Here is a 244,450-nt window from a genome sequence, read left to right as displayed (position 1 = left end):
GTGCCTTGAACTCTAAATAAATTACAGACAGTGTCATCAGCAAAGCACCATCACCTCAACCATGCTTCATGGTGGGAACCACACATGCAGAGATAATCCGTTCACCTACTCTGTGTCTCACATAGACACAGTGGCTGTTTTTGGAGTCATCAGAACAAAGGATATATTTCCACCGGTCTAATTACATTTACATTTAAGTCATTTAGCAGACGCTCTTATCCAGAGCGACTTACAAATTGGTGCGTTCACCTTATGACATCTAGTGGAACAGCCACTTTACAATAGTGCATCTAAATCTTTTAAGGGGGGGGGGGGGGGGGGGTGAGAAGGATTACTTTATCCTATCCTAATGTCCATTGCTCGTGTTTCTTGGCCTAAGCAAGTCTTCTTCTTATTGGTGTCCTTTAGTAGTGGTTTCTTTGCAGCAATTTGACCATAAAGGCCTGATTCACGTAGTCTCTGCTGAACAGTTGATGTTGATGTGTCTGTTACTTGAACTCTGTGAAGCATTTATTTGGGCTGCAATTTCTGAGGCTGGTAACTCTAATGAACATATCGTCTGCAGCAGAGGTAACTCTGGGTCTTCCTTTCCTGTGGTGGTCCTCATGTGAGCCAGTTTCATCATTCCCCTTGATGGTTTTGTGACCTGCACTTGAAGAACTTCAAAGTTCTTGAAATGTTCTGCATTAACTGACCTTCATGTCTAAATAACATAATGATGGACTGTCATTTCTCTTTGCTTATTTGAGCTGTTATTTTCATAATATTGACTTGGCATTACACCAAATAGGGTTATCTTCGTATACCACCCCTACCCTGTCACAACAACTAATTGGCTCAAATCAAATTGTATTTGTCACATAAGCATGGTTAGCAGATGTTAATGAGAGTGTAGCAAAATGCTTGTGCTTCTAGTTCCGACAGTGCAGTAATATCTAACAATTCCCCAACAACTACCTAATACACACGAATCTAAAGGGGTGAATGAGAATATGCACATGTAAGTAGATGGATGAGCGATGGCCGAGCGGCATTGGGCAAGGTGCAATAGATGGTATAAAACGCAGTATATACAAGTGATATGAGTCGTGTAAGACATGTAAACATTATTAAAGTGGCATTATTTAGAGTGGCATTGTGTAAAGTAACTAGTGATCCATTTATTAAAGTGGCCAGTGAATAGGTGATGCGTTGTGCAGACCGCACCACCCTCTGGAGGGCCTTGTAGTTGAAGGAGGTGCAGTTGCCATTCCAAGCTGTGATACAGCCCGACAGGATGTTCTTGATTGTGCATCTGTATACGTTTGTCAGTTTTACAGATGCACAATCGAGAGCATCCTGTCAGGCTGTATAAAATGCATTAAGAAAGGAAATAAATTCCACAAATTAACTTTCATCAAGGCACATCTGTTAATTTAAATGCATTCCAGGTGACTACCTCATGAAGCTGGTTGAGAGAATGCCAAGAGTGTGCAAAGCTGTCAGCGAGGCAAAGGGTGGCTACTTTGAAGAATCTCAAAAGTGAAATATTTTGATTTGTTTAACACTTTTGGTTACTACATGATTCCATATGTGTTATTTCATAGTTTTGATGTCTTCACTATTATTCTACAATGTAGAAAATAGTGAAAAGAAATAAAAACCCTTGAATGAGTAGGTGTGTCCAAACTTTTGACTGGTACTGTATATATGCTGGGCATTACTTGTATATACCTCCCTTTCTCTTGTGCACAATTGACAGAATTCCGGTTGGATTTCCCCCCATTCAAGACTAGACAATTTTTCACAGCAGAAACCGACCCTATACAACGGTATTAATTGGTGACGATGTAGTTTCAAGGGTCTTGAGTCTCATCAATGATCAGCACTCTCTTCCTCCTCTCTTCCTCCTTAAATACTCAAGCTATCCTCTTATCTCATTTAAACTTTTTTTCTCATTGAAAGCAAAGTTTAATGTGATCACTGTTTGTCTGCTCTGGTAAAGCAGATTGTGCTCTCCCCCTGGCTCTCTTTATGTCATAACAGTAGCTTTTCCATATCCGTCCAAATCATAAGGTCAAATTGTGTCTTTCACACACACGCACACATAGTTCACTCTTGAGACAGCTATTATATATATTTTTTAATCAGTCTTTTAAAATCTGTAATTGTCATTCCGCTTTTTCAGGTAGCGCCCACGTCCATACACATCTGTGCGTTGTTTGTCTTTATGTTCTAGGAACGGGAGGAAAATGTTATTGTAAGAGTTGAAATGAACAGCTCTGTCCTGACGAGACTGCAGGACTAAAAGAACGGTACTGAAAGCAGAGGCAGTCTTTCAAAAGGTACTGAAATAGGTGACCGTGTGAATTAATTGTTTACTTCGACTTTTTGTTGCTTTAACGCTGTTTATTCTGATGTTTCTAAAAGGTAACGGTCACTGGAGGGACACTAGATCAGAGATTTAAACAAACAAATCTCAACTTTTTGAATTTAATATAGTTCAAACGTGTCCCACAGACAGTATTTTATTGGTGAATGTTCATACAACTTCCCATGTTGTACATTTTTAACATTCCTTTTTGGTTTTCAACCAAGACAATTCTATTGAATCATGATTTTTCACTTTGTGCTGTTTGTGAGGTAGACTACTTATCTGACATTGGAGACCGCTCATTGATATGTGCAGTTCTTCTATTGAACACAAGATGGCAACCGCTCCTATATTTGTTGAACTTCTGCTCTAACACAAGTAAACTGCTGTATTTACTGTACATGAAGTTTCACAGAACATTCTTTGACCTAGTCATATTTTCCAAGGTTTGATTCAAATATTAGGATTATAAAGCATTATTTGCCATTTCTGAACTTTACTAATATGAGTTCTAATGGTTTCCCCGTGGGCTATGTTATTCCTCATTTGCTCACCTCGACATTCTCTATTACACAACAGATTTATTTTCTAAAGCTAGGTTGCGTCCCAAATGGCACCCATTTAGGGTTAGGATTATACGGATTTGGTCAAAAGTAATGCGTTATGTAGGGAATCCGCTACCATTTGGGACGTATCCCTAGACTTCTCATTCTGTCCCACAGAGCTTTAATAGTTTGTTGAAGTTAGGATGAAATCCTTTGGTAAAGCTACGTACCAAGCAACACCGTTATCACATGAATTGGAGGTGTTGCATGAATGTTAACTACACATAAACCTAACTGACTTATGGATGAAGTTTGACACCACCTTCTTGGTAGGCTATATCTTCATATGACATAGCAATGAGTCGGCATATCATTTAACTGTAAAAACCCAATCACGTGTCTTCCTGTTTGGATAGCCAATCATTTCAGAGAGAGGCACCTTTTTTTTCACAGAAGTGCATGGAGTGTATCCGTTACATGCCATTGTGTAGGTTCTCCAGTTTGATGCTCTTTCATGTGCACCACCATTATCCCTAGATTGCACAGTATAACCGAATCATAGTAGCCTATAGGCTAACATCACACGACTTACCACATGCAATTAATGTCTCATTTGAATGGACAATTAGTACTGTCATATGCTTTTAATGTAGACGAGTATGTATGACGCCTTGTGATGGAGAGACCATGATGGTGGAGGTCATTTGAGGGAAAAAAAACTAACTATTGTTAGGCTGTATAAATTCAGCTATGTAGAGCAGGCTCTGCAATGAGCAATTTGTAAGGATGGTTCTTATTTTGTCTGTTAATATCATTGTACATAATGATTTTAATAATGTAACTTGTAGCGACTTAATCTGTTTAATAAGAGAGTGTAAATTCACACTACCTGGAGGTGTGTTAATAAAGTATTTGTAAAATCATATGCTCTTTGTCGACGTCTGTCTCATATGGAGTAATGTTTTGAAGTGAAGGGCATTTCAGTCCACTATGCTTGTTTCCTCAGTTGTCTGCACTGACATATTGTTTTCAGATCATTGTATGAAAATGAGGAATTGGAAGGCCCTTCACTTAGTCATGAAAATGAAATAATCGCTCTAACATTACCTAATGCCTTCACACACCATATGCAAAACAAATCAGTTTGAGGAGGGTCATAAAGTGACTAAGCAGCATGCATGGGAAACTACTTGAACAAAGTTAGCAAACTTTCAGAAACTAATGACGGAGGAACACATTTTGTTTCACACGACACATTATTCTTGTCTGCTATGTGACGCCACCCGGTAGAGTACAACGGGAAAATGAGCCAAATATTATCTGTTATATTGGTAAGATGGTCAAGTGACTACTCTTAACAATGGAAATACATGTCCTCAAAGATGGAAAGCAGGAGTGAGGAAGGTGGGACCATTCTAGCCAATGAGAGGGCAGATACACTTTTCTATTGCCTATGCCGAGCAAGGGGCCAGGGTTCTGGTCAAGAAGCACTGTTTTCGTATACACCTACTGTTTTGCTTTGGTACTGCAGTTTAACTGACACGGCCCAGAAAGACAATTTCCATAGATGGCCACATAGATTTGAACATTCCTAATAAGACACTTTAGGCATCAACATGCGTTGAATTATTCAAATAATTGTCGCTGAGGCAGATTTTTCTTTTTTCATCACTCACAGGCAAAGATAGCAACATTTTATATTCATCCAATGTCTGCCATGTTTATGGATGATATCTTTACTGCTCCCCGTGTGCACTGAGTGCTAGTGTGCATGTGAAGTTGGTCTGTATAAACCATATACAATCCGGAACATGAGTAGATTATCCATTTGTTGTTTCAGGGTGGGTAAAACCAGAGTTTGGTGCTGTGGAACAGTGAAGGTAACCTGAAGGGGTCTTGTGATAATTGTTTGTGTTTCTGCTGGTCAGAGGGAGCAGGCACTTCGCACCAAACGAATTCGGACAAGAGGTGTGACTTGAATTGCTCTCAAGAAAAGGGCACTATTGAAAGGAGTGACTACTGGGGTAGCGGTAAATGTGAAAGTGGATCAAATGAAGGGAAAGATTCCCGGTGTTTGTGATACTCGTTTTGGTGCGACACCAACGGGGTGGCGTGAGTGGTGAAAGACTAATTGTCTGTCGTTTTGATGTTGACTATTTGGCCGACAGTGATGTTAGGATATTTCAGTTATCCCTTACGAGCTTATGTGCCAAATACATTACGTTGTTACAGGTGTCAAGCTTATGGGCATGTGGCAGCAGTGTGTAGGAGGGAGGTTCCTAGGTGTGAGCAGAAGGGCAAGAGACAAAGGAACGTGCAGCATTGGGTAAAGATGCCGTACGTGTTAATTGTAGGGGTGCCCATGTGGCTGGGGATCAGAAATGTCTGGTGTGAGAGAGGCAGGTTGAGGTTACCAGGGTTAGAGTAGAGCAGAGGGTGTTGTATGCTGAGGCAGTGAAGAAAGTTGATGGAGATGGGTCAAAGGGAAGGGATCCTGAGAGGTTTTGCATGTAGTAGATATGTACCAGTATAGAGGGATGGGCCAACGAGTGATATATGGTTCAGTAAGATTGGCTTTTTAGCGTTCATAGCGATGGTTGTGATGGCAGCTGCAGAGAAGTATTTGGGTGTACGGGATTTGACGTCAGAAGAGTTACAGGGTGTGTTTGAGTGGTGGTGTCCTGTCCTTTTAGGCTGTTGGACAGAGGTAGGACTAGATAGGTTTAAACAGTGGAGTAGGTTGGTGGGTTTTTAATGAGTGTAGGGTTAGATGGTAGGGTATTCCAGTCTAGTCGGTGGGGGCAATACAACATTTATTGCCAACTTCCGTTAAACGTCATTGAAGAAGACATGAGTAGTATACCTTGAAAACAATGGTCTGTACATCTTGGACGCAGTCTCCAGTTCTTATTATACCTCAGTGATGCGGAGTCAGCCGGAAATGCTAACATCCGGTTTTCAGGGATACAGTATTTTCAATCTGTTTTATGTTTTCCCTGACAAACGAAAGTGTGAACTCCGCTCAGGTGTCTTTCTAGGCCTGCTAGTGAACACCAGGCACAACCATATAGTGCCATTGAGGAAATCTCCAATTTCTTCTTCACGATTGGCTGATCCCTCCTGATGACATGACTCCAACCGGGTCACCAGAAGGGATCAGCCAATGACGTTGGAAGTCCAACCCAGTTGAATTCATTAAAATGGTTGAAACTCTAAATGGTGCTGCCCAGAAATTCTAACATTTTGTTTATCATCTGATTCACGTCGCTTAACTCGCATTGTGAATGGAAAGGAGCAGGAAAGCCTTTCTTTGTCATTGATGTTTGATGAAGAATTTCTCCCAACCCATGTTGTGCGAGCTTATGTACAAAAGTCTTCTATATAAACGTTTGGCCATGTGTCTGCAAACTGAATATCATTGTTGAAGAGTCTGGGGATGCAAGGTGTTGCAATTGTGATGGGAATCACGTTCCAGAGTTCCCTGTTAGGGTGAAGGAGGTCAAAGTAGGAAAGATCAGGACTGTCAAAGGTCTCCTATGCAGAGGCAGTGACAATTGTCGAAGCAGCGAGTAGAGATGATGAAGCTATGGCAGTGGATTTTTATTTTTTAACCTTTATTTAACTAGGCAAGTGAGTTAAGAACAAATTCTTATTTTAAATGACAGCCTAGGAACAGTGGGTAAACTGCCTGTTCAGGGGCAGAACGACAGATGTGTACCAGTCTGGAAGTCAGCCAGTTGAGAGATCCTGAAACACTAATCGCGAAGAAGGTTGATTTTGTTTTGTGTATTGCACAGGACAAACTAACAGAAGAAACTGGAAATCATTGTGAAAGTGGCTAAAAGGCTCTTGGATCTCCAGGATTTCATGGCTGGAACATTGCAGGGAATACTGTCTGAAGATGCTTCACCCTTTCAGGCTCCAGAGGCTGTGTAGGAATCTGAGTACATTGACTTTTGTTTTTTGAGAATAATACGAGTGTTTTATGTTATTCGTTCAAGTATCAGTTGTTACCCCACCCAGTAGGTAGCGCCAATATACCCTTTTGGATGTAGTCCGCAAATACCGCCCTTTGGCCACTAGAGGCCTCTATCATTCTCTATGGGCACAACTCAGATAACGTTTTTGCCAAAATGCCACGTGCGTCAACTCACCAGTGCATTTATAAAAACCTAACCATTACGAAGCTTATATTCGATCGAATAAACCTCACGTAGCAGGTACATCTTTGGTTGAGCAAGTTCGACATTCAATGACCCCCCCCCCATACAAAAATCGCTCACTTCGTGGTCTTATTTTGGTGACAGATTTTGGGCGGAGTGAACCCTCTCGCTTTGCCTCTTTCTCTCGGAACGAACCGTTCTCAAAATGGTGTAAAGAGGAAAAAACCACAACACGCCCATTTTTGAATGAACAAGTAATCTGCAGTCAACAACCTGGCTTCGTCGTAGTGAAAGGACTGCGTGAATACTTGTTTTCAAATTTGCACTCCCATCCCACTAATTCACGGGGATTATAGCTAACACGCTATCTAGGCAGCGCAGGTAGGTGTGGCTGGCGCAATTTTTACACCGTAAACTAGCTAACGTTGGTTTGCCAGAACTTGCAGGAAAACTAATACATAGCAAACAAATGCATGTTAGTTAGCTAGGTAACTAGCTAAAATAACGATGTTTAGTTACAGTGTAGAAATGCAATAAGCTATTAGTTAATGCGTGCTGTTCAATAATATTATTGTTACAGTGCATGCTACTAGATAGTGTAGCCAATTTGGTTGGTTGGCTAACGTTACGTTTTGTTTTCTATTTCATGGTTTACATTATTTCTCCTCGGTGTCTTGTGATAACCGTTGGCTAACTAGTTAGATGTCATCCCACAATCGAGCTGCCAATTTGTAAGCGATATAAGTAGCTATTTTGTTCCATTATATGAGTAACTAGCTAGATAGCTGGCTAACGTTGGACACGACTTGCTCTTCTCTGTCGGTAACGTTAATTGGCTAACCAACGAACGTTAGTTGCGTGCGTTGTAGTTAGAAAGCTACCGTTACCTAGAAAGCTACCGTTACCTAGCTATGTTAGCTTCCGCAACGTAGCTAGTTAGCTGGCTAGCTGTAGACCACTGATATCTGGCTAACTACATCATTTTTTTATTTAGGTTGCTAGGTAGCTATGATATCAGTTCACTAAAGTTAGTTAGTGAAACACATGGCTAGTTACGGGGTGTCTTGCCTAGTCGTCAAGTCTACTTGGATGAGGATGCCCTGATTAGGGTTGCACATTTTGGTAGATATTCCGTGTGAATTAACGAAAATATATGCATATTAATACAATTTAAATGTGATGTTTTTAGAATTGGATATATTTACCATATCATATGGAGACGAACATAAACCATTTACCTTATAAGTAGATATAATTGCAAATGATTCAATCCTTCCAATAGAAAAAATAATAATTTACTTCCCGAATTGAACTTTAATTAAATCAAATCAAATTTATTTATATAGCCCTTCGTACATCAGCTGATATCTCAAAGTGCTGTACAGAAACCCAGCCTAAAACCCCAAACAGCAAGCAATGCAGGTGTAGAAGCACGGTGGCTAGGACAAACTCCCTAGAAAGGCCAAAACCTAGGAAGAAACCTAGAGAGGAACCAGGCTATGTGGGGTGGCCAGTCCTCTTCTGGCTGTGCCGGGTGGAGATTATAACAGAACATGGCCAAGATGTTCAAATGTTCATAAATGACCAGCATGGTCGAATAATAATAAGGCAGAACAGTTGAAACTGGAGCAGCAGCACGGCCAGGTGGACTGGGGACAGCAAGGAGTCATCATGTCAGGTAGTCCTGGGGCATGGTCCTCCGAGAGAAAGAAAGAGAGAAGGAGAGAATTAGAGAACGCACACTTAGATTCACACAGGACACCGAATAGGACAGGAGAAGTACTCCAGATATAACAAACTGACCCCAGCCCCCCGACACATAAACTACTGCAGCATAAATACTGGAGGCTGAGACAGGAGGGGTCAGGAGACACTGTGGCCCCATCCGAGGACACCCCCGGACAGGGCCAAACAGGAAGGATATAACCCCACCCACTTTGCCAAAGCACATCCCCCACACCACTAGAGGGATATCTTCAACCACCAACTTACCATCCTGAGACAAGGCTGAGTATAGCCCACAAAGATCTCCGCCATGGCACAACCCAAGGGGGGGGTGCCAACCCAGACAGGATGACCACATCAGTGAATCAACCCACTCAGGTGACGCACCCCTTCCAGGGACGGCATGAGAGATCCCCAGTAAGCCAGTGACTCAGCCCCTGTAATAGGGTTAGAGGCAGAGAATCCCAGTGGAAAGAGGGGAACCGGCCAGGCAGAGACAGCAAGGGCGGTTCGTTGCTCCAGAGCCTTTCCGTTTACCTTCCCACTCCTGTGCCAGACTACACTCAATCATATGACCCACTGAAGAGATGAGTCTTCAGTAAAGACTTAAAGGTTGAGACCGAGTTTGCGTCTCTGACATGGGTAGGCAGACCGTTCCATAAAAATTGAGCTCTATAGGAGAAAGCCCTGCCTCCAGCTGTTTGCATAGAAATTAAATGAGTTGACTCTTCACATGGGATGTATTTGTCAGCCTGTTATGTGCTTTGGTGTGTGTTCCCAAACAAGGAACAGTTGCGCTCTGAGGCGGCTGATGTTGGTGGGATTTGGAGGATGATGGAGGCAACAAGGTGGCTGATGAGATATGTTGGCATGACTGCCATATTGCATCTCCATCCCAAAGCCCTTGCTTGGAAGTGTACTTCTCCAGACTGCCAAGAACCTTGCCCTCATCCAGGCCAAGGTGGCGAGACACGGTAGTGATGACACCATAGGCCCTGTTGATCTCTGCACCAGACAGGATGCTCTTGCCAGCATACTTGGGGACCAACATGTACGCTGCGGCGTGTATGGGCTCCAGGCAGAAGTCTTCACGCTTTTTCATGTATTTCAGAACTACAGTTTCCTCTGCTTGGAGCAACAGTGAAGTGGGCAATGCAGTACAGATTTCTTCTCTTACATCTGCAAGCAGAGTCTGAACATTACAGGATGGCATTGTCTCCCTCAATTCGTGCAATGGCTACTGTTATAGGTTTCAGGCTGCTTACCACTCTCTCCCCAAATACATCATCCAGGAGGATCCTCTTGATGGGGCTGTCCATATCGGCAGACTGATATGGCCATTTCTTGGAGAGACTCCTTCCCCTCCGGGAGACTCAAACATGATAACAACACCACCCCAACGGGTGTTGCTTGGCCGCTTCAAAGTTGTGCTCTTATTCTGCTCAGTTTGCTTGGTGAGGTAAATTGCTGCTATAACTTCATGACCCTTCACATACCTAACCATTTCCTTGGTTCTCTTGTAGAGTCTATCCATTGTTTTCAGTGCCATGATGTCCTTGAGGAGCAAATTCAATGCATGAGCAGCACAGCCAATGGGTGTGATGTGAGGGTAGGACTCCTCCACTTTAGACCAAGCAGCCTTCATGTTCGCAGCATTGTCTGTCACCAGTGCAAATACCTTCTGTGGTCCAAGGTCATTGATGACTGCCTTCAGCTCATCTGCAATGTAGAGACCGGTGGTGTCTGTTGTCCCTTGTGTCTGTGCTATTGTAGAACACTGGTTGAGGGGTGGAGATGATGTGGTTAATTATTTCTTGCCCATGAACATTCGACCACCCATCAGATGATTGCAATACAGTCTGCTTTCTCTATGATTTGCCTGACCTTCACATGAACTCTGTTGAACTCTGCATCCAGCAAATGAGTAGATAAAGCATGTCTGGTTGGAGGGGTGTATATGTGGCAAGAAACTTAAAGAAATATCTTCCAATACACATTGCCTGTGTGCATCAGCGGTGAACCAGTTGCATACACAGCTTGAGCAAGACATTCATCTGCATTTCTCTGACTACGTTCCTCCATTGAGTCAAAAAAACTTCTGATTCCAGGAGGACCATGAGCTGTTGCTATCGATAAGATGTCTGATTCATAATGTTCACCTCGAATAGAAGTAGAGGGACTTTTGTCAGTTTGCTTGTGAGTGCTGAGGGAACTTTATGCACTTGGCCAGGTGATTCTGCATCTTTGTTGCATTCTTCACATATGATTTGGCATAGTATTTGGAAATGTACACAGCTTTTCAATCATTAGCTGCAGTGAAATGTCTCCACACATCAGATGGTGCCTGTGGCATTTTCCTGTAAAGATTAGGGGGAAAAATGTAAAAATACCCAAATACAATTCCATGAACAGATTAATAGTTAAGCAGTTAGATTAAACAACTCATTTTATAAGATAAATGTTTTAAATGAAACATGTATGGAAACAGGTGAATTAACACTCCTCAGCAGGCTCAAGCAAGCTAAAACCCACATGGTAGCAAAAACTAACTAGCAGAAATTGTTAACAAGATAGAAATGATTTAAACACACTTTGCTGTAGGCTACTATTTACTAGTTAACAAAAGAATTATGTATGTCATATTAAATATATTCACCCAACCTAGTATTGTTATCACAACTTAACAGAAAGCATGTAGTCCTTGGCTCAGACAGTGTAGTAGTGTGGGCTCAATAGCATCTCATTAGTGTGCAAGATCTTGAGAATTAGTTGCACATGTGATGGAAGAATGCACTGTGTGTGCCCGAGGGTTGCAATTCCATTGAATTGGGGATAGTTTAACCAAAATATGCCATAAGACCTAGAATTGCCTTATGTGTATCTCACAAAAAAAAGGTTTACTGTTATAAGCTAACTTTGTATGAATTTAAGCAAAATTCATGGAACATTTCTGAAATTCTGGACATTTACTGGAAAGTTTCCAACCCTTTGCAACCCTAGCCCTGATGGCTAGTCTACTAGGATGAGCATAACCCTGATGGCTAGTCTACTAGGGTGAGAATGCCCTGTCTACTAGGATGAGAATGACCCTGATGGCTAGTCTACTAGGATGATAATGCATCATGGTTCTCTGGCTGTGCCTCAAGCCTTGTTGGAACCGGAAATACAGGCACCAAAAGTTAATAATTGAACATCATGGTGCTAGTCTTTTAAATTAATTGACACAGCTTGTGGAGAACTACGCTAAGGTGTATATGTTGAGTGTTTTTTGAATGCTGCACCAAACTAACTCTAATCTAACTAGCTCCAGCTAACTATGGAGCCCTCCGACCAACAGACAGGCCCAGACTCTGGCTCTCAGGAGGTCAACCCTGTGTACCTACAGCAGCTTCGAGAGCTGGACATCCCAGAGGAGGCTGCCAAGCAGGTGGGTTAATTTACTGTATACAGGTTCTCTTGCATTTCCTGAGATATGATCTGCAGTATATTACTGCATGTCAATTTTATCTTGGTTCTGCATTTACATTTTCTAATGCAATATTTATATGTATCGACTTACTAAGGCATCCATAATGACTGTAAAGAGTACCATAGCTATGATTGACATGTCTAATCCATCCAACATTGTCTGCCATTTTCTATGTTTCTCCCTCCCGCAGGCACTCTTGCACACCCGAAATGTGTCTGCTGAGGAGGCTGCCATGTACTACTTCAACAAGCTGGAGAATGAGGTACCCACGAGATAGCCTTAGTCCACACAGGTACACGTTGGTACATTACGTCTCCTGTATTGTGTCTGAGCCCACCCTGGCTGTCTCTCTCTCGTCCCCTCAGGAAGAAGGAGACGACGACCTCATGTTCAAGATGGTGTTTGTGGTGAACATGGACCTGGCCATGGGTGTGGGAAAGGTCAGTTTGAAGACAAGGGTTGGAATGTGTTTTGATTTTATTTTATTTGTCAGTTTAAGAAAACCAATGCATGCATTGTAAACGCGTGACAGGAATATCACAGTCAGACTTATTGCCATTATGGTCCCTAAATTACATGGTGCAAAAACATTACAAAGATACATTACATAGCTAGATATGATAGATTTTGTCTGGCTAGTATGCTTGTTGTGGTGTAGTTTGTTCCAACCAGAAGCACAAAGGCCCAGTTTGCCCCGGTTGTTTAAAAAAAATGAGAATCACACCTCACACTCAAAGCTAATACATTAAATGTATAAAAAAAAAGAAGATTTCTGCTTACTCTTAAAGTGTGTGTTGTGTAGGTGGCTGCGCAGGTGGGCCATGCGGCCGTAGGGCTTTACCAGGCCCTGCAGGAGAAGAACAGCTGGAGGGAGCTGGCCTGGAAGTGGGACCATGGCGGGTAAGGAACTGACTGGACTATTTTTTAAATTAGGGCTTTACTGGAGCAATACCATAATCATATGTGTTACTTGAGACTCCACACTGTCGAACAAATTGGATCTGATCAGGTAAAGAACGCCAGACACTTTTATAACGCCATAATGACATCTGGTAGTGGCAATACCACTATCTGGCTGTTCTATGTGCCGGTTCAACCTGCTGTCGATGTTTGCCATAGCAGGATATCTGTGTGTTTGTGGTGTGCAGGGCGAAGAAGGTGGTGTTGCAGGGGACCAACATGGCTCACCTTTTGGAGCTGCAGGCCCTGGCAATGAGCCTTAGCCTGCCCACGTATCTAGTCCAGGACGCCGGACGCACCCAGGTGAGACGTGCGGCTACACGGCAACGGTTTCAGGACCTAGTTACAGACCCAATGCGCCACTATTACGGCTCTATGGTAGCACTGCTGCACCTGCTTACAGGCCCACAACCCCACCATGACGGTGTTGTAGTTATAGTAGCTCCTGCTTACAGACACATGCACCAGCATTGGGGCTCCACAGCAGCACCTGCTGTGTTACGTGGAAGCCATTATGTTTCCACGTAACACTATAGTGTCTGCTTTCAGGGGTACGCACAGTCATTATGATAAGTATTGAGTTTGAACGTAGTATACCCATCTGGTTTGAGGAGTTGGCGAGATAACTTTGGTCAACTCTGAGTTCAACTTGGGACAACCGGTACTACAAAAGAGGCTCACCGTATAGCCAGGTAAATGTATATGGCAACAAATGCTTCAGAACTAACCTGCTCCGGGGCATGCTAACAAGGGGATAACTCCATTTATGAAGTGTCTTGAGACATGAGTTGAGGACTAATGAAATCCGATTCGTTCCCTCTTGTGAACATTGCGTCATCAAAGATGACAGATTAAATATTTAATTAATCAAGTTGTTTGTGTGTAAAAAAACTAAAATACCTATCACATTACATATTTAGTAATGACAGCGTGCTTTTGAAATGTCCTGCTTTGTAAAACTATTGTATGACATTATACAATTGTTTTATCCATAGGAGTGGGGGACAAGGCGCTGTGTGCATTAAGAGGTCGACCGATTATGATTTTTCAACGCCGATACCGATTATTGGAGGACCCCAAAAAAAAATATATATTAATGTTTGTAAAAATGACAATTACAACAATACTGAATGAACAATTATTTTAACTTAATATATTACATCAATAAAATCAATTTAGCCTCAAGTAAATAATGAAACATGTTCAATTTGGTTTAAATAATGCAAAAACAAAGTGTTGGAGAAGAAAGTAAAAGTGCAATATGTGCTATGTAAGAAAGCTAACGTTTCAGTTCCTTGCTCAACATGAGAACATATGAAAGCTGGTGGTTCCTTTTAACATGAGTCTTCAATATTCCCAGGTAAGAAGTTTTAGGTTGTAGTTATTATAGGAATTATAGGGCTATTTCCCTCTATACCATTTGTATTTCATTAACCTTTGACTATTAGATGTTCTTATAGGCACTTTAGTATTGCCAGTGTAACAGTATAGCTTCCGTCCCTCTCCTCGCTCCTCCCTGGGCTCGAAACAGCAACACAACGACAACAGCCACCATCGAAGCAGCGTTACCCATGCAGAGCAAGGGGAACAACTACTAGAAGGCTCAGAGCGAGTGACGTTTGAAACACTATTAGCGCGCGCTAACTAGCTAGCCATTTCACTTCGGTTACACCAGCCTCATCTCGGGAGTTGATAGGCTTGAAGTCGTAAACAGCGCAATGTTTGACGCACAACTAAGAGCTGCTGGCAAAACGTATGAAAGTGCTGTTTGAATTAATGTTTACGCGCCTGCTTCTGCCTACCACTGCTCAGTCAGATACTTAGATGCTTTTATGCTCAGTCAGATTATATGCAACGCAGGACACGCTAGATAATATCTAGTAATATCATCAACCATGTGTAGTTAACTAGTGATTATGAATGATTGTTTTTTATAAGATAAGTTTAATGCTAGCTAGCAACTTACCTTGGCTTACTGCATTCACATAACAGGCATTCTCCTTGTGGAGTGCAACGAGAGGGAGGCAGGTCGTTATTGCGTTGGACTAGTTAACTGTAAGGTTGCAAGATTGTACTCCCGAGCTGACAAGGTACAAATCTGTCAATCTGCCCCTGAACGAGGCAGTTTACCCACCGTTCCTAGGCCGTCATTGAAAATAAGAATGTGTTCTTAACTGACTTGCCTAGTTAAATAAAGGTATAAAAAATAAATAATAATAATTGGCAAATCGGCGCCCAAAAATACCGATTTCCGATTGTTATGAAAACTTGAAATCGGCCCTAATTAATTGGCCATTCCGATTAACCGGTCGACCTCTAGTGTGCATTGATAAGCACACGAGACTGCCTTAACGATACCTAATGAAAGAAAGCACTTATAATGGCCTATTTCACATCATAGCCTGCTAAATGTGCAATAACTTTTTTGTAACCAACATTTTGAATTTACCTTTTGGTATTATAAAATGGGATTAGACGGGGGTACATAAATATTACAATGAGTTTGAGAAAATAAGAGTGCCTACAGAAAGTATTCATACCCCTTGACGTATTCCACATTTTGTTATAGCCTGAATTCAAAAATATTTCTTTTCTCACCCATCTACACACAATTCCCCACAATGACTAATTGAAAACATGTTTTTAGAAATGAAAATGAATTGCAGGAATATCTCATTTACACCCATGAGTCAATACATGTTAGAATCAACTTTGGCAGCGATTATAGCTCTTGAGTCTTTCCCAGAAAGTCTCTAAAAGCTTTTAACACCTGGATTGTACACTATTTGCATTATTTGAAAAGTTCTTCAAGCTCTCAAGTTGGTCGTTGATCATTGCTAGACAGCCATTGTCATGTCTTGCCATAGATTTTTAACTCAAAACTAACTAGGCCACTCAGGAACATTCAATGTTGTCTTGGTAAGCAACTCCAGTGTATATTTGGCCTTGTGTTTTAGGTTATTGTTCTGCTGAAAGATGAATTTGTCTCCCAGTGGCTGTTGGAAAGCAGACAACCAGGTTTTCCTCTCGGATTTTGCCTGTGCTTAGCTCGATTCAGTTTATTTTTATCCCCCCAAAAAAACCTCTCCGACGAGCATACTCATAACATGATTCAGCCACCACCATGCTTGAAAATATGAAGTGGTACTCCGTGATGTGTTGGATTTGCCTGAAACAGAGCCTTGTATTCCGGACATAAAGTAAATTTCTTGCCCATGTTTTTTGCAATTTTAATTTAATACCTTATTGCAAACAGGATGCATGTTTTGGAGAAGACAAAAAATATATGTTCAGCGTTCCCTCTTTTCATTTTCGTCATTTAGATTAGTATTGTGGAGTAACTACAATGTTATTGATCTATTCTCAGTTTTCTTCTATCACAGCCATTAATTAAACTGCCTTCCTCTCCAGCAACTTGAGTTAGGAAGAGGACGCCTGTATATTTGTAGTGACACACCATCCAAAGTGTAATTTAATAACTTCACCATGCTCAAAGGGATATTCAATGTCTGCTTTTTAAAATGTTGATCCATCTACCCATAGGTGCCGTTTGCGAGGCATTGGAAAACCTCCCTGGTCTTCATGGTTGAATCTGTTTGAAATTTACTGCTCGACTGAGGGACCTTACAGATAATTGTATGTGTGGGGTACAGAGATGAGGTAGTCATTCAAATTGTTAAACACTATCGCACACAGTGAGTCCATGCAATTTACGTGACTTGTTAAGCAGATTTCTACTCCTGAACTTTATTTAGGCTTGTCATAACAAAGGGGTTGAATACTTACTGACTAGTTTCAGCTTTTCATTTGTAAAAATGTCTAAACATAATTCCACTTTGTCATCAAATTTTATTGGTCACATGCATGTGTTTAGCAGATGTTATTGTGGCTGTAGCGAAATGCTTGTGTTTCTAGCTCCGGCAATGTTTTAGTTTAGTTCATTTTATTTTTACAGGGACAGTGCACATTAATCAACGTTTCAGTAAAAGTGCCGGTTTTAGCCAGCCGGCTAATTTTCAACCGCAGTCCCTGGGCAGGTTATTAAAAACAATTACAATATAGACAATAGCACCATAGAACAAGCAAGACATAGCAACATAGGACAAGCAAGACATAGCATACAGACAGAGCAACATAGAACAAAAAGCAGCAAGACAAAATTCATAAAAGCAACAAAGTGTTTCCACACCTCACAAGCTACAGACAACAGACAACATGGAAAGCGGCAACACACAGCTAGGGACCATGTTCACAAATCTGATTGACCTTCAGCCAGGTCTTCAAGCATTTTGTGAAAGTGTGATATGTGGTGCAGTTATGTGTGTAAGATGGCAGTGTATTCCAGACATGGGAAGCTCTCACAGAGAATGCAGATTTACTAAAGGTGCTTTTCCTTAGGGGAACTATACAGTCACCTCTCATGGCAGACCTTGTGGATCTGCTGCCATATGTCTGGGTTTTCTGTTTAACAAAAATGTTGAGTGGAGGGGGAGCCAGGCCATTAAGGATCTTGAATACAAGACATGCGTCGGTGTATTGCACAAGATTTTCCCAACTCAAGAGCTCATGCTTTCTAAGGATGTGACAATGATGATGGCTATTGGGCTTCCTATCAAGCACTTTGAGAGCCTGTTTGTAGACAGACTGAATAGGTTTTAATGTTGTACAGCAAGCTTGGGCCCAACTAGTCAAGCAGTATGTTAAGTGGGGGAGTATCATAGATTTGAAGTACAGTTTTGCTACCTCTGTAGTCAAACAATTTCGTATAAATCGGAAATTAGCTAGATTGAATTTAGTTATTTGAATTACCTTTTTCACATGCTTTTTAAAAGAGAGGTTGGAATCAAGTATGATGCCAAGGTACTTAAAATCGGATACCACCTGGAGCTTCTCCCCTGACACATAGACATCTGGCTCAGTAGCATCTGTTGCCCTCTTTGTGAAGAACATGCAAACAGTTTTTTTCATATTGAGATGCAAACACGAGTCACTGAGCCACTTTGTAACCTGGACCATTACAGTAGTGAGTTCTTGTGCAGCTTGTTGTTTGCTCTTTGCATGCACATATATCACTGTATCATATGCATACATTTGAACTTCAGACCCAGTACAGACAGAAGGCAGATCATTAATGTACAGGCTGAACAGGAGGGGCCCCAGTATTGACCCTTGGGGCAATGTAGTGATATCTAACAAGTAATTGCTAACGATTTCACAACATACACCGAATACACACACATCTAAGTAAAGGAATGGAATTAAGAATATTTAAATATATGGATGAGCAATGCCAGAGCGGCATAGACTAAGATACAGAAGAATAGAATACAGTATATACATATGAGATGAGTAATGCTAAATATGTAAACATTATTAAAGTGGCCTGTGATTTCAAGTCTATGTAAAATAGGGCAGCAGCCTCTGTGCTAGTGATGCCAATTGAACAGTCTGATGGCCTTGAGATAGACGCTGTTTTTCAGTCTCTCGGTCCCAGCTTTGATGCACCTGTACTGACCTCGCCTTCTGGATGATAGCGGGGTGAACAGGCAGTGGCTCGGGTGGTTTGTTATCCTTGATCTTTTTGGCCTTCCTGTGACATTGGGTGCTGTAGGTGTCCTGGAGGGCAGGTAGTTTGCCCCCGATGATGCGTTGGGCAGACCCACCACCCTCTGGAGAGCCCTGCGGTTGCTGTCGGTGCAGTTGCCGTTCCAGGTGGTGATACAGCCTGATAGGAATGCTCTCAATTGTGCATCTGTAAATGTTTGTGGGTTTTAGGTGCCACGTCAAATTTCTTCAGCCTCCTGAGGTTGAAGAGGCACTGTTGGGCTGAGCACGCACCCTTCTGGGGGCCCCAGTGTTGAGGATCAACAAAGTGGAGGTGGTGTTTTCTACCTTCACCACATGGGGGTAGCCAGTCAGGAAGTCCAGGACCCAGTTAGACACAGGGCGGAGTTCAGACCCAGGGCCTCGAACTTCATGATGAGCTTGGAGGGTACTACGGTGTTAAATGCTGAGCTGTAGTCAGTGAACAGCATTCTTACATAGGTATTCCTCTTGTCAAGATGGGATAGGGAAGTGCAATGGCGTTTGGATCGTCTGTGGTTCTATTGGGGCGGTAAGGAAATTAAAATGTCTTGAGTGACAGGTAAGGTAGAGGTGATATGATCCTTGACTTGTCTCTCAAACACTTCATGATGACAGAAGTGAGTGCTATGGGGCGATAGTCATTTAGTTCAGTTACCTTTGCTTTCTTGGGTAAAGGGACAATGGTGGCCATCTTGAAGCATGTGGGGACAGCAGACTGGGATAGGGAGAGATTGAATATGTCCGTAAACACACCAGCCAGCTGGTCTGCGCATGCTCTGAGGACATGGCTAGGGATGGCGTCTGGGCCAGCAGCCGTGCGAGGGTTAACAAGCTTAAATGTCTTACTCACGTCGGCCATGGCAAAGGAGAGCCGACAGTCGTTGGTAGTGAGCCGCGTCAGTGGCACTGTTATCCTCAAAGCGGGCAAAGGTTTTTAGCTTGTCCGGAAGCAAGAATTCGGTGTCTGCGACTTGGCTGGTTTCCCTTTTGTAGTCAGATATTGTCTGTTGACCTTGCCACATCTCGTGTCTGAGTCGTTGAATTGCAACGCCGCTTCGTCTCTATACTGACGTTTTGCATATTTGATTGCCTTGCAGTGGGAAAACTACACTGTTTGTGTTCTGCCATATTCCCAGTCACCTTGCCATGGTTAAATGCTGTCCCCAGTCCACCTGGCCGTGCTGCTGCTCCAGTTTCAACTGTTCTGCCTGTGGCTATGGAATCCTGACCTGTTCACCGAACGTGCTACCTGTCCCAGACATATTATTTGACCATGCTGGTCATTTATGAACATTTGAACATCTTGGCCATGTTCTGTTATAATCTCCACCCGGCACAGCCAGAAGAGGACTGGCCACCCCTCGTAGCCTGGTTCCTCTCTAGGTTTCTTCCTAGGTTTTGGGGGGGGGGGGGGGAATGCAATTCAACATAAAAAACAATCTGCATCAATTAATATTAAGGGGTTCTCTATTGAGATTTAAATAAATGAATGCCTAGTCTTCCCTGCCTTCCCACATACTTTTGTTGTTACAACCTATTCTTAGTACCTCCTACCCACAAGGATGCTAGTCTAAATTCTATGACCTGCTCTTTTGCCAGGTGGAAGCTGGCTCGCGCACCATCCTGGCCATCGTTGGGGAAGAGGATATGGTGAACAACGTCACTGGAAGTCTGAAGCTGCTCTGAGGGACTTAACCGGCTGTGGAGGTGCAGGGCCATGTACAGGGCCATGTACTGCCACTGGGGCAACCAGCAGAGGGCAGCATCCCCTAACAGCAAAAGGGTCTCAACATGCAAGCGCATAACAACAACGTAATGAAACAAAAAACAGGAAAAAAGAAACAACCAGACATGACCCAACCACCAAGTCGAACACACTCAGCCATTTTTCTTCTTGTTTCCTGTCCGATCCACTGACTGGAGAAGAGATGTACACAGAGCTGCTTAGGTTGAGAGGAAGGGACTGGTTCCCCGAACTGACCATGTTGAAGGCAGTTTGAACAACTTTTAGTGTCTACTTTGATCTTTTTTTGATTGTGGAGTTTTGCTAGTTAAGGGAAAGTCGATTACTATATGAGAGCATCATATCCAATTTTTATAAAGGTGTAAGTCCATGACAATCTTAATTCCATCTCCCAATTTAAGATATGATTTTAGCGTTTGAAAAAAAATCAAGGATAGAACCTTGTCTTTTGGTGATTGTTAAATACTGTTATCATAAATTCAAGGAGCGAAATATGTAATTGTAATATCCTTTTAGATCCTTTAGGATACTGCTTAGGAAGAGTGCTTTACTGATACCTTTACTATTTCTTTGATGTATAAAATGAAGGTGTACATGTATACATTCTCTCCCAAAGACCGTGTCCCTTAGAATCTATAACACTACATACTGATGTCAAATGTCCATCCATTGCATTTATGTGCATCTGCTTAGGCCATATATAATGTGGTGTGCCCATTGAGATAAAGGGCTCATCTTTATCTGTGCCATTATAGCACTTTGACAGCATGGGTAGCGCCATTGAGGCTAGAACCCATAGGAATCCCCACCCAGTTGACTACTTTGACTACTACCAAATGGTGGAAACATGGAAGCCCTCAATGGTGCTGCCCATGCTACAGGCTTTTGGCCGCTAGAAGTCTATCAGTCGCTATGGGTGTGCCATCCTCCACGTTTCGCACAATCACTGTTGGACTTTGTTACATCATTTTTGTGGTGTATTTTAAATTTTATTTTTCTGTTCTTGCAAACAAAGCAAAAAAGGGGGTAAGGTTGACTTGAGGCTCAATGAGGTATAATTCCTTGACTGGGGACTTGGTAGAAATAACACTGTATTTGGTGAATAGGATTTGAGTGCAAGGAACTCATTGTATGGGTCAAAATAAGTGACAGTGCTGATGCTTGCACAGTGCCTAAGCGCATGTACTTTAGCTGACTATTATGGATAATAGTTTACACAAGTGAAATATTTGTGTAACTGCTTTGAGGGTAAATGTGTTAGCACAGTAGCTAGCTAGCTAAATGGTTGCGCAATTAGTTTTTTACCAAACCGGTACATACATTTTAAGATAGCGTAGCAAAGACAGGTTAACATTTGTTAAGGACCGCTTAAAGAATGATTGATTCTTGCACTTAGTCTTCAACATTTGACTAACAGATACCTAGGATATATTGTATGTTTCTGTTAAAACAGCTGTTAACAGCTGTTAAAACAGCTCTTTGTTCATTACTATAAAATAAATTGTATTTTGTGGGCATGAGATTCCATTTGGGACCATAAATGGCTCTGAAGTCTTAGGAAATATGGAAAAGGCTTATATGACATGACTTGCATCTAAACCGTTACTCAAATGAAATGTTTTTATATTATTTGTGTTCGAGACCATGCAAAACCCCATGGCTGCATCCATGTTAATGTGTTAGGGCTTTGATACCTTCCTGTGTTACAAGCATTTGTTCATATTAAAACCTAGGAGACAATTAGAAATGACTCCTGACCAAGTGAACTGATTTATTTTGTTTTAGTTACGTGATCCGTATAACACTTATGTTTTATGTGAACATTTCTACCCCAACACAATGTCATATGGCACACAATTCCTTTGCCGTTTTGTTTATTGTATTAAAACTATTAATGTTGGAAGTTGTGCCCTGCCACGTTTGTAGCCTGTTCATCGTATTTACAATATACGTTTTGGCGAAGGCACTATATCTGGAACGGTTGCTGGGCGACTTACGAAGGTTATCCTGTCTGTACACTTACCCAACTTCCCAAGAACATTTGACCTAACACAACCTGGGTGCGTCTTTCGGTTCGTTAGATGGTTGTGAGAACCTGGAAACCAGTGTGGAATTATTTGTTATTAATGTGTTATTCTTCTGTTATATTAGGGTTAGAATGCATTCTCATTAGTTATTTGGCAATAGAGGTTTACGGGAGCCCATCATGTCTAGCTCGTTTTCTGTATTGAGCTACCCTCGATGAGAAAAGGTAGTAAATGTGCCAATCGTTTATCAGCAGAGCTGGGAAGCCAAATAAATTAACAAAGCCTATGCCAATTACGCCAAGGATGTAGGAATGGTCTGCCCTTCCCCCAAATAAAACCAAGTGAGGAATAAAACCAAGATGTCTTACGATCTATAATTATATATATTTTGGAACTTTAATATCTGTTCACTAAAATGTACACAGTTTAACTAAACTGTAAATCGCTCTGTATGAGACCGTCTGCTAAATTAGTAAAATGTTATAGAAAATGCATTTAAGAAAAAAAAAAAAAAAACGAAAGAACCCTTGATTTATTCAGATCACGTAATCTTCGTTTTCATCGTGCAGAAATAGACAGTATGGAAGGTCTCAAATTGATCATTTATATTCACAAAAATGTACACAGTTTAACATCTTTATTGTGAGTTTGTGGTTACATTTGTCACCTACTGTCAAAATGCATTGGGTTCGGAACAATATATGAGTAAAAGTAACAATTTTGAGAAGCGTGAAAAAACAGCGTTATATCGTCTAGCCGTAGTTCCACTTCCCACCGTTGCAAAACAAATGACAGTAGCGTGATCATTTTAGCCAATCCCAATTATTCTCCCAGGTCTCATGACGTCAGAACAAATTAAGAAACCAATCGCATGAACGCTTAATTACATCCAGTCATCCTCAGACGCAGTTATGATTTATTGTTTACCAATGAAGGATAATGGAAGCGGAATCTAACATTTCATCCATTCTTTGAATGTTCGTTAGAACAGTCGAACATGAACAGTAGAATATAGCCGAAAATCAAATATATGTTTTACTGCTATGGAATGTGTTTTTTTTACAAGAAAATACGATCTGCTCGCAAACATGGTATTTTCGTGCAGTTAATGAGCCATTCGAATAGATAGTATTTTCGTGAAGCGTATCAATGGTTATCCCCAGTCAAGTGTGGAGCGACTGAATTCGGGCTGGGCAGTAGGTGGGACCAGAGTTAATACATACAACCCTGGTCAATTTCCCTGCCCAATCCCATGCCAGATCATACAAACTCGCCCGACATCTCATATTCTGTCGTATGTCCTTTTATGGGGCCCGGTAGACCCCGTTTAGCTAAAAATTGGCTACTCTAATTATTAGCTCTATCTGTATGTAACGAAGTTGTTTTCTCTTTGCGTTGAGCAAACACATAAAACATTCAAGCAATATAATCCTTCTATAAAATAATGAGAGAAAAAAATCCACGACTTTTTCATTTAATTACTTGAGCATTTTCTTCGTACTGTAGACACGGGTCCGCTTTTTGTATCAAATTCTCTGCCAAATCCATCCATTTCTACGGTCACTTGCTCTCACTCCTGTGTGCCACCACTACACATAGCAGAATCCGAATGTGCTTCCACACCCCTCCTAGAAGAACGTCACGCCCTCTGCGTAGAGAAAATCCAAATTCGTCGCCCAATCGCTTGCTCATACAGACTAATAAATATATAGGAGGCAGGACATCGGCGCAAAACCCGCCCTATTAATCGGCCCCTGCATCATCGCTTGGGAAACCCGGTGGCATGGTTGTGTGTCACTTTCGCTGGGACCCGCGGTCGATGCCGGTGGAGGGGGATGGGTGCCACTGCGAATGTTTAGAACCCGAGACAGAATCAGAGCCCTGTACAACATAGAGCAGCATATACCCCTTTATAAATATCAATTGTAAATCATATAAAACGCCATAATAAATAGATCCAAGCACCGGGGATTCAACATAGACACGCGATGGAAATACGGTGCCCAAGCAGGACAGGGAATTAAACTTTTAACCTTTGCGTGGGAGACATAGAGAAGTTTGTTTCCTACCCCGGGAGAGGGAGCTATCTTGGGGGACAAAGGATACAGGAGACGCCGAGGCCGAGGTTGAGGCCTACTGGTCTAGTTCGATTTGATGTTGGAATACTCGAAGATCTGCAGACAACACAGGAGGATATTTTATTTGTGCTGGGTTGGAATGTCTCACTAGGTGAGTGGTTGTCATGTTAAATGTGTATTTTGGGGGGGATGATTAACTTTTCAATGTTTTAGTTTAAACACATTGAATTGCTTTTTGTCTTTCAGTATCATAACGCCATCAATAGAAATTATGTATCAGTAACCCTGTTCTCTAGCTAATGCAACTGTCACTTTGTCGTCCTTGTTTAGTGTAAGTATTTTCATAGTTTAGATTCCTTTTGCTAATATTCCTGATGTTGTCTAACGTCGCAAAGCAGTTGATGTATGCAATGATTATCCTTGGTTTTGGCCAGGTCCTCGTGCAATTCATGTAATTTAGCTAGCCGCATTCATTGGAATTCTTTGGTAGTTAGCTAGGCTTACTGACGTTACCTAATATCAACACTATGTATTCTTGTTTTATGATAACCTGAAACATTGTATTATTTTGCATTTGTTAATTTAATTGAACTAACGTTAGCTCAGCAATGAGTGCATTTTATTTAGTTACACCATTTCTATAACTCTTACAAAGGTTTCAACTTCTAATGGTTGGTTCCCACGATGGCTGAGCAGCTGAATATTCATATCAAGATAAATATCCATCTTAAGTTTTTTGGTTCTCACTACATTGATTAGAGTCTACCTAAAAATAGGAAATCTAGCTAGCTGTTAACTAGTAGCTATATACCCTTTCCCATTGAAGTGACTGTCCACGTAGTAAGTGGTTTTATACTACAACTAGCCAACTACATTAGAATAAACTACGTTTCAAGAAGACACACTCAGTAGGCTCCATGGGACCCTGGTTTGGTGTTTATTAGCTGGTTGGCTAGCTAGCTATATGAGCTTGTTAGCTAGATAGCTAGGTTGCTTACAAGTTGCTTGCCTTAGCAAGTTGATAGTGTTGATGTAGATGGCTGTAGTTTGGAATCATCAGTTGCTTTTCTTGGTAGCTAGCTCTGCATTTAGGAGCACCCTTGGACGAAAATTAGTGAGGGAAATGTCCTCAAGGAAGTTAGCTAGTTGACTAGGCTAGCAAGGATGTAGCTAACTATGGACATTTTCCAGTTGATTGTGTACTCACTTGATTTAGTATTTCATTATCAGTCTGAGTTGTGAGATGGTGAGTATAGCTACATTTGCTGAACATGTTTACAGTTGTGCTTACATTGAGCTAGGCTATTCTGTTATTTATTCCGAGTTAGCCAATACTAATGTTAGCCTAACCTAGCTACGTTTTGAGTTCAGTGTATTTGCCTTGTGGGGTAAAAAAAAAAAAAAAAAAGTAGGCTATTTATGATTAAGGGAAAACTTTTTCTTTGTCGATTCAAGCTAATAGAAAGCCATATCTCAATAGTAGTGACTTGCTTTTCTCATTCTTCTCCACCTCCCCCATCCACCAACCCCCAACCTCTGTGGTGGAGAATAGAAATGGGTGGTATTTTTGAGGGAGCTCGCGTTTCCTTTTTTTAGCCTCCATTTTTATTTCAACAAGTGAGCCGGAGCGCTAGAATGGAATCGCTGTAGACTCGGATGCTGATGCTGAGCTCTGTTTTTCCGGCGAAGTTGATTAAACACCGTTTGGCCTGTTTGACTCTCCGTCTATGTTGGACAATGCCCTGTTAATGACACACACGATGAACTCGACGGGCAACTGTTTCACTTCGTTGCCACCAATGTAGCCAAATGAATCTTTCCTGTCATTGTCGAGAGTTGTAGAGCCCTCTCAGTTTATTTTTAGCTTCACCCATGACTGGCCTGGATCTTGTTGTTGACGTTGGCCTAATTGTAAGATCAGTAAGAAGGCTTACTGATCTTCACATTTACTTTTGTGTACTGGCTGGCTGCCATTACATTTTTTTTAAACTTATGCATTGTTACAATAGTAAAGGGCCATTGCCGTTGAGTTTATGTTATATAGTTTTCTAAATTCATTAGGACGCCACAATAGCTGCCCTCATCATTGCCTGAGTTATTTGGGGTAAACTCAGTTGCCCCATGTAGACTCCATGAGGTACTGGTTACTGCCAAAATAAAGGAAACACTTGAGTAAATGAGGGATACAAAGTATATTGAAAGCAGGTGCTTCCATACAGGTGTGGTTCCTGAATTAATTAAACAATTTACATCCCATCATGCTAAGGTTCATGTATAAAAATACCCAGTTGCCCATTATTTTGGCTACCATGGCTAGAAGAAGATATCTCATTGACTTTGAGAGTGGTCTCAAAGGAGCATAGGGGGCTTAAAGAGCGTGTCTCAATCACTAGATGCCAACCCAATTGAACACTTATGGGAGATTCCAAATGATGGAACATTATCATAGAAGATTAGTGTCACATCCCTCCAATAGAGTTCCAGACACTTGTAGAATTGCCAGAACGACTAGTGGTGGCCCAATGCCCTATTAAGACACTTCATGTTGGTGTTTCCTTTATTTTGGCAGTTACCTGTACATGCACTGTCTATTGCTCGCAGAGTTGGCTACAGTGAGAAAAATAACTCCGTTTGATTTCCTCCCAGCTTTGCCTGTGTAGGCCAATCTGGAACCGGATGTGTGACGACCTAGTCAAAGCGAATGTGTTGTGTCCAACTCAGTGTTCAACGTGTCATTACCTAGTCCTTTGGAATAATAATACAAATTTTCCATGTTTTCTACAAATATTCTTCAAATGTCAAAGTTCTTCTACAAATTAAATGAGTGTATAATGGTTAATTTGTCAGTCCTCATTTCAACCCAAATAGATGAGCTGCTGTAACGTTTGGATGCGTGTACTTTATTTGATAGTATAGCAAGGTATGCTGCTGTTGATTAGCTCTGCTTAGATTGGAAGCCTTCAGTGTCACAACACAGCATGATAGGCCTACACATCAAGAGCAAGTGCTCCTGTTTTGTATAACCGCAAAATACTGTCAGTCCATTTTTGCAGATTGTCAGGAATAAAATGGGAAAACTTAAATGTCACTGATGGACTGGTGATTTGATGAAACAGTTTGGCTACCACATCCTTAGTAGTGCGGCTACCACGATCTTGCCAATTTCATACTGAATAGGCGGGATTGAAATGTGTTGGTTGCTTTCGAAGCATGCCGGTGGTAAGGCGCACAGAGTAGAGACTTATTTCGATTGGTCCCGGCGCGCATTCTCTGAATATGTTTTCCCATCTTTTAATAGCCTCGCCGCTGCCGTTCTGGCCACTCATAACCGTTTGAAACATGAGCCCCCCCACACTCCCCCTGGCCTGACCCTTCTTGTTATCTAGAACAAACGGTGTGCTCACCAAGAGAGACAAAGACAAGCACACAAGCCCCTAAGAAACGCAGGGAGAATTGGGACATGGACACACAATGGCTCGCTTTCTTAACCCAACCTGCAAATATTGTGAAATGTCCACATGGTCTACTTGACTTGTTCATTTTCTATAACCTGCCTCATATAGCCTACCATTTTGCATTTTTAGGCACCTCTTACACAGGGTCACCTTGTGAGGGTAAAACACTTCCCACCGCCCGCGTAACATAAAGAATTTAGCCTACATATAACACGCAATCAACATAAAGGAGTTAACGTAAGAGTCATTCAGAAAGAGAAAATGGCTTCTGTACACTTGTGTTTTGCCTTGGCAAGCTTATCTTCGAGAGTACTGTACTGTTGAATAACATCTGCTCGGATTTCCTTTGCATTATTGTGTGTGTGGGGCTGTGGAATTCCCCCCAAAAGTGGGCCTCGCTAACTTTCAGAGATCTGAAGGAATGTGCGGACGGGCAAGATAAGTCTGGCCTGGTTTTTTTTTTGTTTTTTTGTGGTGTTCCTATTAAAGTGGATTGATGGCTACACCCACACAGCTGTAAAATAACTACAAGTGATCATTACTGTTGGGGCAACAATGTGTCATTGAACTAACATAACACTAATCCATGTAAGGGGAAGTTGTTTCTCAAATGTTGACATAGTTGCATCTTATTTGGATCACCTTTGTGTGTGAGAGAGACTGGCAGGATGCTGGCCGGTTTTCAACAAAGGAAGACAGGATCCCAGCTCCGTCGTGCAGACTACTTTAGGCTAAGGCGATGTGGTTGGTTGTTACGAAGAGCAAAGAGAGAGTGGGGGGAAATTTGCTTTTTTTTTTAGCTACCCCATTTGTATGCTGATGACACTTCGTTTCATTACATGGAGGGCAGGTGTGTCCATTGACATGGTAATGCAGTGGTGAGTTTCTGCTTATGCAGAGCACAGTCACTGTTTTGAATGTGTCATTATATGGCCAGTTGGACGGATTGAATTCATGGCTCAGAGAATTAATAAGAGAAGCTTGGTTGTGTCTGAGAGTCTGTGGTTTCACTTTAGCTACCTCCTTGTTTGGTAGTGATTTGCAATGGCTTTCAGAAGTGTTTCTTCTACAAATAAATGTCCTGCAGTGGGGGGTGGAGTTCACGGAGGAGGGTGTGCCCCCGGATAATTTTTATAAATGACTGAAGCTCATTTAAAAATTATTAACATATTGGACTGTCCATTATTTGTGTGGGGCTAAAATGTTTGAATTTGTCCACCGCAGAGTTCATTTTCATTCTCCCCTACGTGAGATTACGACACATTGCCAAGTTTACTTTCTTTGGATAGCCTAGCTCATGTGAAAATGGCTAACGTAGGCCTAACCAGCGAAATAAAAAGCAAGGTTACGATAAGGGTATAGGCTACAACACAATTGTGGAAACAGGTGCTGCATGAGTGAAATCCCATGTTTGGAAGGACAACAGTGCGGTAGATGGATACACCGCCTACACAAAGTGCAAGCAGATAGGCCTATTTTGTTTAAGTTTATTCAGTGATCACATGAATTCAGGCTTTTGTTCATTAGACCATACGCAGGCCATTTAAAGTGTAAACCGATGTGACTACTAAAAGTTTGAGTTGCCCACTAAATAAATGTAGCCTATTTTTGCCGTCTATATTAGATGGCAGTCGTAACTTGAATACGCCTCGAGAGGAAAATTTATCTCACATAGATCACACAACAAGCCGCCTATATAGATAAAATATTCTACTATGGAGTTGTCAGTTTTTTTTTTTTGCTATTATTTTAGAGTACTTTTTCTCTCTTAATATTCCATATTTTTTGCACGTTGTGGCAATGATTTTGGTGCAGCGCCACAGCTAAATGACTGCAGCGGAAACACTGGCTTTCAGTGAATCCATTATCTCTGCTTCTTTTATTAGGAGATTGCTCTCAGCTATGGTTGCTGAGAGCAATCCTTTTTACTGACTGGGCGATAGCAAGATTGTGGGTAGTACTGCACATGCTGGATATTGATAACTTTTGCAACATTGTTTCGCTCATGTCCATGCCAGTGAAGGTTGCCTGCATTTGAATATGTGTTTGTTTAAGGGTGTGTGTGACTGCCTGCGTATGTGACTCTTTCCCTCCCTCTTGCTATGTCTCTTGTTCCTTTGCTCGCTCTCTCTGTTTCTCTCGCTCTTTCTCTCTCTCTCTGCTCTCTCTCTCTGCTCTTCGGCAGCTGCTCTGTGTTGTATTGCTGGCTTGTCTTGCACAATGGGGTTAAAAAAAGTCGCTGTGACGCCTGGCTCTCTGGTGCCCCCTGATTGGCCCAGGCGCTCTGGAGTTGCTCCAATGGGGCTCGCCGATTCCTCAACCCAGCCATGGCACTGGGAGAGCAGTGTTGCAGAGGGCTCTGCTGGGTAATTCTGTTGTGTGGCGAGGAGCAAAGCTTCTTGGGAAAATAATGGAGGGGGAGGAGGAAGAGGCTGGGGGAAAAACAAGGCCAGGAGAAGCGGGCGAGTGAGCTACGTAATCATCTCACACTCTCTCCTCTCGTTCTTTCTTGCTTTCTCCTCACGCCCTCTCTCCCCTTCTCTCATGTTCTCTCTTCTCTTTGGTTTTCCGCCCTCATGCTCTGTTCTTCGCTCTCTGTGCTTTCTCTTTCGTTCTTTCTCTTTCCGTCTTGCTCTCCCACACAGGCAGTTTCTCCCTTCCTAGTTTTTATTTATTCTTTTTTTTTCTCACAAAAGGCTCTGATTTAATGAAGAGACCTGTTGTGTACGGCAGAGACTAGCTTTTCTTCTTCGGGGAAGAAGAGCTTGGCCATGTTCCCCTCTTATGTGGCAGGGACAATAAAACAAGCTCGAGGTTCGAGTACTGACACATTTGCCTTGGTCAGGTGAAACCATTGCGAAACCATATTTCTGACTTGTGTGTTTACACAAAGGGTGTTGCACCGCAGAGAGCAAATGAGGAAGATGAAAGAAATCTGTGTCGGGCCACTCAACACCTCCCTACCCACTGCAGCCTCGTGAAGGCTGCCTTTTTTCATTGCCCCTTTCCAGAGTTGCTACATGTCTCCCTCCCAAAATGCGTTATGGTTGAATTGAAGGTTTGGCAGCAGTAGATGTGTGCACTCCGTCCTGACCACAATCATGCAATGGTCTGATTTTGTTTTCACTCAGCCATGCTTACTTTATTAAATACTAAATGTTGTCGTTTTTGGTTCCTGTTTAAATCATTGTATTATTGCATTTCCTGGGCCCCGAACAGAATATACTTTGTGGGAAGCAGACACATGGGCTAAACCCAGGAGCTCCCAGGCATGTAAAATGGCCTCTCTGTGTTGTCTGCGATGCTGCCTCTAGCCTAGCGTTAGCATACGTATGTGTGTTGTGATGAACATCAGTGCGAGGTGGTGCAAGTGCTGACCCATGTGTGTGAGTGAGACACACACACACTCTCTCAGGGGGAAATTACACCCTTGACACCCAGGAAGCCAATGAGTTCAAACAAATGTAGCTAACACGTACATTGTTGTTACAACAAATGTAAGAAAGTAACCGTTCCGTAATGAATGTTGACTGGACTCACATTGTACGGCTCTTCACAGCTAAGCTAAGCCGATTTGTTAGCTTAGACCTCAGAACATCGAGAAGCAGACTTTTATTTATTCAATGAGCAGCTCTGATGTCTCAGGCTGACTAATAGAAAGTGATAGGGCAGGCTGGAATATTGTGTGCCCAAATAGACACCCCTTCCTCCCTTTCCTCTGTTGCCCCAGTGGACAGTGGCTTGGTTTGTTTGCTCCCGAAACAGATGATTGATTTTGTGTACTGGCCCTTCTGTCGGCCTGCTCCCCATCCTCCTATGGCACTCTCTCCCCCTTTGTTCTCCATTGTGTCCTTCTCATCCCCAGTCTGGTCCCGGTCCATTCAGACAGCTGGACATTGTTGTGTTAATGGAAGGCTGCAATGTGTTCCTCGCCGCCTGACCGCACGGCATGAGAACTGTCAGATCATGATGGCGGCATAATGATCTGACGACACGCCGGCTGACCAAAATTCGACTGGAAGTCGCGGTTTAGTCATTCTACATTTACATTTACATTTAAGTCATTTAGCAGACGCTCTTATCCAGAGCGACTTACAAATTGGTGCATTCACCTTATGACCTCCAGTGGAACAGTAGTGCATCTAAATCTTTTCAGGGGGAGGGGGGGTGAGAGGGATTACTTTATCCTATCCTAGGTATTCCTTAAAGAGGTGGGGTTTCAGGTGTCTCCGGAAGGTGGTGATTGACTCCGCTGTCCTGGCGTCGTGAGGGAGTTTGTTCCACCATTGGGGGGCCAGAGCAGCGAACAGTTTTGACTGGGCTGAGCGGGAACTGTACTTCCTCAGTGGTAGGGAGGCGAGCAGGCCAGAGGTGGATGAACGCAGTGCCCTTGTTTGGGTGTAGGGCCTGATCAGAGCCTGGAGGTACTGAGGTGCCGTTCCCCTCACAGCTCCGTAGGCAAGCACCATGGTCTTGTAGCGGATGCGAGCTTCAACTGGAAGCCAGTGGAGGGAGCGGAGGAGCGGGGTGACGTGAGAGAACTTGGGAAGGTTGAACACCAGACGGGCTGCGGCGTTCTGGATGAGTTGTAGGGGTTTAATGGCACAGGCAGGGAGCCCAGCCAACAGCGAGTTGCAGTAATCCAGACGGGAGATGACAAGTGCCTGGATTAGGACCTGCGCCGCTTCCTGTGTGAGGCAGGGTCGTACTCTGCGGATGTTGTAGAGCATGAACCTACAGGAACGGGCCACCGCCTTTTGTAGTTTTTTTGCTGGCTCGACGATGTGATGACACATCAATATCGTGATATCAGATGTTGAAATATATCATTAACTAAAAAGGATACTGAAGTTGGGACTCATAACAGTTCGTGGGATTATTATCATGATAGCTCGTCTCTTAGTAGTATCCCATGTTTACTTTCAGAGGTTGCTTTTAGCAGCAGGCCAGCTGGTGTCCTATCTGATGCAGACATTTTTTCTTGTGAGACCAGGAGACTGTCGATGTGGGGAATAATTGTGTTGTCACGTAATTGTGTTTTTTTTGAGGGAGCAGCGGGTGGTGGATATTAGATTCAAAGAGGGTAAGAGAGATGGAAGAGCCGATATAATGCAAACTGTACTTTCACTCCTGCCCTTATTCCCCCCCCCCCCCCCTCTCTCGCTGCGTTACTTTCATTTGAAAGGTTTGCATAAATGACGATCGAATTCTGCCAAATATTGTCGGGTTTCAGTGAGGAGCTTTACCCTTCTACCTGCTTCAAGAACCTTAGACTCTTTTATTTTCTATTTTTCCAAAACAGAAAAATATATGAACAAATGTCGCCTATCCTGTTAATTGACGATGCCCCCCGCAGCTCATCCCAGTCCGTGTACAACACACGATTATAGAATCAGTCTCTGACGTCAGCGTGTGAATGTGTGTGCACAAGAGAAAACGAAAGAGGTATGAGTTTGGAAATATTTCTCATTGAGGCCTTGATTTCCTACTTGTTCCCCAGAAGATGGCTATTCACCTTTGATCAATGTTCTATCCTACTTCTCATCACCCACCACACATGTTCTGTCAATTCAGCCAGTACAATGTGAACCAGTAAGCTCCTTTGTCTTTGAGCCCATACCCTTAATCTAGACCTCAAGCATCGCTTGTCCTCTTTTTCTGATGCCAATCAGCCACAATTTAAAAATAACCCACAGTGAAACATGCTAGGCTATAGCCTACCCCAGTGCTGAAGCAACACGTCATTGAAGAATCGAAACGCGAAACTAGCTTTTCTGAACCACTTTGTCCACTTCAAGTGTATTTCTCTTACGTTCTGCGGGGGTTAATGAGGCTTGCGTTGTGCTAGGGCTATGGTCTTCTATTACGCTAAAGGTTTCTGGTGGGCACTCACGAACATTTTGCTAACAGAATACTTGTGCGGCACTCACATTACCAAGGTACTGTATCCCTTTTGGAGTTTTTGCATGTAAGCTAGCATGTTTTTCAATCCAACGAGCCCATGAGGTTTCATTCCGTCCGGTCTGTACTAGTGATGCACCGATATGACATTATTGTCTGATACCGATATTCAATATTTTCATTGACAAAAAAAAGATACGATAACCGATATTTAAAAAAATTTAGCTGCCTTTTTTCTAAAGCATTCCAGTCATTAAATAGTTAACACACACACACACAAACGTTATTTTGTTGGCATTTACGTATGTCCCCATTATCAGTAAAACATAATCAAAACCTATTTCTTTCACTTACTTGCTGTGCTGTTTTGGTGTTCATTTGTTCAGTCTCAACCAGGATTTCATCATACATGTCAATCAGTGAAGTCTGTCTGTGGCCTCCCTTCCTTGGTGCGCACTGTCACTGTGTCCGTTTCCATCTTGTCCAGCTCTGTCTGTTAAATTTCACATAAACCCTGTTTCTTGTCTGCACTGAAGTAGCACTCCTTCTACCTAGCATTGAGCATGGTGGCGACACAGAGGCTCAGAGAGAATGCCACCAAATCGCATGTTCACGGCCTCTTGTACATTTTTTAACCCCACGATGTCAGCAGTTTTGTTGAGCAGGCATTTCAATGCCATGACAGTGTATCAAGTCTGCTGCAGACACACTTGAGCTTATTTCTCGAGTCAGTTGTTCGAATGGAGCTTCAAACATGTTTCAAACATGTTGTCTAATGCCATTGAAATGGCAGCAGCGGTATGAGAACCAGCACATTCTTGAGCATGCAATATGGCTTTTCTCAGTACGAAATCCTCTTCGACCCACTGTGCTGTCAGACTCCGCATGCTCATGGGGCTGACATCGCTTGTCCAAATGTCAGTCGTGAAGCTAATAGAAGTGACACTCATAGATGTGCATTTCAACAATACTGTCTAACTCCGGTAGGGCAACATCTTAAAAATAGCACCTACTTGGTAATGTGTACCGAGGTGCTTGGCTAGTCGGTGAAAGCCAACATCATCCACAACAGAGAACGGTTGATTGTCAAGGGCAATGAATTCTATTATCTTGGTGTTAATGGATTTCGCCTTTGTCTCGCTGAAAATGTCTTGCCACTTCAAATGACTGCTCGACTTGAACTTGTTTACTTGTTGAAACTGTGTGCCTAGAATTTTTCCGATTTTTGTTCTGTGTAGCGCTGTATTTTTCGTGCAGTCATTACATCTAAGTTATTATAGGTATGCACGTCAGCTTTGACATCGGTTTTGCACGTTGGCTTTTAAACTAGACATCGGGCCGATGTTGGCATTTTTAGCTGATATCGGCCTTTTCCGATATGTTCACCGATATATCGTGCATCCCTAGTCTGTACGGTAATGTGAGTGCGGTATTGCAGAATACGCACAGCCATTGCAGTGTGGTTTCGGGGTGACCGAGGGTTGGTGTAGGCTAATCTTTGGCGGCCAAACATGGGAATGACTTGACGCGGTGTCTCTCTGATGTGTAGGCCTACTACTCCGTGCTAGTAACAAATTATTTCTGTGCGACAGACGTAGGCCTAGCCTAATTTTTCCTATGCAAATGCTTTCAACGAAAGCCACAGTAAATAAGAAAATGTTCGGGTATACATTTTTTTTCTTCCCCGGGGCCAGCCAAGGTTTGGAAGCTGAAGTCTACACCCCTCCGTCCGTTATTGGTCAACTAAGTTTTTGTCATTCAACAAGAGATGACTCGTTTTCATTGAGAATACTGCACCGAACATCTTAGAAGTAAAATTGCACGACTAAGATCTCCTCGACAAAAACAAAAATGAATGGCAGATTTCTTGCGTTTAGTTTCCTGCATTAATTTTCAGTATACTGGCTACGGCGTCTCAAAATGGACAAACAGTACTATTGCCTCTTTTCCCGTTTTTCAAGCGAAGGTCTTTTAAAAGGAGTATGCAAGCACACTCGTTTGGTTCGCCTGGCCGACTTCAGCTGGCCGCCAGCTGAAATGAGGCATGCTGACGCCTTTACTCCGCCCTGCTACACTGTAGCTAGGTGTGTAGTTGTGTGTGTGTGTACACATCCTGGTTTCTCTCTCCCTTCTTGTGATGCCATACATGCACTATCCCTCCAGGGACACACGATACAAGTGTGTGTGTGTGTGTGTGTGTGTGTGTAGCTTAACTGTCTGGAGAGTGAAATAAAAGTGAGGCAGTCAGTGAGGGACAGGCAGGGAAGAGCGGAAGCAGGATAGGGAGGGAGAAAGTATTCTCTCTGCTGTTCATTTTGTGTCCCCCTTAGACTCCTCTCCAAAATGGCCTCTTCTAGTGAAGTTTAAAGACTTTGAGGCCATTGGTAATTTGAGCCTGGAATTCAAGGCTAGGGGGAGCGAACAAGGGAAAGAGGGAGAGGTAAAGAGGCCTTTTCTTTCCCCTTTTGGAATTTACCTTTCAGTTCACCGTCTGGTTGTTTTGGAACAAGGCCCAATCGTGAACTCCCTTTGAGGCCTCACAGGGAACTGGCTATTTCTGTCCAAATAAATAGTACAGCTCTCTCGCTTCTAACAGTCAAGTTGTTTTTAATAAGCACTTCTCTCTATGGCACGGTGGCCGGAGATTTTATTTTACCAGGTAAGAACCATTTGAGGTTAGAAACCTGTTTTACAAAGGTGACCTGGCAAGAAGGCAAAACAGGGAAATGATGGTGTGTACTTTTTTTTTACAGAAATACAAATACACACAAGTCTGTCACAAGTTAAAACCCTGGCCCAGCGTTGTCTGGGTTAGGGGAGGGTTTTTCCCGGGGGAGCTCTGCGTGGCTCATTGCACTCTAGTGACTCCTTGTGGCTGGCTAGGCGCCTGCAGGCTGACTTAGGTCCATCGGTTGGTGTTTCCTCCTAAACATTGGTGTGGCTTGTTTCCCGGTTACCCGGGTGGGTTGTAATTGTAATTAGATTGCAATGGGTAATTCCCCAATTTCGTGAGCCAATGTTAAAAAAACACTTGAATGAGCAGGTGTCCAAACGTTTGATCTGTACATATTTTATACATCTACATTGTAGAATAATATTGAAGACCTCAAAACTATTAAATAACACATGGAACCATGTAGTAACCAAAAAAGGCTTAAACAAATCAAAATATATTTGAGTTTCTTCAAAGTAGCCACCCATTGCCTTGATGACAGCTTTGCACTCTCTTGGCATTCTCTCAACCATACTCTCACCTGGAATGCTTTTCCAACAGTCTTGAAGGAGTTCCCACATATGCTGAGGACCTGTTGGCTGCTTTCCCTTCACTCTGCGGTCCAACTCATCCCAAAACATCTCAACTGGTTTGAGGTCGGGTGATTGTGAAGACCAGGTCATCTGATGCAGCACTCCATCACTCTCCTCCTTGATCAAATAGCCCTTATACCGCCTGGAGTTGTGTTTTGGCTCATTGTCCTGTTGAAAAACAAATGATAGTCCCACTAAGAGCAAACCAGATAGGATATTGCTGCTGTGTTAGCCATGCTGGTTAAGTGTGCCTTGAATTCTAAATAAATCAGACAGTGTCACCAGAAAAGCACACCCACACATCACCTCCTACATTCTTCACGGTGGGAACCACACATGCGGAGTTCATGCGTTCACCTACTCTGCGTCTCACAAATACAAGGCGGTTGGAACCAAAAATCTAAAATTTGGACTAATCAGACCAATGGACAGATTTTCACTGGTCTAATGTCCATTGCTTGTGTTTCTTGGCCCAAGCAAGTTTCTTCTTCTTATTGGTGTCCTTTAGTAGTAGTTTCTTTGCAGCATTTCGACCATGAAGGCCTGATTCACGTAGTCTCTTCTGAACAGTTGATGTGTATGTTACTTGAACTCTGCTGCAGAGGATATGTTCATTAGAGGTAACTCTGGGTCTTCCTTTCCTGTGGCGGTCCTCATGAGAGCCAGTTTCATAGCGCTTGATGGTTTTTGTGACCTCACTTTGAAGAAACTTTCAATATTTTTCAAATTTTCCCTATTGACTGACCTTCATCTCTTAAAGTAATGAACTGTCGTTTCTCTTTGCTTATTTGAGCTGTTCTTATAGACTTGATCTTTTACCAAATAGGGCTATCTTCTGTATACCACCCCTACCTTGTCACAACACAAATTATTTGCTCAAACGCATTAAGGAATTAATTCCACAAATTCACTTTTTTTACAAGACACACCTGTTTAGATTTATTCCAGGTGACTACCTCATGAAGCTGGTCGAGAGAATGCCAGGAGTGTGCAAAGTTTTCATCAAGGCAAAGGGTGGCTACTTTGAAGAATCTCAAATATAACATATGTTTTGATTAGTTTTGTTTTTGGTTACTACATATTTCATAGTTTTGATGTCTTCACTTATTCTTCAATGTAGAAAATAGTCCAAATAAAGACTCATTCAATGACTTGAATGAGTAGGTGTGCCTGTATATACGGCTGGGCTTTTCTGACTATAGTCTACTTGTTATAGATGAGCATTTTATCTCAAAGAAAAGTTACTAAATGGTCCCTCAGATTTAAAGAGGAATTCAACTAAGTGTAAAATTGACATGTTGATCTGTACCTTAAACGCTTTGTATATTATTCCTTCATATCAAACCTGACACTAGGCTTGAATCTACAACAACATATATTTAAATTTTTTAGAAAACATTTCTAGGACCAAACCATTCCACGGTTGTCTATGGATTTCTGTCAGCAAGTTCCACTCTAATCAAGAGACGGTTATCGCTGTCCACCTAGAAATAAACTTTGGGCAGCAGAGTTAGCCGACCTTGACGTTAGTGGAGGCAGCTAGGCCATTAGCTAACCCATTGTTGTGGCTAGATGCTGGTAACTAGGCCCTGGGAACGCATGCAAGCTAGCTTTAAACGTAGCTAAGGGCCCAGTTCAGAAATGCCATGCATCTCAGTACTTTTACTAGGCTACCCATTACTGGACACACCACTACAGTTGAACAATGACTTGAGCTTTATACAAGGGTGGATCAAGGTCTGTGTAGTGCGGAAGAATGATTTTGTTGGAAGCCTTAAAAGCCACACCCTTGTGACTGTGTGTGTGTACACATGTGCATGTTTTGAATGCGTTCATGTCTGTGTGAGAGTCAGTCAGTGCGTGTGGGTGGCCTTAAGGTGACCTTGCTCTAAGCTAAATCCTCTCTCTCTCTCTTTGCTGCTGCTGCTGGGTTCACACGCTCCCAGGGCTGCTGCTTCTTTCTGCAGCCACAGTCTGCTCTGCTTCCTGGCTATCCTGCGAGGTGGCTGGGCGGATGAGACGGGGGGAGTGTGGGTCAGTGTTCCAGCGTCTGCGTAGTCGTGGAGTGTGGATCACATGACCGGCTGCCCAGCCTAATTGTGGATGACTCACCCCCTAGTAATGTCTGTCTGGGCAAACACTGCCCCCGCTGGTTGTCCTTGGTACTGTTCCTGGTGAGTGGAGAGGGAGGCCCAGAAAGAGCTCCTGCTGTAGGGGCGGGGTGGTGGTGACTGAGGAATCTGGCGCTTGTTTTTCTCTACATTGGAAAGCACTACTGGCCTTGGGCAGTGGAAGCCTTTGTATGGAAGGGAATGGTTGCATCCCAAATAGTACCCTATTCCTTATTTAGTGCACTACATTTTACTTTTACATATTGACCCTCTTATCCAGAGCGTACAGTCAGACAGTAACCTGTAGGGCTCTGGTCAAAAATAGTGCACTGTATTTGGGGTGCGGAAAGTCTGTCCTTGACAGTCATTGCCATTGCAAGTCCGATCTAGGTGGAGCAGTGCCGCCAACCTAGCCTGCACACAACCCCATGTCATGGATGACAGCATGACTCAGCATAGTGTTTGTGTAATGTGAGGTATTATAGGTGGCTCTTTGACGTGGCCCCTTGTGCCGTACCATGCACTAGTTACATGTGGATGTGTAAGTGTGTGTGTGTGGGGGGGAGGGGGAACAAACTGAGATTGCTCTGGCATTTCTCACATAGAAACTTAATTTGGAAGAAGGATGTTTGATGTGCTTTTACATTTGTACCTATACATTTTGTCTGCAAGACCCTGTGCAGACAAATTCCAGCGTGATGTAGATGGCATTTGCACTCAAAATGAGAAACAAAATGTTTCACAGAATTGACTTCAGGCATTAATGAAAATGTGAATGTGTAGATTTACAGAACCCTATAGGGGGAAGTGAATACACTTACTTCAGTGGTATTACTTAAAATTCTGTAACGGAACAGCAACTTTTGTTATGGATGTGACAGAAATGGACATGCATCTTTGCGAGAAGGGACACAACGGCAAATGTCCGAATCTCAATTCTCTGAATAGCCACTTTGAAAGTAAGGCTTGGCTACACTAAAACAACCACAATGAAAATGCAGCAATTGTTATATAGAGAGGAAAATTTACCGGTATGGATATGACATTCGTTATGGTTGTGACTCTGTAAAAGGAGTGTTTTTGTATATTAATTATTTCTTCACCAAACTTAATTATAATACTTGTATAATTTGAAAATGCAGTGCACCTCCAAAGAACCAAGAAATCTCCAGTGTCTTGAATAGTTATTGCATAGGCTTTCAAAGGGTGCTCGTTGGTCCCGTCTTAACAACCAGAAATGCACAAATGTGCTTTATTTGAAAATCTCTGTTTTCATTGCGAATTAGTGCTGCATACCTCCAATTATTATAGAAAGTTTTTAAATTTCGTAACACTAGAGGAGAATGTTATGGATGTGACATTCTGCGTTATGGAGGTGACATTCTGCGTTATGGAGGTGACATTCTGCGTTATGGATGTGACATTCTGCGTTATGGATGTGACACGGTCCCAAAAGACAAGACCGCAAATGATGACACTGCACTCCGTTTCAAAAATGTACAACGTTTTCGTCATTTCATTCTAGGTCATCAATGACAAATGTTTTATATTAAATTATTAGCAATCCACCTGAGTAACTGAATAAACATACAAAAACTCAATTCAGTGCTTTCATTTTTAATTAGAATTTTATTAGCTCATGCTTTGTATTAATCTCTCACCCTATAATCTGTCAGCAAAGGCTCTATAAAATGGTATCTCCTCCCCTTGTTGTCCTCAAAAGGAGACAGGGAATGGACAACTTGACCTGCAGCTACCCAAGCCTTGTCGTCCTTGGCTGGCGAGATGTACACAAATCCAGTGTGGTCGTTTCTCCTCGAACTGCATTTCAACAGCATCAGTCAGTCTTTATCCGTTTCCAGTCTCACAAACTGCTTGTATATACATGGAGTTTACCAAACATTGTGAACACCTTCCTAATTAAGCTGCAACCCCCGCTTTTGCCCTCAGAACAGCCTGAATTCATCAGTGCTTGGACTCTACAAGGTTTCGAAAACGTTCCACATGGATGCTGGTCCATGTTGACTCCAATGCTGCCCACAGTTGTCAAGTTGGCTGGATGTCCTTTGGGTAGTGGATAATTCTTGATACACACAGGAAACTGTTGCGCATGAAAAGCCCAGCAGCATTACAGTTCTTGACACAAACCGGTGCTCTTGGCACCTACTACCATACCCTGTTCAAAGGCACTTATGTTTTTGGGTCTTTCCCGTTCACCCTCTGAATGCCACATACATAATCCATGTCTCAATTTTCTCAAGTCTTAAAAATATATATTTTTTAACCTGTCCTCCCATTCATCTACACTGATTTTAAGTGGATTTAACAAGTGAAATCAATAAGGGATCATGGCTTTCACTTGGATTCACCTGGTCATGTAAAGAGCAGGTGTTCTGAATGTCTTGTAGACTCAGTGTATACCTCTAACCCCCCTAGACTCAGGGATTGATACACCCATTTCATTGCCTTGTTTATTTGAGCTAGCTGGACTCATTCCTCCCTTACCTCTACTATATCTTGACACGTCATTGTTGTCTTTCCTATGAAGGGTTAAACTTCTTCAATTTTGTTATGTGAAATGGTTAAAATATACTTTTCATTGATTTATAACCTACCAATGGCACGGGTTTGCACTTTCGTAGACCTTTCTTGTCAGATTGTAAATCACCTCAGGCTTGCCAGCTGCAGTTCACAAGCTGGACTTTTAAGACCTTAATTATAAACCCTAATTTTTCCTTTATATAATAATAATTTATTTCATTATCATTAGTAGGCTTCGTATAGCAGCCTTGTATAACCACCATCGAGCTGTAGGCCTAAGAGCGCATCCTGTTTAGTCTTAAAACCGTAACTTACTAAGGCCTATTTCAATTTTCTTTTTATATAGGCTACCATATCAATCATTTATTTGTTCAGGTCTTTCATAGCATACGAGTCATTCATGATTTGAAATGCAATCAAGCATTTTAGTTTTAAAATAACAAAGCAAACATTGAATAATTATCGTTAACAATAAATAGGACAACAATTCCATTTCGGAAATTGCGTTCACAAATGAATGTGACTGTTTTTAGTCTTTGCTGTAATAAACGCTTTACAAAAACACGTGACTTTTTGGTATGACTATAATTTATGTGGAGTCCACCTGTGGTAAATTAAATATATTGGACATGATTTGAAAAGGCACACCTGTCTATATAAGGTCCCACAGCTGACCGTGCATGTCAGCAAAAACCAAGCCATGAGGTCGACGGAATTGTCCGTAGAGCTTCGAGACAAGTTTGTGTCAAGGCACAGATCTGGGGAAGGGTACCAAAAAAAACTCTGCAGCTTTTGAAGGTTCCCAAGAACACAGTGGCCTCCATCATTCTTAAATGGAAGGAGTTTGGAACCACCAAGACTTCCTAGAGCTGGCCGCCCGGCCAAACTGAGCAATTGGGGGGAAAAGGGCCTTGGTCAGGGAGGTGACCAAGAACCTGATGGTCAATCTGACAGAGCTGCAGAGTTCCTCTGTGGAGATGAGAGAAACTTCCAGAAGGACAATCATCTCTGCAGTACTCCAACTATTATGTCTTTATGGTAGAGTGGCCAGACGGAAGCCACTCCGCAGTAAAAGGCACATGACAGTCCGCTTGGAGTTTGCCAAAAGACTCAGACCATGAGAAACAAGATTCTCTGGTCTGATGAAATCAAGATTGAGATATTTGGCCTGAATGCCAAGCTTCACGTCTGGAGGAAACATGGCACCATCCCTACGGTGAAGCATGGTGGTGGCAGCATCATGCTGTGGGGATGTTTTTCAGGGAATGGGAGACTAGTCAGGATTGGAGAAAAGTACAGAGATCCTTGATGAAAACCTGCTCCAGAGTGCTCTGGACCTCAGACTTGGGCAAAAGTTCACCTTCCAACAGTACAACGACCCTAAGCACACAGTCAAGACAACGCAGTGCCCTAGCCAGAGGCCAGACTTGAACCCTCTCATACATCTCTGAAGAGACGCTCCCCATCCAACCTGACACAGCTTGTGAGGATCTGCACAGAAGAATGGGAGAAACGCTCCAAATAGAGGTGTGCCAAGTTTGTACCGTCATACCCAAAAGAAGACTCAGGGCTGTAATCGCTGCCATAGGATCTTCAACAAAGTACTGAGTAAAGGGTCTGAATACTTTCATTTTTTTAATGCATTTGCTAAAAAATTCTAACTTTTTTTTGCTTTGTCATTATGGGGTATTGTGTGTAGATGGAGGAGACAAAAACAATGTAATAACCTTTTAGAATAAGGCTGTAATGTAACAGTGGGAAAAATCAAGTGGTCTGAATGCTTTCCAAATGCACTTAAATAGAGCAAGGGAATAGGAAATGTTTTTCCTAAACAAATGAGGTGTTTTGGTAACAACTTAAGTTAGAAATGGCTGTAATTATGTTAAAGCTTCAGCAACACGGACAGCGCTATACACACTTTTGATGTTCTGTGGTGGTCGCTGCAGCAGGGAGTAGAGCGAGAGACAACGGGTGCTAGTTACAGTCACGCCCAGCGCAGCAAGTCTGAGCCAGGACCAGCCTCCATCTAGTCATTTGTGTCATAATTATTTAGTCAAACAGTTTGCTTAAGGCATCAGACAAGCTCAGTGCATATAGTTGAATTGATTAAAACACATAGGATGTGTCTATATAGGGATAAATACACGTTTAAAAATGTCAACCAATCGATTGGTCGAAAGAATGCTCTTGTTCGACGAAGATCGTTTTTTTTTGGGTGGCGGGGCAGCAGCCCTAGTTTGAGTAAACTCATGCTTCCTACCCTTTAATACTCTACACGTACATCACGTTTTAAGAGCGGGCTCTCTGGTACTTTTGAAAATATGGCACATTTTATTAAAAGAAATTGATATATGTAATTAACCAATCATAGCCCTCATCTAAGATGGCAAATCACCAGCAAAGAGTTCCGTTTGAATCCATTTTCCCATTCACTGTGTTGGTGGTGCTAGGGATGTGACTGTTTTGGAATTTGAGCTTATGATAATTGGCCAGGCCAATGTACAAAGTCACCGACATAACTGGCGGGCAAAAAAGGGAAGGTCACAATTCTGTACACTTGTTGGATATGCTTCTTAATAAAACCTAGTTGGAGAAAAGCCATTACACTTTGTTATTACCATTCAGGTTATTACTTGTAAATATTAAGATATGCCAGGTTGGAGAGGATCTGTCGCATCTTTATATTAAGAGTCAAAATAAAGATATGCTTACCTGTTCTGTATATAATTGTTTTTCATACAGATCCGATTTCGACGCACACTACCATTCAAACGAAGTCTGGTGGGTTCTCTCCCACTTTGTCCAGCAAAATATTCTCATTACGTCACACCCTGTTGCTGTGGTCATTCGATGGCATTGGCATGTTCATCAGAGAGGACGTCGTAATGAGATGAGAATCAAAAGCTCCTGTCATGATTTTAAAGGGATGGATTCCAGACAGGCTACTTTAGGAATTGTTCTGAATGGACGTATAGAGAATCGGCGAACTCACACGCGCACAGCCCAGTAAAAGCACCCATCAATCAAAGCTACGAGCATACGCCAGACACAAGCACATATTTCTCCTTAAAACGTATTAAAAAAACCTAGAAAGATAATGATTTGACAAGGAAAGTATGTGGGGTACAGCTATGCTATAATGTGAAGAGGAAATTTACAATCATTTAAAATGGAAACAAATACACGCAATATGCCCATAACCTATTTATCAGCAATGCTGATTATCGAGGGGGTGTGTTGGAAAGATTTTTCAAATAATGTGAGGAAGTATTATCATTTGAATGGATGTAAAACAAATATATATTAAAATATATATATATTCTAAAAATACTTACTTGATATACTTTGAGGTGAAGGACAAAATTACTGAGAAGCCCAGCTTGTTATTGGTGGACAAGGTGAGTTAAGACAATCAGACATCCCCCAAATGGGCACTTTCCTATATTTGACATTCGCGAGAAGCAGGCAAGGTACTTCTATGCGTGCTCAAGTGCACGCGCCATCAACATTTTAACAGGACAGAGAAACCAGACAGATGCTCACATGGAACACACAAATGATGGTTTGTTATGAACCCAAACTAATTTCTCACAAGTGTAGCAGGTTGTGAACTCTGCAAACAACGTTTCCACCCCGAGAATGAGAGCAGTAAATGACTAATACACGCGTTCACAAATGTATGAAATAAATGACAAACGGTAGGCTACCACATGGGCATTCATAAAGATGCATTGTGGGCCTACATTGTGTTTAGCCTAGGCTACTATTCTACTTTGCGGGGATAGGAGGGTGGCAATTTTGTCTCGGCTAGGGCGGCATATCGGCCAGCACCGGGCCTGATCAGCGTCGATTAGTCTATAAATTAAGAAATTATTCTGTATCAATTTATACCATCCCAGTTTGGAGAGGATTGGCGCATTGTTCATTTGACAGAACATATTGATAAACATCCTTCCTCCCAATTTAATTTTCTTTGTGAAAATTTCAGAGCAGAATCTGAGATACCAAAAATATTCCCTGTCCACACTGGTGTGGAAACACCCTATAAACATTAGGCATATTCTCCAACTTAGGTGCCTAGGTGCCGACCCATGGTATTGAAACTCAATCAAGTTCATTGTTCACACACACACTTACAGAACATGGGGCTGCAGCAGTTTTCCCCTTGTTTTGCATTTGGCTTTTAGTTAAGACAGAGTATTGCTGCTGAGCCAGTAACTGAAAGGTCGCTTGTTCGAATACCGGAGCCGACAAGGTGAGAAATCTGTCGACTTGCCCTTGAGCAAGGCACATAAACCTAATTTGCCCCAGGGACACCATATACAGTGGCTGACCCTGCAAAACATTTCACTGCACCTATCCGGTGTATGTGACAACTTCTGTAGTCTTTCTTTTAGGCTTGTTGTATCGATTTTAGAATGACCTCTAAAATTTTATGACTCACGATAGGCCATTGAGAATCCAAATGAAATGGTCCAATTGTGTATTAACAGCAGCGGAATAAGGCCGGTTTTATGATTGTCTGTGTATTGGTGTTGTACCCATAGAAATATATAATCTAGAATATACAGATTATATTTATTGTTCTACCTGTATTTTAGGCTATAGCCAACTCAAGCTCATGGGATCAGAAGTGTCTTTTGTTGACTCCACTGGTTTCCTTTTGTGTGTGTGCTCACGCGCTCGCTGGTGGACGTGTTTGGGGTGCGCGTTTGTCTCACTCCTGACCTGTCCTCTCGCTCTCTCCCCAGGTCTCCCCATGTCCGTGAGCCGTCGGCTGCGGCTCTGCGGCACCCCACCCCTGGAGTGGTCTGTCACTACAGTTCAGACCCCGTGATCCCCCCCTCTCCTCCTCCCCTGTCCCATCCCCCTCCCCCTCCTTCTCCCCCCTTCCCCCTCCTCCCTGCGTGCCGCTGTGCTGGACGTCATGAGCATAGTAATCGCGCTGGGAGTCACTACACCAGAAACGTCCTACTCAGATATGGCTGCTGGATCAGAGTGAGTATCACAGGGGAGGGGGATTGAGGATAGGGGTCCTAGGGTTTGTGTGTGTGTGTGTGTGTCCTCTTTTTTCACTACCCAACAAGCTATGTGCAGCATTTCAAAACGTTTCTAAACTAGCTGTTGCTGATTTTCCACTGTGGTCAGAATCAGGAAGTGACCAGGAGAGCTGGAAAGTGTTTGTCACAGTGAAGACCTTCCAACCTAGACCAGGAAGCTGGGGCCCACCACAGACAGAATTATGCTTGGGCGGTATCCCGATTGTCATACTTTCATACCGACCTTGTGCCATACCAGGATATTCGGTAATATCAGCACTGAACACGGGGTGCTCTTTTCAAACCACACTGAGCCTTTTTAATCCATAGGTTCGCAATACTAACAATTCCATGTAATATCCCATAGAGAATGCTAACAAGTGCATTGTGAACATTTTATACAGTGTCTGAGCTAAATTATTTGCAGGACAAACATACATCCCTGCTCAAATTTATATAAGTAACTCAAAAGTACTTCTCAGTTTGCTGCACGCACCAAACAAATATTACACAGCAAGGCTCTTGATAAGGAGGAGATTCTCTGCTGTTACCAAGCAAAGCTTTTTTCAAAATCAAGCTAATAAGTTAATAAATTAGCAAATCTAATACACAACTGCTGAGCATTCAGCACATTTTAGACTGTTAACTTAATAGTTAAAAGATATCCAGCTTCCAAACATTTAGTTGTGAATTCCATACTGTAACTAGATAACCAAGCGCGTGCTCTCGTCGTTGTGTGCTTGTAAACAAACGCCACGTGACTAGGGAGTACCAGTAAACTTCATAATGAAAAATGTTTCAGGTGAAATGAAGAATGATCTTCTTTATCTGCTAACGTATTGTTCAAGTTGACAGCAGGTATTTAAGTAGCTACAAATATTCACATTTTATTAAAAAACGTTTAAATTGTTTTAATGGTATTGAAAACCCACCCCGTGGTTATTTCCGTATACCGCCCAAGCCTAGACAGAATACAGGAGTACTACCCGGATGCCTTTCTATTAGTGATGCACCGATATCCTATATTTTCCTTGCAAAAAAAACAATACCGATATTTAGAATTTTAACGGCCTATTAAGCATTCTATTACAGTTAAATAGGTAACACACACGGACACAGCGGTCTAAGGCACTGCATCTCAGTGCAAGAGGCGTCACTACAGTCCATGGTTCAAATCCAGGCTGTATCACATCTGGCCGTGATTGGGAGTCCCCATAGGGCGGCGCACAATTGGCCCGGGTTTGGCTGGGGTAGGCCGTCATTGTAAATAAGAATTTGTTCTAAACTGACTTCCCTAGTTAAATAAAGGTTATACACACCACACTGACCAAAAAGTTTTGTTCATCCCCAAAAACATAGCAAAACAACATCTGTTTCAGTAGCTAGCTAACTAAATAGCTAGGTGTCATCTAAAATGGGGTCAGAACCATCTATGTGAAGCTAGCCACAATAAGGATTAGCCACAATAGTGGACTTTGCGGGTAGCCTTCAAAATAAATGTCATTGACCATAATTGAATAGATCATGCTAAATGAGGTTGGGCAATTTGTTAATTTGACAAATCTGAAATCACACTGGATGTATTATACTTTAGAATTGTGTTTAGGGCATACTTATTTCACTGTACAGCCTTAACTATGGATTGTGGATCAATGACATGGGGTATCAGTCTACTCGGTGACACCCAGAAAACAATGTTGTAGCTCTTATTGCTGGACTCTGAAACAACTGAACTGAGCCACATTTATTATCAACCTGTGTATTGAACACTATTCCAGAGGAAAAACAATACTGCATGGATGTTTGAGTCTTTCTGAGGAGAATGTTGGGAAAAATTATCTTGGGTATTGTGTAGACTGATAACCCATTTCATTGATCCCCAATCCTTAGGTACGGCTGGCTGTACAGTGCAATATGAATGTCATTACACACAATAGGCTGACTAGGGAGGTGAGTCCCGTGATAAGAGCTACAACACTAATATTTGCGTAAACTCTTAAGTTGTGTTCTGTGGGTGTCACCGAGTAGACTGACCCCATTTCATTGCTTCACATTCCAACCTTGTTTAAACATTATCTAGTCTAAATATGGCATGATTCCACCAATTGTAACCTTCTGCATCACTTTAAAATAGGTATTTTTATTTTGAAGGCAAACCGCAAATTCCACTATTGTGCCTAATCCTTATTGTGGCTAGCTTTACAACACATAATCCGGTCCGGTCGAGCCTCACTAGCCAGATGAAGCTAGCTGGCTGTTTATAACGTTAGCTTTGAGCAACACGGTTAAGTAGCTGGCTAGCTATTTATTTGAAGTTCAATTTCAATAGGCGAACAAGTGGTCACCTACGTAATACTTACTCACAAGGATTCCTAAATCATTGCAAAGAATAATGAAAATGACTGCAGTTTCTACTGGTCATTGTTTTCGGGCTGGTTGTATTGGTGCTAGCTAGGTGCCAAGCTAAAGCTAGCAACCCCAGAAGTTGTGGTCAAACAAATGATGCTTCATTGCCAACGTGGTATTGTAAATGCGTCGTTCGTGGCCGGTGTCTGCTTGTTTGCAGACTTTTTTTGTACAGCTTTGACAAGTGCTACTGATAGTAGTGGTGGCGTTTTGACTTGCACATGCAAATTCAGAACACACAACATTCTATAATCTGTGTTATTTAACGTGTCAAATAGTGTTATCTGACTTGTCTTTTTTGACACGCAAAGACCCAAAGGCGTCCCATAGTATGTTGTGAAGCCAATAGCAGTGACACTTACTGTGCATTTATTTTGTTGACGTGGAGTCATTACGTCTTGTACCTACGTTATGCACGCCAGCTTTGACATCGGCGTTAAACTAGACATCGGGCCGACTCCGATGTTGACATTTTCAGCTAATATCATCTGATACCGATCTATCGTGCATCCCTACTATCTATGGGGCAGAAGGCAGCGTGAGGGACCATTAGGATCTGAACCCTCCTTCCCCTGTCAGGCCTTGCATTCAACCACCCCATCACATAGTGTTGGCGCCCCAAATGACACACTATTCCATACATACTGAACTACTTTTGCTAAAAATGTATGGAGAATAGGGTGCCATTTGGGACGGAGCCTGTAACTGATCAGTGATGACCAAGAGAGCTTTAGGGTGACTGAGGTTAAATCAGACAAGTATTGGAACAAGAGCCAGCTGTTCTGCTGAGTGCTGTATGAGGAAATGGCTCTAGACTGCACAGGGAAAACAACCTGAACCCAGTGCTCCTACTACCCTGTAGGTGAGCCAGATGACTGAGCTTCTATGGAATGTAGCTGGATCAGGCTCTTCCCCCTCCCCCATACATCTCCCTTCTAAGAAACCCAACCTGACTCGGGAAGGCATGCAGGGTGGGGGATTTCACCTCGCATGAAAACAATGAGAAACAGAAAAGCAGACATGGGCGACATTTAGAAAAATCACCACCCGGGATGTAGTATTTTCTTGTTTTGACATGTAGCCTTTTGACATTTGATATTGTTCGGCAGGGCTGCGTGTACCAGGGCTGTTAGTTGTTGGGTAAAAAGACAAGGTTCTCTTCTCCCCTCCCTCCAAGACCTCTGCTAAAGGGCAACGGGGGAGTTGCATAACAAGCATCATGGCCGCTGACATTCCATTTCCTGAATTGTCATCGTTCACCCAGACTTCCCTTAGCTGTTGAGGATGTTTTGGGCTGTGGTGCCACCTAGTGTACAGAACAGGTCTAGGAGATATCACCTTAGAGTTGTTTACAAGTAAAGCAGGTTAATGCAGGACCCCCACCCCAACATGGTAGTATTCATCAAGACAAACTATACCAAAACGTTTTGTGATGATAAGTTACAACGGGTATGTCTTATTGGCAAGTTTAGGTTGTCTTATGAATATGACCAAGCTTAGCTGCTTAGTAGTTGAAAAATGGCTTTCCCTGTAGTTTAGTTTACTCTTTCTAGATACCATATTTCATTCTCGATCTCCTAACTTTCCCTATATCTGGATCTCGTTTTATCTTTGACTCTTACATTTCTCCAACTTTTGTTTTATATTCTTTTAAGGGTCAGACACTGAGAAATCTGACTGCCGGTAGGTGCTTAGCACCTCTGCCCAGAGTGTCGGCAGTTACCTTTTTGTTCACACAGAACAGTTTTGCCTCCGATTTGCTTAATTTAAATACTCCAGGTGACAAGGTGGCAGTAGCTTGTTTGGCTTGTGCATGCTGGAGCTAATGTAAGCTAACTAGCAAGCTGCTCTGTTACTTATTTACTTGAAATTAAAGTGTACGGACGTGAAACTGTCCTTTGTGTTTCTTGGCTATTTACACTGAACAAAAATATAAATGCAACATGCAACAATTTCAACGAATCAATTTGATTGAATTACAGGTCATATATAAGGAAATCAGTCAATTGAAAAAGTCATTAGGCCCCAATCTATGGATTTCACATGACTGGGCAGGGGTGCAGCCATGGGTGGACCTGTGAGGGCATAGGCCCTCCCACGGGGGAGCCAGGCCCAGACAATCAGGAATGAGTTTTCCCCCACAAAGGGGCTTTATTACAGACAGAAATACTCCTCAGTTTCATCAGCTCTCTGGGTGGCTGTTCTCAGATGATCCCCCAGGTAAAGAAGCCAGATATGGAGGTCTTGGACTGGTGGGGTTGCACGTGGTCTGCGGTTGTGAGGCCAGTTGGACGTACTGCCAAATTCTCTAAAACGATGTTGGAGGTGGCTTATGGTAGAAATTAACATTCAATTCTCTGGCAACAGCTCTGGTGGACATTCCTGCAATCAGCATGCCAATTGCACGTTCCCTCAACTTGAAACTGTGGCCTTGTTTTGTGTGACAAAACTGCACATTTTAGTTTGGCCTTATTGTCCCCAGCACGCGGTGCACCTGTGTAATGATCATGCTGTTTAATCAGCTTGATATGCCACACCTGTCAGGTGGATGGATTATCTTGGCAAAGGAGAAATACTCTAACAGGGATGAGCACACATTTGTTGACAACATTTTGAGAGAAATACTCTTTTTGTGCATTTGGAAAATTTCTGGAATCATTTTATTTCAGCTCATGAAACATGGGACCAACACTTTACATGTTGTTTTATATTTGCATTCAGTATCGATAACTAGTGTAGTTAGCAACATTATAATTAAATCACAATGGATTTGTTTTTTTGAATGAAGCAGCTTGCCTGTCTGTCGAGTCGATGGAGTAGCTAGCTGTGTTGTGCTAAATGGCGACGCTTGCAAGCAAACTGTAACTGGCAGTATGGGATAATGGAGAGTGAATTAAATTATTTATTGGTTAAGCATTTAGTTCATCTTTGTTCTTGCAAGAGGAGGAACAGCCTCCAACTGTGCTAAGTACCTATCAGCAGTCAGATTTCTCGTTGTGTCTGTACCATTACTCTGTTACTGTCCATGTTTCTACTGCTTACGCTTTCATTCTCTCTCCCTCTCCCAGCCCTGAGTCAGTGGAAGCAAGCCCTGCCGTGAACGAGAAAAACTACCCCAACCACAGCTGTGTGAGTGCACAGAGTCATGGGTATCGGGGACTACCATATACTGTGAGTACACAGCTCTTTTCTTCCTTTGTCACGATGTGGCCAATTTTATAGGCCAGTCTCTCTCATATCTGACGATATCAACATTCCGATCAAGTATCTTTTTGTAAGATGTCCCTTATGGACTTTTCGTCAGTATCCTAAATGAATCTGTCGGCCTAAGAGCGCGTTTAAGGCCAGTACGGTTGCAAGCGTAGTCTTGCATCCGAGAGGAAGGAGAGTCCCGCATGACATGCTAAGTATCAAAACGTAGCAAAAAAAAAGTAGGCGCAAGGCTTCAATGCTATGCATCGCTAATGCTGATTAACACGTTCGCAGCGCCCTCGTGCGTTTTTAGCTAACATGCTGTATTGTCACGTACCATTTTGTTTGCCCTCATTTTCACATTCGTCTTCCATTTTCCGTTTCCCCTTCCTCTTTTTTTGTTTGTTTGTACCTGAACACCCATTGTTTGAAGATGCAACAGTCTTCCGTTGTGTGTTGTCAGGATCACAACTATGGCGCGCCCCCTCCCCCCACCCCACCCGCCTCCCCGCTCTCCCAAACCATCATCCCCCGCATGGAGCTCAACGGCGTGGCACGCGGCCCTACCTCCCGCTACCATGACAACGGCCGCCAGGAGGAGAACTCTGCTGACAGCGACAGCTCGTCGGAGGAAGAAGGGGCCGTGGCCAGCTGGTGCCACTGCAGCCTGACTCCGGATGGCTTCCTCATAAAGTGCGAGAGCTGCAGGTGAGAGCCGGCGGCAGCCATTTTGAGAAAAGGTTCTGAATACATGGTACACTCTGTGGAATGTCGTGTGTGTACAGTTGAAGTCGTAAGTTTACATACACCTAGCCAAATACATTTAAACTCAGTTTTTCACAATTCCTAACATTTAATCCTAGTAAACATTTCCTGTCTTAGGTCAGTTAGGATCACCACGTTATTTTAAGAATGTGAAATGTGCATAATAGTAGAGTGAGTGATTGATTTATTTCAGCTTTTATTTATTTCATCACATTCACAGTGGGTAAGAAGTTTACATACACTCAATTAGTATTTGGTAGCATTGCCTTTAAATTGTTTAACTTGGGTCAAATGTTTCGGATATCCTTCCACAAGCTTCCCACAATAATTTGGGTGAATATTGGCCCATTCCTCCTGACAGAGCTGGTGTAACGGAGTCAGGTTTGTAAGGCCTCCTTGCTCGCACACGCTTTTTCAGTTCTGCCCACAAATTTTCTATAGGATTGAGATCATTGTCCATTTGGAAGACCCATTTGCGACCAAGCTTTAACTTCCTGACTGATGTCTTGAGATGTTGCTTCAATGATGCCATCTATTTTGTGAAGTGCACCAGTCCCTCCTGCAGCAAAGCACCCCCAGAACATGAGCCTGTGCTTCACGGTTGGGGTGGTGGTCTTCGGCTTGCCAAGCCTCCCCCTTTTCCTCCAAACCTAACGATGGTCATTATGGCCAAAGAGTTCTATTTTTGTTTCATCAGGCCAGAGGACATTTTTCCAAAAATAATGATCTTTGTCCCCATGTGCAGTTGCAAACTGTAGTCTGGATTTTTTTATGGCGGTTTTGGAGCAGTGGTTTCTTCCTAGCTGAGCGGCCTTTCAGGTTATGTCGATATAGGACTCGTTTTACTGTGGATATATATACTTTTGTACCCATGTCCTCCAGCATCTTCACAAGGTCCTTTGCTGCTGTTCTTGGATTGATTTATACTTTTCGCACCAAAGTATGTTCATCTCTAGGAGACAGAACGCGTCTCCTTCCTGAGCGTTATGACGGCTGCGTGGCCCCATGGTGTTCATACCTGCGTACTATTGTTTGTACAGATGAGCGTAGTACATTCAGGCATTTGGAAATTGCTCCCAAGGATGAATCAGACTTGGCTGATTTTGTTTTAATTTTCCTATGATGTCAAGCAAAGAGGAACTGAGTTTGAAGGTAGGCCTTGAAATACATCCACAGGTACACCTCCAATTGACTCAAAGGATGTCAATTAGCCTATCAGAAGCTTCTAAAGTCATGACATCATTTTCTGGAATTTTCCAAACTGTTTAAAGGCACAGTCAACTTAGTGTTTGTAAACTTCTGACCCACTGGAATTGTGATTTAGTGAAATAACCTGTCTGTAAACAATTGTTGGAAAAATTACTTGTGTCATGCACAAAGTAGATGTCCTAACCGTCTTGCCAAAACAATAGTTTTTTAACAAGAAATGTGTGGAGTGGTTGAAAAAAGAGTTTTAATGACTCCAACCTAAGTGTATGTAAACTTTTGACTTCAACTGTGTGTGACCCACCATCTACGTTAATGGTGGGTCACCACTTCTATTTGGTTTAGATTAACATAGACATAGTATAAGTCATATATTGAGATATATATATCTCTCACCTTGCTAAAGGCCTATAAGATCTGCAATTTCCTAATTGTGATGTTCTTATTTCTGTGATTTCAGGGGGCTAGACAGGAGGAAAGGAATGGACGGCCAACGCCGGAAACAAGAAAATGTATCAGGTATGGTGAATGATAGACTACATAACATGCATCTCAATGTGCGTATTCCAAGTATGGAAAACGCATACGGCCACCACATTGATGCACGGGCGTTACGTATATACATGGTGCCACTTGGCCTCAACTAAACCACGTAAACTCCATGGGCCAATTTTCCTGGACACTGATTAAGTTTAGGGCTTTTCACACATTGTTCGTAGCAAAAGTTCGAATCCGGCTTTGATTTTTATCTGTTACGTTGTATTTTTTGCGTTTGGGCAGGTTGGTTTCACATTGCCAAATGTGTGTTCATTACGAGTCATTTGTTAATAGGAGAAAATGGTCATGTTAAATCCATCAATGATTATCAAGAAGCATAACTTCTGTCTCAAACTTCATAAACTCAGCAAAAAAATTCATGTATTTCAGGACCCTGTCTTTCAAAGATAATTTGTAAAAATCAAAATAACTTCACAACTCTTCATTGTGTAGGGTTTAAACACTGTTTCCCATGCTTGTTCAATGAACCATGAACAATTAATGAACATGCACCTGTGGAACGGTTGTTGATACACTAACAGCTTACAGACGGTAGGCAGTTATGAAAACTTAGGACACTAAAGAGGCCTTTCTAAAGACTCTGAAGAACAGCAGAAGAAAGATGCCCAGGGTCCCTGCTCATCTGCGTGAACATGCTTTAGGCATGCTGCAAGGAGGCATGAGGACTGCAGATGTGGCCAGGGCAATAAATTGCAATGTCCGTACTGTGAGACGCCTAAGACTGCGCTACGGGGAGACAGGACGAACAGCTGATCGTCCTCAGTGGCAGACCACATGAAACAACACCTACACAAGATCGGCACATCCGAACATCACACCTGCGGGACAGATACAGGATGGCAACAACAACTTACACCAGGAACGCACAATCCCTGCATCAGTGCTCAGACTGTCCACAATAGTCTGAGAGAGGCTGGACTGAGGGCTTGTAGGCCTGTTGTAATGCAGATCCTCACCAGACATCACCTGCAACAATGTCGCCTATGGGCACAAACCCACCGTCGCTGAACCAGACAGGACTGGCAAAAAGTACTCTTCACTGACAAGTTTTTTTTCTCACCAGGGGTTATGGTTGGATTCGTGTTTATCGTCGAAGGAATGAGCGTTACACTGAGGCCTGTACTCTGGAGCGGGATCGATTTGGAGGTGGAGGGTCCGTCATGGTCTGGGGCGGTGTGTCACAGCATCATCGGACTGAGCTTGTTGTCATTGCAGGCCGTCTCAACGCTGTGCGTTACAGGGAAGATATCCTCCTCCCTCATGTGGTACCCTTCCTGCAGGCTCATCCTGACATGACCCTCCAGCATGACAATGCCACCAGCCATACTGCTCGTTCTGTGCGTGATTTCCTGCCAGACAGGAATGTCAGTGTTCTGCCATGGCCAGCGAAGAGCCCAGATCTCAATCACATCTCACGGCAAGAACTGGCAAATCTGGTGCAGTCCATGAGGAGGAGATGCACTGCAGTACTTAATGCAGCTGGTGGCTGACTTACTTTTGATTTTGCCCCTCGCCCTTTGTTCAGGGACACATTATTCCATTTCTGTTAGTCACATGTCTGTGGAACTTGTTCAGTTTGTCTGTTGAATATTATGTTCATACAAATATTTACACATGTTAAGTTTGCTGAAAATAAACGCAGTTGACAGTGAGAGGACGCTTCTTTTTTTTTTTGCTGAGTTTATTACTTTTGCTTTGGTCATCCAACAAAATGTGTGAGGAAACCGCGCAATATCCACTAACTGTTACAACGGCCGCCGGAGGAGAAGAGTATACTACAGTGCCTAGTGAAAGTCGACACACCCCTTGCACAGTCTTCACATTTTACTGCCTGAAAATTAAATGTAAAAATGGATTGCACTGGACTTTGTTCCTTCAGATCTGAACGACTTACTCCACATATTCAAAGTGAAAGTTTGGTTTGCGTATGTCTTCACACCCCAGAGTTAATACTTCTTGGAAGCACCTTTGGCAGAGTTTACAGCGTTAATCATTTTGAATAATTTTCTACCAACTCTGCACGACTCTTAGGGCAACATATGTCCATCGTTTTGGTCCAAATGTCTCATGCTCAGTAAATTTGGTTGGGAATCATTGTTGGGCAGCAATATTTAAACCTCGACTCTGATTGCCAAGCAAATTTAAGTCCGGACAGAGGCTAGACCACTCATGAACACGCAAGACCTCTTGGAGAGCCATTCTGGTGTGTCTTTGGCATAAAAATCTAAATTTCTTGCTGATTAAACTATATCCCAAGGCTAGGTTTTCAGAAGACTGAGGCAGGTTTTCCTTTAACTTGTGTTGCTCCTTTGTCAGGATCAAAAGACATGAAACTCCCCAGTAAACTCCCCTGCAAATGACAAGCATAATAACATTATGCTGCCACCCCATTACTTGAAATTATGATGTAATCCCTTTTTAGATGTTGTATTAAGGCCACAAAATGTGAAGACTGCAATGGGTGTGTAGAATTTCACTTCCGGCTCAGTAGCCTACAGTGTAGCCCCCTTCTCCATTAATCTGCATGGGATGCGCTCATAAATGTGCTCTTACTCACCGTATGTTAAGGTACTGCGTGCATTTGATCAAATGATCGCAGTCAAACAACCAATAATACTGAATGAACCTCTGGTTCTTTTACTGTGTTTGGTCCGGGACTGCATGATCACCTGCAGCGAACCACACCACCGTACAAACGGAATCGTACCGAGATCACCCTTTTTGAGAGAACCACGGCGTGTTTACTGCGCTCCCTAGTGCGGATAGTGTTCACACCAGTCCAAACGAACTGACCTAAGGGAGAAAATGCGCCAGAGTTCGGAAAAAAACCGTTCCAAACCAATTTGGTGTGAAAGCAGCCTTAGGCCTGGTCTAAAAGGTTCAATGCAGAATCTCTATTTAAATAGCATTTTAGTCCGGGAAACCAACCCTAAGTCTTTACTGTTGACGTGCCCAGGTGGAAACTAACTTTGCCAAGTACCTGTGAATGCTCAAGTCTCTCTTGCGCTTCTAGTGGGCGATAGCAGCGCCACGGAGAGTGGCGACGAGGAAGTGTCGCCCGCCACGGTGTCCTACACAGCAACGCAGCACACGCCCACCAGCATCACGCTCACAGTCAACCGCGTTAAGCGGAACAAGTCCAAGAAGAGGAAGAAGAGCACGGAGAAGGCCCGCGGAGTGCCCAAGGGCAAGAAAATAAAGGTAGGAACTTGGGAGCAAGAGCACAGTCCTCAAAAGAGCACAGTTAGCAAAGAGTCCTAAGTGTGTGTGAAATGCGAGACATTCCAGGCAAGAGTGCCAAAATGAAGTGCTAGCAGAAGGTGCCAGCCACCATTTGGGCTAAAGGCAGGCGGTAGCGACGGCAAGAGTATCCTTGCTAAAGACAACAATAGTATGGGGAAAATGGCCAAGTGTGCCAAATGCCACACATTCAAAGTGTGAAAAGGGGCTGAGGGAGCAAATGAAAAACCCACAGCTAGGAAGAGGACCAAGATGGTAAAGTTACTTGTTTTAACTTGCTCTTAAGGCTGAATATGCCAATTATACCTCTAGAGGCCAAGAGAGAAGTTGCAGTCTTTTTCTAGTAGCATAAAGTTATTTTTGCTACAATATTTCATGAATCTCTGAAACGTGTTAACACAAGTAGACTCTCTGAAACGTTGCCTAAACGTTGTGAGTAGGAGACTCTCTGAATGCTGTCTAAACGCTGTGAGTAGACTCTGAAAAGTTGTATAAATGAGTGTCTGTCTTTACAGGCCTTCAGAGAGGGTTCTAGAAAGTCCATGAGGATGAAGGTAAGATGAATTCCTTCCGAGGATCTTTTTAGTTATACAGTACCAGTCAAAGGTCACTCAATGGAACCATGATGCTAACCGTGGCATTGATGAGTTCTTCATTCCATTAGCTACAGCTGTGAAGTTCAATTATATACAGTACCTGTCAAAAGTTTGAACACCTACTCATTAAACTCCCCCCCCCACATTGTAGAATAATAGTGATGACATCAAAACTATGAAATAACATATGGAATCATGTAGTAAGCAAAAAGTGTTGAACAAATCAAAATATATTTGATATTCTTCGAAGTAGCCTCCCTTTGCCTTGACAGCTTTGCACACTCTTGGCATTCTCTCAACCAGCTTCACCTGGAATGCTTTTCCATCAGTCTTGAAGAAGTTCCCACATATGCTGAGCACATGTTGGCTGCTTTTCCTTCAGTCTGCGGCCCAACTCATCCCAAACCATTTCAATTTGGTTGAGGTCGGGCGATTGTGGAAGCCAAGTCGTCTGATTCCGCACTCATCTCCCTCCTTGGTCAAGTATGGGGCGGCAGGGTAGCCTAGTGGTTAGAGCGTTGGACTAGTAACCGGAAGGTTGCGAGTTCAAACCCCCGAGCTGACAAGGTACAAATCTGTCGTTCTGCCCCTGAACAGGCAGTTAACCCAGTGTTCCCAGGCCGTCATTGAAAATAAGAATGTGTTCTTAACTGACTTGCCTGGTTAAATAAAGGTTAAAAAAAAAAAAAAAAAAAAAAAAAAGTAGCCCTTACACAGCCTGGAGGTGTGTTTTTTTGTCATTGTCCTGTTGAAAAACAAATGATCGTCCCACCGAGCGCAAACCAGATGGGATGGCGTATCACTGCAAAGTGCTGTGGTAGCTATGCTGTTTAATTGTGCCTTGAATTCTAAATAAATCACAGACGGTGTCAACAGCAAAGCACCATCACACCACCTCCATGCTTCACAGTGGGATCCACACATGCAAAGAAAATCTGTTCACCTACTCTGCGTCTCACAAAGACACGGCGGTTGGAACCAAAAATCTCAATTCTGGTCTAATCAGACCAAGGGACAGATTTCCACCGGTCTAATGTCCATTGCTCATGTTTCTTGACCCAAGCAAGTCTCTTCTTATTGGTGTCCTTTACTAGTGGTTTCTTTGCAGCAATTTGACCATGAAGGCCTGATTCACGCAGTCTCATCTGAACAGTTGATGTTACTTGAACTGAAGCATTTATTTGGGCTGCAATTTCTGGTTGGTAACTCTAACGAACGTATCCTCTGCAACAGAGGTAACTCTGTCTTACTTTCCTGTGGTGGTCCTCATGAGAGCTAGTTTCATTGTGCTTGATGGTTTTTGCGACTGCACTTGAAGGAACTTTAGAAGTCCTTCAAATTTTCCGGATTGACTGACCTTCATGTCTTAAAAGTAATGGACTGTTGTTTCTCTTTGCTTATTTGAGCTCTTCCTGCCATAATACAGACTTTTGCCAAATAGGGTATCTTCTGTATACCACCCCTACCTTGTCAAATGCTCAAATGCATTAAGAAGGAATGAAATTCCACAAATGAACTTTTAACAAGTCACACCTGTAATTAATTCCAGGTGACTACCTCATGATGCTGGTTGAGAGAATGCCAAGAGTACAAAGCTGTCATCAATGCCAAGGGTGGCTAATTTGAAGAATCTCAAATCTCAAATATATTTTTATTTGCTTAACACTTTTTTTGGTTACTACATATTCCATATGTTATTTCATAGTTTTGATGTCTTCATTATTATTCAACAATGTAGAAAATGCAACAACAAAAAAATAAAGAAACCCTTGTATGAGTAGGTGTTTCCAAACCTTTGACTGGTACTGTATATCAATGTATAAATAAACTTCACAGCAGTAGCTAATGGGATGAAGAAATCAGTGCCACTTTGTTAGCATCAGGGTTTCATTGAGTGACGTAAAAATGGGAGTGACGTACTCCCATTTTATTATCATATGTTAAGTTGATATAGAGCACAGTGCACCACCCACCCATGATAACCCATTAATCTAAGGGGAAGAAACACGGGTTGTAGACCTGACATGGTCATTTATGAAAGGTCTTAGAATGGAGGTGACACTACATGGCTCTGAAGTAAAAACCGTTCTCCTCCCCTCCCCCAGAACTCCACTACGGAGGCCAGCGCAGTGGACGAGACCACAGCGGAGGGCTGGGAGAGCCGCATCCGCCAGTGGACGGACCAGTACGAGGAGGCCACGGCCAACCAGTACAGTGCTGACGTCCAGACACTGCTCCAGCTGCACCGCGCCGCCACCGTTACGGTTGCTGCCGAGGGCGTGGTAGTGGGCGATACAACGCCAGCGACGACCTCACCGGCCCAGGTCAACGCCTCGGCCAATGCCATGGACACAATTAACCGAACGGAGCTGGCGTGCAACAACACGGTGCTTGGCTCTCAGATGCAGTTACAACTGGGGCGGGTGACACGTGTGCAGAAGCACCGGAAGATCCTGCGGGCGTCAAGGGATCTAGAGCCAGACACCCTGATCATCGAGTACCGGGGCAAGGTCATGCTCAAACAGCAGTTTGAGGTCAACGGACACTTCTTCAAAAAGTATGCATTCGTTCATTACACTTCTCCATATGGTTGCAGAATTCCCTAAACGTTCCCCAACGTCCATGCTTTTTCAAGCAGGCCCAATAAAAATGTGGCATCTTTGTTTTGTTTTTTGGTAAGATGTCAAATCTGACATTTTTAAGGTGGAATATTTTGGTTTTCATATGCTGCACCATTGCATGATTTTTATGAAGGAAATTGAGGATGTATTATTATGAAGAAAATACACATGTTGACATGATTTTGACTTCTTTTAGGCCCTACCCTTTCGTGCTGTTCTACTCCAAGTTCAACGACGTAGAGATGTGCGTGGACGCGCGGACATTTGGGAATGACGCACGCTTCATCCGGAGGTCCTGTACACCCAGCGCAGAGGTCAGCCATCTTGTTCTGGGTTTTTTTTTTCTTCAAGAAAGTCATTGGGTGCATCTCAGTAGTTTACACTTACTCCCTCATCTCCTCTCCTTAGTTCACTTCACTCGTTTGAAATGTCAGACCAGGTGAATTTAGCTCTCACCTTTCCTGGGCTCTTACATCAGCATAGATGAAGGAAAAGATGGGGAAAGGAGGCCATTCATGCCTATTGAGACGCACCCTTCTGGAGCAGGAGTCCCCAACAGGTTGATCAAACAATTCTGAAAGTAGGCCTAAATGCAATTTTCCATGTGTTCCATCGCGGACTTTCATAAACCAATCTCACAAGTATCAGACACCGCAAGCTCCCAGCTACTATCTATTCAACGCAACACTGACATTATTCCACCCCTGGTTAGCCACCCGTTGGCTTAAAAAGCCAAACCTAAAACAATATCTGCCAATTAATATCCAGAAAAGTTGCCCCTGTTTGTCTGTGGTGCTTTCCACAAAACCTCCTCAATGAGTGTTAACTGCATTGTGTGCTTACCTGGCAGAAGTATATCACTATTGTTATTTGTGAATTTTGCCTTTAAATGAGCAGCAGCAGTACAGAACCAGCACATTAGACGGCACTTTCCTCACTCGCTAGATGTGCAATTAAAGGGGAATTACACTAATCAATTTGGTAGTTTTCTTCCAGACCTAATAAAAAAAAATGTCTTCTGATATGATTTAACCATTGACTCAGAACATCCAATTTTGTTGTTTCTCTATGAACAATTGTCATTTTGAGAGTGAAATACTCCAATCTAAAGCCAGGAAAAATACAAGTGAGTAAAACAATTTTATAATAAATCACAGATTTGAAAGTGCCCCCCTTAGTTTTTTATTAACCATTATTTTACCAGGTGTGTTTCTAGAAAACAATGCACTGCTTTCTCTTGTACAGGAAGGACCTGGGGAAGAGTTGCAGGGGAGAAGAGAAGAATGTGCCTATTTTGAAAGCTAGAAAAAAATTAGTAGCTTGCGACATGTTGGAGACACCTGTTCTAGGGGGGGAAATGGATGCAGTCCTAGCCAAGCCAATACATAATGTCTTCTGTCCCCTCCAGGTTCGGCATATGATCGCTGATGGCATGATCCACCTCTGTATCTACGCCGTCACGCAAATCCTCAAGGACGCCGAGGTCACCATCAGCTTTGACTACGAGTTCAATAGCTGGTCAGTGTCAATCAAGTATATCTGTAAAGACTTTTTATATCAGCACAAAGTAGGGTTTTGCTCTTCTCTCTCGACCCTAAAGTGTTCATCTGGGTTTTAAAAAAGCACACGAGAGAAATCATTTTATCGTTATTGCAGTAATTACAAGGTGGACTGCGCCTGCTACAAGGGCAACCAGCAGAACTGCCCCGTGCTGAAGCACAACCTGAGCCCACGCGAAACCCTGCTCTGCCAAGCCGCGGGGTCGCTGCCCCCGCCCTCTCAACTCCCGGCATCCACGGGGGCCGAGACGCGGCGGCGGAAGGCCCAGCGGAGAGAGATGGAGGGGCCAGGTGGCGGCAAGGGACCTTTTGGGATGTCAGATGACAGTAACCAGCCGCCCGAGGAGAGTGGCGAGGTCCGGGAGACGCTGCAGGGCAACGTCAGCCTGGGCAACAGTGACACAGAGGTGTGTGTGTTTGTCTTGGTGCAAAGATTGTGTGTGTGTGTGTGTGGTGTGTGTGTGTGTGTACATATAGAGACTGGGTGGATGGGTTGTAGAGTATTTTACAACTCATGTGGTGCTTTCCTACAGAGACACACGGGGGTGTGTGTGCACTGTGTAATGAAAATGTATGCGCCGTATGTGTTACAGGAGGCACTCCTAGATGGGGTGAAGCTGGAGGAAGGAGAGGAGGAAGAGCTGGACGAGAACGGAGTCCTCATCTCTAGTAGACCGGTATGTGCCACATCTCCGCCCTGACATAATTCCTGTCGCACCAACCAACCCACTGTCACTATCGAATCATAGTGTAAGTCTGCAGTTCGTAACCCACTCTCCCTGTCTCTGTAGAAGAGGACGCCCAGCACAGGGGGCATAGATGAGTTTAAACAGGAGGGCCCGGAGTCTGTAGAGGGAGCGGAGGGAACCCCACGGGGGTTAACGCCGCGGCCCACCAAGCAGGGGTGGGGATAAGCACGCGCCGTGCCACCTACGTCACCGTGAGTTAGACTTTCATCCCTCTTACCGCCACATTCTCTTTTTGAACTTTGTGACCAATTTTCCAATTTCAATATTGATCCCCCCCCCCCCCCCAACAGAATCTCTCTCTCCAGGAACCCTCCTTAGCCGCCGACGCAGACAAGGCCCTGGTGTGTGCAGCTCCCCTCCTGGCCCCTCTTGCGGTGCACCCCAAGCCTCCCCCGGCCCGCTCCTCCAAGCCACGGCCTAAGAGCCGCATCTCGCGCTACCGCTCCAGTTCGTCCCAGCGAGCCCGCCGCCAGCGGCAGGCCCTGGCCCTGCAGCAGGCAGCCCTGGAGCAGGCAGTGGTGGCCGAGGGGCAGGAGGGTCCCCTGGGGGGACCCGGGACAGAGCTGAGGCTGGGAGACGGAGCATTGGGAGCTGGGCAACTCCTTGACGGGGAAGGCCTGAGTGCTCTGAACAAAGGCAACCTTCGCAACCTGCCTAAGACTAAGAAGGTGAGAGGGATGGGGCTGACTTCCAACCACCATTTTGTATTTAATCGTTATTATTTATTAAACATTTAATGAACCAGGACAACTCTTTAGAGTTTTTGTATTACAACATTTATAGTCCAATATACACAAATGTAGAATTTGTCAGTCTTTTCCACAATTTGTTAAAAATAATTCCCAAATTTCTCGCTGAAAAGAATTTTTAGAATTTGGCGGTAACGAGTCTTCCAGAATTTGTTTGCAAATAATGATCTCCCCCTCCCCCAGTATCTGGTGACTGAGTGGCTGAAAGACAAAGTGCTGGACAAGGTAGTCCTGCAGGAGGCGCCCACGGTGGAGCGGCAACTGCGCATCACCACTGACCCCACGGTGCTGGCGACTACGCTCAACATGCTGCCGGGCCTTGCGGCTTCGCCGCTCATCTGCACTGCGCCCAAACACTACGTGCGCTTCGGCTCGCCTTTCAACCCTGAGCGCCGGCGCCGGCCCGTCAGTGTGGACGCCACCTACGGCTCCTTCAAGAAGGTAACGGTGGATGGAGTTGTGGAAGTTGTTGGGGTCAATGGGGAATAGGGATACATGGAAAATGTAATGTCATGTGATGTGAAGGACAGGGCTGTTAAAGTGGATGCATCCCAAGTGTGCACTTGTCCCACTACCCTTCATATGTTTGAAGGATATTCAGTGTTCCGGTATTTTGTCTGATGCCTGTTTGTATCTCCCCTATGTGCAGAGATGGATCCAACAAGCCCAGGATGAGAGCGGGCTCTGCTCGGGGGGCCTGGAGGACGGCACTGAGTCCACCTCTTCCCACCAAAGTAACAGCAGCAGCTCCACCCCCAACCCTTTCAAAGCCGGTATCTACAAACTTCTTCTTTTTTTTGTCCACTGTCTTCTAACAAGTCTAGTAGCATTTGTAATCTAAACTCAGTTAAAAAAGTAATGTCCCTTTTTCAGGACCCTGTCTTTCAAAGATAATTCGTAAAAATCCAAATAACTTCAATGTAAAGGGTTTAAACACGGTTTCTCATGCTTGTTCAATGAACCATGAACAATTAATGAACACGCACCTGTGGAACGGTCGTTAAGACACTAACAGCTTACAGACGGTAGGCAATTAAGGTCACAGTTATGAAAACTTAGGACACTAAAGAGGCCTTTCTACGGACTCTGAAGAACACCAGAAGAAAGATGCCCAAGTTCTCTGCTCATCTGCGTGAACGTGCCTTAGGTATGCTGCAAGGAGGCATGAGGACTGCAGATGTGGCTAGGGCAATAAATCGCAATGTCTGTACTGAGAGACGCCTAAGACAGGGCCACATGGAGACCGGATGGACAGCTGATCGTCCTCGCAGTGGCAGACTACGTGTAACAATACCTGCACAGGATCGGTACATCCGAACATCACACCTGCGGGACAGGTACAGGATGGCAACAACAACTTACACCAGGAACGCACAATCCCTCAATCAGTGCTCAGACTGTCCGCAATAGTCTGAGAGAGGCTGGACAAAGGGCTTGTAGGCCTGTTGTAATGCAGATCCTCACCAGATATCACCGGCAACAATGTCGCCTATGGGCACAAACCCACCGTCGCTGGACCAGACAGGACTGGCAAAAAGTGCTCTTCACTGACGAGTTGTGGTTTTGTCTCACCGGGGGGGTGATGGTCGGATTCACGTTTATCGTCGAAGGAATGAGCGTTACACTGAGGCCTGTACTCTGGAGCGAGATCGATTTGGAGTTGGAACGTCCATGTTCTGGGGCGGTGTGTCACAGCATCATCGGACTGAGCTTGTTGTCATTGCAGGCAATCCTAATGCTGTGTATTACAGGGAAGACATCCTCCTCCCTCATGTGGTACCCTTCCTGCAGGCTCATCCTGACATGACCCTCCAGCATGACAATGCCACCTGCAAGACAGGAATGTCAGTGTTCTGCCATGGCCAGCGAAGAGCCCGGATCTCAATCCCATTGAGCAACTCTGGGACCTGTTGGATCGGAGGGTGAGGGCAAGGTTCGTTCCCCCCAGAAATGTCTGGGAACTTGCAGGTGCCTTGGTGGAAGAGTGGGGTAACATCTCACCACACCAGATACTGACGGTTACTTTTGACCCCCCTTTGTTCAGGGACACATTATTCAGTTCAGTTTCTGTTAGTCACATGTCTGTGGAACTTGTTCAGTTTATGTCTCAGTTGTTGAATCTTATGTTCATACAAATATTTACACATTACCCAGTTTATTTTTTTGCTGAGGTTAGTACAGACCTGGTTTATACTATTCCAAGTCTTTCAAATACTTTGAGCATTTTCAAGGTGGACGATGTTTGCACTTTTGGGACTTTTCTTTTTTGTTCCATTGCAAGAGGTCAGCCAAGCACAGCTGCAGCATTTGAAAGGTTCCTAATAGTTGAAATCGTTTTTGGAACCCGGGTCCGGTATAGCAGTCTTGCTGTTGACGAGCACTCTTCCTCAGACGTGCCAGTATTTAGCGTTAGCTATTGTTAGTCTGGCATTGATTTACTTACTTTATCCTAATTCGTCAACCATGTACATAATTTTAAGTGAACCTAACCCCAAGCGAAGATCCTTTTCATCGGTGTGCGCTGACACCTGTCACAGCAGATCATCTGACGCTATTGCTTTTCTTTCCGATTAAAAATAAATAAATAAAGAACTGGCGGCGCCCCCCAAGAAGCGGCGGTCCATATATGGCCCGGAGGTGGAGGCAGCGCCGCCTCTGCCCGGCTCAGAAGAACACGGTCTGCTGCTGCGGCCCCTGTCGCCCATCACTCCCCCGCTGCCGTCGGACCAACCCCTGCCTAGTCCCGCATCCTACGCCGCGCTGCTGGGTTGCTACGGCGATGAGGAGCACCGGCTGTCCAACGGCATGGCTGCCTACTCGCCACTGCCCTCGCTGCCAACCAGCCGCTGCAACACGCCACTGCAGTTTGAGGTACTTTGGAAGGATGCGGATAAACACACACAGGACATACAGAAATACACTCAGACACACATGCTCGCACACACACAGGACATACTGAGCATGTGTCAGTGGGGTACCAGAACATATGACATTTCTTCGTACAACGCTACAGTGCATAGACATGGTTGTTTTCACTGTGCTATCGATCTGTTTCTAATGGTATTTCACGTCTCTCTCTTCTACCCATCCAGAACATATCATCTCCAGAGGCTTCTCCTGTGCACAGGCCAGAGTCCATCTCTCCAGAGGTAGGCATTCACCCCACAGACCCAGAGTAACTGTTAGAGCACTGGAGACGGGGCTAGATGCGTTAGGGAACACAGGACAGATGAGGGCAGGTGTTTTTTTTTCTTTCTTTGTCACAGGTTTCGTAACCCTGTTTCCCTCTTCTTCCTCCTCCACCTGTAGCCGTGTCTGCAACCGGACGTTGACGCCCCGCGCTGCGCCCTGCAGTTCCCCAACCTGTCCTCGGGCCTCGATGGCCCTGTGCCCGCCATGTCAGACGACTTCTCTCTCCTCTTGGCAACGGGGCCTCCTCCCCCTGACACGCAGGGGCCGCTGGCTTCCATGGTGGGCGGGGGCGGCCTCCTCACTCCCCTGGCGCCAAGCACCTTGTCCGAGTCGGCCCAGCAGGCCAGAGAGCAGAGCTTCAGGACTGAGTTCAACCTCATCTATACCTGCTCCCCGCTCAACGCCAACCTGGGCAACCCCGTCACCACCGACAGGCGCCTCAGCCAATCGGAGGGCAGCTTCTCGCCGGCCGAGTCCTTCTACAGCACCGTGAGTGGCCAAGGGCCTCTGGCCGAGGCTGGGCCTGGCTCTCTGTCGCCCTACGGCGAGCAGCACTATGGCGGGGGCTACCCAGACAGCGGCACCCCTCCCCACCACACCAGTAACCCACCTCAGAAAAAGAAGGCAAGTCTAACTCTCAACGTTTTCCTGCTTCTTTTTTTTTCTTCCCAAAGAAATTGTACTATTTAACAAATATATTTGTGTTTTAAATTAAACTCCCAAATGGCGGTATGCTAGGTAGATCATGTCTGAAGTGGTAGTATGGAAGAAGTGCCTACATGCTTATTGGTGTAATGTCCAAATTTGAGGGGAAAGAGTCATATTGAGTGTGATAGAGTATGTGGAAACTGAATGACTACTTGGTCATTGTAGTATTTCCTTGCTTTGTGTTTTCCATTCACTTTGTGTCAAATAGATCAAGTGGGCTCAGTGATTCCACGCCGAGATGATAATTTAATCAAAATAGACGTGGGGTAACAATTGTCATACATGTCTTCAGAAACAAACAATGCCGTACTTCTAGAATGATTTACACATTTTCTCTCTCTCTATGTGTATTCTGTCTTTCCTACTGCAGCTAGCCCAACAGGTTTTGTGTTCTGTCGACCCTCTCCTCACCCTCCCACCCCCCCCCCTATGCTCCTCCTGAAACCTTTGCCAAGTCTTTCTTCCACTGTTTCTACCAAGGCAGAGGGCCAACCTGCAAACCGTTAGTCTGCTGACAGGACAGCCAGGTTACCAGGCTATAGCAGTAAGACGTGAATACAAGACAGTACACAATATGGTGAATATTTCCATACCATTTAGAAGTGTGCATGTAAATATTGTTTGGCATCCGCATACACAGCCCCGCACCAAACTCCCCTTTTCCAAAAAAAAACCTACATGACCTATTATATCAACATCTCTGTGTCAGAAACATGGTCACCCCGTTGTCTCGGAGCGCCGTGCTACGAGCCCGATGCTTCATGGTGTCTTCTTCAGGCTGCCGAGGTTGAGCCAGGCCCTGTGGGCGTCGGCTTCACTGGCCATTCGTCTATGGTCCATCTCATCCATAGTTCTGTGCTCGCATCCCCTTTCACCAGCCTCGATCCATACCAGCTGTATGGCCAATGACCATCCAAGAACCATACTAGCACCCCTTCAAGAGGCACCCCTAAGGGCCCAAGGACAATCAGAAGGTCCATAAAAGTAGTCTTTGGAGCCCGAGAAGCTGGGTTTGGGGCCCAAGCAGAATCAAAAGGCCCTAACAAGTATAGTAGTCCTCGGGTCCGAAGACCCTACTGTGTGGAGATTCTTCAAGTCCTAAGCCTCTAACTGCAGCTCTAAGGGTCTAGATGGGGCCTCCTGGCAGCCCTGATATCGGACTGTCCATTCAGGCAGCCTTCATCTCTCTCATCCCCCCCCTCCCCCCGTTCCCTCCTTGAGTCTCCTGCCTGTTTCATGACGACCTTCTGCCGAGCTGCTCTCTCTCTCATGTGTCTCTTGAGTGTGGGTGTATGTACCGTACGCGAGTGCCCTGTCGTTCTGTTTTTGTCGCCCCCCCCCCCCCTTTCTGTTTTGTTTCTTACCTCCCAGTGGTTGCTTTGTGTTGTGATGTTTCATTTGATAATGATAAGTTGCCTGTGCTGATGTTTCAATGTTGGCCTGTTACTAACTATCCACAAAGAACAAAGGCTTCATAAGTCAAAACAGAATGGTGGTGTGTGACAAAACCCATTTTAGAATATGATAGCTTCCTGATTCTGGTAATAACATTGATGCCAGTATCAATACTCTGGTACAAAAAGCCATTTTCTTTGCCATTCAGCAGGGTTTTGTCCTGACACTGCAGGGAGAGCGTGATAAAGCTACCCTGGATTGCTTCGTTGTTTGTCTGTTATTGTCAAAGTCGACTCATTCCAATTGTCAGCCAAGGTATTGTATTTTTGCACCTCTGTGTCCACGTCAGATAACCACAGCAACTGAGGATGTTGACCCACCATAGAACTCCCAAGATGGTAGAAGTAGTAGATCGGTGACCTGTGGTTGCTCTTCCATTCAGGGTTTGGTAACATTTTGGATGTTTGGTCAGTCCGTTGATAACGTGTAAGCGAACGTGCATTCAAGGTAAGTCGTCTAACAGTTGAGTTGATGCATGACGTCCTGACCATACTGTACTGGTGAGTAATCACTGGTGTCGCAATGCAACCAGTGGTAGTGTGTGTGTGTGTCATGGGACTAAGGCTGTACATATGACTGACTAGGGATGGTTCTTTTCCCTCGACGACTCAGGTGTCTCTGCTGGAGTACCGTAAGAGAAAGCAGGGGAGCAGCAGGGACCCAGAGCCCGGGGGTAGCTCCCTGGACACCCGCTCCATCTGTGCCAGCGCCAAGTCTCCCGGAGGCCTCCGTTCCTTCCACCTGCAGCCCCCAGCCTCCCCCCACAGCTCCTTCTCCTCCCCCACCCACTCCTCCATCCCCCAGATAGAGGAGGTGAGCCCCCCAGATAACCACCACACCGTCGCCCCTGGACCACCAACACAGCAACAGTCCAGGGCTCAGGAAGGCACCAGCCACTGGTAAGACTAGACACCGGCACCACATCCTCTCACAGCACTTTGTTCCCTGTCACTTAGCATTCACTTGTCTTGTTGGTGTACAGTTGACTTCAAGGGTAACTGCACTCAAAAATAAACATTTCTTTTAGATTTTTCCCAGACCTCAAAAATGGTCTCCTGATGTGGTTTAAGCATTGTTGTGGACTTGGAACATCCAATTTTGTTTTGTTTTTCTATTTAAAAAAAAAAAAGTGACTTATAGCGAAACCTGACAATATCGATAAAAACAAAACTGAGTTTGGGGAAAAAACTAAAAAGGATTCGGCAACAAAAAACTATTGTACAGATTTTATAGGGTCCTATATAAGCCCATTGTGTGTGTGACTTAACATACTGTACATGACGGTGTTGGTGTTTTGCTTCGATCCAGGATGGTGCCCACGACAGTTGAGCGGCTGAGAGAGGGCCAGGGTGTCTTAGAGCGGGTACTGAGGGGCTCCCTCAAGATGGACCGTGTGCTGAAGAGAACGGACTCCTCGGTTACAGACAAGGACCCTGGTACTGCGCTCGTTTTCACTACCAGGTCTAGTTTTCACACGAATGAAGTAGTAGGAAATTCAGGCCAGACATCCTCCTATCCCGATTTTAGACGAGACTTAAACATAGACCTCTAGTCTGAAATATAGAGGTGTGTTTAGGCTGGTTTGTCTTGGGTTTTCTCGTCTAAAGTTTTTGTCTGAAATGTAGCTACAGTATCTAGCCTAGTCTGGAACAACATTTGCCAAATTCATTTCAGATTCTGAGGTTTCAGGGAATCCGCACGCATGTACCATCTGTTCAGCTTGTGTCCTGTTATGTTTATCCCAGATGCAGACCGGTATGAGATCCAGACGGTACCCCTGGCCTCTCCCATGAAAAGCCCACAGAGATACAGCCCGTCTGTCTACACACACCAGGTATGGTGTCCCTTGTCATTTGCGAGAGTTGAGTGTTTTGTTTCGCCTGGTTTTATACTAGGGTGTCAGGAAGTATTTTGTGTGTTTTCTCGTTCTAAGGTGCAGCCCCCCTTATCGGAGGGCCACCAGCAGACAGTGGACAGTCCAGCCTTCCTTCAGCAGAGCGTGTCCTCTCCATTCCGTGGTTCCTACAGTCCCTCGGCTCCCCCTCCCTCAGGCCAGGGCTTCTACTCTCGCCTGTCCTCCCTCTCCGCCCTGTCTCAAGACCCCTCGCAGCAGCATCAACAACAGCTCCTCAACTCCCTGTCCTCCTTCCCCAACCAAACCACCTCCACTGCAGACTCTGCGCTGTGTGGGGCCTCCAGACCGCCAGGAGGCAACCTGCACCAGCCGAGCGGCAGCAGCAGTATGGACGGGTCCCACGTGTACAGTGGCGGGAGTCACCTAAAAGCCAGCCTCTTGAACAGCGGGTTGTCAGGGTCTCCCACCCCTGGCTCCAGGGCTCACGGCAACCCTAAAACAGACTTTGGCGCCGGTGCTGTGGGGAACCCGGCGTCCCACCACGCCTCCAGACTGAGCCAGCAGCAGGCGTCCCGGAGCCTGAAACCAGGCAGCCCCGGGCAGACAGTGCTGCAGACCGGCTCCAGGCTCCTGGCGGCCTCCCCCGGCCAACACTACCCACAGCGCGGGACACCCCTCAGTCAGTTCCAGCACCCACCCATACAGGGGTCAGGAGTAAGGACACAGTCAGGAAGCTTTTAGGATGTTGTGTGTGTGTGCGTTTGTTTGCTTGAGCGTGTGTGTGTGAAATTGTGTACCTCTTATCTTAAACCCTGTGGAGAAACTAGGCTTGGGGGAGGGATTATATACAGACCTAAGAGGAGTAAGGACTTGGCTTCTTGTATGGATTTCTCCTTATTTTCTGTCTTTTTTTGTTTGATCTGAAACTAAATTTCTGCATTCTAAACATGGCTAATTGAGGAACTTCAACATCATCAAGGAATCAAATGAAAAGAGAAAAAGACATGTTCAACAAAAAGTGTCATTTTGAAATTGCCCTGACATGAACAGACTGTGTAAAACTGGCTAAGTAGATGGTGAAACTCAACCATGACTATCTGTACAAAGTGTTTTCTTGGTTTTTGTTTTTAAGGAAGCGTACCTATTGTTTTGGTTCCGGATTTGTTAATGCTGAGATTGCAGGTGTAACACAGCAGAGACTTTGTCTAGGTAACTTTTTGGATTTGGCTAGAAGCCGGGTCAGTCCTGCAGTATGTGTTTCGTTTGGAAAGGGGAAACGATACTTGCAAAAGTGTATGTGTGTATCATCCATTATAAAGATGCAGAGGGTGGCAAATAAGAGCTGCCTAAAAATCATTCCTTATGATTTCCAGTTTTTTGTCTCAAACTTAGTCAATTTCTGAAAACTCTTGATCTGTATTTTACTGTTCAATGATTTTTCTGCTCTTTTAAAAAAATATATATTTTGTTTCCCACGTGACTGTTTTGATTTGATGTATTACTACTTCACAGTAGATTTGCTATATTATACTTGAGTCATACAGATCTTGTAATTCATGGTGCTGCAGTTGTTTTTGTCTTTTTAAGTTATTTACATTCAAATCCAGTTATGTTCCGCACTCAACCGGTTGATTCAGCTCATTTGTTATTTGGAATCAAGACTTTTGCCAGAAATGCATCTTAGTAATCGTTAACTTTTATTCTGCTGGAGCGAGAAGTAAAGAAGCAGAGTACTTCATTTTAATTTTTTTCTTTACTCCGTTGTTGGGTTTGTTGTCTCTTGAATCCTGTCGGATTCTTTTTATGAAAAATGTATTGAGAATATATATTTTTTTCTCTCCCTCTGACCAATCCTTGCATTCCGTATGCCACCTAAGAAAATAAGAGGATAATCTATGGCGGGATTTGTTTGAATGGTATAAAAAAAAAAGAAAGAAAAAGCTGCTGTGTTCTCCTTTATTTGTTTTCTTATTTTTACGCGAGTGCTGCTTCAAGACGTTTCCCTTCCCACAGAATGCTGTACCTCCATTTTAGTAGGGTCTTCACCGACTTGAATACAAAACAAAAAGATGAAAATCACACTGTGGCGTTAACAAGTCATGTGCCATGATCACTGCAGTGGGACTTTTAATCCATGTTAAATGACATTGCTGATGCACACTGGGGGATGTAGTCTCCTCGTGACAGACGAGACCGGCAGAAAGATGGACATTTTAATGGAACTCGTTCGGACGTTCTAGTTTGGTTGGGAGTAAATGTCTTTGGGGAGCCAAGAACCACACTGGGGCTTTAAGGGAAGGTTTTGGACAGAGGGACTTGTCAGCTTGACCGGACACTTGACCTTTCTTATTGCCTCATCCATAGACAAATGGTACTCACTTGTTACATGAATGTTTGACCGAAGACTTCAGAGAAATATGTGACACAATATTACCAGCACCTTGAGTGAAGACAAAACCCTAAAATGAAACAAATGAGAATGTAAGATCATGTGTACTTGTATAAAATGTGTTAAACTGTACAAAGAAAAATATAGTACACTAAATTTGCAGCATGATATTTATTTTCTGGATCTTACCGATGGACAGATTGGGATGACAGTCTGTCCAGAAAATCTGTTTCTACACAAAACCGGACAGTGCATTTCTTTTTCTGGGGAGGTTGAACTTTGTTTTGATTTTTAAACAGAGCATAGTGGTAACTATTTGGACTCCCCATCCAAAAGATATCATTAAATACATTTAGTATTTTGAAATTGGCCATTTTTAAAATATTTCATGCAAGGACAATCCTAAATGTACATTTTAGTAATTTAGCAGACGCTTATCCAGAGCAATTAGGATTAAGTGCCTTGCTCAAGGGCACGTCAATTGATTTTATTTATTCACCTATTCTGCTCAGGGAATAGACCCGGCGACCTTTCGGTTACTGGGCCAACACTCTTAACCGCTAGGCTACCTTCCATCCCATCTATGATATGTTGTGTATACCTTCCCCCCCCCCCCAAATCTGTGAGGGGGAAAAGGAGATGAAAAAAATGTCCACACAATATGTTAAACTGCCATTTTTTTTTATTAGAAATTATATACATACAATGAAGTCAACAGTGAAATATTGGCATGCATCTCCTTAGCTTAACAAACTAAGTGATGCTAGGGTGCTTAGCAATACGTCACTGAGGCTTGCGTAAAGTTGCAAATTCAGACATGCACCAAAATCTCGGTGTCGTGTGAAGTCGCGAAGCCTCTGGAGTAGCCTAGTGAAGTGTAAACCCAGCATACGTTTGTGAAGTTGACTGATGGCGCTCTCGCTACCTTTCACATTGAAAACCTAATCAGGGTGTGAAAGCACCACTTAGTCAATGTCATAGAAGATTGAACACCTACGAAAGAACAGAGGGAAATTATAAAATGGGGAAATGGCTATAGACCTTTTTGTAACACTGCGTGGTAATGACGGGTGTCTGGTTGGGGTATGGGCGCCCACACTTGGGCAGCGGAGTGTAATAGCGTTGACATGTATAATGCAAGGCCATTTGTCTTGCGTACCTGTCGCGAGGTGATACATGGTCTGTCCTCTTAGAAGGGCAACGCAGTCCACCAATCAACTCAGTTGGTCCCTATGTACCAGTGGTCATTACAGTAAGGCGACGGGCAGGAATCTGAAAAAGCATATTGGGACGGTGGGAAACTACACTGGAGTTGGTTGCTACTTTTGCGGTACTTGTTTGACAACACCTTATTAGTATCCATGCCAACTGAGGAGATCCTTTGGTCCAGTTAAATGTTTTTACAGTCAATATTGTGCACACACTGGCACACACTGGTTGTTCAATTCGGGAATTGGTTCCTCCTTTTGAGAGAACCAATTCCCAAATGGAAGGTCGAGTGGGGTTCTCTGCCGCGTAACTGCTTCATTAAAAGGTCCACTGCCAGAGTCTTGCCGTCTTGTATTTTGACTGTTGGGGGTATCGGTGTGTCTTCCTTCACCGGATCCAGCTGTAGGCACGGCACTCCACCTCCGGCAACTCCTTATAAACGATGCGGTAGCCACACTCTGTCGAAACCCGCTGGCACTTGTTGGGCCATGTGGTAGGTTTCATCGGTCTGGGGATACGAACAGAAACCAGGCACTTTGTGATATTGGCAAACAGAATTCCTGTTTGGCTTTAGCAGATTTTTCTATAGGTCACTGTTGCATACCAGTACTCAACATTTTTAAGGTCTCTTTTTAACTTAGCTATTCATTTGGTTTGTTTACTCACGAGAGGCAAAAGTAGCCATTTTCATGGCAGTAGCACTTGTCACAGCCCCTGTAGAAGGTCTGTCCAGGCTGAAACTGAACCTCCTTGTAAATACACGGACCTGCAGTCAGAATACAGAGCTCAATTGACATTGATAAAAACGTACCGGTTGTTAGAATGCACTGTCAATCTATCTGGCTATGGCATGCACAATTGCAAGGATTTACAAATAAACTCAGAGATTACTGCCTGATACCAATCTGACCCTGAATAAGTAGACCTGCCCTGCTGCACCCTGCGCTGCCAGCATTATTTCAGTTGGCCAGTAGATGGAAATGTTACACTTAAACTGCTGAACAGTAAAGCGTTCCATTCCAAATAAGTGATGACCCAAATTGAGAAATGGATTCATGCAATGCATGTGAAAATGTATTATCACAGATGGGATTTTATTTGAATTGATGGTACACAATCTTTATCTACTCTGATTTGGAGTTTTGCTTTATTTTGTCAAGTCACTATTCAATTGAAGGAAGAAATGTGTGCAAAATGTTTATATTTGAGCAAAGCCAAAATATATTCCACATAGGTTTTACTTCTCTTTTTTTTTACAGAAAGGTAAAACGAAATGGCCTGTACACCAAAAGAGAAACGACAAGTTACCAGAAACATATTAGCCTACTCTGGCGCACTACTTAGGACCAGAGCTGGTTCTTCAGCTGCCCTTGATGGAGAACCCTTGTTTTGGTTCCAGATATAACCTTCTTTTTTTTTTTTTTACAAAAGGGTTGTTCGTTGGGTGGAATGTTTCAACCTGGAACCAAAAAACAGATCCCTTCATTACACCTTTTTTCCAAGAGTGTATATAATCAAGGTTGTACTGTACCTGCGTGTCTGTAGATGGCTGCCTGGGTCACCTGACAAGTCCAGATGAGACTAAGGGACAGACACAAAGCCCAGAGACAGACTGACATCCCAGGTCCAAACACACGCCTCATCCACGTCATGGCAGCCCGACTCCGCTCCAAGAAGTAACAAGAAAAATGAACTGGGAAATCTACCAGGAAGAAGCAGGTCTTCACACTCCACTAACCTCCCGACAGCAAATGCAGATCAAAGTGACTGAGTAAAGAGGTAGCCTATGTTTTTATGCGAGAGAGCGCAAGTGCCGGAGGCCGGTGTGTGATGAAGCTGGGAACAGGTTCTTTAAGCGAGGAGTGGACCAGATGGTTCGTCTGAGCCCTGTCAGAGTGTGGAAGTCTTAATTCTCACTCCTCTGCGCTCCAGATGGCCTTTATACCCTCCCTGCCCAACACCTGCTCTGACGGCCAAGGTACCACACAGCAGAGAGAGAGAGAGGGTGGGAGACGCCTAGGACTAAACATACATTTCTGTGCTTGTTTCTTTCCAAATTTTTAAAATGTTATTTTCGTTCCTACCTCTCTTTTTCTATTGCACTCCTGTCTGTGCCAGAGTGCACCCCCGCCCCTCGTTGTCTGGCCGGCGCATCTCCGTTCTGGAACGCTCTGGGTCGACTGGGGTTTGGTCCGTCTGGGCAAAGGGAAAAGTTCCACTAAATATTTTGATATTTCTTCTGACTCATTGGGTTTATATGAGCAAAGCGCAGCTTCCGGAATTGTAACGCTAGGTGTGGAATGTGGACCGCTTCGTTTCGGAATGTCCCGGCCTGGCGTTTTCCTGTGGGTGTCCGTGCCGTGTCTAGCACTGTAGCACGCTGGGTGGCTTTTTCACAAAAACACACACGCACATCAGTCAACCACACCTGGAGTCTTACGTGGGAACAGGCTGTCGTGTAGGTCTATCTGTCGTCACTGTTGCATTCGGAATAACAATCACTCAGAGAGGAAACTCTGGAAGCTAACAGACCTAATGGGAACACGACAGCCCTCCGTGATCTAACCCAGTTACCATGACACAAGCCCCTTTTCAATCCCTACATTCAAGCCTGGGCCGTGAGTGGCTCCTGACCTGTTTTTTGGCCACATTAAGTAGAGTTAATTCTCATCTACCACCCAACATCCTAACCAAGTAATTAGCAGCAAACTCACCTTTTTTTGCCCAACCTCAGGGTTTTTGAAAATGATCCAAGCCATGAGAGTATTCAGACCCCTTGACATTTTTCCACATTTTGCTATGTTACAGCCTTATTTTGAAATGGATTAAATTGTTTATTTTCCTCATCAATCTACACACAATACCCCGTAATGACATTGCAATAACAGGGTTTAAAAAATCTTAGCAACTGTATTAAAAAAAACAGGAATATCAAATTTATATAAGTATTCAGACCCTTTACTCAGTACTTTGTTGAAGCATCTTTGGCAGCGATTACAGCCTCGAGTCTTCCTGGGTATGACGCTACAAGCTTGGCACACCTTTATTTGGGGAGTTTCTCCCATTCCTCTCTTCAGATCCTCTCAGGTTCTGTCAGGTTGGATGGGGAGTGTTGCTGCACAGCTATTATCGGGTCCCTCCAGAGATGTTCGATTGGGTTCAAGTCCGGGCTCTGGCTGGGCCACTCAAGGACATTCAGAGACTTGTCCCAAAGCCACTTCGGGACAATCTTGTCTCGAAGCTCTACGGACAATTCCTTCGACCTCCTGGCTTGGTTTTTGGTCTGATATGCCCTTTGTCAACTGTGTGTACCTTTCCAAATCATGTCCAATCAATTGAATTTACCACAGGTGGACTCCAAGTTGTAGAAACATCTCAAGGATGATCAATGGAAACAGGATGCACCTGAGCTCAATTTCGACTCTTATAGCAAAGCGTCTGAATACGTGCGTAAAAAAGGTATTTCTGTTTTTTATTTTTATTACATTTGCAAAAATGTCTAAAAACCTGTTTTCGCTTGTCATTATGGGGTATTGTGTGTAGATTGCTGAGCTTTTTTATTTATTTATCCATTTTAGAATAAAGCTGTAATGTAACAAAATGTGGAAAAAGTCAAGGGGTCTGAATACTTCCCGAAGGCACTGTATATACAGTGAGCTCAAAGTATTGGGACAACAATTTCTTGTTGTTTTGGCTCTGTACTCCAGCACTTTGGATTTCAAATCAAATAATGACTATAAGGTTCAAATGCAGACTGTCAGCTTTAATTTGAGGGTATTTTCATCCATATCAGGTGAACCAATTAGAAATGACAGCACTTTTTGTACATAGTCCCCCCCTGCATTTTAGGGGACCAAAAGTATTGGACAAACTCATGTACAAATCAAATAAAACTTGTCGCATGCGACGAATACAAGTGTAGACTTTACCGTGAAATGCTTACTTACAAGCCCGTAACCAACAGTGCAGTTCAAGAAGAAGAAAATATTTACCAAGTAGACTAAAATAAAAAGTAATAATAAAAGTAACACAATAAGAATAACAATAACGAGGCTATATACAGGGGGCACCGTCAGTGTGCAGGGGTACAGGCTAGTTGAGGTAAACTGTACATGTAGGTTGGGGCGAAGTGACTATGCATAGGTAACAAACAAACAGAGCAGCAGTGTACAGAAGGGAAGAGGGGGTGGGCAATGTAAATTGTCCGGTGGTGATTTTATGAATTGTTCAGCAATCTTATGGCTTGGGGGTAGAAGCTGTTGAGGAGCCTTTTGGTCCTAGACTTGGCTCTCCGGTACCGCTTGCTGTGCGGTAGCAGAGAAAACAGTCTATAACTTGAGTGACTGGAGTCTCTGACAATTTTATGGGCTTTCCTCTGACACTGCCTATTATATAGGTCCTGGATGGCAGGAAGCTTGGCCCCCGTCATGTACTGGGTCGTTCGCACTATCCTCTGTAGCGCCTTATGGTCAGATGCCGAGCAGTTGCCATACCAGGCGGTGATGCAACCGGTCAGGATGCTCTCGATGGTGCAGCTGTAGAACCTTTTGAGGATCTGGGGACCCATGCCAAATCTTTTCAATCTCCTGAGGGACAAAAGGTTTTGTCGTGCCCTCTTCACAACTGTCTTGGTATGTTTTGACCATGATAGTTCGTTGGCGATGTGGACACTAAGGAACATTAAACTCTCGACCCGCTCCACTACAGCCCCGTTGGTGTTAATGGGGGACTGTTCGGCCCGCCATTTCCTGTAGTCCACGATCAGCTCCTTTGTCTTGCTCACATTGAGGGAGAGGTTGTTGTCCTGGCACCACACTGCCAGTTCTCTGACCTCCCCCCTATAGGCCGTCTCATCGTTGTCGGTGATCAGGCCTACCACTGTTGTGTCTTCAGCAAACGTAATGATGGTGTTGGAGTCATGTTTGGCCACGCAGACATGGGTGAACAGGGAATACAGGAGGGGACTAAGTACACACCCCTGAGGGGCCCCAGTGTTAAGGATCAGTGTGGCAGATGTGTTGTTGCCTACTCTTATCAACGGGGAGCGGCCCGTCAGGAAGTCCAGGATCCAGTTGCAGAGGGAGGTGTTTAGTCCCAGAGTCCTTAACTTAGCGATGAGCTTCGTGGTGTTAATGGGGGGACTGTTCGATTGAGCTTTGTGGTGTTAATGGGGGAGCTTTGATTGAGACTGCGTCACCTGTGGTTCTATTGGGGCGGTATGCGAATTGGAGTGGGTCTAGGGTGTCTGGGAGGATGCTGTTGATGTGAGCCATGACCAGCCTTTCAAAGCACTTCATGGCTACTGACGTGAGTGCCACGGGGCGGTAATCATTTAGGCAGGTTACCTTCGCTTCCTTGGGCACAGGGACTATGGTGGTTTGCTTGAAACATGTAGGTATTACAGACTCAGTCAAGGAGACGTTGAAAATATCAGTGAAGACACTTGATAGTTGGTCCGCACATGCTTTGAGTACACGTCCTGGTAATCCGTCTGGCCCAGCGGCTTTGTGAATGTTGACCTGTTTAAAGGTTTTGTTCACATCGGCTACCGAGAGCGTTATCACACAGTCATCCAGATCAGCTGGTGCTCCCGTGCATGCTTCAGTGTTGCTTGCCTCGAAGCGAGCAAAAAAGGCATTTAGCTTGTCTGGTAGGCTTGCGTCACTGAGCAGCTCGCGTCTGGGTTTCCCTTTGTAGTCCGTAATAGTTTTCAAGCCCTGCTACATCCAACGAGTGTCAGAGCCGGTGTTGTAGGGTTCAATCTTAATCCTGTATTGACGCTTTGCTTGTTTGATGGTTCGTCTGAGGGCATAGCGGGATTTCTTATAAGTGTCCGGATTTGTCTCCTGCTCCTTGAAAGCAGCAGCTCTAGCCTTTAGCTCGATGCGGGTGTTGCCTGTAATCCATGGCTTCTGGTTGGGATATGTACATACTGTCACTGTGGGGACGACGTCATCGATGCACTTATTGGCGAAGCCGATGACTGAGGTGGTGTATTCCTCAATGCCATTGGATGAATCCTGGAACATAATCCAGTCTGTGCTTGCAAAACAGTCCTGTAGTGTAGCATCCGCGTCATCTGACCACTTCCGTATTGAGCGAGTCACTGGTCCTTCCTGCTTTTTGGCTTGTAGGTAGGAATCGGGAGGATAGAATTATGGTCAGATTTGCCAAATGGAGGGCTGGGGAGAGCTTTTTATGCATCTCTGTGTGTGGAGTAAAGGTGGTCTAGGATTTCTCCCCCATTTTTTTCCCATTGCAACCATGGTTTCCCAACTTATTTAAGTTTGCCTGCATTAAAGTCTCCGGTCACTAGGAGCACCGCTTCTGGGTGAGCATTTTCTTCTTTGCTTATGGCCTCATAGAGTTGGTTGAGAGCGGTTTTAGTGCCAGCTTCGTTTTGTGGTGGTAAATAGACGGCTACAGATAATACAAATGAGAACTCTCTTGCTAGATAGTGTGGTCTACAGCTTATCATAAGGTACTCTACCTCAGGCGAGCAATACCTCCAGACTTCTTTAATATTACACATCGCGCACCAGCTGTTATTGACAAAAAGACACACACCCCCACCCCTCGTCTTATCAGAGGTAGCGTCTCTGTTCTGCCAGTGCATGGAAAATCACGCTAGCTCTAAATTGTCCGTATCTTCGTTCAGCCATGTCTCGGTGAAACATAAGATGTTACAGTTTTGTCCCGTTGGTAGGATAATCTTAATCATAGGTCATCAATTTTATTTTCCAGTGATTGCACGTTAGCCAGAAGAATGGAAGGCAGTGGGAGTTTATACGCTCGCCTCCGGATTCTCAGAAGGATGCCCGATGTGTATTAAAGTAGTAAAAAGTTAAGTATTTGGTCCGATATTCATAGCACACAATGGCTACATCAAACTTGTGACTCTAAAAATGTGTTGGATGCATTTGCTGTTTGTTTTTGGTTGTTTTTCAGATTATTTTGTGCCCAATAGAACGTAATGGTAAATAATGAATGACACAATACATGATTTACCATTCATTTCTATTGGGCACTAAATAATCTGAAACCAGTGGAGTCTGCTGAGGGGACGACGGCTCATAGTAATGTCTGGAACAGAGCGAATGGAAATGACACAACACATGGAAACCATGTGTTTGATGTATTTGATACCATTCCAGTAATTCGGCTCCAGCCATTACCACGAGCCCGTCCTCATCAATTAAGGTGCCACCAACCTCCTGTGTCTGAATCACAACTAAAACAAATAGCAAATGCATCCAATACATTTGTGGAGTCACACATTTGACTGTTTGAATTTGTACCAATTCTACTTGAATTTGTACTAATACCTTTGAGGGGTCATAGTCATTATATCATTTCAAATCTAAAGTGCTGCAGTAAAGAGCCAAAACAATAACAAACTTGTCATTATCCCAATACATTTGGAGCTCACTGTATGTGCATCGGTGATGACGATGTTAGATGTGTCCGTTTTTAATGAGGAGAACCCCCGCCAGGCCATCACTGTGGCAGCAGAGCCATTACATAACTGGTTAATTATACCAGCTGATGAAAACCACGGTCTAATTTTATCTTGGCGCGTCATCCAACCAGTCTCCAAAAAGAGATCCAGCTAGTTGTAAGTGGCTGTAAGTAGATGCATACTGGTCCTGATCCTGGACATCTATGTTGCCCCTGGATGCGGTTCTTGGGTCAATTTAGCATTTCCCCATTAATGGTTAAGGTTAGGATTTTGGAAAAGCAAGCTGATCCTAGATCTGTACCTAGGGAAACATCTATGTAACTTCTATGGAGCTCTATGTACATTAGGCGAAGGTATATATTGAAGATTATTTCCTATAAGATGTATTGGGCAAACTCTTTAGGAGCTTCGCAGAGAAAATATACTCTCGCACTGCTTGAATCTCAGGATGGCTCGTGTTTGTACATGTGCTGTTCCTTCTTGTGTGTTACATGGTTAATGCTTGTGTGTTACATGTCCCCTGGAATCGGGGCCCGTATCCACAAAGCGTCTCAGAGCAGAAGTGCGGATCTATATTCATTACCATCTAAAAGGCTAAAGCGATCCTAGATCAGCACTGCTACTCTGATAGACTTTGTGGCTACGGGCCCTGGTCACCACCCAGTGCTTTAGATAGAGTGTGGTGTTATATTGAGTCCTGTCAGCACATCTTGTTCTTAAAGACGGACAATAAACACATCTGATGTTTGACTTAAACAAGAATCGGCACGGCGGCAACATGACCTACATTTTAGTCATTTAGCAGATGCTCTTATCCAGAGCGATTTTTCAGGAGCAATTAGGGTTAAGTGCTTTGTTCAAGGGCACATTGACCGATTTTTTGGGGGATTCAAACCAGCAACCTTTTGGTTACTCGCCAAACGCTCTTAACTGCTAGGCTACCTGGCTACTCCCCCCCCATGAATGAAGGAGATTAAGAAAAAAAAGCATAATTTCGGTTTTTCAATCAGCAGTGACATCTTGCGCGTGTGTGGTTTCGTCTTGTGTGTGTGCAGACGAGTGTGCGCGTTGTAGGTAAGGGGTAACGTTTTCCACCTTTCCTGCCAAAGCCTCACATACAGAAGCCAGGCCAGGCCCTGCTGCTGGCTCTGTCTACAAAGTGACGTGACATGGTTGCTTTATTTTCAAAGCTGCCACTCCGATGGTGAAGCCTAAACACTCAGACATCCTTTGACAGATACCCATCCCACCAAAACCCTGCCTAGCACATCCTGTTCTCATTCCCATCCCCTCCGCTCCCGACCGAGCACATGGCCAAAGAGCTAATCTCTGCTCACACGATGATGACCACACTCCATGTGATTATTTTCGCTAGCTGTTGTGAACACACACAGGCCACACTCTCGCAGGCCACACACACATACGCACTGTGGTCCACTTCCTGACACACACACAGTGACAGGCCACACATACACAAACTGTGGTCCACTCCCTGACTCGACTGTTCTCTCTCCAGTCGATGAGCTCAGGCCTCAGCTCAGCCCTTCAAGGTGTGGCACCCACTGCCTAGTTCGTTGTGTGTAATACTCCTGGTGACTCATAAAGACTGGATGGGTGATGATGATTTAGAAGTGATTTGTAGCCAGGGGCTGACAACATCCTTTTCTTTGACCAGACTGAATTATTTAAACAAGGCGTGCTATAAACAACTGGTCATTCCTTTTTTCCTTTCATGTCTATGGGCAGAAAGGAGAGCGGTCGATAGGACCACACATGTGCAACTGGTCAGACCCGATTGATCGACACTGAGAGTGAGGGTTCAGACTCGCTCACGATCCGAGTCGTACCACACTTCTGTTTAGATACTGTAGATGACAGCTGGTGCAGTCAAAGACAATGACATGTTTACACCATATGCAGGTTTCAATTATTTATCGACTTTTGACACAATCCATTAGTGTGGCTGTGCAACTTATCTTATTGCCAACAAATCAGCGAACCTCTCAAGAAAGGGAGAAAGCGAGGAGGCATTTGAAAGGGTGTAGTCAGAGAGGAACAGGCGACGTGAGAGGGTTTACTCCGCCCAAAGATAAGACCATGAAGTGAGGAATTTTTGTTTGGAGGTCAATGAGAGAATGTCAAATTTTGTCAACAAAAAAATGAATTGCTAATTTGCTACGTAAGGCTAATTTAATCGAATAGAAGTTTCATATTGCTTAGGTTGTTACGAATGTGCTGATATAAGTGGACGTACGTGGCATTTTGGCAACTTAAAAAACAAAAATATTGGAAATGTGCCTGTTGTTCACACGCGTATCTGCCCTCTCATTGGCTAGAATGGTCCCACCCGATCTTGCCTTTTCCCGTCTTCCTTCCATCAAAGACAATACAGTGCTTCCATCTTTGAGGACATGTGTTACCATTGTTAGAGCGGTCACTCGACTATCTTGTCAATATATTAGATACTCTTAGGGTGTAGAAGGACACCTTGGCGTCAGTCCGCTGGCGCTGGCAGTGCCATCATCTGTCGGTTCCCTGTGATCAAAGTGAAAGCGGCCCTGCCGGTACCCTCCACAGGGCTCCTCTGTGACAGCTTGGCCCCTGGTTGGCCCCTCTCAAAGCGTGTTGGCACTGCCCGACAGCGTTGGCACTGTCCAGGCCCCCTCCATCCTGCCGTCCCATTGGCCAGCCCGCAGGGAGCAGACAGCCAAGCTCCAGACTGACCATCTGGGTCTCCTTCTCTGTTTTTTTTCTCTCTCTCTCAATTCCAGCTGACTCTTGCTCTTCACTTCTCTTTTCCCATTTGCCAAGATTTGCATTCACTTTCTGTCCTCTCTCTTTTTCCCTCTTTTTCCATCTCTCTCTCCATCTCTCTCTTCATTCCTCTTTCTAGCCATAGCCTTGTAATGTGATATTTAACTGTTTGTCGTTTCAGCATTTCAAGCTTCTGTCATAGAATAAACAGTAGTGTGGAGATCATTTAAATTGATAGTTTACTGTGGTGTCCATTGTTAATACAAATAATGATAATAAAGTAGTTAACCGTCTCCTCTGTCTACACTACTGGCTTAAAATCCTACTGTTCCTCGATAGATTCGGAGTTCATTGACAATTTTGAGAACTTCTGGAAGAGGCCCCAGTTTCACAAGAGGAATGGCTTGCATCCAAATAGGAGAGAGGCAAGAGTTCTCTCGGCGAACAACGAGGACGTTCTGTCTGGATGTTCTGGTTCTCACAGACCTGGCTCAATGGTTTGATCATGGATAAAGACATTGAAATAGCTGATTACAACATCTTCAGGTGTGATAGACTGAAAAGGGGGGAGGGGTGGCTATATATGTGAAATTGACTCTCGTGGCATAATTTTGTCTAAGTGTCACTATCCCCAAAAGGTTTGAGTGTTTGGTTATAGATGTGGCCTTATGTAGCGGAGATTTACTGCCGCCCTGCTGCACTGGAAGAGGGTGTTGGTACTATTTCTGTATTTAAAACTTTTCCGTAATCTGAATTATACTGAACAAAAATATAAACGCAACATGTAAAGCGTTGGTTCCATGTTTCATGAGCTGAAATAAAAGATCCCAGAAACTTTCCATACGCACAAAAAACAACATATATTTCTCAAATTTTATTAGTGAGCATTTCGCCCTATGCCGAGATAATCCATCCACCTGACAGATGTGGCATATCAAGAAGCTGATTAAACAACATGATCATTACACAGGTGCACCTTGTGCTGGGGACAATAAAAGGCCACACAATGACAATTTCAATGCACAGAGATACCGTGACGAGATCCTGAGGCCCATTCATCCGCCGCCATCACCTCCTGTTTCAGCATGATAATGCATGGCCCCATGTCGCAAGGATCTGTACACAATTCCTGGAAGCGGAAAATATCCCAGTTCTTCCATGGCCTTCACCAGACATGTCACCCGTTGAGCATGTTTGGTATCATTTTTGATCGATGTGTACAACAGAGTGTTCCAGCAGTTTCACACAGCCATTGAAGAGGAGTGGGGACAACATTCCACAGGCCACAAGCAACAGCTTGATCTTTGAAATTGTTGCATGTTGCATTTATATTTATTTGGGGAGATTTTAACCTGGATTAGTTTATCCCGGGCCTCAGATCATTTGAATAAATATATAAATAAAATATTTGTATCGACTTTAACCTGACTCAACTAATATCCAAACCTACATGGATTAATGTAAGAAACCCAGCAAACTCCTCCCCGATTGAACACATTTTGACAAAAGGCAAGTACTTATCGAGTGGTGTTTTTTTCTAATGAAATCAGTGATCGCTATCCCATTGCATGTATTAGAGATACAAAACAGAAAAACATTGATTCTTGTATTAATATATATATATATATATATCTCCACAGCCATTCCTTCATGATATGTATTGCTCTGAGCTTTCCTCTATCAGCTATGTAACTGACCTGGAATTGACTCTAGAATTTGTCTCATCTATTTGTATATCTCTGGCAAACAAACACGCCCCCTTTAAACACCATAGAGTAGAACTTTCAGGTCTCATTATGATTAGAAATCAGGACTGGGCCAAGGCTAGAAAAAATTGACTCTAGCTGATTGGCTGCTTTTCAGGAAATTGAGAAATAGATGCATTTCCGGAATTAAGAAAGCTAAGTCAAGCTACTTTCAGGGTTCACACAAAGTGGTTGATGTGTTTAAAGTACTTGAATTTGGCACTCTGGAATTCAAGTACTGGAATACCTTGAAAATCAGACATTTTCTCAAGTTTGTTCTTGAACAGAACTGCTCAAATATACACTGCTCAAAAAAATAAAGTGAACACTTAAACAACACAATGTAACTCCAAGTCAATCACACTTCTGTGAAATCAAACTGTCCACTTAGGAAGCAACACTGATTGACAATAAATTTCACATGCTGTTGTGCAAATGGAATGGTGGAACAGGTGGAAATTATACGCAATTAGCAAGACACCCCCAATAAAGGAGTGGTTCTACAGATGGGGACCACAGACCACTTCTCAGTTCCTATGCTTCCTGGCTGATTTTTGGTCACTTTTGAATGGTGGCGGTGCTTTCACTCTAGTGGTAGCATGAGACGGAGTCTGCAACCCACACAAGTGGCTCAGGTAGTCCAGCTCATCCAGGATGGAACATCAATGCGAGATGTGGCAAGAAGGTTTGCTGTGTCTGTCAGCGTAGTGTCCAGAGCATGGAGGCGCTACCAGGAGACAGGCCAGTACATCAGGAGACAGGCCAGTACATCAGGAAGAGAGGATGAGCACTGCCAGAGCCCTGCAAAATGAGGCCACAAATGTGCATGTGTCTGCTCAAACGGTCAGAAACAGACTCCATGAGGGTGGTATGAGGGCCAGACGTCCACAGGTGGGGTTGTGCTTACAGCCCAACACAGTGCAGGACGTTTTGCATTTGCGAGAGAACACCAAGATTGGCAAATTCGCCACTGGCGGCCTGTGCTCTTCAAAGATGAAAGCAGGTTCACACTGAGCACATGTGACAGTCTAGAGACGCCGTGGAGAACGTTCTGCTGCCTGCAACATCCTCCAGCATGACCGGTTTGGCGGTGGGTCAGTCATGGTGTGGGGGGGCTGCACAGCCCTCCATGTGCTCACCAGAGGTAGCCTGACTGCCATTAGGTACCGAGATGAGATCCTGAGAGACCCCTTGTGAGACCATATGCTGGTGCGGTTGGCCCTGGGTTCCTCCTAATGCAAGACAATGCTAGACCTCAGGTGGCTGGAGTGTTCCTGCAAGAGGAAGGCATTGATGCTATGGACTGGCCCACCCGTTCCCCAGACCTGAATCCAATTGAGCACATCTGGGACATCATGTCTCGCTCCATCCACCAACGCCACATTGCACCACAGACTGTCCAGGACTTGGCGGATGCTTTAGTCCAGGTCTGGGAGGAGATCCCTCAGGAGACCATCCGCCACCTTATCAGGAGCATGCCCAGGCATTGTAGGGATGTCATACAGGCACGTGGAGGCCACACACACTACCGAGCCTCATTTTGACTTGTTTTAAGGACATTAAATCCAAGTTGGATCAGCCTGTAGTGTGGTTTTCCCCTTTAATTTTGAGTGTGACTCCAAATCCAGCCGTCCATGGGTTGATAAATTTGATTTCCATTGATCATTTTTGTGTGATTTTGTTGTCAGCACATTCAACTATGTAAAGAAAAAAGTATTTCATAAGAATATTTCATTCATTCAGATCTAGGATGTGTTATTTTAGTGTTCCCTTTATTTTTTTGAGCAGTGTATATACTCCAGTTGTACTTTATCAAAAGCCTTTTCAAAGTCAGCAATGAATACCAGGCCTGGTTTCCCAGATGTTCATGGTGTACTATTGTTTCTAGTGCTTGCCTTATATTATCTCCAATGTATAGTCTATGTAAAAAACCTGTCTGATTAGAATGAATAATGTCCGACAATACCTTTTAATTCCATGTGCTATACATTTTGCTAGAATTTTTGCATCACAACACTGAAGTGTAAGGGGCCTACAATTTATTTTAATGGACTGGATCTTTATACTTCAAGTTTCAGTAAATTATTTTTGGCAGCATTCCTGTTGAAGATAAAAAATTATTTGGTGGATTTTTCCCATATTCCATCCAGTTTGCTTTATTATTATAATATACTACACATTGATCTTTGTTGAATACGTTCCTTCGCCATGTATATCTCACTAGGTCAGGATATTTCAACCTCCATTTATCCACTAGTCCCAATATATCCATGACATTCATGATTTCCTTAAGAGCATGAGGGTGATGGTTTGTAGTGTGATTTCCTTTATGGTCCATTGAGGTATTTAAAACAGTATTATAATCTCCCACCATAATAATAGAGTCTTGTATTGCTTGGAGGGTTGCCAATGTATGATATATATTTTCAAAGAAGCGTGGGTCATCACTATTTGTTCCGTAAAGGTTAATGAGCCATATCTGTTTATAGTCCGATAACATATTTAAAATCCTCAATCTACCTTGTGGATCTGTTTGGACAATTTGCATATTCAGATCAAAATTACTGTTAATTAATATCATCACCCCTTTTGAGTTTCTTTGCCCATGGGAGAAGTATATTTCACCCCCCCCCCAGTCCATTTTCCACACCACTTCATCTAAAATTATTGAACGAGTTTCTTGAAAACAGTATTATATTTCTTCTCTTCGAGCCAGGTAAATATTGTTCTAATTTTCTTATTATCTGCTAAGCCATTACAATTCTAACTGGCAATATTTATTTCACCATTTACCATAATGTGATACAAGTTTCAAATCTATTTATCATAATATACGTTTGTAAATTTACCATTAAAAAGTACCATAGTGATTGAGTGTCCATATAGCTGTACCATGATATTTGCATTGCTACTAAGTAACCCTCCAATTGTTCTCCACTACTCCACCTGCCAAAGCCGCTTAACACCAATACTTTCCAACACCAGTGACATTACACTGTTACACTAACTCTGTGTTAGTTACACTGTTATGGCGTTGTTAACTATTACCTTGTATTTAACACCTTAGCATTTTTACCCTACAGAAGGTCAGTGTTAAATGTACACTGTTATGGTGTTCACTGATACCTTCACAGCAAATTCTCCAGTGTTAAATCAACACTGAGAGTGTTAACTTGAACACGGGTCCAGTGTCTATATGGGTCCACACTTTTCAGTCTTCAATTAACACACTGCTTAGTGTAAAACCTTATTTGAATATTTCCCAGAGTGCCTTTTGAGTGAATTGTAGACTATTTGTTAGTGACAGAGACATGGTTGTTGCATTCATGCATTTTCAGTCATATGGCCTTCACCAAGTGAGATCCTAAGCTAATATGTTATCATTAAAATGCAATTCCTTAACACAATACATAATTCATAAGTCCTTATTTTGAGGACCTATTTTTACCCTAATACAGTGGCCTAAAACACATGGTTTACAGGCAAAATTAGGCCTGCAAGTCACTTTATGCTGGCTTGCAAAGTGATGTGTAATTCCTATTGGAATCCAGACAGAGTGGGGATATCCAACATTTGCCATGTTTATTCACCCGCAACCTGCATTCAGATATGAGACTACCTTAAGCTTCTAAACTAGAACCACCAATCCTATACTAAGTTGTTGTAGGCATATAGGCTATTTCATGATACTAACTTGTAGGCATATAGGCTATTTCGTGACATGAGTATGAAACCAGTATGAGTATGAAACCATCGCAGGAATCTATTTTGCAATGATAATGTAAATTAAATTAATAAAGGGAAATACAGTATATGCCGATTACAATACTTCCAAAGTATACAGCAAATAAGTGTCACGGCTTTCTTCCTGGGAAGGAGAGGACCAAAGCGCAGCGTGGTAAGTGTCCATGGTTTTAATAGGAAAACTCAAACATGAACACAACTACAAAACAAGGACCGTGAAAACCCGAAACAGTCCCGTGTGTCACAAACACTGTCACAGGAAACAATCACCCACAAAATACCCAAAGAATATGGCTGCCTAAATATGGCTCCCAATCAGAGACAACGATAAACACCTGCCTCTGATTGAGAACCAATCCAGGCAACCATAGACTTACCTAGACACCTAAAAGAACACAAACCCATAAATCTACAAAAACCCCTAGACAAGACAAAACACATAAATCACCCATGTCACACCCTGGCTTAACCAAAATAATGAAAAGAAAACAAAGATAACTAAGGCCAGGGCGTGACAATAAGGGTGTTATTGTCACCATAAAAGCTCAAACTGCAGTGGCCTAATTCCAATAGTGCCAAATTATTCAGCAAATAAAGGGCGATTGTCACCATTAAAGGTGAATGGAGTTTTAATGCTCATTCACACCCGCACCGTTTGACAACAGGTCTGAAATATAATGGGAAACATGCGTAGGCCTATGTATGGCATGCGCTGAGTTTATAAATCTCGATATTTTTTTATTTAGATATTCTTTTCAAAAATGGCACATGCAGCCTCATTTAGAACTGTTGCAATTTCACACTAAATACTGTATCTGCATGTGCAATTTCTGAAAAGACTGCACATGTCACACCCTGACCATAGTTTACTTTGTATATTTCTATGTTTTGGTTGGTCAGGGTGTGAGCTGAGTGGGCATTCTATGTTTCATGTCTAGTTTGTCTATTTCTATGTCTGGCCTGATATGGTTCTCAATCAGAGGCAGGTGTTAGTCATTGTCTCTGATTGGGAACCATATTTAGGTAGCCTGGGTTCCACTGTGTGTTTGTGGGTGATTGTTCCTGTCTCTGTGTTTGCACCAGATAGGACTGTTTTGGTTTTCCACGTTTGTTGTTTTTGTAGTGTTCGTGTTTATTCCTTTTTGTTATTAAACATGAACCAGTATAATCACGCCGCATTTTGGTCCGACTCTTCACCACAGGAATACCGTGACTGCACATAAATATATTTATAAACTTGGCGCAAGCCATACATGTGCATGTTACCCATTATAAATCAGACCTGTCGTAAAACGATTAAAAATCCATTCACCTTTTATGGTGACAATCGCCCTTTATTTGCTGAATAATTTGGTACTAATAGAATTAGGCCACTGCAGTCTGTAAAATGTAGAGCAATGGTATATTTGATTGCATTTCTGTAGTGGTGTGGGCAGAATGTTGGGATATTTTGCAGTGATTCTTTCAAACTTAACATGGGTCATTGATATTCACGTAATAATAAGGAATTATTATCGACAACGCCCACAAATTGTGGAAAACAAACATTCTTTCCCATTCACCCCCATTGTAAAAGAGCCGACTTCATCATCGATTTTTTATATTTTTTATACATAAATATACAATAGGTGGGTCTAATCCTGGATGTTGATTGGTTAAAAGCGCAGCTGGTGTCTCTTCCACAAGTTACCACTGGATAATGTTATGACGTTGAAATTCCTATTTACTCTGTTCCATCTCACTGCGCAATCCACTGTCTCATCCGCCCAGCCAGACAATTTATAAACTTGATCTCCACTGTAAAAAGCATGTAGACATTATCTCCCATTTCATTTTATCTAGCAATTATTTGGTTTTCAAGAGCAGAGATTTGTATAAAACTTTTTTCTCTGACATTTGCAAAATTGTTTCAATATTGAAATTCGATCTCCAGCTGTCCCATAGTAATGACCGTGTAGGGGTCGGGAGTTGGGATGAGGCAGGCAGCATTTCTCAGCCAGTCAAAATCATGAATCAGCATCATTTTTATGGATTTATAGAAATGTCAAGTCTCATAGCAAAATGTCTGAATCCTTATTTAAATAAGGCATTTAAGTTTTTTTTATTTTTAATACATTTACAAACCTCTTTTCACTTTATCATGATGGGGTATTGTGCGTAGATTGATAAGAAAAAAAATGATTAAAAAAATACTTTCCGAATGCACTGTATATATTGGAAACAATTTAAAAGTAGGGGCCAGTGGAGGCTGCTGAGGGGAGGACGGCTCATAGTAATGCCTGGAACGGAGCAAATGGAATGGTAGAAACCATTCCTCTGATTCCGCTCCAGCCATTACCACAAGCCCGTCCTTCCCAATTAAGGTGCCACCAACCTCCTGTGGTAGGAGCCCAAACTTCTATGCCAATATTTTGTTAATCAGTAGATTATGTCCTCCTGCCTTGGTCTAGGCTCTGAGATTAAATAGGTTTAGGCCTATGATGTCATGCTCCTATCGCAGAGCAATACTATAGCCTACCCATACTATCAAATAGACTACATTTATATGAAGCTACCAGTCAATTTACTGTGTTGGAGTGATATATGCTTTATTTGGCAAAGGACTGTGACAGTTTCTGAAAAATAAAACAATGGCAAATTGTTTTGGACCTGTCAGCAGAACGTTTGAATTCAACAATGTTTTGCATCGACTTTTCCTCAACCTAAATATAGCCCGCAAATTCTGAAACATTGTCTAGCGCTCAAAACAAATTTAAATCACAGTAGGCTACATACAATAGTAGCATACATACTTCAATGTAAAATATCAAATGTCTTGATGCTCACCTCTTGATGTGTCATGTTAAATGTGTATGTTGGCTAGACACTGCGCTGCCTATGGGATCACAAACAGCAAAACTTGAAATAGCCGATCTATTTAGGCCTTCATATCTATTTACATATTACATGAGAGATGTGCATGGTCATTTATTTTAGGCCTATGGCTACTTAATTAAGTAATATGAACCCATCAAGGCCAGAAAAGTAAATAATTTATTCTGCAATGGTTATGAAAATAAAATAGATAGAAAATAGATTACTATGTCTAATTATTTTAGATTCCAAAAATAAAACACACTTTTTGTTTTTCCCACTGATGGCAAGTGGCTGCATCTTGTTACTGTTTTTATGACTAAGCACGTCATCATATCCCCATTTGCACAAAATACTTAGGCCTACTTGCTATATAATACTTCAACCACTAGAACGTGGCTCTCCAACCCTGTTCCTGGAGAGCTACCCTCTTGTAGGTTTTTGCTCCAACCCCTGTTATAACCAGAGAGGAAGAGAGCGGCCCAACTAGCCGGAAAATCATTCTCCCTCCAGCAGGTGGAGATTTTTAATTGTTTAACTGTCATGCCCTGACCTTAGTTATCTTTGTTTTCTTTATTATTTTGGTTAGATCAGGGTGTGGCGAGGGTGGTATGTGTGTTTTTGTCCAGTCTAGGGTTTTTTGTATATTCTATGGGGTTTTGGTATGTCTAGGTAAATGTAGGTCTATGGTGGCCTGAATTGGTTCCCAATCAGAGACAGCTGTTTATCGTTGTCTCTGATTGGGGATCTTATTTAGGTTGCAATTTTCCATGTTGGTTTTGTGGGTTATTGTCTATGTGTAGTTGCCTGTTTCAGCACTCGTGTTATATAGCGGCACGTTCGTTTTGGTTAGTTTGTTTAAGTGTTCTTCGTTATTATAAGAAGAATGTATTCAAATCACGCTGCGCCTTGGTCTCCTCGTTACAACAAATGTGACAGAATAACCCACCAAAAAAGGACCAAGCAGCGTGCCAAAGAGGAGTGGACATCGTGAACCCGGGAGAAAGAGGAGTGGAGGACATCCTGGACCTGGGAGGAGGTAATGGCAGGGGACAAGACCATGCCATGGAAGCAGGTGGAGAAAGCACAGGAGGAACAGCGACGATATGAGGGTACACGGCTAGCACGGAAGCCCGAGAGGCAGCCCCAATATTTTTTTTGGGGGGGGTGGCACACGAGGAGATTGGCTGAGTCAGGTAGGAGACCTGAGCCAACTCCTCGTGCTTACCGTGGGGAGCGTGTAACTGGTCAGTTATGCAGAGATGCGCACGGTGTCTCCACCGTGCCCGGTACGCTGTATTCCAGCTCCTCGCATTTGCCAGGCTAGAATGGTCATCCAGCCAGGACGTATTGAGCCAGCTCTATGTTCTGGATCTCCAATGCGTCTCCACGATCCAGTGTATCCTGTTTTTCTTCCCCGCACTCGCCCTGAGGTGCATGTCACCAGCCCAGTACCACCAGTGCCAACACCACGCATCAGGCTTCCTGTGCGCCTCCAGAGCCCAGTACGCCCTGTTCCTCCTCCCCGCACTCGCCCTGAGGTGCGTGTCCCCAGCCCGGTACCACTAGTTCCGGCACCACGCACCAGGCCTCCAGTGCGCATCCAGGGTCAGGTACTCCCTGTTCCTGCTCCTCGCACTCGCCCTGAGGTGCGTGTACCCAGCCCGGTACTACCAGTGCCGGCACCACTCACCAGGCCTATAGTGCGCCTCGACAGTCCAGTACGCCCGTTCCTCCTCCCCGCACTCGCCATGAGGTTCGTGTCCCCAGCCCGGTACCACCAGTGCCGGCACCACGCACTAGGCCTACAGTGCACCTCGCCAGTCCAGAGCGTCCGGCGACAGTACCCAGTCCAGAGCGTCCGGCGACAGTACCCAGTCCAGAGCGTCCGGCGACAGTTCACAGACCGGAACCTCCGGCAACAGTTCACAGACCGGAACCTCCCACGACGGGCCACAGACCGGAACCTCCAACGACGGGCCACAGACCGGAACCTCCAACGACGGGCCACAGACCGGAACCTCCCGCGACGGTCCCCAGCCCGGAATCTCCCGCGACGGTCCCCAGCCCGGGGTCTCCAGCGACGGTCCCCAGCCCGGGGTCTCCAGCGACGGTCCCCGGCCCGGGGTCTCCAGCGACGGTCCCCAGCCCAGGGTCCCCAGCCCTCAGTGTAAAGAAGGGGGGCAGCGTCCAGAAGTCGCCACCAAGGTTAGATGCCCACCCAGACCCTCCCATATAGGTTTAGGTTTGTGGCTGGGAGTCTGCACCTTTGGGGGGGTACTGTCACGCCCTGACCGTAGTTATCTTTGTTTTCTTTATTATTTTGGTTAGGTCAGGGTGTGGCGAGGGTGTTATGTATGTTTTTGCCTGTCTAGGGTTTTTTGTATACTCTATGGGATTTTGGTATGTCTAGGTAAATGTAGGTCTATAGCTGTAGGTCTGTAGCTGTTTATCGTTGTCTCTGATTGGGGATCCTATTTAGGTTGCCATTTTCCATGTTGGTTTTGTGGGTTATTGTCTGTGTAGTTGCCTGTTTCAGCACTCGTGTTAGTGGGGCAAAAAAGTATTGTCAGCCACCAATTGTGCAAGTTCTCCCACTTAAAAAGATGAGAGGCCTGTAATTTTCATCATAGGTACACTTCAACTATGACTGAGAAAAAAAATCCAGATAATCACATTGTAGGATTTTTAATGAATTTATTTGCAAATTATGGTGGAAAATAAGTATTTGGTCACCTACAAACAAGCAAGATTTCTGGCTCTCACAGACCTGTAACTTCTTCTTTAAGAGGCTCCTCTGTCCTCCACTTGTTACCTGTATTAATGGCACCTGTTTGAACTTGTTATCAGTATAAAAGACACCTGTCCACAACCTCAAACAGTCACACTCCAAACTCCACTATGGCCAAGACCAAAGAGCTGTCAAAGGACACCAGAAACCAAATTAAAGTAATCATCATTGTCCTGTTGAAAAACAAATTATAGTCCCACTAAGTGCAAACCAGATGGGATGGCGTATCACTGCAGATTGCTGTGGTAGCCATGCTGGTTAAGTGTTCCTTGAATTCTAAAAAAAAGTAATTAGTCAGCCACCAATTGTGTAAGTTCTCCCACTTGCAGTAAAATTATTCCATTTTTTTTAAATTTTGTCTCTGGAACAGGAGTGGAGAATTTATTTATTTATTTCAGCAGCTCTTGAGAAAATGAAAATACAATGAATGTAAGGTTATTTGTGAATGTAAAAATCGAAATCTACTGTTTTTTTAAGGTTGTGTTATATTTGTGGTGCGGTCACGAGAAATTATTGGGGAAAAAATGGGGTCCCCAGAAATTGTGGTGGGAAGTCCCCGCAGAAAAAGTTTGAAAACCATTGCTATAGCCAAACCTCTGGGGTATTATTTCCCCACAACAAGGGTTAACATATTGGAAAGGGTCATGTCTTATGATCCCCGATCTCCCAAGTGTACATAGCGCAGCCCTGGGGAGGAAGCTTGGTCATGTAGTACTCTGTCACACCCTGCCGCTTCTCAAACAGATGAGATCAGAGGATGAAATCAGAGGCGCCCAGCACAGTCCTTCCATCACCCACTATGCCCCCCACCCCCCTACCCACCTTCCAGTACCAATGACCCCTGTAAAAGATTGTGGAAGGAGATGTGAAGGCCAGGTTAGGTCATCGGTTTGGCTAGAAATAATTGATTAGACTATATTTACTTAGGTGGTGCCAGAGTTGGTCCGGTGGTAGTGCGGACTCTAGACTAAACATTGCCCTATGGGGCAACCCACCCTGTGACTTTCCAAATCTGTCTTCCCATCTCATTCCTCTCTATATGAATCCATTAAATTATTAATAATCGGCCTACACTTTTCATTTAAATTATGATTATTTTAAAAAACTTTAAAAATAGACTATAGTAAGAATGGATAGCGTTGATGTGGTTAACCAATCATCGGATGTCTTAACTGTAGGTGTGCATTGTACAGAGTAACACACTTCATTTACCACACGTGGTGTAGTGGAGAGATGGAGAGAGACATCCGACCGTTTTAAGCAGTGGTAGCTGTTGTAAGTGGTGAATAATTCATAGGATAATAATGTTGTTCCAGGTTGACTACGCGGAAAGGCCGTTTAGGACGGTGTAGTAGAGTTGTCAGCCTGGCTGAGCCAGCTTGTCTTCATAGATTATTCATAGATTCTTCCCCAAATAAATACAGTAACATCATTTTAGCTTGAAAACGAAGTAAAAACCATGTGCGTCAGGGTCTGGCACTAACAACTATAGTAGGTATCCCAAACCAATCTCAAAGTACTTGAAAATGTCATAGCAGAGGCCCTCGGGAATAAATACAAATGAAGTTATAGTAGCCGTCAGATACATCATTATTTAAATGCTACTAGATGGTGTTGTAGTTAGCTTTGGCTGAATGCATTATTAGTTTTTCCAGATAGTTTCAGTGTCTCAACCATAATATTAAATAATGGAAAGCATGATATTCAATTGATTTATTTCATTTTTTTTCTTTAAAACAACAACACTAACAATGTTAAAGTGGTGTGTGACACTCTCCTGCTGCACAATCTTGCATAAACATTCCATTTTCAGAACATCAAGAGACATCACTTCATCTCATTACGATAGAAAATAACATTACGACTATAGCAAAGCAACAAAAAAAATATTTAAAAGGAAAAGCATTCAACAGGTAATGCACATACAAAGTATTCCACAATTTCAGTTTTGTTTTGGCACATTTTGATCAGAGAAAGAACAAAAAGAAAAACAGATTCTTAAGTAAAAGTGACAGTGCATGTGACTATACCTACCCTTGGCAGCCACTAGTGGGCCTTATGGATCTCCACTATCGTCTGGCTTGATGTGCACAGCCGGTAATACACTCACGTCCCCCTGCTACCGGTTCCGACATAAAGCATTCTCCATTCAGGCTACAAAGGCTTCAACTTAATTTAATGGCGAGAAGGCGGGGAAAATATGCATACTTTCTTTATGAAATTTTCCTCCACCATGCTAGAGTCGTTAATACCTAGGAATGCTACTTCCTGATGTTGCGCTCCGCGTTCAGCCAATTAGGTTGTAGCAGTCTTGTATTTCAAACCCAGACGATTCAATTATTTTTATTTGTCAAATCGCAGCCAACTATCGATCATCATTTCACCAAAATAAGACCCTCAATATTTATTGGAAAGGAGCATCAAGCTCATCACCGTGCACTTTCGCCACCCTGTGAAACTCATAATTTATTTAATCTGTACCCTAATAAACTGCATGCTTTCCCAAGTTGTAGTGGGAGGACCACACAACATATATATCATTGTGTGACTTTACTTCGATACAATGGTTATGATATCAATATTTGCGCATAATGGCGCTTCCACCGCAATTTCTGGGATAATGAATTTGACCTACACAAAAAGATGTCTAGCGTATTTTGTTTTGTCAACATTTGGAAAGTTGACTGAAAAATTTTCTGTTTCCATCAGGCCTGTAATGAAATGTTTTATTGGACATGTACTTTACTCACCTGAAAAGGTTGGATGGAAACCTGATAATTGGTACAGCATATCTTGTATATTGAATTCACAAACTCATCTCAGGGAGTGTGGTTTGACATAAGACTCATCTGTAGGGATGCTAGACACTAAGACTATTTATAGAATTTAAATGTAATTTTTGGCACATTTCAGTAGAACATATCAAAGTGTGATTCAAATAACAGATCATACAACTAACATACAGTGCATTCAGAAGTATTCAGACCCCTTGACTTTTTCCACAATTTATGTTACACACACACACACACACAGCAAAAACAGGTTTTTAGAAAAGTTAGCCAATTTTTTACAAATACAAAACGGAAATACCACATTTACATAAGTATTCAGACACTTTACCCAGTACATTTTTGAAGCACCTTTACAGGAATTACAGCCTCGAGTCTTCTTCGGTATGACGCTACAAGCTTGGCACACCTGTCTTTGGGGAGTTTCTCCCATTCTTCTCTTCAAATCCTTTCAAGCCATGTCTGGTTGAATGGGGAGCGTCGCTGCACAGCTATTATCAGGTCTCTCCAGAGATGTTAGATCGGATTCAAGTCCGGGCTCTGGCTGGGCCACTCAAGGAAACTTGTCCCGAAGCCTCTCCTGCATCGTCTTTGCTGTATGCTTAGGGTTGTTGTCCTGTTCGAAGGTGAAACGTCACCCCAGTCTGAGGTCCAGGTTTTCATCAAGGAGCTCTCTATACTTTGCTCCTTTCAGCTTTCTCTCACCCTGACTAGTCTCCCAGTCCCTGCCGCTGAACAACATCCCCACAGCATGCTGCTGCCACCAACATGCTTCACCCATAAGGATGGTGCCATGTTTCCTCCAGATGTGACACTTGGCATTCAGGCCAGAGTTCAATCTTGGTTTCATCAGAATCTTGTTTCTCATGGTCTGGGAGTCTTTAGGTGCCTTTTGGCAAACTCCATGCGAGCTGTCATGTGCCTTTTACTGAGGAGTAGCTTCTGTCTGGCCACTCTACCATAAAGGCCTGATTGGTGGAGTGTTGCAGAGATGGGAGAACTTTCCAGAAGGACAACCATCTCCACAGAGGAATTCTGGAGCTCTGTCATTGAACATCGGGTTCTTGGTCACCTCCCTGTCCAAGGCACTTCTCCCCCGATTGCTTAGTTTGGCCGGGCAGCCAGCTCTAGGAAGAGTCTTAGTGGTTCCAAACGTCTTCCATTTAAGAATGATGGAGGCCACTCTGTTTTTGGGGACCTTCAATGATGCGGAAAAACATTTTGGTACTCTTCCCCAGATCTGTGCCTCAACACAATCCTATCTCGGAGCTCTACGGACAATTCCTTCGACCCCGTGACTTGGTTTATGCCCTGACATGCACTGTCAACTGTGGGACCTTATATAGACAGGTGTATGCTTTTCCAAATCATGTCCAATCAGTTGAATTTACCACAGATGGACTTCAATCAAGTTGTAGAATAATCTCAAGGATGATCAATGGAAACAGGATGCATCTGAGCTCAATTTCAAGCCTCATAGCAAAGGGTCTGAATACTTATGTAAATAAGGTATCAGTTTTTTAAAAAAATGTAATACATTTGTAAACTTTTTGAAAAACCTGTTTTCGCTTTGTCATTATGGGTTATTGTGTGTCGATTTGATGAGGATTTGTATTTTTTTTAATCCATTTTAGAATAAGGCTGTAATGTAACAAAATGTGGAGAAAGTGAAGGGGTCTGAATACTTTCCAAATGCACTGTACATGTTTGTGTCAGTTATCATACCAGATATATCATCAAGTTAAAGAATTGATATGGCAATTTGCTGACAGGTTTCATTGTAGCCAATAGAGATTTGTTAAAAAAATAACATTAAAATAAAAGATTCATAATAAAGAGGTTCAGAGATATTTGATGTAAGTCACAGTAAAACAAGAGGGATAATACAAAAATGAAATAGTCTCCCATTAGAACCATCCCAATAAATTTCAATTATACTTGGCTGTATGCAAGATGGAGAAGACAGAAGTTCCTCTGTTACATACACATTTCATTTGAGGCTGGGATGAGAGTAGAAATCTGCTTTGAAAAGGATATACAAAGGGTGCGTCTGAAATGCCATCCTATTCCCTATATACTGTATTGCACTACTTTTGTTACCCTATTCCCTATGTACTCTACTCATTTTGCCCAGAGTCCTAGTCAAAAGAAGGGATTCTATTTAAAAGTAGTGGACTACATAGGGAATAGGGTGACAGAAGTAGTGCAATATATGGACTAAAGTGACCCTTTGGAAGCTCTGTCCTGAGGAAACCATCAGGATGTTGTCATTGCTGCCGTCAGGCCAATAGGGTGCAAGAGTGGTTTACAAGAGACTAGCCCAGTGAAGCTCCTAATGAAAGACGAGCCACATGGCACTGTTCAAAACAAAACAGCCTAGTGAGGGTACAAAACACTGGACGCTCTGCAAAATATAAAACTCTCCAAATATTTGTAAGGGTCCAAGTATTCAACCATGAGGTACCCCCACCCGTCATATTGTCTTTATAAACATAACCAGAAAAGAGAACAGACATTTAGAAAGCAAGTGAAAGGAAAGTGATACTAAGCACACCAAATTATATATATTTTTGTTCTATCTTTTCATATCCCCATTCATATCCCTCTGTGGTCAGTTGTTACACCAGTATTTAGTCTCCATGTCCCTCAGGTGGATAAAAGGCCTGAGAACGACACTTTCCTTCAAAAGAGTCCCGCTAAACGGAAACGATCGGTCTGGCAATGGCCCGGGAGAAGAAAAAAAACACTGATTCATTCAAATACTACCAAGGAAACATATTTTTGCATTTAAGTCCTCATTTTAGAAAGGCTGATCCACGGGAGCCAGAGGAAGGGGTGTTGGGTTAAGGAGAGGAGAGAGGCAAAGAAAGAGTACCTGTCTCTGCTTGATGTCTACAGTAGGACGTCGACTGTGTTTGATTGTCAGGCTTTGCCGCCATTTTGCTGGGTTCCTCCTCTCCCTTTGTTGTTCTTCGTAAGCTTATTCTCCTTTGTTATTTGCTACATCTCAAAAGAGGCGCACTTCTATTTCCTAATCTATATTGGAGGTTCAAAGTTCAAGTATGGGGGATTTAAGGTATAGGGACATTGCTGGGTTGGAAAAGCACCACAGAGGAGTCTGTCCACCACCTAAAGAGACCGCTTTGATAACCTTTGCTCCACATCCAACATCCCATTAGTCTAGCCAGGCAAGACATTACGATGGTGTTGCAGCACAAGAGGGCAACCTCACTGACCTCAAGATGACACCAGTTCTATTGACCCAAGACATGTCGGGACACTTGTCTACTCACCGATGGAGAACAACCCTGGGATGTCCTGTATTTATTTAAATCAGATCCAAAAATGGGATCTGTAATCCAAAAATGGTGAGCTCACATTGGTTAGATATGGAATCAAATCAACCACAGTGTGCGATGTTGGTGCAGAATTAAGATTCGAGGGCAGGGACGACCTACAATTCTCTGTATGTAATTTGACCTGCAGCTAAGCCTTACAGTAAGAAGATCTGTGAAAAGTGTAGGAGAAAATCTCTGGGCATCTAAGGTGTCAGGGTCTAACATATAGTGTTGAAAGATGAACCAAAATGTAATTGACCAACGTCGGTTCAATTATTAGAATTCTATTTAGTCGCTAGAGATAAATCAGATCAAGCGCAAACTGCGTGGTATAGTAGGGAGATGTAGTTTCCAACAGGCCAATATTCAACAGTGCAGAAAACGTGGTAATGAACTACAATTACCATAATCCATTGTATGCCTACTTATCTGGTCTGTGTGGTGTGATCGAGAGGAAGAAACTACCAAAATAGTGATTTTGTCAGAGAGCATAGGCAGCAGCTCTATAGAGATGAGATTACTTGGAATTAAATAAAGTCGTCAAATAGGCCTAAAACAACTAATATACACAGCAACTGAAATATTTTATTAAAGTAATGTGAATAAATTATGGTTCATAAGTGATACACAGTAATGTGCAGCCACTGCCGTCATTGGACTTGTATTAATTGTTTTATTCTCTGCTGTTACAGCATTTAATGTAAAAAAAAAATAATCAAAATCATGAACAATGATTATTTTTCAGTTCCTTGACAGAATAATTATTCTTCACAATGACTGTGTGCATTTTCGGCAGTTCTTACTTTCGCAACTAGATAGCGATTGGCTGATTTCTAGGGGTCTTTTGTTTGCCAGTTAGCTAGCAGTTCTCAGCTATTAGCAGCCAAAGGCTTGCAGTTTAGTTCTTACTGGCGGTAACAACTGATTGCCATCCTTTTTTAGAGACATTACAGAATTATTTAATGTAATAAATCAAACATTAAGCCTTGTTAACAATTCATAGTAATTCATGGTAACATTGTAAACAATTCATTTAGACCCGGGGTATATTTGAAACAGGTGTTTTTTTGCTGAAATGTGTGCCTCTGCCCAGTTATTAAAAGGGACAGGCGGCTATTTGAGACGGTTTCATTTAAGTTTTATGGTACTCTGGCCTGCTTTCACAATGATATTAAGCCGTATGAAAAACAGAGGCTATTTTGCTTGTACCATTAGGTTGCGATAGACAAATTTTTCTTTCATACAGCAACAACTGTTCAGCTAATGTTATGCAACAACTGCTAGACATGTCTTAACCTTGTTTAACTTTCACTAGGGTTTTCCTCATTCTTTGGTTTGGGACTGTGAAGTTCACCATTTTCCCAATCGAAGGTATGAATGTTAATTCAGGAATATAAAAGACCAAGGACTTAACACCAACACATTTTAGGGGAGATCCATCGCCTGGTCAGAAAAATGGCTAGCTGACGTCTGACATTTTTAAACACTATGGCAGGCGGGAGATCAAATTCGCGTTTTGTAACATTGTTGCCGAGGTCGGAGTGGCAAACAGCAAGGTTCATACAAATCTGTTGCAAACTAAATGCTAGCTAAAAGCAAAATAAATCATGTGTTTTAATCAAAACATACACTCTTAGATTAAAAAAAGGGGTTCTACGTAGAACCTTATGGTCTATTCAAAATTTAACTGCCATTCTGATTCAAAAACCAACTGCCATTCCAGCATGACGGTGGTTAAACTTGCAAATAGCCTACCAATAAGCATGTTATTTTTCCATTTATTAAGATAAAGTTGACTTATTATTTCATTCAAATATGACACCAGCTATATGATAAACTAGCTATGCTAGATAGATAAAGTTGTATTAGAATTTGAGCACCATTTGTTATCTAGCTAGCTAGACAAGAAATTGGCCTAGTTTAATTAGACACTTTACAAGCTAGTTAGCTCAGTTATTAGCTCAGTTATTAGTAACTCTTACAAAAAAACATGACTTTTTATTATTGAATATGCCAAATAGAGTTACAGACCCAGCCTGACATTGGCTATTAGATAATTGTTACTTTTATTTCAGTATTTCACTGTAGTCAGATGAGGGGACTATGTTTCATGAAGCCATTAGAAGACTGTTGCTGACCTCTAAAGAAGTGATGGGCAGTGGGCTGACAGAGGAGGTATGCATCTAAATTATTCCTCATTATTTATAAGTCTTGGTGATTCAATAGCCTAGTTAATCATTACATGACTTTTAACACACTATCTGTTTTACTCAGTCTGGCAGTAACCCAACTATCAGAGGATCTCTTTCGGCTGCTGCTGACAACTCTATGTACGTTGTTCTTCTACAATTTTGTCTTCATTTTGGCAGATCAACTCATGCTTATTTCTGAAGATTAAACTCAGGTTTTTGGTCCTTTTTTTCTTATTTTCAGGAACCAGCCTAGAAAACAACCCTTACTGTACTGTTCCATACAGAAGTCAGCTAGAGTTGGTACCAATATTGACGTGGCCCATCATTCAAACAAACAGATGCCTCCTTGGCCACCAGTGCATATTTCCAAACTATGTTTGTATATAATGACAGTAAAATCTCAAAACTATGCTGGTATTCTTTTCTCCATTATTTCTTGTTTATTAAATTATATTGTTAGCTAAAAATATGACAATTTATTAGCATTAACCATAATTCATAAATGGCACCATACAGGGTTCTATATGGAACCAATTTTGTTTCAGTGAAGAAGAACCCTTGGAGTTCTGATCAAAAACCCTATAAAAGGGTTCCATATTTGAAACAAGTGATAGAAGCAAAAATGTTTTTTTTCTAAGAGTGTGAGTTTAGATGCAGGACTGTGACTGAAATTCTGTAGATTGAAAGAGTTGTCAGCAGTGAAGTCTTTTCTTTACAATGCCTGTCAATTAATTCGGTCCATTACCACTGTCGTTGCTCCTGTTGGCTTTTCTGGTTCAAGGATGTTGGTAGATCAAATTACATGGGGAGAAGAGAAGAAATGGTGCAGATAATCCACACTTCCTTTTCCAAGACGATGATCAAAAAGGGGTTGCTATTCCGAAGGGTTTCAAGGGATGATAATTATGGGGTAATAAATGCTATTTCTACCCTGTTTCCATAGAAACACCTTATTTACACGTCTTTTTCTTTTGTATTTCCTGGGACCAGACCTCATGTACAAAAAGGGGGAAGTTGAAAATCTGTCAGAAAAAAAGATGGTCTTCAAAATTACTGTCGCTGTACAAAATTCTTGTTTGTGTTTTTTTCTTCCTTTTTTGTCTTCTTTTATTAGATATCTCAGAAGTAGCACCCACTTGTACAAATGCACTTCTTAAATGGTTATTTTTAAAGCTGGAAATTACTCATTTTCCATTCTGAATAAAAATATGTAGATTTTCATAGAATATGCCTGCTGCAAGCATCATCATCATTAACTTCATTACCTTTGTTATAGTAATATTATGTGATAATTAATTAATACTGTATATCATTTTTCCCCCCCAGAGTTTTATAAAGCTGATCATATTCCTTTTTATCATTTCTCTTCAAATTGTTTCTCTTTTTGAATATCTTCCATTTCAGTTCTATTTTACAGACAGCTCCACTCTGAGATCAGTTGTTAGACCTGAAGAGCTATGGTCTTTGGGGGCGAATGAGCAGAGGAGATTAAGAGGAGGGTCTGAAATTGTTGGGGGGGGGGGGGGGCTCAGTGGAACCGTTGGACTCCGTATCGTGGATCCTTGGTCTCCCGGATTTCAATCTGTGAAAAAAAAGAAAAGATAAAAACGTAAGAGGACTCCAGAAGGTAAGGCAACACATGGGGGAAAGAGAGAATGGGAGAAGAACAAGGAAGTAGCATGGACGGATCTGGTCTGGAATAAGGGGAGTGACACAAAGGTTCACACAATGGGTTCAGGATCATTCATGCCCGATTTTATTCTTGAGTCAGGAATTCACTACCCACTGCTGCCCCACCGGCCACCCCTCTGCTTGTGTTGTGTGCTCAGTTATTAGTATTACTGTCCATCCCAGCGCCATGCTGAAACAAGCAATAACAAAAGGTGCTGGGGCGGACAGTAACACTAATAACCGAGCACACAACCAAAGCAGGGGGGTGGCCACGAGTAGCGGATTCTTGCTTTAACAGAAAACAAATGACTTGATTCCTCTAGTGGCTATTATCATAATTTTGTATAATCCTGTGAAATTATTTTCATTTTATCCAACGGATATGGTATGTCATTGTGGATGAGAAAGGAGCAACACAAGAGGCATGAAACATGAGTCACTGTAAGTAACCGAGGTGTGGAATATGAAAGAAACAAAAAAGCATACAAACGCAGTACTGTTTAAAGGTCACAGATGACATTTTCTCTGACATTTCATACGAAATCCCTAAAAACAACATTTCATAATGTTTTTGTATGGGACCATCTTGTATATAAATGTTCATTATGCTTGATATATATATATATTGAATGGGACTCAGCGTTGCGACAGTGATAACCACAGTAACTGCGCTACAGCACATAACAAAACTTGGATGTGCCTCAGAAAGTACAGCTGCTCTCCTTGTTTACATGTTATTATTGTCTTTTTGCCTGGTTTTAAAAATAGTGTTTGCATAAACACAATGTGCATGTGCTTGACTTGTTTTGTCCTTGACGCTTTGCAAAATACAGAAATCCAGCTGACGTTTTCAACCACAATGGCCATTAACGCTCCGTACAAAACGGCTACGTTGCCTAACGAGGACTTTCAAAGTAACGAGTCAAACCACATAGCGTGTCACATCCTGCTCTATCCCCACATCATTAGTCCGCTTGGACCTGAGACTACATTAACTTCCTGTTTGCGACTCAGCGTGCCTGGCGAGGATAATAATAGCTGTAGCACTTTGCCAGGATGACTCATCCTCCACGCAAGCCAATTTAATGAAAATCAGATTACGCCAAAAATGAATCAATCAGGGGCAGGGGCTGTGGATGAATAGGTGGATGGAGTAGAAAAGGGATTACAGTGTTATTAATCTGTTTAAGAGCCCAGCTCTACCTCCGCCACCCAAGCAGGGGTCACATTTGGCTGGGGGCCAGGACGGCCTCGGCGCAGACTGAATTAAGTCATCGCATTCCTCCCGCACTTTGGAAACATACCAGGGAGTGCTACGGCTCCACCTGGAACACTACATTACACCTCACCCTCAACTCCCCTCTCTACACATAGGTTGGTCTGCTTGCCCGGAGCATCAGTTCTTCCCCCCAATTCATGGGGAGATCTCTAAGTGCCTTCCAAAGACAGGCTTTGTGAGCTCATTAATTACAATAGTTTGGGACATGTCGGCCATTTTGTTTTGAGTTGGTGTCTGACCTGTGCTCTATGAGAAACTATATTGATAAATTATTGTATGATCAAAAATGCTGATTCACTGAGAAAAGTATCAACTTGTCTGTAGCAGGTTAGAGAAAATATCTAGAGAACAATGTCAAGATGTCTGATGTGGTCATGAAAAAAATGGCATCACCTGTCTCTATCAAGAAGAGAATATGAACATAGTGATATCTAGATGTCTATTTTGCTGACCTATTTTTTGACAAGCTAATTGAGGCTTTTAATATGGGAGCATCACGCACAGGAAACATGAGTAGAGGTTGAGGGAAGGAGTGCACAAATCACCAGTACTACTTATTACAAACAGAAGCAGTCACATCAAGACATCCAAAACAGCTACAAACAGGTTCCATGTGAATGCTAGGGTAAGTCACATGCACATTGGTTGATTGACAAGGTCATATTCCCCCGTGATTGAGTGGGAGAAGCTGATTGGTCTTACTCCGTCCATCCTGAGGGTGGAGCCAAGGTGGAGATGCTGGAGGGGAGGAACGTAGCGTTATCCCTGTGCATCGTCATGACAACAATAGGTACTGCTATTGTCTACCACACCCAATTACTTATGTCACATCACTAGCATTTATAGCACTAAATAAACAAAGAAAATGTACATATTTTTTGTAAATTATTATAGCAAAGAGGTTCAGAATCTGATAAAAACGCAGAAACATAGCCAACCAATGCCTAATTGACCTTATTTAGATTTTATTGGATGATTCATTGGGAAAACCTAGCCTACCTCTGTATCATTTCGATTTTTTTCCTGCAGCCAGAGTGAAAATTAACCTATAGGTGTGCTGTCCGGCATCCATATTGGGAAGTCATCAGTTCTCAGACAAAACTGATGACTTCTTAATATGGATACCGTACTAGTGACCCAAATTCTGGATATTGCATTAAAAATGACCTCCGGAGTGTCTTTGTAGAGCAGTGTCATCAGCTTACTACTGTATATTAAATACCATCCCTCTGGCTCTATCCATATTGTATGCTGACTCTCATTACTTTCGCCACCTGACGAGCACAGTTGTCTCCTATGTGCAAATAAAAAGGCCTCAGGGTTCAATTTGGACCATTTCTATTGATTGAAGCTATAAATCAGCGTTTTCAAGACACTACTGTGGACAAGGAGTTCATTTCTGCACTCCTCTAATAGATGTCTCTACTTTGAGGTTATTATCTCTCCTTCCCTCCTCCTTAACCAAGAATGAGCCTTTTTCCAGAACAAGTGAACAGTCACTAAAAATGCAGAAAACGGTTCTTAAAATACCCCTGACATTAAATATTCACATATTCAAGGTACGATTCCTTTTCATTGCGAGACATTTAAGACATAAGCAGAATTTTTTCCCCCAGCACATTAAAAGTTATTGCGCCGGCTTATTTTCTGTGGAATAGAAAGAGGTGGACATGTTTCTCCCCTTAAGCGTCACTACTAGTACTTTTAACAATTCATTTTTCATGGGCCACAGTGCTGGTGCTCACAGCTCACATCATATTTGTGTTTGTGAGAAAAAAAAAGATATATATTTTTTTTAAAGACCACTCCACTCGTAATTAGGCTAGCATTTTCCTCTGCTCCCTTTCTCTCCCCCTCTTTCTCTTTTTCTTCCCAGATCTGAATCAGAGTGGCTACACACTAGCCCCAGGTCCTGTAGCTTCTCCTGGAGACAGAGGCTCAGTGATATGAGTTACTCGACTTGACGGCCCCTCTCCACTCGCGGTATGCCTCGCTCCTGTGGGAGTGCATTCTGCCCCAGGATATTCTAATACAACATGCTACCACCTTTGTTTCCACTAACCTCTCTTCCCCCCCTCTCCACTCCCCTGTCCCCTCCAGCGGGGATGAGAGAGGATTGAAATCACTGTGGAATATCACTTAGCGAGGCATGCGCATGTGACCATCTCACAGGAACGAGTGGAATGCTGAGGGGTAAGACAACCGACATAACACCAGGTTGCGTTAGCAGAGGCAGTAACACAAACACCCAGGCTGAAGCAGGTGGGGGTGGTTCTACTCAACTCGCAAACCCACCTGGACAGCAGAGGTCACTGTAAACACCAGAGGCTGATGGGAGAAACATTGAAATGGCTGGAATGGAACGATATCATACACATCAAGCATATGGAAACCACGTTTGACTCCCTTCCATTCATTACGAGTCCTCCTATAGCTCCTCCCACTGGAACAAACTAGTGGTGCACGGATCAGCTTTTTGTTCACTTGCACCCACCTGCAATTGCTAATAACCCATCCGCAACCACTTTATACGTGAAGGGAAATCTGAGACAACGCGCTGTAGGATACAGTCAGACGGCAGAACAATGTTTTGACGGGGGGTGCAGGAATAGATATGTTTCTGCTTAGAATTTCCAACACTTTGGTCAGCTATTTTCAGGTCAACTTGTCTATAACTAGTTACATGCAGCTTCTCTTCTGACATTATACAGTTGAAGTCAGAAGTTTACATACATACACCTTAGCCAAATACATTTCAATTCAGTTTTTCACAATTCCTGACACTTAATCCTGGTAAAAATTCCCTGTTTTAGGTCAGTTTGGCTCATCACTTTATTTTAAGCATGTCAAATGACAGAATAACAGCAGAGAGAATGATTTATTACAGCTTATTTATTTATTTAATCACATTCCCAGTGGGTCAGAAGTTTACATACACTCAATTAGTATTTGGTAACATTGCCTTTAAATTGTTTAACTTAGGTCAAACGTTTCGAGTAGCCTTCCACAAGCTTCCCACAATAAGTTGGCTGAATCTTGGCCCATTCCCCCATGACAGAGCTGGTGTAACGGAGTCAGGTTTGTAGGCCTCCTTGCTCGCACATGCTTTTTTCATTTTTTCACATATTTTCTATAGGATTGAGGTAAGGGCTTTGTGATGGCCAATCCAATACCTTGACTTTGTTGTCCTTAAGCCATTTTGCCACATCTAAGGAAGCATGTCCATTGGAAGACCCATTTGCGACCAAGCTTTAACTTCCTGACTGATGTCTTGAGATGTTGCTTCAACACATCTATTTTGTGAAGTGCACCAGTCCACCCTGCAGGAAGGCACCCCCACAACATGATGCTGCCACCCCCGTGCTTCACGGTTGGGATGGTATTCTTCGGCTTGCAAGCCTCCTCCTTTTTCCTCCAAACATAAAGATGGTCATTATGGCCAAACAGTTCTATTTTTGTTTGATCAGACCAGAGGACATTTCTCAAAAAACTACGATCTTTGTCCGATGTGCAGTTGCAAACCTTAGTCTGGCTTTTTTATGGCGGTTTTGGAGCAGTGGCTACTTCCTTGCTGAGCGGCCTTTCATGTCGATATAGGACTCGTTTTACTGTGGATATAGATACTTTTGTACCCGTTTCCTCCAGCATCTTCACAAGGTCCTTTGCAGTTGTTCTGGGATTGATTTGCACTTTTTACACCAAAGTACATTAATCTCTTCCTGAGCGGTATGACGACTGCGTGATCCCATGGTGTTTATACTTGCATACTATTGTTTGTACAGATGAATGTGGTACCTTCAGGCATTTGGAAATTGATCCCAAGGATGAACAAGACTTGTGGAGGTCTACAATTTTTTTGAGGTCTTGGCTGATTTCTTTTGATTTTCCCATGATGTCAAGCAAAGAGGCACCGAGTTTGAAGGTGGCATAGAAATCCATCCATAGGTACACCTCCAATTGACTCAAATTATGTCAATTAGCCTATCAGAAGCTTCTAAAGCCATGACATAATTTTCAGGAACTTTCCAAGCTGTTTAAAGGCACAGTCAACTTAGTGTATGTAAACTTCTGACCCACTGGAATTGTGATACAGTGAATTTTAAGTGAAATAATCTGCCTGTAAACAATTGTTGGAAATTTTACTTGTGTCATGCACAAAGTAGATGTTCTAACCGACTTGCCAAAACTATAGTTTGTTAACAAGAAATGTGTGGTTGAAAAACAAGTTTTAATGACTCCAACCTAAGTGTATGTAAACTTCCAACTTCAACTGTATGTTGCCCTAGAAGACTATAAACCCTCACCAGAAAATGTCATAAATCTGACTGTTTGACGTCAGTAAAGTTCTGTGATCTCTGCTTCTTTCACCAAGCAAAGACGTTTTGGGCCGGGGAGAAAAAAAGATAAAAGTGCAAAATATTCAAATGACATCAGTTTGACCGGTTCTAAGGAAATGAAATGCGCTGGAAACAACCTAACATGTTTCTGATAAGATTTCAGTTCAGCTTGGATGCATATCTTGTGGTTTAAATTCTATTGGATTTTATGATGCTGATTAAGATAACGGTATCTACACTACCGTTCAAAAGTTTGGGGTCACTTAGAAATGTCCTTGTTTTTGAAAGAAAAGCCATTAAAATAACATCAAATTGATCAGAAATACAGTGTAGACATTGTTAATGTTATGAATGACTATTGTAGCTGGAAATGGCAGATTTTTTAATGTAATATCTAAAATAGGCATAGAGATGCCCATTATCAGCAACCATCACTCCTGTGTTCCAATGGCACATTGTGTTAGCCTTTTATGATCAACTTGGATTAGCTAACTGATCATTAGAAAACCCTTTTCCAATTATGTAAGCACAGCTGAAAACTTTTGTTCTGATTTAAAGAAGCAATACAACTGGTCTCCTGTAGACTAGTTGAGTATCTGGAGTATCAGCATTTGTTGGTTCGATTACAGGCTCGATAATTGCCAGAAACAAAGAACTTTCTTCTGAAACTCATCAGTCTATTCTTGTCAGTCTATTAGTTTTCCGCACTAATGCTAGTTAGCCAACAATAATGACAGAAAAACCTTAATGTAGCCTTATGATATAAATGCATGCATTTTTTTACACATTGTTTTCTATTTATCAAACCCACCCGCCCGCCACCCACCCTTCACCCACACAATATGATCCTAAACCTGACCTTCCCGCAGATATAACCCAGAGAACTGTGGGTTATGAGTCAACCTGCTCCTCACTAGTACACATCACACACAACACAGATACCTTACAACCACAACACACAACAAGGCACACAAAAAAGCCATAATAACAATTGAACTTACCCTGGACACTGCAAAATCTGTGAAGACAGAAGGAGAATTGTTTTGAGTCAACCTCCTTTAGTAGGACTGATGTGAACAGGGTGAAATGGTTGACTGCACATGTACAGTGCCTTCGAAAGTATCCAATCAATTTATAATTACGTTACAGCCTTATTCTAAAATAGATTTAAAAAAATAATAATCCTTTACAATCTACACAAAATACCCCATAATGACAAAGCAAAAACATGTTTGTAGAAATACCTTTTTTACATTAGTATTCAGACCATTTGCTATGAGACTCGAAATTGAGCTCAGATGCATCCTGGTTTCCATTGATCATGCTTGAGATGTTTCTTCAACTTAATCGGAGTCCACCTGTGTTAAATTCAACTGATTGGACAATTGGAAAGGCACCTGCCTATATAAGGTCCCTCAGTTGACAGTGCATGTCAGAGCAAAAACCAAGCCATGAGGTTGAAGGAATTGTCTGTAGAGCTCCGAGACAGGATTGTGTTGAGGCACAGAACTGGGGAAGGTCCATCATTCTTAAATAGAAGTTTGGAACCACCAAGACTCTTCCTAGAGCTGGCTGTCCGGCCAAACTGAGCGATCGGGGGAAAAGGGCCTTGATCTGGGAGGTGACCAAGAACCAGATGGTCCCTCTGACAGCGCTCTAGAGTTCATCTGTGGGGATGGAAGAACCTTCCAGAAGGACAACCATCTCTGCAGCTCTCCACCAATCAGGTCTTTATGGTAGAGTGTCCAGACAGAAGACTCTCAGTAAAAGGCACATGACAGCCCGCTTGGAGTTTGCCAAAAGGCACTTAAAGACTCTCAGACAATGAGAAACAAGATTCTCTGGTCTGACGAAACCAAAATTGAACTCTTTGGGTTGAATACCAATTGTCATGTCTGGAGGAAACCTGGCACCATCCTTACGGAGAAGCATGGTGGTGGCAGAATCATGCTGCTACACACTTCAGCACTCACTGGTCCTGTTCTGTGAGCTTGTGTGGCCTACCACTTCGTGGCTGAACCGTTGTTCCTCCTAGACGTTTCCACTTCACAACAGCACTTACAGTTGACCGGGGTAGCTCTAGCAAGGCAGGAATTTGACAAACTGACTTGTTGGAAAGGTGGCATCCTATGACAGTGCCACGTTGAAAGTCACTGGGCTCTTCAGTAAAGCCATTCTACTGCCAATGTTTGTCTATGGAGATTGTATGGCTGTGTGCTCAATTTTATACACCTGTCAGCAACGGTTGTGGCTGAAAAAGTATGTGGACATCACTTAAAATTAGTGCATTCGGCCATTTCAGCCAAACACTGACAGGTGTACAAAATCAAGCAAAAAAACTATGGAACTACCCAGACTCTGCATAGAGCCGGCCATCTGGCCAAACTGAGCAACGGGGCAAGAAGGACCTACAGAGTTCCTTGGCTGAGACGGGAGAACCTGCCAGAAGGACAGCAGTATCTACAGCACTTCACCAATCTGGGTTTTATGGGAGAATGGCCAGATAGAAGCCACTCCTAAGAAAAAGGCACATGACAGCACACCTGAAGTTTGCAAAAAGGCACTTGATAGACTGAGAGCATAAGGCAAAAGATTCTGTAGTCTGAAGGAGACAAAATGTAACTCTTTGGCCTGAATGCAAAGCGCTATGTCTGGAGAAAACCAGGCACATCTCATCACTTCCACCTGACAGATCCACGGACGAAGCAATCACACTGCACACTGCCTTCACCCACCTGGACAAAAGGAATGCATATGTGAGGATTCCGTTCATTGACTACAGCACAGCCTTCAATAACATATTGCCCACTAAGCTCACCACAAAGTTCCCGGCCCTAGGACTGAACTCCTCCCTATGCAATTGGGTCCTGGACTTCCTGACGGGCCATCCACATGTGGTGAAGGTAGCCAACATTACCTCCTCCACACTGATCCACAACCAGTGGAGGCTGCGGAGGGGAGAACTTCTCATAATAATGGCCATAAAGGAGCTAATAGAATGGCATCAAACACCTCTAAACCATGTGTTTTTCATACCATTCCACTGATTCCCCTCCAGTCATAACCACGAGCCCATTCTCTCCAATTAAGGTGCCAGCAACCTCCTTTGTCCTCAACATGGGCGCCCCAAAAGGGTGTGTCCTCAGTCCACTCCTGTTCTTCCTGTATGCCCATGACTGCATGGCCTCGCACAGTTCCAACTCCATCATCAAGTTGGCTGAAGACACGACAGTAGTAGGCCTGATTACCAATAACAATGAGACGGCCTACAGAGAGGAGGTAAGCACTCTGACGGCGTGATGCCAGGTAAACCACCTCTCCCTCAACGTCAGCAAAACAATGGAGCCGATTGTGGACTTCAGGAGAAACCATGCTTGGCATGTCCCAATCATCAATGGGGAGACAGTAAAAACTTTCAAGTTCCTCGGAAATGGTCAAACTACACGGACACCGTGGTGAAGAAGAACGCTAAAGAAATTTGTCCTGTCTCCGAGGGTCCCCACAGTGTTCTACAGGAACACCATCGAGAGCATAAATCGGGCTAAATCACAGCCTGGTATGGCAACTCCGCCGCCGCTGACCGCAAGGATCTACTGAGGGTGGTATGCTCAGGCAAACGTACCATTGGGTGCACACTGCCTGCCTTTCAGAACACCTACAACACCGGGTGTTGCAGGAAGGCCAAGAAGATCATCAAGGACCTCAGCCACCCAAGCCATGGCTTGTTCTCCCCGTTTCCACTCATGCGCAGGCAGTTTCGGAGCTTCATGGCAAAAACTTTCAGACTAGCTAACAGTTTCTACTCCCAGACCATCAGGCTGATGAATAACCACCACTAGAAAGGAACCTGTTCTCCCTTTACCCTTCCTGCCCCCCAGACTTCCAAACTTTTACTACTGAACTTATTTAGGCTTGCATGCTTTTTGACTCAAGACATTTTAGGGTTTCATTTTTTATCAATTTGTAAAAATATTTTTAAAAACATAATTCCACTTTAACATGGGGTATTGTGTGTAGGCCAGTGACAAAAAAACAACTTGATTTTAAATGCAGACTAACAACAAAATGTGGAAAATGTCAAGGGGTGTGAATACTTTCTAAAAAGGCACTGTAAATCAAGGAGTATGAATACTTTGTGAAGGCACTCAGTTACAGTTTATTAGGTACACCACCCTGTTCATGAAAATGGATTGCTCCTACAGACAGTGAGTCAAGTGGCCGTGGCTTGCAATATAAAGGCGGCAGATGGGCATTGAGGCATTCAGTTACTGTCCGAATCAACATTAGACTGGGCAAAGCGAGTGACCTAAACGACTTTGAGCGTGTTATGATCTTCAGTGCCAGGCACGCTGGAGTCAGTATCTCGGGAAGCATTTGCCCTCGTGGGCTTTTCACGCAGGCAGTTTCTATGGTTTACCGAGAATTGTGCGACAAACAAAAAACCTTCAGTCAGCGGCAGCCCTGTGGGCGAAAACAGCTCGTTGATGAAAGAGGTCGAAGGAGAATGGCAATTATCGTGTAAACTAAAAGGTGGGCCACAAACAGACAAATAATGACGCAGTACAACAGTGGTGTACAGAACGACATCACGGAACGCACAACCAGTCAATCCTTGTCACAGCCCCTATCAGCTAAAAATAAGAAGAATCAGCTCCAGAGGGCACACAGTCACCAACACTGGACAATTGTGGAGTGGAAAAACATTGCCTGGTCCGACGAATCCCGGTTCCTGTTGCGTCATGCTGAGTCAGGATTTGGACCCATCCTGCCTGGTGGCGGTGGTGTACCACCATCCACTCTGCAGCAACTGCATGATGCAATCATGTCAGCATGAACCAACATACCTATAGAATGTTTCAGGACTTGTAGAATACGTTCCCCAAATAATTCAGGCTGTTCTGGAGGCAAGGGGGTACCCAACCCTGTACTAGATGGGTGTACCTAATAAACTGAGTATATATATTTTTTTGTCTTTCGAAATTGATCTTCTGGACAAAAAAAGGGGACCCCGGGCAGCCAGTTGCCAAACCCTGGACTATATATTAAATTATTTACCTGAAATTAAAAACACAATGTACATTAAATAAATATTTTCAATTGTGGGATAATAATAATAATCATAGTCCACCCCTGCATTGCATTGCATTTATTAACATTTATGTTTAATATTATACAGAGCTAATACATGTTTGGTAGTCTGTACTCACATCTTAATTTTATGTAGGCTACAGGCACAACATCACTGTTGTCTTTATACAGTTCTACTATTGCACGCGCCCAGTGTCAAATAGAGACTAGTTCAATGTGATAATATCGAAGGGTGAAAAAAAATCCCATGATATAAATGTATTAAGTATAGTGTATTGTCCTCCTGTAGCAGGTTAAACCAGCTGTTTATCCCCAAGGGTTGTTGAATAAGACTATTCCTCTTGGCTGGCTCAAATAAGATTTGCAGCTCCGTCGGAATTCTATCCAAATTCTGGCCTCCTGTGGTGAGAACCAGTGGGAGGTCTGGAGCGGGAAGCAGGGGAGGGAGACCCTCTGAAAATAGTGGCTGGAAATGATCCCTCGGAATCCATCAGACACGAGCACGGCTCCCGACACACAAACATGCCCACATCTGCCCTACAATGCTCCATCGTATCTTATTCAAACAAAAAAAAGTGGCCTAAAACAAATCTGATTTAGGTTGATATTTCATGTATAAATTGTTTTTATAATTGCATTCAGGGCGGGATATTTTTTATGACAGAGAACCAGTCTTATCTCAATGAAACGAACCATGACACTGTGACTGAAGTTATTATATCTGATGAAGAATAAATAAATACAGATGGGGGAAACAGCAGAGTGGATTAAGGCAAAAACAAATAACGCCAGAGGAGTTCTGGCACAGTGCCACCAGGTTGTTGTTGTTGATGCAACACCGATCCTCAGGCAACTACAGATGCTTTAACATCCCCCTCCACACACACACACTGCCCCCCCCCCCCCCCCCCCCGAATCTAATCTAGTGCTATCCCAGAGCCCACCCAACCCTCCATCCCCCGTCTGGCCCCCCACCCCCTCCGACCTCATTTACCCCCTTAAACCTGATGAAACAAAATGAACATCCAGATGAGGGATGGTGGAGTGAGAGGGAGGAGGGGAGACAATCGATAGGGGGAGAACTGAGGAGGAATGATTGGAGGAATATTAGAAAATGTATGTGAGAGAGGGAGAGGAAGGAGGGAAAGCAGGCACAGCTGCAGAGTGCCGGGTCGCTGGGGAGAGAGAGCAACCTCAGCCTTATCCTGCTTGAATCTGACACGTAACCATGGAAACTTCCTCAATAGAATCAGAGGGCTATGAAGGAAATGAGGGGGTAAAAAATTTTTTTTTTAAAGGGGGCTAAATGGGCTCTCCGTCTTTTCCTGGCTCTGATCATGCTGCAACACCCCTCATCACGACGCTAACTATATTTATGGTAAATCGTACAAATATACAGACGCACCGAATCTAGATGCGTTGTCTCGTTATGCAACCCTTAGACAGCACACATAGAAATATTTCATACACTGAAATGTTATAAAGGGAACAGTGGGTAGATGATTGAAAACCTGGATGATGTAATGCACACGACTGAAATGCAAGATCAAATATTTATGAACATGTGTCCCCTGAAGCTTAAATCCCCATCACCATTTTCAAGTCAAACAAGCAGGGGAACCAGCCCTGATTGTGCAAACTACAAGAACAACACATCCTGACCTGGTTAAGTATGGTGTAGAGTTTCCCCTGCAGTGTTCAAGTATGTTACTTTCTAAATGTAATCTGTTACTAGTTACCTGTCCAAAAATGTCATCAGTAACATTACATTATTGAGTTTGGGTAATCCAAAAGTTATCTGATTACATTAGATTACTTTCCCATTTATAGGCAAAAAATGTACAAAAATGTTCGTTACCAATTGAACAACATCTATTGCAGGATAAATCAATGTTAGAGTTTACATAGCTGGCCATAAATGGATGTAAAATGTTACTTTGTGTTGGTTATGTAAGCTTCTTCTAACCCATCACGTTCTACTACATACCATTTAATTTGACCTTTATTTAACTATGCAAGTCAGTTAAGAACAAATTCTTATTTTCAATGACGGCCTAGGAACAGTGGGTTAACTGCCTGTTCAGGGGCAGAACGACAGATTTGTACCTTGTCAGCTCGGGGATTTGAACTTGCAACCTTCCGGTTACTAGTCCAACGCTCTAACCACTAGGCTACCCTGCCGCCCCAGGGTTAATCATAACTTAATATGATTAAGTTATCTTTACATTAAATACCAAAGATGTTCAGTCATTCCAATTAATGTATTATCCCTTGATCTTCAAGAATAGGACTTGGAAATATGGAAGTATATATTAGCCTAATTGTTTTACCTGAGCATGACCCAATAACGAAGGACTTATTAACCAGACCTACTCTGTTATGATTTTGTTGTCATGGAGGACTAACTATATTGAAAAAGTTGAAAAGTTGAAAAATAAATGCGGAGCTCATGGAATGGCATGCTTTGAGCACTACTGAAAAGTGCTATTTACATGTGAAAAATGAATGTCATAGGCAGCATTTGCTATAGGCCTATTGTTGACCTTTTATGTTGGTGACACTTTGATATCTTGATTATATGCGGCTGTTTAAAGGGTGAATCCACAGTTGAGGGGTGGGCCTGGAGAAATGTACGAACTCTCAGATGAATAGACAGAGCTATGGACGCAAGGACTGACCATCCATATCATCAAAATGATTGTTTTAACCATGTAATGAGGCTATACAGTGTTTGTTTACAAAGATTGGAGAAAAAACAAGCTTATATTTTGGGTTCTCATGTGGTGTGACAGTCGAACTAAGCTCATGAGGCATTTGTAAGTTAATTAAATTCTTCAAGAATCAATGGATATACACTGTGGCAAGAAAAAGTGTGTGAACCCTTTGGAATTATCTGGATTTCTGCATAAATTGGTCATCAAATTTGATCTGATCATCTAAGTCACAACAATAAACAAACACTGCTTAAACTAATAACACAAATTATTGAATTTTTCTTGTCTATATTGAATACATAATTTAAACATTCACAGTTTAGGTTGGAAAAAGTATGTGAACCCCTAGGCTAATGACTTCTCCAAAAGCTAATTGGACTCAGGAGTCAGATAACCTGGAGTCCAATCAATGAGACGAGATTGGAGATGTTGGTTAGAGCTGCCTTGCCCTATAAAAAAAACTCACTGAATTTGAGTTTGCCTGATGTGAACCATGCCTCGAACAAAAGATATCCCAGAAGACAAATAAGATTAAGAATTGTTGACTTGTATAAAGCTGGAAAGGGTTACAAAAGTACCTCTAAAAGCCTTGATGTTCATCAGTCCACGGTAAGACAAATTGTCTATAAATGGAGAAAGTTCAGCACTGTTGCTACTCTCCATAGGAGTGGCTGTCCTGCAAAGATGACTGCAAGAGCACAGCGCAAGAATGCTCAATGAGGTTAAGAAGAATCCTAGTGTCAACTAAAGACTTACAGAAATCTCTGGAACATGCTAACATCTCTGTTGACGAGACTACGATACGTAAAACCCTAAAAAAGAATGATGTTCATGGGAGGACACCACGGAAGAGTCAACAACGCAGCCACTGCCAGCTAGCCTACTTCAGCAGTACTGTATCATTTTAATCATTTTAGTCAATAAGATTCTTGCTACGTAAGCTCAACTTTCTGAACATGCGAGACGTGTAGTCCACTTGTCATTCCAATCTCCTTTGCATTAGTGTAGCCTCTTCTGTAGCCTGTCAACTATGTGTCTGTCTATCCCTGTTCTCTCCTCTCTGCACAGACCATACAAACGCTCCACACCGCGTGGCCGCGGCCACCCTAATCTGGTGGTCCCAGCGCGCACGACCCACGTGGAGTTCCAGGTCTCCGGTAGCCTCTGGAACTGCCGATCTGCGGCCAACAAGGCAGAGTTCATCTCAGCCTATGCCTCCCTCCAGTCCCTCGACTTCTTGGCACTGACGGAAACATGGATCACCACAGATAACACTGCTACTCCTACTGCTATCTCTTCGTCCGCCCACGTGTTCTCGCACACCCCGAGAGCTTCTGGTCAGCGGGGTGGTGGCACCGGGATCCTCATCTCTCCCAAGTGGTCATTCTCTCTTTCTCCCCTTACCCATCTGTCTATCGCCTCCTTTGAATTCCATGCTGTCACAGTTACCAGCCCTTTCAAGCTTAACATCCTTATCATTTATCGCCCTCCAGGTTCCCTCGGAGAGTTCATCAATGAGCTTGATGCCTTGATAAGCTCCTTTCCTGAGGACGGCTCACCTCTCACAGTTCTGGGCGACTTTAACCTCCCCACGTCTACCTTTGACTCATTCCTCTCTGCCTCCTTCTTTCCACTCCTCTCCTCTTTTGACCTCTCCCTCTCACCTTCCCCCTACTCACAAGGCAGGCAATACGCTCGACCTCATCTTTACTAGATGCTGTTCTTCCACTAACCTCATTGCAACTCCCCTCCAAGTCTCCGACCACTACCTTGTATCCTTTTCCCTCTCGCTCTCATCCAACACTTCCCACACTGCCCCTACTCGGATGGTATCGCGCCGTCCCAACCTTCGCTCTCTCTCCCCCGCTACTCTCTCCTCTTCCATCCTATCATCTCTTCCCTCTGCTCAAACCTTCTCCAACCTATCTCCTGATTCTGCCTCCTCAACCCTCCTCTCCTCCCTTTCTGCATCCTTTGACTCTCTATGTCCCCTATCCTCCAGGCCGGCTCGGTCCTCCCCCTCCCGCTCCGTGGCTCGACGACTCATTGCGAGCTCACAGAACAGTGCTCCGGGCAGCCGAGCGGAAATGGAGGAAAACTCGCCTCCCTGCGGACCTGGCATCCTTTCACTCCCTCCTCTCTACATTTTCCTCTTCTGTCTCTGCTGCTAAAGCCACTTTCTACCACTCTAAATTCCAAGCATCTGCCTCTAACCCTAGGAAGCTCTTTGCCACCTTCTCCTCCCTCCTGAATCCTCCTCCCCCTCCCCCTCCTCCCTCTCTGCAGATGACTTCGTCAACCATTTTGAAAAGAAGGTCGACGACATCCGATCCTCGTTTGCTAAGTCAAACGACACCGCTGGTTCTGCTCACACTGCCCTACCCTGTGCTCTGACCTCTTTCTCCCCTCTCTCTCCAGATGAAATCTCGCGTCTTGTGACGGCCGGCCGCCCAACAACCTGCCCGCTTGACCCTATCCCCTCCTCTCTTCTCCAGACCATTTCCGGAGACCTTCTCCCTTACCTCACCTCGCTCATCAACTCATCCCTGACCGCTGGCTACGTCCCTTCAGTCTTCAAGAGAGCGAGAGTTGCACCCCTTCTGAAAAACCCTACACTCGATCCCTCCGATGTCAACAACTACAGACCAGTATCCCTTCTTTCTTTTCTCTCCAAAACCGTCCTTGGCCAGTTCTCCCGCTATCTCTCTCAGAATGACCTTCTTGATCCAAATCAGTCAGGTTTCAAGACTAGTCATTCAACTGAGACTGCTCTTCTCTGTATCACGGAGGCGCTCCGCACTGCTAAAGCTAACTCTCTCTCCTCTGCTCTCATCCTTCTAGACCTATCGGCTGCCTTCGATACTGTGAACCATCAGATCCTCCTCTCCACCCTCTCTGAGTTAGGCATCTCCGGCGCGGCCCACGCTTGGATTGCGTCCTACCTGACAGGTCGCTCCTACCAGGTGGCGTGGCGAGAATCAGTCTCCTCACCACGTGCTCTCACCACTGGTGTCCCCCAGGGCTCTGTTCTAGGCCCTCTCCTATTCTCGCTATACACCAAGTCACTTGGCTCTGTCATAACCTCACATGGTCTCTCCTATCATTGCTATGCAGACGACACACAATTAATCTTCTCCTTTCCCCTTCTGATGACCAGGTGGCGAATCGCATCTCTGCATGTCTGGCAGACATATCAGTGTGGATGACGGATCACCACCTCAAGCTGAACCTCGGCAAGACGGAGCTGCTCTTCCTCCTGGGGAAGGACTGCCCGTTCCATGATCTCGCCATCACGGTTGACAACTCCACTGTGTCCTCCTCCCAGAGCGCTAAGAACCTTGGCGTGATCCTGGACAACACCCTGTCGTTCTCAACTAACATCAAGGCGGTGGCCCGTTCCTGTAGGTTCATGCTCTACAACATCCGCAGAGTACGACCCTGCCTCACACAGGAAGCGGCGCAGGTCCTAATCCAGGCACATGTCATCTCCCGTCTGGATTACTGCAACTCGCTGTTGGCTGGGCTCCCTGCCTGTGCCATTAAACCCCTACAACTCATCCAGAACGCCGCAGCCCGTCTGGTGTTCAACCTTCCCAAGTTCTCTCACGTCACCCCGCTCCTCCGCTCTCTCCACTGGCTTCCAGTTGAAGCTCGCATCCGCTACAAGACCATGGTGCTTGCCTACGGAGCTGTGAGGGGAACGGCACCTCAGTACCTCCAGGCTCTGATCAGGCCCTACACCCAAACAAGGGCACTGCGTTCATCCACCTCTGGCCTGCTCGCCTCCCTACCACTGAGGAAGTACAGGTACCGCTCAGCCCAGTCAAAACTGTTCTCTGCTCTGGCCCCCCAATGGTGGAACAAACTCCCTCACGACGCCAGGACAGCGGAGTCAATCACCACCTTCCGGAGACACCTGAAACCCCACCTCTTTAAGGAATAACTAGGATAGGATAAAGTAATCCTTCTCAACCTCCCCCCCCTTAAAAGATTTAGATGCACTATTGTAAAGTGGCTGTTCCACTGGATGTCATAAGGTGAATGCACCAATTTGTAAGTCGCTCTGGATAAGAGCGTCTGCTAAATGACTTAAATGTAAATGTAAATGTAAAGAAGCCACTGCTGTCCAAAGAAAACATTGCTGCACGTCTGAAGTTTGCAAAAGGTCACCTGCATGTCCCAGGCAAAATAGCCAGGCAAAATATTCTGTGGACGGATAAATCTACAGTTGAGTTGTTTGGAAGGAACACACAACACAATGTGTGGAGGGAAAAAAAGGCACAGCCCACCAACATCAAAACCTCATCCCAACTGTAAAGTATGGTGGAGGGAGCATCATGGTTTGGGACTGCTTTGCTGCCTCAGGGCCTGGACAGCTTACCATCATCGACAGAAAAATGAATTCCCATGTTTATCAAGACATTTTGCAGGAGAATGTTAGGCTATGTGTCCGCCAATTGAAGCAACAGAAGTTATGTGACGCAACAGGACAACAACCCAAAACACAGAAGTAAATCAACAATATAATGGCATCAACAGAAGAAAATACGCCTTCTGGAGTGGCCCAGTCAGAGTCCTGACCTCAAACCGATTGAGATGCTGTGGCATGATCTCAAGAGAGCAGTTCACGCAAGACATCCCAAGAATCTTGCTGAACTGAAACAGTTTTGTAAAGAGGAATGGTCCAAAATTCCTCCTGACATTGTGCAGGTCTGATCCGCAACTACAGGAAACGTTTGTTTGAGGTTATTGCAGCCAGAGGGTGAACCAGTTATTAAATCCAAGGGTTCACATACTTTTTCCACCCTGCACTGTGAATGTTTACATGGTGTGTTCAATAGACATGAACATGTATAATTGTTTGTGTGTTATTAGTTTAAGCAGACTGTTTGTCTATTGTTGTGACCTTGATGAAGATCAGATTCAATTTATGCAGAAATCCAGGTATTTCCAAAGGGTTCACACTTTCTTGTCACTGGATATAATGTTTTATCATAATGAATTAGATTGAACAATAAAAAGCCCCACTTTTATTCCATCGGCTGGGATCCGCACTATGCAGCTGTTGCAAGAGCGCATTTTCACCGGCTGTCCACTAGTTGCAAAAACAATGGTTGATAGGCAGCTTAGACTTCTTGGGTTCAAATACACATTTAGATTTGTGTACAGCCATCCACAACAATCGCAATCCATATGGCGCAAATAGCTAAATGAGAGAGCAGCAGTGTGATTCACATCAATGCACTGTATATATCAATAATAAGTGATATCAGTATCGCACGTAGACTACACCACGGCATTGTAAGACACAGCTTTGACTGTAGCCTACAAAAGCCTGTTCCTGCTCTTTTCCCGCGATCCATCAAACACATTTGGTGCGTCATCATAGTCTCTGACTTGTGGTCAGACTCGCTCAGGTGGAACAAACTTAAACTTGCGCCTTTTTTCAAAGCTGATTTGAATGATATTGAGAAAATAGAGAAGTGTCAAATATTTCTCTCGCAAACATCCTTTCTGAATTAAAAAGTAATCCTAATATAGTTTTTCAAAAGTACCTGTAATCTGATTACAATATTTTAGCTGCTAATGTAAAGGATTAAAGTTCATTTTTTGTAATTCATTACATGTAATCGATTAGATGTAATCTGTTACTCCCCAACCCTGGCGGTGTTGCATTGGCTAACGGTTTTCATTTTTAAATAGCTATAGCTACACTACATGACCAAAAGTATGTGGATATCTGCTCGACAAACAATCTCATACCAAAATGTGCATTTGGGCAGGTAGCGTTCTCCTTGCATTCGACAAACCCAAATTTGTCTTTCGGACTGCCAGATGGTGAAATGTGAATCATCACACCAGAGAGCGCTTTTCCACTGCTCCAGAGTCCAACTCCAGCTGACACCTGGCATTGTGCATGTTCATCTTAGGCTTGTGTGCAACTGCTCGACCATGGAAACCCATTTCATGAAGCTCAAGACAAACAGTTCTTGTCCTGACGTTGCTTCCAGATGGAGTTTAGAACTTGGTAGTGAGTGTTGTACGGCCAATTCTACTGCCAATGTTTGTCTGTGGAGATCGCATGGCTGTGTGCTCAATTTTATACACCTGTCAGCAACGGGTGTGGCTGAAATAGCCAAATCCACTAATTTGAAGGGGTGTCCAGATGCTTTTGTATATATAGTGTAGCTAGTTGTGAGTTGAGCTAGCTACGTGGAGACTTGTTAGTGCCAAATTTCAAACTCAAAACCACTACATTGAAACTTGATACTCACTAAAATAATACAAAATGACAGGGCTGGTTTTGAAATTTCATCACATTAAAACATAGCTTCATAGCATTTTGTAAACCCAGTGTATTGCCTGATATGACAACAATTAGCATTAGCCACTGGTGTCTCAATAACCTAGACCATCTGGTAAATGGGCAATGCTTTATTTTACAGTACTGCTGGTAAAATGTGGGGAAAAAAATACTTTTGGCGCATAATAAAACAAAGATTAGCATTAGCCTAGCAGTCAGCCTAGCGTCATTAGCGTCTCACCTTTTTGTTCTGCTTTAAGCTGCTCCTCCAGCTGGAAGTCGTTCTGCCGGTTGCCCAGCACGAAGGCCAGGAAGGAGAGGATGAGGGCGTCCATGATGCCAACGATAGCCAGCATGTAGGCCCAGCGCACCGAGCAGTTCCCCAGCGTGTACTTCCCTGTCTCCTCGCCACACATGTCTCGCACCACTTCCGAGTCCCAGCCATCCGGAAAGATCATACAGCCCAGGATCAAACACACAGCTATGGGAGAGAGAGCAGGGGGGGAGAGGTGAGGCCTAGCTATAAGAGGTGCGTGTCGACTACCACACAACAGAGTCATCTATAATCAGGTTGAAAGACAACACTTCCACTGTATGGTTTAGCGTACTCGCTTGAGACAGGATGAAGTGTATAGTTTCAGGGGAGAGGGTTAAGGAGATAGTTAGTACGAAGTGTACCGTTTGGGGTGGGGTTGTATGGGAAGTGTCATGGGGTAGGGCTGAAGAGGTAGATTAGATTAGGGGGGGGTGAACAAATGGGAATGGTGCTGTGTTGGTAGGGGTACTATAGGTAGGATAGGTGTGATTTAGGCAAGGAAAACAGGTTTTTGGAGTAAGGAAAGGGAACAAAAGAAGGAGACATGGAGAGAAAAAAGTATATAATTGCTCAATTTCACACTGCATCGTAAGTCAACCCTCATTGCCATTGGAACTGCTTCGCAAGCATCACTCTCTGTCTTGCTCTTGCACTCGACCAAGGCTGAGCCAAAGAAAGAGGGAGATGGTGGAGCTAGAGAAGTAGGGAGAGAGAAAATACTAATAAAGATAGCAGAAAGAGGAACAGAGCGTTATTGTGCTGACAATCGTATTCATCTTCAGCAAAGGGTCAGTGGAGAACACTGACACTGCAGCTGAGCCCAGTGAAAAGACCCCGGCTGAAGAGGTGCGAGCGTCTGTCGACTACCACACCACACAGTCATCTATAAATGAGGTTGAAAGACCACACTGCCATTGCACTGCCACTAAGTTCTAGCGTACTCCGCTCAAGGCAGGGTCAATTTATATATGGATTCCTGCGGCCAAAGGGATCAACTTGAAGCAGAGATACACTGCTGCACTTGCACTGTTTGTGGAAGGCATCATTCGTACTGTATCAGTGTCTTCTCCCAATGTAGCTTGCAACAAGCGAACTCTGACTAACACTGTACATATTACTTGCAATGATACAAGCGAAGACAGAAGTCGCGTAATATCGTACATGTAGTGTGTTACATTACCAGTGTGTTACATTACTGAAAAAAAGGTCAAATAAAATACAATATTCTCTCTGCACTATGTATCTCGATTGCACTAGGAACAGGCCTAAACTATGGCTTTTACTTACAGATAAAGATAATGTGTTTATCGGCTTCAGAACCAATATAAAAAAAAAAAAACAAGTGTCTCCAGACAGTAGTGTCGTTCATCTGCAGTATACAACAGGAGGAAAAGGAAAGTAAACGGATCACTTCGTTTCTATCTACTTTTTTTAAAGAGGAGCAGGGGAGACAGGTTGTTTCCTGTCAGCGGCAAAGACCAATGAGCGCCGATCTACGCTGTGAAGGTAGAAGATGCTTTGATCCACCACTGTCACAAACACACACACAGCCGAGGAGAAGAGGGGGCAGAGCGCTTTATGAATTATTGATCATGAGGAAGGGAGGGATGGAGGGAGAATGGCGGAGTGAAATAAAGCCTCAAAATGAGTAGGAGAGAGAGGGAGGATGAATAAATGGAAGGAAAGGATGAAGACAGTCCGAAAGGAGAATAACTGAAAAGAGGGAAAATTTGTGAGAAAAATAAGGGAAGGAGATTTAGGGAGTCTGACATAAATAAGAACGTGATAATGATTCATATTTATCAATACTATTCTCCCCCTCCCTCTAACCTCATATACACTACATGGCCAAATGTATGTGGACTTTATTAGTTGCTGTTAGCGGTTTTAGGCTAGGTTTCTGTATAGCACTTTGTGACATCTGCTGATGTAAAAAGGGCTTTATAAATACATTTGATTGATTGACACACAACATACGCTGCTGCTACTGTCTATTATCTATGCGGTTGCCAAGTCACTTTATATGTACAGTATATACACTACATGGCCAAAAGTATGTGGACTCCCCTTCAAACTGGTGCATTCAGCTATTTCAGCCACATCTGTTGCTGACAGGTGTATAAAATTGAACACGCAGCCCTAGACAAACATTGGAAGTAGAATGGCCCATACTGAAGAGCTCGGTGATTTCAATGGGGCAGTCATAGGATGCCACCTTTCCAACAAGTCAGTTTGTCAAATTTCTGCCTTGCTAGAACTGCCCCGGTGAACTGTAAGGGCTGTTATTATGAAGTGGAACTGTCTAGGAGTGTAACAGTTTTGCTTCCATCCCTCTCCTCGCCCCTACCTGGGCTCGAACCAGGGACCCTCTGCACACGTCAACAACTGACACGCTTGAAGCATCGTTACCTATCGCTCCACAAAAGCCACGGCTCAGAGCGAGTGATATCGCTGATTGAAGCGCTATTAGCGCACACCCCGCTAACTAGTTAGACATTTCACACCGCATACAGGAGCAACAACGGCTCAGCTGCGAAGTGGTAGGCAAGACAAGCTCACAGAACGGGACCGCTGAAGTGCATAGGACGTAATAATCGTCTGTCGCCAATTCCAACACTCACTACCAAGTTCCAATCTGCCTCTGGAAGCACTGTTTCAGTACCTTCATGAATTGGGTTTCCAATTGCCAGGCCAAGTGTCTGCTGGAGTGGTGTAAAGCTCACCGCCATTGGACTCTGGAGCAGTGGAAACACGTTCTCTGGAGTGATGAATCACGATTCACTATATGGCAGTTCGACAGACTAATCTGGGTTTGGTGGATGCCAGGAGAACACTACCTGCCCCAATGCATAGTAACAAATGTAAAGTTTGGTGGAGGAAGGAATAATGGTTTGGGCTAGGACCCTTAGTTCCAGTGAAGGGAAATCTTAACGCTACAGCATACAATGACATTCTGGACGATTCTGTGCATTCAACTTTGTGGCAACAGTTTGGGGAAGGCCCTTTTATGTTTTAGCATGACAATGCCCCCGTGCAGAAAGTGATGTCCATACAGAAATGGTTTGTCGAGATCAGTGTGGAAGAACTTGACTGGCCTGCACAGAGCCCTGACCTCAATCCCATTGAACACCTTTTGGGATGAATTGGAACGCCGACTGTGAGCCAGGCCTCATCGCCCAACATCAGTGCCTGAACTCACTAATGCTCTTGTGACAGAATGGAAGCAAGTCCATGCACAATGTTCCAACATCTAGTGGAAAGCCTTCCCAGAAGAGTGGAGGCCGTTATAGCAGCAAAGGGGGGGACCAACTCCATATTGATGCCGATGATTTTGGAATGAGATGTTCGATGAGCAGGTGTCCACATACTTTGGGCCATGTAGTGTACCTCCATGGTAATTCATTCATAACACTGTGTCTTATAGGCATATGTCCTCTTTTTCTGGAGCAGGACTTACAACTGTTCATCCATCACATAACAGGGAGCACAGTCCCTCATCCACCGCTGCCCTCTTGTAGACACGCACACACGCCACGTGCACTTACAAATAAACGCATTAATAATTCACGTGTGAAAAAAAAAATACTGTGGTTTTCGGACACATGTGAGTGAACAAGTTAATTCACCTGTTTTTCATGTGTTTTGCTATCAATACTTTTAAGGGTTACGTTTTGCTTTAAATATCATTATTTTTGCTGGCAATACTAAGAATTTTGTTCTCGAATTCAGAAGTGTTGCTTGATGGCACAAAAGTACTCGCTCACTACAGGATTGCATAATATAACACCACTATGGACTCTATTAAAGGTGTTAATCGACAATCCTTAATTGAAACATTAAATTGATTGTTTACATTTACTTTGTTTAAAAACATTGGAGTAAAACAAACTTAAACACTGAGCAAAATATAACCGAACAATACCAAAGATTACATACAGTTGAAGTCAGAAGTTTACATACACCTTAGCCAAATATAATTAAACTCCGTTTTTCACAATTCCCGACACTTAATCAGAGTAAAAATTCCCTGTCTTAGGTCAGTTAGGAACACCACTTTATTTTAAGAATGTGAAATGTCAGAATAATAGTAGAGAGAATGATTTCCTTCCTGTTTGGCCCTGTCCGGGGGTGTCATCGGATGGGGCCACAGTGTCTCCTGACCCCTCCTGTCTCAGCCTCCAGTATTTATGCTGCAGTAGTTTATGTGTCGGGGGGCTAGGGTCAGTTTGTTATATCTGGAGTACTTCTCCTGTCCTATCCGGTGTCCTGTGTGAATTTAAGTATGCTCTCTCTAATTCTCTTTGAGGACCTGAGCCCTAGGACCATTGAAATCAGTCAAATGAAATAAATTAGGCCCTAATCTATGGATTTCTCATGACTGGGAATACAGATATGCATCTGTTGGTCACAGATACCTTAAACTGACAGTTATGGCTGCTTTGTGTGATGTATTATCGACTCTACCTTCTTGCCCTTTGTGCTGTGGTCTGTGCCCAATAATGTTTGTACCATGTTTGTGTTGCTACCATTGTGTTGCTACAATGTTGTTGTTATGTTATGTTGTGATGCTACCATGCTGTGTTGTCATGTGTTGCTGCCTTGCTATATTGTTGTCTTTAGGTCTCTCTTTCAGTGGTGTTGTGTTGTCTCTCTTGTTGTGATGCGTGTTTTGTCCTATATTTATATTGTATTTATTTTTTATTCCAGGCCCCCGTCCCCACAGGAGGCCTTTTGCCTTTTGGTAGGATGTCATTGTAAATAAGAAATTGTTCTTAACTGACTTGTCTAGTTAAATAAATAAATAAAAAAGGTAGGGGCATGGATCAGAAAACCAGTCAGTGTCTGGTGTGACCACCATTTGCCTCATGCAGTGCGACATCTCCTTTGCATAGAGTTGATCAAGCTGTTGATTAGGGCTGCGGAATGTTGTTCCACACCTCTTCAATTGCTTTGCGAAGTTGCTGGATATTGGCGGGAACTGGAACACTCTGTCGTAAATGTCGATCCAGAGCATCCCAAACATGTTCAACGGGTGACATTTCTGTTTAGTATGCAGGCCACGGAAGAACTTGGACATTTTCAGCTTCCAGGAATTGTGTACAGATCCTTGTAACATGGGGCTGTGCATTATCATGCTGAAACATGAGGAGATGGCTGCGGATGAATGGCACGACAATGGGCCTCAGGATCTCATCACGGTATTTCTGTGCATTCAAATTGCCATCGATAAAATTGAATTGTGTTCATTATCTGTAGCTTATGCCTGCCCATAACAAAACCTCACCGCCACTATGGGGCACTGTTCACAACGTTGACATCAGCAAACCACTCGCCCCAACACAACGCCATACACGCTGTCTGCCGTCTGCCATCTGCCCGGTACAGTTGAAACTGGGATTAATCTGTGAAGAACACACTTCTCCATCGAAGGTGAGCATTTGCCCATTTTAGTCAGTTATGACGCCAAACTGCAGTCAGGTCAAGACCCTAGTGAGGACAGGATGTACGCAACTGAGCTTACCGGAGAAATTCTTCAATTGTGCAAACCCACAGTTTAATCAGCTTTCCGAGTGGCTGGTCTCAGATGATCCCACAGGTGAAGAAGCCGGATGTGGAGGTCCTGGGGTGGCATGGTTGCACGTGGTCTGCGGTACTGCCAATTCTCTAAAATGATGTTGGAGGCGGCTTATGTTAAAGAAATTAACATTAAATTATCTGGCAACAGCTAATGTCTGGTAGACATTCCTGCAGTCTGCATGCCAATTGCACGCTCCTTCTAAACTTGAAACATCTGTGGTAATGTATTGTGTGACAAAACTATTTTAGAGTGGACTTTTATTGTCCCCAACACAAGGTGCACCTGTGTAATGATCGTGCTGTTTAATCAGCTTCTTGATATACCATACCTGTCAGGTGGATGGAATATCTTGGAAAAGGAGAAATGCTCACAAACAGGGATGAAAACAGATTTGTGCACAGAATTTGAGAGAAATAAGCTTTTTTGTGTGTATAGAGAATTTCGGGAGGACACTACATGACCAAAAGTATGTGGACATCTGCTCGTCGAACATCTTATTCCAAAATCAATGGCATCAATATGGAGTTGGTCCCCGTTTGCTGCTGTAACGGCCTCCACTCTTCTGGGAAGGCTTTCCACTAGAGTTTGGAACATTGCTGTGGGGACTTGCTTCCATTCAGCCACAAGAGCATTAGTGAGGAAAGGGCCTTCCCCAAACTGTTGCCACAAAGTTGGAAGCACAGAATTGTCTAGAAATGTCATTGTATGCTGTAGTGTTAAGATTTCCCTTCACTGGAACTAAGGGGCCTAGCCCGAACCATGAAAAACAGCCCAAGACCATTATTCCTCCGCCACCAAATTTTGCAGTTGGCACTATGCATTGGGGCAAGTAGTGTTCTACCGGCATCCGCAAAACCCAGATTCGTCTGTTGGACTGCCAGATGGTGAAGCGGGATTCATTACTACAGAGAATGCATTTCCACTGCTCCAGAGTCCAATGGCGGTGAGCTTTACACCACTTCAGCCCCCGCTTGGCATTGTGCATGGTGATCTTAGGCTTGTGTGCGGCTGCTAAGCCATGGAAAGCCATTTCATGAATCTCCCCACGATCAGTTGCTGTGCTGACGTTGCTTCCAGAGGCAGTTTGGAACACGGTAGTGAGAGTTGCAACCGAGGACAGACAATTTTTTTGCACACTACAAACTTCAGCACTCGGAGGTCCCGTTCTGTGAGCTTGTGTGGCCTACTACTTCACAGCTGAGCCGTTGTTGGTCCTCGACTTTTCCTAGTCACTGATCTCTTCAGTAGAAAATGTAATAGCCGAATCCACTAATTTGAAGGGGTGTCCACATATTTTTATATACATAATGTATTTTATTTCAGCCCATGAAATATGGGGATCAACACTTTACATGTTGCGTTTAAATTGTTGTTCAGTATATTTGGGATTCTGATGGGGTACGACAGTTGAACTAAGCTCATTTATACATTATATTCTTCAAGAATCATTGGGTTCATATAATTAATTTATAAGTCCAAAACTTTATGTAGCAAATAAGGAGTGAAAAGCGCAAACGTCACGTGAAACTGCAATTCACATGTGAGGTGAAAATGCTCATCACATGTACAAAAGGTGATGTTAACATATGTGAACTCTAAATGTAATACATGTGAAAATATGGTTTCACGTTAAAATTTCTAAAAAGCTGTTTTTGCTTTGTCATTATGGGGTATTGTGTGTAGATTGGTCTTATTACAATTTGAATGACTGCACTCGAATTAAAAACATAGTCGGGGAACCATGTAGTGTTGCCATAGTGCACAGCAACAGCGGGTTGGATCCTCACGCACTACCCATCATGCCCTGGGGCGGCACTTTCTCTCTCTCCCTCACTCTCTTTCTACCTCATTCTTTCTCTCTCGCTGCACTAACCACAATGTATTCCACTTTGGCGAGCACAAAAAAAGTGTACTGTAGACTAATAATTGATTCAGGGATAACCTTTTAGACGAGCGTGTGCATCGAGATAGGAAGAGCACTATTAACCTTCTATTACTTCATTAGATGACACAGAGAACTGAACGTTGCCAACAACGACCATGAAGAAAAATGTGCACATATTATACAGTAACGACAACATTCTGTATGTACTATACATACCAGTATGCTCTCAATATATATATATATATATATATATATATATATATACACACACACACACACACACACACACACATATATATATATACAGTACCAGTCAAACATTTGGACACACCTACTCATTCAAGGTTCTCCTTATTTTGACTATTTTCCACATTGTAGAACAATAGTGAATACATCAGTGAAAATAACACATGGAATCATGTAGTAACCAAAAAAGTGTTCAACAAATCAAAATATATTTAACATTTTAGATTCTTCAAATAGCCACCCTTTGCACACGCTTGGCATTCTCTCAACCAGCTTCACCTGGAATGCTTTTCCAACAGTCTTGAAGGAGTTCACACGTATGGTGAGCGCTTGTTGGCTACTTTTCCTTCACTCTGCAGTCCTACTCACCCCAAACCATCTCAAATGGGTTGAGGTCCGGTGACTGCGGAGGACAGGTCATCTGATGCAGCACTCCATCACTCTCCTTCTTGGTCAAATATCCCTTAAAACAGACTGGAGGTGTATTGGGTCATTGTCCTGTTGAAAAACAAATGATAGTCCCACTAAGCACAAACCAGATGGGATGCCGTATCTCTGCAGAATGTTCTGGTAGCCATGCTGGTTACGTGTGCCTTGAATTCTAAATAAATCACTGACAGTGTCACCAGCAAAGCACCCCGACACCGTCACACCTCCTCCTCCATGCTTCACGGTGGGAAACGCACATGCATAGATCATCCATTCACCTACTCTGAATGGAGGTTGGAACCAAAAATCTCAAATTTGATCGCTTCAGACCAAAGGATAAATTTCCACCAGTCTAATGTCCATTGCTCATGTTTCTTGGCCCAAGCAAGTCTCTTCTTATTTTTGGTGTCCTTTAGTAGTGGTTTCTTAGCAGAAATTCAACCATGAAGGCCTGATTTATGCAGTCTCTTCTGAATAGTTGATGTTGAGATGTGTCTGTTACTTGAACTCTGCAGCCCAAATAAATGCTTCACAATCTGAAATTATCCTCTGCAGCAGAGGTAACTTTGGGTCTTCCTTTCCTGTGGCCAACCTCATAAGAGCCAATTTCATCATTGCGCTTGATGGTTTTTGCAACTGCACTTGAAGAAATGTTCAAAGTTCTTGAAATTTTCCGGATTGACTGACCTTCATGTCTTAAAGTAATGATGGACGGTAATTTCTCTTTACTTATTTGAACTGTTCTTGCCATAATATGGACTTGGTATTTTACCCAATAGGGCTGTCTTCTGTATATCACCCCTACCTTGTCACAACACAACTGATTGGCTCTAACGCATTAAGATGGAATGAAATTCCACAAATTCACTTTTAACAAAGCACACCTGTTAATTGAAATGCTTTCCAGGTGATTACCTCATGAAGCTGGTTGAGAGAATGCCAAGATTGTTCAATGCTGTCATCAAGGCAAAGGGTGGCTACTTTGAAGAATCTCAAATATATGACTCCATGTGTTATTTCATAGTTTTGATGTTTTAATTATTTTACCTTTATTTAACTAGGCAAGTCAGTTAAGAACAAATTCTTATTTTCAATGACGTGGACTAGGAGTGGGTTAACTGCCTGTTCAGGGGCAGAACGACAGGGGCAGAACGACAGGGGCAGAACGACAGAGTTGTACCTTGTCAGCTCGGGGGTTTGAACTTGCAACCTTTCGGTTACTAGTCCAACGCTCTAACCACTAGGCTACCCTGCCGCCCCTTCACTATTACTCTACAAAGTAGAAAATAATAACATTAAAAGAAAAACACTGGAATGAGTAGGTGTGTCCAAACGTTTGACTGGTACTGTGAAAACAGTGCATTCGGAAAGTATTTTGACCCTGTTACGTTACAGCCTTATTCTAAAATGTATTAAATAGTTTTTTTCCCACACCAATCTACACACAATAGCCCATAATGACTAAGCAAAAACAGGTATAGACATTTTTGCAAATGTATTAAAAATAAAAACCATAAATATCACATTTACATAAGTATTCAGACCCTTTACTCAGTACCTTGTTGAAGCAACCTTGGCGTGTTCTTGGGTATGACGCTACAAGCTTGGCACACCTGTATTTGGGGAGTTTCTCCTATTCTTCTCTGCAGATCCTCTCAAGCTCTGTCGGTTGGATGGTGAGCATTGCTGCGCAGCTATTTTCAGGTTTCTCCAGAGATGTTCGATCGGGTCCAGGCTCTGTCTAGGCCACTCAAGGACATTGAGACATGTCCTCCTCCTGCATTGTCTTGGGTGTGTGCTAAGGGTCATTGTCATGTTGGAAGGGGAACCTGAACGCTCTAGAGCAGGTTTTCATTAAGGATCTCTCTGTACTTTGCTCCATTCATCTTTCCGGATCCGGACTATTCTCCCCTTTCCCTGCCTATGAAAAACATCCCCACAGCATGATGCTGCCACCACCATGCTTCACCGTAGAGATGGTGCCAGGTTTCTTCCAGATTGAACTCTTTGGCCTGAATGTCAAGTGTCACATCTTTGTTTCATCAGACCAGAGAATATTGTTTCTCATGGTCTGAGAGTCCTTTAGGACCTTTTGGCAAACTCTAAGCGCGCTGTCATGTGCCTTTTATTGAGTAGTGGCTTCCGTCTGGCCACTCTACCATAAAGACCCGATTGGTGGAGGGCTACAGATATGGTTGTCCTTCTGGAAGGTACTCCCATCTCCACAGAGGAACTCTGGAGCTCTGTCAGAGTAACCATCTGGTTCTTGGTCACATCCCTGACCAAGGCCATTCTCCCCCCGATCGCTCAGTTTGGCCGGGCGGCCAGCTCCGGAAGAGTCTTGGTGGTTCCAAACATCTTCCATTTAAGAATGATGGAGGCCACTCTGTTCTTGAAGACCTTCAATGCCGCAGAAATGTTGTTTCGGTACCCTTCCCCAGATCTGTGCCTCGACACAACCCTGTCTCGGAGCTCTACGGACAATTCCTTCGACCTCATGGCTTGGTTTTATTTCTGACATGCACGGACAGAGCAAAAAACCTTATATAGACAGGTTCGTGGCTTTCCAAATCATGTCCAATCAATTGAATTTACCACAGGTGGACTCCATTGAAGTTGTGGAAACATCAAGGATGATCAATGGAAACAGGATGCATCTGAGCTCAATTTAGAGTCTCATAGAAAATGGTCTGAATACTTATGTAAATAAGGTATTTCTGTTTATTTTTTATAAATGTGCAAAAATGTCAAATCTGTTTTCGCTTTGTCATTATGGGGTATTGTGTGTAGATTGATGACAAAAAAAAGAAAATGTAATCAATTTTAGAATAAGGCTGTAACGTAAACAAAATGTGGGAAAAGGGAAGGGGTCTGAATACTTTGCGAATGCACTGTACGTTTTATTAGCTAAACAACGCGTCAATCTCCTTGCCCTGCATGCTAAACATGTGCACGTGTGTGTGTGTGAAGCAGGCAGCTTGAGAGTTCTCTCTATGGGCCTGAGCAGTCCCTGTGTGGCCTACAGGCCAGATGTGACCAAGCCGGGTTATTTTATTGGGCCGTTCCTCCTGATTAACCCCCTCACTCTGATTCAACGTTAAGGAAGGAGAACTCTTTGCATAATGGAACTCTCAGCCCACACTAATAAAGCATCTCAGGGTAGGAGTGCTGATCTAGGATTAGTCCCCCCGTCCAACTTATTCAGTATGATCTAAGAGGGAAAAGTGTTCCTGGATCGGCTTTATGAATCCGGGCCCTGGACTTGTGACTCTGGACTTTAGACAATTCATTTAGACCCAAATTCTAACTTGATTGATCTGTGCTGTGAATTCTTTTCGCACTGACATTGATGTCTGATTAATGCACTCACATTCTTCTCAATTTCTGTTAATCTATTCCTGGTCATGGTTAGAAGGATCCAGTTTTTGTCAAATTAATGTCAGATTTGACGTTTCGTAGCAGGTTAGGAGAATGTACGCAGCAGGTAAGGATAATTAGCCTAATTCTCCTAACTAACCTATTGTGTTAAGGTTAGGAAAAGGGTTAGGGTTAGCTAAAATGCAAAACATTTAAACTTTTGATGTTAATTTGACCAAAGCTGGAGCCCTTTCTAGCCATGACCTCTATTCCTTGTCAATTGGTCCAGGGAAGTGTTTCTGGATTCTAATTGGTTGTTCTCTGCTTGTGGCTGGCTGACACAGTTTAACAATATTTAGATTGAATAATTAATGGCCAATTATTTAAATTGGTGTCAGGGATGGTGGAAGAGGCTTCAATAAATGTAAGCACATGCTCTCTGAACTTGAGTGTATGTATTTACAGTGCGCTTGTCACGTTCTGACCTTTATTCCTTTGTTTTGTCTTTATTTAGTATGGTCAGGGTGTGAGTTGGGGTGGTCAGTCTGTTAGTTTTTCTATATTTTCTATTTCTGTGTTTGGCCAGATATGGTTCACAATCAGAGGCAGCTGTCTATTGTTGTCCCTGATTGAGAACCATATTTAGGTAGCCGGTTTTCCTTTGTGTTTTGTGGGTGGTTATTTTCAGTCTTTGTGTGTCTGCACCAGATAGAACTGTTTCGGTTGTCACTTTGTTGTTTTGTATTTTTGAAGTGTTCAGTGGTTTAAAAAAAAAAGATGAACACTAACCACGCTGCGCTTTGGTCCTCTCCTTCTTCCACCCAATACAGCCATTACAGAGCTCCACAAGTATTGGGACAGTGATCCACATTAATGTGGATGCTACGGTGATTACAGATAATCCTGAAGAATGACGCGTGAGAAAGTTACAAACATCATACCCCCCCAAAATGCTAACCTCCCCTGTTATTGTAATGTTGAGAGGTTAGCATGTATTGGGGATATGATATTTGTGCATCTGTAACTTTCTCACTCATCATTATTCACGATTCATTCAGGATTATCCGTAATAATGGTATCATCGACATTAAATGTAAAAGTGTTTAGAAACACATTCTATTCTTATTTACAATAAAAGGGACTCCAAAAATGACACAACACATTATTTACCATTAATTTATATTGGGCACAATTATAACCTAAAACACAACCAAAACAAACAGCAAATTCATCCAACAAGTTTGTAGAGTCACAAGCTTGATGTAATCCTTGCGTGCTAGGAATATGGGACCAAATACTAAACTTTTGACTATTTTAATACACACAAGTGAATTTATCCAAATACTTTTGGTCCCCTAAAATTGGGCGACCATGTACAAAAAGTGCTGTAATTTCTAAACGGTTCACCCCACATGGATGAAAAAAATGACAGTATGCACTTTAACTTCATAATTGTATCATTTCAGATCCGAAGTTCTGGAGTACAGAGCCAAAACAAAAACAAAAATGGGCCACTGTACCAATACGTTTGGAGCTCATTTTATATATATGTGCATGCGTGCGTTTGGCCTCGGGTTGGAAACCAGTGCAGAGCTGATCCCATTTTGAGACAGCAGTTTTAAGTCATTTTCTTCCCATCTCTCGGTCTTTCTCTCACACACACAGACACACACACACACACACACACACACACACACACACACACACACACACACACACACACACACACTGCTGCCATTGTAGGGGTTAAACACAAGGGAAGTGCACTGTGGATGTACATAAAGGTTATACCTTCACCGAGGGGATTGGAGACAGCTAGCTACTCTATAGTGACCTCCAACTGAGAGCTGTACCTTAAATACAGTTACTATTATCACACTCTCTGTGTGAAAAATATAAACTCTAATCTTTCTGTACTATTTCTAGCTTCGGGGCTTTTGAGAAGCTTGAATTCTTTTGAATGAAAAAAGCTTTACTAGGCATTGATTTGATTTGGAGACAAATACTAAACAGTGAAGAGAGATATGTTGTTATTGCGTCAGACATATCCTGTGGAGTGAAAAACAAAAACACACAGGCTGTTCAGAGGCTTGACGACAAACAAACAGCATGACGAATTGCCTGTCAGTTATTAACGTCCCCCAATTGCGGTCCTCTGAATGGAAATCCAATTGACTCGCTCTACTCTAACGTTGCAAGACAACAACTGGATGAACAAAACCCACTCGATTCAATTAACTCTGACCGTTAGTGTTAAGCCCATTCACAGTCGCTGTGGAGTGTATGAGATACATTCTAATAAACAGAGCAAAGGAAATGAGAATAGTGCGTCCGAACAACATGCTTTGGGTGCTTCGGTAAAGCATCAAGCCGGTCCCTCAACATTGGAAATAGCTGGTTTGAAAAGTGCTAGTATGAATATAAATGGGCTATTCTGACAGGGATTTACAATATATCTGCCATGCAGCCTAGTGTGATTTGTACAGTATATATGGCCAGTCAGCTGAGAGATTTTTCCCCCTCGCTCTATGAAAATAACTACATTTCCCAGATGCCCTCGAGGCCTTGGCGTTCCAGAGGTGTTCATTATATTTTGTTTGGCCCAGCTGAGAAGAGGGGGCGTGAGGGGGAGGAACAAATGACTAAATCGATTAATCTTAATCCAAGGCTAATGCCAGACAGCACATACACACATTCACAAGCTCATGAACATGTACATACATGAATGCATTAATGGCACACAAACATACATCTACTGTAAACATACACATACTGTAAACATACATATGACAACTACACAACTACTATACCCAAACCTTTACCAGAAAAAACATCCTGTGTAGTGCTGCCCGTCTAATGAGAACAATAAATTCTTAGATTTATACATTTTATTTATATACAGTACCAGTCAAAAGTTTGGACACGCCTACTCATTCATATGTTTATTTTCTACATGGTAGAATAATAGTGAAGACATCAAAACTATGAAATAACACATATGTAATCGTGTAGTAACCAAAGAAAAGTGTTCAAAAAATATAAATATATTTTAAGATTCTTTAAAGTAGCCACCCTTTGCCTTGATGACAGCTTTGCACACTCTTGGCATTCTCTCAACCAGCTTCATGAGGTAGTCACCTGGAATGCATTTCAATTAACCGGTGTGCCTTGTTAAAAGTTCATTTGTGGAATTTCTTTCCTTCTTAATTTGTTTGAGCCAATCGGTTGTGTTGTGACAAGGTAGGGGTGGTATAGAGAAGATGGTCTTTTACCAAATAGGTCCATATTATGGCAAGAACAGCTCAAATAAGCAAAGAGAAATGACAGTTCATTATTACTTTAAGACATGAAGGTCAGTCAATTTTGAAAATGTCAGGAACTCTGAAAGTTTCTTCAAGTGCAGTTGCAAAATCCATCACCCGCCATGATGAAACTGGCTCTAATGAGGATCGCCACAGGAATGGAAGACCCAAAGTTACCTCTGCTGCAGAGGATAAGTTCATTAGAGTTAAATGCACCTCAGTCTGCAGCCCAAATAAATGCTTCACAGAGTTTAAGTAACAGACATCTCAACATCAACTGTTCAAAGGAGACTGCGTGAATCAGGCCTCATGGTCAAATTGCTGCAAAGAAACCACTACTAAAGGACATCAATAAGATGAAGAAACTTGCTTGGGCCAAGAAACATGAGCAATGGACATTAGACTGGTGGAAATATTTGAGATGTTTGGTTCCAACCGCCACATCTTTGTGAGACGCAGAGAAGGTGAACGGATGATCTCTGCATGTGTGGTTCCCACCATGAAGCATGGAGGAGGAGGTGTGATAGTGTGGGGGTGCTTTGCTGATGACACTGTCAGTGATTCATTTAGAATTCAAGGCACACTTAACCAGCATGTCTACCACAGCATTCTGCAGCAATACGCCTTCCCTCCTGGTTTGCACATAGTGGGACTATCATTTGACCAAGAAGAAGAGTGATGGAGTGCTGCATCAGATGACCTGGCCTCAACCCAATTGAGATGGTTTGGGATGAGTTGGACTGCAGAGTGAAGGAAAAGCAGCCAACAAGTGCTCAGCATATCTGGGAACTCCTTCAAGACTGTTGGAAAAGCTATCCTCATGAAGCCTTTGAGAGAATGCCAAGAGTGTGCAAAGCTGTCATCAATGCAAGGGTTGGCTACTTTGAAGAATCTAAAATCTATTTTGATTTGTTTAACACTTTTTTGGTTACTACATATGTTATTTCATAGTTTTGATGTCTTCACTTTTATACTACAATATATAAAATAGTAATAATAAATAAAAACCCTTCAATGAGTAGGTGTCCAAACTTTTGACTGGTCCTGTATATATTTACCCCCTTTTTCGTGATATCCAATTGGTAGTCACAGTCTCCACCTGACGAAGATCCGTTTCGGATCAAAATATTGTCAATAAAGCGGTTAACTGGGAGCTTTAACAGTGTGTGGGCCTTCTTGTTCTATACTATTGTTTTTTAATAGCACAGCACCTATGTTTTTAAGGATGTGCGTATGACCAAACTTTTCTAGTTGCAGTCTTGTCCCATCGCTGCAACTTCTGAACGGACTCGGGAGAGACGAAGGTGAAGAGCCATGCGTCCTCCGAAACACGGCCCTGCCAAGCCACACCCGGAAGCCAGCCGCACCAATGTGTCGGAGGGAACACCGTACAACTGGCGACCGAAGTTAGCGTGTATGCGCCCGGCCCGCCACAGGAGTCGCTAGAGTGTGATGAGACAAGGACTTCCAAGCCGGCCAAACCCTCCCCTAATCCGGACGACGCTGGGCCAATTGTGAGCCGCCCCATGAGTCTCCCGGTTGCGGCTGGCTACGACACAGCCTTGATCGAACCCGGGTCTCTAGTGACGCCTCTAGCACTGCGATGCAGTGCCTTAGACCACTGCACCTCTCGGGAGGCCGCTGCTTGTGTTAGATTTACATTTACAGTGCATACATACTGGTCCCCCGTGGGAATTGAACTCACCACCCTAGTGCTGCAAGCACCAACTGCCAAAATAATGGAAACTCTTGAATAAATGAGGAATACAAAAGTATATTGAAAGCAGGTGCTTCCACACAGGTTAATTAAGTAATTAACATCCCATCATGCTTCGGGTCACGTATAAAAATGCTGGCCAGGCCATTATTTTTGCTATTACTTTGGCTACTATGGCTATGCCCCCCATAGGATGACAATGCCCCCATCCACAGGGCATGAGTGGTCACTGAATGGTTTGATGAGCATGAAAAATATGTAAACCATATGCCATGGCCGTCTCAGTCCCCGGATCTCAACCCAATTGAATACTTATGGGAGATTCTGGAGCGGCACCTGAGACAGTGTTTTCCACCACCATCAATTAAACACAGAATTATGGAATTTCTCCTGGAAGAATGTTATCGCATCCCTCCAATGTAGTTCCAGACACTTGTTTTTACATTATTTTTTTTGACCTTTATTTAACCAGGAAGGGCTCATTGAGATTTAAAATCTCTTTTTCAAGAGCGTCCTGGCCAACATAGGCAGCACCGGGTCATTAAAAAATGTACAGACAAACATGAAAAACTACAAGTAATCTAGTCAAATCCATAGAATTCACAAGAGTATAACAAAATCAAAAACAGCTAATTAAAAACATTGACAGGTCAGGGAATCAGTCTCAAGATCATTCATCAGTGATTTAAAAATACCAATCGGGACAAGTTCTTCCAGTTTAAAAGTATTTTGTAAGACGTTCCAAGACGATGGCGCAGAGTACATAAAAGCCCTTTTACCAAATTCAGTTCGGACATTTGGAACAGTTAGCAGGATAAAGTCCAGCGAATGAAGAGTACCCACCACATTTCTGAACAATAAAAATACCCAAATAAAAAGGTAGTAAACCTCATAATGGCTTTATAAATAAAAGTATACCAGTGCATGAGCCTACGAGTGACTAGAGAAGGCCAGCCAACCCTGGTATACAAAGTGCAGTGGTGCGTAAGGGATTTGCAGTTTAAAATACATCTCAAAGTGCCATGATGAAGGGTGTCAATTGATCTCAAACACTTGTAGAATCTATGCCAAAGTACATTGAAGCTGTTCTGACTCATGGTGGCCCAACACCCTATTCCTTTATTTAGGCAGTTGCCTGTACTTCCCTCCTCAATATAACCTTTTACTAATTTGATGTTAGGTATCATTTGATTGAATGAATGCGAATGAATTCAATAACGGCACCATTCATTCGACTTCCTAGTTCCAATTCCAGCTCTTTTGAATTAGCCTTATATTTCCTATCAGTATCATTGTCCATTCCTTTTCATAGCACACGGATCAAAAGCTGAAAGTGGCGAATCAAAGAGCTTTATTTTCGAGGGGGATGTAATCCGCTCTTTAGTTTAACATATGGACCACAGTTGACCAGATGGAACAGATATGGAGAGAGCCATCCAGCAGTGAACCAGGTGCTATAGACGTGGGTGTGTGTGTGTGTGTGTGTGTGTATGTTGTGTGTGTGTGTGTGTATTTGTTCATGCGTGCATGAAAGTGTGTGTATGCAAGTGTGCATGTATGTACATTTTTTAAATTAGTGCAACAGGGACACAAGATTGGTCGATGCAACCAATTATCCAAGAACAGGGCTCTTACAACGTATGCTATTTACACACACACACACACACACACACACACACACAATTTAATACTAGTGCACATCCTCCTAGATCCTCAAACATTATATGCAATTCACAATCTTTTTGCTGTCACACACCGTACTAGGTCTCTCTCAATGTATGAGAGGGAATTAGGAGACAGAAGGGATGAGGGAGGGAAGGGAGAGAGAAAGAGAAGGAGGGACAGTGAGACAGAGAGAGGGAGGGAGAGAGAAGGAATAAGTGATGAGGAGGAAGGACAGAGACATAAACAGAGTGGCAAATAAGAAGTTGTCTCGAGTCGGTAGCGCCGCGGTAACAGGAAGGTCAGGAAACCATGGCAACCGGCTAGGCCCCGGAGAAGGGAGGAGCAACTCTACCACGACTCGCCTCTCAGCTCAGGCACTGTGCAGCGTGGGATAGAGGGAATGGGCCACCGGGTGGGAGAAAGAGAGGGGGAGGAAGGAGAAAGACAGCAGAGCCAGACAGAGGAAAGTAACAAGGGAGAAGTGGGAGGAAGAGATAGCGATATATACATGCACACACAACCCCCCCGCCCCCGAAAACACACACACACACAGACATTACCCTAAATGGTTGATCAGTTGATTTCAGATGATGAGTCATTTGAATGGAAAAAGGCCCAAAGACTATACCACACACACACACAGTACTGGAAGCCAAAACACAGCAAACACACAGTACAGACAGCCACTGTGCCATTACCGCTCCTGCTGTGTGTTGGAGATACGGCTTTGATTGGCAGTATCTAACAAATACCCTGCTTTTGACGGGACAATATTTAGAGCAGCCAGTTATTCTTTCAGAGCAGAGTTAAAGGGCACACTTATGAACCATGGACAAACAATGTGCTACCGTAACATGTCCTCTTTCATGCCGTCAACAAATACAAAGCATCTCAATTCTGCACAATGTAACTGCCTCCATTCATCAAAGCATATGAAGCTTCAAACAATATGCGTCTTCACACACACACACACACATACGGACACACACCTTTCACTAGGTTTCACTTTGTTCCACATACATATAGAGGATCTTATGGGATTATTCTCGCTCATTATTTTTCACAGGGGTGAGAATTCAAGCATGAAGTGGCGTTTGTTTATTGTTTTGGATCACGAGTAGCGAGGGGCCAAATATAAACCATTAAAATTGTTTATAAGCTTCCGTTACGCAACTCTTTATTCGGCTATGAGTCCACCGAAGTCTGGTTAAGACTGCGGTGAAAATGAACAGACCAGACACACGACATCGCTCCTCCCCTCCAGTCTCCAGTCATATGCCTCCTGTTCTGGGAGATGTGACTCCAGATTGGGATTAAAGGTGTGTGAGATGTTTCAATGGAAGAAGTCTATTGATGTGATTAAGATTAGACAATTCATATCTAGAGACTGTAGGGACGGTAGTAATCTATTTTAACGGAACAGGGAACGATATTGACCAAACCCGTCTTTGTCTTAAAGAAACTACCTTTTCCCCCTGGTATAGATCTATTGACGTAAATCTACAATTACTACGGTAAAACATTGGGCAACATTGCCCAGTTTCTGAATGAACTACAGATGATAGGGAATGTGGTGATTTCCGTTGAACAGTGCTTACAATGATTTCTAAGTCATTTGGGTAACAAATGACTATGTACCCGCAAGCAGCAATGAAATGGGGTGTTGTCTTATGTGCAGGCTGAAAGAGACAGTTACATGGAATCATTATATACAGTGGGGAGAACAAGTATTTGATACACTGCCGATTTTGCAGGTTTTCCTACTTACAAAGCATGTAGAGGTCTGTAAGTTTTCCAGAAAATCACATTGTATGATTTTTAAGTAATTCATTTGTATTTTATTGCATGACATAAGTATTTGATCACCTACCAACCAGTAAGAATTCCAGCTCTCACAGACCTGATTTTATTTAAGAAGCCCTCCTGTTCTCCACTCATTACATGTATTAACTGCACCTGTTTGAACTCGTTACCTGTATAAAAGACACCTGTCCACACACTCAATCAAACAGACTCCAACCTCTCCACAATGGCCAAGACCAGAGAGCTGTGTAAGGACATCAGGGATAAAATTGTAGACCTGCACAAGGCTGGGATGGGCTACAGGACAATAGGCAAGCAGCTTGGTGAGAAGGCAACAACTGTTGGCACTATTATTAGAAAATGGGAGAAGTTCAAAATGACGTTCAATCACCCTCAGTCTGGGGCTCCATGCAAGATCTCACCTCATGGGGCATCAATGATCATGAGGAAGGTGAGGGATCAGCCCAGAACTACACGGCAGGACCTGGTCAATGACCTGAAGAGAGCTGGGATCACAGTCTCAAAGAAAACCATTAGTAACACACTATGCCGTCATGGATTAAAATCCTGCAGCGCACGCAAGGTCCCCCTGCTCAAGCCAGTGCATGTCCAGGCCTGTCTGAAGTTTGCCAATGACCATCTGGATGATCCAGAGGAGGAATGGGAGAAGGTTATGTGGTCTGATGAGACAAAAATAGAGCTTTTGGTCTAAACTCCACTCGCCGTGTTTGGAGGAAGAAGGATGAGTACAACCCCTAGAACACCATCACAACCGTGAAGCATGGAGGTGGAAACATCATTCTTTGATGCTTTTCTGCAAAGGGGACAGGACGACAAGACGACTGTTAGCTAGTAGGGTCTTCCAGCATGACAACAACCCGAAACACACAGCCAGGGCAACTAAGGAGTGGCTCCGTAAGAAGCATCTCAAGGTCCTGGAGTGGCCTAGCCAGTCTCCAGACCTGAACCCAATAGAAAATCTTTGGAGGGAGCTGAAAGTCCGTATTGCACAGCGACAGCCCCGAAAACATGAAGGATCTGGAGAAGGTCTATGGAGGAGTGGGCCAAAATTCCCGCTGCAGTGTGTGCAAACCTGGTCAAGAACAGTATGATCTCTGTAATTGCAAACAAAGGTTTCTGTACCAAATATTAAAGTTCTGCTTTTCTGATGTATCAAATACTTATGTCATGTAATAAAATGCAATGCGATTTTTGGGATTTTTGTTTTAGATTCCGTCTCTCACAGTTGAAGCGTACCTATGATAAAAATTACAGACCTCTACATGCTTTGTAAGTGGGAAAACCTTCAAAATCGGCAGTGTATCAAATACTTGTTCTCCCCACTATCTTCCCTCATACATGTAACAATTCAAGACACTTTTTGTCCAAGCTTCAAGTTGATAGAGTGAAGTGGAGTTATTAGGGTTTAGCTATTTACAAATGTGCCACGTTCTCAATGAGATATTGGAAGATTTGATTTAAAAAAAAATCCAATATCGTGGAAAATCCAATATGGCAGAAGTCATTGACCCGTGAGGCAAATTGGTTCCTTATGTTGAGAAGCACTTATATACAAAGTTTTGTGGTTGTACGTCAAATGGGGTGACAGGGCTGAGTCTTAGACTTCGAATCCTTATTACAGCGCCACCTATGGGCCGTTTCTGGTGTAGCAACTTTTAAAAATCTAGTGCCAAAGAGTAATTTTTTTTAAACCATTTTGGGCATTGAGATATTGCGAAATAATATTTAATTGCAGCTTCACTGCCAGCACCCCTAACAAGTAATTACATAATTGGTATTGTACAACTACATAACATCCAGTGTATCTGTACCATGCTTTTTATGGCATGGTGTGATCCTCATTATGTGTTCCTACATGTCCATGCCTCTTCTGCCACTAGGGATAATAAAGTGTATATCACCAACTGAACTCAAATACAATCCAACTTTATTTAAACTGGGCTTACATTTTAAAACGACAACACACTTTACAGTACAGATTCTACAACATAACCTACATCATAGACAGCAATATGCCAGAGACTGTTAGCTAGTAAGCATTGGGTCTACAGCACCCAAGGTCCTCCATCCATTCTCCCTACCTCGAGGCTTTGACAACAAGCAGGGACTTTGACAATTTGTCACTGGATGGCCACTCAATTGTCTCTATCGATAGGACACGTCCCCCAGCCCTTCCTTTAGGAGAGGGACACAATCTCCTGCTTCCCAAAGAGTGGAATGTAATAAATAAAATAAAATCCATAAGCGGTTGTGATGATTTACTGCAAGACGGAGCGAGGCGCTGAGATCACTACTCGCTCGGTGTGAACACACACACCATGGAATCAGTTAATGTCCTCCACTGTTAGTGTGGCAGGTAGCCTAGCAATTAGAGCTCTGGGCCAATAACCGAAAGGTTTCTCTCAAATCTATGACAGCACCTATCTGGTGTATGTGAAAACATATATACATGTTCACCTAGGGTGCCATTCCAATATTGTTGGTTAAATATATATATATATATTTTTTTTAATGTACGGGGGCCAATATGCCACAATGTTATAATTTAGACACTGCATTTAACCATAATCAAAACAACATTGCCTCAATGTCAAATGCATCTTGGAAATGATGACGAGACGATGAAACGGCAAGCTGTCACGCCCTGGTCTAAGTATTTTGTGTTTTCTTCATGTATTGGGTCAGGCCAGGGTGTGGCATAGAGTTTTTGTATTGTGGTGTGTTTTGTCTTGGGATTTTGGAATGTGTGTATAGTGGGATTGTAGCTTAGTGGGGTGTTCTAGGAGAGTCTATGGCTGTCTGAAGTGGTTCTCAATCAGAGGCAGGTGTTTACCGTTGTCTCTGATTGGGAACCATATTTAGGCAGCCATATTCTTTGGTTGTATTGTAGGTGATTGTCCTGTGTGTCTTGATGTCCTGGTTAGAGGTTAGTAGACACTTGTATAGGCTGTTTTCGTTTTCGTTTTGTAGTGTTAGTGTTTTGTTGTGTGTTACGTTTGTTTATTAAAGATGAATCACAATAGACACGCTGCAGTTTGGTCCGACTCTCCTTCACCATTAGAAAGCCGTTACACAAGCGCCCTGGGGGAGCATTTTTTTTTATTCTGAATTTCTCAGTCAGTTATTGAGTCAGGACCTTTGGTACTATGGTTCATCTAAATACTAGTAGGTCTGAAATGAGTCCTGACAACTCACAAACCTAAACACAGCTTACAATTAGAAAAAGAGGGCTTCCTACCACAGTTGGCATGGTAGGCAAACCCACTGGCTTAGCCAGAAATGTTGACTTCAGGTTTCTTCTCATAACTGTCACGTTCACTGTCTTCAATCTCCCTGTCATAGATGAGCCAAGGCGCAGCGTGCATGTAATTCCACATCTTTAATAGAAGTGAAACCTTCACAAAAAAAAAGGTAAACAGAATACGAACGTGACGCAACCGTGGCGCACACAAACACTCACAGAAAATAAATAATTAGCCACAAACACAGGTGGGAAAAAAGGCTGCCTAAGTATGATTCCCAATCAGAGACAACGATAGACAGCCTGCCTCTGATTGGGAACCATACCCGGCCAACAAAGAAACAGACAAACTAGAATGCCCACCCAAATCACACTAGAGAAATAAAAAGGCTCTCTAAGGTCAGGGCGTGACAGTAACTGGATTTTTTTTTGCTTAAATGATCCATTAATTGAGGTCAATGGAGATTTATCCTTAAGGTTGCCTTTTAAGTTCCCATTTGCCCCTCGAGTTACCCCCACTGTCAAAAGCCCGAAAATGATTGTGGAACGGGAAAGGTATAGTTAGATAGGCTTATTAATGATTCCCAATAGTGCCTGTGGGCCACCCATTTGTATTTATTTATATTGTACATGGATGGATGGAGAAGTACACTCAGTTAATCAAGCTCTCTTTGGACACAATGCACACATAATCACCATAATGACCATTATGTGTCACATGCATTTGCAATTCAATGGGACAGCAATGGGAACTTAATTCCTGCATGTTGTACAAAACAAGAGCTATTGTACAAAACCAGACCTGTCCCCCTCATTATTGGGCTTTATCTTTAACTATTACTCTGTTGTCTCCTGGAGCTGAACACAGTCCACTTTAACAGCAACAAATCAATGCTAAGTAGGCCAAGTCCTGCTTAGAAGTGTGTGGCCAAAAGCAAAATAACAATGGCGAGAGAGGAGAGAAAGAAAGAGAAAGATCTCGAAAGATTGGTATTCTCCAAATGTAGGCTAATTAGACACAAATAACCACAGTTCCCCGCAGGCCCAGAGGTTTCTGTTTCTCTCTCTCTCTAATTCATGGATGAAGGGAGGAGAGAAAGAGAGATGGAGACAACCTCCGTGTGTTTAGGAGTGTGTGTTGTGTCGTCGGGCCTCACAGGGGAAGTGTTGTCAGTAGAATGTTTTTCGTGACGAGCAAGAATGTGATGTAGCTGGTTGTATAAGTGGTCAACTTTTATTGTTTCAAGATCACTAAATCATTGCCACTTGGAGAATCCTAGCCACGCTGACTGCCATCACCTTCCATCTGAATACACTGAATCTCCAGCTCCAAGGGAAATGAAACAACTCAGGTAATCAGGGTTGGAATTGGGCGGGGAGTGAAATGATTAAAAACGGTATGTTTTAGAATTGAATGGAATGGAATACAGGATTTTCATTGACGTGTTCCCAGAGGGACTTTTCCCTCTCCAATTGAATCCCTGCAAGTGACATGCTGCATGTCGTGACAGCATTTCAAAACAAAATCACCACGCTGTTCATACCTGACAGACAGTCTGTGCACTTCACAAAACTCAGAGCAGTCCCCACAGATGACCCAGAACGTTTGTAACATTTCAACTACAATATATAGTTGTGTTGGGGTAGCTGGGGGTCTTCTCTTACCCCAGTCATCACAGGCCTCTCCCCTGACCATGCTGCAGTGGAATATATAGTTGTGTTGGGGTAGCTGGGGGGGTCTTCTCTTACCCCAGTCATCACAGGCCTCTCCCCTGACCATGCTGCAGTGGAATATATAGTTGTGTTGGGGTAGCTGGGGGGGTCTTCTCTTACCCCAGTCATCACAGGCCTCTCCCCTGACCATGCTGCAGTGGAATATATAGTTGTGTTGGGGTAGCGGGGGGGGGGTCTTCTCTTACCCCAGTCATCACAGGCCTCTCCTCTGGCCATGCTGCAGTGGAATATATAGTTGTGTTGGGGTAGCTGGGGGGGTCTTCTCTTACCCCAGTCATCACAGGCCTCTCCTCTGGCCATGCTGCAGTGGAATATATAGTTGTGTTGGGGTAGCTGGGGGGGTCTTCTCTTACCCCAGTCATCACAGGCCTCTCCCCTGACCATGCTGCAGTGGAATATATAGTTGTATTGGGGTAGCTGGGGGGGGTCTTCTCTTACCCCAGTCATCACAGGCCTCTCCCCTGACCATGCTGCAGTGGAATATATAGTTGTGTTGGGGTAGCTGGGGGGGGGTCTTCTCTTACCCCAGTCATCACAGGCCTCTCCCCTGGCCATGCTGCAGTGGAATATATAGTTGTGTTGGGGTAGCTGGGGGGGTCTTCTCTTACCCCAGTCATCACAGGCTCTCCCCTGACCATGCTGCAGTGGAATATATAGTTGTGTTGGGGTAGCTGGGGGGGGGTCTCTCTTACCCCAGTCATCACAGGCCTCTCCCCTGACCATGCTGCAGTGGAATATATAGTTGTGTTGGGGTAGCTGGGGGGGGGTCTTCTCTTACCCCAGTCATCACAGGCCTCTCCCCTGACCATGCTGCAGTGGAATATATAGTTGTGTTGGGGTAGCTGGGGGGGGTCTTCTCTTACCCCAGTCATCACAGGCCTCTCCTCTGGCCATGCTGCAGTGGAATATATAGTTGTGTTGGGGTAGCTGGGGGGGGGGTCTTCTCTTACCCCAGTCATCACAGGCCTCTCCCCTGACCATGCTGCAGTGGAATATATAGTTGTGTTGGGGTAGCTGGGGGGGAGGGGTCTTCTCTTACCCCAGTCATCACAGGCCTCTCCCCTGGCCATGCTGCAGTGGAATGTGAAGTTGTTGAACTGCAGGCAAATGACAGCCTGAAAGCTGAGTCGAGAACAGGTTTTCCCCGCTTCTGGAACACGGTCCCTGACTGGGCATCAGGATATACATTTACATTTAAGTCATTTAGCAGACGCTCTTATCCAGAGCGACTTACAAATTGGTGCATTCACCTTATGACATCCAGTGGAACAGTAGTGCATCTAAATCTTTTAAGGGGGGGTGAGAGGGATTACTTCATCCTATCCTAGGTATTCCTTAAAGAGGTGGGGTTTCAGGTGTCTCCGGAAGGTGGTGATTGACTCCGCTGTCCTGGCGTCGTGAGGAGTTTGTTCCACCATTGGGGGCCAGAGCAGCGAACAGTTTTGACTGGGCTGAGCGGGAACTGTACTTCCTCAGTGGTAGGGAGGCGAGCAGGCCAGAGGTGGATGAACGCAGTGCCCTTGTTTGGGTGTAGGGCCTGATCAGAGCCTGGAGGTACTGAGGTGCCGTTCCCCTCACAGCTCCGTAGGCAAGCACCATGGTCTTGTAGCGGATGCGAGCTTCAACTGGAAGCCAGTGGAGAGAGCGGAGGAGCGGGGTGACGTGAGAGAACTTGGGAAGGTTGAACACCAGACGGGCTGCGGCGTTCTGGATGAGTTGTAGGGGTTTAATGGCACAGGCAGGGAGCCCAGCCAACAGCGAGTTGCAGTAATCCAGACGGGAGATGACAAGTGCCTGGATTAGGACCTGCGCCGCTTCCTGTGTGAGGCAGAGTCGTACTCTGCGGATGTTGTAGAGCATGAACCTACAGGAACGGGCCACCGCCTTGATGTTAGTTGAGAACGACAGGGTGTTGTCCAGGATCACGCCAAGGTTCTTAGCGCTCTGGGAGGAGGACACAATGGAGTTGTCAACCGTGATGGCGAGATCATGGAACGGGCAGTCCTTCCCCGGGAGGAAGAGCAGCTCCGTCTTGCCGAGGTTCAGCTTGAGGTGGTGATCCGTCATCCACACTGATATGTCTGCCAGACATGCAGAGATGCGATTCGCCACCTGGTCATCAGAAGGGGAAAGGAGAAGATTAATTGTGTGTCGTCTGCATAGCAATGATAGGAGAGACCATGTGAGGTTATGACAGAGCCAAGTGACTTGGTGTATAGCGAGAATAGGAGAGGGCCTAGAACAGAGCCCTGGGGGACACCAGTGGTGAGAGTGCGTGGTGTGGAGACGGATTCTCGCCACGCCACCTGGTAGGAGCGACCTGTCAGGTAGGACGCAATCCAAGCGTGGGCCGCGCCGGAGATGCCCAACTCGGAGAGGGTGGAGAGGAGGATCTGATGGTTCACAGTATCGAAGGCAGCCGATAGGTCTAGAAGGATGAGAGCAGAGGAGAGAGAGTTAGCAGTGCGGAGCGCCTCCGTGATACAGAGAAGAGCAGTCTCAGTTGAATGACTAGTCTTGAAACCTGACTGATTTGGATCAAGAAGGTCATTCTGAGAGAGATAGCGGGAGAGCTGGCCAAGGACGGCACGTTCAAGAGTTTTGGAGAGAAAAGAAAGAAGGGATACTGGTCTGTAGTTGTTGACATCGGAGGGATCGAGTGTAGGTTTTTTCAGAAGGGGTGCAACTCTCGCTCTCTTGAAGACGGAAGGGACGTAGCCAGCGGTCAGGGATGAGTTGATGAGCGAGGTGAGGTAAGGGAGGAGGTCTCCGGAAATGGTCTGGAGAAGAGAGGAGGGGATAGGGTCAAGCGGGCAGGTTGTTGGGCGGCCGGCCGTCACAAGACGCGAGATTTCATCTGGAGAGAGAGGGGAGAAAGAGGTCAGAGCACAGGGTAGGGCAGTGTGAGCAGAACCAGCGGTGTCGTTTGACTTAGCAAACGAGGATCGGATGTCGTCGACCTTCTTTTCAAAATGGTTGACGAAGTCATCTGCAGAGAGGGAGGAGGGGGGGGGGAGGAGGATTCAGGAGGGAGGAGAAGGTTGCAAAGAGCTTCCTAGGGTTAGAGGCAGATGCTTGGAATTTAGAGTGGTAGAAAGTGGCTTTAGCAGCAGAGAGAGAAGAGGAAAATGTAGAGAGGAGGGAGTGAAAGGATGTCAGGTCCGCAGGGAGGCGAGTTTTCCTCCATTTCCGCTCGGCTGCCCGGAGCCCTGTTCTGTGAGCTTGCAATGAGTAGTCGAGCCACGGAGCGGGAGGGGAGGACCGAGCCGGCCTGGAGGATAGGGGACATAGAGAGTCAAAGGATGCAGAAAGGGAGGAGAGGAGGGTTGAGGAGGCAGAATCAGGAGATAGGTTGGAGAAGGTTTGAGCAGAGGGAAGAGATGATAGGATGGAAGAGGAGAGAGTAGCGGGGGAGAGAGAGCTTGGGAGGTTGGGACGGCGCGATACCATCCGAGTAGGGGCAGTGTGGGAAGTGTTGGATGAGAGTGAGAGGGAAAAGGATACAAGGTAGTGGTCGGAGACTTGGAGGGGAGTTGCAATGAGGTTAGTGGAAGAACAGCATCTAGTAAAGATGAGGTCGAGCGTATTTCCTGCCTTGTGAGTAGGGGGGGAAGGTGAGAGGGTGAGGTCAAAAGAGGAGAGGAGTGGAAAGAAGGAGGCAGAGAGGAATGAGTCAAAGGTAGACGTGGGGAGGTTAAAGTTGCCCAGAACTGTGAGAGGTGAGCCGTCCTCAGGAAAGGAGCTTGTCAAGGCATCAAGCTCATTGATGAACTCTCAGAGGGAACCTGGAGGGCGATAAATGATAAGGATGTTAAGCTTGAAAGGGCTGGTAACTGTGACAGCATGGAATTCAAAGGAGGCGATAGACAGATGGGTAAGGGGAGAAAGAGAGAATGACCACTTGGGAGAGATGAGGATCCCGGTGCCACCACCCCGCTGACCAGAAGCTCTCGGGGTGTGCGAGAACACGTGGGCGGACGAAGAGAGAGCAGTAGGAGTAGCAGTGTTGTCTGTGGTGATCCATGTTTCCGTCAGTGCCAAGAAGTCGAGGGACTGGAGGGCGGCATAGGCTGAGATGAACTCTGCCTTGTTGGCCACAGATCGGCAGTTCCAGAGGCTACCGGAGACCTGGAACTCCACGTGGGTCGTGCGCGCTGGGACCACCAGATTAGGGTGGCGCGGCCACGCGGTGTGGAGCGTTTGTATGGTCTGTGCAGAGAGGAGAGAACAGGGATAGACAGACACATAGTTGACAGGCTACACAAGAGGCTACGCTAATGCAAAGGAGATTGGAATGACAAGTGGACTACACGTCTCGAGTGTTCAGAAAGTTAAGCTTACGTAGCAAGAATCTTATTGACTAAAATTATTAAAATGATACAGTACTGCTGAAGTAGGCTAGCTGGCAGAGGCTGCGTTGTTGACTATGTAGGCTAGCTGGCAGTGTCTGCGTTGTTGACACTACACTAATCAAGTCGTTCCGTTGATTGTAATAGTTTCTACTGTGCTACTGTGCTGCTATTCGGGGCTAGCTGGCTAGCTAGCAGTGTTGATTACGTTACGTTGCGTTAAAAGAATGACAATAGCTGGCTAGCTAACCTAGGAAATCGCTCAAGACTACACAATTATCTTTGATACAAAGACGGCTATGTAGCTAGCTATGTAGCTAGCTACGATCAAACAAATCAAGCCGTTGTACTGTAATGAAATGAAATGAAAAATGTGATACTACCTGTGAAGCGAAATGCGACCGGGTTGTTGAGTGAGGAAGTTCAATTCGGTTGCAGTGTCTCCTACGTTAAGGACGACAAATAGCTGGCTAGCTAACCTCGGTAAATTAAGATAATCACTCTAAAACTACACACTCTAAGCTACACAATTATCTTGGATACGAAGACAGCAAAGACAACCATGTAGCTAGCTAACACTACACTAATCAAGTCGTTCAGTTGAGTGTAATAGTTGTGCTGCTAATCGGTAGACGGTGGACTAGCTAACGGTGGACGTTAGCTAGCTGGCTAGCTGCGGGGCAGTGTAGACTGCGTTAGGACGACGAAATACGATAATTACGCAATTATCTATGATACAAAGACGGCTATGTAGCTAGCTAAGAAGAAATTGCTAAGATTAGACAAATCAAACCGTTGTACTGTAATGAAATGTAATGAAATGTAATACTACCTGCGGACCGAGTGCAGATGCGACCGCTCGCTCCAACCCGGAAGAGAGAGGGATAAACAGAGTAGCAGCAGCGTATATGACGATTGCATGTGAGTGTGTGTTCAGAGTCAGGGTAAATGTATGTGCATATTATGTGTGTGTGTGTGAGGAAATTATGGAGTGAGTGTTTGTATGCGTGTTGGAGTATTAGCGTGCGTAGTGTGTAGGGCCGTGAGTGTGCATAGAGATAAGAATCAAATCCAAGGGTCAACTCAGTCCATGTAGCCGTTTTGTGAGCTATTTAGCAGTCTTATGGCATGGGGATAGAAGCTGTTCAGGAGCCTGTTGGTGTCAGACTTGATGCATGGGCACAGCTTGCCATGCGGAAGCAGAGAGAACCATCTATGGCTTGGGTGGTTGGAGTCTTTAACGATTTTCTGGGCCTTGCTTTCACAGTGCCTGATATAGAGGTCTTGGATGATAGGGAGCTCGGCCCCAGTGACATACTGAACTGTCCACACCACTCTCTGTAGCGCCATGCGATCGAGGGCGGTGCTATTGCCATACCAAGCAGTGATGCAGTGTAACGGCTCTCCTCTTCGTCTGATGATGAGGAATAGGAATCATGGGACCAACACGCAGCGTGGTAAGTGTTCATAGTAAATATTAATTAAATAAACTGACCACTGAATTACAAAAAACACAACAAAGATCGTGAACGACTCGAAACAGTCCTGATAGGTGAAAAAACAGGAAACAACTACCCACAAACACAGGTGGGAACAGGCTACATAAGTATGGTTCTCAATCAGAGACAACGATTAACAGCTGCCTCTGATTGGGAACCATACCAGGACAAACACACAGAACAAAACATAGAATGCCCACCCCAACTCACTCCCAGACCAAACCAAAATAGAGACATAAAAAAGGAACTAAGGTCAGGACGTGACATGCAGCCAGTCAATATGCTCTCAATGGGACAGCTGTAGAAGGGCCCCTGCCAAACCTTTTCAACCTCCCTTTAAAAATATATATATATTTCACCTTTATTTAACCAGGTAGGCCAGTTGAGAACAAGAACTCATTTACAACTGTGACCTGGCCAAGATAAAGCAAAGCAGTGTGACAAAAACAACAACACAGAGTTACACATAAACAAACGTACAGTCAATAACACAAAATAAAAGAAAAATAGAAATCTAGGCACAGTGTGTGCAAACGTAGGAGAGAAGGGAAATAGGCAAAAAAAAAGGCCATAGAGGTGAAAATAATTACAATTTGAGTGATTGATGTGCAGATGATGATGTGCAAGTAGAGATGCTGGGGTGCAAAAGAGCAAGAGGGTAAGTAATAATATGGGGATATCTTCGTCCTGAAGGGGAAGAGGCGCTGTGCGAACTACACTGCACCCCGTCGATGTGGATAGGGGCACGCTCACCCCCCCTGTTTCTTGGAGTCCATGATCAGCTCCTTGCTCTTACTGACGTTGAGGGAGAAGTTGTTGTTCCGGCTTCACACTAACAGGTCACTGACTTCCTCCCTGTAGTCTGTCTTGTCGTCGCCGGTGATCAGGCCTACTACCGTTGTGTCGTCAGTAAACTTGACGATGGTATTGGATTTGTACATGGCCACGCAGTAATGGGTCAACAGGGAGTACAGGAAGGGATTAAGGAGACAGCCCTGAGGGGCCCCAGTGTTGAGGGTCAGCATGGCGGAGGTGATGTTGCCTACCCTTTACAACCTGGAATCGGCCCCGTCTGACAGAGAGGCATCGTTGACCAGATCTGGGTCTTCCTTTGTAATCCGTCATGGACTGTAGCCATGTGAGTAAGACCTTTAAACAGGTCAACATTCACAAGGCCACAGGGCCAGACGGATTACCAGGACGTGTAATTCAGAGAATGCGCTGACCAACTGGCAAGGGTCTTCACTGACATTTTCAATGTGTCCCTGACAAGAGTCTGTAATAGCAACATGTTTCAAGCAGACCACTATAGTCCCTGTACCCAAGAACACCAAGGTAACCTGTGTAAATGTCTACCGACCTGTAGCGCTCACGCCTGTAGCCATGAAGTACTTTGAAAGGCTGGCCATGGCTCACATCAACACCATCATCCCAGAAACTCTAGACCGCCACAACAGATCCACAGATGACGCATTCTCTATTGCACTCCACACTGCCTCTTCCCACCTGGACAAAATTAACACCTACGTGAGAATGCTGTTCATTGACTACAGCTCAGCATTCAAAACCATAATGCCCTCAAAGCTCATCACTAAGCTAAGGACCCTGGAACTAAACACCTCCCTCTGCAACTGGATCCTGGACTTCCTGATGGGCCATCCCCATTTGGTAAGGGTAGGCAACAACACATCTGATCCTCAACACGAGGGCCCCTAGAGGGGTGTGTTCTTAGTCCCCTCCTGTACTCCCTGTTTACCTACGACTGTGTGGTCAAGCACGACTCCAACACCATCATTAAGTTTGCTGACGACACAACGGTGGTAGGCCTGATCACTGACAACGATGAGACAGCCTACAGGGAGGAGGTCAGATACCTGGCAGTGTGATGCCAGGACAACAACCTCTCCCTCAACGTGATCAAGACAAAGGAGATGATAGTGGACTGCAGGAAAAGGAGGGCCGAGCACGCCCCCATTCTCATCGATGGGGCTGTAGTGGAGCAGGTTGAGCGCTTCAAGTTCCTTGGTGTCCACATCACCAACAAACCTAACACACCAATACAGTTGTGAAGAGGGCACGGCAATGCCTATTCCCCCTCAGGAGACTGAAAAGATTTGGCATGGGTCCTCAGATCCTTAAAAAGTTCTACAGCAGAACCATCGAGAGCATCCTGACTGGTTGCATCACCGCCTAGTATGGCAACTGCTCGGCATCCGACCGCAAGACGCTACAGAGGGTAGTGCGTAGGGGCCAGTACATCACTGGGGCCAAGCTTCCTGCCATCCAGGAGCTCTATACCAGGCGGTATCAGAGGAAGGCCTTGAAAATGGCCAAAGACTCCAGCCACCCAAGTCAAAGATTGTTCTCTCTGCTACTGCACGGCAAGCAGTACCGGACAGCCAAGTCTAGGTCCATAAGACTGCTTAACAGCTAATCAAATGGCTACCCAGACTATTTGCATTGACCCCCCCCTTTTTTTACGCTCCTGCTACTTGCTGTTTATTATCTGCATAGTCACTTTACCCCTACCTATATGTACATATTACCTTAATTACAGCGACTAACCTGTACCCCCCGCACATTGACTCAGTACCCCTGTATATATAGCCTTGTTATTGTTATTTTATTGTGTAACTTTTTAAAACTTTAGTTTATTGAGTAAATATTTTCTTAACTCATATTTTTCTTAAAACTGCATTGTTGGTTAAGGGCTTGTAAGGAAATATTTCACAGTAAGGTCTACACCTGTTATATTCGGGAAATAGAGCCTGTGTAATATGATTCCACCTTAATCCTATATTGTATTTTTGCTCGTTTGATGACTCTGCAGAGGTCATAGCGGGACTTCTTGTACTTGTTCCTGTCTTCCGCTGTAGCCTCATGTTCGCCTGCGATAGCCCTGTGTGAGTTAGCCCTATCCTTTAGTTTAATGCCAAAATCAGCGTTGATCCAGGACTTTTGATTGGGGAAGCAGCGAACCGTGACAGTGGGGACAAGGTTGCCGATGCATTTCCTAATGAAGCCAGTGAAGGAGGTGGTTAGCTCGTCAATGTTATCGGCGAAGTCCCAAAACATATTCCAATTAGCGCTAGCAAAGCAGTCCTGTAGCATAATCTCTGATTCTGCAGACCATTTCTCAACAGAGTGAGTCATGGTTTATTCCTGTTTGAGCTTCTGCTTGTAACCAGAAAGCAGGAGTACGGAGTCATCATCTGATTTGCCAAATGGCGGACGAGGGAGGGCCTTGTATGCTTGCTTGTGGGTAGAATACCTGTGGTCTAGGCCTTTATCATCCCTAGTGGCGAGGGTGACTTGTTGATGGAAGTTGGGCATCACGTGTCTCAATGATGTGGAATTAAAATCGCTGGCAACCAGAAAAGCAGCCTCTGGATGTAAGTGTTCCTGCTTGGCTGAAAACTCCCTTGGGAGGTAAAAAGGTTGGAATTTGACCATCAGGTATTCCAAGACGGGTGAACAATGGGTCGACACTTCCACCGCACTCGAGTCTGCACATCAGGAGTCAGTTTCCCTGACACCACTGTCCTGTCAGCAGGGTGAATGGAGAATCCATCGAGTTGGATAGCCATGGGGGATATCTTGTCCACGAACCATGTTTCAGAAAAGCAGAGAATATGGCAGTTTCAAGAATCACGTTGGTAGCAAATCCGCGATCGGAGGTCCATCATATTATCAAGTGACTGTATATTGGCCAGTAGAATGGATGGAAGAGGTGGCTTGTTCTCCCTTCGCCTTAATCTTGCCTCTGTAACATTGGCCTTTCCTCTTGGGTAGCCCAAAAATTGGGTCGGAATTACAGAAAGAGCCAAGGCAAGATGAAAATAGCAGGAGTATGCAAAACAGCGTTTTAAGCTATTAAGCAGGTTATTAAGCAGGTTTGCTCTTATATAGGGGTGTATATACCTGGCTATTTGTTTTATGTGCTGTATTTGGGGTGCATTTTTATTACAAATATTACATTAGCAGACAAAACTACTTAATTGAGGTATGTCATTTTAATTTGCGGTTAACGCTGTAAGGTGGCGGCTATCTCAGTGATTGAATCCTGCCAATGTGGCACCCTGGCAAAAATATGCTACTAATGTGCCTCTTTTTGGCCTCGAACCGGGCCTGCATTGCCTCCAGAGTTGAACCAAACAACCCTGCGGGAGAAATCGGCTCATCGAGGTACATCTGTCTGTCCCTTTCCGGCCCCTGCGAAAGCGCCAGCCAGAATGGTGTACCGGGACATGCGCAGAATGAAGTTGGCTGTAAACAAGGATCTCATCCAGGAGCTCTGCGCGGAGCTTTCCTGCGGCCAAAGCTGTGCCTGTGTGTGTGTGTGTGCCCCTCCAGCATAGTGACTGACGAGAGAGATTGGGCAGCCACCCCCTCTGCATGATACACCTTATCCAGCTGAGCAGCCGAAAAGCGACAGTGCTTGTTGGGGAGCGTAGGATTCGCATTAGCCATGCTCTTGTTAGCCAAAGGGGTTGGGTAGCTAGCTAGCTTTCTATCCACCAGAGGCATGTGCACCAGCCCTGCCCCCTCCACCCCCCACAGATCCATGAACGGGGCACAGCCATGCAGCATCAGTTTAGCTGAATGCGGGTTGGACCAGGTTGCTGTCAATGCTTTGACGATGTCAGGAAACAGGGGTAGGTTGTGCTTGACTGTGGCAGCCACACGGGGAAGGTAATTTCCATCTAACCTCGATGCCTTCTGCCAAGGGCGTGAACACGGCCATACAATAGATGGCCCTTCATCACCACCAGACACACCTGGCTAACTTGATTGGTCATGTAATCATTTGGCGAAGTGGAGTCTTTTGTTTAGACATTAGCGTGCGTAGTGTGTAGGGCCGTGTGAGTGTGCATAGAGATAAGAATAAAATCCCAGGGTCAACTCAGATAGTTCATGTAGCCATTTTGTGAGCTATTTAGCTAGCTAAACAATGAACCGTCATATTCCCAACTCATACGACTACCAACACAAACTGATTGTCATAGCTGTAGTATGAATCTGCAGTTAGCTAAAGCTAACCAACTAGGTTTAATGTTCACTAGCTAGCTAACAGGCTATAACTAGCAATGGAAATGGATTTCTGATTTGAATAATATTACTACACAGATCATACACGTAACGTTAGCTAGCGAGCCAGCAAGCTAACGTTCGCTAGCTACCTAACAGTACGCTTTAACTTGCAAATGAAAACGACGTTCTGACAAAATTAAAAATGATAATATCTGAAAATAGTAGCTAGACTCTTACACATGAATGAACGCTTCACGGCAGACTGGAACAAACAATGTAACTCTGTTTTATTTGTAGCTACATCTTGTTAGGCCAGCGTTGTGTCAAGTCTGTCCGGTTCACACTGATCGTGGCATGTGTAGAAAGTAGCCCATCATAACTGTTTTCCAACTGATCTGTCAATAGCGCCTGCTAAATTCAGGGCATCAATGTTTTTGAGAAAAGTACATAAACTTTTGTAGTTCTCAATGGCTAATGCTATATCTTTAAAAAAAAGCCACAATAGAAAGGAGTATCAACACATACTGAGCAGCTCATGTTATAGACAGATGCATGCTACATGGAAGACCAATCCTAACTCATCTCCCGGCATGTCCAGCCCATCTATTATCTCAGCCAATCATACTGTAGCTAGCGAGAAGGTTCCTGTATTTTCCCGCATTTTGATGGAGGGAAAAAAAGACAGTCAAATGCCTCTCCTGTGAAGAGACAGCAACCCCTCACGTGCGACATACACCTTCCTTCTTGAAAACGGGTCACTTCGCTATCTTTCCCTCATTCCCTCTCTTTCCATCCTTCCATCTCTCTCTCCCTCCTTCCCTCTCTCCTTACGAGAGGAGTTTAGGTGCTGGCCTGGTCCTGGGCTCCGGTGTGGAGCAGCTGTCCCTCTCCTGTCTCTGACTGGGCAAGCGTCTGGCCTGCCAGCCTGCAGCCTGGCACACAGCGGAGCTCCACCGCAGATCCTAGTGAAGAGGGGAGGCCCCAACTCAGAGCTGCACCACAGAGCTGATTAAACTATCATCTCCACCCGGCCTGAGCGCATTAGGCCCATATCCAATCCTATTAGGCTGCTCCCTCTCTTACACACACACACACACACACACACACACACACACACACACACACACACACACACACACACACACACACACACACACACACACACACACATAAACATCAAAAAGCATTATTTTCTATTCTCTCTTCCACACACATTTTACAGGGGGCTTCTGAGGCTCCATTCTGATGGAAAAAAATCAACAAACCTATTGAACCCCCTCAAGAAACACACATGCACACACATTCACAGCAACCCCTCACTTATCTCTTATTAATGAGACAGAAATACTGTACATATTGATTACACACATCCAGACAATTACCTGTGAACTCCTCTTAACTACATTTCCCTTGACTCTGAACTGTTCCAAAAGCCCCTGCCAATGAATTTAACTTGTACTACCCTTCCCTCTCTGCTTCCTTCTCCTCTCTCCTTCTCTATTTCACCTCTCTTCCCTCTCTCCTCTCCTCTACCCTGGGAGGTGTGTATGCGTGTGTGTGTGTGTGTGTGTGTGTGTGCAGCGGTGATCTGCCATCGATAATGGGGTTTCGTGGGGTGTACAGTAATTGGCGGAGGCTTAACGTCTGGGGGAAAGGAGAGGATTATGGGAGAGAGAGTGGGCTGCCACGATGTGAAACCCTGGGCAGGCACCCCCTCTGATTGGAGCTTAAATCTGCATTAACAGGGTCCCCACTGGCACCCACACAGAGCCACAACGTACTCACATTTTCGCCTAGTTTCTTTCCCTCTTTTACTTTCCCCTCTCCCTTCTTTTGTTCTTGATTCTGTCCTTCTAATCTCCTGTTATCCTTCCGCATCTTTCTCTGTCATTTGTTAGTTCGTTCATTAATTTGGTCTTTCTTTGGTTGGCTCATTTAGCACAACATACTCCCCATAAAACAGACATTTTCATGAGGTTGTTGATCGAGAGATGAAAGGGAGGGAGAGAGAAAGAAGCACAAAGATGGAACGAGTGAGAGAGAGAGTAAAAGGTGCAGGGATGGAAAGATAAGAGGCAGTAAACGGTAAACAATGAAGGAACTCCTGGACCCCTTGTACGTTGAAATGTATATTAACATTTCAATCTGACTTAACGTCTGTGAACCAAATTGTTAGCTTTGGTGCAGTGCTTTATCGCAATTTTATAATCAATCCCAGTGTCAGACCGCAAAAACTACACAGGCTTTTGTTTCCAATTATAACTTTGATGATTTTTAAATGTTTCTAATTTAATTTATTAGGATCCCCATTAGCCAACGCCAATGATGGTTTATATCAGCAATTGAAGAGAGAGAGAGAGAGAGTGTGTGAAGGGACCAGGTGAGTGTGGATGATTTCATGAATTACCTCATACCTCGTGTTCCTCGTCCTCTAGGCCTATTTATCGCTCTGTCCTTGAATGGTTATTGTGAGCTCTCGGTCGATGATGGAACTACATTCTCTCCCACGCACACAGACAGAAGCAAAACAGCTACAATGCCACCGCTGAAGGTGACAACACGAAATCGTGACTCTCGTATGTGTCTAATAAGATAGGACCATATTATCCAACCTAACATTTACAGGGGTCTCACAGTGATGTCATTACGTAAAGCTACTGTAAATACCTGGATATGGCCCATTTCTTGACATGGTATGGCGATGAGTGTCTCTTAAGATTACAACATTGTAAATGATGTTTGTAAAATAGTGCCTTTAAAAGAGCAATTCCGCACGTTTCAACCTCATTTTCATTATCTCCAGTGTCTACAAATGTGAAAATGGCACATTTCTATGTTTTGTAGAAAGAATATAAAGTTTAAAAGTTCTACCCAATGATATCATCAAAAGTCCAAAGACCCAATGCAGCCGTTTTTTTATACCCAATATTATATTAACCGATTTACCACATGGTGATGTCACCCTGGAAAGCTGAATGTTCCGCCCAGACAATCCTGATTAGAAGGTCCTGTGTAGATTGTATTTTCAACCAGCAACTATCAGGAAATAACATAGATTTGTATTTTTTTATCCCAAATTTACAACTGTCGTACAATATGATACAAAACACAGGAGTTTGACTGCACTGGGCCTTTAACTTCTCAGTCCATAAATACTGGAGGAAAACTGTCACTGGGAGAAATGCTGCCCGTCTGTACACTCGTTAGCACCTTTCGAGCCGACAGTCAATATCTCATTGAACTCAGCAAATCACCTATGCGGCCCATCTTTTAGAGATAACTGAGTTACTGCTGAGCTTGTACTAGTGTTAAAAAAATACATTTGCAGAAATACGCTGTAGTAGCCTGCTACATTTGAAAAGAATGTTGCCAATAACCGTTCTACTTTTTAAGCAATGTCATCTAGGCCTGCACCAGTCCAGCATGCCTTCTTTAGTCTTCCCTCCATTCTCTTACAGAAGGCTATTGGAGGATTTCACTCATTGCGACGTGCTCGAAATGTACTTGCTCTCATGATTGTAGACAGCTACACTTTGGGTATAGAAGGCATGTAGTCAGTAGAGGATGAGGAAGGCTAATAAATAGAATCAGTACTCCTGCAAGAGCAGCTCTGATTACATGTTTTTTTGTCCTTCAGTTTTGAGCAGCTGCCAAAGTAGTCCACTACAAAATATATATATGTTGATTTAAAAAGAAAAAAGAAAAGCGCAAGTGCTAAAAGTCGAGATCGAACGCGACGACAACAGTCCTCTGAGCTTGTTCCATGCGAAAGAGACAGAAGGTGCAAAACGAATGTGCAGCGAGAACAGCCACAGTTTCATACCGTCTGCCTACCTGATCATACACACGTTGGATCAGGGGAAGGACAAACGATGGGCAACTTTAATGGGGGTGGGGGCCACAAAAATTGGAAACTCATCATGAGGGCCCATTAGTGGCTCGCGGGTCTGCGTACACACATCCATACCCACATATGCAGTCAGAGCCAGCCCTAGCCTTTTATGGGGCCTTAAAATAAATGTTGTTGCCTCCCAACCCGCTCCCCCATTGTGAGCAAAACATTTTAGCAGCCACTATATTGACACCTGATAACACATTTTACCATGGGGTAGAGAGAAGACTTTACCATTTTCTAACTAATTTAATGCAACTCTACACATTTTACCATGGGGTGGAGAGAGGATTTTACCATTTTCTAACTAATTTAATGCAATTCTACACATTTTACCATGGGGTAGAGAGAGGACTTTACCATTTTCTAACTAATTTAATGCAACTCTACACATTTTACCATGGGGTGGAGAGAGGATTTTTACCATTTTCTAACTAATTTAATGCAATTCTACACATTTTACCATGGGGTGGAGAGAGGATTTTACCATTTTCTAACTAATTTAATGCAATTCTACACATTTTACCATGGGGTAGAGAGAGGACTTTACCATTTTCTAACTAATTTAATGCAACTCTACACATTTTACCATGGGGTGGAGAGAGGATTTTACCATTTTCTAACTAATTTAATGCAATTCTACACATTTTACCATGGGGTGGAGAGAGGATTTGACCATTTTCTAACTAATTTAATGCAATTCTACTCATTTTACCATGGGGCAGAGAGAAATTTGGGACAGTTTTAAATATGATATTGGGGGCCCCCCAGTCGGTAATTAAATCATGATTAATACAAGTTTAGACAGTTGGCCACTAAAAAATCAACAACAACAGAAAATTGCTGACATGGGCTAATTGAGTGACTGCCACACTTAGGTATTTAAAAAATGTTTTTATGAATTGGCAAAAATGTCTAAAAACCTGTTTTTGCTTTATCATTGTAATTGTAATAGAATACATTTTTGAATAAAGCTGTAAAGTAACAAAATGTGCGTGTGGGGGGGTCGATCCGCAGGTATACAAAGGGGGACAGTTTCCCATCCCTGGACCAGAGAGAAGGAAGAGGAGGGAGGGGCGACAGAGTAAGACAGAGTGAAGGGGGGAAGAGGAAAATAAGACACTCTACATTTGCGGCTTTTCATACTACAGCCGAACCGAGTATAGCCAAACCAAGCTGTACTGAGCTGGCCCACCATAGTAGCTGGAATCGTGCGGAAAAGGTGAAAAGTAAATATCCAACACAGTTTGGCTTGGTTCGGCACGATCGTGTGAAATGGTTATACTGTAGGAGCCCCTAAAAACCAATTCCATGTTATGTCATGTCAAACATAACCTTTATGGCAGAAAGGGGGAACCTGAAGCTGGAGGATGAAAATGTAAGCACACTGCATGAGAAACGGAACTACATGTACAGTGCCTTCGGAAAGCATTCAGACCCCTTGACTTTTTCCACATTTTGTTACGTTACAGCCTTTTTCTAAATCGATTCAAACGTTTTTTCCCCCCCTCATCAATCTACACACAATACCCCATAATGATAAAGGGAAAACAGATTTTTGGAAATGTTTGCTAATTTATATATATATAGAAAAATATATATATATATATCACATTTACATAAGTATTCAGACCCTTTACTCTGACATGCACTGTCAACTGTGGACCTTATTTAGACGTGTGTGCCTTTCCAAATCATGTCCAATCTATTAAATTTACCACAGGTGGACTCCAATCATGTTGTAGAAACATCTCAAAGATGATTAATGGAAACAGGAAGCACCTTAGCTCAATTTCGAGACTCATAGCAAAGGGTCTGAATACTTATACAAGTAAGGTATTTCTGTTTTTTAAATTTTTAATAAATTAGCAAACATTCGCTTTGTCATTATGGGGTATTGTGTGTAGATTGCTGATACATTTTTTTATTTAATCCATTTTAAAATAAGGCTGTGACGTAACAATATGTGGAAAAAGTCAAGGGGTCTGAATACTTTCCGAAGGCACTGTATACCTTTGCTTTTCTAGAATTCTACATTACACTGAATGAAAACATCCTGCTATCAGTAAAGCTGGAGTGCATTCAAATGAGTCTGTTGCCTACTGTTGCATTCCTGGTGACAGAGGTGCTGATGGAACTCCACAGCTTACCATTAAATGTATATGTAGCATCACAAATGGAATCCTATTCCCTTTATAGTGCACTACCTTTGAACAAGGCCTTGGTTCCAGTATATCCTATCCCAGTGTCATCCAGCTATGAACTACTACCTATGCCATCTCCCCCTGCCCCCCTCTCTGTCTCTCTCTCTCTCTCTCTCTTGTTCCCTTTCCATTTCCCTACTTCCCTCCCTCTCTAGACAGTGACTTGGCAGAGCAGAAAATTAGGACAAATTTGATTTGAAGGGGTACTGAGTCCACCATATTCCTCCCTCTCCTGTGCATGCCATGCCTTCTCCAATACTATAACTTTGAAGCAGAACAATAGTGCAACAGCAGATTGAGGTTTCCCGAATCCCCCCATGTTGCCAATGCTGTGAAGTGTGTGTGTGCACGTGCATGCGTGCGCAATTACGCCAAGAAATATCAAAGCTAATACTCACCATCCAGACAAATCACCATTTTGTTTTACACGTCCTTCACTGGGTTCCATTCAAAACTAGTCAAAAAAGCGAATCATATTATATCATATTCAATTGTCTGATTCATGGTCGTGACAGAGCTATATACACCAGTGCCATTACCATGTTATAAGCATGTAATTACGCAGAAATCCAGTTTGAAACCACGACAGGAATTCAAGAAAGCACGACAGGAATTCAGCTGTGCGTTCCCAATGATGAGAACTAAATTAACTTGACCAAGACTTTGTGAAAAATATCAGGTATTAAAATCAGGCATTGTGTAGGCTATGGCTATATGGGCACTTGGTCACATACATAGAACATGTGATCGCTGTTGCAATACTTCCAAGGAAGTTAATGGGCATAATTTAATATAATTACACTATAACAATTTGTTTCATCCCCGATGTCACGTGGCCACTGATCAAGATTAAAACTTGAATCGGCAAGGGGTTTGATCGTCAAGGGGTTTCCCCTTCTCTGTTTCTCACTCTCTCTATCTCGCTCTCGCTCTCTCTCTCACAGCCCACAAGCCATATGTTTTACTTTCCATTGAAAATCATATTTTCCCTAACCCTAACCGTATCCCTTACCCTAATCCTAACCCCTAACCACAATGTCTAACCATAATTGTAATCCTAACTCTAATTGTAACCCTAACCCCAAACCTAACCCCTAATCTTAAAATAGACTTTGTCCTCGTATGGATTTCGGGAAATGTCCCGATGAGAGAGAATTTTCCTTGTTTTACTATCCTTGTGGGGACTTTTGGGGATTTCCGGTACCCAGTAATACAAGACCACACACACACAGTAGGCTACAACAGCACACCCAAGTGTTGTTGAACAACGAGGAAAGTAATGGACCCCTCAATGTTTGTGAGCAGAATACATGATTTGCTCCATCCGTGGTGGTTGCTACCCAAACGCCAATATCTTACCACATAGCAGCTGCATCCAAGCGCAGGTCTTGTAGACAGTGGCGGTGTTGCAGAAGAAGAAGAGGATGAAGCAGGCGATGCATCCCAAGATCAGCACCATGGACAGCAACACGAAGAAGGTTGCCGCTTTAAATGCGCTCGAAGGGATGTTGCTGAATTCGGCGAAGGTTCCTTGGCAGGTGAGCTCCCGGTTGGAGTTCCCAGTGCCCACGCAGTAGTGGAACAAGCCGAAGTAGCCGGCGTGTGGGGTGTTCACGCTGTCCCCAATCCAGTAGGGCTGAATGAACACCACCACGTTAATAATGGCCAAACATATGGTGAAAATAGCCCACAGAACCCCAATGGCCCGCGAATTCCGCATGTAGTTGTCATGGTAAATCTTGGACGCTTCTTGCGAAGGCAGCATTTTCCCCACCCCTGGCGTTACCTCGTAATCTCCTCGTCTCCCCCCTTTCTTCTTCAATGGTCCCTCAGCTACGCTTTTGATATGCACACTCCGGGGTCTCTAAAATATGGAGATAAAAATGTTTGTTATACAAATTACACAAATGTCTGCACTGTCTCCCCAGGCCCACTGTCTCCCCAGGTCCAGGTCCAGGTTTCTGGCTTTATTTAGTATCACATCCAAATGGTTTCCAAATGACGGAAGACCGAAGCGTTAACCCCAAAGCGTGATTCAACAATGATGGGGAAGATCCTCCCTCCTCTCAACACGTAACGACACAGCAGAGTCGATCAAGCTCACATTGCACAAAACAATGGTATTGGAAAAACTGGATTAGACGCATTATTTGCCATTCACCACCACCGCCAGAGTGTTAATAATGAAGCTATACGACTCCCATTAGACCGAACGGTTCAAATGAGAGACAAGCAGCGCTGCCGAGCCCCACTGATGGATCTTCCGCGAACGAATTGAGATGTAAGGAAAACGGGAGCATTCGTTACAAACGCCTGTCATGTTGTTACATACAGCCGGAAAAAGAGACCGATACTTGTCCTTTGAAGAATGAAGACGAGAAAAGATGGGCTTTAGTCGTATCACCACTGTACATACAAGACCCCATGGTCGTGGGTTTTAATACTATCTCCTGGTTTTCCCTCTCGCTCTCTCCTCCGCCTCTCTTCTCCGCGCGATCACGCTCACCGGGGGATGTTGAGGGTTGTCGATGATGGCGCGCACACGTTTGAATATTGCAGAAATGTGAACGCCTCCAGTGCTCATACCTCACTGGTAATTCTCAAATCCCAACCAAACACAAGTTGATGTATAGCCTACAGAGAAAACAATTGTAAAATGGTGCATGGATGTATAGGCTATGCTACGGGGACTTACAGGGCTAAACAAAACCTGCTGGGTTACTTATCCATTGACAAAATAATTAATAGGTGTTTAAACATGGCAATGATTTAAAGGCAACGTCAAGTTGGTTAATTTTCTAACCACATTGCATACTGCACACTAAAAACAAAGGGTTACACATAGTGCCAAATAAGGGTTATAAGGCTTTTAACCATAGGGGATACCTTTTTGGTGTTATATATACTGAACAAAAACATGAACGCAACATGTAAGGTGTTGGTCCCATGTGTCATGAGCTGAAATAAAAGATCCCAGAAATGTTCCGTATGCACAAAAATATTATTTCTCTCAAATTGTGTGCACAAATGTGTTTACATCCATGTTAGTGAGCATTTCTCCTTTGCCAAGATATTCCATCCACCTGATATGTGTGGCATATCAAGAAGCTGATTAAACAGCATGATCATTACACAAATGCACCTTGTGCTGCGGACAATAAAAGGCCACTCTAAAATGTGTAGTTTTGAGGGAGCATACAATTGGCATGCTGATTGCAGGCATGACCACCAGAGCTGTTGCCAGAGAATTGAATGTTAATTTACCTAACATAAGCCACATCCAACGTCGTTTTAGAGAATTTGGCAGTACGTCCAACTGACCTCAAAACCACGCCAGCCCAGGACCTCCACATACGGTTTCTTCACCTGCAGGATTGTCTGAGACGGGCCACCCGAACAGCTGATGAAACAGAGGAGTGTTTCTGTCAGTAATAAAGCCCTTTTGTGGGGAAAAACGTATTCTGATTGGCTGGGCCTGACTCTCCAGTGGGTGAAATCCATAGATTAGGGCCTAATTAATTTATTTCAATTGACTGATTTCCTTATATTAACTTGAAACTCAGTAAAATTGTTGAAATTGTTGCTTGTTGCATTTATATTTTTGTTCAATAAAGAATCCTTTTTTGTAGGTTCTATAAAGAACCCTTATGGTACTATGAGGAACCATTTTTTAATGGTTATTTATAGAACCTTTATTGAGAATGGCTCTATTAAGAACATTTCTTAATCTCAAAAGTTCTACAAATAACCTTTTGAAGAACCATACAGGATTATTTTTCCTGGTCAGTCATATTATATTGTTAAAATTCCATAAATTGTGTTAATTGAGGCGTTTAATCAGGTGAGCTTGCCCTGGAATGGCTTGGGGTCCGTAAGGAGAGAATTGAGAACCAATGATTTAGACAACAGTTCTCAACTAACACAATGCCATACAAGCATAGCCGCAGGAAGTAGGGGTGCTGGAGATGCAGCAGAACGCATTAATTTCCCCATCCGTGGTGGTTGCTACCCAAACGCCAATATTTTACCACATAGCAGCTGCATCCAAGCGAAGGTCTTGTAGACAGTGGCGGTGTTGCAGAAGAAGAAGAGGATGAAGCAGGCGATGCATCCCTAGATCAGCACCATGGACAGCAACACGAAGAAGGTGACAGCTTTAAATGCACTCGAAGGGATACTGCTGAATTCGGTGAAGGTTCCTTGGCAGGTGAGCTCCCGGTTGGAGTTCCCAGTGCCCACGCAGTAGTGGAAAATCTGAAGTAGCCGGCGTGTGGGGTGTTCACGCTGTCCCCAATCCAGTAGGGCTGAATGAACACCACCACGTTAATAATGGTCAAACATATGGTGAAAATAGCCCACAGAACCCCAATGGCCCACGAATTCATGTAGTTATCATGGTAAATCTTGGAGGCTTCTTGCGAAGGCAGCATTTCCCCCACCCCTGGTTCTCAGTTGATCATAGCCGCAGGAAGTAGGGGTGCACCCCTACTGTGGGCTATTTTCACCATTCACCCTGGTGGTGAAATAGTACAATTGCAGAAGAGGTGTAAGAGTTTGTGTTGCAATAAAAAACAACTAAACTATTTTTCAGCTTCATTATTGATATAACTGATAATGGGATATTTATATGTGGGCCCCATTCTGCGACGAGCTCTCAGATCTGTTTTGTAAGCGGTGCATTCATGATATGCTCTTACATGTTCAATTGTGGGGGGTTGGAGTTGGACACGCTCTGCTGAATGTTAGACAGTTTAGTTTGAGTTGAGTTCGGTCTCTCTCCCTTTCTTTCCATCTCCCCTTTCTCTCTCCCGCTTCTCCTCTCTCCCCCTTGTGTTGGATATCAAGTTATCTGGAGCGCAGCCCGCAATAGTCTTCCATGTATATTTTCTATTAGTTTACCAATCTAAATTTGTCGAAAAAGAAATGGGAACCATATCAAGTAAGGAATAGGGCAGTCTCTCACCTTCGGGGTCGGAGGCCTGCTCCTGCCCATGTCAAACACATAGGCGTACTAGCCCACCAGTCCAGCAAGCAGTACGGTGTTGGGTGCTGCCCAGCGAGTGACGCTTTCCACCTGCCGGTGCTGGATAGGGTTGCGCACTTTTCTCCAAAATGGATCACAAAGCTGTCCATTTGTGCTGTTTTAATAGGCACCCCTCTTGTTTTCTCTTTCTCACATACACACACGTTGTAGTTATGCAGTAGAAAGCAATGTGCGCTTTATTCACATCGGTCTATTTGTTTTGCAAACAGTCATGAGTTAAATTAACAAAGGCTGCACTGACTACCATTGCCCAATCTTGTCCTATGCTTAGGCTACTCATCACATTAGGACATTTATTTTATTGTTAGCCTGCAAATGCCTGTGTCAGCACCTCTTATTCAAAACATCTTCTTGTAGCTATGCATACAAGACACCGTCACTGGCCATCAGGGGCGCAACTGTCACTGGGGACGGGGGGACATAAACCCCCGATATTCTCAAATTGCATTTTTGTCCCCCCCAGTTTTCTCATTGCACTTTGATACAAAAAGCGGCAAAGGTGTGCTGTAGGACCATGTGCACGCCTCACAGCAGTCAGGTAGGCTGTTTGGTGGTTTTAAGCAGGTTGGATTTAGGACCCCCGCGGACACCACAGAGTGTGTGCTTTTTCTCCAAGTTGTAAAAGCAAGCAGAGCAGAAACTGGTTGCTATTTATTTGACTGATGTAGCTGGCAAGCTAATGTGCGGGAGCACTGGTTGGTCGGGCGAATTTAGGTAGTATGTACATGAATGTATAGTTAAAGTGACTATGCATATAAGATAACAGAGAGTAGCAGCAGCGTAAAAGTGGGATTGGGAGGAGGCACACAATGCAAATAGTCCGGGTAACCATTTGGTTACCTGTTCAGGATTCTTATGGCTTGGGGGTAAAAACTGTTGGGAAGCCTCTTTGTCCTAGACTTGGCACTCCGGTACTGCTTGCCATGGGGTAGTAGAGAGAACAGTCTATGACTGGGGTAGCTGGGGTCTTTGACAATTTTTAGGGCCTTTCACTGACACTGCCTGGTGTAGAGGTTCTGGATGGCAGGCATCTCCTTAGTCTTGGTTACTTTGAGGGATAGGATGTTATTCTGGCACCACCCGGCCAGGTCTCTGACCTCCTCCCTATAGGCTATCTCGTCGTTGTCAGTGATCAGGCCTACCACTGTTGTGTTAAAATGAATGATGGTGTTGGAGTCGTGCCTGGCCATGCAGTCGTGGGTGAACAGGGAGTACAGGAGGGGACTGAGCATGCACCCCTGGGGAGCTCCAGTGTTGAGGATCAGCGTGGCAGATGTGTTGCTACCTACCCTCACCACCTGGGGGTGGCCTGTCAGGAAGTCCAGGATCCAGTTGCAGAGGGAGGTGTTTAGTCCCAGGATCCTTAGCTTGGTGATGAGCTTTGAGGGTACTATGGTGTTGAACGCTGAGCTGTAGTCAATGAACAGTATTCTCACATAGGTGTTCCTTTTGTCCAGGTGGGAAAGGGCAGTGTGGAGTGCAATAGAGATTGCATCATCTGTGGATCTGTTTGGGCGGTATGCAAATTAAGTGGGTCTAGGGTTTCTGGGATAATGGTGTTGATGTGAGCCATTACCAGCCTTTCAAAGCACTTCATGGCTACGGATGTGCGTGCTACGGGTCTGTAGTCATTTAGGCAGGTTGCCTTTGTGTTCTTAGGCACAGGGACTATGGTGGTCTGCTTGAAGCATGTTGGTATTACAGACTCAATCATGTTGAAAATGTCAGTGAAGACACCTGCCAGTTGGTCAGCACATGCCCGGAGCACACGTCCTGGTAATCCGTTTGGCCCCGCAGCCTTGTGTATGTTGACCTGTTTTCAAGGTCTTAGTCACGTCGGCTACGGAGAGCGTGATCACACAGTTGTCCGGAACAGCTGATGCTCTCATGCATGCATCAGTGTTGCTTGCCTCGAAGCGAGCATAGAAGTGATTTAGCTCATCTGGTAGGCTCGTGTCACTGGGCAGCTCGCGGCTGTGCTTCCCTTTGTAGTCTGTAATAGTTTGCAAGCTCTGCCACATCTGACGAGTGTCGGAGCCAGTGTAGTACGATTCAATCTTAGACCTGTATTGACGCTTTGCCTGTTTGATGGTTCGTAGCAGGGCATAGCGGGATTTCTTGTAAGCTTCCGGGTTAGAGTCCCGCACCTTGAAAGCGGCAGCTCTACCCTTTAGCTCAGTGCGAATGTTGCCTGTAATCCATGGCTTCTGGTTGGGGTATGTACGTACAGTCACTGTGGGGACGACTTCCTCAATGCACTTACTGATAAAGCCAGTGACTGATGTGGTGTATTCCTCAATGTCATCGGAAGAATCCCGGAACATGTTCCAGTCTGTGATAGCAAAGCAGTCCGGTAGTTTAGCATCTGCTTCATCTGACCATTTTTTTATAGACCGAGTCACTGGTGCTTCCTGCTTTAATTTTTGCTTGTAAGCAGGAATCAGGAGGCTAGAGTTGTGGTCGGATTTACCAAATGGAGGGCGAGGGAGAGCTTTGTACGCGTCTCTGTGTGTGGAGTACAGGTGATCTAGATTTTTTTCCCCTCTGGTTGCACATTTAACATGTTGATAGAGATTTGGTAGAACTGATTTAAGTTTCCCTGCATTAAAGTCTCCGGCCACTAGGAGCACCGCCTCTGGGTGAGTGGTTTCCTGTTTGCTTATTTCCTTATACAGCTTACTGAGTGCGGTCTTAGTGCCAGCATCTGTCTATGGTGGTAAATAAACAGCCACGAAAAGTATAGCTGAGAAGTTTCTAGGCGAGTAGTGTGGCCTGCAGTTTATCACAATACACTCTACTTCAGGCAAACAAAATCTAGAGACTTCCTTAGATTTTGTGCACCAGCTGTTATTCACAAATATGCACAGACCTCCCCCTCGTCTTAGTCTGCTGTTCTATTCTGCCGGTGCAGCGTGTCTCCTGTCAGCTGAATATCCATGTTGTCATTCAGCCACGATTCCGTGAAGCATAGGATATTACAGTTTTTGATGTCGCATTGGTAGGATATATTATATTCAAGTTTATTTTCCAATGATTGCACGTTGGCGAGTAATATTGACAGTAACGGCTGCTTTCCTAGTTGCCTTCTGCGGGTCCGGACGAGGCATCCGGCTCTTTGTCATCTGCGTCGCTTCCTTTTGCGAATAATTGGGATGTCTGCCCTGTGGGGTGTTTGGAGAATATTGTTTCAGTCCTGCTTGTTGTTGTTGTTGTTGAAGAAATCTTTGTCTAATCTGAGGTGAGTGATCGCTGTCCTGATATCCAGATGCTCTTTTCTTCCGTAAGATACAGTTGCAGAAACATTATGTACAAAATCATTTACAAATATCGCAAAAAAACCCACATAATAGCACAATTGGTTAGGAGACCGTAAAACGGTGGCCATCTCCTCCGGCGCCATTTTCACAAAATGACATGTAACTGACATGTAACATTAGATAATGCATTACATGTTTAATCACCTCTCGACTGAAGTTCTGTCTGAAGTGAATGAACTAGCTAGCTAGTAGCTACCACAGCCAGTTCAGCTCTAGCCTCTACCTATCTGTCAGGTAGCAGTATATAACAGCTGTTGTGTGTATAGAAATGGTTTGAAGCCTTTGTTTTGCCCCATTTCAACAGAAGTACATTAACTTGGCTAGTTTTCACTATCTTTAGCTATTAATTTTGCCTCAATCATACTAGACCCGAATAAAACGATGAAACCAGCGGCCAAACGATTGAAGACCGATATTCAGACTTTTTTGACAGCACAATGTGAGTTTTTATTAGTCAGTACAGCAATGTAATGTTGTTGATCTGTCAGTTTCCCAAGCTAATTCCCTACTTTTCACACTGACATGGTATGAACAGCTCTACAGGCTTCACTGTCATGGTGCAGTCAGTCCACAACACTATGCTCATCATGCCTTAGCAGGATCAGATGGGGACAGTTGTGGGAAGCTTCCCACCATTAGCTCTGACAAATTGAAAACTCTAGTCATTGGCGACTCCATTACCCGCAGTATTAGACTTAAATCGAATCATCCAGCGATCATACACTGTTTACCCGGGGGCAGGGCTACCGACGTTAAGGCTAATCTGAAGATGGTGCTGGCTAAAGCTAAAACTGGCGAGTGTAGAGAGTATAGAGATATTGTTATCCACGTCGGCACCAACGATGTTAGGATGAAACAGTCAGAGATCACCAAGCGCAACATAGCTTCTGCGTGCATATCAGCTAGAAAGATGTGTCGGCATCGAGTAATTGTCTCTGGCCCCCTCCCAGTTAGGGGGAGTGATGAGCTCTACAGCAGAGTCTCACAACTCAATCGCTGGTTGAAAACTGTTTTCTGCCCCTCCCAAAAGATAGAATTTGTAGATAATTGGCCCTCTTTCTGGGACTCACCCACAAACAGGACCAAGCCTGACCTGCTGAGGAGTGACGGACTCCATCCTAGCTGGAGGGGTGCTCTCATCTTATCTACCAACATAGACAGGGCTCTAACTCCTCTAGCTCCACAATGAAATAGGGTGCAGGCCAGGCAGCAGGCTGTTAGCCAGCCTGCCAGCATAGTGGAGTCTGCCACTAGCACAGTCAGTGTAGTCAGCTCAGCTATCACCATTGAGACCGTGTCTGTGCCTCGACCTAGGTTGGGCAAAACTAAACATGGCGGTGTTCGCCTTAGCAATCTCACTAGGATAAAGACCACCTCCATTCCTGTCATTACTGAAAGAGATCATGATACCTCACATCTCAAAATAGGGCTACTTAATGTTAGATCCCTTACTTCAAAGGCAATTATAGTCAATGAACTAATCACTGATCATAATCTTGATGTGATTGGCCTGACTGAAACATGGCTTAAGCCTGATGAATTTACTGTTTTAAATGAGGCCTCACCTCCTGGCTACACTAGTGACCATATCCCCCGTGCATCCCGCAAAGGCGGAGGTGTTGCTAACATTTACGATAGCAAACTTCAATTTACAAAAAAAAAAAATGACGTTTTCGTCTTTTGAGCTTCTAGTCATGAAATCTATGCAGCCTACTCAATCACTTTTTATAGCTACTGTTTACAGGCCTCCTGGGCCATATACAGCGTTTCTCACTGAGTTCCCTGAATTCCTATCGGACCTTGTAGTCATAGCAGATAATATTCTAATCTTTGGTGACTTTAATATTCACATGGAAAAGTCCACAGACCCACTCCAAAAGGCTTTCGGAGCCATCATCGACTCAGTGGGTTTTGTCCAACATGTCTCTGGACCCACTCACTGTCACAGTCATACGCTGGACCTAGTTTTGTCCCATGGAATAAATGTTGTGGATCTTAATGTTTTTCCTCATAATCCTGGACTATCGGACCACCATTTTATTACGTTTGCAATTGCAACAAATAATCTGCTCAGACCCCAACCAAGGAACATCAAAAGTCGTGCTATAAATTCACAGACAACACAAAGATTCCTTGATGCCCTTCCAGACTCCCTCTGCCTACCTAAGGACGCCAGATGACAAAAATCAGTTAACCACCTAACTGAGGATCTCAATTTAACCTTGCGCAATACCCTAGATGCAGTTGCACCCCTAAAAACTAAAAAAAATTCTCATAAGAAACTAGCTCCCTGGTACACAGAAAATACCCGAGCTCTGAAGCAAGCTTCCAGAAAATTGGAACGGAAATGGCGCCACACCAAACTGGAAGTCTTCCGACTAGCTTGGAAGGACGGTACCGTGCAGTACCGAAGAGCCCTTACTGCTGCTCGATCATCCTATTTTTCTAACTTAATTGAGGAAAATAAGAACAATCCGAAATTCCTTTTTGATACTGTCGCAAAGCTAACTAAAAAGCAGCATTCCCCAAGAGAGGATGACTTTCACTTTAGCAGTGATAAATTCATGAACTTCTTTGAGGAAAAGATTATGATTATTAGAAAGCAAATTACGGACTCCTCTTTAAACCTGCGTATTCCTCCAAACCTCAGTTGTCCTGAGTCTGCACAACTCTGCCAGGACCTAGGATCAAGAGAGACATTCAAGTGTTTTAGTACTATATCTCTTGACACAATGATGAAAATAATCATGGCCTCTAAACCTTCAAGCTGCATACTGGACCCTATTCCAACTAAACTACTGAAAGAGCTGCTTCCTGTGCTTGGCCCTCCTATGTTGAACATAATAAACGGCTCTCTATCCACTGGATGTGTACCAAACTCACTAAAAGTGGCAGTAATAAAGCCTCTCTTGAAAAAGCCAAACCTTGACCCAGAAAATATAAAAAACTTTCGGCCTATATCGAATCTTCCATTCCTCTCAAAAATTTTAGAGAGGGCTGTTGCGCAGCAACTCACTGCCTTCCTGAAGACAAACAATGTATACGAAATGCTTCAGTCTGGTTTTAGACCCCATCATAGCACTGAGACGGCACTTGTGAAGGTTGTAAATGACATTTTAATGGCATCGGACCGAGGCTCTGCATCTGTCCTCGTGCTCCTAGACCTTAGTGCTGCTTTTGATACCATCGATCACCACATTCTTTTGGAGAGATTGGAAACCCAAATTGGTCTACACGGACATGTTCTGGCCTGGTTTAGATCTTATCTGTCGGAAAGATATCAGTTTGTCTCTGTGAATGGTTTGTCCTCTGACAAATCAACTGTAAATGTCGGTGTTCCTCAAGGTTCCGTTTTAGGACCACTATTGTTTTCACTATATATTTTACCTCTTGGGGATGTTATTCGAAAACATAATGTACATTTTCACTGCTATGCGGATGACACACAGCTGTACATTTCAATGAAACATGGTGAAGCCCCAAAATTGCCCTCGCTAGAAGCATGTGTTTCAGACATAAGGAAGTGGATGGCTGCAAACTTTCTACTATTAAACTCGGACAAAACAGAGATGCTTGTTCTAGGTCCCAAGAAACAAAGAGATCTTCTGTTGAATCTGACAATTAATCTTAATGGTTGTACAGTCGTCTCAAATAAAACTGTGAAGGACCTCGGCGTTACTCTGGACCCTGATCTCTCTTTTGAAGAACATATCAAGACCATTTCGAGGACAGCTTTTTTACATCTACGTAACATTGCAAAAATCAGAAACTTTCTGTCCAAAAATGATGCAGAAAAATTAATCCATGCTTTTGTCACTTCTAGGTTAGACTACTGCAATGCTCTATTTTCCGGCTACCCGGATAAAGCACTAAATAAACTTCAGTTAGTGCTAAATACGGCTGCTAGAATCCTGACTAGAACCAAAAAATTGATCATATTACTCCAGTGCTAGCCTCTCTACACTGGCTTCCTTTCAAAGCAAGGGCTGATTTCAAGGTTTTACTGCTAACCTACAAAGCATTACATGGGCTTGCTCCTACCTATCTCTCTGATTTGGTCCTGCCGTACATACCTACACGTACGCTACGGTCACAAGACGCAGGCCTCCTAATTGTCCCTAGAATTTCTAAGCAAACAGCTGGAGGCAGGGCTTTCTCCTATAGAGCTCCATTTTTATGGAACGGTCTACCTACCCATGTCAGAGACGCAAACTCGGTCTCAACCTTTAAGTCTTTACTGAAGACTCATCTCTTCAGTGGGTCATATGATTGAGTGTAGTCTGGCCCAGGAGTGGGAAGGTGAACGGAAAGGCTCTGGAGCAACGAACCACCCTTGCTGTCTCTGCCTGGCCGGTTCCCCTCTTTCCACTGGGATTCTCTGCCTCTAACCCTATTACAGGGGCTGAGTCACTGGCTTACTGGGGCTCTCTCATGCCGTCCCTGGAGGGGTGCGTCACCTGAGTGGGTTGATTCACTGTTGTGGCCATCCTGTCTGGGTTGGCGCCCCCCTTGGGTTGTGCCGTGGCGGAGATCTTTGTGGGCTATACTCAGCCTTGTCTCAGGATGGTAAGTTGGTGGTTGAAGATATCCCTCTAGTGGTGTGGGGGCTGTGCTTTGGCAAAGTGGGTGGGGTTATATCCTTCCTGTTTGGCCCTGTCCGGGGTGTCCTCGGATGGGGCCACAGTGTCTCCTGACCCCTCCTGTCTCAGCCTCCAGTATTTATGCTGCAGTAGTTTATGTGTCGGGGGCTGGGGTCAGTTTGTTATATCTGGAGTACTTCTCCTGTCCTATTCGGTGTCCTGTGTGAATCTAAGGGTGCGTTCTCTAATTCTCTCCTTCTCTCTTTCTTTCTCTCTCTCGGAGGACCTGAGCCCTAGGACCATGCCCCAGGACCACCTGACATGATGACTCCTTGCTGTCCCCAGTCCACCTGGCCATGCTGCTGTTCCAGTTTCAACTGACCTGAGCCCTAGGACCATGCCCCAGGACTACCTGACATGATGACTCCTTGCTGTCCCCAGTCCACCTGGCCATGCTGCTGTTCCAGTTTCAACTTCCACCTGACTGTGCTGCTGCTCCAGTTTCAACTGTTCTGCCTTATTATTATTCGACCATGCTGGTCATTTATGAACATTTGAACATCTTGGCCATGTTCTGTTATAATCTCCACCCGGCACAGCCAGAAGAGGACTGGCCACCCCACATAGCCTGGTTCCTCTCTAGGTTTCTTCCTAGGTTTTGGCCTTTCTAGGGAGTTTTTCCTAGCCACCGTGCTTCTACACCTGCATTGCTTGCTGTTTGGGGTTTTAGGCTGGGTTTCTGTACAGCACTTTGAGATATCAGCTGATGTACGAAGGGCTATATAAATAAATTTGATTTGATGTGATTTGATTTGATCAGACAGCCAGGGAAGACCAGTCTACAGAGCTCAGGTGAATTTTGCAATATATTATAACAACCAGTGAAATTATGCAAAGTTCCAATCTTGAGTTGATGGGTAGGCTACAGTCTGGGATCTGGGAATAATGCTTGTTTCAATTATTGAACCATTGATTCTATTATTGGATAATATAATGTACTAATGTACACCAAGGTAATTCTTCGTCATGCTTCATCTTAGAAGGATCAGATGGTGACAGGGGACTCAGCAGGCCAGGGTCAGGCAACTAGGTAAGACCAATCTGTGACGGCGCTGACGTGAACTTCTGCAGACGCAACACTTTATTCTCTCTGTGCAGCAAACACTGGGCAAGCCAGAAGCCAGACAAACCTCTAAAGTTGATTTCCAAACTGTATCAAGGGTTGATAAAGGTTTTTCCCCATGACACAAAATATGTAAAACAAAAATGTGAGAAAGACCTGGGAGACACCATTGATGATGATGAATGGATACAGATATGCTTGAATGCCGAGTCATGTTCATATAATCACAGACATAAATTACTGCAGTTTAAGACCATCCATAGAACGTACTATATGCCAGTGAACATGAATATAATGCATTCAGAAATGTTATTCCACTGCTGGAGGTGTAAAACACAAAAAGGGGATCTATTTGCATATGTTATGCTCTTGTGAAGGCTGGCTGAATTCTGGCAAAGAGTATGTTCTTTTATCTCAACATGTTTACAGATTCACCCTTCTCCCTGTTTTTGTTTGCTTGGAAATGTTGATACTGAAGACTCTTATCAGAAGAAACTGTGTAACCTAACAATGCCATTAATCGGAAGGTTGGTTATCCTCCCACAACGTCACAATGGATGGCAGAAATGTCAAGTTATGTATCACTAGATTTGATTTATTACAAGATTAAGGGTATACTGTACAACTTCCATAAGGTCTGGATGCCTTATATGGAATACTATACGACAAAAGGAGTCTGTATTGAAAACATGTCCACGTCAGGGGAGATACCTATTTAGGCAATCCCTAGCTGCTGGGCAGCTCAGTCCTGGCCCTAGGTTCTGCCATAGAGTTGGTTGTCACTCTGGTCTTGGCCTAACAGTCTCGAAACCAATAACGAATGTTTTACTAAGATTCTAAAGCTGAGTGGGGTGTGTTGGGTTGGAGCGCTGAATCCTCCGTAAATATTGGGACAGTGAATCATTTTTTCTTCTTTTGGCTCTATACTCCAAAAGTCTGAAATCAAACAATGACTGTGAAGTTAAAGTGCAGACTGTCAGCTTTAATTTGAGGGAATTTCCATCCATATCGGGTGAACTGTTTAGAAATTACAGCACTTTTGTACATAGACCCCCATTTTAGGGGAGCAAAAGTATTAGGACAAATTCCCTTGTATGTGTATTAAAGTAGTAAAAAGTTAAGTATTTAGTCCGACACTCATAGGACGCAATGACTACACCAAGCTTGTGAATCTACAAATTTGTTGGATACATTTTCTGTTTATTTTGGCAAGTTTTTTGCCAAATAGAAATGAATGGTAAATAATGTATGTGTAATTTCAGAGTCCTTATTGTAAATAAGAATAGAATATGTTTCTAAACACTTCTACATTGATTTGGATGCTACAATGATTATGGATAATCCTGAATGAAGTGTGAATGATGATGAGTAAGAAAGATAGATGCACAAATATCATACCCCCAAGACATGCTAACCTCTCAACATCACAATCATTTTTTCGGCGGGTATGATATTTGTGTGTCTATAACTTTCTCGCTCATCTAAAGGGTCATATTATATTGTGTAGAAATGAAGGAAATGAGCTTTAGATGCCCCCAAAAATTATAAGGGAAAACCCCCAGACCCACAGCCAGGTTCTAAAACCAAAGTTGCGCCCCTGGTGGTCATCGTCATATTTAAAAAGTAATGGTATAACACAACAGATTACATAAACTGGAATGGCACTCTCAGTCATCGTATCTTAATGAGCCGCCTTACATCTTAATTATCACTAAAAAGAGGAAAAAAACTTTTCTGAAGTGCAAAGAACCATTGAATGGCTTAAAACAGGCAATCTAATCTAATTAGTATAAAAATTAAAATAAACATCCTCCTGTGTAACACTTCCTCATCTGCAGTGAAAGGTGACAGAGCCAGAGTGTCACGACTTCCGCCAAAGTCGGCTCCTCTCCTTGTTCGGGCGGCGTTCGGCGATCGACGTCACTGGCTTTCTAGCCATCGCCTCTCCATTTTTCATATGTCCATTTGTTTTGTCTTGTCCCATATACACCTGGTTTTCCTTCCCTAATCAACCTACATGTATTTAGCCCTCTGTTTCCCATCATGTCTTTGTGTGTAACTGTTTATTGTTATGTGGTTTGTCAGGCGCATTACTTTAGTTGTTTCTGTGGTTTTGGCACCTGTATGTATTCATTGTGCTGTCAATTTGGAACGGAATTAAAGTGTGCCTGTTTGCTACACTCTGCTCTCCTACACCTGACTTCGCCTCCGCTACACACGCTTAACACAGAGAGGTGTTTGTCAGACCATGAGACATCTCAAAAATCGGTCTTCCCACGAAATTGTCTGTGGAGTCCGAACGGTTTGGTCTACAAACTACCCCTCTGTGGAAAGATGGAACTCTCACAGACACATATATGTTTTGCTTTAGGACGCCCACAGGTCTCATAAGACTCGTCTGAAAGTCCCCCGGAACCAGTCAAATTTTTTTTATGGAAGTACAGAATCTGCCAATGGGTGAATAGAATATTTCAGAAACGCACGAATGGTCGATATTGTGTTGTTTAACGGTTTGGCTATAAACTATAGAGCGATTTTTCATTCATTCACCTCTGAAACATACAGTTGAAGTTGGAAGTTTACATACACGTAGGTTGTCATTAAAAGTCATTCAAACTAGTTTTTCAACCACTCCACATATCTCTTGTTAACAAATTACAGTTTTGGAAAGTCAGTTAGGACATCTACTTTGTGCATGACACAAGTAATAATCCCAACAATTGTTTAGACAGATTATTTCACTACCAAATACTAATTGAGTGTATGTAAACTTCTGACCCACTGGGAATGTGATGAAAGAAATAAAAACTGAAATAAATAATTCTCTACTATTATTCTGTCATTTCACATTCTTAGAATAAAGTGGTGATTCTAACTGACCTAAAACAGGGAATTTTTACTAGGATTAAGTGTCAGGAATTGTGATAAACAGAGTTTAATTGTATTTAGCTAAGGTGTATGTAAACTTCCAACTTCAACTGTATATTTCTTTCAGTAAACATATGCAATGCACCTTCATTCATACCACACCATATTTGGCTTTCTGTTTGCTTTGGCAATAAGGAAAGCAATTTATACCCCAGTAAGCACGGACCGACACGACGCCTATTCAAAGTCGTTTTCCGGTCCTGACCGGACATCTTTCCTGTGTCATTTGTTTTGGTGCGGCCCAAACATAGACTTCTATAATTGGTTCAGATTTGGTCCGGTCAGATGTGTTGTGACAAGGTAGGGGTGGTATACAGAAGATTGCCCTATTTGATAAAAGACCAAGAACAGCTCAGATAAGCAAAGAAAAATGACAGACCATCATTACTTTAAGACATGAAGGTCAGTCAATCGGAAAATGTCAAGAACTTTGAAAGTTTCTTCAAGTGCAGTCGCAAAAACCATCAAGCACTATGATGAAACTGGCTCACATGAAGACCACCACAGGAAAGGAAAACCCAGAGTTACCTTTGTTGCAGAGGATAAGTTCATTAGAGTTTCCAGGCTCAGAAATTGCAACCCAAATATGTTTTTCACAGAGTTCAAGTAACAGACACATCTCAACATCAACTGTTCAGAGGAGACTGCATGAATAAGACCTTCTTGGTCAAATTGCAGCAAAGAAACCACTATTTAAGGACACCAATAAGAAGAAGAGACTTGATTGGGCCAAGAAACACGAGCAATGGACATTAGACCGGTGGAAATCTGTCTTTTGGTCTGATAAATCCAAATGATAGATTTTTGGTTCCAACCGCTGTGTCTTTGTGAGACGCAGAATAGGTGAACGGATGATCTCTACATGTGTGGATCCCACCGTGAAGCATGGAGGAGGAGGTGTGATAGTGTGGGGGTGCTTTGCAGGGGACACTGTTAGTGATTTATTTAGAAGTCTAGGCACACTTAACCAGTATGGCTACCGCAGCATTCTTCAGCGAAATGCCATCCCATCTGGTTGCGCTTAGTGGGGCTATCATTTGTTTTTCAACAGGACAATGACCCAACACACCTCCAGGGTGTGTAAGGGCTATTTGACCAAGAAGGAGAGTGATGGAGTGCTGCATCAGATGACCTGGCCTCCACATTCAGCCGACCTCAACCCAATTGAGATGGGTTGGACTGCAGACTGAAGGAAAAGCAGCCAACAAGTGCTCAGCATATGTGGGAACTCATTCAAGACTGTTGGAAAAGCATTCCAGGTGAAGCTGGTTAAGAGAATGCCTTGAGTGTGCAAAGCTGTGATCAAGGCAAAGGGTGGCTACTTTGAAGAATATAAAATATATTTTGATTTGTTTAAACCTTTTTTGGTTACTACATGATTCCATATGTGTTATTTCATAGCTTTGATGTCTTCAGTATTATTCTACAATGTAGAAAATAGTAAAAATAAAGAAAAACCCTTGAATGATTAGGTGTGTCCAAACTTTTAACTGTTACTCTTTGTGTATGATTGGTTTAGATTTGGTCCGGACCGGACCAAACTTGAACCATGCTTAGACATCTACACTATGTTTCACAGGTTTCACGTGCCAATATGCCCTCCAAACACCGACTTCAAGGGCATTATAACTTTTATACAACAGGTTACCAACATATTCAAATAAGGATTTACATATTTTCATTAATACAGTTATTTTTATTCATTTATTCATACTTTTTCATCCTTCCACAAGATATTGTCCCAACACAAATCTAGGGTTGCTAGCCAATCCGGTTGGTTGTTCCTTCTTTCGGTTCAGTTGCCATAGATGTGACCCAGTCGTTAATTCTTTTTGCTCTATATCCATGGACGTGACCCAGTCGTTCATTCTAAATGTTCTATTTTCATACTGGCTTATAACGTTCTTATCCCTTGCTTGCTAGCTAGCCAACTACGGCTAACTTAGTCACTTCAAACAGTGCAGCCAGAATAACAACAAAGTAGCTGCATTTGCATTTGTTTAAACTGTTTTCTAGTGACATTTATTTGGAGACATCCATAACAATGAGCTAATGATGTGTGATTTCACTTGGCATAGAAAATGTGCTCTCTTGTCAGGACACTGTTGTTCAGAGGAGCTAGTCAACCACACAGCTAACAGCCACTTCAAATTGAAGCTGGTAAGACTGCAAACTAGCTGCACTTTGTTTCATTTGACCTGTTTTCTATTGATTTTTCTATGTATACAGTGCATTCTGAAAGTATTCAGACTCCTTCCCTTTTCCCACATTTTGTTACATTACAGGCTTATTCTAAAATAGTTTTTTTTTAAATCCTCATCTACACACCATACCCCATAATGACAAAGCAAAAACTGTTTTTTAGAATATTTGCTGATTTATTAAAAATAAAAAACAGAAGTATCACATTTACGTAAGTATTCAGACCTTTCACTCCGTACTTTGTTGAAGCACCATTGGCAGCGATTACAGCCTTGAGTCTTCTTGGGTAGGACGCTACAAGCTTGGCATACCAGTATTTGGGGAGTTTCTCCCATTCTTTTCTGCAGATCCTCTCAAGCTTTGTCAGGTCGCTGCACAACTATTTTCAGTTCGCAAAACACCAGTCTTAACGTCAACAGTGAAGAGGCGACTCCGGGATGCTGGCCTTCTGGGCAGAGTTCCTCCGTCCAGTGTCTGTGTTCTTTGCCTATCTTAATCTTTTATTTTTATTGGCCAGTCAGAGAAATAGCTTTTTCTTTGCAACTCTGCCTAGAAGGCCAGCATCCTGAAGTCGCTTCTTCACTGTTGACGTTGAGACTGGTGTTTTGCGGGTACGATTTAATGAAGCTGCCAGTTGAGGACTTGAGAGACGTCTGATTCTCATACTAGACACTCTAATATACTTGTCCTCTTGCTCAGTTGTGTACCAGGGCCTCCCACTGCTCTCTCTTTTCTGGTTAGTTTGCGCTGTACTGTGAAGGGAGTAGTACACAGCCTTTTACGAGATCGTCAGTTTCTTGGACATTTCTCACATGGAATAGCCTTCATTTCTCAGAACAAAAGTAGACTGACGAGTGTCAGAAGAAAGTTATTTGTTTCTAGCCATTTTGAGCCTGTAATCGAACCCACAAATGCTGATGCTCCAGATACTCAACTAGTCTAAAGAATGTCAGTTTTATTGCTTCTTTAATCAGGACAACAGTTTTCAGCTGTGCTCACATAATTGCATAATGGTTTTCTAATGATCAATTATCATTTTAAAATTGGAAGACAGGAGTGATGGATGCTGATAATGGGCCTCTGAACGCCTATGTAGATATTCCATTAAAAATCTGCTGTTTCCAGCGACAATAGGTATTTACAACATTAACAATGTCTACACTGTATCGCTGATCAATTTGATGTTATTTTAATGGACAAAAAACGTGTTTTTCTTTCAAAAAGTAGGAAATGTCCACCGGGCATCCCGGGTGGCGCAGTGGCTAAGGGCGCTGTACTGCAGCGCCAGCTGTGCCACCAGAGACTCTGGGTTGCGCCCAGGCTCTGTCGTAACTGGCCGTGGCCGTGACCGGGAGGTCCGTGGGGCGACGCACAATTGGCCTAGTGTCGTCCGGGTTAGGGAGGGTTTGGCCTGTAGGGAAATCCTTGTCTCATCGCGCACCAGTGACTCCTGTGGCGGGCCCGGCGCAGTGCGTGCTAACCAAGGTTGCCAGGTGCACGGTGTTTCCTCCGACACATTGGTGTGGCTGACTTCCGGGTTGGATGGCGCTGTGTTAAGAAGCAGTGCGGCTTGGTTGGGTTGTGTATCGGAGGACGCATGACTTTCAACCTTCGTCTCTCCCGAGCCCGTACGGGAGTTGTAGCGATGAGACAAGATACTAGCTACTAAAACAATTGGATACCATGAAATTGGGGAGAAAAAGGGGTAATCTTTTTTTTTTTTAAGTAGGAAATGTCCAAGGGACCCCAAACTTTTGAACGGTAGTGTAATTTTTAAATGGTTTTCTAGTAAATTAGTAAGAATGTCTCACCCCATGCTCAAGAATGGCCTTTTTTCCCCTTTATTCAGATTACAGCTGCTCACTTTCGGTTATTTGAAAAATAAATAATCTCCAAAATTTCATTATTTTTTAAACAAGCCATAGAAAGTTGGTTGCAATTTCAGTTTAATCCACCTGAAAATAATACAACAAATATTGTTGTTAAACTCAACTAAACTAATTGATTAAAAAATATATTTTTTGATCAAATTTAAAAAAGGTAAAAATCTTTGTAAATAATATCATAAATAGGACTGGTGGAGTTATGTCACACATGCAGCTAACACAGACATATGGAAATGTCTGCTCTACCCAAAGTTACAACCAACTAATTGCAGCATTACCACAAAAAGAGGCAAGTGGAAGGAGGAAATTGTAAGGAACTTGTCTGTCGGTCCTGCATTAAAGACCAAAAATGGTTAAAGAAAATTGTGATAAATAAAAATATATACCAGTTTCATTTAAGGACCAAATAAATGACAGCTGTGCCATATAAATGGCTAAATAGTTGGGAAGTATGTATGTATGTATGTATGTATGTATGTATGTATGTATGTATGTATGTATGTATGTATGTATGTATATGTGTATATGTATGAATGTTTATGCATATATGTATATGGGTATGTGTATATGTTTGTTTTTAGAAATATATATTTACCCCCCAAAATATATGGGGGATTGGAAATGATGCAGACAATTACATTGATGGATGAAACAATCTATCTGCAATATTAATGCTGATTACCCCCTAAAACGGAGACGTGGCTGAGTCAAATAGGAATCCTGACTTAATGAACTTAAAATATCACACTTTATTGCAAATCTGTGGTTTATGTAAGAAAGTCCCACTTTAATTGACAATTGGTTGTTAATTGAGTGCCTTTACGTCATTGTCAGGGGGCGATGGTGGTCACGTGCTGGTTTCAATTTCCTGTTTACCACTTGTTCCTTGAGACAGTTCATTTCAACACTTGCACATTCGTGTGATTTTGATCGAGAACAACAAATACGCATTTGAATCCCTGCAGCTACGGAATTAATCGTTTTGGAAACGTTCATATTTTTCTGTCATCTTTGCCTTGCGGAAATTAAGACGTGACATTGAGGAAACGCGTGACTAGGCCAGGAGTCCTTGAGATTTCCTGAGTCAGGCCCCCGGACTACATGATTGAAGCTCGTAACGTTAGTATTACTCTGTCAACACCAAACATACGCGTGATGAGGGCAAGGACTACAAACAAGTCAGCTGGGTGATCGTCTGCATTCAATTTTAAAGGCTAACTTTTGGTAATGTGGTGGTTTTAACTTGGAGCGTGGATACGTTCTAAAATGAGTTAAATTAACTAGATAAAGTTAGCTAACGTTAGACAACCAAATCATCCACCTCCGGCTAAGTTAGCCACGTTACCTACAGCCTTCTTGCCTGGACAGTTTTGCCTGGAAGATTTAGTTAAGACGCCCTTGTTTGTAGAGGGTTCCAAACCGGCGGTGCCCTGCATTCAGGAAAAATACCCGGCTCCGGCCCCTTCAAGCGGGCAGTCAGAAATAAACTGGCTGGGAAGGGATGGCCTGGTGGCTCTTCCCGTTCCCAATGTGCTGCGGTGTTTGAGGGCGGACGAGTTCGGATAGAGCCCAAGGTGGGTCGCGGAACGATGATGGCTGCATCCCCGTCTGTGTCTGGGAGCCTAACGGCCTCCGGACAAACGTTATCCGGGAGAAAGAGCGAGGAAATAGCGGATTTGATAGATTTGTTTTCGAAGACACAGTACAGAGCGAAAGAAGCCTCCCAACGGGTAAGTTAGCGGTCCTCAACATGCATATTTTTGTATTATCATAATTTCTGCATGTCATATAATAGCCCAGCTTTAGCCATGTATTTTCCCAGAGATGGTCTACCATTAACTCTCGATCACGACTCTCCGTTCATATTGCATTACATAAGTCACTCGACGAAGGCGTCTTCTGTAGTGTTTTTTTTGTTAAGATCCCTGACTCTCGGTCTAAATTAACATATATTTCATTTCTGCGTGAAATAATTTTAACAATACAAAATATTAAATTGATGCACACCTGGATAGGGTTAGTTTCGGTGTACCCACACAGCCATGCAGTGCCTTAAAGTATTCATACCTCTTGACTTACTCCATATTTTGTTACAGCCTTAATTCACGATTGATTTAAATATTTTTTTCTCACCCATCTACACACGATATCCCATAATGACAAAGTGGAAACATGTTTTTAGAAAACTTTACAAATGTATTAAAATTAAATACAGAAATATCTCATTTACATATACCACCCTATCCCTGAGTCAATACATGTTCGAATCAGCTTTGGCAGCAGTGAGTCTTTCTGAGTAAGTCTCGAAGGCCTTTCCACACCTGGATTGTGCAACATTTACCCCAAATTCTTCCAGCTCTGTCAAATTGGTTGTTGAGCATTATTAGGCAATCATTTTCAAGTCTTGCCATCGGTTTTCAGGCAGATTTAAGTCAAAACTGTAGCTATTCCCTGTCTTTTTGGTAAGCAACTTCCATGTATATGTGTTTTAGGTAATTGTCCTGCAGGAAGCTAAATTCCCAGTGTCCCGGTGGAAAGCAGACAGAACCAGGTTTTCCTATAGCATTTTTCCTGTGCTTAGCTCCATTCCTTTTCTTTTCTTATTCTAAAAAAATCTCCCCAGTTATTACTGATTTTCAAGCATACCCATAACATGATGCAGCCACCACTATGCTTGAAAATATGGAGTGATAATCAGTAATACGTTTGGAGCAAATCCAATTCAACACAACATTTTGTATTCAGGATAGTGAATTGCTTTGCCACATTTCTTACAGTATTACTTTAGTGCCTTGTTGCAAACAGGATCCATGTTTTGCAATATTTTCTTTCTTTCTGTTCAGCCTTCCTTTTCACTCAGTCAATTAGGTTAGTATTGTGGTGTAACTACAGTGTTGATCCATCTTCAGTTTTCTCCCATCACAGCCATTAAACTCTTATTTGTTTTAGTCATCATTGGCCTCATGGTGAAATTCCAGAGCGGTTTCCTTCCTCTCCATCAATTGAGTTAGGAAGGACGCCTGTATCTGCGTAGTGACTGAATTGATACACCATCCAAAGTGGAATTAATAATAACTTCACCATGCTCAAAGGGATATTCACTGTCTGCTTTTCAAAAACATTTGACCCATTTAGTAATAGGTGCCCTTCTTTGCAAGGCATTGGAAAACCTCCCTGGTCTTTGTGGTTGAACTTGTGTTTGAAATTCACTGCTTGACTGAGGGACCTTACAATTATATGTATGTGTGGGGTACAGATATGAGGTAGTCCTTCAAAAATCATGTTAAACTCCCCATCAAACAGTGCACACAGAGTGATTCCATTAGTGCTGTCCCCGACCAAAAACAAATATTGGTTGACTGAAAGTTGTCTGTTTGTCTGATTGGTTGAAATTTTAAATGTGTTTTTCCATATCTATGCATTGAGCTTGTCTGATGCTTGAAGTGCACTGTTTGAAATAGGAACGGTTTAATTTAATTTATAATAACGTCTTCGTATCTTAATATGATTGTCATGTGGTTAATTAATTTTCTAAATGAAAATGATACAAACCTAAAAAGTAACTTCTATTGCCATTGCCGACGATGTAAAAATAGCATATAAAGCCTGCAAATAAAAACATTGTAGCCTGCAGTTAGAGAATACCCTGATAAAAGTTAATATCCTATCACATTGGTTATGCATGGCCTGTCTGCAATGAAATTGAAACATTAGATCAACAATTTGTCTGACCCAAAGTGCATACTAGGATACTTGCAACATTGTATAAAATATACTAGGTCCTCAGTTTCCCATGCCAGTGAGCTCTGGACAGACACCGCTGTAGGCTTTTTATGTAAAGCATAAGAAGTAATCAGGTAGGCATATTTTTATGACGTTTCTAATGGATCATAGCATGACATTTTTCCCTTTCACGCTGAGCGGTTATCGAAAGTGAGAGAGCTGAAAAATATATTTCAAATGCACTGAGGAACTATTTTCATTATCAATGGATGTAAAACCAGACTTTGTTTGCTTGCTGTTTGAGGTGAAGAAAACATTACTTTGAGAAACTCCACAGCTCATCAGTGGTGGTCCGTCAAGCCAATCAGAAATACACTCAGAGCCCCAAATGGGCAAATTTGTGACCCACCGCCTTGATTCGGGCTTATGAAATGGTGTTGTTTTAAAATTTTTACGTTGGATCAAGGTAGACTCAGCGCTACAAAATCGTATATCATAAACTTCAGCTCATGTTCTGAAAGAGCTGCAAAATCTGGACCCCTACAAATCAACTGGGCCTGACAATCTGGACCCTCTCTTTCTAAAATTATCTGCCACAATTGTTGCAACCCTTATTAGCCTGTTCAACTTCTCTTTCGTATCGTCTGAGATCTTCACAGATTGGATAGCTGTCGTGGTCATCGTCCTTTTCAAAGGGGCTGACACTCTAGACCCAAACTGTTATAGACGGATATACATCCTGCCCTGCCTTTCTAAAATCTTTGAAAGACAAGTTAACAAACAGATCACCGACCCCTTCGAATCCCACCTTCTTCACTATGCAATCTGGTTTCTGAGCTGGTCATGGGTGCACCTCAGCCACGCTCAAGGTCCTAAACGATATCATAACCGCCATCAATAAAAGACAGTACTGTGCAGCCATCTTCATTGACCTGGCCAAGGCTTTCGACTGTCAATCACAGCATTCTTATCGGCAGACTCAATAGCCTTGGCTTCTCAAATGACTGCGTCGCCTGGTTCACCGATTACTTCTCAGATAGAGTTCAGTGTGTCAAATCGGAGGGCCTGTTGTCCGGACCTCTGGCAGTCTCTATGGGTGTGCCACAGGGTTCAATTCTTGGGCCGTCTCTTTTCTCTGTATACAGTTGAAGTCGGAAGTTTACATACACTTAGGTTGGAGTCATTAACTAGTTTTTCAACCACTCCACAAATTTCTTGTTAACAAACTAGTTTTGGCAAGTTGGTTAGGACATCTACTTTGTGCAAGACACAAGTAATTTTTCTGACAATTGTTTAGACAGATTATTTCACTTATCACTCACCATCACAATTCCAGTGAAGTTAGAAGTTTACATACACTGAGTTGACTGCCTTTAAACAGCTTGAAAAAATTCCTGAATTGTCATGGCTTTAGAAGCTTCTGATAGGCTAGTTGACATCATTTGAGTCAATTGGAGGTGTGTCTGTGGATGTATTTCAAGGCCTACCTTCAACCTCTGTGCCTCTTTGCTTGACATCATGGATGATTTCTTTTGATTTTCCCAAGACCTCAGAAATGTTGTAGATCTCCAAGTCTGGTTCATCCTTGGGAGCAATTTCCAAACACCTGACGGTACCACGTTCATCTGTACTAACAGTACGCTATTATAAACACCATGGGACCATGCAGCCGTCACATAGCTTAGGAAGGAGACTCATTCTGTCTCCTAGAGATGAACGTGCCTGGGTGCAAAAATTGCAAATCAATCCCAGGACAACAGCAAATGACCTTGTAAAGATGCTGGAGGAAGCAGGTACAAAAGTGTCTATATCCACAGTAAAACAAGTTCTATATCGACATAACCTGAAAGGCCGCTCAGCAAGGAAGAAGCCACTGCTGCAAAACCGCCATTTAAAAAAAGCTAGACTATGGTTTGCAACTGCACATTGGGACAAAGAAGGTCGTTTTTGGAGAAATGTCCTCTGATCTGATGAAACAAAAATAGAACGGTTGGCCATAATGACCATCGTTATGTTTGGAGGAAATAGGGGGAGGCTTGCAAGCCGAAGAACACCATCCCAACCGTGAAGCACAGGGATGGCAGCATCATGTTGTGGGGGTGCTTTGCTGCAGCAGGGACTGTGCACTTCACAAAATAGATGGCATCATGAGGGAGGAATGTTATGTGGCTATATTAAAGCAACATCTCAAGACATCAGTCAGGAAGTTAAAGCTTGGTCGCAATTGGGTCTTCCAAATTGACAATGACCCCAAGCATACTTTCAAAGTTGTGGTAAAATGGCTTAAGGACAACAAAGTCAAGGTATTGGAGTGGCCATCACAAAGCCCTGACCTCAATCCCATAGACAATTTGTGGGCAGAACTGAAAAAGTGTGTGCGAGCAAGGAGGCCTACAAACCTGACACAGCTACACCAGCTCTGTCAGGAGGAATGGGCAAAAATTCACCCAACTTATTGTGGGAAGCTTGTGGAAGGCTACCCGACATGTTTAACCCAGGTTAAACCATTTAAAGGCAATGCTACCAAATAATAATTGGGTCTATGGTAACTTCTGACCCACTGGGAATATAATGAAGGAAATAAAAGCTGTAATAAATCATTCTCTCTACTATTATTCTGACATTTCACATTCATAAAATAAAGTGGTGATCCTAACTGACCTAAGACAGGGAATTTGTGCTAGGATTAAATGTCAGGAATTGTGAAAAGCTGAGTTTAAATGTATTTGGCTAAGGTGTATGTAAACTTCCTACTTCAACTGTATATCAATGATGTCGCTCTTGCTGCTGGTCATTGTCTGATCCACCTCTACGCAGACACCATTCTGTATACATCTGGCCTTTCTTTGGACACTGCTAACAAACCTCAACGAGCTTCGACACCATACACTCCTTCGGTGGCCTCCAACTGCGTTTAAATGCAAGTAAACGCAGTTGTAATTATTTCACCTCAATTGCCTTACCTCCCTACTCTTCTACATTTGCACACACTGTACATAGATTTTCTATTGTTATTGACTGTGCGTTTGTTTGTTACTCTTGTTTTTGTCGCACTGCTTTACTTTATCTTGGCCAGGTCGCAGTTGTAAATGAGAACTTCTTCTCAACTGGCATATCTGGTTAAATAAAGGTGAAATTAAAAAAGTTGAGGAACAATGGGAAAAGTTATTTTCCTTTGACAGTTGATTAACTTGTATCCCCACTTGAGATTGTCTCTTGAATGTTTTGGTTCACCTAATGGAGAGCTTGTTCACACCCTCTTAAGCCCCACCCATATCTTTACATTAAGGATAAATTCCAGGTAAAAATACACTAGTTCTTGGCATTACATTTTATTGGTCACATACAAGTGTTTAGCAGATGTTATTGCTGGTGTAGCAAAATGCTTGTGTTTCTAGCTCCGACACTGCAATAATATCTAACAAGTAATATTTTACATCATATACACACGTCTAAGTAAAGGAATGGAATTAAGAATATATACATTTATGGACGAGCAATGTCAGAGCGGCATAGACTAAGATACAGTGTATACATACGAGATGATTAATGTAAAATATGTAAACATTATTAAAGTGGCCTGTGATTTCAAAGTCTATGTATTTAGGCAGCAGCCTCTAATGTGGGTGCTGTTGGTGTCCTGGAGGGCAGGTAGTTTGTCCCCGGTGATGCGTTGGGCAGACTGCACTACCCTCTGGAGAGCCCTGTGGTTGTGGGCAGTGCAATTTCCATTGCAGGCAGTGATACAGCCTAACACAATGCTCTCAATTGTGCATCTGTAAAACTTTGAGGGTTTTAGGTGCCAAGCCAAATTTATTCAGCCTCCTGAGGTTGAGGAGATGCTGTTTCCCCTTCACCACACTGTCTGTGTGGGTGGACTATTTCAGTTTGTCAGTAATGTGTACACCGAGGAACTTGAATATTTCAACCTTCTCAACTGCGGTCCCGTCTGTGGATAGGGAGGTGCTCCCTCTGTTTCCTGAAGTCCACGATCATCTTTTTTTGTTTAGTTGAAGTTGAGTGAGAGGTTATTGTCCTGGCACCACACTGAGCCCTCACCACCTCCCTGTAGGCTGCATCGTCATTGTTGGTTATCAAGCCTACTACTGTTGTCGTCTGTAAACTTGATAATTAGGTTGGAGGCGTGCTTGGCCACGCAGTCATGGTGAACAGGGAGTACAGGAGTTGGCTGAGCACGCACCCTTGTGGGGCTCCGGAGTTGAGGATCAGTGGAGTGATTGTTTCCTAATTTCACCACCTGGGGGCGGCCCGTCAGGAAGTCCAGGACCCAGTTGCACAAGGCGGGGTTCAGTACTTATAGTACTTATAGGACTATTTCTCTCTACCATTTGCATTTCATATACCTTTGACTATTGGATGTTCTTATAGGCACTTTAGTATTGCCAGTGGAACCGTATAGCTTCCATCCCTCCTCGCCCCTACCTGGGCTCGAACCAGGAACACATCGACAACAGCCACCCTCGAAGCAGCGTTAACCATCGCTCCACAAAAGCCGCAACCCTTGCAGAGCAAGGGGAACAACTACTCCTTTTTTTAAACGCTATTAGCACGTACCCCGCTAACTAGCTAGCCATTTCATATCGGTTACACCAGCCATTAGGCTGAGAGGCTTGAAGTCATAAACAGCTGTGCTTGTGAAGAGCTGAGGGCAAAACCCACGAAAGTGCTGTTTGAATGAATGCTTACGAGCCTACTGCTGCCTACCATCACTCAGTCAGACGAGCCTTTGGTCATTAATAGGTCATTAATAGTTTCCGGATTCGACCATATCATTTCGAAAACAACATTTATTATTTCAGTGAAATACGGAACTGTTCAGTATTTTATCTAATGGGTGGCATCCCTAAGTCTAAATATTCTTGTTACATTGTACAACCTTCAATGTTATGTCATAATTCCATAAGATTCTGGCAAATTAGTTCGCAATGAGCCAGGCTGCCCAAACTGTTGCATATACCCTATCTCTGCGTGCAATGAACGCAAGAGAAGTGACACAATTTCACCTGGTTAATATTGCCTGCTAACCTGGATTTATTTTTAGCTAAATATGCAGGTTTAAAAATATATACTTCTGTGTATTGATTTTAAGAAAGGCATTGGTGTTTATGGTTAGGTACAGTCATGCAACGATTGTGCTTTTTTTTCGCAAATGCGCTTTTGTTAAATCATCACCCAGTTGATTATATGCAATGCAGGACACGCTAGATAAACTAGTAATATCATCAACCATGTGTAGTTATAACTAGTGATTATGATTGATTATATAAGATACGTTTAATGCTAGCTAGCAACTTACCTTGGCTTCTACTGCATTCGCGTAGCAGGCAGGCTCCTTGTGGAGTGCAATGAGAGGCAGGTGGTTAGAGCGTTGGACTAGTTAACCGTAAGGTTGCAAGATTGAATCCCAGAGCTGACAAGGTAAAAATCTGTCGTTCTGCCCCTGAACAAGGCAGTTAAGCCACCGTTCCTAGGCCGTCATTGAAAATAAGAATGACTGACTTGCCTAGTTAAATAAAGGTGTAAAAAAAAATCTGAGATTGTTACAATCCCCGATTTCTCTCTGGAAAGAAACCCTCGCCCTGAGCTCGTCAACTTTATTATCTATAGACTGAACATTAGCGACTAATATACTCGGAAGCGGTGGGTGGTGTGCGTGCCTCAGTCTGACTATAAGACCACTCCGAATACCTCTCCTCTGCCGGCGGTGTTTTGGGTCGCCCTCTGGAATAATTTGATTTGCCTTAGGGGGTGTGAACAAAGGATCTGTTTCAGGGAAGTCATATTCCTGAAAATTAGGAAAATACCTCCAGAAAATCACATTGTAGGATTTTTAATGAATTTATTTGCAAATTATGGTGGCTTCGTCCTTTCACGTTATGTCGATTATATAACTCGTTTTACTGTGGATATAGACACTTTTGTACCTGTTTCCTCCAGCATCTTCACAATGTCATTTGCTGTTCTGGGATTGATTTGCACTTTTCACACAAGTACGTTCATCTCTAGGAGACGGAACACGTCTCCTTCCTGAGCTGTATGACTGCTGCGTGGTCTCATGGGTGGTCTATTGTTTGTACAGATGAACGTGGTACCTTCTGGCTTTTGGCAATTGCTCCCATGGATGAACCAGACTTGTGGAGGTCTGCTTTTTTTCCCCTTCTGATTTTGGTGATATATGTAATGGGAAATTAGTAGACTAACAAACACACAAACAACTCACACACTTAATTTATGAAACAATGAATGTGCACATATTGGGGTGAGAGAGTATATTCTGGAGAGAGACTTGCATTGTGCATCTTAGCCACACTCTCCTTCTTGGACTGTGCCATCCCCGCGGCCTCCACATTGGCTTAGTCTCTGCCTCCGCAATGGATTAGTTCGATGAGATGGCGCAAATAAACGGGCGTCTCTGCTTGACTAAAACAATATCTTGGTCGACAAACAGCCTATCGACCATACAATCTACCAGTTCACTAATTGGTGGTAGCCCTTGAGGCTATGATGTGACTTGTTAAGCACATTTTTACTCCTGAACTTATTTAGGCTTGAAATAACAAAGGGTTGAATACTAATTGCATCTTTTCATTTTTTATGAAAAAAAATAAAAAAAATTACAATAATTCCACCTTGACAGTATTGTGTGTAGGCCATTGACAGCTCTCAATTGAATCCATTTAAATTCAGGCTGTAACATAACCTCGTGGAAAAAATCAAAGGGTGTGAATACTTTTCTGAAGGCATTGTACGTCCATGTTACACCGCTTGTTTCCCGGGATAACATTCCATGAGAGAAACAATTGTGTTTTTAATTTGAAGCTAGACCTATACATTGTTGTTTTACAAAGTCTCCTTTGACAACACAGACACAGGCTACACAACGAAGTAATGGGTCTGGGATAATGATAAAACAGTAATCTTATCGGTTCATATTCTTAAGTGGGATTTTATGTCATTAGTTGAAATGACCAAACAAGCAGTGGGAAATCTTAAAAATGTCACTTGCATACAATATGTATGCATTTATTTATTAATGTCACCGCACTCTTGACAGAAACCATGGGGGATGGAAATAAAATGTTGGACTTGGGGAAAAAAAACATACATTGACCTTGTTTGTGTCCACATGATTAAGATGCACATCATTTTTTTCCTTTCCCAGGGGGAATTTTTGACTAACAGACTAACAATAACTACTTTGATATATTTGTGCCTTACAGGTCGAGACGATAGAGAAGCGTTGCTTGGAACTCTTCGGCCGAGACTACAAGTACAGCGTCATCCACAACACCAACGGCGAGGTGTGTGGCCACTACCCACAGCAGATAGTCTTCCTGGAGTATGAAAGCACCGAGCTCCATAAAGACAGGTATTTAGCCTACTACCTACGTTACCTTAGCCTCGGTGATGACCTTGTTGTGTCAGAAAATATTAGGCCTGCTAGATGTCCAATCCGTGCCGCTTCCGTACTTGTTTCCTCAACTCCTCTCAAAGGTCATTGGAGGAGGTGGTCCAAGGGAGGGACCTTGATCCTCTTTTCCAATGCGCTTTCAAAGCAATGGAGGAAACAAGCAAGGATTTGACAGTTAATCAAGGACACTTAGTAACTAATTACACTGTTGTTTATTTGTGCCTTCCATAGTCCACTGTACATATTCACACAGTCTGTAAGAGTGTTGATCTAAGCCCCTAGGATCAGGTCCCCCTGTCCATATAGCCCAATCAATTCATGATCTTAAAAGCAAAGTCCTTCTACTCTGCGATGCTTTGTGAATATGGGCCCTGACCTGTTTTTTGGACAGAAAAACTAAACAGATTTAATATAGTTCAATCCACATCGTCACGAGTCATGATTCATGACACGGGGTTTAAAATGATATGCCCATTTTCATGTCCGAGGTCATATGTATTGTGTGAATCAACAGGAAACATTACGGGAATGTTCTATTTTGGTACGTGTTTGGGAAATAGAATATGTGCTTTTGACCTATGAGCAGAGCAGTGCAACACTAATAAGATCCACACAGTGAAGATGACTCGACGTTCCAAAATGTGCTTGTCAGGCAAGATGATGATGTTTATGGGGAGAATGCCCTCCCTTCAGGCATTATGATGCTGGATGCGTGTCTGTGCCCTGCTCCGTAGTTTCCCTCTTACGCAAATTCACAATTTAGGGAAATCAGCCACTCAATAATTCATAAAAACACCCCATAACGTTTTCACCCAACCGTAATATCTAGAGCAAACGCGTTACTTTTAGTTGAGCGGCTTCACTGCAAGTGGATTGTGCTTTTAAAAATGTGAAGAAATAATAGGGAATAAGATGCCATTTAGGATTCTACATCTTGAGTTGAAACGTCTTCCTCCATTCACCCACCCCTGCACTTCCTGCACTGTTTACTTTTCTAATTACGATGGTAACAAGTTCATAGTAACAATAAGGCACCCTTGGGGTTTGTGGTATATGGTCAATATACCACAGCTAAGGACTGTATCCATTGCTATATTGAGGATTATGATCCATATATTGCTTTGTTATAATAGAGCCACGAAGATGATATATTGCTGATCTATTTATGATGATCCATATATTGCTGGGTGTGTCCCCAGGTTTGAGAGCACGGTCCAGATCACAAAGCTGCAGGACCTGGTGAACCGCAGTAAGATGGCCCGCTGCCGAGGGAGGTTCGTCTGCCCAGTCATCCTCTACAATGGCAAAGTACAACTTTGAGATATATTTATTTTTATCTTTATGTATTTTTTTTCCCCTATGTCTCGCCTTCATTTCACCAGGAAGTTAGTCCCTTTGCGGTCCGGAGACCTCAGCCCTGTTTGAATACTTTTTCAAATGCACCCTTCTTTCCTCCATTCCTTGGGGTAATCACTGATCTGGTCAGACATAATTAGTGAAGTCAATGCAGTGGAATGCTTGCCAACACTAGCCTAATCCTGTCATGTCAGATCAGTGATTTCTTCGAGGAAGGATGTATTTTTAAGAGCATTTGAACTCAAGTCACCTCTAGCCGGCTTGGCACATTCCTTTCTGAGATCTTTCATTTATAGAAGTGTAATTTTGTAGTTAATAGCTTTTTAATGCCATACTTTCAGGCAGTAATTTAGATTGAGTTCAAATGCTGTCTTTACTTCACTTATTCTAACAGCTAGGCTTGTTACTGCTTTGCAATTAGCCTACTATGGTTATTACGACCACGTTTGTCATTTGTAATTGAGGGGAGTGAAAGCTTATCTTAACTTTGCCTTTCTAGTTTGGAACTGTTTTAGCTTGGGCTGCTGTATGTTCCCTTTTCTGTTTGTGATCTGTCACAATGTTTAAATATGGCCTCTCCCTTTGATTTTCTGCAAATCTTTGAAAACCTGTTGAGCATTGTTTTTAAATACTTCTTGCCTTTTGAGCAAAGAAGTGAACGTGTCAAACAATAAGAAGGACTTGATTGACTGGTTTATAGACTATTGAGATGAGGAGTATGCTAATGTGTGTGTGTCTAATACTTATCCTGTGTTGTCTTCCATTGCAGCATATTTGTCGGTCGTCCACTTTGGCAGGCTGGGGGGAGCTATACGGACGCACCGGCTACAACTACATCTTCTCCGGTGAGACTGACAAAAAGTCACTTGTTAGCAAGGGAATCTAGTTCAGGGCCGTATACACAAAGCTTCTCAGAGTATTTATTTATTCATTTTATTTCACCTTTATTTAACCAGGCAGGCAAGTTGAGAACAAGTTCTCATTTACCATTGCGACCTGGCCAAGATAAAGCAGTTCGACACATACAACGACACAGAGTTGCACATGGAGTAAAACAAACATACAGTATAAACAAGTTTATATATGATGTGAGCAAATTAGGTGAGATATGAGAGGTAAAGGCAAAGGCCATGGTGGCAAAGTAAATACAATATAGCAAGTAAACACTGGAATGGTAGATTTGCAGTGGAAGAATGTGCAAAGTAGAAATAAAAATGTGGTGCAAAGGAGCAAAATAAATAAAATAAATACAGTAGGGAAAGAGGTAGTTGTTTGGGCTAAATTATAGGTGGGCTATGTACAGGTGCAGTAATCTGTGAGCTGCTCTGACAGTTGGTGCTTAAAGCTAGTGAGGGAGAAGTGTTTCCAGTTTCAGAGATTTTTGTAGTTCGTTCCAGTCATTGGCAGCAGAGAACTAGAAGGAGAGGCGGCCAAAGAAAGAATTGGTTTTGGGGGTGACTAGAGAGATGTACCTGCTGGAGCGTGTGCTACAGGTGGGAGAAGCTATGGTGACCAGCGAGCTGAGATAAGGGGGTACTTTACCTAGCAGGGTCTTGTAGATGACATGGAACCAGTGGGTTTGGCGACGAGTATGAAGCGAGGGCCAGCCAACGAGAGCGTACAGGTCGCAATGGTGGGTAGTATATGGGGCTTTGGTGACAAAACGGATTGCACTGTGATAGACTGCATCCAATATTTTGAGTAGGTTATTGGAGGCTATTTTGTAAATTACATTGCCAAAGTCGAGGATTGGTAGGATGGTCAGTTTTACAAGGGTATGTTTGGCAGCATGAGTGAAGGATGCTTTGTTGCGAAATAGGAAGCCAATTCTAGATTTAACTTTGGATTGGAGATGTTCGATGTGGGTCTGGAAGGAGAGTTTAGTCTAACCAGACACCTAGGTATTTGTAGTTGTCCACGTATTCTAAGTCAGAGCCGTGATGTTGGACAGACGGGCAGGTGCAGGCAGCGATCTGTTGAAGAGCATGCATTTAGTTTTACTTGCATTTAAGAGCAATTGGAGGCCACAGATGCAGAGTTGTATGGCATTGAAGCTTGCCTGGAGGGTTGTTAACAGTGTCCAAAGAAGGGCCAGAAGTATACAGAATGGTGTCATCTGCGTAGAGGTGGATCAAAGACTCACCAGCAGCAAGAGCGACATCATTGATGTATACAGAGAAGAGTCGGTCCAAGAATTGAACCCTGTGGCACTCCCATAGAGACTGCCAGAGGTCCGGACAGCAGACCCTCTGATTTGACACACTGAACTCTATCAGAGAAGTAGTTGGTGAACCAGGCGAGGCAATCATTTGAGAAACCAAGGCTGTCGAGTCTGCCGATGAGGATGTGGTGATTGACAGAGTCGAAAGCCTTGGCCAGATCAATGAATACGGCTGCACAGTAATGTTTCTTATCGATGGCTGTTAAGATAACGTTTAGGACCTTGAGCGTGGCTGAGGTGCACCCATGACCAGCTCTGAAACCAGATTGCATAGCAGAGAAGGTATGGTGAGATTCGAAATGGTCGGTAGTCTGTTTGTTGACTTGGCTTTCGAAGACCTTAGAAAGGCAGGGTAGGATAGATATAGGTCTGTAGCAGTTTGGGTCAAGAGTGCCCCCCCCCTTTGAAGAGGAGGATGACCGCAGCTGCTTTCCAATCTTTGGGAATCTCAGACGACACGAGAGGTTGAACAGGCTAGTAATAGGGGTGGCAACAATTTCGGCAGATCATTTTTAGAAAGAAAGGGTCCAGATTGTCAAGCCCGGCTGATTTGTAGGGGTCCAGATTTTGCAGCTCTTTCAGAACATCAGCTGACTGGATTTGGGAGAAGGAGAAATGGGGAAGGCTTGGGCGAGTTGCTGTGGGGGGTGCAGTGCTGTTGACCGGGGTAGGAGTAGCCAGGTGGAAAGCATGGCCAGCCGTAGAAAAATCCTTCTTGAAATTCTCAATTATGGTGGATTTATCAGTGGTGACAGTGTTTCCTATCTTCAGTGCAGTGGGCAGCTGGGAGGAGGTGTTCTTATTCTCCATGGACTTTCCAGTGTCCCAGAACTTTTTTGAGTTAGTGTTGCAGGAAGCAAATTTCTGCTTGAAAAAGCTAGCCTTGGCTTTTCTAACTGCCTGTGTATAATGATTTCTAGCTTCCCTGAACAGCTGCATATCACAGGGGCTGTTCGATGCTAATGCAGAACGCCATAGGATGTTTTTGTGTTGGTTAAGGGCAGTCAGGTCTGGGGAGAACCAAGGGCTATATCTGTTCCTGGTTCTAAATTTCTTGAATGGGGCATGCTTATTTAAGATGGTTAGGAAGGCATTTAAAAAAAAATACCCAGGCATCCTCTACTGACGGGATGAGATCAATATCCTTCCAGAATGCCCCGGCCAGGTCGATTAGAAAGGCCTACTCGCTGAAGTGTTTCAGGGAGCGTTTGACAGTGATGAGTGGAGGTCGTTTGACCGCTGACCCATTACGGATGCAGGCAATGAGGCAGTGATCGCTGAGATCTTGGTTGAAAACAGCAGAGGTGTATTTAGAGGGCAAGTTGGTTAGGATGATATCTATGAGGGTGCCCGTGTTTACTGATTTGGGGTTGTACCTGGTAGGTTCATTGATAATTTGTGATTTTGAGGACATCAAGCTTAGGTTGTAGGATGGCTGGGGTGTCAAGCATGTTCCAGTTTAGGTCGCCTAGCAGCACAAGCTCTGAAGATAGATGGGGGGCAATCAGTTCAGAGGGTGGTCTATAGCAGGTGGCAACGGTGAGAGACTTGTTTTTAGAGAGGTGGATTTTTAAAAGTAGAAGTTCAAATTGTTTGGGTACAGACCTGGATAGTAAGCCTGCAGAGTGCTGTCCTTCTTTGCAGTAGATTGCAACACCGCCCCCTTTTGGCAGTTCTATCTTGTCTGAAAATGTTGTAGTTTGGGATGAAAATAGGTAGGTCTAGGATCAGTTTTTCCCTTTTGCTTTATATTTAATAAGATTACATGCACATGGGGAACTTGATCCTAGACCAGTACTCTTTGGCGGATGGATGGGGAGGTTTTTGGGTGGACTGTGGGAGGGGGTGGGATCGTGAATAGTTGAGCGGCTTCATTGCAAGTGGATTGTGTTTTAAAATTCAATAAGAAATAGGGGGCCTCCTGAGTGGCGCAGCGGTCTAAGGCATTGCAGTGCTTGAGGCATCACTAGAGACCTGGATTTGATCCTGCCTGCTGTAATCGGGAGGCCCTTGAGGCGTCGCACAATTGGCCCAGCGCCATCCGAGTTAGGGGAGAGTTTGGCCGGCTGGGATGTCCTTGTCCCATTGCGCTCGAGTGACTCCTTGTGGCGTGCCGGGCGCCTGCAAGCTAGCTTCGGTTACCAGTTGTACGGTGTTTCCTTCGACACATTGGTGTGTCTGGCTTTAGGGGTACTCGAGCAGTGTGTCAAGAAGCAGTGCGGCTTGGCAGGGTCGTGTTTCAGAGGACGCGTGGTTCTCGACCTTCGCCTCTCCCAAGTCCGTACGGGAGTTGCAGCAGCGAGACTAGGCTGTAACTACCAATTTGGATATCACAAAATTGAGGAGAAAAAAGGGGTAAAAGTTTGAAATATGTACATTTTAGGAATAGGATGCCATTTAGGGCTCTGTCTAAATCTTGAGTTGTAACATCCTCGTCCTCCTCCATTGTTCTCCTACCCTGCTCCAGGGGTGCTGCCTGTACTGCAGTTGGCCCTGAACTGCTGGCTTCCAGCCTATTATACTGTGTACGCCTGTTATTAGCATTGCCTGTTAACAAAATTGGGCAATGTTTATATGACCCCCTTACAAACAGGCCCGTTATTGCCACATTCTTGCCTGCATTCGCCTTTTATACCTACCGTGCACATGCCGGTGACGACTGGTCGTAGTGGTGTGCAGATGTGGGTGGGCGTCTCTTTGAATAATTGTAATAATTCGTTCAGGCCAGTCCTAAGAAACATTAAGACTAAAATAATAGAATAGCTTTTTTTTTTTTTATTACATCCAAATTAATTAAATAGTTTTTTTTATTTATTAAAACGACAAAACATACCTGCCCCAATCAGTCAACACACATATATATATACAGTATATTATAGTAAGAATATAACAGAATAAAATACAAATAATATTTTTCCCATACAACTGTTGTCACATTAACACTTGTTAAACTACGTGTATAACTTGCTGGCAAAAGGTTCTAGTAAATGAGCCAATTAGAAACGATGATCACTAGCAGCCCTAACCTCAATTTAACTAACATTTCCCCAGCCTAATTGTAGCCTAATCCCAATATCCAAATGGAGCTTCGGTGAAAACAAATTGATCAAGAGTAGTCCCCACGTGTCTTAAAGCAACACGACGGCGCTGTCCTAATCAAAATGTGGTCCTCAAATTATCGTCTAGTTGTTCGTGCGCGCTGTCGGTGCGTGCTAAGTGGGTGGGCTCATCGAAGAGATGTGTGAAGTGACATGCCTCGCAAAGTTTAGCCGGGAGGACGGTTAGCGGACGGGCGCTGCCGAGCAACCGTCAAGAACGTAATGCTTGTCAGTTGATCTATCACACCTCTGGGAGCTCTGGAATGATGAACTCTGTTCCACGATCAAACAGTGCTGCTATATTTCCACATGCGATCGCTGCCGTCGATTTCCCCATCAACTACTAAACTATCAACTACTAAACTATCAACTACTAAACTAAGCATTTGGCTTAGTTTGGTTGAAGACAGCAGAGGTGTAAGCATTTGGCTTAGTTTAGTAGTTGATAGTCATATTGTGGTTTTGTCAGTAGTGCCATAGGGCCCCATACATTCTGAAATAGATATAAAACACCTTACAAACACTCCCGATTCAACTTCTATGAGAGAAGTATCGTCAAGTGTGTCCTCGTTGAATCCACTTTTACACGGAACCCAAACCGGCTGTGCGCGTGCGCCATCGCGCAAAAATGTAATTTGTCCCCCTACACCAGGGGTGTCAAAGTCAAATGGACGGAGGGCCAAATAAAAAAATCAGCTACAAGACGAGGGCCGGACTGTTCGAATGTTCATTGAAAATTTTTTAAATGACGCATATAGTCTAGTGAACCTAATTGAACCTACTGAAAACCTAACAAATATATTACAATATGATCAGATAAATAAAGCAATATTTTCTTATGGCTCTGTCAGTAATCTTTAATTTTCAACAGACACAAAAGACAAATTTCCTTTATATAAATATCCCCATAACATGAACATTAAATGAAAGAAACCGGTATTCAAGGCACCATCAGTAGACTATATTTTCTATTTTAGCAAAAGTGGGCTAAATTTACTTCAAAGAAAAAACAATAATAGCAATTTTCTATCATCCACTCAACTGAAATATTTTTAAAATATAATTGGATTGAAATACAAAAAAATAAAGTGCAAAAATCTATTAATCAAAAACAACACTTTGTTTAAGGAGAAGTAACATGCAGTGAAAACAAATATTAAATTTTAACTTTTAAACTTGAACTGAGTAAAAACTCTAAATATGTGATTGCACAGTAATGTTCACTTGTTTGAGGTTGAGGGTGATACTTGGTGGTGTCCCATCTTTTCCACAAGTTCATCAATGTTCGGGGTAAGGCTCTGAGCTGAAGAAATCCTCAGAATTGAGTGGAGGTGTTCAGCAGTAAGTCGACTTCTGTGTGATGTTTTGTTCAGGTTCATCAAAGAAAACAGTTGTTCACACAGGTATGTGCTGCCAAACATAGACAACGTTTGAGCAGCCTGGATGCGCAGCTGGGGCATTGTGCCGGGAGGAAACGGGCGAACTCCGCAGCACCCACTGCCGCATATTTTGCCCTCAGTGCATCATTGCATTGGAGGTCAATCAACTCCATTTGGAGGTTTGGTGGTGAGCTTTCCACGTCAACAGCAAATGGGTTACCGAGCAGTTCCAACCTGCTTTTTGTGCTTCAAAGTCAGCAAATCAAGGCGTCGAAAGTCAGCGGCAAGCATACCTATTTTATCAGCCAACTGTGTGCTCGGAACGCACTGGTAGAGAGCTTCTCTTTCATGGTCTGGCAGCTGGGAAAGTGGCTCAAATTTTCTTTCCGCATCTGCGTCTCCCACAGAGTCAGTTTGGTTTTAAATGCCTTCACTGTACTGTACATATCAGAGATGACACGATCCCGACCCTGCAGCTGCAAGTTTATTGCATTCAGATGACTCGTAATGTCACACAGAAAAGCCATTTCACACAGAAACATTTCGTCTCGGAGTTGTGTTGTGTCTTTCCCTTTGCTGTCCAAGAACAGACAAATCTCCTCACGAAGCTCGAAACATCTTTGAAGCACCTTTCCCTGGCTTAGCCATCGCACCTCTGTGTGATAAGGCAAATCACCATGCTCCGTTTCTAACTCCGTCAGAAATGCCTTGAACTGGCGGTGATTCAAACCTTTGGCTCTGATAAAGTTAACTGTGCGCGTGATGATGCTCATTACATGCTCCATTTTCAAGGCTTTACCGCACAACGCTTCCTGGTGTATGATACAATGATAAGCTGTCAGCTCACCTGTCGCGTTTTCCTCTTGCATCTTTTCCCGTATCTTCGCCACCAGTCCGCTCCTGTGTCCACACATCGCAGGTGCTCCGTCGGTTGTCAAACCCACGAGTTTTTCCCAAGGCAGCTCCATCTCATTTACACATCTTGACACCTCTTCATACAAATCATGCCCCGTAGTTGTGCCATGCATAGGACGTAAAGCCAAAAACTCCTCTGTCACGCTTAGGTTGGAGTCCACTCCGCGGATGAAAATTGACAACTGGGCAATGTCAGAAATGTCGGTGCTCTCATCCACAGCCAAGGAATATGCAATAAAATCTTTTCCCTTTTTCACAAGCTGCTCTTTTAGATTGATGGACAACTGGTCTACTCTCTCGGCAATGGTGTTTCTGCTCAGACTCACATTTAAAAAGAGTTGCCTTTTTTCTGGGCAAACTTCGTCACAAACTTTAATCATGCAGTTTTTGATGAAATCCCCCCCTCCGTAAATGGCCGGGCTGATTTAGCGATCTCTTCTGCCAAAATAAAACTGGCCTTGACAGCAGCCTGGCCTTGTGATTTGGCTTTTGAACAGAGCCTGTCGAGATTTGAGGCCTCGTTTTAATTCCTCTGCCTTTTGTAGCCTTTGTTCCATGTCCATATTCTTGTTTTTGTCCGCGTGTTTCGTTTCATAATGTCGTCTCAGATTATACTCTTTCAGTACCGCCACACTTTCTCCACACAGAAGACACACAGGTTTTCCAGCTACCTTCGTGAACATATACTCCGACTCCCACCTTGTTTGAAACCCCGGTTCTCAGTATCCACCTTCCGTTTTGCCATTTTTGATGGGTATCTGAAAGTTAATTTTACTGTGATGCTGACGACTGCTGTGCCAATAAATATTGAAATGAAGCAGCCTACTGCTCGGTGCGTCACCTTTGCATTGTGGGAAATGTAGTATTGGTGCGTGTAAAAGATCTGCGGGCTGCCGGCTTGCTGCGGGCCGGTTCTAATAATAAATCAAGATCATCCCAGGGGCCGTAAAAAACCTTCTTGCGGGCCGGATGTGGCCCGCGGGCCTTGACTCTGACATATGTGCCCTACACCAAACGCAATCACGACACGCAGGTTAAAATATCAAAACAAACTCTGAACCAATTTTCAGACAGGTCGAAAAGCATTAAACATGTATGGCAATTTAGCTAGTTGGCTTGCACTTACTAGCTAATTTGTCCTATTTCACTAGCTTGCTGTTGCTAGCTAATTTGTTCTGGGATATAAACATTGAGTTGTTGTTTTACCTGAAATGCACAAGGTCTGACAATTAATCCACAAATAAAACGGTCAACCGAATCGTTTCTAGTCATCTCTCTTCCTTCCAGGCTTTTTCATCTTTGAACTTATATTGTGGTTGACATCTACACTTTCATACTATTTCAATCACCCACATGGGTATAACCAATGAGGAGATGGCACGTGGGTACCTGCTATTATAAACCAATGAGGAGATGGGAGAGGCAGGACTTGCAGCGCGATCTGCTTCAGAAATAGGAATGACTTATATGTTAGCCCTTGGCAACGCAGATGCTCGTTGAAGCTCGTGAGCAGTGTGGGTGCAATAATTGAATAACATGGATTCCTACATTTATTTTGCAATGGACGTGTCCGGTCTGTTCAGCATGTAAGAATTATATGGTAGTGACGCATCTCTCGTTCTCTCATTCGCTTTTTCTCTCCCCCTCTAGGTGGTACTGATGACACGTGGGGGGCAGAGTCCGAGCCAGAGGTTCCAGAGGACGACAGTGTGAGGTTGGTGTCTTCTCACGTGATCCCGTGACGGTTGTTTGATTTCCTTGCCTGATTTGAATGCTCAAAATGCCCCGTACATTTTTGTGGTCATTGGATGACGTCTAACATTTTCTTTGAACTCTTTCTCTCCGTCCCGTCTCCCCCTTGCTACAGGAACGGGGACTCTCAACTCTTTGACAAGGTGCGGGGTCTGGACATCAAGCTGCTGCGCTACCTCTCTGTGCGCTACATCTGTGACCTCATGGTGGAGAACAAGAAGGTCAAGTTTGGCCTTAAGTAAGTCTCCGCTCACAGCCAGGACTCTGAATTTATTTCTCCCCCCCCCCCCCTGCACATACACACACAGGGGGATATGTTCTGGGTCATTGGATCCTGCTCATGTTGGCCTTATGGTGACTTTATGTTATGTAATAAACAAGTGTACACTTGTTTGGACGTTGACCTTTGCATGTGTGGCGGTGTGTGTTGTCTTTATTTATATAGCTGCCTGCCTGCGTGCTTGTATGATTGTGATTGTAATGTTGATGTGTGTGAGTGCATGGCGTGTGTCTGTCTGTTCACATACTTTCTATGGTTCGCCGGTTGTGCAGCTGTGTGTACATGTGTCACTGACCGTTAAGTCAGGCATCATGTCATGTATACACGTACGGTTTTCATCACCACCTGAATATTTTCTTTCTCTTTTCCACTTTTTCCATTTTTATTTTTTATCGTCCCCTATCTTCTCGTCTCTTCTCTGTCCAGTGTCACCTCGTCTGAGAAGGTGGATAAGGCCCAACGCTATGCGGACTTCACCCTGCTCTCTGTGCCTTACCCGGGTAAAGACAATTCTTTCAACCCCAAGCTACGTTTACATTTCAGTTCTTTGATAAAATATTCTCCTTTTTATTAGGAAAACAGGTTTCGGCAGTCTTGACAAATAAATCTAGTGTTAGGTAGATGACAGTAACTAGGCCTTACAATGCGTTTCTACATCTTAATAAATGTCTTCCCCAGAGAGATAGCTACAGACCTGGGATCAAATGCTATTTGCATTCATTTGAAACACATAAACTGGGCTTGATTGAGTTTGACCGGCGCTATGGGTGATGCAAACTCCACCCATCTGGCACACCGGGCAGGCTTAAGCACTAAAAGTATTTGAAAGATTTCAAACTGTATTTGAACCCAGGACTGGATAGCTAGAGTTCCTGTACTGTTCTCAATGCATACAGTTGTATCGTGACACCGGACCCCTCTCTCTGTGCTTCCAGGGTGTGAGTTCTTTAAGGACTACAAAGATCGAGACTACACTGCCGAGGGACTAGTATTCAACTGGAATCAGGTATGCCGGTCGATTTGAACATTTCCTGCGTAGATATATAGTTAATAGAAGGGATAAAAGACACTAAAACCTAGGCAATTTAACTGTGTCCTCACCCATTCTAGTCGTTCTATGGTCTTCTGATCTCAGATTGTGATGTATCATATGTTCATCCAGATGAATGATTTTGAAACATAGCATTTTTATTGTTGACAGGATTTTGTGGATGCTCCTTTGACAATCCCTGCGTGCTTTACCAAGAACTTGAGTATAAACTGGAGTGAATATCAGGTTAGTCTTTTTTTTCTCCCTCTTATGAGTATTTCCTCAGTTTTTTTGATAGGGAGAGAAGGACAGATGGATTGTATCACAGGGCACTAGGCTGGATTCAAACTTATGCCAACACGTGTTTGTGTGTCAGAGGCAGTGGCCCAAACCACTAGACCACCATATCCGGTACGTCTAATTATACTTCAGTGAAATGTGATTCCGATTTGTGCCACAGTATTACTGGTCTCACAGTGACCTCTGTTGGCCGTGGAACGGCATGGTTGTCGACCATTAATTTCTCATGTTTTCTTCTCTAAGTCGGGTGTTTTCAAACCTCTCCTCAGGCACCCCCAGCCATTTAATGTATTTAATCCATTACAGAGCGAGCACACCTGATTCAGTTTGTCAACTAATTATCAAGCCCTTGATTAGTTAACTCAAGCGAGCTAGTTCAGGGCTACAACAAAATTGTGAGTAGGTTGGGGGTCCCTGAGGAGATTTTAGAAAACCGCTGCTGTAAGAGTTTGTTTTAATGCATATTTTAGGTAATAAGAGATGTAGTCACCACACCAGGGCCACGTTCCCCTGGCAAACGTTGCAGATAGAAATGTCATGAATCCTTATTCCAAATGTCAGAGAGGCATGTTTGTTCTACATAGCATATTTCTATTTGAACATTAGTGACGTGCTGGATGTGCCCCCGGTGAAAACGTGCTGAAAGTCCTCATGTGTTCTTCTCTGTCCTTGTGTTTCAGTCTTGGGACCTGGTCCATCAGACCCAGAACTACCTGAAGCTGCTGCTTCACATCATCAACAGCGACGGTCAGTATGTGTGTGTGTGTGTGTGTGCCCGCGTGTTGGTTAAAGCTCCTTGGGGGCTGTGACCAATTTCTTCTTTCTGTCAGAGAGTAAAATGAACATGGTGTAAAGAGTGGGTAAGTCATATCATATCTCATATGGTCGTCTAGTGAGGGTCCCTGAGATGTAGGCCTCCAAAGTCAAACTTGACCCAGGGAAGACCAAAGGCTGATGTTGCCATTGTGCTGTTTAAATCCTCATCACTTACTAGTCGCTATAAAAACCTGGTTCAATCCTTTGTTTCTCAAGTGTTTGTTATTTGGTTGTCTGATTTAATCAGGCTGTAATACACAATTAATTGCTGTATACATCCTTACTCTGCTGGTTGTCTGTGCGGTCTGTCTTCCAGCCGCTCGCAATTTGGGACAAAATATCCACAGGAAAGTATTGTTTTAAGGGAGCCGGTGGGTACACTACTGTTCAAAAGTTAGGGGTCACTTAGAAATGTCTTTGTTTTTTTGATTTTAAAATACCATCAAATTAATCAGAAATGCACCGTAGACAATTGTTAATGTTGTAAATTACTATTGTAGCTGGAAACGGCAGATTTTTAAAAATGGAATATCAACATGGGCGTACAGAGGTCTATTTTCAGCAACCATCACTCCTGTGTTCCAATGGCCCAGAAGGCCAGCATCCCGGAGTCACCTCTTCACTGTTGACGTTGAGGCTGGTGTTTTGCGGGTACGATTTAATGAAGCTGCCAGTTGATGACTTCTGAGGCGTCTGGTTCTCAAACTAAGCACTCTAATGCACTTGTCCTCTTGCTCAGTTGTGCACCAGGGCCTCCCACTCCTCTTTATATTCTGGTTAGAGCCAGTTTGCACTGTTTTGTGAAGGGGGTAGTACACGGCGTTGTACGAGATCTTCAGTTTCTTGGCAATTTCTCGCATGGAATAACCTTAATTTCTCAGAACAAGAATAGACTGACGAGTTTCAGAAGAAAGTGCTTTGTTTCTGGCCATTTTGAGCCTGTAATCGAACCCACAAAGGCTGATGCTCCAGATACTCAACTAGTCTAAAGAATGACAGTTGAATTGCTTTTTTAATCAGAACAACAGTTTTCAGCTGTGCTAACATAATTGCAAAAGGGTTTTCTAATGATCAATTAACCTTTTAAAATTATAAACTTGGATTAGCTAACACAATGTGCCATTGGAACACAGGACTGAAGGTTGCTGATAATGAGCCTCTATACGCCTATGTAGATATTCCATAAACAATCTGCCGTTTCCAGTTATAGTAGTCATTTACAACATTAACAATGTCTACACTGTATTTCTGAACAATTACATTTTTTAATGGGGGAAAAAATAAGACATTTCCTTGTTTTTGAAAGAAAAGCTAACTATGGAACGGTGGTGTATATGGTTTTGTTGGGATGTATTTCTGGTGTGTATTTTCAGTCTACTGACACAAGCGATGCAAACACTTGCACAATATATAAGCAATAGCTGAGCCACCAGAATCACAGAAGGAACGTTGCCTCTCAATCAGCAGTGGCAAACCTACTATCTCTCTAAAAGCCAGGTCAACAATACTTTCCTGTGGAGATTTTTTTAATCAAATTTCAAGCTGCTGAAAGACCAACCACACAGCCAAACGGTAGAGTAAATTCAAATGTAATTTTAATCAACATTCTGACTTGTAAGAAACATTTACTGATTATGCACTAATGTTTCAGGCTGTGTATGCCAACTAATTGTGTATGACAGCCTGATTAATCAGTGATTTGATTTGCCCTGTAGATGAGAGCGGTCTCCTGGTTCACTGCATATCTGGTTGGGACCGGACGCCTCTTTTCGTGTCCCTCCTGCGGCTCTCACTGTGGGCAGTAAGTGTCCTCGCTCTCATTCATATCACCCTGTTTCTCTTTTTCTTTCCTTCCTATCCCACTTTTAGCACTCTGCCCCCCCCCCCCCCCCCACACACACACACCACCGCCACCCAGATATCAGTTTTGTAATTCAATTCAAAAGGTACTTCTAAATACATTTTTCTGGAATTCCACAATGAATTAATCTGCTTTCACCCCCGATGCCCCTCCCATTTGTCTTAACACGCAAGTCGAATTAAGATTCAAGTCCCACTGCATAACACTAGAAAAGCCAGTTGAAATAGAGCTAATCACTTTAATTTAAAGAGTTATTTGGCAATGGTAAGGGTTTTAGAAACTTCCAGAATCCACTCTTTCTGATGTAGGAGGATTTGAAAAAGTCACACTACCTGTTATCTGTGGTTTGTCCTTCGGCCACTTTTAATTTTTTTTTACAAAATATCCACAGGAAAGTATTGTTGGCCTGACTTTTTAGAGAGCTGGTAGGTACAGTGCATTGGGAAAATATTCAGATGGGCTGACTTTTTCCTCATTTTAAGCTACAGCCTTATTCTAAAGTAGATTTTTTGATCCATCTACACACAATACCCAATAATGACAAAGTAAAAATAGATTAAAAACCTATCAAATTGATTTATAAAGCCCTTACATCAGCTGATGTCACAAAGTGCTGGCCAGAAACCCAGCCTAAAACCCCATACAGCAAGCAATGCAGGTGTAGAAGCACAGTGGCTAGGAAAAACTCCCTAGAAAGGCCAGAACTTAAGAAGAAACCTAGAGGAACCAGGCTATGAGGGGTGGCTAGACCTCTTCTGGCTGTGCCAGGTGGAGATGATTTTTTTCCTAATTTATCAGAAAATTAACGCACCTTTTTTACATAAGTATTCAGACCCTTTGCTATGAGCCACAAAATTTAGCTCAGGTGCATCCTGTTTCCATTGGTCATCCTTGATGTTTCTGCAACTTGATTGGAGGCCACCTGTGGTAAATTAAATTGATTGGACATGATTTGGAAAGAGACACACCTGTCTATATAAGGTCCCACAGTTAACAGAGAAAAAAAACAAGCCATGAGGTCGATGGAATTGTTCGTAGAGCTCCGAGAAACGATTGTGTCGAGGCACAGATCTGGGGAAGGGTACCAAAAAATGTCTGCAGCATTGATAGTCCCCAAGAACACAGTGGCCTCCATCATTCTTAAATGGAAAAAGTTTAGAACCACCAAGACTCTTCCTATGGCTGGCCGCCCGGCCAAACTGCGCCATTGGGGGAGAAGGGCCTTGGTCAGGGAGGTGACCAAGAACCCGATGGTCACTCTGACAGAGCTCCAGAGTTAATCTGTGGGGATGGGAGAACCTTCCAGAAGGACAACCATCTCTGCAGCACTCCACCAATCAGGCCTTTATGGTAGTGTCCAGATGGAAGCCACACCTCAGTAAAAGGCACATGACAGCCCACTTGACACCGTAAGACTCCTACCATGAGAAACAAGATTCTCTGGTCTGATGAAACCAAGATTGAACTCTTTGGCCTGAGTGCCAGGCGGTGAAGGATGGTAGAGGCAGCAAAATGCTGTGGGGATGTTTTTCAGCAGCAGGGACTAGGGGATGATTCAGGATCGAGGTAAAGCTGAATGGAGCAAAGTACAGAGAGATCCTTGATGAAAACCTGCTCCAGAGCGCTCAGGACCTCAGACTGTGGCGAAGGTTCACCTTCTAACAGGACGGCCCTAAGCGCACTGCCAAGACAATGCAGGAGTGGCTTTGGGACAAGTCTCAATGTTCTTGTGTGGCCCAGCTAGAGTCCAGACTTGAACCCGATTTAAAACATCTCTGGAGGGACCTTCAATTTCTCTGCAGCAACACTTCCCGTCCATCCTGACAGAGCTTGAGAGGATCTGCAGAGAAGAATTTGAGAAACTCCCCAAATACAGGTGTGCCAAGCTTGTAGCGTCATACCCAAGAAGACTCGAGGCTGTAATCGCTATCAAAGGTGCTTCAACAAAGTACTGAGTAAACGGTCTGAATACTTACTTCTGTTTTTTTAGTTAAAAAAATAATATCACATTTATGTGTCACCTTTCGTGGCTAATTTGCGTGGAGTTTTTTTTTAAAGACATGTTAAATCTTTTAATGTATTTTTTTAATAGGATGGTGCTGTCCACGCCAGCCTGGAGCCTACTGAAATCCTCTATCTGACAATCGCCTACGACTGGTTCCTCTTTGGGTAAGGATTCTCACAACACCCCCATTACTCCTTAGTAATACTGAGGGGTGCGTTCACAACAGCATGCGAGGACTGTCTGAGTGGGGAGGGGAAGACCGAAACGTGACCAGACCCAGATGTGTTTGAGATGCATAATTGAGTAAAGAGCTTTATAGGAAGGACGACTCTGAGGAGAGGGTAGAGCGTGCCAAGTTAAGTACCCTGTCTCAATTCATCTTTCCTTGATATCTCGCCTTCTCTCTCCTTGACCTTCTCAACACATTGGAGAAGAAATTCAGCGAGAAGGGACTTTGGACCTTCTCCTCCAATCTACGGTAGTTGAGAAGGAGGTGAGGACATAGGATGCAAGGAATCGCCGAAAGACGAATTGAGATGGAGCCCTCTTTTTCTCTCTCTCGCTCTCTCTCTTCCCCGCTCTCTCGAGGCTTTCCTTCATAATTACCGCTGTGCATCTCTCCAAAGTTTAACTCCTCAAACGGAGTAAAAAAAATATTAACAAAAAAAAATCCATGCCCCGGAGATGGCTCCTAGAATAATTATTCCAGGACAAACTTCTGAGACTGCGACCAGGGAAGAGGGGATAAACTTGGCGTCTCACACACACACACACACACATACCAAACCTCTCCCCTTTAATAATATCTGTAATAATTGGTCTTTTTTTTACCAGCTATCAGTGTTATGATGCAGCGGTATGTATGGATTTGTGTAATCTTTCATTATGGCTTAAACTCTCATTGGGATTTTTTTTGTTGTTTTCCCTTTAAGTGTAAAAGCAATAATAATGGTCATTTCAGGTTCTAAGCTGGAGATAAGAGAAAATGAGTGACAACTGGTCAGTTGGTTATTGATGTACTTTTTTTGTGTAAATTACATGTTCTAAACGGTCCCCTATTTGTGCTTTTACAGTCTTCTTGACTTTGCTCTTTTGGACTGTTTTATTCAACAAGTATAGAAATTGGAAAGTAAAACTTACATTGTAACCATTGTATGAGGTAAACACCAGGTACATGGAGAAAACTGTATGCTGAATAGAAAGGAACATACATTGAGAAAGTATTAAAGGCCCAGTGCAGTCAGACGTGATTGTCCTGTGTTATTTATATATATATATTTCCACACGATGAGGTTGGAAGACTGTAACATTTTGATAATGCCCTTTTTAGTTTAAGAGCTGTTTGAAAAGGCTGCCTGAAATTTCAGCCTGTTTTGGTGGTTTGGAATTTTGGCCTGCCTGATGACATCACCAGGTTTAATAGACCAATAAGAAAGAATTCCCAACCTCTGCCAATAGCTAATTTTCAGTTTTCTCCTCCCCACTCAGACCACTCCCACACAGTCCTACCAAAATTCTTGCTTGCGAAATTGCTGGGAAGCTTTTAATTATTTTTTTAACCATTTTAATTGAAAACTGTCAATGTAAGGTACTTGATTGTTACCCAAAAATGTTTTGTTATTGAGATAAAAGGATGCATTGGACATTTAAATATGTTGGTTGGTGTTGGTAGCTAATCATATGTAATAGTGTTCTTTGATTTGTTTAATGGATTCGGTGATCATACTCGTTTGTTGCTTCTACAGTCATATGCTGCCTGATCGCCTCACCAAAGGAGAGGAGGTCAGTTGCATTCTAACACAATATCAATGCCATGCATTCCCCCTCTCTCGCTCTTTGTGTGTGTGTGTGTGTGTGGAATATTAAAACATTGGTTATTACTTTCCTATTCAGTTAATATGGTTATTGCCCTCAAACAGTTATAACACTGTTGCCGTCTTCTTGAATTCGTTTTTTTTTTTTAGCAATTGACTGCCAATGTAGATATAATGGCTTGTGAAGTTGAGAGTAAAATGTTATCTGATTTGTGAAACTGATATCCAATTTTCAACTTAAGTGAGTTGTTTGGGGTGTTTTTGAAAACTAGGGGGCAGCATTTTGTCATGCATTTAATTTCCTCATTTTTTTTTTTACACCTGTAAGACGTAACTTCATCTTTCATTCCTCCCGGCAGATTTTCTTTTTTTGCTTCAATTTTTTGAAGCACATTGTCTCAGAGAAGTTCTCTGCCAAGAAGAAACAGAGGTGAGTGAAATGTCATGAATCAACGGAGATATTTGAAATGTAAAAGCACTTCTATAAAATATTGTCCCCCCCAAAATGGCACCCTATTCCCAATATATAGTGCACTACTTTTGACCAGAGCCCTGGTCTAAAGTAGTGGACTATACAGGGAATAGGCCTTACTATACCCTTAAGCTACTCTTCTTTTTGTTTCAACTGTAGGGTTACAGACACTCAGGGCAATAACACTGTTCTTTCATCGTCGAAAACCGACTGTGACCAAACAGTGTTTTTTTTCCCCTTCACATTTCTATATTCTTTGATGTCTTTCCTTCTTTTTGAGCAGTGTCAGTCTCTCTTGCTCTCTTCTTCCCCTCTGTGTATTATTTCATCATCCTTTTTTCTCTTCCACAGGAGGAAAAACTCTCAATTCAAAGACACTGATTTCACAGTGGACGACCTCTGCAAGTTGAGTAAGTTGCTTCCCTGGAGACATAGTTCATTATTAAGTATATGTTACATGAGGATAGAGGTGTATTTCATACATTGAGTACAGTGGTGGTATGTTAAGACATGTTTTTTTTTTAAGAACCCTGTAAGAGTTCCTGCTGTGCACTACACTTCTGATGTAGGCATCTCATGTAAATGAATGTGATACATGATATGTTATGAAGAAACTTTTGAAAAGATGCAAATAGCGGCATATGCCCTTTTTTAATGAATTCCCACTGTGCACTACACTTCTGATGTAGCGTGAAGCGCTTTTATGTCTTGTCCCCTCAACATGATGCACAAAGCTATGAATGCATAAGCCTAAATGGATATTGTCTATAAACTGTATCTGGCAAAAGGCTTATTATAGGCTATTTGCATAAGCTAAGGACATGCGCCGAATACAACAGGTGTAGTTAGACCCTACCATGAAATTCTTGCTTACAAGCCCTTAACCAACAATGCAGTTCAAGAAAGTTTCGAAAATATTTGCTAAATAAACTAAAGTAAAAAATAAAACGAGTGACTCGATAAATAACTAGGCAGGGGGTACCGAGTCATTGTTTGTGGTTATAGGTTAGTCAAGGTAATTTGTACAGGGCCAAAGTGACTATGCATAGATAATAAACAGTGAGTAGCAGCAGTGTAAAAACAAAGGAGGGCGGGGGGGTCGTCAATGTGAATAGTCTGGGTGGCTGTTAATTAAGGAGCCTTTTGGACCTAGACTTGGCGCACCGGTAACGCTTGCCATGCGGTAGCAGAGGGAACAGTCTATGACTTGGGTGACTGGAAGGCAGGCATCTTGGCCCCAGTGACGTATTGGGCCCTAAGCACTACCCTCTGTAGCTCCTTACGGTCGGATGCCGAGCAGGTGCCATACCAGGCGGTGATGCAACCGGTCAGGATGCTCTCGATGGTGCAGCTGTAGAACTTTTTGAGGATCTGGGAACCCATGCTAAATCTTTAGTCTCCTGAGGGGGAAAACTTGTTGTCATGCCCTCTTCACCACTGTCTTTGTGTATTTGGACCATGATAGTTTGTTTGATGTGGACACCAAGGAACTTGAAGCTCTCGACCCGCTCCATTACATCCCCGTTGATGTGAATGGGGTTGTGTTCGGTCCTTTTTTCTCTGTAATCCACGATCGTCTCCTTTTTCTTGGATCACATTGAGGGAGAGGTTGTTGTCCCGGCACCACACTGCCAGGTCTCTGACCACCTCTCTAAGCAAGCATAAAAGTTATTTAGCCTGTCTGGTAGGCTCGCATCACTGTGCAGCTCTTGGCTGGGTTTCCCTTTGTTGTCCATAATAGTTTACAAGCCCTGCCACAAGCGTCAGAGCCGGTGTAGTAGGATTAGTAGAGCCGGTGTGTTGACGCTTTGCCTGTTTGAGGGTTTGTCTGAGGACTTCTGCGGGATTTCTCACAAGCATCCGGATTAGTGTCCCGCTCCTTGAAGCGTCAGCTCTAGCCTTTAGCTCGGTGTGGCTGTTGCCTGTTATCCATGGCTTCTGGTTGGGATATGTACGTACTGTCACTGTGGGGACGACGTCAACGATGCACTTATTGATAAGGCCGGTGACTGAAGTGGTATACTCCTCAATGCCATGGATGAATCCCGGAACATATTCCAGTCTGTGCTAGCAGAACATTCCTGTAGTGTAACATCTGTCACTGAACACTTCCCTCTGCAAAAGCAATAATGTTCCCTCATGACTGTCACAACATCTGAATGCTTAAAACATTCAAAACTTTCAACTCGGGCAGAAAATCCAGACATGCTCTTTTATACAGCTATTTCAATTTGATTCTTGTTTATTTTCCTTTTTCCAGTGGTTTGAGATTATTTTTAATAGAAGAGCTATAGAAGTTTAATAAATAATAATAATTAGTATTATACATGCATATAAATCAACCGTAGGCTTCCAAAGTGTATCTTTAATGAATCTGTGCCCTATAATTGTCCTCAAATATCTCCTCTGTAATTGGTCCGGAAGGCCTGTCCGTTAACCAATGTCTCCCGTGTGATTGGTGCAGAGTCCAGGGAGGCCAGGGGCAGCGTGACCAGTTTGAGCAGTGACTTCTCTCTGATTACGGAGGACGCGGGCGGCGCCTCCAGCCTCACCAATGAGGCCGTGGACCTGTTCTCCGGCCAGCCTCTGGGAGCCTCCAGCTGGTGAGTCCTCACCGTTTCTCTGGAAGTCAGTGTAACCCCAGCCAAAACATTTCCTTTCACTTTTGAATATACCCCCATATGTATCAGGGATGACACATGGATGAGTATTCCTTTAAAGGTTGACGGAACTTCCTGATTTGGCCTCATTTTAAATTGGTTCATTAAGATATGCTAGCAGCCATTACTGAATTCCAACGTGAGTTGGTTTCAGAGTGTGGTTTGATGCGTCTCTTGTGTGTTTGCAGGTGGGAAGAGTTAGCCAAATGATTTAGCTAATAGCTTCAGCCAGCTGGTGTGCGACCAGGGCAAAATTGGTTTGACTTTGGACAGCCTATCTCTGGGGCTAGTTAGGGACCGTCAATAAATGACATAATGTAAATTCGACATTATTTTTCACGTTGCAAACCTTTTTAGTTTTCACATGAACTGCTTTCAATATTTGTATATGACATTTCTACAATGTGTAGTTGTTTTGAGGTTTGTATCCCTTAACCTCTCTGGGATATGTGGGACGGTAGCCTACATCCAGTGAAAATGCAGAGCGCCAAATTCAATTAAATTACTATAAAAATTCAACTTTGATGAAATCACACATTCAATATACCAAATTAAAGCTACACTTGTTGTGAATCCAGCCAATGTGTCAGATTTCATTAATGCTTTACGGCGAAAGCAAACGATGCTATTATCTGAGGATAGCACCATAGTAAACAAAGAGCTTGTTCTGTTGGCACTCCAATATGTCCCATAAACATCACAAATGATCCTTTTTGTTCGATTAATTCTGTCTATATATATATATATATATCCAAAATGTCAATTTATTTGGCGTGTTCCAACTTGCGCAATGTGACTACAAAATATCTCAAAATAATAGCATTGCCCAAACATTTCAAACTACTTTTGTAATACAACTTTAGGTATTTTTTAATGTAAATAATCGATAAAATTGAAGACAGGATAAACGCCGTTCAATACAGGATGATAACAAAGTGTAGCGAGCATTTCTGGTCACGCGCCTCTAACAGTACACTTCAAGTTACCCTCGTTCTGGATGGCCGAACTTCTTCATTACACAAAGGAAAAACCTCAACCAATTTCTAAAGACTGATGAAATCCAGTGGAAGCAATGGGAACTGCAAGCCCCTGCCTTAGAATTCTAGATTCCCAATGAATTGAAAAGAGTGATCTAAAATTTTTTTTAAAATCCTGGATGGTTTGTCCTCGGGGTTTCGCCTGCCAAATAAGTTCTGTTATACTCAGACATCATTCAAACAGTTTTAGAAACTTCAGTGTGTTCTATCCAAATCTACAAATAATATACATATCCTGGCTTCTGAGCCAGAGTAGCAGGCCGTTTACTTTGGACATGCTTTTCATCCGGACGTGAATATACTGCCGCCTATCCCAAAGAAGTTAACACTCCCTTTTGAAAATGGCAGCTAACATGCTATACATGACGTCAGAGCTCTCAGGGTCTCTACTTCACAGCTCTGTATGGGCTTTGACTGACAGCTATTCGTACGCTGTGCGTGACAAGTTGCCCCCATTCCTCCCACTAATTGGGCATTGTTGGTGAGGGAAATGCTGTAAAAGGACTCTATGTACAGTACCAGTCAAAAGTTTGGACACTTACTCATTCAAGGGTTTCTCTTAATTATTACTATTTTCTACATTGTAGAATAATAGTGAAGACATCAAAACTGTGAAATAACACATGAAATCATGTAACAAAAAAAAAGTGTTTTCTTCAAATTAGCCACCCTTTGCCTTGATGACAGATTTGCACTCTTCAACATTCTCTCAACCAGCTTCACCTGGAATACTTTTCCAACAGTCTTGAATGAGTTCTGACATGCTGAGCACTTGTTGGCTGCTTTTCCTTCACTCTGTGGTCCAACTCATCCCAAATAATCTGTTGGGTTAAGGTTGGGTTATTGTGGAAGCCAGGTCATCTGATGCAGCACTCATCACTCTCCTTCATGGTCAAATATATAGCCTGGAGGTGTGTTTGGTGATTGTCCTGTTGACAAACAAATTACATTCCCACTAAGCACAAACGAGATGATGGCGTATCGCTGCAGAATGCTGTGGTTGACATTCTGCTTAAGTGTGCCTTGAATTCTAAATAAATCACTGACTGTGTCATCAGCAAAGCACCATCACACCACCTCCATGCTTCAGTGGGAACCACACATGCAGAGATCTTCCGTTCACCTACTCAGCGTCACAAAGACACATGGAACCAAAAATCTAATTTGGACTCATCAGACCAAAGGACAGATTTCCACCAATCTAATGTCCATTGCTCGTGTTTCTTGGACCAAGCAAATCTCTTCTTATTATTGGTGTCCTTTAGTAGTGGTTTCTTTGCAGCAATTTGACCATGAAGGCCTAATTCATGCGGTCTCCTCTGAACAGTTGATGTTGAGTTGATGGTCACTTGAACTCTGAAACATTTATTTGGGCTGCAATTTCTGAGGTTGGTAACACTAATGAACTTATTCTCTGCAGCAGAGGTAACTCTGGGGCTTCCTTTCCTGTGTCTGTCCTCATGTGAGCCAGTTTCATCATAAAGCTTGATGGTTTTTGTGACTGCACTTGAAGAATTGTTCAATGTTCTTGACATTTTCCGATTGACTGACCTTCAAGTCTTAAAGTAATGATGAACTGTCGTTTCTCTTTTCTTATTTGAGCTGTTCCTGCCATAATATGGACTTGGTATTTTACCAAATAGGGCTGTCTTCTATATACAACCCTACCTTGTCACAACACAACTGGTTGGCTCTAACGCATTAAGGAGGAAAGAAATTCCACAAGTTTACTTTTAACAAGGCACACCTGTTTTAATTGAAATGCATTCCAGGTGACTACCTCACGAAGCTGGTTGAGAGAATGCCACGAGTGTGCAAATTTGTCATGAAGGTAAAGGGTGGCCACTTTGAAGAATCTCATAAAATGACACTTTTTTTTTTATTCCTATGAGTTATGATTCCATATGAGTTATTTCATAGTTTTTATGTCTTCACTATTATTCTAGAATGTAGAAAATAGTAAAAAACAAAGAAAAACCCTGGAATGAGTAGGTGTGTCAACTTTTGACTGGTACTGTATTTTGAAAGATGAGACATTGAGGATTATAATAAATACCGCTTTGATGTCATAAGCAAGCCAAACACCTGTATGTCCAAATTGTGCACTTCACATTTCTGTATCTTAAAACGAATGTAATATACAGTGTCAACGTTCATGATGACTGTTTGATGTACAGTTACAATATGACATGTAACTGCGTTGTCCTGAACAGAATGAGCCTGTTTGTTAATATTGTGATTTATTTTTTATTTTATTTTTTGCCACAACTACGCATCTGAATGCAATCATGACTCTATTCCTTGTACACTCAAATTACTTTCTGCTTCTCTGAATTCTATTGTGAAAACCTAACACTAAGTTAGTATTTTATAATTTAGCTAATTTCGCTAGTTGGCAATGGAACACGCTTTCAAATCATGCCCAGCTGACCCATATTGCGATTTTTATAATGGACTGTTTCTGGATTGCGTAAACAACAATAGTAATTGTGTAAAGGCAGAGATGCAGGACTGTTCCAAGCCAGTTCTAGTTCTTTAACGGAACAGCCAGGAGAGCTCAAAAAAAGCACCTTAGAGTTGAAGACTATAACAGTGCATTGAAATGGCTTAGGAACTTGTGCACGCTTTGGAGAGGTGTGTGTGGCCATTGGGGAGACACCAGTTAGTCCTCTCACTCTAACCCTTGTAATTTCTTTGTCTTGTGTTTTACCTACCCCACATTTTCCCAAGAATATTCTTATGTTACTGAATGTATCCGGAGTATTGTCAGATTTCTTTATCAACAAAAGTGGCAAAGTACAGTAAATGCACATAAAATCAGCAGTAATGTTTGGATTAAGTATTGTCAGATGAACTGTTGTCCGCCACCATCTAATCATTTTCAAATCATGTCTAAACTGTTCCCTTTCAATTGCTACCATGGTTGTGCATATGCTTTTCATAGTTCTAAGAAATGTTTCAATTTAGCCCTATCCATTTCTAGGCCAATTCCCATGAGTGTAAGTTAAGTCATGAACTTTGAAGCTATTGGAAATGTAACATATGGTCCCATGTACGTTGTATAGTTTACCAATAGTCTCTAACTAGCCCCATAGGGTTGCGTGCAGCTGCACTCTGAATTGATTACTTTTGTGCTGCCAGCTGTGGATTGAAACAAACCCAACCTTAATTTACCTTGTGATGCAATAAAGTCCGGTATGCCTCGTCTCTGGCGTTTCTGGCTCCATGCTCTTACCAAATGAGCCACAAAGGACAGAACTGCCTTAAAATGAGGGTTGTCAAACTTCTCCTTTATTGTGGCCTCCCCAGGAGGAAGGGACACACCTCGTCCCCCCAGGCGGTGCTGTGGAACCGGCCCGACCCCATGCATGAGCGTCTGGCCCATCCCCTCAGCCAAGAGGCCAAGTCTTCCAGCTCCTCCTCCTCCAACCAATCGGAGCAGGGCTTCACACGCGCCGGCAGCAGTCCTATGTCTGTGCCTGGGAGAAGGTAAGCTTCCACTTTAGAAGTTTACATTTACATTTAAGTCATTTAGCAGACGCTCTTATCCAGAGCGACTTACAAATTGGTGCGTTCACCTTAAGACATCCAGTGGAACAGCCACTTTACAATAGTGCATCTAAATCTTTTAAGGGGGGGGGGGGGGAAGGATTACTTTATCCTATCCTAGGTATTCCTTAAAGAGGTGGGGTTTCAGGTGTCTCCGGAAGGTGGTGATTGACTCCGCTGTCCTGGCGTCGTGAGGGAGTTTATTCCACCATTGGGGGGCCAGAGCAGCGAACAGTTTTGACTGGGCTGCGCGGGAACTGTACTTCCTCAGTGGTAGGGAGGCGAAGTCAGTCGCCGATTTAGTTTGAAAGATTTATATTCTATATTTTCTGTTTATTCAGATGGGCATAGTATGAAATGAATGGGGAAAGGGAGATGCAGAATAGCGGTGGGGCCGGGATTCTGCGTACACGTGCTGCAGGTGACGTTATTTGCTAGGCCAACCTCAAGCACAGCCGGTTGCAGTTCATGGGCTCCGACCACAACGATGAGGGATGCCACGTTTTTGTCAGCCCCTCTTTCTGTCTTTGTAAATGGATTGACTCCGTACTGCATCTCTGTTTCTCTCCGTGTTGCATGTTTGCCATTCTGCCATGAAAGGTGAATAACTGCATGTTAAATTAAAACATCTCAGAGTGTGACTGTCTGCGGTGACACACGTACCCTTTACAGACATACTTTATGGTAATTTATTTTTCAAAATAATAAAATGTGGCATTGTGTTGGATGACAACTTCACCTTTTAGAGTGGCCTTGTATTGACCCCAGCACAATGTGCTTCAATCGGCTTCTTTTTTATGCCACACCTGTCAGGTGGATGGATTATCTTGGCGAATAAGAAATGCTCAGTAACAGGGTTGTAAACAAATTTGTGCACAAAATTTAAAAGCATTTCTGTGAAGCTTTGTGATTGACAAGGACAAGTTTGACGTCGGACAACCATAGAATGTTCATGTTCAATGCCGCCTCAGCACTACGGCTACAAGCTGTAGGCAGACCTTTACAGCAATCATGACTAGGTCAGTTGAAGGAAATAAAGGTTTAGTCTTTGATACCGACAACAACTTTCAGATATAAAGAAAAGGCAGAAAAAAGTTGGTGGCATGCTGAAGTTGGCGGTTTGTTAGAGAACACAAGCACAAACACACGCATCCCCTTGTGAAACATTGTGGTGAGGCTGTGTTTTCAGTAGAATGTGTGAGACGGTTGGTCTCACAGTACAGCTTGATTATAGCCTTCTCTGTATACGTGTATGTGTGTCTAGGGCTGTGGCGGTCATGATATTTTGTCAGACGGTGATTGTCGAGCAAAAATCCTTATCCCAGTCTGCTGTTCCCACATGCTTCAAGAGGGCCACCATTGTTCCTGTTCCCAAGAAAGCTAACTGAGCCAAATGACTAGCACTCACTTCCGTCATCATGAAGTGCTTTGAGAGACTAGTCAAGGATCATATCACCTCCACCCTTTCCTGACACCCTAGACCCACTCCAATTTGCTTACTGCCCCAATAGGTCCACAGACAACGCAATCACACTGCACATTGCCTAACCCATCTGGACAAGAGGAATACCTATGTAAGAATGCTGTTCATCGACGACAGCTCAGCATTTAACACCATACTACCCTCCAAACTCGTCATCAAGCTCGAGACCCTGGGTCTCGACCCCGCCCTGTGCAACTGGGTCCTGGACTTCCTGACGGGCCGCCCCAGGTGGTGAGGGTAGGTAACATCTCCACCCCGCTGATCCTCAACACTGGGGCCCCACAAGGGTGCATTCTCAGCCCTCTCCTGTACTCCCTGTTCACCATGACTGCGTGGTCATGCACGCCTCCAACTCAATCATCAAGTTTGCAGACGACACTACAGTAATAGGCTTGATTACCAACAATGACGAGACGGCCTACAGGGAGGAGGTGAGGGCCCTCGCAATGTGGTGTCAAGAAAATAACCTCACACTCAACGTCAACAAAACTAAGGAGATGATTGTGGACTTCAGGAAACAGTATAGGGAGCAGCCCCCTATCCACATCGACAGGATGGTAGGGTGGAATGTTTTTTTTATTTTACATTTTTTAAGTTCCTCGGACACATCACGGACAAACTGAAATGGACCACCCACACAGAGTGGTGAATAAGGCTGAAGAAATTCAGCTTGTCACTGAAAGCACTCACAAACTTCTACAGATGCACAATCGAGAGCATCCTGTTGGGCTGTATCACCGCCTGGTACGACAACTGCTCTGCCCATAACCGTAAAGCTCTCCAGAGGGTAGTGAGGTCTGCACAACGCATCACCGGGGGCAAACTACCTCCCCTCCAGGACACCTACACCAGCCGATGTCACAGGAAGGCCAAAAAGATCAAGGACAACAACCACCTGAGCCGCTGCCTGTTCACCCCGCTATCATCCAGGAGGCGAGGTCAGTACAGGTGCATTAAAGCGGGGACAGAGAGACTGAAAAACAGCTTCAATCTCAAGGCCATCAGACTGTTAAACAGCCATCACCCGTGGCTGCTGCCAACACACTGACTGAACTCTAGCCACTTTAATAATGGAAAGGTCGCACTTTAAACAATGCCACTTTATATAATGTTTACATACCCTACATTACTCTTCTCATATGTATATAATGTACTCTATACCATCTACTGCATCTTGCCTATGCTGTTCAGCCATCACTCATTCATATAGTTTTATATACATATTCTTATTAATTCCTTTACACTTGTGTGTGTATAAGGTAGTTGTTGTGGAATTGTTAGATTACTTGTTAGACATTACTGCATGGTCAGAACTAGAAGCACAAGCATTTCATGTTTTTGTTTTATACATTCTACGGCTACATGATAGGACTCTAATGATGATTTGAAAAAAGTTTCAAGCTGCACACACTTCATCAGTCTCTCATTCACAATTTGGCAAGCACTTGATAATATTCTCACCAGACCTCGAATTTCCCAGGGGCATCCCTCTTGTGTGGCCGTAATGCTCCCTAAAAATCTGCATGCCTTTTGCTGAATAGAATAGGCTAATTATAATTCCCTTCTGCCAGCTGATGTGCTCTGAAGCACATCTCACTCACATGGCTCGCTCAGACGTAGCCAATACCCGTCACGTGATCGGTTCCTTCTCTCAGGTGTTTCAGCTAAGTAGGCTACAAGGGAATGAAGATGGACACATCGGGTACGCAAGCATTCCTCTTATCGAATTCCTTGCCGCATATTGAAGATGTTAGATCTGTCCACATTTAGCTTTTCTTATTGTCAGCTAACAACGAATAGCAAAAGCACATAGCCTATGTCCCATAGTACAAAAGTTGACTTATTCTATTGGTCAATTTGTCCTGTGCAAGAAATAATTATTCCAAACATTCTGGGACAGTTGTGGGATGCGATAGATCCCAAATTAATACAACACGGCTGTGATTTCCCCCGCATTATAATCACAGCAATGCACGCATGGCAGTAGGCTATAAGTGCGAAGGTTCCAAAATGCAGCGAATTAGCGGGAAAACACTTATTGAAAGTGACGGCAAATACTATTATGCATGTAGTACTTTATTATAAAGGTGCATTTTTATGGTGAAAAGGATCTTCCCCAAACTTGAAACTCACGTGCTGCATATGTATGCTAGTTAGGCGCTACACCCCTTGTGAAGCGGATTAATATGCTTTATTTTATTAGTTAAGTTATTTGACCACTAGTTGTGATACAAACCTTATCAAAATATAGGCATGTGGGCTAGGATACATGAGGTGTGCGACTATGATTTGAAAAGTCGCAAAAAAAAGGTATGCCCCGTTTCTTGCCTTCCTGCACAAGCTGGACATCATTCACAAGTGAGGGGCTAATATTGTCACCCATCAGACTATTCTTAGTGTTGTCTTTACATATACTAAATAATATGTGTGAAATTAATATTGATTACCCTTATCATGCGCCTGTCTCGAAAGGGGCATGGGGGGAAAAATACATGTACTCTACGCACTTAATATTCAAATGGAGGACACTTTTCCCATGGTTCATTTTCATGCCAGGTAGGCTATACTCCTGTTGTAAAGTGAAGCAATGTGCTTAATATTAGGAAAGTTGCTAAATAAATATAAGTGGCCTAACCCATAGAAAGCTGATGGGATCCTCTTTTTAATAGAGGCCATCAACTGTTTTCTCACCTAATGGCATAGCCTATGGAAATGTTGGCTCATAGGCTCGCATGAAGTGTTTATTTAGATTTTCGATTACATTTGCATTGATGTCCGAGTGATTTTTAGAGGGACAATAGTGCTGAGTACTAGGCAGGAAGCAAGTTTGGAAGGCTACTAATGACCAGCAGCAGCATCAGAGCTTGAAGAAGCCTAATTACCGTGACTAAACGGTCACATGGATTTTGACTTCCGTCATGACTCATGACCGCCGGTGTGGCGGTAATACAGTCACTGTAACAGTCCTGTGTGTGTCTCACTGGTTTATTAGTACAGCGCCTTACTCCGGAGCTCCTTGTTCGTTTGGTCAATTTGCATGACAATGGAAGGTGCGTGGGTGTTTTGGTAGTTGGTTCAAACTCCATTCATTGTCATTCCACTGACATTGGGGTATGCCGTATGTGTAATATCCATATGACGTTTCTGTGCTTGTTGACTTGCCTTGTTAATCCCCCCTGAGGGTATTATTCTAGTTCTGGGTTGAATTGACGTGAGTGTTGTACCTTGACCGTTGACTTTTTCCACTGAGGTCGCGACACCGTGCCGTGAAGCCCCACTGACCTCACAGCTCACGGCTGGATTCTCTCTCGACTCTCACTTCGCCCAATTGAATTTACTTATTTTTTGCCCTCCCCCCCTCTCCTTTGGCTCTTTCACTTTCCTCTCTCTGTATTCGCTGCATTCCCTGCTCTCTCCATTCTCATTTTTCACTCTTTCTCTCTCTGCATCTCCCTCTCTACTCTGGCCAGGCTGGCGGCGGAGTACGCCCAATCCGGCTCCTCCCTCTCCATGGACTACGGCAGCTGGCAGCTCGTGTCGGGCTGCGGCTCCATCCATGACCATGGACAGGTCGCCGCCGCCAACGACTCGCCCCTCCCCTTTAGCTTCCAGGACGAGGGGCCCAGCGGACGCATGTGAGTCTACGGGCTGCGTCACAAAATAGCACACAATCCCCTATGTAGTGCACTACTTTTGACCAGGGTTCGGTAGGCTGTGGGCTATGTAGGGAATAGGGTGCCATTTGGGACGCACACACGGATCGCATTCCGATTCTCGACCTTTCTCCCAGAAGTGTGCACTCGTTCACCCTCACCCCCTCGTGCATTGGATTGGTGCAAACATGGCTGGAGGGAGTTATCGCCATATTGCCCACACCAGTGTATTCCTTTTAAATTCACGAGGGGTAATGTACGAGTACCCTTCGGCGTAGTGGTCGAGAATCGGACCCCTGCTACGCACACCTCTAACCCTCAGGAATATCTTTCTCTCTCTACCTCCTTCTCCGCCTTTCTCCCTTATTTATTCACCTCCTTTCTCTCCCCCATTCCTTTGTGGAAGAGGAGGCGGTGGCAGGGCTCAGTGGGCGGGGGCTGGGGCCTCCTGTTGGGCTGGTCCACCGTTGTGTGTGTCACACCTGCAGGGTTGGATAGAGTTGGTGTGTGTTTGAGTGACAAAGCAGAGAAAGAGTCTGTTCTGGAGAATGTGTGTGTGGGTACCTGGTATGTGCAAGTGTAGACACACAGAGACACAACAGTGTTCGGCAGACTGTTTAGGCAGTCTTCGTATATACACACCGATGGCCTGAGCTCTTGCTCTCTCTCTGTGTCTGTGCGCGCGTGTGTACTGTATCTTGGGAGGGGGTGCGTCAGACTATGGTACAGAATATTTGCTTCATCATTCTGTCCCCTGCGAACTGGAGGTTTAAGTACAACTGAAAGAGGGGAACGAGAGACAGTTTCTTTATCATTCATTTTTTTTTCTTCTCCAGACTGCCTCTCTTCCCAGTGGGGGGACACCTTTCCATTTCCATTTTGATCTGGCTGCCAAATTGAGTCTGTCCTGAGAACAAGGCAGCATGGGCAAATGACTCTATCTATCTTGATTTGAGGGGGAACAGAGGAGGAGGAAGTGTGCAGTCTGGGATTGCTCAGATTAGAAGTACACTGTCCTTCTTTCATAACTAATTGGTGGAGCCTCTTCTCTCGCCAGTTCCCTGTCCTTTTACATTTATTTTCATCTGGTCTTCCCTCTCCTGTCTCCTCTAACTTGTTTTTTCCCCCATCTCTCTCTTTCACTCCTCCCTCTCTCTCCCAGGTGCCCGTCTCCCTCGGAGCGTCAGGTTCGTCTGGAGGCGGTGAGGGAGGTGTTCCTTGCAGCCTACAGCTCCACCGTGGGGCTCAAGTCCAGCGCGCCCAGCCCCTCCGGCGCCATCACAGGCCTTCTGGAGCAGTTTGCCCGCGGCGTTGGCCTCCGGGGCACCAACAGCATCATCTGATCTAGGATTAGGTCACCCACCGCAAATGTGAAATCTGGGCCCGTAGTTATCGTATTCATAAAGCGTCTGAGTAGGAGTTCTGATCTAGGATCAGTTTTTCCTCTTCGATCAAAATGAATACAATCATATCGGCAGGCATGACCTGATTCTAGATCTACCCTCCTAGGCTCTTTGTGAATATGGTCCCCTCCCCCTACACCTCCCTTCCGCTTAACCCCGTCCTGTAACACCTTGTGGTTGAATTGCGATCCACGATCAGCATTAATTTTTTTTGGAAAGCCACATCCTGTTTCGTATGGACTTTAATAAAATAAAAAGTGCAAATTTCTCTACTCTATCCAGGTGCTGATGCGTCTTTAAAAAAGCATTTTTATAGATAGATATATCTATCAAACCCAGATAAAAAAAAATCTCTTTCCATTTTTAAAATTTTTTTTTTTATTCATGCCTTCCAACTTATTCTCTGGACTTTTGCCTTTTTTTGTTTTGCACATTTTTGTCAATTCAGGGAGTGGTTTGGGGGTGATAACAATGCCAGCCACAGTATCAAAAAGGGACAGCTGGCCATTGTATAAAAAAATGTGCAGCATGGTTTAGAACAACTTGTCATTTATCTTTGGTTGGCGCTAAGAACGTGGTCAGAGTACAAAGGACTTTTTACATGGACACCTTTTTATGTGGAGTTCTTCCTTTTCTGTTTTTAAAATAATGATTTGGGATTCAACGTGCTGATCGTCCTAAATGGAGGAGACCACCACCCTTCTCTTTTCTTCAGTGACTGAACTCATGAAAGCTGCTATTCAGTGCTGAATCAAGCTGAAGCATAAACCATATCATTGTAGTGGATACTGTGGTTTACATACAAACAGCACTAGTCAAGTGTGTCAGGGCAACAGAACAGATGTTTTTTTATAACCTAATTCGACGTAGAAAAGTCTGTCAAGCTGTATGTAAAATGTAATATGTTGACTCCTAAAACACCATCAGTGCAAACCTTTAGCTGATTTTTTACAATTGGTTAATTATCTTGAATAATCAAACTTGTGGTCAGATAAGTCACTTATGTGCAGACTTAAAAGCAAAGATCAGTTTAACATTGTCGCCATACAAAACATTTTTATACGGTTTTCCTATGTTTTAAATTAATTTAAACCGCACATACACACCATTAGACCGGTCCCAGATCTGTTTGTGCTCTCTTGCTGATTCCTATGGTTGTTGCGGGAACCAATCTGGGATCAAGCTACACCATCATTACTGGTGCTTAAGTCCGCAAGCCAGGAGAAGTCAGTCCCATTGCTGGGCTGTGTTAGGTCTTTTCAAGGTGCTTATATTTGAGCCCACTTCTGACAGCTATTCATACGGTCAGTCACTTCATCTCAACTTTTGTCTCTCAGTTTTGTGACATGACGGCTCCAAGCCACACCGCTTTCGGTCTTTGTTATTGCTGTACGTAAGTTTATGGCCTCGTTCCAGTCTGACTACATTGCAGTAGCCAGATCTCCCAACACATGGATAGGTGTTAAACATATTGACTTACTGCATGATCTCCTCTAGCAATATGAAAGACATGGCACAGAACCATTGGTTGATGTGAGCAGCGCGACTGCAATATAAGCAGCCTGGAACATTATTTGATATAGAAATCTGATGGCCGTCTGCTAAGTTGGTTGATGCATGCAGCACGACTGCAATGTAGTCGGACCTGGAACGTGACCACGGGAGGTAGCGATTATGCAGGAAAATGGCAGTGTTGTGGCGCCATTGCATTGAAAGATATTCGAGGCAGCACTTACTGTGATTTGTTTAGCTTGTTTGCAACGCCAAATGGTTTTGACGGCTGCTGTACTGTACCTCAGGACCTTTTTTTGTGCCTTTTCAGCGGTAGCAGTGGAAGAGATTCACCATTTTTTTTTTTTTTTTACCTTTTTTTCCAAAGTAATTTCTGTTTCTTATACATTTTAAAGAGCTTGTTGTTTTTTAAATGCTTTGTGAGAATCCACAACTAAGAGCTAGCTACTACACTTTAAAACACCATAGCATTAGTCAGTTGAAAGGCAAGCTAATGGCTTAATCCTTCAATCACTTGAATGCAAAATGATTTATATTTTTTCAGTCTTTGTTCAATAATGTTTGTCTATGGTCAATGGCAATTGATCATAATGTACAATATTGTTTCTACAAAGTCTGTGTGAGATCTTTCTGTCAATCAGTTGGGTTTAAGGGGAGATGGGGTGAAGGTTCAGGAATATCGGTGTGAGAAGTTACCTTTTTTTATAGAGTATTCTCGCTTGTCAATCAGTGTGCAGACTGATGTAGTATTGGGACATCTGGTTTTAACTCATTTGTACATTCTCTGTCTCACTGGATCATCCAACAGTCTACTTTGTTGGAAGCTTACCTGGTGACTTTCTTTCACTTGTCCAATCCTTTGAAATCAAAGAAAGGAAACTACTTTGGGCCCTCCTCACCTTTCCTGAACATAACCCATCAAAGAATTTCAGAGACAATTTAGCAAAAACATTTGAACTACATCGCATCCTGTTATCAAACTTCGTTATGATTTACCACACCAGAGAAATTATTGAAAACCGGCATGTCCATGGTAGGATACATTGGTGACACTTGGGTCTATTCCTAGGTCCCTGTTTGTAGGGAAAAGGCCCAGAGCCCCTAGACAATTTGCAGTTGATACATTCCTTTCAGTTCACACTTTTCACTGGGTACATTATTTACCTTTAGGATTACGCAAGCACCTCACGTGATTGTTCAACTCAACCATGTTTTTGCATGTAATTTCCCCCAAATAATTGAAACTAGTGGAATATACAGTACATGGATACATGTTTCCTAAATTAACCTTCCATTTTAGTATGACTATTTTCTTTTGATTTTACAGAAATGCTGCATTGCACTCATCTTCCTTATTGACGTGTCAATCTCTTTACACAGACATCTTCGGGTTGAGTCATTTAAGTAATTTTATCTTGGTTTTTGTTTTAAATTGCTCTTAATTCGCCAGAGAGAGAATGGGCTACATTGAGAAAGGTGAATTGATATGCAGGTGGTTATTATGAATAAAGGAAAAACAAATAAAATGTATGTACAATCATTTCTACCTTGAATCATTGGTCTTATATTTTAGGCTTTATAAGTGTTGACTTCCTTCATTAATCTGATTTATTTTTTTACCTGATTTAAATTAATCAGGTAACAATGAACTCATTAGGATTTGGGGCACCACGGAAGAAATTGCTTGGTGTTACCATTTCCAGAATTAAACTCTAAGGTACAGGAGACCCACAGATCCCTCCGGTCAGCTGACCTCACCATCGCTCCGCTCACACCACGCCCATAGGGGAATGGGTGCTCACCGATTGCACCCATCTCTGCTCATCCCATCGTCTGTGAGCTCCTCAGGACGTCCACACTCACCCATCTGCACCCTGAGCTCGCCCATCACCAGCTTGGCTTTGCCCTTTTCTGTCAGCAGCCGTCCAGCGGGACACCACTCTACCTCCTTCAGCATGGGCTTCAGCCCGCAGGTAAGGCCTCCAACGCAACCTACAACCCCCAGACACCACACTCAATCACCTGCTCCTTGGACTTGATTTTCCTTCCTTAGTTGGGGTCTTAAGAAGAGCTGACTAGGTGTATGGCTGGCCTGCTAGGTTTCCATTATAGATTCAGCGAAACCAAATGTTGCCAAATGAAACTCTTTACAAGCTTGCCTGTAAGGATTCAGGATGGCAACATGTGCGTTGTGTAAAAGAACGGCCAAATGTGAGGATAACCTTTTCACAAACCACAAGCTGAGGCCTGGGTGCTTTTATGTGAAACTGAGAAATGCCAGGGTTGCCCATTTTATATTTGAAAAGGTCTCACGAGGTTTTGTGGCATGCAAATTCATATGATATAGTAATGGGCTTAACAACTGGATGAAAAGGCTTTTTGTTTCTAGACGGTTATTTTCTATTTTTCATCCGTGCAATCAACTAAACCCCGAGTTATTCCTTTTGAAGAATAGTTGAACAGAACATAGAGCTACATTTAGATATCTTTTTCCACTTAAGCTGATGTACTGTACTGTTGCATAACACAGAGCTCTGTGCTATACTGTACTAGTGCATACAGTAGCATTAGGTTGTTAGCACAATACACTGTTCTGATGGCCTTCTCTGCCTGTGCAAATAGGAAGTTTATCATCGGCTTGTATTTCACTGTTACTTATTAAAGGCCTGGAAGCTTTTCAACAGTAAAACATTTCTTATGATACTTATTTATATAGAGGACTCTTCTTCTTGAAGTTGTTATGGAAAATGCCAATGTTTGTCATTAACTTTAATTATGAATTAAGTCTTAAATCTGATGTCATGTTTTATACTGAAATTTGTCATGTCCTGACCTTAGTTCCTTTGTTTTGTCTTTGTTTTAGTATGGTCAGGGCGTGAGTTGGGGTGGGCAGTCTATGTTCTTTTTTTCTATGATTTGGGATTTCTGTGTTTGGCCTGGTATGGTTCTCAATCGTTGTCCCTGATTGAGAACCATACTTAGGTAGCCTGTTTTCACCCTTGATTTGTGGGTGATTATTTTTCCGTTTCAGTGTTTGCACCATACGGGACTGTTTCGGTTTTCATTTGGATTCTCTTGTTCTTTTGTATTTTGTATTCCTTTTCCATTAAATCACATTATGGATACATACCACGCTGCATTTTGGTCCTCCGATCCTTCCTACTACTCAGAGGAGGAAGAAGAAACCCGTTACAAAATTGTATAGTCTACTTGTGTTATTATTGTAATTTTGGTCTCCAGAACCTGGGTTATGTTTTGCAGGCTGTATATGGGTTATGTTTTGCAGGCTGTATATGGGTTATGTTTTGCAGGCTGTATATGGGTTATGTTTTGCAGGCTGTATATGGGTTTAGTTTTGCAGGCTGTATATGGGTTTAGTTTTGCAGGCTGTATATGGGTTTAGTTTTGCAGGCTGTATATGGGTTATGTTTTGCAGGCTGTATATTGGGTTATGTTTTGCAGGCTGTATATTGGGTTATGTTTTGCAGGCTGTATATTGGGTTATGTTTTGCAGGCTGTATATTGGGTTATGTTTTGCAGGCTGTATATTGGGTTATGTTTTGCAGGCTGTATATTGGGTTATGTTTTGCAGGCTGTATATTGGGTTATGTTATGCAGGCTGTATATGGGTTATGTTATGCAGGCTGTATATGGGTTATGTTATGCAGGCTGTATATGGGTTATGTTATGCAGGCTGTATATGGGTTATGTTATGCAGGCTGTATATGGGTTATGTTATGCAGGCTGTATATGGGTTATGTTATGCAGGCTGTATATGGGTTATGTTATGCAGGCTGTATATGGGTTATGTTATGCAGGCTGTATATGGGTTATGTTATGCAGGCTGTATATGGGTTATGTTATGCAGGCTGTATATGGGTTATGTTATGCAGGCTGTATATGGGTTATGTTATGCAGGCTGTATATGGGTTATGTTATGCAGGCTGTATATGGGTTATGTTATGCAGGCTGTATATGGGTTATGTTATGCAGGCTGTATATGGGTTATGTTATGCAGGCTGTATATGGGTTATGTTATGCAGGCTGTATATGGGTTATGTTATGCAGGCTGTATATGGGTTATGTTATGCAGGCTGTATATGGGTTATGTTATGCAGGCTGTATATGGGTTATGTTATGCAGGCTGTATATGGGTTATGTTATGCAGGCTGTATATGGGTTATGTTATGCAGGCTGTATATGGGTTATGTTATGCAGGCTGTATATGGGTTATGTTATGCAGGCTGTATATGGGTTATGTTATGCAGGCTGTATATGGGTTATGTTATGCAGGCTGTATATGGGTTATGTTATGCAGGCTGTATATGGGTTATGTTATTGTGGTCTAACTCAGTCACTGTTAAAATAAACTTCTACGGTCAAAGTTGGATGACATCACTCTGACCATGCCGGAATGGGGAACAATATATGTAATGTACTGCAGGGGAGACCAGGGTTGGTTGTCTCAGGGGTTGGTTGTCACATGGAATGTGGTGTTGGTTGTTACAATCAAATCCATTTATAAAAAAAAAATGTGTGGTTGGTTGTGGGTAATTTCAAGGTAACAGAATTACATCATGGATCCCTGATCTCTGCTAAACATAAATGCATTATTATTGATGTCATTCTCTTCATGGTGATGTATGCTGAATAGGTACACAAGGTACAAAAATGTAGAATCCTCCTTTTCATGTTTGGATGTTATTCTACACACTGGCTATTATTCTAATGAGCTCTGCCCCCAAACAAGACCAAATTTGGTTGGTATGGACTGGACCAAATCTGTACCAATCATAGATGTCTATGTTTCACAGGTTTGGACATCCAATTTGTAAGTCGCTCTGGATAAGAGCGTCTGCTAAATGACTTAAATGTAAATGTACATGTATACAGTGCCTTGCAAAAGTATTCATCCCCATTGTCATTTTTCCTATTTTGTTACATTACAACCTGTAATTTTAAATGGATTTGGATTCCATGTAATGGTCATACACAAAATAGTCAATTGGGGAAGTGAAACTTAATAACTTTCTAAAAATTACAAAATGGAAATGTGGTGCGTGCTTTTGTATTCTTTCCCTTTGAAGCCCCTAAAGATCTGGAGCAACCAATTACCTTCAGAACTCTCACAATTAGATTGCACACAGGTGGACTTTTAAGTGCCACATGAGAGAGATTATATATATATATATATATATATATATATATATATATATAAATAAATAAATAAATAAATAAATAAATAATGTTCTGAAAGGCCTGCAGCACCATTAAGCAAGGGGCACCATGAAGACCAAGGAGCTCTCCAAACAGGTCAGGGTTGGGTTATAAAAAATATTGGAAACTTTGTACATCCCACAGAGCACCATTAAAAACATTAAAATGTTTAAAGAATATGGCACCACAATAAACCTACCAAGAGAGGGCCGCCCACCAAAACCAGGCAAGGAGGGCATTAAGCAGAGACAAAACAAAGAGCCCAAAGATAGCCCTGAAGGAGCTGCAAAGCTCCACAGCGGAGATTGGAGTATCTGTCCATAGGACCACTTTAAGCCACACTACACAGAGCTGGGCTTTACAGAAGAGTGGCCAGAAAAAAAGCCATTGCTTAAAGAAAAAAATAAGCAAACACATTTGGTTTGCCAAAATGTATGTGGGAGCCTTCTCAAACATGGAAGAAGGTACTCTGGCTTTTTGGCCATCAAGAAAAATGCTGTGTCTGGCGCAAACCCAACACCTCTCATCACCCTGAGAACATGAAGCATGGTGGTGGCAGTATGCTGTGGGGATGTTTTTCATCGGCAGGGACTGAGAAACTGGTCAGAATTGATGGCGCTAAATACAGGGAAATTCTTGAGGGGAAACCTGTTTCAGTCTTCCAGAGATTTGAGACTGGGATGGAGGTTTACTTTCCAGCAGGACAATGACCCTAAGCATACTACTAAAGCAACACGAGTGGTTTAAGGGAAAACCTTTAAATGTCTTTGAATGGCCTAGTCAAAGCCCAGACCTCAATCCAATTGAGAATCTGTGGTATGACTTAAATATTGCTATACACCAGCAGAACCCATCCAACTTGAAGGAGCTGGAGCATTTTTTGCCTTGAAGAAAAGGCAAAAATCCCAGTGGCTTGATTTGCCAAGCTTATTGGGGGGGGGAGGTGAATAGTTATGCACGCTCAAGCTTTCTGTTTTTTTTGTCTTATTTCTTGTTTGTTTCACAATAAAAAATATTTTACATCTTCAAAGTATTGGGAAAAGTAGTAGGCATAAAATGATACAAATTCCCTCAGAATCCATTTTAATTCCAGGTTGTAAGGCAACAAAATAGGAAAAATGCCAAGGAGGGAATACTTTCGCAAGCCACTGTATCTATTTTATCGAAAGACCGTAATCTTATTAATCATTACCTCATATGCATCATTCTGAACATCGTATACTCCTTGCATCTGCAAAAACCCCAGCCTTGATCATTATTCAGTACTACACAAATTAGGTTAATTATTTATTTACGAGCTAACAAACAAATAACAGAATACACACACTTAATACAAGAGACAAAAGGTCCCTAGTGGACTCACACAATATGGCATTTTACCCAACGACATGGAGAGAGAAAAAGGCACACTTATCGTCGACATTTCAGAATTATTCTCAGTAACGTTAATCATATACATTACCAGTCAAAAGTTTCAGAACACCTACTCATTCAAGGGTTTTATTTATTTTTGACTATTTTCTACATGTAGAATATTACCGAAGACATCAAAACTATGAAATAACACATATGTAGTAACCCAAAACGTGTTAAACAAATCCAAATATATTTTATATTTGAGATTCTTCAAATAGCCACCCTTTGCCTTGATCACAGCATATTTCATCAAGGATCTCTCTAAACTTTGCTCTGTTGATTTTTGCCTCGATCCTGACTAGTCTCCCAGTCCCTGCCGCTGAAAAACATCCCCACAGGATGAATCTGCCACCACCATGCTTCACCATAGGGATGGGTGCCAGGTTTTCTCCAGGCGTGACACTGGGCATTCAGTCCAAAGAGTTCAATATGGTTTATCATTGTCTGAGAGTCTTAAGGTGCCTTTTGGCGAACTCCAAGTGTGCTGTTATGTTCTTTTTTACTGAGGAGTGGCTTCCGTCTGGCCACTACCATAAAGGCCTGCTTGGTGGAGTGCTGCATACAGTGCCTTGCGAAAGTATTCGGCCCCCTTGAACTTTGTGACCTTTTGCCACATTTCAGGCTTCAAACAGAAAGATATAAAACTGTATTTTTTTGTGAAGAATCAACAAGTGGGACACAATCATGAAGTGGAACGACATTTATTGGATATTTCAAACCTTTTTAACAAATCAAAAACTGAACAATTGGGCGTGCAAAATTATTCAGCCCCTTTACTTTCAGTGCAGCAAACTCTCTCCAGAAGTTCAGTGAGGATCTCTGAATGATCCAATGTTGACCTAAATGACTAATGATGATAAATACAATCCACCTGTGTGTAATCAAGTCTCCGTATAAATACACCTGCACTGTGATAGTCTCAGAGGTCCGTTAAAAGCGCAGAGAGCATCATGAAGAACAAGGAACACACCAGGCAGGTCCGAGATACTGTTGTGAAGAAGGAGCACTGTGCAAGCGATAATATTGAAATGGAAGGAGTATCAGACCACTGCAAATCTACCAAGACCTGGCCGTCCCTCTAAACTTTCAGCTCATACAAGGAGAAGACTGATCAGAGATGCAGCCAAGAGGCCCATGATCACTCTGGATGAACTGCAGAGATCTACAGCTGAGGTGGGAGACTCTGTCCATAGGACAACAATCAGTCGTATATTGCACAAATCTGGCCTTTATGGAAGAGTGGCAAGAAGAAAGCCATTTCTTAAAGATATCCATAAAAAGTGTTGTTTAAAGTTTGCCACAAGCCACCTGGGAGACACACCAAACGTGGAAGAAGGTGCTCTGGTCAGATGAAACCAAAATTGAACTTTTTGGCAACAATGCAAAACGTTATGTTTGGCGTAAAAGCAACACATCACCCTGAACACACCATCCCCACTGTCAAACATGGTGGTGGCAGTATCATGGTTTGAGCCTGCTTTTCTTCAGCAGGGACAGGGAAGATGGTTAAAATTGATGGGAAGATGGATGGAGCCAAATACAGGACCATTCTGGAAGAAAACCTGATGGAGTCTGCAAAAGACCTGAGACTGGGACGGAGATTTGTCTTCCAACAAGACAATGATCCAAAACATAAAGCAAAATCTACAATGGAATGGTTCAAAAATAAACATATCCAGGTGTTAGAATGGCCAAGTCCAGACCTGAATCCAATCGAGAATCTGTGGAAAGAACTGAAAACTGCTGTTCACAAATGCTCTCCATCCAACCTCACTGAGCTCGAGCTGTTTTGCAAGGAGGAATGGGAAAAAATGTCAGTCTCTCGATGTGCAAAACTGATAGACAACATACCCCAAGCGACTTACAGCTGTAATCGCAGCAAAAGGTGGCACTACAAAGTATTAACTTAAGGGGGCTGAATAATTTTGCACGCCCAATTTTTCAGTTTTGGATTTGTTAAAAAAGTTTGAAATATCCAATAAATGTCGCTCCACTTCATGATTGTGTCCCACTTGTTGATTCTTCACAAAAATATACAGTTTTATATCTTTATGTTTGAAGCCTGAAATGTGGCAAAAGGTCGCAAAGTTCAAGGGGGCCGAATACTTTCGCAAGGCACTGTATATATATATATACACATTTGTCTGGCTGGCTGCCGCTGCCTGAGCAGAGAGGAGATGATGACTTTAAAGAATGAAATTATTTAA

General features: G+C 43.3%; 3 protein-coding genes and 1 pseudogene across 6 annotated transcripts; 3 read left to right on the top strand and 1 right to left on the bottom strand.

The window, feature by feature from the left end:
• The first annotated feature begins 7,116 nt into the window (after positions 1-7,116).
• Positions 7,117-22,448, top strand: LOC115142815 (probable peptidyl-tRNA hydrolase 2). 3 transcript variants are annotated; one of them, XR_010458776.1, is made up of 8 exons: positions 7,117-7,442; positions 12,091-12,213; positions 12,446-12,517; positions 12,621-12,695; positions 13,058-13,155; positions 13,404-13,518; positions 16,759-16,875; positions 20,401-20,471. XR_010458776.1 is itself a non-coding variant. In XM_065001644.1 (7 exons), the coding sequence occupies exons 2-7, from the start codon at positions 12,103-12,105 to the stop codon at positions 14,238-14,240; spliced, it is 501 nt and encodes a 166-aa protein (XP_064857716.1). In that variant the 5' UTR covers positions 7,142-7,442; positions 12,091-12,102; the 3' UTR covers positions 14,241-14,591. The 3 variants fall into 3 exon arrangements, 2 of the variants coding, with proteins under 2 accessions (XP_064857716.1, XP_029538437.1); XM_065001644.1 differs by lacking the exons at positions 16,759-16,875; positions 20,401-20,471 and adding an exon at positions 14,211-14,591 and having other exon boundaries at positions 7,142-7,442; XM_029682577.2 differs by lacking the exon at positions 16,759-16,875 and having other exon boundaries at positions 7,179-7,442; positions 20,401-22,448.
• A 24,379-nt stretch (positions 22,449-46,827) lies between these two features.
• On the top strand, positions 46,828-74,405 carry LOC115142813 (histone-lysine N-methyltransferase SETD5-like). The gene is given in 23 exon segments (XM_065001642.1): positions 46,828-46,962; positions 52,478-52,580; positions 53,035-53,309; positions 55,033-55,091; positions 58,144-58,331; positions 58,886-58,924; positions 61,072-61,523; positions 61,784-61,901; positions 62,996-63,105; positions 63,244-63,553; positions 63,740-63,823; positions 63,938-64,001; positions 64,004-64,086; positions 64,201-64,563; positions 64,828-65,085; positions 65,294-65,417; positions 67,235-67,515; positions 67,737-67,793; positions 67,954-68,460; positions 70,612-70,898; positions 71,308-71,435; positions 71,745-71,833; positions 71,933-74,405. Coding segments are annotated over 23 exon segments (4,713 nt in total). The 5' UTR covers positions 46,828-46,891; the 3' UTR covers positions 72,596-74,405.
• A 32,240-nt stretch (positions 74,406-106,645) lies between these two features.
• Positions 106,646-171,206, bottom strand: LOC115142812 (LHFPL tetraspan subfamily member 4 protein-like; annotated as a pseudogene).
• A 19,500-nt stretch (positions 171,207-190,706) lies between these two features.
• Positions 190,707-237,150, top strand: LOC115142811 (myotubularin-related protein 14-like). 2 transcript variants are annotated; one of them, XM_029682566.2, is made up of 19 exons: positions 190,707-191,589; positions 200,824-200,972; positions 202,214-202,322; positions 203,140-203,215; positions 211,634-211,697; positions 211,851-211,973; positions 212,442-212,515; positions 212,951-213,021; positions 213,217-213,291; positions 214,026-214,092; positions 215,877-215,962; positions 218,115-218,191; positions 219,773-219,809; positions 220,201-220,271; positions 220,665-220,723; positions 222,778-222,916; positions 227,320-227,499; positions 232,513-232,677; positions 233,858-237,150. In XM_029682566.2, the coding sequence occupies exons 1-19, from the start codon at positions 191,449-191,451 to the stop codon at positions 234,036-234,038; spliced, it is 1,944 nt and encodes a 647-aa protein (XP_029538426.1). In that variant the 5' UTR covers positions 190,707-191,448; the 3' UTR covers positions 234,039-237,150. The 2 variants fall into 2 exon arrangements, with proteins under 2 accessions (XP_029538426.1, XP_029538427.1); XM_029682567.2 differs by lacking the exon at positions 232,513-232,677.
• Positions 237,151-244,450: the final 7,300 nt, after the last annotated feature.

This window comes from Oncorhynchus nerka, linkage group LG15, assembly GCF_034236695.1.
Source record: "Oncorhynchus nerka isolate Pitt River linkage group LG15, Oner_Uvic_2.0, whole genome shotgun sequence".
Classification (NCBI taxonomy): Eukaryota; Metazoa; Chordata; class Actinopteri; order Salmoniformes; family Salmonidae; genus Oncorhynchus; species Oncorhynchus nerka.
This window is presented reverse-complemented; position numbering and strand designations above follow the sequence as displayed.

Excerpts from the sequence above, each read along its gene's own strand:
- LOC115142815 (XM_029682577.2), top strand. The coding sequence starts at position 12,103 with ATGGAGCCCTCCGACCAACAGACAGGCCCAGACTCTGGCTCTCAGGAG. Across the intron at positions 12,518-12,620 it reads TCAACAAGCTGGAGAATGAG|GAAGAAGGAGACGACGACCT; the intron begins GTACCCACGAGA and ends TCGTCCCCTCAG. Across the intron at positions 13,156-13,403 it reads TGGAAGTGGGACCATGGCGG|GGCGAAGAAGGTGGTGTTGC; the intron begins GTAAGGAACTGA and ends TGTGGTGTGCAG.
- LOC115142811 (XM_029682566.2), top strand. The coding sequence starts at position 191,449 with ATGATGGCTGCATCCCCGTCTGTGTCTGGGAGCCTAACGGCCTCCGGA. Across the intron at positions 191,590-200,823 it reads CGAAAGAAGCCTCCCAACGG|GTCGAGACGATAGAGAAGCG; the intron begins GTAAGTTAGCGG and ends TGTGCCTTACAG. Across the intron at positions 202,323-203,139 it reads TCATCCTCTACAATGGCAAA|CATATTTGTCGGTCGTCCAC; the intron begins GTACAACTTTGA and ends CTTCCATTGCAG.